Source organism: Hemitrygon akajei, chromosome 5 (assembly GCF_048418815.1).
Source record: "Hemitrygon akajei chromosome 5, sHemAka1.3, whole genome shotgun sequence".
NCBI lineage: Eukaryota > Metazoa > Chordata > Chondrichthyes > Myliobatiformes > Dasyatidae > Hemitrygon > Hemitrygon akajei.
Window position 1 is genome coordinate 62,318,407 of NC_133128.1, and position 288,358 is coordinate 62,606,764.

Here is a 288,358-nt window from a genome sequence, read left to right on the forward strand (position 1 = left end):
ATTATATCCCCTGTGTTTAGAACAACAGGATTCACCTTCATTACCATGCATATCGTTTCCTTTCTTTATTTTGGACTCAATTTCCAAAAGTTGTTTTAACTCTCAGTCTACAAGGAAAGGACCCATGGTGACAATGACACCAGAATATCAGAACAGCAGGACACAGAATGGAAGGAAGAAGAGACTCAGCAGATGAAGAAAGAGAAGGAAAGTGAGGAGGAGAAGGCTGATGAGCACAGTTGATTCCCCCACAGCACCACTGAGAGAGGATGGAATGATGAGCAAACAGATTGGAGGGACCTGTGAAATAGAGAGAAGTACTTCATGCCAGCAATGATGCAAGCCATAGGGTATCTGCTGGGAGGGTTCTCAGACCTTGGATTACCACGTCCATATGCCCTAGAGGGCACAATGTGGCACATGATATGAATTAGAATTGAAAATACACTTGGACTAAGACGTTAACTGTCCTGTGCTATCACCAGTGGGATCATCAGCTGATCTGCCACCAGTCTTCAGGAGTTTCGGCCCGCTTATGATCAGGACTCCCTCCAGGTGGTGGGCCAGCAGTGCTAAAGCACTACCTCCCACTGGTGAGCTTAACGACTTGGCATCGGCCTCTATCAGAGTTGTTGGTCACTTCCATCCAACAGATAGTCTACTCTTCAGGTGTATATGCAACTACTGAAGGGTTTGCAAAAGATGGATACACTGTCCAACTATCTGCCCCTCTAGATGTACTTGGTCCACACCCATGATGATCCTGTCTCTGCTGCCTTGGCTACAGCCCTGCTGGTTGACCTGATCTCTCTTCTAGTGAAGCCAACATCACACAGCCACTTCTGGAAAGTGAACACAATAAAGCCACGGCAACCTACTTCAAATGGATAGCATGAGACCTTCCACTCTGTCTCTGCACTCTGATCTTAATTCTGCATACTTGGTTAACTTGCGCTCATGGGCTTCATTGATGTTGTTTTCCCAGGGGACTGTGAGTTCACCAATAACCACTTCTCTACTGGTGTCAGACCATACAATTATATCTGGATGCAATGTGGTGAAAGCTATTTGCTCCGGGAAGCTGCCTTTCCCATCCAGGTCAGCCTTGACACACCAATCATTGGCTGAAGAAAGTATGTGTGATTGTGGGCTTGCGCTGCACACCCTTGACTTGGAGCCTTCTTTCACAAATGATATGCGATGTTCTGTGCAGCACGGGGCAAGAGATAAGTTGTGCTGCAGTACTCCCTGCTCAACAGCTTCTGTTACAACTTTGAGAACGTTATTATATCTCCAAGTGTACATGCCACTGGAAAGATTGACTCTGTGTGCACTCAAAATATGAATGTAGAGGGGAAGATTATGTTTGGCATTCTAGCAGAAAGAATATCTTTATTTGTGATAGAGAATGGATTGGTAAATACATCTGTGCAGAAGGCACAGAGGAATACATCTATAACAATACGGGGATAACTGCACAAGGAAAATGTAAGTGCATTGTCGAGTCTGTCTGCCTGTGAGTGAAGGGATGGCAAGGACTGTGAAAGAATTCTTTCTCCTACAGGAGTTTTTGCAGAAACAAGAGACTGTGACATCAACCTGAAGGCAATGTGCACTTCTGGGCAAAGGTTCAGAAAAATTCTCCTTACACAGCTGCTGTGGAGGCACACTGAATCTACCTACATCGAGGCAGTCTAACGCCAATTCAGATTGTGGTCTGATCTCTCCCTGATGAGAGCTACATGAAGTTGCTTGTGATAGATGAGTTGTTTGATGTCTCTTCTGAGCAGAGAGACGCCACTGAGGGTTGTGTGAGCCAATTACCACCCTCAGTGTACATGGGGTTATTATCCATGTGTTTTTTGGAAGCTGCACATTAACAAATGAGGAATTTGTTCTCCCCTGCATGAGCAGATTGCTCTTGTACAGTGCAGATATGACATATGTGTATTTTTCTCCTATCTTCAGAGGTGGAGTTACATGGCCTTCACTTACTCATCTTGTTGTTCTGGGATGAGTGCTGTGCAGGTAGTCCAGGGAGCTGATCTGGGGAGGTAGGACAGCTGAATTTAGATGGCCATGATTTGCCTAGTTCGCTGTCTGGAGTTTGAAAGGATGGCTATATGATCTAGGTGTCATCAGAACACTGCTTCATTGTTTACCCAGTACCTTGATGTCCAGGTCTCAGATAAATGCTTCCTCTCCTCATAAGGACACTATCCACCACGGTTTCTCTAGCATATGATCTGTGATCCACACATACTCCTCCAACTAACTGGGACCAGAAGTTGGAGGGATGTCAAATCATTAATGATATTTGCATCGATTCAAGAGAAGGAGTAGCCTTCAAGTAGCCAGTATGTGGTCAGATAGAAACCAATGCATTGCAGCATTAGGCCAGCTACAAGCTGATCAAACTCAGTGTAATCAACATACTGAAATGTCCCTTTGTTAGTGCGGAGACAATGACTTCACCGATGCCAGGGTGAGTTGTAAAATTTGAACTATGACAGAAGTGAGCAACAGTTGCCTAATATGTGCTGGTGGTCAAGTAATTGAGAGTTGCCATGTCCTGGACCTCCACATAATGGGCAGTCTAGGCATGAAGCATGGCTACTGTTCTCCCTTCCAGAAGGCTTCATAGCATTGTAACTACAGCATAGAAAACTTGAGCCTGAAAATACACTGTTCATTGGAGAGATCTAGGCATGATGTTTTGTCCCTGAGACATCTCAGGTTATAAGCTCTTTGCAGATGATTATTTGTAGCTTATGGTCCTCAGGATTCACTGAGACACCTAAATCTCCAGTGTTGAAGTGCTGTTAGTGACACTATCACCAAGGAACCTATTGAATGAATAAGCCGATAAATAAAAGCTGCAACAAGCATTCCCTGGTTTTAGCAGATATGATGAACTTCAGGAAACATTTGAGGAGTCTGCAGTCTGTTCTGAGCTTGTAATTGATTGCTTACAATTTTATCTGATGTTAAAGTCAACAATTGTTTTACATACATTGACTCATTTAGCAGTGCTTATCAATTTAGAAGTAATTTATATTCTCTGTGTATGCTTTTTCTCTCTATTGTGTTTTCAACTGTGATAGTTAGGGAGCTGGATTAAAAATTGAGGGATATGCCTTTATCTGTTTTTACAGGGGCTTGTGAAGTAAGTATCTCCCCCCTGATAAAATGGCATATATTTTTATATGCTATTCCAAATGGCCTTAGAAAACTTAGAAAAAGGTAATGTTTAGTTGTCTATCAATAATTCATCCTGACTACTAAATGGTTTAGAATTTATATTTGTTCATATAAAGTTAGTAGTTAACAATAAACTGCAGCAAACTCTTACAGGTTAAGAAATAAAACTTTGAAGTGTTCAATATGCCATGCAATATATCTGAATTTCTGTCTTAATTTTCAATTGCAGCTAAATTGTATTGGTTTTTAAATTGTCCATAAAGGAAAGGGTAGAAGATGTATTATATCTGCTAGCTGATGCTGAGCGGTTCAAATATTGGTTTGGTGGAAGTGAAGAAGTTAGGTTCCGGTCACTATTATATTTGCATGGAGGTTCCTTTTCCCAGTACTGTTCTCTTTTATTCTGGATTTCTTACTTACCTTATTTTCACCTGTCAACTTATTGTTGATGCTGAGGATAGGTACCTACTTCTTTTCTTGCACATGTAGAGTTATGTTAACTGCACATCCTTGGTGTACCAGGCATCTCTTATTATTTTAGTTGGAATATTGACCCCTGTCCCCTAGCCATAAGTTATTTGAAGAGTTGTTCTAATTTTTTTACTTGTAACACAATTGGGTGTAATTTATGTTTAATGTGTATTTCTTGTGAATGCTGCTTATATAGGATTGGAAGATGTAGACTCCTTGTGGGTAGGGTTGAGAAACTGCAAAGGTAAGAAGACCCTGATGGGAGTTTTTTAAGGTCTCTGAACAGTAACCAGGATGTGGTCTACAAATTACAGTGGGAGATAGAAAATGCATGTCAAAAAGCCGATGTTATGTTAGTCATGGAGGATTTCAATATGCAGACAGATTGGGAAAATTAAGTTGATGCTGAATCCCAAGACAAAGAATTTGTGGAATGTGTCCAAGATGGCCTTTTGGAGCAGCTTGTGATTGAGCCCACTAGGGGACCAGCAATTCTGGATTGGGTGTTGTGTAATGAACTAGGTAAGATTAGGGAGCTTGAGGTAAAGGAACCCTAAGGAAACAGTGATCATAGTATGATAGCATTTACCCTACAACTTTAGAGGGAGTAACGAAAGTCAGAAGTATCAGTATTACAGTGTAGAAAAGGGACTTACAGAGGCATAGGAGCAGAGCTGGCCAAAATTGATTGGAAGGGGACACTAGCAGGGATGATGGCAGGACAGTAATGACTGGAGTCTCTGGAAGCAATTTGGAGGGAGCAGCCTAGATACATCCCAAAAAAAGAGGAAGTATTTGAAAGGCAGGATGATGCAACTGTAGTTGACAAGGGAAGTCAAAACCAACATAAAATCAAAAGAGAGGACAAATATTAGAGCAAAAATTAGTGGGAAGTTAGAGGATTGGGAAATATTAAAAAATCAACAGAAGGCAACTAAAAAAACCATAAGGGGTGAAAAGATAATATGAATGTAAGCTAGCAATAATATCAAAAATGATATCAAATATTTATTTCAGATACTGTATATAAAGAGTAAAAGAGGGGTGAGAGTAGATATTAGACAACAGGATAATGATGCTGGAGAGATAGTAACAGGGAGTAAGGAAATGGTGGATGAACTGAGTAAGTATTTTGCATCAGTCTTCACTGTGGAAGACACTAGTAGTATGCCAGAGGTTTGAGAGTGTCTCGGGGCAGAATTGAGTGCAGTTGCTATTACTAGCAAGAAAGTGCTTGGGAAACTGAAAGGTCTGAAGGTAACTAAGTCACCTGGACCTGATGGACTAACCCTAGGGTTCTAAAAGGGATAGTTGAAGAGATTGTGGAGGCATTAGTAATAATCTTTCAGGATCAATAGACTCTGGCGTGGTTCTGGAGAACTGGCAAATTGCAAATATCACTCCACTCTTCAGAACAGAGGGGTCAGAAGAAAGGAAGTTATAGGCCAGCTAGCCTGACCTCAGTGGTTGGGAAGATGTTGGATTGATTGCTAAGAGTGATGTTTCAAGATATGTGGAGACACATGACAAAATCGGCCAAAGTCAGCATAGTTTCCTTATCCTTAAAGAAATAAAGATAGACAAAGGAGAATTGGTAGATATTGTGTACTTGGATTTTCAGAAGGCCTTTGACATAGTGCTGCATATGAGGCTGTTACACAAGATAAGAGCCTTTGGTATTACAGGAAAGATACCTGCATGGATAGAGCTTTGGCTGATTGGCAGGAGGCAAAGTGTGGGAATAAAGGGTTTGGCTGCTGGTGACTAGTTCCACAGAGGTCTGTGTTGCAACTGCTTCTTTTTACATTGTATGTCAGTTATTTGGATGAAGGAATTGATGGCTTTGTGACCAAGTTTACGGATAATATGAAGATAGGTGAAGGGACAGGTAGTGCTGAGGAAGCAGAGAGGCTGCAGAAAGATTTAGACAGATTAGGAAAATGTGCAGATGGAATACAGTGTTGGGTAGAGTATTGTCATGCACTTTGGTAGAAGGAATAAAAAGACTGACTATTTTCTAAACAAGGATAAATTTCAAACATCCAAGGTGCAAAGGGATATGGGATTCCTCATGCAGGATTCCCTAAAGGTTAATGTGCTGGGTAAATCGGTGGTGAGGAAGGTGAAGGCAATATTAGCATTCATTTCAAGAGGACTAGAATACAAAAGCAAGGATGTAATGCTGAGGCTGTAGAAGGAACTGGTGAGTCTCACTTGGAGTATTGTGAGCAGTTTTGGGCCTCTTATTTAAGAAAAGGTGCCTATATAGAGATGTGAAGAGCATGTTTCCTTTGGTGGGGGAGTCTAGGACCAGAGGCCACATCCTCAAAATAGAGGGACGTCCATTTAGGACAGAGATGATGAGGAATTTCTTTCTCCCGAGAAAGGAGAATCTGTGTTATTTGTTGCCACAGGCTGCTGTGGAGGCCAGGTCACTGGGTGCATTTAAGGCGGATGTTGATGGGTTCTTGATTAGTCTGGGCATGTAAGGTTATGGGGAGAAGGCAGGTGAATGGGGCTGAGAGGGAAATGTATCAGCCATGATAAAATGGTGGTGCAGTCTGAATGGACCGAAAGTCCTAACTTTCTCCTATGTTTATAGTCTTATAGTGTTATATGATGCCTATAATATACAGCAAGTAAGATTTTTGCCTGTGCACACATGCACTTGTGCATATGAGAAATTTGACTTTGACTACTGATGTTTACGGCATCTGATAATAAATGGATGAGTCCTTTTACAGTGATTGTTCTCATTTTTCAGGAAAAACATTGAGTATTTCACTGAATGAAAATGGATTTGCAAGGGAGTGTTCAAGTGAAGAGATATTAAATCAGCTTTTCCTGTCCGGGGTGTTGTAGAATGGATGGCAATCTGTTTTGAGATATGCTAAATTTTTGTAAGCCTTGCCAGTACAAATGCAGATACTCACTCACCAGAATGTCTGGAATGAAGCTGAGAATCACGGCCTCAAAATAAGGGATTGGTCATTAAGAAATAGGAACAAAATTATATAATAGCAAGTGTTTATTTCACTTGACATCTTCAGAGATGAATGAAGCACCAAATTTGTTCAGAAGAGATTGTTTTTAGACATGAAGTGAATTTAGGTGTTATAGGTTTGATACAAGTGTTACAAGGTGGGGACAAGGGTGCTGGGAGAGGACCCACAAGCAGGACACAAACACGTCTTTCTTAGGTTCAATAAAATAGCGTTTATTACTCACTACACAGAGAACCGGGAAATCAAGGAGGACAAAGAGGAACACAACCCTCGGACTAGGAGACTAGAGACTTGGATCGCCACGGACCTTGGACTTGGAACTGGGAACTTGGATCATCACGGCCATGACTGGGACCCTGGGAACTGGGACCACCGAGGACCTTGGACTTAGAGACAGGGAACTTGGACTGCCGCGGACCTTGGACTTGGCATTGGGAACTTGGATCATCACGGCCATGACTGGGACCCTGGGAACTGGGACCACCGAGGACCTTGGACTTAGAGACAGGGAACTGGGACCACCGCGGACCTTGGACTTAGAGACAGGGAACTTGGACTGCTGCGGACCTTGGACTTGGACACTGGAACTTGGATCGCCGCGGACCTTGGACTTGGAGACTAGGACCTTGAATCGCCGCAGCCAGAACGTGGACACCATGGATCACTGCAGCCAGAACTTGGACACTCAAACACAGGACAGGAACGTCCAGCCAGGACTCTGCCTTCAACTCAGGCATCGAGCCGGGACTCTTCTTCGAGGAATAGACATGGACACTGGGCATGGACGCCGAGCCAGGACTCCATCTTCAACTCACCCCTGGCAGTTTGACCTTGCCTGGACCCACTCTGGCGAAGGAAGGCGAATGGCCGGCACTCCGATACGGGCTAGATAACTCCGGCTTGTGGTAGCGACTGCGACTTGCTAATGCTTCCTAACACTCTCGCCCCGAATGGCTAAAGCCAGGGGCTTATAAGCTGCCAGTTTGGGTCAAGAGTAGATTACCTTAATGGCCAAACTCAAGGGACACGTGAAATGGAATTAGAAGGGAACAAGGAGTCAATGGTCCGGATCATAACACAACCTAACTAAATTTAAAGGGGGAACCGATCCGGACCATGATAACATGTATTATTGAGCCCATGAGCTTAGTGAATTATAGTGCAGGTGCAAGATGGCAAGGGCTGTCCCTGCCAGTTTTTTCTTTGCACTTCTATAGAAGCAATACGTCAGGGACAGAATCTCCTTTTGACAAGATTGTGTGTCTCGAGGCTTTAACTGCTGAGTTGATCTCTTTCTCTTCCTATCTGTATATAGGTTCCGGAATTTTTCCCAGGTAGCGGACGATTTCCTTCCACGTTGCTCTGACTTATTGGGAAATCACGCACTAGGTAAGTTACAGCAGTGGTTTGGGTGAGTAAGTGAGATCACCAGCTCTTTAAGAGATCACCAGCTCTTAACGGGAGCTGGCTGGATTCGAACTCGGGACCTCTCGCCACGAAGTCCAGCGCTGATGCCACTACGCCACCAGCTGGCCTATCTGTGTATAGGTAGGGATGAAAGAACAAGGCACCAGAGGTAAGGACAATAAAGAGAGGACAACAAGGAGGCAGAGGAGAAGCCATGGGATTGCTTCAAGTTGGTCGACTGGTCCACATTCAAGGACTCATTAGAGGATCTGAGTGAACATGCCATGACACTTTATAAAGACTCTCATGGATGAGTAAGCACCCACAAAATCATTCAGAGTTTTCTTTTTTTTTGTAATTTATTTTTTTATTGAAGTTCATCAAACAAACATTTCCATAAGATGTATTTCAGACATTGTACATATACATCATATAATCATATATATCACAAATCTCCACAGAGTATTTATCTGAGGTATACACTTATAGAAAATAGTGGAAAGAAAAAACAAGCAAAAGGAAAGAACTATGTACAAGTAGGGAGTGATCTTTTTTTTTACAACAGATTCATTGATTTGTGAGAATAAAATCAGGCCTATGAGGCATTATGTAGTTAAACCATTTTTCCTAGTATGAATCAAATTGTTCCAGTTTATGATTAACAGATACTGTTATCTTCTCCATTTTGTAAATGTCCATTGTAATTTCCATCCATGTATTTAAAGTTGGGCTCTCCTGTGATAACCATTTCCTAGTAAGAGTCTTTTTACCAACCACCAACAGTATAATCATTAAATATTTATCTCTTTTCAATCATTCTTGAGGTATATATCCAAAATATATGGTCTTACTCTCCAAGGGTATTTCACATTTAAAGATGTCTTGTAGGGCATTGTGTATCCCCCTCCAATAGTTTTTGATAACAGGGCAGTCCCAAAAAATATGATAATGATTTGCATTTTGATTCCACAATTTCTCCAGCAAACAGGGAGGTTACTATCATAATGGGATTTCTGAGAGGGTGTAATAAAATATCTTATCAAGTTTTTCCATCCAAGCTCCCTCCATTTCTGTGAATTGGTACACGTCCATTGATATCTCCATATTGTTGTCCATTCTTCCTCAGATATAATTATCCCACCTTCCTTCTCCCATTTTGTTTTAATGTATGAAGTTGAATGTGTTTTAAGATTTGACAACCCCTTATACATGCTTGAAATGATTCTACTACCATTATCTGAATTACATGCTTTTCTATCAAGCATGTATTTGCCTTGGTTACATTTTTAAGCATCTTATTAACATATTGTCGCATCTGTAAATACCGATAAAAATCTTGTTTTTCTAATAAGTTTCTCTTTAAGCATTTCAAAACTGAACAGTGTTCCTTCTTTCATTATGTTGCAAAGAACTGTTATTCCTTTAGCTGTCCAGTCCTTAAATCTAGCATCCAATTTATTTGGTGTAAAATCAGAGTCATATGCACACCATTTAAGAATTGCAATATCTTCCTCTAGATTATATTCTTTTATAGTGGTTTTCCATATTTTAAGAGTCAATTTCACCCATGGGTTATCAATAGTATTTATGTACCTTTGCAGGTTGTTATCAGCCAAAATTGCTTGTATGGGGATGGGAAGTACCCACTCCTCAATGTTTTTCTATTGAGCGTCATATGATAGGTTGCACCAACATATCACAGCTCTCAACTGTGCTGCAAAATAATAATCTCTAAGAGAAGGTAGGCCCCATCCCCCCCTTTTCCTTTGCTAATTGCAAAGCTTTGAGATGAATTCTAGGCCTTTTACCCTGCCAAATATACCTTGATAGCATCTTGTTCCATTCATTGAATTGATTTTGATTCATCTCTATTGGTAGGGTCTGAAAGAGATATAACAGTCTGGGCAGTATATTCATTTTAATAGACTCAATCCTTGAACTGAGACTGAAAAAAGGAATCAGGCTTCATCTTGACACATCTTCCTTAATTTTTTTTATATAAAGGCTGATAATTACATTCTGATAATTTTGCCAAATCTTTTGGCATAATGATGCCCAAATATTTGAAAGACTCTGTGTGCCATGCCCAGGGGTATCAACTTTCAATTTCTCTTGGTGGGCTATAGTAATATGAAAGTAATTGGGTTTTATCTATGTTGATCTTGTATCCTGATAATTGACCATATTGTTCAAAGGATTGCATCAATTTAGGTAAAGAGTATGTTGGTTTCCCTAGGTAGATCAAAATGTCATCCGCATAACAAGCCAATTTATGCTCTGTCCCTTTAATAGTAATTCCCCTGATATCTTCATTTTGTCTGATGTATTGAGCTAATGGTTCCAGATATAGCGCGAAGAGTAGTGGTGACCATGCACAACCCTGTCTCGTGCCCCTTTCTAGGGTAAGACTATTTGATAAATATCCATTAATTTTTAATCCTAGCAGTAGGGTTGTCATATATTGTCTGTATTGTTTTAATAATTGTGTCTTGGAAACCAAATCTATGTAAAACTCTGTAAAGAAAATTCCAATTAACCAAATCAAATGCTTTTTCAGCGTCTACGCTTATCACTATTGCTTCGATTTTATTTTTTTGTATATGATCCATAATGTGAAGTGTTCTTTGTATATTGTCTTGAGTTTGGCGTTGTCGTATAAAACCTGTCTGATCATTACGTATCAGTATGGGTAGAAACTCCTCTAATCATTTGGCCATGATAGAGGTAAATAACCTATAATCTACATTAAGAACGGATATTGGTCTAAATGACCCGCATTCCATTTTATCCTTGCCTTCTTTCGGTATAGCTGAGATCATCGCTTCATTCCAACTGGGTGGCCTTTGTGCCTTTTTTAGAGCCCAGTTCAGTGTGGGGAGTAAAACAGGAATTCTCATTTTTAAATTCTATGTACCACTCTGCCGTATACCCATCTGATCCTGGTGACTTGCTTAATTTAAGCCTACTAATTGCAGCTTTTAATTCAACTTCAGTTATGTCAGCAGTCATCCTTCTATTTTGTTCTTCGCTTAAAGTGGGTAACTCTAGAGAATTCAAGAAGGTGTCAATTTGGGTTATGCTTCCCCCTGGAACTTTGGAATATAGCGTTTTGTAAAACACTTCAAAAGCTTCTTGAATTTCACTTAGCTTACTTTTTATCATTTTCGTTCTTGGGTCCCTAACTCTATGAATTGTATTTTCTGCTATCTTCTTTTTCAGTTTCCATGCCAGTATTTTCATAGATCTCGATCCACTTTCATAATGTCTCTGTTTCAGAAACATAAGTTTTTCCTGATTTCTTGCGTAGCCAAATTATTTATTTCATTCCTAATTCTTTTAATTTCCCCTAATGTATCCTGTGCCAAATTCAATTTGTGTTTTTTCTCTAGTTCCCTCAGTCTATTTTGTAATTCCTCTAATGTTTTATTCCTTATTTTTCTTATATGAAGATATCGCTATAATTTTCCCTCTTAAAACCACCTTCAGAGTATCCCATAAAATGGGAGGTGAAACCTCTCCATTATCATTAAATTCTAAGTAGAGACCAATTTCTTTTTAAATTTGTTCCTTAAAGTACGGATCATTGAGTAAACTTGAATTTAGTTTCCAAATAGTATTCTTTGGTTGTAGGTCAAAATCAACAGATAAATATATAGGTGCATGGTCACTTACATCTACTGTCCCAATTCCACAGGTGTTCATTTTGTCTTTGTCTTTTCCAAATGTTATGAAATAGTCTATTCTTGTATATACAGAATGTGGAGCAGAATAATGAGTGTAATCCCTTCTGTCAGGGAAAAGGTCCCTCCACATATCAATTAAACCAACTTCCTCAAAAAGTGTATTAACTTTCTTATGTAAAGATTTTGTTTCATAGGTTTTTCTATTGGAAGAGTCTAAGTTTGGTTGTAATTGTAAATTTAAGTCTCCCCCACATATCAGGAGACCTTCTGTTTCCGTTACCATAATATCAGTAATTTTCTGAAAGAAACCAATATCACTTCCCCGGGGGTGTGTATATATTCAATAGAGTAACTGAATTGCCATCTATATTCCCCCTTACCAGAATATATCTGCTTTCTTTATCTCCCTTTTTGAATATTTTTTCAAAATTTAGCTTACTTGAGATAAGAATAGCAACTCCTCTCCTATGTCCTGATTTATATGAGGAGAAAAACAGATTAGTGAAGCCCATTCTCTTTAGTTTTTTATGCTCATTATCATTTAAATGAGTTTCCTGTAAATATACTACATGGGTTTGTTCTTTTTTCATTTTGGATAAAATTCTCTTATGTTTGATTGGATTTAATAGCCCATTTACATTAAAAGAAATGAATTTTACCTTGCCCTTAGCCATCTGTATTTATCTGTCAATGTATCATTGAAATTAGAATAAAACTTAATTGATCTACTCCCTGAACAAATAAGAACCAAGAAACTCAAATAATAACAAAAATGGCAACGAACGTGTGATCCCAAGGCTGAGGTCTCTAGTAAATGACCCTCCATTGAGTTAGAGGAAATGTCTAGCTGTGGGGGATAACCCCTCCTATTTGTGAGTAGAGGGCCCCCATTGCATTATTCATAAAAGTCAGTGAACAAATCCATTACACAGAAAAGATTTCCCTGTGTACTCCTCCTATATATATATATATATATATACACACACACACACAATATATATACATGCATACACATATACACACACATATACACATATATACATATACATACATACACACATACATAAATATACACACACACATATACATATACATATATACACACACATTACACACATACACATATATGCACACACATATATATATATATATATATTCTCATTTTGGTGGGGAAAAAGGAGTAAGTGAGTGAATAAAGAATAACAACTAAGTAATATAAAATCCACATTATAATAAGTATTTCTCGAGATAGGTATATCACCGTGTACTTTTGCTTCTGTTTAGCTTCTCAGCATTTTTAAAGTTAGCCAAACCTTATAGCTCTTCTGAAAGGGGTGAGGACTGTCTTTGGGAAACTCCCGGTCTCTTCCTGATATGTTTCTCTCAGCTTCCTCCCGTCTCCTGCCTTCTCATTTCTCGCACTATTTCCCAAGCCGAGCGAGACAATTCCTCAGCCAGGCTTTCTTTCATTTTGGTCATGCTGACGGACAACACTCTGGCCTTCATGTCTGTAGTCGCCTCTTCCACTGTCTGGAACAACTGTGTCCTGTTGTCATAAAACACTCGAAGTTTAGCAGGGTGCGGAGTTTGAAATCTAATCTTATTTTGCTTTAATACTCGCTTTACTTCGGAGTATTCTTTGTGTTTCTGGAGGACCGCGGGGGGGGGGGGGTAATCTTGGTCGAAATATATTAATTTATCCTCTAAAAACACTCTCTTCTTACCCCAGGCCCTTCATAGAATCTCCGCCTTGGTGCTGTACCGAAAGAATTTAATTATAATTGATTGTGGCTTTCTATCCCCGGTAGGTTTTGGAACGAGTGCGCGGTACGCTTTTTCGACTTCCAGCTTCATAGCCGGGGGAAGCTCCAGCGCGTCCCACAGTAACTTTCCAACAAACTCCGTCATAGACGGGCCCTCCGCTCCTTTGGGAACGTTGTAGATTCTGATATTTTTCCACCGTGATCTTCCCTCCAGATCAAGCAGTTTATCTTCTTGGTGATATATGAATTTTATTGTCTTGCTCAGTATCCGTTCCATGTTTTGAACGCAATCTTCTACCTTCTCAATGGGAGTCTCTGCCACCGCTATTTTTTGATTAACGCTGACGAGCTCTGACTTAATATCACGGAGCTGCTGCTTTATATCTTTCTGGACCTCCATTATTTGTTTCAGGATTTCGAACATATTCGCCACTTTGACCGAACGAGGTCCGGCGGCCGCCTCACTAGCACGTGGTCGGGCCGGAGAGCCACACGCTGCACTCCTCTCGGATGCAGGCTCCGCAGTGTCGCTTTTTTTTATTTCCGTTCTTTTTCCCCATTCTTGCCCCTCTTTTCAGTTCAAATATTTTTCGAAAAATACTATATTTGATGGGTTAATAGGGCTTAATACGCGTTTTTCCGGAGGAGCTAGTGACTTAAGCTGCCATTCTCGACGATGATGTTACCGGAAACCATCATTCAGCGTTTTCAAAAAAAAACCCAGAAGCCATGAATGGATCAAGAAGTCCACAATCTGCTGAGGGTAGGATCGGTGGCATTCAGGTCTGGAAAGCAACCTCACGTGCAAAGTGACAATTCTGGAGCAAACTTAATCACAGAGTGATACTAAACAGTTGTGACAGGGCTTGAATGCCATCACCTCCTACAAAGCAAAACCAAGCAAATAAATAAGAACAAGGCTTTGCTCCCAGAAGAGCTCAATGGCTTTTATGCTCATTTTGACCGACCAAACATGCATGAACCCCAGAGCCCCAATGATTCTGTGATTTCAGTCTCTGAGGCCAACATGAGAGCATCCTTTCAGAGGGGGAATGCACAGAAAACATTTGGCTCAGCTCGTGTACCTGGCTGAGTATAGAAGACCTGTACTAGTCAACTGGTTGGAGTGCTTACTGACATCTTTAACCTCTTGTTTCAGCAGTTTGAGGTACCCAACTGCTTCCAGCAGGCTTCATTCATACCAGTGCCTAAGGTAACCTGCCTCAATGACTCTCGTCCATTAGCACTTAAGTCCACTGTGATGAAGTGCTTTGAGAGTTTGGTCATGAAGCATATCAACTCCTGCCTGAGGAGTGACTTGGATCTACTCCAGTTTGTTTACCCTCATAACTGGCCGCCAGCAGCTGCCATTTCATTGGTTCTTCACTCAGCTCTTGAACATCTGAACAGTGAAGATTCATTGACTTCATTTTTCTTCATTGACTACTGCTCAGCATTCAACACTATCACCCCCTCGAAAATAATCAATAAACTCCAAGATCTAAACATTGATATTTCCCTTTGCAATCGGATCCTCAATTTGCACACTTGCAGATCCCAGTTAGTACAGATTGGCAAAAACATTTCATCCACAATCACTGTCAGTACAGGTGCACCCCAAGGCTGTGTGCCTAGCTGCCTGCTCTACTCACTTTAGACCTATGATGGTGTGGCTAAGTACAATTCCAGTGCCATATTTAAGTTTGCTGATAACACCACTGTTATTGGCTGAAAAAGGTGGTGATGAATTAGCATATAGGAGGGAGATTCAAAACCTGGTTGAATGGTGGCATAACTTCTCATCCATAAAATGCAGAAATAGTACTTCCTCAGAGTGGCTTAATGCACTTCTAGGCTATTCTGTCTGACTTTAATAACATCGGTGGAGTTATAGGTAGGCCATTGTATGATCACATGGCTAAAGCATTTCCTCTTCAAGTCGCGAGAAGCTGAGTTTAACCATAAGAATGAATGTAGTTGTCACTGTACTACACAGCTTTGGGAAAACAGAATTTGATTGCCTTCATTTGGAGGTTAATCTTTGATAAAGAGTTTACTTGATTGCAGGGATGATTGGCAGGAGTTAATGCATTAATAGTATATACTTTCATTTAATAGGTCGGAATTGCAAGCTGCATTTTTTACTTCAGGGTTTTCTCTCCCCACATCCCATCAGATGAAAATTGATCTCCTTGTCTTCACCCAGCTAAATTCTATTACATTCCAATGAGTTGAATGGGAGCTATATATGTTACTTGTAAGAGTAAACCTGAATACTTTCTTGGTGACGTCTCAGGCCTTCAATACTTACCTTGGAACACACTCCTACAAATATCACTTGGTATGATGGATGAGTTCTTGAATTCCATTCACTATATTTTGTTCTGGCAGCAAGTTGGGTTGTGATAAATGACATACACCTGCAGCCAACAGTATGATTAGACAAGCAGATATTGCAATTCTTGGTTTAATAAGAATGGCATTGGGGTTTGATAGGTAAGAATATTGTAACAGGTGATTTTGAAAACTTAATTTGACAGTTATCTATAAGTACAGTACTAGCCCAGCGTACTGCTGGAGTGAATGAAGAATTACATTGCTTCCTGCAACTCACTGAAACTTCAGATACATAAAATTGTTAAAGGATGCACTGTCTGTAGCGAGGTTGCTACCTGTACATTGATCTGTTGGGTTGCAGCAGATGTAACATTAGGGAAATGCACCTCCTTTTCATAGCAGAGGCTTGCCATTTTGCCATTAAGCAGCAATTAGTATATTGGGAAACTATAACTAATTTTGAGGGTGGAAATTGTATGTGTTTTGTTTTATAATCTGAGGCTTGACAAAGTTTAATGCTTTAAATTCTGAATCCTTTATTAGATTTTATGATGCCCAAAATGTTTTTCCTATTTCAGAACTGATGTACAGTGCAAAGTACTTTACTTTTGAATATATTGCAAAGCGACTTTGCTGTGTTTTTGTATCCCTTTATTTTCTATCTCTGTCTAAATGCCTCTTACATATCTCCTACTGTCTCCCTTGCAGGGTATTCTGAGCGCTTACTACTCTGTATATTTGATATTTAAAAAAAAAATTCCAGCTGGAGGAACTCAGCAGGCCAGGCAGCATCTGTGGAAATGAATAAACAGTCAACCTTTTGGGTTGAGACCCTTCACCGGGACTGCAGAAAATATGTGAGGTCAGAGTGAAATGGTCAGGGGAGGGGAGGAAGAAATACGAGGTAGTAGGTGAAACCAGGTGGGAGGTGGGGGTGGGGGAGGGAGGGGTGAAGTAAAGAGCTGGGAAGTCGACTGGTGAACGAGATAAAGGGCTGGAGAAGGGGGAGTCTGATGGGAGAGGACAGAAAACCATGAAAGAAAGGGAAGGGGAAGGAGCAACAGAGGAAGGTGATGGGCAGGTAAGGAGATGAGGTAAGAGAAGGAAAAGGGGATGGGGAATGGTGAGAGGGGGCTCATTACCAGAAGTTCAAGAAATCGATATTCATGCCATCAGGTTGGAGGCTACCCAGACGGAATATTGTTCCTCCAACCTCAGTGTGGCCTCATCATGACAGTGGAGGAGGCCATGGATAGACATATTGGATTGGGAATGGGAAGTGGAATTAAAATAGCTGGCCACTGGGAGATCCTGCTTTTTCTGGCAGACGGAGCGTAGATGCTCAGCGAAGCGGTCTCCCAATATATGTCAGGTCTCACCGGCATATAGGAGGCTACACCGGGAGCACCAGATGCAGTAGGTGGCTTCAACAGACTCATAGGTGAAGTGTTGCCTCACCTGGAGGGACTGTTTAGCACCCTGAATGGTAGTGAGGAAGGAGGTGTAGAGGCAGGTTTAGCACTTGATCTGCTTACAAGGATAAGTGCCAGAAGGGAGATCAGTGGGGAAGAATAAATGGACAAGGGAGTCATGTAGGGAGTGATCCCTTTGGAAAGCAGAAAGTAGGGAGCGGGGAGGGAAAGATGTGCTTGGTGGTGGGATCCTGTTGGAGATGGTGGAAGTTATGGAGAATTATGTGCTAAATGCAGAGGCTGGTGAGGAGGAAGCGGAGGACAGGTGGAACCTTATCAATGGTGGCGTGATGGGAGGATGGGGTGACTGCGCGAAATGGAAAAGATGTGGTTGAGGGCAGTGTTGATGCTGGAGGAAGGGAAGCCCCTTTATTTGAAGAAGGAGGACATCCCCTTAGTTCTGGATGGTGGAAGAGGGGAAGCCCCTTTCTTTGAAGAAGGAGGACATCTCCTTAGTTCTGTCTCTTAATATCTTAATTTATAATTGAACATCATAGCCACCCATCCTGTAAATCAAGTGTGCTCTTTCCTAATGTCTCCTTGCCCATGCTTTATCAGTCACAGAACTTCAGAATCTAACTGTTGCTTGTATTTGTAATCAAAATAAAAAAAGAAAGAATAAATACAAAAGTCTTCAATTTGAGTAACAGCCTTTTGTGCCAAGTTCTTTTTTGTTCCAAGTTTTATTTGGGCCTCCTGAAATGTGATGCTTATGGATTCACTACAGCTGAATCATTACAATATTGAGTTATTTTCATTCCAAGTTTATTCAAAAATAGTACCCCCAAAGAATATATGAAGAATTGTGGAATTCACACATATGAAAGTAATGAAGGTTGATGGATTTTAAAGGAAATTTCCAAGGCCTTGGGGTGGAAGAGAAAGTTTTACTGAATTTTACCGGAGATGCAGTTTCTCAAGGGGAATGATGTAAAGAAGCTGGGAATGTTTTCTTGATTGCACAGCAGGTTAGGGAAAAAATTTAAGATGTGCTTATAACTACGGGTAGAGAAACTTGTTTTTTCCTCAGTCTGAGCATCCAGTAATTGGAGAACATGGCATTGCGATAACTGGGTAAAAGAACCACACAGGAAGTTAACTTTTCCAACAACAACAAAAAAAAAAACTACATTGACTGCATTGTACAGGCTAAGATGGTTTCAATACTATCTTTTCAAAAGGAGGCATATGGCTTCTTGTGAAATCTGTCTCATAATGAGTGGATGGCTTTATGGAAAAAAATTGCTCTGAATATAACTTACTATTTAAGCTTCAGGTCAGTGCATCATCCTGCAAAATGTCTGATGCAGATCCATACAGCCCTTTAATGCACCCCATTAAGCTGGATAAGTGTTATTTCCAATACTGCCTCCCTATTCTATCCAAGTAAAAGCAGTGAATTACAATTATATATCCTACTGTGATGAAAGAATACCCACTGATTATCATAAAGCTTTTGCATGGGGAATATCATGAGGTATGATTTTATTATGATTCTATGAACTATTGGTTTAATATTCTACTAAGCATCTGAGGAATTGCTTTCTTGTTCATGAGACGGTGTTATTAGTTGATTGAATGATTATAAAGCTTAATTAGGAATTTGATAGCAAGTGGTTCTTGCTGAGGTATTGGATTTGCTATTAGTCTTTGTATTTTCCACTAGTTTAATAGTCAAAATATCAATTAATTTGACTTTTTGCTCTAAATGCATTTGTATTTTATGAGGGGAAAATGTTAAAATGAGCAGGGGAGACAATAATTCCTTGAACCTTCTGTAGCTACAGTATCATTAGTTTTCAATTACCTCAGTGGCATTGACTTTTCTATTTGAGTGGAAATCTCCGTTCATTGTGCATTGGTATAATTTTATTAAATATAGTCCTCAATACAGGGAAACAGTTATCAGTATTTAATCCAAGTTGTACCTTGTATTCTTCATGCACCAGTTAAGTCAATGTTTGAATACAATGCTTCATTATGTTTATTTAATATGAATAGGATACTTTGTAATTGACAATATTAGTCATAGAGAAGTACAGCATGGTCCAGCTGGTCTATGCTGACCACAACATCCTCCCTGCTAGTCCCAGTTGTCTGTTTTTAGCCTAAAACCCTCCATGTTCCTATCCAAATACCTCCTAAATGTTGCAATTGTTATTCACCTCAACCATTTCCTCTGGCAGCTCTCTCCAGGTTCACTACCCTCTCTGTAAGGAAGTTACCTCTCAGATCTCTTTTAAATCTCTCCCCTCTTATTTGTATCTGAGTCCTCTAGATTTTGGCACTCCAACCCTGGTGAAAAGACCATGACTGTCCACCTTATCATCTCATGATTTCATAAACTTTTATGCTGTCATCTGTCAGTCTTCTGTGTTCGAAGGAATATAAGTTCAGTGCAGCCAATCTCTCGGGCCCTCTAGTCCAGACAGCATCATTGTAAATTTCTTCTATACCCTCTGCAGCTTGACAATGTCCTTTCTATAACAGGGTGACCAAAACTGTACAGAATATTCCAAGTGCAGTCTCATCAATGACTTATAACTGCAGATCTGTGTCTTTGCTCTAAACTCAATGCCCAGTCACTTTGAGACTGCCAGAGCTTTAGGAGAAAAATGTCATTGCTTAGTTTGTACAAGCCAAGGCCCAATTCACACTGCGAGAAATCCCTGCCGACAACACCATATATTTCTATGTGGTATCATCGCTCAGTAACTCCACGGCAGTGAGAGCGGTGAGTCTACTGGAACACCCACCTGAACATGAATACTGATTGCTGAAAACTCACCACTTACAGACTTTTGGACTATCGGAGACTGAGCGCAGCAAACAGTTGCTCTCCTCACCCGGCCTCGGAAGTGATAAGCCGTTGATGTTGACAGACCACATGCTATCTCTCCTGGTAAATCACCATCCTTGTTTCATTTTTTAAAACCTCTTCATGCAGGAAATACATCATGAAGTTCAAATGGCTCTCGCTAATGAAGGACTATGGGGAACTTGCTAAAATGGCGGATAGTCTACACTCAGCTGGGCAGTGAGTGCATCATTTCTCCTCCTTTCTCCACCTCAATAAGCTCGGTCTGCAAGTCCCTCAACATAAAGATTCCACTGGCTGCGAAACAGGCAACGCTGGGAATGTGCTTTTACCTCCCTTGCGTTGGTATGAACTGCAGGAAGTGCAGACTGCCTTGCGGTTTCAACAATGCTAGTGCATCGGGACATCAGAGGTCTGTGAACACTGTGGGTTCCAGCTGCCAGGATTATCTACTGTTCATTATGGACACCCTTTCAGAATGATGTTTCCTGTGTGATGGTGGGTGATGTTCTGCTTCAGTGGGTGGCTTACACATGGGACTTTGTCCTGGCTAAAGTGGCTAGACCTCTGCTTGGTGCAGATTTCCTGTGTGCCCACATTCTCCACTACAGTCACAAAACATGGGGTCGAGCATCACATTTCTACAAGTGGCCCACCAGTCAATGTCCGCATGTGTAGACTGGACCCCAAAGCGCTGGCAACCGCCAAGGCTGAGTTTGTCAACACGGAAAGACTTGACATTGTACATTGGTCGAAGAGCTCCTGGGCTCCACCGCTCTATATGGTCCATAAATCCTATGGTAGTTTCCGCCCATGTGGCATTTACTGATGTCTTAATGAGTCCATCACCCCTGATCTTTACCCGGTTCCACACATCCAGGACTTTTCGGCACATTTAGCTGGGAAGTTAATTTTTTCCAAAGTCGATTTAGTTAAGGGCTACCATCAGGTGCCCGTGTGCTTGGAGGACATTTTCAAAATAGCTGTGATAATTCCACTTGGTTTCTGTGCACGCTATTTGGACTGAAAAATGCAGAACAGACTTTCCAACGGCTGATGTATTAAAAAACTTAGATTTTCTCTTTGTTTACCTGGATGACATACTTGTCGCCAGTGCGTCCAAATCCGAACATGTATCTCATCTCTACACACTTTTTGAGTGCTTAAGCCAACATTGGTTGACTATTAACCCTGGTAATGCCAGCTTGATTTATCAACCATTGACATTCTTGGCCATCACATCTCTGTTGAAGGTGTGAAAATCCTCCCATCAAAAGTAGCCACTAATAATGGATTTCCCTCCACCCCGCACTACTAAATAATTCCAGAGTTTTTGGGCATGGCGAATTTCTATCACTGCTTCATTCTGCAAGCTGCTGAACTTGCGCTTCCCCTGTATAGTGTGCTTAAAGGCAATACCCCTAACCACGTGTTGGACTAGCTAGTGGACATGACCAGGGCATCTGATGACACCAAACAAGCACTTTTCCAACACGACCCTACTGGCGCACTGTATCCAGAGAGCTGTGCCTGTCACGTGACAGCACTGCCCTCACCTGGTCGGAGGTCACACCACCTGCCAGTCAACATTTCACCCCTCCCAACTAATCAATGCACACTTAACCATTGGCCACCTTAGTTGGATTAACCCATCTAACACAAAGTCGTTGGCCCCCTTGTGAATCGCCTGGGCTGAACCCTCTAGCCCCCTGACCTATAAAGGGTGCTACATGTGCTTGGCTCACTCTCTTTTTGACATCCTCGAGGGACCACCCTGCTTCACTCCAGGCTGAAGACTGCAAAATAGCGCAGGAGCCACATGGTAAGGTGTGCATTGAATAGGGTTGTGGGAGCGTTTATTGTTGTCCCTGTATCAGAGAGCCATGCCTGCCCATAGTCAAAGGGTGGCAGGTATCGTAGTTATTTTTCCCTTGCTTGTATGTGTACCTGTACTCCGTTCCCCACACCGTTTTCCTGTGTATTGTACTGCCGACCCAACTGTTCCTACGCTTGTCCATTCCAAGCGTGTTTGTGCAAATATTGTAGCCGCTTGTGTTGTTCCCAAGCTTTTCTCCCCCCTGTAAATAAACTCCTTATTATTAAAACTGTGCGTCCAAAGCTCTTACTTTTGAGACCCAAAGAACCTGTCTCATTTCCATCACAACACGCACCCACTCCCCAACACACCCATAGCCATTACTACTGACGGCTCAGACTCTGCTGTGGGTGCTAGCACTAACAGTTGCTCAGAGGTGAGTGGCAGGCACTTGCCTTCTTCAGCCGGCAGCTCTGTCCCCCAAAAGGAAGTACAACGTGCTTGACCATGAGCTTCTCGGTTTCTATCTGGCTGTTTGTCATTCTAGTTTTCTTCCAGAGGGTTGTCATTTCACAGTGTTTATTGACCACAAGCCCCTCGTGCATGCAATGGCTAAAATATCAAACCCTTGGCCTGCAGGGCAGCAATGCCAACTGGTTTACATATCAGAGTTCATAACTGATAGACAACATATCAAGGGGAAGAATACTGCTGTGGCTGATTACCTCTTACGGACAGCCATTGAGGCCATACACATAGGGATTGACTATGCATCATGGCAGCTGACCGGGTTACTGACCCAGAGGTCCAGGCTTACTGAACAGCAGTCCTGAGATTGGATTAGCAAATTTGCAATGACACCAAGGTTGGGGATGTAGTGGACAGTGAGGAAGGCTGTCATGGCTTGTAGAGGGATCTGCATCAGCTGTAAAAATGGGCTGAAAAATGACGGATGGAATTTAGTGCAGAAAAATGTGATTTTTTTTTGCACTTTGGTAGGGCCAACCAGGGTAGGTCTTACACAGTGAACGATAGGGCACTGAGGAGTGTGGTAGAACAAAGGGATCTGGGAATGCAGGTCCATAATTCATTGAAAGTGGCGTCACAGATAGATAGGGTCATAAAGAAAGCTTTTGGCACATTGGACTTCATAAATCAATGTATTGAGTACAGAAGATGAGATGTTATGTTGAAGTTGTATAAGATGTCGCTGAGGCCTAATTTGGAGTATTGTGTGAAGTTTTGGCCACCTAACTACAGGAAAGATATAAACAAAGTTGAAAGGGTGCAGAGAAAATTTACAAGGATGTTGTCAGGTCTGGAGGGCCTGAGGTTATAAGCAAAATCTGAATAGGTTAGGACTTCATTCCTTGGAACTTAGAAGATTGAGAGATTTGATAGAGGTATATAAAATTTTGAGGGGTATAGATAGGGTAAATGCAAGCAGGATTTTTCCACTGAGTTAAGGGTGAAAGCTGAAAAGTTTAAGGGTATCATGAAGGGAAACTTCTTCATTCAAAGGGTCCTGAGAGTACGAGATGAGCTGCCAGCACAAGTGGTGGATCTGAACTTGATTTCAATGTTTAAGAGAAGTTTGGATAGGTACATGGATAGTAGGGATATGGAGGGTCATGGTCCTGGAGCAGGTCGATAGGTAGTTTAAATGGCATGGACTAGATAGGCTGAAGGGCCTGTTTCTGTGCTTTACTTCTCTTTGTTCCTATGACTCATTCCACATTCTTCCTATGTCATTTGTTCCATTGTGTATAACAACATCTGTCTGTTCACCCTAACCTTTGAGAACTTTCTGCAGCCGCTCCAAGGCATCATAGGTCTTGGAACACAGGAGGCAATGCACCATCTTGGTGCCTTCTTGTGACTCCAGAATCTTCTTTCTGTCCCTCTCACTATTGAGTCTCCTATCACATCACCCTGTCTGACTGCACTCTTTCCCTCTGAGCCTCAGCCAGACACAGTGTCAGAGACTTGACTACTGCTGCTAGCCCCTGAAAGAATGCCCCACTCCATGGTATCCAAAGGTATACAGTACTTGTTAGTGAGGGGATTGGCCACAGGGGAACCCTGCATTGATTGCTGCTTCCTTTGCTTCTCCTGTTGGTCACCTATCTATCAAACCTGTGCCTTGGGCTTGACCACCTCCAGTAAAAGTCTGATCTATGAAGCCTTCAGCTTCTTGGTTGATCCTGAGAACCTCCAGATCTAGCTCCAATTCCTTGACCTGGTCTGTCAGGAGCTGTAGATGGGTACATTTTCCCACAGATATAGTTATCAGGAGACCACCAGGTTCCCCGTCTTTCCACGTCTTGCAGGAGGAGTATTTCACTGCCCTAACTACCATCCTGTCAGCACTGAATCAAGGATTAAGGATAATGACAAAATAAATTCACACCTGTTCTTGCCAGTGTCTTCTCACTGAAGCATTTTTAAAGAATTGCTCTCACTCCACACGCTTGGCCACTTACTCCACCTCTTCATACAAATACTTCTTGGAGGAAAGCCTTGGCTCTCTGCTCTTAGAATGGCTCACAGCAACCTTGGCCACTCTGAAGGGTGTGTCCAGCCAGCAGAAATAACTGCAATAACCACAGGCATTCACATTTGTTCTCATGCGTGCCAATATGAAGGGGTCCTCCTGCTAGTGCTCTGCACTCTGAAGTCACATGGTGCTGTCCAAAAGATGATAGAACATCAGGCCCTGTTTTCAGTGTCCCCATTCCTAGGCTCTCCTAACAATGTTTGACAGAAACCAAAGTGAGGATAAACCTTTTGGTTCAGTCAACAATAAGACTTTTTTAAATTCAGAGACTTTTGAAGGCTATCAAAATAAAAGTAAATCATAGATAAATTGGAAATGGGCCTTTTGGGTTAACTACTCCATGCCAACCAAGATACCATATCCAAACTAACCCAATTTGCCAATATTTGGCCTGCAGCCTAAATATTTCAATCCAAGTACCATTCCAACTGTCTTTTTAAAAGTCGTTACTGTTCTTGCCTCAACCTTCTCTAGCTGGCTGCCGGTGACTAACAGTGTTCCACAGGAGCTGACTTTGGGACTGCTTCTGTTCCTTTTCAATGCCAATGACCTGGATAATGGAATTGATAGTCTTGTGGCTAAGTTTGTGGATGATACAAAGATAGGTGAAGAAGCATGCTGTGTTGAGAAAGCAGGGAATCTGTAGAATGACTTCCACAGAATAGCAGAATGGGAAAAGAAGTGGCAGATGGAATACAGTGTTGGAAGTGTATTGTCATGCACTTTAGTAGAAGGAATAAAGGGGGGGGGTAGACATTTTTCTAAATGGGGAGAAAATTCAGAAACTGGAAGTGCAAAGGGACTTGGGAGTCTTAGTGGGATTCCCTAAAGGTTAACTTGCAGGTTGAGTTGAGAATTAGGAGGGCAGGTGCAATGTTAGCATTCATTTTCAGAAAACTGTAATATAAAAGCAAGGATGTAATACAGAGGCTTTATAAGACATTGGTCAGAACATGTGCAGTTTTGGGCCCTTTAGCTAAGGAAGGATTTGCTGGCATTTGAGGGGGACCTGAGGAGGCTCTTAAGAATGATCCCAGGAATGAAAGGATTAATGTATGAAGAGCTTTTGATGGCTCTAAACCTGTGCCTAATGGAGTTAAGAGGAATGAGGGAGGAATCTCATTTAAACCTATTGAATATTGAAAGGCTAGATAGAGTGGATGTGGTGAGGATGTTTTCTAGAGAGGAGGAGTCTATGGTCAGAGATACAGGCTCAGAATATAAGGACATCCCTTTAGAACAGGCATCAGGAGGAATTTTTTTGCTGTAAGATGGTGAATTCGTGGAATTTAATGCCATGGACAGCTGTGGAGGCCAAGTTATTGGGTATATTTAAAATGGAAGATACAGTAGGTTGTTGATCATAAGAGAATCAAAGGTTTTGGGGAGAAGACAGGAGAATGTGGTTGAGGGGGAATATATATCAGCCATGATCAAGTGGCAGAGCAAACTCAGTGGGGTGAATCTCCTAATTCTGTTCTTGTGTCTTATGGATTGATAGTCACTTCCTTCGGCAAATGATTCTATGTTGGTCCCACTATTTGTGCCCATCAAGTTCCTCTTTCATCTTGCCCCTCTCACTTTAAAACTATGTCCTCTAGTTCTTGATACCCCAACTTTTAGGGTGGGGGGGTGAAGCTTAGTGTATTCACCCTGTCGATGCCCTCATGATTTTTATATTTCTCTATAAGATTGCCTTGGAGTCTCCCACATTTTAAGGAATAGAGTCAGGGTTCAACCTCACCCCGTGTATCAGTCCTTCAAGTCCCGACAGCATAATCATATATCTTTTCTGCATCCTTTCCAGTTTTATAACATCTGTCCAATAGCACAGTGACCAAAACTGAACCCGATGTTCCAAAGTGTGGCCTCACTAGTGTCCTGTACAACTGCCCAATAATCTCCCAAACTTTACACTCAGTACCCTGACTGATGAAGGCCATCCTGCCAAAAGCTTTTTACAGAACCATATCATGGTACTCCAAGGTCCCTCTGTTCCACAACGCTTTCCAGGGTCAAACATTCACAGAGGAAGACCCACAGTGCAACACCTCGTACTTATGTAAATTAAACTCCATTTGCCATTCCTTGGCTGACTTATTCAGGTGATCAAGAACCCCTGTTTAATTTTATAACTTTCTTCATTATCCACTATACTACCTATTTTAGTGTCACCTGCAAATGTACTAAGCAGGTCTGTACATTCATATCCAAATTGTTAAAGACGACAAACAACAATGGGCCCAGCACTGACTCCTGAAGCACTCCACTAGTCATGGCTTCCAGTCTGACAAACAACTTAATATCATCATCTTTTCTTCTTTGCTGCCAATTAACCAGCTCTCGCTGGATTCCTTGCAATCTAACCTTCCAAAGCAGCCAACCACGTGAAGCTTTATCAAAGGCATCACTGACATTCATATAAGCTACTCATCAATTTTCTCGAACACATCATCAAACTCAAATTATTAAGACATGATCTCCCATGAACAAAGCTATGCTGACTGCTTCTAATCAATCTGTCTTTCCAGAACAATTGTACCTATATATTATCCCTCTGAATCCTCCCAAATAACTTACTAGCACAACATTGAGACTTTACAGGCCTGTAGTTCCCCTTTTTATGCTTTGCCATTCTTAAATAAAGGCATAACATTTGCCACCCTCCAGTCTACTGGCACCTCATCCGTGGCTAATTATGTTGCAACTATCTCAGGAATGGTCCTCTCAATTTCTTCTCTAGCCTCCCACAGTGTTGGTCAGGCCCTGGAGATTTATCTCCACTCATACCTTTTAAGACACCCAGCACCACCTCTAATGTGATGCGGACTATCCCCAAGACCTCTCCATTTACTTTCCCAAGTTCCTGTGTCTTCACATCTTTCTCCACTGTAAAAGCAGAGGAGAAATATTTATTAAGGACCTTGCTCATTTGTAGCTTCACACTTTAATCTCTGAAGGACCCTATTCTCTCTTTAGTTACACTTTTACAGAATACAAAGTATATTTTTGTATTTTCCTTCATCTTCTCTGCCAAAGCAATCTCATGGCCCATTTTTGCTGTCCTGATTTCCTCCCTGAGTACAATTCTGCAGATCTTGTAACTGTCCACTTGATCAAAGATACCTGTAGCTGACCCATGCTTCCTTTTTCTTGGCCAAGACCACAGTATCTGTCATCCAGAGTTCCCTACTCTACCAACCTTGCCCTCCATTCTAACAGGAATCTGTAGACCTGACCTGTCACTATCTCACCTTTAAAAGCCTCCCACTTGCTTGTGGTCCCTTTGCTCACAAACAACCCGCTCTAATCAATGTTTGCAAGTTCCATGTCATTGGCTTGAGAACCTGCCTTGCCCACTTTTGAACTTAAGCATCTGGACTGATTCTGCCCTTTGCTTAACTCTTTTAAAACTAATAGAACTATGATCACTGGTCTCAAAGTTCTCCCCCACTGTCACCTCAGTCACTTGCCTCACCCTATTACCCAAGAGTAAGAAGAATATTGCCCTCTCTCTAGTAGGACCCTCTATATACAGTATATTGCCCAAGGACACTTCCCTGAATGCACTGAACAAATTCCACCCCTGAACAGTAACACTATTAGTCCTAGTCTGCATTCAGAAAGTTAACATTTCATACTATGTCAGCTCTATTATTCTAAAATTCTGTGCAAAATGCCCTGCATATTTGTTCTAATCAAAACCATTTAAAATTAAGCCCAGTGCACTTAATTAAAAACAATGAGCTAAAATAAAATAACAGGAGAAAAATACACAGTTGCTTCCTTATCCATATTTCTGGAATCCCTATTGAGATAAATGGAGTTGTGTCTGAGATTCAAGGCTAAACGAGAATAGGATCTGAAAGCAGATTTCCCTCATGTAATGCTGGGGAGTGCAAGCAAAACCAAGCTCTAATGGAATTAAGCAAGCAGCTCAGTGTGGAGTCATTTGTCATTTAGTCCAGGATGACCACATCTGCAGAACATGGGTAGAAGATTGATCTGTTCAGCTCTGATTAAAACTACTTATGGTGGTAATTTTTCATGTATATATTGTTAAATGCTATCTTGATTAGAAGCGATCATATAGTTTGTAAGCATAGTATTTTATGCTTTGTTAATATGAATAACTTCAAAAACGTTCACATCCCCAGTGAAAGCATGTCTGATTATGTTGTAGGTTCATAATATATCTGTTATTCTTATCAAGAATACAGTATATTGACAATACCTCTAAGGTCAAAGTGTTTAATATAATTCAAATTGTAAGCTACAGCTAAGAAATGTAATTTATACACCTTCTTCATTTTGATTTATTTCTTATTGTTCACTTAATAAATTTTGCTGCCCCCTAGGGGATTTAAAATGGCTTTGAAGATCTGAATTTGGTTTTGCACATTATTAATTTTCTTGCTACATCAATGAACTTTCTTTGATATAAAATGTAAAGGTCAAATCTTCAGGGCAGCGAAATAAACAAGATTTTAAAAATATCTACTGTATGTATGCATAAAAGCCTAGATTGATGAAATTTATTCCTGTTTAATAGCGTCAATAGATTATATTCTGCTTCTGATATTTCCATTGAACAGAATAGAATAACTTCTATAGAGAGAGTACCATGTACTGATCTGTTTACATATTGTGTCTAAAACTGTCAAATGTTACTGAATTTCCTTGTATTCTTGCCACTTTCCCACAATTCTTTGATAGGATTTCTATAATACACCTGGCATGCTAACTATGTTAATTTTAATCCTTGTATATTAATTTGGTAAATGTAACAGGTGTTCCACTGACAGTCCATAGTAATTATATTGTTTTCCTGTCCAATGTAATGCAATTGATTACATGCACATGACATGGCAACTGCTAAATCAAGTACAAGACACTTCTGCAGACTTGACCACTTGTTCTCAAAACACATTTAAAATGTCTTAAGAAGGTGAAATCTCTTCCTCAGCATTTTTTTTCAGGAGCCAAATCTCTAATTGGTTCAAAAATGAAGATTTAAAGTAAAAATTCAAAACACAAGTTAGCATGAAATAACTTTTAAACTGCTGAACCTGATGTCTCCATGCCTGGAGTTTCGGGGGGCAATTCAAAAGGTGCAGGATATATACTGTATGCCCGAAGATGAAGAAGTATTATAAAGGGAGGATGAGGCAACAGTGGCTGACAAGGGAAGTCAAAGATAGCACAAAAGAAGGAGAAGGTATATAATAAAATGCAGCAAAAATTAGTGGGAAGTTAGAGGACTGGGAAGCTTTTAAAAACCAGCAGAAGGCAACCATAATGAAAGAAAAGATGAAATATGAAGGTAAGCTAGCCAAAAACAGTAGAGGATGCCAAAAGCTTTTCCAGATATACAGTACTGTGCTTAAGTCTTAGGCACATAGAAACAGAAAACCTGCAGCACATTACTGGCCTTTTGGCCCACAATGCTGTGCTAAACATGTACTTACATTAGAAATTACCTAGGGTTACCCATAGCCCTCTACTTCTCTAAGCTCCATGTACCTATCCAGGTGTCTCTTAAAAGACCCTATTGTATCCGCCTCCATCACCGCCACCGGTAGCGCATTCCACACACTCACCACTCTCTGCGTAAAAAAAAAAAACTCATCCCTGACATCTCCTCTGTACCTACTTCCAAGCACCTTAAAACTGTGCTCTCTCATGCTAGCTATTTCACCCCTGGGAAAAAGCCTCTGACTATCCACACGATCAATGCCTCTCATCATCTTGTACACCTCTATCAGGTCACCTCTCATTCTCTATCGCTCCAAGGAAAAAAGGCCGAATTCACTCAAACTATTCTCATAAGGCATGCTCCCCAATCCAGGCAACATCCTTGTAAATCTCCTCTGCACTCTTTCTATGGTTTCCATATCCTTCCTATAGTGAGGCGACTGGAACTGAGAACAGTACTCCAAGTGGGGCCTGATCAGGGTCCTATATAGCTGCAACATTACCCTTTGGCTCCTAAACTCAATCCCATGATTGATGTAGGCCAATGCACCATATGCTTTCTTAACCACAGAGTCAACCTGCACAGCATCTTTGAGTGTCCTATGGACTTGGACCCCAAGATCCCTTTGATCCTCCACACTGCCAAGAGTCTTACCATTAATACTATATTCTGCCATCGTATTTGGCCTACCAAAATGAACCACTTCACACTTATCTGGGTTGAACTCCATCTGCCACTTCTCAGCCCAGTTTTGCATCCTATTGATGACCTGCTGTAACCTCTGACAGCCCTCCACACTATCCACAACACCCCCAACCCTTGTGTCATCAGCAAACTTACTAACCCATCCTTCCACTTCCTCATCCAGGTCATTTATAAAAATCTCAAAGAATAGAGTTCCCAGAACAGATCCCTGAGGCACACCACTATTCACCTCCATGCAGAATATGTCCCATCTACAACTACTCTTTGACTTCTGTGGGAAAGCCAATTCTGGATTCACAAAGCAAGGTCCCCTTACATCCCATGTCTCTTTACTTTCTCAATAAGCCTTGCATGGGATACCTTATCAAATGCCTTGCTGAAGTCCATATACACTACATCTACTGCTCTACCTTCATCAATGTGTTTAGTCACATCCTCAAAAAATTCAAACAGGCTCGTAAGGCATGACCTGCCTTTGACAAAGCCATGCTGACTATTTCTAATCATATATGCCTCTCCAAATGTTCATAAATCCTGCCTCTCAGGATCTTCTCCATCAACTTACCAAGCACTAAAGTAAGACTCACTGGTCTATAATTTTCGGGGCTATCTATACTCCCTTTCCTGAATAAGGGAACAACATCTGCAACCCTCCAATCCTTCAGAACCTCTTCTGTCCTCATTGATGATGCAAAAATGATTGCCAGAGGCTGAGAAATCTCCTCCCTCACCTCCCACAGTAGCCTGGGGTACATCTCGTCCAGTCCCAATGACTTATCCAACTTACTGCTTTCCAAAAGCTCCAGCACATCCTTTTTCTCATAAGGCATGCTCATAATGTCTATATGCTCAAGCTTTTCAGTCCACTGTAAGTTATCCCTACAGTCACCAAGATCCTTTTCTGCAGTAGATACTGAATACAGAAGCAAAGTATTCGTTAAGTACCTCCGCTACCTTTCCACTGTCATACATGATTGGTTCTATTCTCTCATGTCTTATCCTCCCTCTTGCTCTTCACATACTTGTAGAATGCCTTGGGGTTTTCCTTAATCCTGCTCACCAAGGCCTTCTCATGGCCCCTTCTGGCTCTCCTAATTTAATCCGTATGCTCTTTCCTGCTAGCCTTATAATTCTCTCGATCTCTATCATTACCTAGGTTTTTGAACCTTTCGTAAGATTTTATTTTCTTCTTGACTAGATTTTCAACAGCCTTTGTACACCACGGTTCCTGTACCCTACCATCTTTTCCCTGTCTCATTGGAATGTACCTACATAGAACATAAATACGCAAATACCCCCTGAACATTTGCCACATTTCTTCCGCACATTTCCCTGAGAACATCTGCTCCCAATTTATGCTTCCAAGTTCCTGCCTGATAGCTTCATATTTCCCCTTACTCTAACTCAACGTTTTCCTGACCTGTCTGCTCCTATCCTTTTCCAATGCTATGGTAAAGGAGACAGAATTGTGTTCACTATCTCCAAAATGCTCTCCCACTGAGAGACCTGACACATGACCAGGTTCATTTCCCAATACCAGATCAAGTACAGCCTCTGCTCTTGTAGGCTTATCTACATATTGTGTCAGAAAACCTTCCTGAACACACCTAACAAACTCCACCCCATCTAAACCCCTTGCTCTAGGGAGATGCCAATCAATATTGGGGAAATTAAAATCTCCCATCACAACAACCCTGTTTTTATTGCATCGTTCCAGAATCTGTCTCCCTATCTGTTACTTGATGTCCCTGTTAATATTGGGTGGTCTATAACAAACACCCAGTAGAGTTATTGACCCCTTTCTGTTTCTAACTTCCACCCACAGAGACTCAGTAGACAATCCCTCCATGACTTCCTCTCTTTCTGCAGCCGTGACACTATCTTTGATCAGCAGTGCCACACCCCCACCTCTTTTGCCTCCCTCCCTGTCCTTTCTGAAACATCTGAAGCCTGGCACTCTAAGTAGCCATTCCTGCCCCTGCACCATCCAAGTTTCTGTAATAGCCACAACATCACAGCTCCAAGTACTGATCCACGCTCTAAACTCATCTGCTTTGTTCATAATACTCCTTGCATTAAAATAGACATATCTCAAACCGTCGGTCCTAGCGCATCCCTTCTCTATCACCCGCCTATCCTACCTTTCACACTGTCTACATGCTTTCTCTATTTGTGAGCCAACTGCCCCTTCCTTTGACTCTCCAGTTCGGTTCCCACTCCCCCATCAATTCTAGTTTAAATTCTCCCCAGTAGTCTTAGCAAACCTCCCTGCCAGGATATTGGTCCACTTCGGGTTCAAGTGCAACCCATCCTTATTGTACAGGTCACGCCTGCCCCAAAAGAGGTCCCAATGATCCAGAAATCTGAATTCCTGCCCCCGCTCCAATCCCTCAGTCACGCATTTCTCCTTCACCTCACTCTATTCCTATACTCAGACACGTGGCACAGGCAGTGATTCTGAGATTACTACCTTTGTGGTCCTGGTTCTCAACTTCCTTCCTAACTCCCTGTAGTCTGTTTTCAGGATCTCCTCCCTTTTCCTATGTTGTTGGTACCAATATGTACCGCGACCTCTGGCTGTTCACCTTCCCACTTCAAGATATTGTGGACGTGATCAGAAACATCCTGGACCCTGGCATCTGGGAGGCAGACTACCATCCGTGTTTCTTTCCTGCGTCCACAGAATCGCCTGTCTGACCACCTAACTATAGAGTCCCCTATCAGTACTGCCTTCCTCTTCCATTCACTACCTTTCTGAGCCACAGGGCCAGACTCTGTCCCAGAGGCACGGCCACTGTTGCTTTCCCCAGGTAGGTAGTCCCCCCTCAACAGTACTCAAACAGGAGTACTTACTGTTAAGGGGTCCAGCCACGGGGGTACTCTCTAGTATCTGACTCTTGCCCTTCCCTCTCCTGACAAGTAGTGTGACTACTTACCTGTAGTTCCTCTCTGTCACCTCCTCACTTTCCCTGACCAGACGAAGGTCATCGAGCTGCATCTCCAGTTCCCTAACCCGGTCGCTAAGGAGATGCAGCTCGACGCACCTGGCACAGATGTGGCCTTCTGGGAGGCTGGGAGTCTCCTGGACATCCCACATCCGACACCCAGTACAGAACACCGGCCTCACAGACATACTTCCTATTCCTATTCTTCAAAAGTAACTTACCTCGCCTTGACCCCTTATCGCCGAATCCTCCATTGAGCCAACGTATATATAGTTAAGGCACCTGAGTCTTTTGCACAGTACTGTAGTAATTTGTATTGCACGGTACTACTGCCACAAAAAAAAACAAAGTTCATGACGCACGTGAGTGATGATAAACCTGATTCTGATACGGGTCTCTATTGCGGACTGGGAGTCGGAAGGGTGCAGGGAGAGAGGATTCTTGACTGGAAAAAGGGGAAGGGAGAGCGAAGCATCGAAAGGATATTCTAGAATGATCAATAAACCAATTGTTTGGAGTCAAATCATCTTGCCTGTGTGATGGGCTGGGTTGACCAATCTCAAACTATTCAAGTTTCCAGGAGATGTGGTAATAATTGTACAAGCACAGCAAAGTAACTTCAGCCTAATTGATAATCATAAATTAGAAAGCACAAATAAACAACAGCAAACACAGTGTAGCAAGCCACGAAGATTTCAGGGCTCACTATTCTTATCTGCACTTAATTGTTGCTGTTGCTGGGGAGCTCCACATTCCGACTCGTGAAATCACCCTGGGTCCATCCTAGGCATCTATCGCGATCCCTTGGTCTGGGTGAAGTCCCAAGAACTGTGCCTCAGTATGGGTTCCAATGCTCAAGTGTAGTGAGACATACAGAGACAGACAAACTATTTGGTCTTTTGTTCTCGTGCCACTAACTCAGCATGGTTTCTTTCATTCAAACAACTCATGTGCTCATTGACAGACATTCTGATGCTGCTGTGCCCGAGGCCAAGGAAGACTCCAGCTGCTACCTGCAAATATTGGACATTAACAATCCTAGTGCTTAACTTGTACAGGCACCTTGACACCTTACATGCTGCAAACTCACACAGAGTTAAAGTGTCACTTGGAGCAGTTCAGACTTCCATCCAATATTTGACAAAGTTTAATACACCACAAAACAGCCTGGTGTCTCTGGGCTGGGTATGTCTGCACACCCACTGCCCTTGGCACTCCTTCTCTGCCATCTGTCCCATGCACTTCATGCAGCGCTCCACCTTCACCATTCCCAACATCCTTTGTTCCAGCCTGATTTACAAACTCGCTCTCGGCTCCCTGTTGACAAATACAATACTGTGCAAAAGTCTTAGGCACCCTAGCTGTGTAGTATATATAAGTGTGTGTCTAAGATTGTTGCATGGTACTGTATAAAGAGTCAAAGAAAGGCTAGAGTGGATATTGGACCACAGAAAAATGACATTGAAGAGGTAGTATTAGGAAACAAAGAAATGGCGGAGGAACTTAATAGGTATTTTGCGCCAGTCTTCACTGTAGAAGACAGTAGCAGTATGCCAGAAACTTGAGAGTGTCAGGAGGTTGTTACTAATACTAAGGAGAAGGTGCTTGGGAAGCTGAAAGGTCTGAAGGTAGGTAAGTCACCTGGACCAGATGGACTACACTCCAGGATTCTGAAAGAGATAGCTGAAGAGATTGTGGGTGTTACTTTCTGGTAACTCTAGAACCTAATCGAAAGAAATACCAGGAGTTAGGGTGTGTGTGTGCTTGGTTTCCTTTCTTTGTGCCTGGAATGGGCTGCCGGCGGCAGTGGTGGAGGTGGAAATGATAGGGTCTTTTGAGAGACTCCTGGATGGATACATGGAGCTTAGAAAAATAGAGGGCTATGGGTAAGCCTAGGTAGTTCTAAGGTAAAGACATGGTCGACACAGCTTTGTGGGCTGAAGGGCCTGTATTGTGCTTTAGGTTTTCTATGTTTCTCTGTTTCTTTAGTGATACACTCACATATGATATGGTGGTATAATAACTATGTCATTCATGTACTTCTTCCATACAGTAAAACCTATAATGAATTATGCAAAGAATGCTTAATCAAACAATATATTTACATTACTCAAATATTACTGAAATATTAAATACACTACATTCCTTCCTGTTAAACTCCAGCTCACTACACAATGCATCTCAACTCAAATCTGCAATGATTGCTTTCTAGTCATCTTGTAAACACATGTACTATGTAATACAGCTACTCCATAGGCATCCATAGCACAGTGAATTTTATATTGTCCTTTTCAGCCTGAAGATTTAATTGCTATTGGGGATTACTATCCCACAACTTACTCTTGCGGGATAGTGTTTTTCCTGTCACGGTGGGGTGGGGGGGGGGGGGGGAGGGTCACTCTGATGGCAGGTGAGACCTGTGGCTGTGAAACAATCTCGTTCTGGGGTCTCCTCTGTGGTGGTTGTTGGAGTTGACTCAGGGACTGCAGGAAGTAGTTCTGACAGCTCCAGATACCTTTCTTCTCTAACTAATGACTCTGCTCTCCTCAGCTGATCAATGTGTGGTCTCCTGATGATATCAGACACAATCTCCACTGTGTAGGAGAGTGGCCCAGTTCTGTCCTTAATCTTTCCAAGTACCCACTCAATAGTTGCTCACCAAGACTGCTTGTCCAGGAGTAAAACATCGAACCTTCTTGTTTGCGGAGCCCTCAACTTGTCTCAGCTGTTTGTAGCTGGGTGGTACGGTGTAGATGTAATATGTCTTATTCCATTCATTTTCAGGAATGATTGAAACTGTTCTGCAACAAATTGTGATCCATTCTCACTGACTAAGTGTTCTGGAATGTAGTCCTTGAGAAGTTTCTCAATGCATCAACAGTGAGTGAGACTGTAGTGGAGGCTACTGGGAACGTTTCTGGCCACTTTGTAGCTGCATCCACTGTTGCCAAGGAATTTTTGCCCATGAATGGTCTGGAAAAATCCACATGAATCCTCTGCTAGGGCAATGCAGCCCATTTGCACAGATGGAGAGGTGCTGCTTTTGGCATCTTTTGGACGTGTTGGCATTCAGTGCATGGCAAGCTGCTCAATTGGCTGATCTATCCAGGCCATCAACCAAAGCTTCAAGCCAATGCTTTCATTTTGACCATGCCTAGATGACTGGTATGTAGCTCCTCCAACACTTTAGCTCTTTGCAAGATGGTACAACTCTCAATCCCCACATAAAATAATCCCCATCAAGGGGAAGTTCATATTGGTACTGGTAGAAGTGGGTGAACTGGGATTTCTGCTGCGTACTCCAGTCATTTTGGATGGCCATGTAGACCTAAGACAGTGTGGGGTATTTCCTGGTTTCCCTTTGGATCATCTCTGCCATAATCGGGAGACTTTCGATTTTCTATTAGGGAGAATACATCAAGAGGATCTGTAAATCAAGTCAAGTCAAGTTTATTGTCATTTAGCTGTATACATGTATGTAACATATAACCACATAATATATATAGAGATGAGACAATGTTTCTCTGAATCTGGGTGTAAAGCACAATATTACACATAATACATGATAACTTTTGAAGGCAAGGATAAAATCTACAGATGAATCACACATAAATGACAAACTAAAGTGCATTAATATTAAATACTGTAAGGCACCAAACAGATTAATCAGTGACACTTAAAATATGATGTGGCAGAGAGTTCAGAAGCCCAACGGGTGAAGAAATTGTTTCTCATCCTGACCGTTCTTGTTTTTGTTCATCATAATCTTCTACCTGATGGTAGAAAGTCAAAGAGGATGCTGGATAGATGGGTGGGATCCTTAATAGTATTAAGGGAACTGTGTACGTTGTGCTGCCGATAAATGTCCCAAATGGATGGCATGGAGACCCGTATGATCCTCTCAGCTGTTATCATTGTTCTTTGTAGGGATTTCTGGTCTGATGCTCAACTGCTCCCATACCAGGTGGAGAAGCAACTTGTCAGGATGATCTCAATGGTGCTCATGTAAAATGCAGGTAAGATGGGAGGTGGGACCCTTTCTTGCCTCAATCTTCTTTGGAAGTGGCGATGCTCCTGTGCCGCCTTGTTCATGGAGCTGATATTTAGGGACCAGACGAGGTCATCCATGATGTGAACTCCCAAGAACTTGGTGCACTTAATTCTCTCTAGAGAAGAGCCATGTATTTGCAAAGGGAGATCGTTTGTCTGCACCTTCCTGAAGTCCACAATGACTTCCTTTGTCTCCTCCATGTTTAGGCTTAGGTTGTTCTTTTCACACCAATCTACCAGCTGCTCCACCCCCTCTCTATACGCTACCTTGCCATCATTCTTGATAAGGCTGTTGTGTCATTGCAAACTTGAAGACAGGGTTTGAGCTGAATCCGGTGACACAATCATGTGTCAGCAGAATGAATAGCTGTCACTGAGCACACAGCCTTGGCAAGCGTCAGTGCTCTGCATAATGTGACTAGAGTTGTTGCTGCCCACACGGACTGACCAACCTTACTGTCAAGAAGTTCAGTATCCAATTGCAAAGGGAGGTGTTGAGATGCAGTTAGGACAGTTTCCCCACTGGTTTCTGGGGTATGTTGGTCTTGAACACCAATCTGAAGTCTATAAATACCAGTTTGGCATGTGAGATACCATTTTCGAGATGGGAAGGAACAGAATGGAGGGTAGAGGCTATTGCATCATCAGTGGATTGACTTGAACAATAAGCAAACTGGAAAGGGTCCAATGTAACTGGGAGAAAGGCTTTAGTGTGCCCCATAACCACCTGCTCAAAGCATTTCATAATGGTTGATGTTAATGCCACCAGGCGATAGTCATTTAGTTAGGTTACTGTTGTCTTCTTTGGCACTGGAAAGATGGTTGCTTTTCAGGTAAACCTTTCAGCTATTTCCTTTTCTAAGAGTAAACATCAGCATTTCAGCAGAATTTCCACGGTTAGTTGTCCTTTTGAATTCGATCTTGTACTTGTGTCCTCTGACAACCAGAGCCCCTCTCTGCTGTTAGTGGAACACCCTTCTGTGGATTGAAAATGCACATCAGTGGTTGATGATCAGTAATGACATTAAACTCTTTTCAATACAGACACTGGTTGAAATGTTTTACACTCAAAACCAGACTCAAAGCCTCTCTGTCAATCTGAATGTAACTTTTCTCTGCAGTGCTATGTCTGTACCTATATCATAAGGCAAGGAATCTCAGGCAAGCTTCACTGAACGATATGTATCATAATGTGTGAATACAGTGTCTGGCATCACTATTTCCTTTCTCTTTTGGAAAGTCACCACAGACTGCTTTGTCTATTGCCATTTCTTCCCAATCTGAAGTAATGTGTTTAAAGGGTGCAGTACAGAGATATCATTGACACTGCGAAGGATTGTTCGATGTGGAGAGCCATGATCGCCCAAGCATGTAATGTGCAAGGCACGTGAAGAAGAAGAACACAGTAGCTAGATTTGGAGGGAACATGTTATAATAATTGACAAATCTTAAAATGGACTGCAGCTGTGACATAACCTTTGACTTTGAGTCATCCACCACTTCTTGAATTTTCTCATCACACTTGTGCAAATCTTGTGTGTCAATGGTGTGACCACAGTAAGTGATGGTTGGTTTAAAGAATTTACACTTGATGCATCATGCTTTGAGCCCATAATCTTCTAATCTTTTTAGAATGGTCTTGAGATTTTGGAAATGTTTCTTGTCACCCTCATTGGTAAGAGTGATGTCATCTAGGCAACACTGAATGCCTGGGAAGCCTTGTAGTACCTGCCACAGTGCAGGCACAGGTGATACTTCAAAAATAAGCCTAGTAAGTGATAAAACCCTTTGTGAGTGTTTATGGTGAGAAACACTTTGGATTCTTCTTCCATCTCTGTCTGTAGGTAGGCCTTAGCTATGTCCACTTTCCTCCAGAAAGGTTTGCAAAGATACCCTTTAATCTGGACAGAGAGTATTGATCTACTGTCATTACCGAGTTGATGGTGACCTTAAAATCACCACAGATCCTGACAAAGCCTGAAACAAGTGCAGTCCATTATTAAGGATGAGGTTTCGAGGTACTTGGAAGTACATGATAAAGTAGGCCAAGTTCAGCATAATTTCCTTCAGGGGAAATCTTGCCTGACAGATCTGTTGGAATTCTTTGAGGAAATAAGACTGGATTGGCAAAGTAGTGTCAGTGGATGATGTTTACTTGGATTTTCAGAAAGCCTTTGACAAGCTGCTGCACATGAGACTGCTTAACAAGTTAAGAGCCCATGGTATTACAGGAAAATACTTTCAAGAATAGAAGATTGCCTGATTGGCCTGAGGCAAATTGCTGTAATGAATAGGCCTATTCTGATTGGCTGCTAGTAACTAGTGGTGTTCTGCAGGGTATGGTATTGGGACTGCTTCTTTTCATGTTATATGTCGATAATTTGGATGATAGATGATGGCTTTGTGGCCAAGGTTATGGACCATATGAAGATACGTGGAGGGGCAGGTAGTGTTGAGGAAGCAGGATATCTACAGAAGGATTTATACAGACTAGGAGAATTGGCAAAGAAGTGGCAAATGGAATATAATGTAGGGAAGTGTATGTTCATGCAATTTGGTAGAAAAAATAAAGGCATAGCCTACTTTCTAAGTGGGGAGAAAATTCAAAATTCAGTGGTGCAAAGGGACTTGGAAATTCTCATGTAGGATTCTCTAATGGTTAACTTGCAGGATGAGTTAGTGTTAAAGAAGGCAAATGTAATGTTACAGTATAATTCATTTTGGGAATATAAGAGCAAAGATGTCATGCTGAGGCTTTATAAGAATTTGGTCAGACTGTACTTGGAGTATTATGAGCAATTTTGTGCCCCTTATCTAAGAAAGGATGTGCTGGCATAGGAGAGGGTCCAGAGAAGGTTCATAAGAATGATTCTGGGAATGAAAAGGTTAACGTATGAAGAGCATATGATGGTTCTGGACCTGTACACACTGGAGTTGAGAAGAACGATGAGGAATCTCATTGAAACCTATCAAATATTGAAAGGCTTATACAGAATGGATGTGGAGAGTTTCCTATGGCGGGTGAGTCTAGGACCAGAGTGCACAGCCTCAGAATAGAGGGAAATCCATTTAGAACAGATGAGTGGGAACTTCTTTTCCAGGGGGTAGTGAATCTGTGGAATGTGACTGTGAAGGCCAGGTCATTAAAGCAGAGGTTACTAAGTTCTTGGTTAGCCAGGGTGTCAAAGATTACAGGGAGAAGGCAGGAGAATGGGATTGAGAGGGGTAATAAATCAGCCATGATAGAATGATGGAGCAGAGTAGTTGGGTTGAGTGGTTTAATTCTGCTCCTATGTCTTGTGGAGTTTGGTCTTATCATCTCCACGTTCATTAGAGTTTATCCAGTAGTGGGCGTTGGTCAGTGGAGGTCCTTTTGAAGTGGGCAATGGAAAAGAATAGGGTGCTACATCCTTACAAGTGGAAAATAATCTTGCACCTTTGGAACTATTTCTCAATGTAGCTGTTAATTATCCAAAGTATCTTGATAACCTATTGGGTGCATGTGTCAGCTGCTAGTTGCATCCTTCCCAAGGCGCAAATATGTCTTGGAGCTCCAATAATGAATTCCTAATAGCTTTAGCTGTTTTCCTTGATTAGTTATAATTGTCAGAGCATTCCCATACACTGAAAAATTCAACTCTTTTGGGAGGACAACTTTTTATTCCATTATCCTTGATTTCACTTGCATAAATAAATAAAAGAAGAAAAATTGCTTTCTGCTTTGTGCTGCTCTTCATGTGAAAGGTAACATTGCACCTTCCATTATAATGACTGCTGTCTGAGCTGTATACTTTTGGTTACTGTGACTTCTAAGCTGTTCATTGCTTGAGCTCTGAATATTCCACTCTTCTGTCTGATTTTATTCTAGCAAGAAAAGGTCAGTTTTAGCTCAAGACATGAAGAGTGATGGGTAGCTGGCTTATAGTAGAAGCTAATAAACCTATATTATTATTCTGGGTAACTGATATATTTTAAACAACAGCACAGTTTTAGCATTATGCTAAGCATTGTCTTCTACTGCCAGTTATGACTGAATGGTTATAAATTGTGGAATATAATTATGAATTAAGATAAGACTGTTCCTTTTCTTAAAGAATTAATTTATTTTTTAAACTTTGCTTTGCTTTGTAGGACCATGCCACAATGATTCTGACCTTGTACAAAGACATCTTGATATGCAATACATGGGTAACGAGCTCACGTGAACTTTAAAACAAAGGCAAATCAAATGGTAAAAATTACATTTTAATGGTTCATGACATTATGGACAATGTTACTGAGTCCATAATCACTTTCTGCATAGCAGTGGGTGAGTTGGGGAGGGGATACTGGGTGGGGAAAGAGATTGGCTTTTGCTTTGAGTTCCCACTTGACCCACTAGCCTGTAATCATTGTTCCATCATTATGGGGAAAAGATGCCCCCAGTGTAATTACTACCCTCTCCACCTTCTCTATTTTCCACTCCCCATTCTGGTTGCCCTCCCACCCCATCACTTCTCCTCACCTGCCCACCACCTCCCTTTGGATTCCCTCCTCCTTCCCTTTCTTTCATAGTCCACTGTTTTCTCCTATTAGATTCCTTGTTCTTTAACACTTCCACCTATCCACTACCAACTTCTTACTTCTCCTCCCCCATCTCACCCACCTACCCCCTCATTTGGTTTCACCATCACCTGCCAGTTTGTACTCCTTCCATTCATCCCACTTTTTTTTCTGAAACTTGACCCCTTCCTTTCTTGCTATGATGGAGGGTCTCTGCCTAAAATCTGTGCGGATTGGTGATAACATATCCTCCTCGCTGACGGTCAGTACGGTCAATACTCAGGGGTGTGTGCTTAGCCCACTGCTCTACTCTCTGTATACACATGACTGTGTGGCTAGGCATGGCTCAGATACCATCTACAAATTTGCTGACGATACAACCATTGTTGGTAGAATCTCAGAGGTGGTGACAAGAGGGTGTACAGGAGTGAGATATGCCAACTAGTGGAGCGGTGCCGCAGCAACAACCTGGCCCTCAATGTCAGTAAGACGAAGTTGCTGATTGTGGACTTCAGGAAGGGTAAAGTGAAGAAACACATACCAATCGTCATAGAAGGATCAGAAATGGAGAGAGTGAGCAGTTACAATTCCTGGGTGTCAAGATCTCTAAGGATCTAACCTGGTCCCAACATATTGATGCAGTCATAAAGAAGGTAAGACAGCGGCTATAATTATTTTCTCTATTGAGAGAGAGAGAGGATAACCAGTCAAATGCAGGCAGGTACAACTATAGAGCATTCTGACAGGCTGCATCACTGTCTGGTATGGAGGGGCTAGAAGAGGGATTCTACTGAAGAAGGAATGCTCTTTGTGGAATAACTTGAAGCTTCACAATAACCTGTTTAATTGTGCACACATTGACTGCTTGCCTGGTTTCCTCTTTGATTACCATTAATTCAATAATCTTGGGAGCATTGGGTCAGGAAAGTGGTAATGTTGCACTAATATTCTTTCAATGCCAGTGCTGCTAGTTACTATATATTAATGTGAATTTAATGCTGAGAAACTAGCTCAAATCTTAACCCAAGATTCTATTTTTATAGCATGCTTGTTCAACTGCAGATGAAACTTTTTAGGCCAAAAGGTGCGGAGATTTGTTCTGTGGAGTGACTTCTGTACTGCATGTGTTGAGTAGTTTATGTAGAAACCTGAAAGGCAACAGGACAGAGCTGGTTCCAGGTATTTCCAGAGAACTCTGTCACTCAGAGTTCCTACCTGCTTATCGAGGCCAGCTGTAGAGGACCTCTGCACCTTTCCATTGGGGGGCAAGGCCAGATGGTGGTGTGCAGGCCTCAGACAGCATAGTTAGGAAGCTCTAGCACAAGGCTTGTCTGTTAAACTAAAGCAGCGTGTGTCATTTCAGCCACATCAAATTCTATTAAGATTTTAAAAAGTAGTTAAACCTCATTTTAACATTTCAAGTCTAAGTTTATTGTTTTTCATGACGAGTTGAGCAAGGTTGAAGTCAACGAGGAAGAGACTGGAGGACGGGTGGGTGTTTGGTGCCGTCTGCCTGCATTTGACTGGTTATCCTCTCTCTCTCTCAATAGAGAAAATGCAGGAGGCTTAGGATCCATGTTGCCAGGATTGATCAGCAAGGCAGAGGACTCGTTCTGGGGGACTTTGAGGTTCATGTTGCATGTGTTCCTGGATTCTGGGTACTCTTTTTTTTTCCCCCTGTTTTTGAGTTGTTTGATTGGGGTGATTGATGAGAACTCGGGGGCTTTGGAGAAGAACGGCCCTGTGCCCTGCACTGTCTAGCAGCGCTGAACTGAACTAAACTGAACACTACTGATTTGACATTTGATATTCTATGTGTTGTTCGCTTGCTTTCTACTGTTTTGCACAATTTGATCTTTCTTGTTGGGTGTTTGATGTTTCCTTGAATGGGTTCCATGGTGTTTCTTTGTTTCGTGGCTGCCCGTGGGAGGATGGATCTCAGAGTTGTATTCTGAATCATCATCATTATGTTCGTGTTGTATGACGTAGGCGATCATGGTCTATGACCCTGATTGTTCTTGGCAAATTTTACAGAAGTAGTTTGCCATTGCTGCCGCCTTCTTTACAAGACAGGTGACCCCAGCCATGATCAATACTCTCCAGAGATTGTCTGATTGCCACCGGGACTTGTAATATGCACCAGCTGCTCATACACCCATCCACCCATGGGTTCACCTGACCCTGATCAGGGGTGCAAAGCAGGTACTACACCGTGCCCAAGGGTGAACTGCAGACTAGCAGAGGGAAGGAGCAGCTTACACCTCTTTTGGTAGAGAGGTATCTGTATACATGGATTCTGTTTACATACTTTGATAATAAACGTACTTTGAATCTTTGAACCATGCACTGTATACAGCTTAAGAAAACATCATTCTTCTGGGGCTGAGGTGCAAAGCACAATACGTATAGTCACATACAGTCACAAAATAATATTAGCACATTATTTCACTAAGTTCTAACAATTAAAATTTATTGCTTGCCTTGCAACTGCCACAAACTGAGAATTGTCATTCAAATAAATGTCTCAGAACCCCTGTCAGATTGGTAAGTTCTCTAAGACCTGTCTCTCCCAGATATACTGTATTCCCTTTCAAAGTGCCAGGGAGCAAATGTGATTTGGCTCCATATCCATCACTAAACTACTGGGTAACATTAAATATGTTGATATTTGGGTGTCGAGAATGTCAGCTGACAGTAGGTTGGTTATGTCAGCTGAGTTAGAAGGAGTTTTACAATTAATGCTATTTATGACCAGTCTACTTCGGTGGACTTGTTGCACAGAAGTGCCAAGAGCACTTTGCCGACCCGTCAGCTTTGGCTGCTGCCAATGCGATCAAGTCACATTCTCACAGGATTCCAGAAAGGTCCCAAAGATTGCTAGTGCTCCTTATCAGCCTTTTCCTGACTACACTCACGTGATGAGTCCAACACAAAGTCCGGAGAAAGGCTTGTAGTGATTCTCTGCGCATGCCTGGAACACTGCCTGTTGAACCTAACATTAATACGCCTGTTGTCAGGAGAGAAATGGTTGCTAGAGGGCAGGATAAGTATTGGGAAATACTTGTTCCTCGCTGCCTTTTCACTTAAATCATTTCATGTGCTATACATTTCTCTTAAGATGTTGAACATTTTAAAAAAAAGTGATTTTCCAATGAATTTGAATGTTTCTGAATGTCCAAGACATTGAAAGAGTGCACAACTTGTTCGGCTCCATTTCGTAGGTAATTCCACCATGAAAACCATCCTCCTCTCCATTGACTTTGTGTGCACTTCCCATTTCCTCAAAAGCAGTCAACAATAATCAAAGATCCCTCCTAACCCTATTCTCACTCCCCCCCCCCCCCCCCCAGGCAGTAGTTACAAAAGCTGTCTGTAGAACATCTTTTAACATGGTGTTATAATTCTCTTGAATGGACCTCTTATCTGTTAAAGGTGAACTCTTGTCTTCTCAACATAATTCATCATGTTCCTTTGCACCTTATTATCTACTTGTACCTGCACTACACATTCTCAGTAACCGCAATACTACCGGTATTTTTCATTCTGTTAACGTTCCCTTTCTACTACTGTGACATCTTGTGTTCTGAAATGAATGGTATGCAAAACAGTTTTTCACTTTGTCTCAGTACAGATGACAAAAATAATTACAAATTCTTCAGGCCTTTCCTAACCACCCCTTCCTGCCATGTGACATTATACTTGCTCACTAGCTTTCTTTACTTTACTTATTGAGCTATAGCGCAGAATAGGCCCTTCCGGCACTTCGAACCATGCTACCTAGCAATCCCTCAATTTAATCCGAGCCTAATCATGGGACAATTTACAATGACCGATTAAGCTCCCAACTGGTACGTCTTTGGACTGTGGAAGGAAACAGGAGGAAACTTACGCGGCCACGGGGAAAACATATAAACTCCTTACAGGCCAGGTCACCTGTACTGTAAAGTGTTGTGCAAGCCACTACACTGCCACACAATGCCTAGCTACTTGTGACTGGGATGTATTTGAAATGCACATCCTGAAGAGGTAAGGTTTCTGCATGCCATATGCAGCAAAATATAAAAAACAGGTAACAAAATTTTTATAAATATATAAAGCAGAAGAGGGCAGCTAAAGTCATCGTAGGTCCTTTGGAAGATGAGAAGGGGAAATTGATATTGGGCGATAAGGAAACTGCTGAGCTATTGAACGACTGTTTTGTGTCGGTCTTCACAGTGGAGGACACATCTAATATGGACGAAATGGGAGGTGAGGATCTCGATAAAATCCCTGTCACTAAAGAGATAGTGATGAGCAAACTAGAAGGCATGAAGATAGATAAGTCCCCTGATCCTGATGGGATGGGTGCTGAAGGAATTGGCGGAGGTTACAGTAGACGCATTGATAATCATTTATCAAAACTTGCTAGATCCTGGGCAGGTCTAGGCAGATTGGACGACAGCAAATGTCACGCCACTTTAAAAAAAAATGTAGACAAAAGATGAGCAACTATAGGCCAGTTAGCTTAACATCTGTAGTTGAGAAAATGCTTGAAGCTGTCATTAAGGAAGAAATAGCAAAACATTTAGAAAGGAGTGGTTCCATTAGACAGACGCAGCATGGATTCAGAAAGGGCAGGGCCTATTTGACATACTTACTGGAGTTCTTTGAGAGCATAATGAGTGCAGTGGATAGAGGGGAACAGGTGGATGTCGTATACTTGGATTTCCAGAAGGCGTTCGATAAGGTGCCGCACAAGAGACTTATAAATAAGATACAGATGCATGGAGTTGGAGGAAGTGTATTGGAATGGAAAGTGGATTGGTTAACTGATAGAAGGCAGAGAGTTGGTATAAATGGGTGTTTCTCCGGATGGCAATCAGTGGTGAGTGGGGTGCCGCAGGGGTCGGTGCTGGGCCCGCAGCTGTTTACCATTTACATTGATGATTTGGAAGAGGGGACTGAGTGTAGCGTAGCAAAATTTGCTGATGACACTAAGCTGAGTGGAAAAGCAAATTGTACAGAGGATGTGGGGAGTCTGCAGAGGGATATAGATAGGTTAAGTGAGTGGGCCAAGGTCAGGCAGATGGAATACAACATTGGTAAATCCAAGATCATCCACTTTGGAAGGAATAATAGAAGAGCAGATTATTATTTAAATGGTGAAAGATTGCAACATGCTGTTGTGCAGAGGGACTTGGGAGTGCTTGTGTATGAATTGCAGAAAGTTGGCTTGCGGGTACAACAGGTTATTAAGAAGGCAAACAGAATGTTGGCCTTCATTGCGAGAGGGATTGAGTTCAAGAGCAGGGAGGTCATGCTGCAACTATACAGGGTACTGGTGAGGCCGCACCTGGAGTACTGTGTGCAGTTCTGGTCTCCATACTTGAGGAAGGATATACTGGCTTTGGAGGTAATACAGAGGAGGTTCACCAGGTTGATTCCAGGGATGAAGGGGTTAACCTATGAGGAGAGATTGAGCTGCCTGGGACTATACTCTCTGGAGTTCAGAAGAATGAGAGGGGATCTTATAGAAACATACAAAATTCTGCAAGGGATAGATAAGATAGAAGTAGGAAAGTTGTTTCCATTGGTAGGTGAGACTAGAACTAGGGGACATTGCCTCAAGATTCAGGGGAGAAGATATAGGATGGAGATGAGGAGAAACTATTTTTCCCAGAGAGTGGTGAATCTGTGGAATTCTCTGCCCAGGGAAGCAGTTGAGGCTTCCTCATTAAATATATTTAAGAAACAGTTAGAAAGGTTTTTACATAGTAGGGGAATTAAGGGTTTTGGGGAAAAGGTAAGTAGATGGAGCTGAGTTTACAGACAGATCAGCCATGACCTTATTGAATGGTGGGGAAGGCTCAATGGGCCAGATGGCCTACTCCTGCTCCTATTTCTTATGTTCTTGGCAAGAAATTCTGGGCCGATATTTAATCTTGATACCTCTCATTTCTCCCATTGGCATTTCCCTCCAAAGACTCAATCATTCAACCCTGAAGCACAGTCCTTTAGCAGCTTTGTTATTTTGGCTTCCAAGTGTGATTTGGTCCTGGAACATGGGCGATTTATTCCTGTAATTTGTGCAGAGAACTCTCTTCGGCTTGGTGCATAAACCTGGCACCATACTTTCTGTGCTTTGCCATTATTTTTCATGGAATCACACACTTAGTAGTTACCTTTGACTGCTAGTTGCTATTTATACTGGCTAAGTGGCCATTAAACCAGTTTGCTGTCATCTTTTGAAGGTGCTTTCCAACTGGATCTTTAGTCACGTATTACTTAAAGTGCACCATAAGGCAACAGATTAGTAGAATTTGTACAAAGTGCAGGTATCATTGCTATGAAGGTGTTTAAAAGCTATTGAAAATGGCTTATTTAAGTTAAGTTGTCTCATGGCATAATGGTTCTTTGTGGAATGGGCATCTATGAAGATAAGCCTTGTATTTGGATGTTATATTGTCTTACTCATTGTCAATTTATATACACAGCCTGTGTAGGTCTCTAAAAGTAAAATGGACAGAAAGTCATGCCATTAGAGGGAAAATGATTTTTGAAATAACCAAGCTATTTTTGAATGTTGCACAGAAGTAACATAATTTGAACACATTTTAAGCAACTAGATTGAAATTCATCTTCCTTGTCTTTCACTGAAACCAAATGTTTTGCAACAGATGTGGTGAGAAATTAATTGTTAATTTGGAAAATACAGCAACGATTCTGGAAAGACATGTTCTGCTAATTTCCAAACAGGTTAGAAATGTATGGTTATATGAAATGCGTGCTTTTTTTTGCCCCAAAAGGAAATGTATAATTGAAAACAAGAGGAAATCTTCAGATGCTGGAAACCAAGCAACACACACAAAATGCTGGAGGAACTCAGTAGCATCTATGGAAAAGTGTACAGTTGATGTTTCGGGCTGAAGCCCTTCGGCAGGACTGCAGAAAAAAAGTTGAGGAATAGATTTAAAAAGTGTAGGGGTGGGTGCAGAGAGAGGAAACACAATGTGATAGGTGAAACCTGGAGCTTTACCTGAATAATTGAACTATTCAGGTAAAGGAAATTTCAAGATTGATCAATGTTGAATGTTCAAAGTAAAGTTATTATCAAAGCACATATGTGTCACCATCTTGGAAGTGAGTCCAAAGATTGTGGGAGCATTTCAATGATGGGGCAAGTGAAGTTGAATGAAATTATCTCTTTTGGTTCAAGAGCCTGATGTTTGAGGAGTAGTAACTTTTGTGAGTCCTGAGGCTCCTGTACCTTGTTCATGATGGCAGCAGCATGATCTGGATGGTGGGGGTCTATGATGGATGCTACTTTCCAGCAACAACACTTCGTGTACATGTGCTCAGTGGTGGGGAGGGCATTAGCTGTGATGTACAGGACCATATCCACCTTTTTTTTGTAGGATTTTCTGTTTAAGGACATTGGTGTTTCCATACCAGACTGTGATACAGCCAGTCAATATACTCTCCACTACACATCTATAGAGGTTTAGATGTCAGGCTGAATCTGTGCAACTTCTAAGGAAGTAGAGGTGCTGCCGTGCTTTCTTCGTAATTGCACTTATGTGCTTGGCTCAGGACAGGAGGTCCTCCAAGATAATAACACAGAGAAATTTAAAGTTGCTGACCCTTTCCACCTCTGATCCTTGATTGAGGACTGGCACATGAACCTCTGGTTTTCTCCTCCTGAACTCAATAATCGGTTCCTTGGTCTTGCTGACATTGAGTAAGAGGTTGTTGTTATGCCACCACTCAACCAGGTTTTCAAAATCCCTCCTATATGCTGATTCATTACCACCTTGGATTAAACCTATGACAGAGGTGTCATCAGCACACTTGAATGTGGCACTGGAGCTGTGCTTAGCCACACAGTCATAAGTGTAAAGTGAGTAGAGCAGAGGGCTAAGCACCCAGCCTTGTGGAGCACCTGTGATGATGGAGATCATGAAGAGGATGTTGTTTCCAATCCAAACTGACTGCGATCTGCAAGTGAGGAAATCAGGGATCCAGTTGGACAAGGTGGCATTGAGGGCAAGGACTTGAAGCTTATTGATTAGTTTAAAGGGGATGAAGGTATTGAAAGCTGAGCTGTAGTTGATAAAGAGCATCCTGATGTATAGTTGTCCAAGCTAAGTTTTACTGGGTTCTTATCTATTCACTGAGCTGACATGGACACTTCCAAACAAGTTGAACTTTAATCATTTCTGATCTGAAGGCTAAATTAGAAACTTGAATAGGAATGGACTATTCGACCTGCTTCACCATCCAACATGATCGTGATTAATTATTAATTTCAATATCGCTATTCTTGCCTTCTCCACTTATCTCCTTGGAATTAAGAAATGCATCTGCCTCCTCCTTGATTTTATTTAATTATATGGCCTTCACTGTGGTAGAGAAGTCCACTGGCTTCTTAACCTCTAGGTAAAGAAATTCCTCCTATTTTTCTTAATGGAACCCCTTTATTCTGAGTCAGACCCCCTTGTTATTGCACGTTCCAGCCTTCTGAGATATGCTTTATTTAATCTATGTACTCTTGTTAAAATTTTTGTTTTGGAGACTTCCATCTTGTTCTGCATTTGGTTTAAACTACTCAATTTCTCCTCTTTTGCCAGTCCTACTATCCCAGGGTTCAGTTTGCTGTCTTTATTGAACTACCCCCATGGCAAGAACATCCTTCAGAAAAAGAGTAAAGCTATGCACAACAAAGAAGGCATGTCAATGGCTATACTTCATTAGGAGTTTGAGGAGGTTTGGTATGTCACTAAAGACTCTTGTAAATTACTACAGATGTATAGTGGAAAGCATTCTGACCAGTTGCATCACCGTCTTGCATTGAGGCTACAATGTTCAGGAAAGAAAGAGTCAGCCAGCTCCACCATGGGCACAAGGATCCCCACCATCGAGGACACCTTCGAAAATGGTGCCTCAAGAATGTGGCATCCATTATTAAGGACCATTGCACCATCTGGGACATGCCCTCTTTTTGTTACTACCATCAGAAAGGAAGTACAGGAGTGTGAAGACCTATACTCCGCATTTCAGGAACAGCTTGATCCCTCCACCAGTAGATTTCTAAATGGTCCATGAAAACTACCTTGCTATTCCCCCTTTACACCTTTTTTATTTTTTGAAACTTATCATTTTTTACGTCTTGCACTGTATTGCTGCCACAAAACAAAAACTCTCATGACGTAAGTATGTTAGTGATAGTAAACCTAATTTCAATTCCGAACTCCAGAAGGGATCTTACCAAAGCCCTGGATAGTTGTAGCAAAACCTATCTCAAATCCCCTTGCGTTTTGCTTCTTGAGGGCAATTAAAAACCACCATTTATCATTTGGATGAAGCCATCAATGGGCCTGAGCAGTTGAGAATAGTTTTCTCTTCCTCATGGACAACATATTGAAGAAAGAGCTTAGCAACATGGCTTTGCCTGATTTGTGCTATTATGTTCACAGTAAATTCCGCGGAAATTTTTTTTGTTTATTATACACTGGTCTAGGTTGTACTGGCTATCACTCCAACCTATCTACACTCTTCCTTCACCACCACCCATTACATACACCCTTCTCCCCGCAACCCCCCCCCCCCCCAAATGTTCCTGCAGCCACAAGGTTTTGTTGCTCCCAATGACGTTCAGAATTTGACTGAGGTAAAGTGCCTGGCAAATAGATCACAGGCGGCACGTGTTATGTTAGTCTTTTTATCAAAGATTTGAAGCCTATTTAAATTTGGAGTATTGTGAGCAGTTTGGGCCCCTTATCGTAGAAGGGATGAGCTGAAACTGGAGAGGGTCCAAAGGAGTTTTCACGAAAGTGATTCCAAGTTTGAACAGCTTGTCATATGAGAGTGTTTGATGGCTCTTAACAGTGTTCACTGGAATTCAGAAGAATAAAGGGTGACCTCATTGAAACCTGAATCGAATGGTGAAAGGCCTTGGTAGAGTGGATGTGGAGAGGATGTTTCCAATGGTGACAGAGTCTCAGACCAGAGGACACAATCTCACAATAGAGGGACGTCCTTTTGGTGCGGACATGAGGAGGAATTTCTTCAGCTAGAGAGTGGTGAATCTGTGGAATTCTTTGCCACAGGCAGCTGCGGAGGCCAAGTCTTTGTGTATATATAAGGCAGAGGTTGATAGATTCTTGATTGGTCAGGGCATGAAGGGATACAGGGAGAAGGCAGGAGATTGGGGCTGAGAGGAAAAATGGATCAGCTATGATGAAATGACAGGGTTGATTTGAAGGGTTAAATGGTCTAATTGTGCTCTTTCCTATATCTTATGGTCTTATATACTGTCAAATAGAGTTTTAACTCCAATGAAAATATGATATGAAGAGTAGTGGCTGATAAGTGTTGGTTCGCAATTGTCAGCACATTAGGAAGCCATCTCCAGACAGGTGAGATCTGTAATTAACCTGAGCACCTTGAGCTGTGTGCAAGCAAGACACCAAAAATAAGTTGCAGGTTTCAATGTTAACTCACTCAAAGCAATGTTGATATGAATTTGAAGTTTAATAGTATGAGTTTCCTGAAACTTGCCAATAAAACAAGCTGATAGCACAACAGACAGACTGACGATGGTTCGATGATTTGAGATGTGGGTGTATTTGGAAAAGCAGTCATTTATTGCCTCTAGCAAATTGTCCTTGAGGGTGGTGGTGTTTTGTTACCTTGAACTTATGATTGTTCTGAAGGTTCTTTCCACAACACCATTGTTTAGGGAACTCCAGTAGGATTGCAACTCAGTAGGAGAGAATGGCAGTTCATTTTCAAGAGAAGGTGCTACATAATGATAGAATTCTGTAGCTAAAAGTGTGCCTTGTTCTACTTGCTTTTGTTTTCTAATTGTGTGAAGAGAGTCTTTGCATGGAACTTGTACACTACACATTATTTGCCACTTTCAACCCATGCATTAGTTAAAGATTTAGAATAGAATTGAATGATATATGGTCATCAAATATTCCCTTTCAGTCCTTATGGAAAGAAGATAAGAAGTTAGGTGATCTATTTGTATTTCTTGTGCTTTTAGTAAGTGGGAAATATTAGTTGTTCCTGGGACATGATCCAGAAGAATTCTGCCTGGAATATTTTGGAGCTGGAATCATTGTCCTGAGTGACTACAACTACTTTCCTCTATCTGGTATTGCTCCAACCAATTGGAATGATTTCCTGCTGGAATTTTTTCACTTGGTTCAAGAGTCTGAACCAAGGATATAATGAACAATGTTGATTATTCTGGCAAAACCCAAACATGGCATAAGCAGGTTATTGGAAAGAAATTTTTGTTTGCTCATACCAATACCTTCCATTGCTTTGAGAATACTGGAACTGTGTATAGCTGGATTAGATTTGTCCCACTTTTTGAACAGAAAACACAAGCACATTTCACTAGTCAAACAGTGCAAATAAAGCATTGTCATGACAGAATCTGAAGCTTTAATGGTACAACTTGACTAGTTGTCTGCGTTATTTAGTGCATATCTTCAGTAATATAGCCTTGACTATATCCTGCTTTCAGGTGTTTCCTGCTGTCATGTGGGGTAAATTGAATTGGCTGTGGTCATTGGGATTATGGGATATGGATCACTGACTTGACACTCCGTCTGAATGGTTGTGAAAATGTTGAAAACTGGCATTCTTGACCTGTCATTTGCAGATGAGGAACTTATTGGAGTCTTCCCTTTCAACAAAATGTTTAATTGCCCAGAATCTAGGTGTGGAATCACCTTTGTCCATTGCATGTTCCAGCATTACAGAAATACATATATGAATCACTGGGTTACATCTCCCAGCATATCATCCTTCTACATCCTTATTGTCCTAGGGATGATTGCTTGCTCAGTTGTAATGATAGGTTGATCTACTGAGAATGAAGTAGCAGATTATAGTGCTTCTGCTTCAGAAGGTCCACATGCCTTAAGGATAGCCAGTTTTCAGCTGCCTGGTTGGTAGTCAATTCTATTTTGCTGAATGGCATACAACATGCTGGAGGTGTCTTCAATATAAACATGGGACTTTGCAGTGGCCATTTGTGCCAACACTCTCCTGGACATGTACATTTTCCACAAACAGATTTTTGAGGAGAATGTCACTTAGAATGATCCTTTTTGTTTCACTCTCAACATGCTGCAGATCCAAGCTGACAACTGTTACATGGACATTGACTGGTTGGGTGTATGGTAATACTGCCAAGTTATTCTTGGTAATGGATATAGAAGTTCCTTATCACCCAGAGTACATATGCTTCTTTTCTCCTTCCAAGTTTTGCTCAAGAAGCTATGAATTAATTCACCAGCTAATAGGGGGCTGTGAATGGTTATCAGGCCTATGTTTATCCACGTTCCAAGTTATCTGACTCAAGAAACTGCAGATGCTGGAAATGTGGTTCAACATGCATAAAATGCTGGAGGAACTCAGAAGATCAGGCGGCATCTATGGAGGAAAATGAACAGTTGATATTTTGGGCTGTGGCCCTTCATCATGTCCTGGTTGTCGTGATAAAGCAGATTGGCCCAAAACATCCTCCATATATGCTGCCTGAATAATTTATTCCACCAGCACAGTGTGTGTGGTTACTAAGACATAGTCTGGAGCAGATAAGAACTTCCAGATTTAATTTTTCCCATCTTGTATATCATATAGTACCTTGATGATGGCTTTGTCTTGCTAGAGGGACAGCGACTACCCCAGACATTGTCATGGAGTCTGGCATAAACTATCTTTAAAATATGATTCTGTGACTGCAATCATATTACTCTGGGACAACTCTCCCATCCTGGAAACCACTCATCTGGTGTTTGTGAGGAGTGCAGGTTGTTGGTAAGCTTCTTTTTGCTCATCGAATTTTATGCTTGTGTTGTGAGATAACGGTTATGGGAGAATGCAATGGGTTTCTTGACCATTTCAATTAACAGCCATAAAGCTGCAGTCACAAGCCAGACTGGATAGACAAGGCAGGTTTCTTCCTCTGCAAGATATCAGCAAAGCAGAAAGGTTTTCACTGCATTCCATAGCTTCTTTGTTATAATAACTGATTTTTAAAGTACACATTTGCCATAGTAGAACCTGAAAATCTAGATTTAGTCTAGATTACCTGGTAACAAATGCAATATCTTTGCCTCCTATTCTGCCAATCTGCTCACAAGCTTGTCAAATCTTTCACCAGAGAGCGAACTCTGCAAAGATTTGCACTTCTGTTTACAAACTTTGCAGGTGACTACTGTTGAAGGCCTTAACCACAAACCAGGGTGTACAGGCAGAAGATGAACTTGAGATTTTGAAGGTACAGTTGAAAGCAAGAAATTCCAGCCTACTGGAATCAGATCTGTTGCCCATGTGTCCATATAGTCATGCTTTACCCACAGCTGCCAACGTCACTACTGCTTTCAACTTTTACCTTTGGGGATTCTTTTAGAGTTTTGATGAAGACATTCATGGGATCTCATCAGCAGTGGCATGCAAACACAACAGGCATGGTTGCTTTGGAGTTGTCAATTACACCAATGATGCCAGTGATGAAGCCAGTCAGAATGAGTAAATATTGGAGTTAGCTTCTCTAGCTAGCTCCCCCTGAGTCTGATGCCATCAATTTCACCCACAGGGTACTCAAGGCACTCCCACATCACCTGATATGCACTCCAATTAACTGTTTTATTCTTCATCCAAGTGTTTTCAAGGTTCATGGGCAGCTGCTGTGATGCAGAATACTCCAAAAGAGCACACTCCCTGAGATCTTGTGATTTTCCACTAGACTTAACGGCTGCCCATTTGAATAAAGGATACCTCTATAACATGTAGCTGACATCTAGGAGGAGCCCAGCCTACAAGGCCAAGTAGTGATGCAGATGCTGCCGGTTGATAGACTACAGGAGGAGGAAACTGGAGAGCCACGAGCCAGTCCTCATCAGAAGTGGAGAGGATCAGCAACTTTAAATTCCTCGGCATTGTCATTTCAGAGGATCTGTCCTAGATCCAGCACATAACTGCCTTTTTAAAGGTGGCATGGCAGTGCCTCTACTTCCTTAGAAGTTTGTGGAGATTCAGCATGTCATCTAAAACTTTGACAAACTTCTATACATAAATATACTGCGTAGAGTGTACTGACTGTTTGCATCACGGCCTGGTATGGAAAACTCAATGTTCTTGAATGGTAAAGCCTACAAAATGTAATGGAAATGGCCCAGTCCATCATGGGTAAAGCCCTCCCCACCACTGAGTACAATAACATGGAGTTACCCCCATGGTCTCTTGTTGCTGCTGCCATCAGGAAGGAGGTACAGGAGCCTGAAGTCCCACATCAGGTTCAGGAATAATTATTACCCCTCAATCATAAGGGGTTAACTGCACTCATCCCAGTACTGAATTGATTCTACAATCTCTGGATTCACTTTTAAGGACTCTACAACTTGTATTCTCGATATCTTATGCTCATTTATGGATGTTATTTTTTTCCTTTTTTGTATTTGCACAGTTTGTTGTTTTTTGCACATTAGTTGTTTGTCCGTCATTGTTCTGTGTGGCTTTTCATTGATTCTATTGTTTCTTTGCATCTACTGTGAATGCCAGCAAGAAAAGGAATTGCGGACTTCCGTTTGGCAGCCACACGGAGTAGTTGCAGAGAATGGGCGCTCCGTCCTACTTTCTATTTTCACACTCCTTTTTCCCCCTTTTCGCACACCAAACTGTTGGACTTCTAGCTCTTCCCCCTGCCTGCGACTACGTTCAATTCACAATGACCTCAAAGAGTACTAAATCTGGGAAAAAAGATGATTCGGCGGCTGGCTTAACAGTGGAAGCTATCTCCACGCAACTAGACCAACACCGTGAGGCGTTAGCTGCCGAATTTAAATCTTCTTTCAACCTGCTGGAAATGAAACGTGACCAAATTCAATGCAAAGTGGAGGACCATGGCCAGTGCCTACCCTCTCTTGAGCTCGCTATGGACGACCTGAGCCAGCGCGTCAGTGAGCTGGAAAACATCTGCTCCAGCTTACATGAAAACAATACCAAGCTAATGGCTAAAGTTACTGACCTGGAGGACCGAAGCAGACGGTAGAACCTACGCATCCTGGGCCTGTTGGAATCTATTGAAGGCAAGTGTCCTACTGACTTGTTTACCAGTCTGCTTTGTGAGATCTTTGGGAAGGAGACGCTCCCATCCCCACCAGAGATTGATAGAGCCCGCCGTTCACTAGCAGCTAAACCAGCCCCAGGACAGAGACCGCGCCCAATCGTTCTTCGCCTGTACCGCTAACAGATTAAAGATCTCCTGGGTAGAGAGTCCCGGCGGAGAGGGAAGCTAGAATACCATGGCCAGCAGATTCGGGTTGTGGAAGACTACTCTCCTGAAGTTTTGAGCCTGCGAGCTTACAGAGAAGTAATGATGGAGCTATACAACCCAGGACTCAGGCCTTCCCTACTATATCCTGCACGACTTCCTAGCAGTGACAAGAAGTGGTTATGCTTGTTAGACGAAGCATGGAAATGCATTGACAGCCTCCCCACTACACTGAATTATTCATAAAATATCTTTCTCCCATACCCTTTGTCAGGTAACGTTAGCAGTGCTTAGATAGCGAGGTCTGGTCTGACTTGGCCGGATTAGGTACTGACTACCATGATAGGTGGAATAATATCCACTCGGACTTTTCTCTCTCTCTCTCCCTCCCCTCCCCCCCCTCTCTCTCTCTCTCCCTCCCCCTCTCTCTCTCTCCCTCCCCCTCTCTCTCTCTCCCTCCCCCTCTCTCTCTCTCCCTCCCCCTCTCTCTCTCTCCCTCCCCCTCTCTCTCTCTCTCCCTCCCCCCTCTCTCTCTCTCTCTCTCCCTCCCCCCCTCTCTCTCTCTCTCTCCCTCCCCCTCTCTCTCTCTCTCTCTCCCTCCCCCCCTCTCTCTCTCTCTCTCTCCCTCCCCCCTCTCTCTCTCTCTCTCTCTCCCTCCCCCCCTCTCTCTCTCTCTCTCTCCCTCCCCCCTCTCTCTCTCTCTCTCTCCCTCCCCCCTCTCTCTCTCTCTCTCTCTCCCTCCCCCTCTCTCTCCCTCCCCCTCTCCCTCCCCCTCTCTCTCCCTCTCTCTCTCCCTCCCCCTCTCTCTCCCTCTCCCTTTTACCTCCAATTCGGTGTACTTTCCTTTCCAGTGGTACAACCTTTCGTAGGAAGAGCACTGGATAAAGGTTCTGTTTAACCCTTTTTGCTAATGCAATGATGGCATGGAGATGGGGATTGGGAGGAGTGGGTCGGGGCAGGGAGGCAACCAAAGCATACTTGTACTATGGGTGTATCTCTTTCATAGATGTGAATTATACATTTGTTACGCACTACATAAACCTCGTTTATAATATGCTCTCTTTATTTAAAAAACAATAAAAATATTGTTGAGAAATAAAAAAGAAAATGAATTGCAAGGTAGTATATGGTGACATATATGTACTTGGCTAATAAAATTTATTTGGACTTTGATCTCACTAAATAAATGGAGCATCCTGAGGATATGATTTTGAGTCTCAGTAAATTTGGAGTATTCTTACAATACACTATCACTTACATCCACAGTGATGAAGTATTTTGAGAGTTTGGTGATGAAATATATCAACTCCTGCCTGAGCAGCAACTTAGATCCACTCCAATTTGCCTACAAGAGCAACAGGTTCATCTCACTGGAGTCTCATTCAAGCAAGGAATATCTGGACAGCAAAAATGCCTATATCAAGAGGCTCTTTATCAGCTACAGCACAACATTCAACACCATTGTCTCCTCAAAGCCAATCAATAAGCTTCTGCACCTTGGTCTCAATACCTCCTTGTGCAATTGGATCCTCAATTTTCTCACCTGCAGACCTTAGTCAGTTCAGATTGACAACAACATCTCCTCCATGATCTCCATCAGCACAGGTGCATCACAAGCTAAGTGCTTAGCCCCCTCTCTACTTGCTTCATACTTGTAATTGTGTGCTAAGCACAGCTCCAATGCCATACTCAAGCTTGCTAATGACACCATTGTCATAGGCCAAATCAAAAGTGGTGATGAACCAGTGTACAGGAGGGAGATTGAAAATCTAGCTTCTTACTCAATGTTGGCAAGACCAAGGTACTGACTATTGACTTCAGGGTGAGGAAACCAGAGAAACATGAGCCAGTCCTTATCAAAGGGTTTGAGGTGGAGAGGGTCAGCAACTGTAAATTCCTTGGTGTTATTATTTCAGAGGACCTCTTGTACTGGGTGCAGCACATAAATGTAATTATGAAGAAAGCACAGCAATACTTTCTTAGGAGTTTGCGGAAAATTCAGCATGACACCTAAACTTTGACAAATTTCTATAGATGTGTAGTGGAGAGAATATTGACTGGCTGCTTCACAGCTTGGTATGAAAACACCAATGCCCTTGAATGGAAAATCCTACAAAAAATAGTGGATATGGCCCAGTCTATCATGGGTAAAGCCCTCCCCACCATTGGGCACATCGACACAAAGTGTTGTTGCTGGAAAGTGGCATGAATCATCAGGGACCCCAACCACCCATTACATGCTCTCTCCTCACTGCTGCCTTCAGGAAGAAGGTACAGGAGCCTCAGGACTCACATCACCAGGTTCAGGTACAGTTATTACCCCTCGACCGTCAGGCTTTTGGAAGCCGGGAATAATTTCACTCAACTTGCTCCATATTTGAAATGTTCCCACAACCAATGGGCTCACTTTCAAGAACTCTTCACCTCACTTTTTCAGTATTTATTTGTTTGTTTGTTTGTTTATTTATTTATTTACTATTCTTCCTTTTTGCGTTTGCACAGTTTGTTTCCTTTTGCACACTGGTTGAATGGCCACATTGGTACGGTCTTTCGTTGATTCTATTATGGATTTATTGAGTATGCCCACAAGAAATCAGGGTTGTATATGGTGACATATATGTACTTTAATAATAAATTTACTTTGACCTTTGATCAATCTTTAAACTTTCCTTCCTCAGTAGTTCTATTATATTTTTCCTTTTGTGATAATGGGTAAAAAAAAATAACATGTATTTATGTATGAACATACAGATCAAATCTGTATGGAAATTAGCAGAACAAGTCCTCTCCAGAAGCATTGCAGTACTTTTCCAGATTAATGGCTAATTTCTCACCACATCTGTTGCAATACACTTGATTTAACTGAAAGACATTGTAGGAAGATTATTTTCAATCTGGTTGATCGAATTATGTTACCTTTGAGCAAAGTAAAAATAGGTTGGTTATTTCAAAAATAATTTTCCCATTAGTGGCATGACTTCCTGTCCATTTTACTTTTAGAGACCTACACAGGCTGTGTATATAAATTGACAAGAGTAAGACAATATAACATCCAAATACAAGGCTTATCTTCATAGATGCCCATTCCACAAAGAACCATTATGCCATGAAACAACTTAACTTAAATAAGCCATTTTCAATAGCTTTTTAACACCCTCATAGCAATGATACCTTTCATTGCTCTGTTATGGTTATCATTCGATGGATTTATTGCGTATACCGGCAAGAAAATGAATCTCAGGTTTGCTTACGGTGACATATACAGTATGTACTTTGATAATAAATTTAGTTTGAACCAGCTTAGGTTTCAAGAATGGCTGTAGGGTGCATGCTTTGCACAACACAGGACTGTGGTAGGTACAGTATTTGGCCATTAGGAGAGAACTTATAGTTGCAGAACTGTTTACGCAGGTTAGAAAGGGGGCTGGGGGAAAGAGCAATTTTTGTGCATTAATTCAAAAGGAGTCATGCAGACTGTGAATCCTTGGATGCTCTCTGAAGTTTGCAATGATGCTTCAATATTACTCAGCATTTGTCATTTCAAGCTAGAATGTTATTCAGGACTTGCTACATGTGAGCATGACTTCACATTGATCAAGCATCAGCAATTTGGCACAAGCCCTTGCAAGCGCATCTATCAAAGTTGACGGAATTGATGGCTCTGTGGCCAAGTTTACAGATGATACAAAGATAGGTGGAGGGGCAGGTGTTGTCGAATAAGTCAGGAGTCTGCAGAAGGACTCTGACAGATTAGTAGAATGGACAAAGAAATGGTAGATGGAATATGATGTAGGGAAGTGTATGGTCATGCACTTTGGTAAAAGGAATAAAGACGTAGAATATATTTTTTATAAACTGGAAGCAAATTTAGAAATCAGATGTGCAAATGGACTTCAGAGTCCTTGTGTAGGATTCCCGAAAGGTTAACTTGCAGGTTGAGTCAGTAGTAAGGAAGGCAAATGCAACATTATCATTTATTCCGAGAGGATTACAATATAAAAGCAAAAATGTAATGCTCAGGCTTTATAAGGCATTGGTTGGAATGCTTTTGGGGTATTGTGAGCAGATTTGAGCCCCGTATCTAAGAAGGGATGTGCTGTCTTTGGGGAGGGTCCACAGGAGATTAAGGAGAATGAAGGGGTTAAAGTATGAGGAGCATTTGATGGCTTTGGGCCTATACTTGCTATGGTTTAGAAGAATGAGGAGGAATCTGATTAAAACCTTTCGGAAATTGAAAGGCCTGAATAAAGTGGATGTGGAGAGGATTCGTCCTATAGTGGGGGAGTTTATGACCAAAGAAAGCAGCCTCAGAATAGAGGGATGTCCATTTAGAATAGAAATGAGGAGGAATCTCTTTAGCCAGAGAGTGGTGAATCTTTGGAGTTCATTGCCACTAATGGCTGGGGAGGCAAAGTTATTAGGTATATTTAAAGCAGAGCTTGATAGATTCTTGATTAATGTGGGAGTCCAAGGTTATGGGGAGAAGGCAGAAGAATGGGGGTGGGAGTTGTAATAAATCAGCCATGATGGAATGGCAAAGCAGAAGATGAGCCGAATGACATAATTCTGCTCCTATGTCTTATGCTCTAAGATTGATAATAAAAGCCCTTTATTCTCAGAAATCTCTCCTGCTCTGAGCGATGACTGTCACGGAACCTGCTTGTGCATAAGGTAGAAAATTTACATGAAGTTTCAGCCCCTTCACTGCACTGACCTGCTATGTGCTTCCAGAACAGTCCTAAATCGTTGCTTCAGAAGTTTTGTTCCTCAGTATCCTAGAGGCACCTTTGCTGAACTGGGACATCCCTGTCACATCTATTAAGGGCTTTTTCCCCATTTCCCCCAACTGCTTTTCTTGGTCCTGGATGATGTACAAGATAGAAAGTGGCTTGTCAACCAGTTGTATTGGTGATCAGGTGAATTCTGGTTTCAAAACAAAAAATACGGGCCAATCTAAGCCCAACTACTTCTCCAAGATGAAACATTTGATTAGATTCTAAATATTTGATATAAATTCAGAACATTAAAAGACTTTCAATAGCATGAACTTGTAGAACAAGGGAGAGTAATGCACAAGCCCTTTCATCCACAATGTGTCAAACACAATGCTGAATTAAATTAAAATTATTTTGCCTGCATGTGATCTGAATCCTTCCCTTTCCTTCATATTCACGTCTGTTTAAAAGCCTATTAAAAATGACTATTGTGTTTGCTTCCAGTCTGATTCAGGCACCTACAACCCAAGATGGCCCAACTATTGTCATAGGTCATACCCTCTATTCCAGGTAGTTTCCTTGCAAATTACTTCTGCACTCTTTCCAAAGCCTCCATATCATTCCTGTAATGGAAGCAGGAATTGCATACAATATTTCAATTGCTGCCAAACCAAACTTTTAAATAACTGCAATATAAATTTCTGACTCTTGTACTCAAGGCTTGACCAGTGAAGGCAAACATATCATAATATGCCTTCTTTACTACCCTAGCAAACTGTGCAGCTACTTTCAGAAAGCTAAGGACTAGGACCCCAAGATCTCTCTGCACTTCAATGCTGTCAAGTGTCCTGCCATTAACTCTATACTTTCCTCTTGGCTTATACTGTACCTCTAAAGTGCAAAATCTTACACTTGCTTGGATTAAACTCTATCTGCCACTTCTCCCCCCATTTTTGTAACTGATCTCCATTCTGCTGAATCTTCTACATTGCTCCCAATGTAAAAGGAAACTAACACAAGGAAAAGATGGGAGGCACTCGACTTTATTGCCCCTTTGCTCTGAGAAAGTGAACATCTCTTGCTGTAGAGTGAAGTGATCTTCCAGCAGAAATGTCCAGCAAGGTTACAATTTGCTTGATCCAGGAATGGCATCTGTGAAAACATTGGTCGAAGAATAATCCAACAGCAGCCTTTCTTGCAGTACTATTGAGTAGCATAGAAATTAACGATTCTATGACATTATGTCATGTTTAGATTTAGATAAGATTTGTAGTTCAATTTCTGAATCTTGTCAAGACTTTCAAACATTGTGGGGACCTTTCCTGGATTATTTATAAAAACTTCAATTTGTTGTTTAAACTCAGATGTTGACTATTATTATTAATTTTTATTATATGAGAAGGTATTTTACCTTCTTTTCTCCTTAATGAACAGCTTCGTTCTTGGTAGGAGTTAGATTCATTTTTTTATAATAAATTAGTATAGTTCAATATTACTATTGATTAACTTATATGAATACGGGGTAATGAGATTGTTATTATGACAGATATAATGTAATTGGTAGTTTTCATTTTACTTTTTTTGCCCTTTTATATACACTTTCTGGTACTCTATATTCTTCTATGTGGAAACTAATAAAAATATTGGAAAAAGAAAAAAAGATTCAACAATATCATAAATGCAAATATTCTAATCTTAAGAAGTAAATGCTGAACATTGGAATTTAATTCCTTGAGGCAGTCGAGGGTGAAGACAATGTTGGATTAAAAGGAGGATTAAAATAAACTTTATGATTAGCAACTGCCTCACTTTCATAGAAAAATGAAAACACCTAAATTCTAGGTAATTTCACAGCCTGTGCAAGTTCCAAAGTGTTCATGGCTAATGGAAGTGTTGAGCCATTATTGTAATCTAAGAACCAAGTTAACATAAAGGTACGCAAGTTCACATAAAGGAGGCGGCAATGCCATCTTAACGGAGGGCGCCATGGTAACGTAGCAGTTAGTGCGGTGCTATTACATCACAGGGTGTCAGAGTTCAGAGTTCAAATCCAGCACCGTCTGTAAGGAGTCTGTACGTCCTGCCCATGGAATGTGGAGCTTTCCCCAGGTTCTCCGGTTTCCTCCCACAGTTCAAAGGGTAGGTTAATTGGTTATTCTAAACAGTCCCACGATTAGGTTGGGGTTAAATTGATGTTGTTGGGGGTTGCTGCGGCGGCGCAGGTCAAAGGACCAGAAGGGCCTACTCTGCACTGTATTGTTAAATAAATAAATAAATAAATATTATGTTCCCCTCCAGAATACAGTGTATTGTTGCATTAACCCTTCTGCTGGAAAATGCATGGGCTTCTGTAGTTTGTAAACTGGGCACCTTCCCTTAGATCTTGATACAGAAACAGTGTTGCAGGGAAATTGCCTATGATAATGGCAGTAATGCTAGTCTGACATCAGGAGGAGCTGTGTGATTGTGTTATTAAACTGCTAAAGTACGTATATTAACAAATCATCTTTCCAATGCATTCTGTTCATTCCCTTTTCCCATTCTGTGAACTTGCAAGACTTTTCATCTTTTATTATTTTCATTTCTGACTGTAATTTAACTACAAGTGAATACTTTCCTGCAAGGCGGCTGGACCGGATGGAGTTTCCCCACGATTACTGAGGGCCTGTGCGACTGAACTGGGAGAACCACTACAGCGCATCTTCAACATGAGTCTAGATCAGAGAAGAGTACCCAGACAGTGGAAAACATCTTGTATTGTCCCGGTACCGAAGAAACCACAACCAAAGGAGTTGAATGACTTCAGACCTGTTGCCTTGACGTCGCACGTGATGAAGACCATGGAGCGGCTGATAATACAGAATCTGAGGCCACAAACCAGGCACGCCCGGGATCCGCTTCAGTTTGCGTATAAGGAGAAGGTGGGAGTGGAGGATGCTATCACGTATTTGCTGCACAAATCACTCTCTCACCTAGATGGGGTCAGTTGTGCTGTGAGGATTACATTCCTTGACTTCTCTAGTGCCTTTAACACCATCCAGCCCAAGATCTTAAAGCACAAACTAACGGAGATGGGAGTAGACTCTCACATGGTGGATTGGATAGTGGACTACTTGACAGATAGACCTCAGTATGTGCGGTTGGGAGACTGTAGGTCTGACACAGTGGTCAGCAGCACAGGAGCGCCACAGGGAATCGTACTCTCTCCGGTCCTGTTCACCCTGTACACATCTGACTTCCAATATAACTCGGAGTCCTGCCATGTGCAGAAGTTCGCTGATGACACGGCCATAGTGGGGTGTGTCAGGAATGGACAGGAGGAGGAGTATAGGAAACTGATACAGGACTTTGTGATATGGTGCAACTCAAACTACCTGCGTCTCAATGTCACCAAGACCAAGGAGATGGTGGTGGACTTTAGGAGATCTAGGCCTCATATGGAGCCAGTGATCATTAATGGAGAATGTGTGGAGCAGGTTAAGACCTACAAGTATCTGGGAGTACAGTTGGACGAGAAGCTAGACTGGACTGCCAACACAGATGCCTTGTGCAGGAAGGCACAGAGTCGACTGTACTTCCTTAGAAGGTTAGCGTCATTCAATGTCTGCAGTGAGATGCTGAAGATGTTCTATAGGTCAGTTGTTGAGAGCGCCCTCTTCTTTGTGGTGGCGTGTTGGGGAGGAAGCATTAAGAAGAAGGACGCCTCACGTCTTAATAAGCTGATAAGGAAGGCGGGCTCTGTCGTGGGCAAAGTACTGGAGAGTTTAACATCGGTAGCTGAGCGAAGGGCGCTGAGTAGGCTACGGTCAATTATGGAAAACCCTGAACATCCTCTACATAGCACCATCCAGAGACAGAGAAGCAGTTTCAGCGACAGGTTACTGTCGATGCAATGCTCCTCAGACAGGATGAAGAGGTCAATACTCCCCAATGCCATTAGGCTTTACAATTCAACTGCCAGGACTTAAGAACTTTTTTTAAAGCTATTATTAATGCTTTTTGAGTTAGTGATTTAGATGCATATCATATTATTACTGAGTTAAGTATTGTATGTAATGAGTTTTTGCTACAACAAGTGTATGGGACATTGGAAAAAAATGTTGAATTTCCCCATGGGGATGAATAAAGTATCTATCTATCTATCTATCTATCTATCTATTATATTTTAGCTATTAGCTCATCTTCCATTTTCCGCCTGTCCTGCACTTTCTGGCTTGGACTGAGAATCACTTTTTAATTTGCATTTATTTGCCATCATTCGGGTGAGTTTCTCAGCCACCCTGTGACTACAGTGCTGGGCGATAGGTATTGATTAAAAGGAAGCTTCCACATGTTGAGAAGACACTCTTTTCATGAGGCAAACCTTGAAGAGTGAAGAGGTGGGAGAAAGCTGCGCATGAGGACACATGTGGATTGAAGACAAAACGGGCAACAGTTGTTGGAATCTGCAACGAAAAAGCAGATTGCTGGAAGAATTCAGCAAAAGATGCATTTTGGCATTTTGGGTCGGACTGAGGGAGGAGGAAAATTTGCCAATATATAACAGCATCATGAGAAAACAAGTGATTGGTAATAGATGAAACCAGAGGTGAGGAAATTGTGTATAGGTTGGGGGAGGAGGAGGGGAAGGGGGGGAGGGAGAGGCAAACAAAAGGAAGAAAGATCATCGGATAGGTGATGGTGTATTGGATGGGAAATAGGGATGGGAAATAGGGAAATTCCTTTCTCATCATTATCCTATCCCTGTCTTCTTCCACGTATCACCTACGAGCCTTTATTCTAACTCCCACCCCATGCTATCAGTATTTCCAGTCCTGGTGCAGGAGCTTAACTTGAAATGTGAACTTACAGCCTTTTGTTTCTACATGCTACTTGACCTGCTGAGGTCCTCTAGCATTGTTTACATTTGGAAATTGAGTGTGGCTGCTTAAATGAGATTTGTGGAAATTAAGTTATATCGATGGCCTATTGATATATAAAGTCTGAGCTGCTCTGGGCAACAAAATGATTGACCAAACTGAGTGGGCAAAACAGATTTCCTTTCATTTCTATATTAACCTTACAAAGCCAGAAGGCAGCTTTTGCAAAAGAGAAATAATCTTGTATTTACAGGGTATGTCTTTAATAGGGCTAAATAAATTTAGAATGAGTGGTGATTTTATCTCAGCTTCAGAATATTTTTACATTGAATTTAGGGCACAAAACCATGATTAGTTTAGACAGAGTAACTAGAGGGCAACTTCTATTTGTGGGTGGTTGGAGGCTCAGAACATGTGAGCAAAAGATAAGAAGGGGACAAGAGGTAAATTTTTCACTGAGTAGTTTGAATATGAAATTTACTGGCTGTAAGGATGATAAAAATTGAACTGATAATCAGGGCCTTCATAACAGAAAAAGATAGACATGGGTGGGGGGGGGGAGAGACTAATTTGAAGAACTTGAAGGGTTATGGAGAAACGACAGGGGATTTAGATTCAAGTTTCAATGACAGTATATGCAGTATATACTGTTATTCCAGTACGAAAAGCTGGACACCACCATGAGTTCTGGAATTTTACGAAGTCTTGTTAACTTGGAAAAGATCTTAGAAACTATAGTAGCAAGTTGTGGAAAAAACAATACAAATCTTCTGCATATTATACTTGTGTAAATCATATATGTATGTTGTTTGAGCAGAATTATTAGAACTTGCAATGACGGCCCTTTGTCTCTGGCAGTGTTCAAGGCTTTCTTCATCATATCAGTAGCTTCCCCTCGTTTTTCACTACTGTTAGTCGTGCAACGCACAGGTGGAGACACAGAAATACCGTCGCACTCAGATGTAGAATGATTCTTCAATGCTCTTTCTGTAATAATTTAGTTTTACCAGTCAAGGTTGTTAGCTCTGAGTTGAACCCCTGAACCCGGAGGACTGGTGGGCCACTCTTAGTCGGTCTTCTACCCTTTAATCTGTTTGGTATGGCTGACCCTACCAAGAGCCAAAACATAAAGCCCTGATTCCAGCTAACATGGTTCTCTGGGTCATTGAGGCACTCAAGCCTCTAAATCACGACAAGGTTGAGGTCTCTTGGAAGGCAATTATTAGAATGTTTGTGTTAAAGTACATGCCTATGTTCTGAAGTTCTTGGTGTCACTTAGAATTTTGTAGTTGGAACATTTTAGGAAATGGAGGTGGGCTCATAGACATCTTCAAACTTCCAGCACATCGTACATAAGAGAAGGCACTAAAGGTTCAGCAATGTAACCAATTAATGGTGGTTGTTTGAGGGTCATCCTCTGGTAGAACTAAAATGAATCCTGGAGGTACTTGGACACATTATCTAAATTTGTTTAATGTGGTGAATCCTACTTCCAGTATGCAAGTTAATGTGACCTTGTGTGACTTGCTTTTAGGATAGATTTTGGAACAGATGTAATCTAGGGTGCAAGCTGAATATGTACCTCTAAAACATCAGGTTTTCATGGAAAACTCAATTTTTCATTTTTCTTATAGACAACTTCTTCCACTATTGAGAAAATTGCTATAATATTGCATTATGGCTCAATTAGATCTTCAAGTCTCCACTGCTAGCTTTTGCTAACTTAGTTGAGTTTGGGTTCACTGATCAATTAAATTTTGTCAGGACTGCACCTTGCTTACCCTGACTGCATACAGTTTCATAGTTATTGGTGTCTTTCTCTAAAATGCTGGCTTCATTGACTAAATAAAATGTCATGTGTCGGAGGCATCTAGGGATGTTCCATGGCTGTGATGTATAATAAGCTCCATGGAAAGAGCTCAATCAGACACTCCTGCTTCCTCCATTGTGGTTCGATCTATGATCTGTCTTATGTACTGATGATTCCTTGTGCAATGGACCAGCTGTTGCCAGGAAAGGTTAATGCAGAGAAGAGAAGGTATGCTATCATGAGGAATTGAGTGAATGTCTGAGATTTTCACTGTGCTTCAGATCTTCTGCATATGGTCAATGAAGTTTAAAAATGCCAGAAGAAAATGTTGAAGACTTGCTTAATTTGGGTGTCGTGGTTTGCCATCCAGCCCTAATTTTCATCCCTTTAATATGGAGACTTTGCTTCCCAATGACTGGATTAGTTCCTACACTTGGGCAAATTTTTATCTAATTTCTTTGGACAGTTTTCTTCAAATACAAAGTAAGTGAGTAAAACCTTTCAGTTTATGGGGGAAGACAAAACCTCAGTGACCAGCACAGATTGTATTTATTGGAACAGATGAGTGCAGAGAATGCATATGATACATTTCTTTTTAGCATTGCATTGAACATGACTCGTATCTGGAGATTTCTGGTGCAAGAGGGATGGAATATACCTCAGCTCTGAATGCACAACATGAGTATTCCTTTCTACGAAAGATAATTTAATTTTAGAACTTTCCCTTAGTTCAGGGCACTTTCTCCATGAGTATGGCAGATCAGTGGCATTTTTTGCCAAAATATTCAGATAGCACTCAATGTACATACGGTTTAAATGAAAAGATTCTCCAAGTATTTAAACAAGCACATGAAAGCAGCCATGATCACAGTGCCTCTCTGTACCTAGACACTCGGTTAGTACATCCATTGAAGTTTATCAGTGGAACAACCTAGGGTTCACGGACCCTTTGGTTAATGGTAGGGATCCATGGCAAAAAAAAAAATTCGGAACCTTTTGTAGGAGAAGGTTGATGGTTTGAGCTTCACTTTAGAAATTTGAAGATAAGCATACCTTCAAGAAAGTGATGTGGTATAGGAAATGCTAACCTTCAGATGAGAATTAAAGTCTTTCCAGTTTCAATAAAACAAAAGATCATAGAGTGCAGATTGCTTTGTGCCTTGACCAGTATACATCCAGCAATAAACACCAAAAAGCACACATCAGGGAACTTTCATCAGAAACAGGAGTTGAAATTTTATTCTTATTTTTCTACTAATGCTATTTGAGCTATTGAGTTTTAAATTCAGATGTCTAGCATTCACGTGTTTTACTTTTCTCTCTTAGAACATATTCCATTGTGTTGTGGGATATTTATGCAGAGTTTAAAACACAACTATAAGCGAAAATCAAGGTAGATTTATGACTAAGGTGTTGTGGGATAATGTACTTGTGAAATCCCTTGTATGCTCCTTGTCTTGCCAGGCCGACTCCCGCTGACACCTCCCCCAGCCTACACATGCAGGTGCCTCCCAGTCTCCATTCAGCTAATAGGATTCACCTACCTCTTATTCCAGAATCATCACCTGCAGCCTATTTAACCCCGGTGCTCATCCACAGTTCTTGTTCACTCATTGAACCAGCTGCTCCTGGCTTTCACTCTCCCTGCCTGAAGTTTCCCTTCTTGCCTGTTGCATTTAGTTTCTGATCCCTTGTGGCTTGTTATTTGGTGGTCTTTGATTAAAATTATCGTTCACTGCTAAATCGTCTCTGTTGCCTTGCTTTTGGGTCAAGCTTCCTCTACACTTCCTGACACCTTTATTCTGGAGGCTTGTACTTGCCCTTGAAGAGAGAATATGAAGACAAGCAGATGGATGCTCAGCAAGGGCAGGACAAATTCAACTGTCTACTGGCTAGCAACCATTTGAAACAGCTGCTCTTTCTGCTGAAGTAATTTGGTCCTTTGCCCTTGCCAGTTTGTTACATCCTAAGAGTGAGACAGACTGTTTTCTGAGAAGCAGTCTCCTCAGTGAGATGAGTTAAAACAATTCCCACCTCCACTTATTGGTAAAACTTTTATCTTTCTGTGTTTTATATTACATTTTCTAGGTCAATAAGATAACTACTTCAAATTCTGTAGTAAAAGAATTTGTACCTGACTGTTCAGTATAGAAACAGTTCATTACATATTCCTTTTTAAATGAATGTTAACAGGCCTATTGTTATCCAGCAAAGCTTCAGGGTGGTTACATCCAAAAACAAAGATCAGGATAGGGATAGAAACTTAAATATTACAGGAATATTTTGGCTTATAAATTTATTAACTTTTTGTTGTATTTCTACCTGATATTCAATTCTGTTAAATGGAATGGAACTGCATGTCGGGGGCCATTATATTCAAAGGTCAATGTGATGATGATTGCAGTTTTTCCCTCTGTCCAAGATAAATTTTTATCCCTGTTTCAATAATTAAAAAAAAAAGCTGTAAAACAGCCATGTAGTCCCATAATTAATTACTGGATGACTGACTAATTAAATACCAGTCCCCTGACTTAGTTAAGGGTATGATAATTAATATAAATATATTTTGCTGAGGTCTTTGTATGAGATAATGGCATCTACTCATGAAATCCTCAGTTTGCTGTATTAATCATCAAGTAATACAATAAGAAACAATCACTTTCTATATGTCTGATGCATAAAACAGATAAGCTCTGCAATTTCGAATGGAATTTGAGTTGGTATTAAGAACTAATTCTGGACTGCCCAGTATGCTGAAATGCCACAAGGGTTTAATTGTGTGCCCATGTGTATTATGTTGTACTGTTTCCTCAATTAAGCCAGATCTGATTGTCCATTGGGCCTGGAATTACAGTTTTTAGAGCTGGGCACACAGAAAAGATGAGGGAGAGAGAGAGAAAGAGAGAGAGGTTCCACTGTGATTGGGAGGGTGAGGGACAAACAAGGTGTGGGACTTTGTAGATCTTGTAGAGAAAGGTAAGATCTCAGGGGCAGAAATTGAGGGCAAATAAAGCATCAGTGATGTTGGCCTGTTGGGAGATTAGAGTTTGGTCACAGTTCAATTGGTGTGAACAATCATTGGGAATGTTGGTGAGTGGAGGAGTATCATGGGAGATGATGAGGGTGAAGGAAGTGGACATTTAAAGGGATGAGTATTGATTCTAACTGGCCACAAGCAATGCTATCATTTCATGAAGGGGCAATCACTTTTGCCTTCCTTTACTGCCCAAGGTTCTTGAAGCTCAGAAAATATGTTAGAATTGGTTTCCTGTCAAAGAATAAATGCTGGACCTAGTGATAATGTTATCCAGATTATTCTTTGGAAGTTAACAAAGGAGTCACAAAGCTTGTGGTTACAGCTGTTTCATCAGAGGTTTATAACAAAGAAATAACAATAGAACACAGAATCAGAATGAGAATCAGGTTTAATATCACCAGCATCTGTTAGTGGTAGCAGTGCATTGCAATACATGAAAAATATAGAAGAAAATTATGATAAGTATATATATGTATATTAAATAGTTAAATTAAGAATAATAGTGCGAAAACAGAAATTAAAAAGAAGTGAGGTAGTGTTCATGGGTTCCAATGTCCATTTAGATATTGGATGGCAGAGGGGAAGTTGCTGTTTCTGAATCACTGACTATGTGTCTTCAGACCTCTGTACCTCCTTCCAGGTGGTAAAAATGAGAAGAGACCATGTCCTTGGGTGATGGGGTTCTTTAATAATGAACGCTGCCTTCCTGGGGCACCGCTTCTTGAAGATGTCTTAGATGTCTTGGATACTGTGGAGACTAGTACCTGTGATGGAGCTGACTTATTTTACAATTTTCTGTAACTTCTTTTGATCCTGTGCAGAAGCCCCCCATACAGTGATGCAGCCTGTCAGAATGCTCTCCTTGGTACATATGGAGAAGTTTTTGAGTGTTTCAAGTGACAAACTAAATCTCCTCAAAGTTCTTATGGCCGCTGCCTTGCCTTCTTTATAGCTGCATTGATATGTTGGGACCAGGTTAGATCCTCAGAGATATTGACACCCAAGATTTTGAAAATGATTGCTCTATCCACTTCTGATCCCTCTTTGAGAACTGGTGTGTGTTCCCTCGTCTTACCCTCTCTGAAGTCCACAGTCATCTCTTGGTTTTGCTGACAAGATTGAGTCAAGGTTGTTGCTGTGACAGCACTCAACTGGCTGATATATGTTGCCCTTTCATCTCCTTTTGGATTTTGCCAATAATGGTTGTATAATTGGCAAATTTATAGATGGTATTTGAGCTGTGCCTAGCCACACAGTCACGCGTATAGAGAGAGTAGCGCAATGGTCTAAGCACACATCCTTGAGGTGGACCAGTGTTGATCACCAGCGAGGAGGAGATGTTATTACCAATCCACACAGATTGTGTTCTTCCGGTCAACAAGTTGAGGATCCAATTGCAGAGGGAGTCACAGAGGTCCAGGTTCCATAGCTTTTTGATCGGAATCATAGGAATGATGATGTTGAATGCTGAGCATAGTCAATGAACAGCATTCTGAAATAGGTGCTTGTGTTGTCCAGGTGATCTAAGGCCATGTGGAGAACCATTGAGATTCCCTCTGCTGTAGACCTATTGTGTCCATAGGCAAATTGCTGTGGGGCCAGGTCCTTGCTGAGGTAGGAGATGATTCCAGCAACAAGTAACTAAATCTACCTATAACAAACTCACTCCACTGCAAACAAGAAAGGAAAGCTTGAACAGAGAAGAACAAAGAACTAAACAAAGTTTCTTGCTTTGTGGTTGAGCTTTATACTGAAAACTAGGTCAAACTAGATGAATAAGGGAATTCTTTTGAATGGAACAGCCTACGAGATGAGAAGGCCAGGCTGTGATTTATTTGCATTGCCATGACATCCTGGGCTCATAGGAAAAGAAACCAGAGAGCCAACTATAAGACTGAAAATCCACTGAACATTTACAGACAAATGGGTGATTGTACAAACATATAATCAAGCATAATTGAAGTTAAGCTACAAGAACAATGACTTCTGTCATCCAGCAGAGGGAAAACATTCCGTAAAAATACAAAAAAATACAATTCACCTCTTATTCTACCTCCATTGAGTCTTGAAATGGGTGAGATGTAAGGGCATAGGGTTTCTGCATTACATTTCCCATCTTTTTGACCTGTTTTCTATCATTTCATTTATCTGTTTGTCGAATTAATTCCTTGTATGACAGAGTCATTCAGCATGAAAAGCAGACCTTCAACTCTACTGGTACACGCTAACCAAGGTACCCATCTAAGCTAACTCCATTTGCCTGCAATTAGCCATGTCTCTAAACCTTTCCTGTCTGTGTACCTGTCCAAGTACCTTTTCATATGTTGTTAATGTACCTGTCTCAACCACTTTCACTGGCTAGCCATTCAAGTTGCCCATCAGGTTACAATTAAACGTCTCCTCTTTTTTCTTAAACCTATATCTTCAAGTTCTTGATCTCCCAACACTGAGGGTGAAGGATGATGCACATTAATCCCAGTTATACCTCTCATGATTTTTATACACTTCTGTAAGGTCACCCATCATTTTCCTGCACTCCAATGAAAGCAGTCATCCTTGCTCCATATTCAGTCCCTTAAGTTCTGGCAACATCATTGCAAGTATCCTCTGCACTCTTTCTAGCTTAATGACATCTTTCCAACAGCAGGGTGATCAAAACTGAACATAATATTCCAAAGATAGCTTCAACAGCAACTGGTACCAATACAACGTAACAAGTTAGAAACTCAGTGCCCTGATTGTTAGGGTCAGTGTGCTAGAAGCCTTATTCATCACCTGGTCTACCTGTAATGCCACTTCTAGGGAACCATGTAGTACTTGTACTACTAGATCCCTCTATTTTGCATAACTCCCCAGGCCCTTACTGTTGATTATGAACGCAAGACCCTGAATTTCCAAAATACGTCAGCTCATACTTTTCTGAATTATCTCTATTTGCCATTCCTCTGTCCACTTACCCAGCAGATCGAATTCCCTCTTTAAATTCTGTTAACCATTTTCACTGTCTACAACACCAACTACTTTAGTATCAGCTGGAAAATCACTAACAATGGCTTGTATATTCTCATCCTGGTCATTGATATAGGAATGGGGCCAGTTCCAAATCCTGGTTAAACTCTAGTCATGGGTCTCCAGTCCAAAAACCAACATCCCACCATCACCCTCTGCTTCTTATCAAGCCACGTATCCCTTCATGCCCCGACCAACTTCTGCCTTATACATATGTAAAAAATAGGCCTCCGCAGCTGCCTATAGCCACAAATTCCATAGATTCATCACTCGCTGGTAAAGAAATACCTCCTCATCTCTGTTTTAAAAGGACACCCCTCTATTGTGAGGCTGTGCCCTCTGGTCTTAGACTTTCCCACCACAGTAAACATCCTTTCCACATCCATTCTATCAAAGCCTTTCACCATTCGATAGGTTTCAATTAGGTCACCCATCATTCTTCTGAATTGTAGCGAATACAGGCCCAGAAACATCAAACGTTCTTCATATGACAAGCTGCTCAATCCTGGGATAATTTTTGTGAACCTCCTTTGAACCCTCTCCAGTTTCAGAATGTGCTTCCTAAGATAGCCGTAAACTGCTCACAATACTCCAGTGAGGCCTAATGAGTGGCATTATAAAGTCTTGACATTACATCTTTGTTTTTATATTCTAGTCCTCTTGAAATGAATGCTAACATAGCATTTGCTTTCTTCACCACAGACTCAACCTGCAAATTAACCTTTAGGGAATCCTGCACAGGCACTACCAATTCCCATTATGCTTCAGTTTTTTAAATATTTTCTCTCCATTTAGAAAATAGTCTGCACTCTCACTTCTTCTACCAAAGTTCATGACGATGCACTTTCCAACACAGTATTCCATCTGCCACTTCTTTGCCCATTTTCCTAATCTGTCTATCTTTCTGTAGTCTCTCTACTTCCTCAAAACAATCTTCCCCTCCACTTATCTTTGTATCGTCTACAAACTTTGCAACAAAGCCATCAACTCCATCATCCAAATCATTGATATATAACGTGAAAAGAATCGGTCCCAAAACAGTCCCCTGTAGAATGCTACTTGTAACTGGCAGCCAACTAGAAAAGGCTCCTTTTATTCCTATTCTTTGCCTCCTGCCAATCAGCCACTGCTTTATCCATATTAGGATCTTTCCTATAATACATTGAGCTCATAACTTGTTAAGCAGCCTCATGCATGGCACCTTATCAAGGGCCTTCTGAAAATCTAAGTACACAACATCAACTGATTTGCCTTTGTCTATCCTGCTTGTTATTTCTTCAAATAATTCCAACAGATTTGTCAGGGAAGATTTTCCCTTGAGGAAACCATGCTGACTATGGCCTATTTTATCATGTGCTCCAAATATCCTGAAATCACATCCTTAACAATTGATCGACATCTTCCCAGCCACTGAGAGCAGACAAACTAGACTAGAATTTCCTTTCTTCTGCCTCTCTCCCATCTTGGAGTGATGTTTGCAATTTCCCATTCTCTTGGAACCATTCCAGATTCTAGTGATTCTTGAAAGATCATTATTAATGCTGCCATAATCTCTTCAGTCACGTCTTTCAGAACCCTGGGGTGTACACCATCTGGTCCAAGTGACTTTTCTACCTTCAGTCCTTACAGTTTCCTAAGCGATTTCTCCCTAGTAATGGTAACTTCACACCATTCATGACCCCTGACACCTGGAACCTCCACCATACTCCTAGTGCCTTCTACAATGAAAACTGATGCAAAATACTTACTCAGTTCATCAGCCATTTCCTTGTTCTCCATTCCTATCTCTCCAGCATCATTTTCTGGTGGTCTGATATCTGCTCTTGCCTCTTTTATGTATCTGAAGAATTGTTTGGTATCCTCTTTAATATTATTTGCTAGCTTACTTTTGTATTATACCTTTACCTTCTTAACTTTTTCTAGTTGCCTTCTGTTGGTTTTAAAAGCTTCCCAATCCTCTAACTTCCCTTTATTATATGTCTTCTCATTGGCTTTTATGTTGGCTTTGACTTCTCTTGTTAGCCACGGTTGTGTCATCTTGCCTTCAGAGTACTTCATCCCCTTTGTGACATATATATCCTGTGCCTTCCAAATTGCTTCCTGATATTCCAGTGATTGCTGCTCTACCATCATCCTTACCAGTCAATCCTGACCAAATTCTTTTCCAATCAATCCTGACCAACTCCTCTCTCACATGCCTCTGTAATTCACTTTACTCCACTATAATACTGATACATCTGACTTTAGCTTCTCCTTCTCGAATTTTGGAGTAAATTTGATCATCTTTTGATTATTTGCCCCATAAGATTATTTTACGTTAAGCTTGCTAATCAATTCTAGTTCATTGCACAGCACCCAAACCAGAATTGCTGACCTCCTTGTGGGCTCAACCATGAGCTGCTCTACAAAGCCAACTTGTAGGCATTCTTGAAACTCCCCCTCTTGCGATTCAGCACCAACCTGTTTTCCCAATCTACCTGCATATTGAAATCTCCCATGACTATTGTAACATTGACCTTTTGGCATGCATTTACCAGCTTTCATTGTAATTGGTAGACCATATCCTTCCTACTGTTTGGGGGTCTATATACAACTCCCAACAGGGACTTTTTACCCTTGCAGTTCTTCAGCTCTATCCACAATGATTCAAAACCTTCCGACACTATGTCACTGCTTTCTAATGACTTGATTTCATTTTTTACCAACAGAGCAACACCATCCCCTTTGCCTTCCTGCCTGTCCTTTCGATACAATATGTATTCTTGAACATTAAGCTCCCAGCTATAATCTTCTTTCAGCCATGATTCATAATCATACATACCAATCTGTAACCGTGCTACAAGTTTATCTACCTTACTCAGTATAGTAGGCAGCCGTCGATCCCGGGGGAGCATGGGTTTGTGCCTCTGGTGGACTGTTTCCTCTTCAGGGCGCAAGCCTGGGTGGGAAGAACCGGCTGTTGGCCATACAGCGGGTTCCTACTCTCCATGTCACTGATGGAGTCCAAGGGAAGGGCAAGGGCTGATACAGCTTGGCACCAATGTTGTTGCAGAGGTTGCGAGAGTGAAGTTGTAAACAACATCAAACTGCCTTAGGGACCCCAGCTCCGGATTTCTTCCTTGGGGTTTACTCCCAAAGTCTTTCCCATGGGTGGGTATGGCTGCAAGGCAGCAGAGGTTTAAAATCAGACTTTTCCTTCTCCTTGGCAGGCTCCTGTCCAAGGCAGATGAGCCCCATCTGCCCGAAGCAATTGGTTTTGAGGCACCAGTGTTCCACCTTTGCCCCTTCTCCTGTCAGTAGAAATAATTCTGCTGGGCCTAGTAGCTAAGCCACACATGAAGGCCAAGAGTTGGGCTTGGTTATCAGAGGCACTTAGAGATGCATGAAATTTGGAGTACCTTACTTTGAACCCCACTAGCAACCTCGGCTATGACAACCTTAGGAACCTTACTCAGTATACTGTGCATATTTAAATATAACAGCTTCAGCCCTGCGTTCACCCTTTTCAATTTTGTCTGCCTTTTACGTTGCAACTCATCCTGTTGACTGCTATTTTTAGTCCCTCCTTGCTAGGAGCTTCACTAAACGTAGCCTCTGTTTGTAAACCAACTATTTCATCCTCAGCACTCTCACTCCAGTTCCCATCCCCCTGCCAAATTAGTTTAAACCCTCCTGAACAACTTGAGCCAACCTGCCCACAAGGATATTGGCCCCCATCAGGTTCAGGTTTAGCCCATCCCCTTTTGTACAGGTCGTACCTTCCTCAGAAGAAATCTCCATGATCCAGAAATCTGAACTCCTGTCTCCTGTACCAGTTTCTCATCTGTGCATTCACTTTCCAAACCATCCTATTCTTACCTTTAGAACAGGCCATTTAGAACAGAGATGAGGAAAAACTTTTTCACCCAGAGAGTGGTGGATATGTGAAATGCTCTGCCCCAGAAGGCAGTGGAGGCCAAGTCTCTGGATGCATTCAAGAGAGAGTTAGATAGAGCTCTTATAGATAGCGGGGTCAAGGGATATGGGGAGAGGGCAGGAACGGGGTACTGATTGTGGATGATCAGCCATGATCACAGTGAATGACGGTGCTGGCTAGAAGGGCTGAATGGCCTACTCCTGCACCTACCGTCTATTGTCTATTGTCTATTACCCTCACTGGCATGAGGCACATACCAGAGATTACTACCTTGGAGGTCCTGTTTTTCAGCTTTCTCCCTAGCTCCCTAAAATTTCTCTTTAAGACCTCCTCACCTTGTCTACCTTCTGGCTGCTCACCATCACCCTTAAGAATGCCATAGACTCAATCTAAGACATCCCTGACCCTGACACCTTGGAGGCAACATACCATCCAGGTGTCTCGATCACCTCCATAGAACCTCGTCTCTGTTCCTGTGACTAAGGAATCTCCTATCAACACTGTGGTCCTCTTCACCTCTCTGCTCTTCTGAGTCACAGCCCCAGACTCAGAGCCAGAGACTGATCACTGTGACTCCTCCTTTATAGTCATCCACGTCAATAGTATCTAAAATTGTATAATTATTATTGAGGGGAACGACCACAGGTGTACTCTGTACTATCTTACATAAAATCAACATTCTTGCTTTTATATTCATGTCCCCCAATATATAACATATGCAAAAATTTGTATTATACTGTTACCTCTATTAGCTTTAAACTATTTTTTCTAGCCTCTTTATTCATTGAACATACTTAAATCTCATAAGTGATGTGTGTCTAAGGTTCATGTATCAAATACAGATGTAAATGAGAAATCATTAAGTACAGTTATTGAAAACTCTCTGGGAAGTACACATAAAAGTACAGATTTTCCAAATAGCATTATGTTAATAGTGGCAATAAACTATTTTGGGTTATCACTAACATTAGAATAATGGATAAGTGGAAAAGTCAAACGAGAATGTCTTGCTTATTTGCTGAAAAGAGTACTAAAGAGAATACCAATTTGATACTTTGCAGTGACCCTGGGAGGACAATAGATTTCCATTAGCAGGAGAATCTGGGCAATAATAATTAAACCATCAGATTTAACTTGGGCAGGGAAATACAGTAATGCTGTTAACAATGCTTGTATTAGATTATAGCATGGTTCACTTTTAAAGTATGAGGAAAATTTGGGGTGACAGAAAGTTCTGGTTATAGAATAGGAAAAATAAATGGAAATGGATTAATTTTCACCCCATATCCCTCCAAACCCAACTCTATCTGCCCATCACCCTCACACCACCTAGATCCACGCATCACATTCTAGCCCCTCTTACCTCCTTATAATGGCCATCTCCCCTGCACACTAAGTCCTGATGCAAGGTTTTCACCTGAAACTTCGACAATCTCTTTTATTCCACAGATGCTGCTTGACCCTCTGATAATTCCTCCACAAGTTTGTTTTTTTTTGCACCTGATACAAGCAGCTATAGTCTCTTGTGCCTCTTACTTAGATCTATACTTGAGTGCAGGGAAAATTAGCACACACCACTGGTCTGGTTGTTTTGATTTTGATGACGGCAATCTTTCCAGGAAGCATTGAAGTGTCACATTGGGGTATTGCTGTGATATCAGACTGAAATTTATGCCAGATAGATAGGTATATTATAGACAGGAGATTGTCTATAATTGACGGATAATTAAACAGTTTTTGTTTAGGGCATTAGTGAAGTTCTATGTGGTGAGGGACCACTAGAATCTATGGAACCATTGCTGTTTATCAGCTACATCAATAACCATATAACAACTACAGCACAGAAACAGGCCATCTCGGCCCTTCTAGTACGTGCCAACGCTTACACTCACCTAGTCCCACTGCCCCGCACTCAGCCCATGACCCTCCATTCCTTCCCTATCCATATACCTATCCAATTTTACTTTAAATGACAATACCAAAACTGCCTCTACCACTTCTACTGGAAGCTCATTCCACACAGCTACCACTCTCTGAGTAAAGAAATTCCCCCTCGTGTTACCCTTAAACTTTTGCCCCCTAACTCTCAAATCATGTCCTCTTGTTTGAATCTCCCCTACTCTCAATGGAAAAAGCCTATCCTCGTCAACTCGATCTATCCCCCTCGTTATTTTAAATACCTCTATCGAGTCCCCCCTCAACCTTCTACACTCCAAAGAATAAAGACCTAACTTGTTCAACCTTTCCCTATAATTGGATGAAGCATTAAATTAATGTGGAAGAACATTAACTTTTGAATTAAATTTTGTAGTTTAAGCTTGCCTGGCTAAATATTGCCCAAGATTTGGGTCATGGGTTGAGAGGATAAGATGCAGACTCTGTGAGGTATTGCCAACCTTTGTTCGAGTCTTTCTGGCTAATAGGGGAACTGAATGTGGACATACAGTTCTAATTTTGTTCGTAAAAGTGTTCGTAAACTGGCTGATACCTAACATGTAATTCTTGAAATCACTGAGTAAGTATGTTTAATTGTTAGATATATTGCCCAACATTTACTGTGTAAATTGAAGACGTAACCTGACATTGGCAGAGTCTTGAAATGGCTGTCCTTGATCAAGTATTAAAGGGTTAACTGTAAACCGAGGTCTGTGTCTTTATTTCTGTTTGGTAATGGGTTAAATTCTCTTACAACTAAATAGTGTGGGGTGGGTTGGGTTTAACAGCTTGAAAAAGTATGGATGAAGTAAAAGCGAAGGGGAGTGCAGGTTACTGAAGTTTCCAGAATAAGGAATAAGACAAAAAGTTTAGAAAGGAATAAGGATTTAAATTCAGGCAGCACAAACAAAATTGAAAAGAAGGGTGGTAAATACAGTATTGAAGGTGTTACAGTATATTTTAATGCATTCAGCATATGAAATAAGGTTGATGATCTTGTAGCACAGTTAGAGATTGGTGGGTATGATGTTGTGGGTACCCCAGAATGTAGTTGAAAGAAGATCACAGCTAGATGTTTAACTTCTAAGTATTTGCAGCATATTGAATGGATAGGCAAGTGGGCAGAGGGGGTGGGGTGTCTCTGTTGGAAGTGACATAGGATCAAAAGATTAAGAAGCTTTGTGGGTAGAGGTAAAAAGACATTGATGGGAGCTGTTTACAGGCCTCTGAATTGTAGCCAGCCTGTGGGATACAAATTACAATGGAAGATAAAATGGCATGTAAAAATGGCAATGTTATGATGCTCATGGGGATGTCTAAATGCAGGTAAAACTCAGGCTGGTACTAAATCCCAAGAGAAGGAATTTGCAGAATTCTTGCAAAATGGCTTAATAGAGCAGCATATGGTTGAGTCCATAGGGGAAAAGACAATTTAGGATTTGGTGTTGAGTAATAAACCAGATTTGATTAGGGAGTTCCAGGTAAAGGAACTCTGAGGAGGCAGTGATCACAATATGATGGAATTCACCTTGCAGTTTCAGAGGAAGAAGCTAAAATCAGATGTATTGATATTACAGTTGAGTAAAAGTACTGTAGCTATAGAGGCATGAGAAAGGAGTTGGCCTAAGTTGATTGGAAAGGGACACTAGCAGGGATGATAGTAGAATAGCAATGGCTGGAGTTACTGGGAGTAATTTGAAAGACACAGGAACAATTCATCCTAAGGAAAAATAAACTTTCTAAAGGGAGAATGAGTCAAAGACAGCATAAAAGCAAAAGAGATTACATAAAACATTATAATTATTAGTGGGAAGCTGGAGAATTGGAAAAAAAAAATTAAAAGCCAACAGAAGGCAACTACATTGCAATAAGGAGAGAAAAGATAAAATGTGAAGGTAAACTAGACAATTATATCAAAGATGATACCAACAATTTTTTCAGATATATAAAGAGTAAAGAAGAAGCAAGAGTGGGCAACAGACAACTGGAAAACAATGCTGGAAAGGTAGTACTACTGAACAGAGAAATGGTGGACAGATTGATTAAGTATTTTACAACAATTTCATTGTAGAAGATACTAGCACCATGTCAGAAATTTGAGAATGTTAGGGGCAGAAGTTAGTGTAGTCACTATTACTAAGCAGAAGTTGCTTGAGAAGATGACGGTCTGCAGGTAGCTAAGTCACCTGGAACAGATAGACGACACAACAGCATGATTAAAGAGGTAACTGAAGAGATTGTGAAGGCACTTGTAATGATATTTCAGAAATCACTTCATTCTGGAATGGCTCTGGAGGACTGGAAAATCTCAACTTTCTCACCAATCCTTAAGAAGGAAGGGAGGCAAAATACATGAATTTACAGGCCAGTTAGCCTGATTGAACAACTGGCAAGATGTTAGAGTCCATTATTAAAGATCAGGTTTTGGGGTATTTGGAGGCACATGTTTAAATAGGCCGAACCCTTGCCTGACAAAACTGATAGAATTCCTTGAAGAAGTAGCAGGCAGGATTGACGAAGGAGAGTCAGTGGGTGTTATTTACGTGGATTTTCAGAAGGCTTTTGACAAGGTGCCCCACATGAGGCTTCTAAACAAGGTAAGAACACAGGAAAGATACTAGCATGAACAGAAGATTGCCTGACTGGCAGAAGACAAAAAGTGGAACTAAAGGAGGGCTTTTCTGGTAGGCTGCCAGTAACCATTGGCGTTCTGCAGGGGTTGGTGTTGGGTTTGCGAATTTTCATGTTGTATGTTAGTGATCTGGATGATGGAATTGATGGCTTTGTGACCAGTTTTGTGGATGATACAAAGACAGATGGAAGGGCAGTTAGTATTAAGGAAACAGAATGCGTTGAACAGATTAAGAGAATGTTCAAAGAACTGGTAGTTGAAATACAAATTAGGAAGTGTGTGGTCATGCAGTTTGGTAGAAGGAATAAAGGCATTAACTATTTTCTAAATAGTGAGCAATTTCAGAAATTGGAAGTCCCTGAAGGTTAACTTGTTGGTTGAGTTGGTAGCACGGATGGCAAATGCAATGTCTGCATTATTTCAAGAGCACTAGAATATAAAAGCAAGGATGCAATGCTGATAAGACATTGGTCAGATTGCATTTGAGCAGTTTTGGGCCTTATACCTGAGAAATATGTGCTGGCATTGGAGAAGATCCAGAGGAGGTTTACGAGAATGATCCCAGGAATGAAAGGGTTAATGTATGAGTGGTGTATAATAGCTCCGGGCCTGTACTTACCAGAGTTTAGAAGAATGAGGAAGGATCTCATTGCAACATACTAAATATTGAAAGGCCTAATTAGAACGGATGCGGAGAGGATGTTTGCAGTGGAGAGGATGCTTGTTTGCAATGGTGAGAGAGTCTGGGACCAGAGGGCACTGCCTCAGAATAGAAGGGCATCCTTTCAGAACACAGATGAGTAGGAATTTCTTTAGCCTAAAGGTAGTGAATCTGTGGAGTTCATTGCCACAGACGGATGTGAAGGCCAAGTCATTTGGGTATATTTAATGTGGACGTTGATAGGTTCTTGATTAGTAAGGGTGTCAAATGTTATGAGTGGAAGCCAAGAGAATGAGTTTGAGAGGGAAAATAAATCAGCAAGTGGAGCAGACCTGATGGACTAGATGTCCAAATTCTGCTCCTATGTCTTATTACTATAACAATTCATACATTTAAATATATCATAAAAATATTGATAGATGTTAGAGAAGTTAATTCATCTTGCCTGAAAGTTTATTTTAAACTTTGAAGTATATCACATTTCTAAAGTGTGGAAAGGTATACCTTGTTAGTCTTGGGATATGTATCTGCAATTAAAGCAACCCCGTAATGGCTCACACTTTATGATAAGCCAACAATAGGAACAAATAGATCGTTTTGTCTGCATTGAGTGAAGGATATTGTAATAACATTAAGAATGATCTATCTAAATTTGCATAAAGCTTATCAACTCTTGTTTCCATAGTGTGACTTAATATCCAATATAGAACCATAGAGCCATAGAATTATAGAACATTACAGCACAGAAACAGGCCTTTTGGCTCTTCTTGGCAGTGCCGAACCATTTTTCTGCCTAGTCCCACTGACCTACACCTGGCCCATATCCCTCCATACACTTCTCATCCATGTACCTGTCCAAGTTTTTCTTAAATGTTAAAAGTGAGCCCGCATTCACCACTTCATCTGGCAACTCATTCTACACTCTCACCACTCTCTGCGTGAAGAAGCCCCCCCAATGTTCCCTTTAAACTTTCCCCCTTCATCCTTAACCTATGACCTCTGGTTTTTTTCTCCCCTAGCCTCAGTGGAAAAAACCTGCTTGCATTCACTCTATTATACCCATCATAATTTTATACACCTCTATCAAATCACCCCTCATTCTCCTACACTCCAGGGAATAAAGTCCTAACCTATTCAACCTTTCTCTGTAACTCAGTTTCTCAAGTCCCGGCAACATTCTTGTAAACCTTCTCTGCACTCTTTCAACCTTATTAATATCCTTCCTGTAATTAGGTGACCAAAACTACACACAATACTCCAAATTCAGTCTCACCAATGTCTTATACAACCTTACCATTACATTCCAATTCTTATACTCAATATTTTGATTTATAAAGGCCAATGTACCAAAAGCTCTCTTTATGACCCTATCCACCTGTGACGCCACTTTTAGGGAATTATGTATCTGTACTCCCAGATCCCTCTGCTCTACTGCACTCCTCCGTGTCCTACCATTTACCTTGTACGTTCTACCTTGGTTTGACCTTCCAAAGTGCAATACCTCACACTTGTCCGCATTAAACTCCATCTGCCATTTTCAGCCCATTCCTCCAACTGGTCCAAATCCCTCTGCAAGCTTTGAAAACCTTCCTCACTGTCCACTACACCTCCAATCTTTGTATCATCAGCAAATTTGCTGATCCAATTTGCCACATTATCATCCAGATCATTCATATAGATGACAAATAACAATGGACCCAGCACTGATCCCTGTGGCACACCACTAGTCACAGGTCCCCATTCAGAGTAGCAATCCTCCACTACCACTCTCTGGCTTCTTCCATTGAGCCAATGTCTAATCCAATTTACTACCTCTCCATGTATACCTAGCGACTGAATCTTCCTAACTAACCTTCCATGCGGGACCTTGTCAAAGGCCTTACTGAAGTCCATGTATACAACATCCACTGCCTTCCCTTCATCCACTTTCCTGGTAACTTCCTTGAAAAACTCTAATAGATTAGTTAAACATGACCTACCACGCACAAAGCCATGCTGACTTTTTCTAATAAGTCCCTGTCTATCCAAGTACTTGTAGATCCTATCTCTTAGTTTTCCTTCCAATAATTTACCTACAACTGATGTCAAACTTACCGGCCTATAATTTCCCGGCTTACTTTTTGAGCCTTTTTTTAAACAATGGAACGACATGAGCTATCCTTCAATCCTCCGGCACCTGACCCGTGGATATCGACATTTTAAATATTTCTGCCAGGGCCCCTGCAATTTCAACACTAGTCTCCTTCAATGTCCAAGGGAATGCCCTGTCAGGTCCTGGGGATTTATCTACTCTGATTTGCCTCAAGACAGCAAGCACCTCCTCCTCTTTAATCTGTATAAGTTCCATGACTTCCCTACTTGTTTGCCTTGTTTCTATAGACTCCATTCCAGTTTCCTTAGTAAATACAGATGCAAAAAACCCATTTAATATCTCTCCCATTTCTTTTGGTTCAATACATAGCCGACCATTCTGATCTTCAAGAGGACCAATTTTATCCCTTACTATCCTTTTGCTCTTAACATACCTATAGAAGCTCTTAGGATTATCCTTCACCCTGACTGCCAAAGCAACCTCATGTCTTCTTTTAGCCCTCCTGATTTCTTTCTTAAGTATTTTCTTACTCCTTTTATACTCCTCAAGCATCTTATTTCCTCCCTGTTGCCTATACAGGTTATACATCTCTCTCTTCTTCTTTATCAAAGTTCCAATATCCCTCGAGAACCAAGGTTCCTTATTTTATTCATTTTGCCTTTAACCCTGACAGAAACGTACAAACTCTGCACTCTCAAAATTTCTCCTTTTAAGACCTCCCACTTACCAATCACATCCTTGCCAGAGAACAACCTGTCCTAATCTACACTTTTTAGATCCTTTCTCATTTCTTCAAATTTGGCCTTTTTCCAGTTTAGAACTTCAACCCGAGGACCAGATCTAATTTTATCCATGATCAAGTTGAAACTAATGGCGTTATGATCACTGGAACCAAAGTGTTCCCCTACACACACTTCAGTCACCTGTCCTAACTCATTTCCTAATAGGAGATCTAATACTGCATCCTCCCCAATTGGTACATCTATATATTGATTTAGAAAAGTTTTCTGAACACATTTTACAAGCTCCAACACATCTACACCTTTAACAGTATGGGAGTCCCAATCAATATGTGGAAAATTAAAATCCCCTACAATCACAACTTTCTGTCTCGTGCAGTTGTCTGTTATCTCTCTGCAGATTTGCTCCTCCAATTCTCATTGACTATTGGGTGGTCTATAATACAACCCTATTAATGTGGTCATACCTTTCCTGTTTCTCAGCTTCACCCATATGGCCTCAGTAGACAAGCCCTCTAATCTGTCCTGTCGAAGCACTGCTGCAATATTTTCCCCGACTAGCAAAGCCACCCTCCCACCTTTCATCCCTCTTCCTCTATCTCATCTGAAACATCGGAACCCTGGAACATTGAGCTGCCAGTCCTGCCCCTCCTGTAGCCAAGTTTCAGTAATGGCTATGATGTCATAATTCCATGTGTCAATCCAGGCCCTCAGCTTGTCTGCCTTTCCCACAATACTCCTCGCATTGAAATAGACACACCTCAGAAGATTATTACCACCACACACAACCTTACTATTTGTGACTTTGCATGAACTACTAACATCATTTATTTTTACCTCCATTCCACTATCTACTCTGGCACTCTGGTTCCCATCCCCCTGCAAATCTAGTTTAAACCCTCCCCAATAACACTAGCAAACCTCCCTGCAAGTATATTGGTCCCCGTATATAGACACTTTTAATGTTTTTAGATGGGATGTAATGATAGTCAAAATATTCAGATATATTTTTCATATGGTTTTGTGGAATTGGGACAATTTCTCTTACACAAATGTATATTGACAGGCTGCATCACAGCCTGCAAAGATTCAGTATGCCATTTAAAACTCTGACAAACTTCTATCGACGTATAATGGAGAGTATATTGACTACATCATAGCCAGGTATAGAAACACCAAATCGCTTGAACAGAACTACAAAAAGTAGTGGATATGATCCAGTCCATCACGGTAAAGCCCTCCTCACCATTCAGCACAATACATGGAGTGTTGTTTCAGGAAAGCAGCTCCATCGTTAGGTCATGCTTTCTTCTTGCTGCTGCCATCAGGAAGAAGGTACAGGGATCTCAGAACTCACATCACCAGGTTCAGGAACAGTTATTACCCCTCAACCATCAAGCTCTTGAACCAAAGGGGATGACTTCACTCAACTTCACTTACCCCATCATATGTTGCCACAACCTATGGACTCAATTTCACGGAGACTTTATCTCATGTTCTTAATATTTATTGCTTATTTATTTATGTATGTATGTATGTGTTTATTATTATTTCTTTTGCATTTGCACAGTTTGTTGTCCTTTGCACATTGGTTAAACACCCAAGTTGGTGCAGATTTTCATTGATCCTATTATGGTTATTATTTGATTATGGATTTATTGAGTATGCCCACAAAAAATGAATCTTCGTGTTATATGTGGTGACATATATGTACTTTGATAATAAATTTACTTTGAACTTTGAAAATGTCATTAAGAGTACTCAGCCATTTTACTCCAATAGCTCTGCATGCATAATGAGCAATATTTATAAAATAAACTCATGAGCTCTGTATATGCTTTGTCCTCCCCTAAGGAAATGATGTTTAGACGTGTGTTCAGCTAGATTTCATCCCTACTCCATTGGAGAAGGCTCATCACAGCAAGGGTGTTATGTAACAGAGGCAATCTGATGTTTAGCATTGTATCTGTCTTCAGTATTGGTAATATCTTTATTCAACAGGTAGACATTCTGTGGGATATTGTTCTAATCCCGTTTTTTATAAATTGGAACAATCTTGCATAATTCCCATTTCCTGTGATTCCTTTATATTGCCCTCTCTCTTGGTGAGAATTGTGCTGCTTTCTTTATTAAGATTCTTTCAAACTTTGTTACAAATTGTTATTTGTTATTCTAGAGCAACCTTAGCCAAACCTTGCTGGGTAATTGCTACTTTTACAAGTGTTTTTATTTATTTTTAAAAAATGTAATCTTGTATGAGAAACATGGCTATCATATTCATTTGGAAACACTGCCAATGTGACGGCAATGATATTTACCATTCCTGTTCCCTTATCTTCACAAATAAATGTTGTGTGACTGATAGAGAATGAGTATTAATAAGCAGAAATGACTGAATCAAAACTTTTCTTGGCTAAATCTGCATCCTATTTACTTTTTGCAAGTAACATTAATCCTATCAGAAGCATTGCAAGAGTGGCCCCAGGAGAAAATTTCACCAAGATTCCTAGTAACGGGCAGAAAGCTGATAGACTCTCATTTCAATGAATACTTGACTGGTAGTTTATTTTAAGTTTGCTGGAACAATTCATTTTGCTTTCCTTCCCTAAAGCATTTTTTAATCTTAATTTACCAAGGAACACACTGGCATTTGATTTCTGGATGGTGAACAAAGAGAGGAGCAAATTTTCTTCTCTGAATTCCGTTTGAAGAAGCCTATTATTTACAAACAAGCAAATTGCATGTTCAAACAGGTAAACCACCAACCATTTAATACTCTTGATTTACTAAAATAAATTAAGGTTGCTTTTTCAGGATCCAGAATAACTTGAAGGAGGGAGACTAATACATATAACATACACTATTAATACAGTTTCGATATAGGTGTGACAGTTGTGATTAATACAAGTGTAGATATTATGGCATTGTAGTAATTACATTTGAGGAAGATTTGATAGGTAAGGTAGAAGATTATAGACTCATTGTTTAAATGAGGACAATGTAAAATGGAACATGTGGGGACTGAACTGCCAATTGAGTTATCAGACATGATTCAGATATTAAGAACAAACAGCATGATTTTTATAAAATGTAAATAAATAACTGTCAATCATCTTTTCTAATCTTGAAAGCTGAACATTTTGAAGTGCTGTGTTAAATTAAAGACAAATACAACATCGCTCATATAACTCTGAATGATATTTTCCTGGGTTATATTGAATACAATTTGTTTTTGAATCATGCTCAAACCAAGATACCTTAAATCAGTGACTTGGTTCATTATTTATAAAGCAAGATATAATTACAGAGGACTCAAACCAGCATATAACCTGGATAATCTTTTGCTCAACAGTTCACTTGGCATTTTTCTTTCTTGACTCTTTATATGGAGTCTATCCCTGGTCATTGGTTGTCCTCTGGAGTTTTTCTGTGTGGTAATTTTTAATGTGTGAATAATAACAGAAATATTTGGTGATGAACTTGAATTAAAGTTGGTGATGTTGGGTGATCCTTTCTGTACCTTGTTCTTTAAGTTAGTTACTCAAAATGCAGCTCACTGGATTACTGCCAGGAGAGGGATTACAAACCAATGCCATCATCCTAATTTCTTCCTGGCTGAATCCATTAAATTTATGTTTAACATTCATTATCTAAACTTATGATATGACTAAGGGGGCTGTTAAGACATCTGTAATAAAATCAGAAAATGCTGGAAATACTCAGCAGATCTGATGGCATCTGTGGAATGAAGGGCAAAGTTATGTTTCATTAGAATTCGCACATGGGTCAGGAAGCAAGGATGCATGACTCTACTTCTGCCTAAACTGCAGGATATTTCCAGCATTCTTTGGTTTTATTTCAAATATTTAGCAATGTATTTCCCCTTTTTTGAGCAGTAATACACAGTTGTGCTCATTTTATCTTTTAAAATAATTTTCTATATCAAAAAGATTGAACAGGAAAGGAGAACCACCAGTGCTCTCTCCACAGGTGACTCTACTTCTGCTGTAATGCTTTAGCCTTGGGTGCTTTGTCCCAGTATGCCTGGATGAATTCAGACAAATAAGTGTTTATTGTCATATTTCCCACAACAAAAAAGAAAAAAAAATCATAGATTTGTAATCTAACCAACTTTCTGTAGGTGATTTAAAATTTTGTATTCTTTAATTACACAACTATGGTCCAACTATTGATTGGCAAACAAACAAATTGTCATTGTTCTAGTAATAGAATATACTGTATGTAGTATGATAAGCTTATCTTTATTTGTTACTCGAAAAAAATGTCCATCCATTGAAGTAACACTAGAGAGCTGCTCTATAATTAAGAAAAGCAACGTTGATGCTGGGCATCTGAAATAAAATGGAGAATTCTGGGAATATTGAGATCTGTGGAAGTGGAGATCTGTGATTTGACTTTTCAAGTCAATAACTCTGTCTCTTCCCCAGTTTTGAAGATGTGTGGCTGAAGCCCATGGTAGATATTCTGGTTTGGCTGCTGTGATAGCTCTCTTAAATGGTAGGTTTGAAGTAAAACAGGGCTTTTGGTGCAGGGGAGGAGAGGAGAAAGGGGAGGACTGTAGTGGGGATTGGGGCGAGGAGGGACAGGAGAGATAGAATGATGAAAGAGACAATGGAGCTGGGTGAAAAAGGGTGGTGGAGACATTTTGAATTAGCAAAAGTCTAATGGAGGCAGTGAAATTACAAACAGTAAGAGCAAAATATATGCAGTGCAAGTGTGAAGAAAAAGGGGCTGGTATTGCTGTTTACCTGATATTGGTGTTCAGCTGAGGGTGGTGTATTGTGGTTGGTTGGAAGATAAGGTGCTGCTGCTCTGCTTGGTGTTTGCATTTGGAAGAATGTATACTGCACTCCCAGATCTTAATTCTTGTTGTTTCCTCCTTTGAAGTATGATTTTCAGTCTGTTTCTAGAACCTGTTTCATTGCACCGTTTCAAATGCTGAGTGGCAGCATTTCCTCATAGAAGAATGTTTCCTAGCTGCCTTATCAAATGCAATGAAGCATGAACTGAATTGATTTTTGTTGCAACAACTTGCTTATTCTGCCAAGGAAACACTATGCAGCTTATAAATCATCCGATCTGAATTAAAATTTATTTAACAGTTTATATATATTTTTAATCAAAGACTGAGTATATGAACAATTGGTCCCATTCCTTGTCAGATGATGTATGTTTCAGGGTTGGAGTCATAGCCTGAACAACCGCAATGATTTATTGCAGTTCATAACTCCTTTGTAATTTTCTCTTCTTTTGTTGAAACAGTATTTTTCCTTATTTGACTCAGCATGGAACTCAGTGAACCTGGCTGCATTGAGATCTTTCATAGATGATCCATGATTTTTTAAACAGAGACTTCTTTCTGAAGAACATGAGAATATCATCTGCAGCTTTTCACATTCCAGGAGCAGCTAATTTTGAATATTACCCCAATTTGACAAATAGGCTGAAACAAACCTGATAGTTCATTACTGGACCTTGTTTATATTTCAATTGGATAATAATGAAATTTGTCTTGACATATAAAGCTATCTTGTTAGAATAATGAAGTAAAGATATCCAATAAAGTATGTTAAAACGTATGTCTAGGCAATGTATACAGTTAGAGCATGACATTAGGTTATATGATACATATAGGTCAGTTCCACTTTTATCAAGTTAAAGTAAATGAATTAGTCAGAGGCTTTGGGAATAAGTTTGGCTTTTTGAACTTTGAAAACAAAGACTTTACAAAAGTGACGCTGAGAAATATCATATGTATTTTTATGTGGTGCCATTATTGTATAAAGAGTGCTTGACAGCTGATTATTTTGTGTCAAATGCTACCTATGAGTTGGAAAATAGAAAGGAATCCTTTGAGGTGTGGTTGCATTAAATATGACCTGTAAAAATGAAAGTAGGAATATCAGGGAAATAAATATAAAGGAAGCCAATGGAAGCAGTTTTGTAACAATCATCAGTAAACATTAAGATGGTTGTTTAGAGTTGCTTCTCATGTATAGTATTCATAAGTGTCAAAGCTATGCATTGTAAAGTGTGTTACATTCCCAGTAACCGGGTGACTTACCAGCAAAGATAGAGAGGTCCGCTGAAGCCTGATGATACTATTTTCAAACGGTTTTATTTATAAAGGGGCACAAACGTATGGTTAATACAAAACATTCAGATCATATACATCGTCAAAACTCAATCTAAAGCACAGGTATAGTAATAATCAATCAAAAATAAGCTCTATCGTTGTCTAGGGGATACTGAGTCCAATGGAATATAAGAGTCACTCAAAGTCTGCAGGCTTCCCCGTTTCGGGAACCGCTGGCATTTCACGTGTTGGAGAGAGAGAGAAGGAACACTTGCCCATCGTCTTTGCGAAGCAAATCCCTGTTGTTAGTTAAAACGGTTTTTCCTTTGGTTCCAGCCACAGACTCCCGATCCGGAATCTAACGCACGTGGCTTCCTTCAGAATGGCTTCCCGCTCCGACGGGAAGCACTATCGTGTCTTCTTTGTGTGTCTCCTTGGTGCGCCTGAGGCCCCGCCTCGGCAGCCCACCTTTTATCTGGACTGGCAGGGTTGTAGATGTCAATCAGGGTGGGGGTGAGGCAATCTTTCCCCCATCACCCAACTCACATTGCCCTGAGGGTTTGCACGTAGTCCAGTTCCTTATTCCACAAAGGTGTCTCCCAAGACAATGGCTATGTCCAAGGCTTTTGTCTTGCTGAGCGGCCAGCCCACATTCCAAACCGTAAGGCTCTCTCTCTCTTGCGATTCTCACAAAGGAGGGGGCTGGGGTCATGACAAGTGTTGAAATGTGACTGCAAATTGCTGATCAGTAAATGTTGAGAGTTCAGGACATCAGAGGGTATATACAGGGCAGAACAAATTTTAAGGCTCCTTTGAAGGATCTTTCTGTAAGCAAACAATTAACAGATCAGCAGGTAGACCGGACAGCTTGAGATATTGAGAATGGACTTTCAGGAAGTGGAATTGGGCAATCAACACAACCAGGGTGTTCACTGTAAAAATGTAATGACAGGTATAGAAGACAACCAAGAATGTGGAGGCAAATGCATAAGAGGCTGGAAATACTCAGGGTCCAGGCAATGACTCAGCAGGAATGATAACACTGCAGCTCTTTCTAGCAGGTTTAATGAGAAATATAAAAAGGGGAAAGGAAAATCTTGTGAAATTCTTTTGAAAATCTTTTGAAATTCAACACTAAAACAAAGGCTGGCATTCTGAACAAAACACAACACTTGAAATTAAGTGTGGAGAGTATCCTAACATGCTGCTTCACTGCATGGCATGGAAACTGCATGGTGGTGGAGAGAAACGCTGCACAACAGGTAGCCAAGCCTGCCCAACACATCAACAGCATCATCATTAAGGACGTATATATAGAAAGATGTTGCAAAAGGGTCAATAACATCCTGAAGCGTCCCACACACCCTGCTCATGGACTGTTTGTCCTGTTCCCATCAGGGAGAAGGCTATGTAGCATCCATGTCAGGACCACCAGACTCAAAAACAGTTACTTTCCCCAAGCAGTAAGGCTGATCAACACCTCCACCCATTAACCCACCCACCCACAACCCCAGCCACCCTACTTTATCATTTCCTGTCAGAGTTACCATATATACATATGCTCCTGTGCCTAGCATCACTTTATGGGCGTACAGATAATCTATGTACTATATATGTTATCTTCTGTGGTTATATTTATTGTGGTATTTATTATTATTATGTTCTTTATCTTATTGTGTATTTTATGTATTGCATTGGACTGGAGTAACAATTATATTGTTCTCCTTTACATTTGTGTACTGGAAATTATATTAAACAATCTCCTGTTTTGAATGATGAGCTGGGAATAGGCATTGATTTACATAGGAACATGAGTAGGAATGTTAAGGAAGACAAATCGTGATATCCCAATAAAAAGTAAATTCCAAGTGCTGTTCAAATAAAACACTGGACAAAACAGAAATTGTGTATCACAAAGTGTAATTCTATAGGGGTAATACATGGTGATCAATTTCCTACACTCACATGAGCTACCCTGCATTGCGGACCAGGTAAACTGTTAGTTGTGTGCTAGGACAGGCTGTGCCAAAGAAGAACTGAGATACTGATTGTTAACATCAAGAAAGGGGCAAATAGTATGGGAAGAAAGGTATATATAGGATGAATGCTCTTTCAAAATAATATTCTCTGGTAGATTTGCAGTACTTGCATTGACTTCAATATTAAAGTTAATCGTGTGTATAAATTGTAGGTGATTCTGTGAACATCATCTTCAAAAATAACTTGGAAAAATGTTCAAGTAGAAATGACAAAAGGAAGAGAGCCACCCTTTAATTAACTGGAACTAACAGATTTGTGAAGAATTGAAAATCATTTAGATAAGTTACAGAGATAATGATGATGACAAGATCCTAAAAAGAATTATCCAATTACATAGCTGAGTAATGAAATATAAATGGATGAGGCTTCCATGGGGTAGATTTTGTAAAAATGAATCCAAGACGTTTGTTTTGAAAGATGAAGAAAAGTTTGTTGAGAGGTGGCTGTATGTGGTTGTCCTCATTCTCCAAGATAAGGTCAAGTGATAGAAGTGTTTGTGCAGAAACACTTTGAGAATGGTGATCACAGTTTGGTAAACAAAAAGGGAGTGATGGAAAAGGTAAGTTTTGTCCTTGAGATAGGGCCCCTAATGGAGTTGGGGTGGTGGGGTGGGGAATGGTGAGACAGACATCAATAGTGTAAGTCAGGACCTGGCTGTTGTAGGTAAGGGGCAGTGGGAGGTGTTTAAGAGCAAGATACTAAGAGTTCAGAGTCAGAATATAAGAGGCAATAATGAATGTGAAGTCATTGATAGATAGGGTAGTAAAAAGAATATTTTTGGCCCATTTGGCCTATATAAATCAAAGTATTGTGTACAGGAGATGGGATGCGATATTGAAGTTGTATAAGATATTGGAAAGGTCAAATTTGACTTTGTGATAGAATCTTTTTCCCAGGGAAGGGTACTGCAGATCTAGTGCAAACAGGATATCTGAGAGAAAGAAGTTTCTCAAGCAGTGTTAGGTATCTGGAACAAACTGCCGGAGGAGGTGGTGAAGGCAGATACAATTGCAGCATTTAAGTGACACTCAGGCAGGTGCTTAGAATGGAAAGGTGTAGAGGGGTACGGGTGTGATGCAGGCAAATAGGATCAGCATAGCCAGGCATCATAGACTGAAACAGTGCAGTGACATTCTGTAAATCCACAGCAGTGCAGGGAAGATCCACAAAGCTAATCCCTGATGATTCATTTACAGTATGGGGGAAAAAAAAACAGATTTAGATTTCTCATTCTGATAATCTGAGGCATCTTGAGTTGATCAGAACAAAAAGGTTAATTCAAATTCCAATTTAACTTTGAAGGTAGAACAAGGAGATGTAAATTCCAAGCAGTAATAGTAGAAATAATATCAAGACGGTTTGGAGAAGCATTATGGAGGGCGATAGATGCAGCAATGAGGAAGTGCAGTGTTGTACCAGACGGACATGCGATGATGGGTTTAAGTAGCCTTCTTCACCCTTTGATCCTTTAACATTTTCACATTCTTATACTGTTTATCATTCTTCACTGTCCAGTTCTCTCTTTTGGATGTACTTCCTTTATCATGCTCTGTAGCTGGAATAACGTAATGAGTCAGATAGACGGGAATTATTTTCATGTGCATTGTTGTTAAAGGACCATCATCTTACTGATGTACATACATAGAATCAATTACAAGAATATAGCGCAACACTTAGAAAAAACGTGTGTTGACGAAATAGCAGGCCAGAGCGATAAACATGAAAATGAATCCCAATTTACAATGTTATGATTCCTTCATGATGTTGGAATAATGCAACAATCTGGTTTGGTGGAATTGATTGAAGTTATTGAAGGCTTCCTTAATTTAGGTATATGGAGTTGCCATGAATGTTTTAAATAATGTGCCCTATCACTCTGTTTTTCAGACATTTTTTTTATTGACTAATAAATAGAAAACTTTCTTGCAATTAAGGGTTTGCTATTGTATTTTCTTTTCAGAAGTTGTGTTGGAGGGTGTTAAATGAAACAAATTTTAATGCTCGGAATAAAGATACTGTAACTACAGTGAGTTGATCCATAAATTGTTTTGAGAAGTACAGTTTATCAAAAGAAAATGGAGAAGCCTATTCATCTCATTAGCCATAGCAAAGTATATTGATGTCCAGAAGCTACAATTACCATGTCATTATTAGAATGAAGCTTGACAGTATTTTATTGTCATCAGGTATTTATTTAAAAACATTAATTACACAGTTAAGCAATCTTGTATCATTTGTCACACACTAATTTCTGGAGAAGCTGCCCAGCAGCAATTTAGTACCAGTTTACTAAGCACAATATAAAAAGTGAAGGTAGTTTTCTGATTCTTCTTCCACTGTCACACAATGAATGTAATCTGAAACTGCAAAGACTGGGGGTTAAGTAGGCGGTCACTGAGAATGCATATGGGAATGGTGATGCCCGCTTTACCCAGATCTGTTGCTTTGATTGCAGCGTGTATAGAAAATGCGGTCTGCTTTATACAATAAATTCAGTATACAGTCCATGATACTATTAGACCATAAGGCACAGGAGCTGAATTAGACCACTCAGCCCAACAAGTCTGTTCTGCCATTCCATCATTATCCCCCTCAACCCCATTTTCCTGCCTTCTTCCTGTAAACTTTGATGCCCTGACTAATCAAGAACCTATCAACCTCCACTTTAAATATACCCAATGACTTGGCCTCCAAAGCCATCTGTGGCAATGAATTCCACAGGTTCTCCAATTTGGCTAAAAAAAATTCTCCTCATCTGTGTTCAGATGGATATCCCTCTATTCTGAGGCTGTGACATCAGGTCCTTGGCTGACTCACTGTAGGAAACATCCTCTCCACATCCACTCTATCTAGGCCTTTCAATATTTAATAGGATTCAATGAGATCCCTCCTCATTCCTCTAAGCTCTAGTGACTACAGGCTCAGAGCCATGAAATGCTCCTCATACAATAACTCTTTCATTCCCTGAATCATTCTTGTGAACCTCCCCTGAATTACCTCCAATGCCAGCACATCTTTTTGTAGATTAGGGCCCAAAACTGCTAAAGCACTTCAAGTGCGGTCTGACCAATGCCTTATAAAGCCTCAGCATTACATCCTTACACTTATATTCCAGTCCTATCAAAATTAATGCTAACATTGCATTTGCCTTCCTTACCACTGACTCAACCTTCAAGTTAACCTTCCGGGAATCCTGCATGAGGACTCCCAAGTCCCTTTACACCTCTGATTTTTGAATTTTCTCTCCACTTAGAAAATACCTTTATCCTTTCTACCAATTGCATGACCATACACTTCCATACACTATATTCCATCTGCCACTTCTTGATCCATTCTCCCACTCTGTTTAAGTCCTTCTGTAAACTGCTTTCTCAACACTAACTGCCCTTCCACCTTTCTTCGTATCATCCACAACCTTGGCCACAAAGCCTTCAATCTCATCATCAAAATAATTGATTATAACTCGAAAAGAAGCAGTCCCTACACCAAACCCTGCAGCACATCACTAGTCACTGGCAGCAACCCTGAAAAGACCCCTTAATTCACCTCATCCTTAAGAATAGATTCCGACATCTTCCCAGCCATTGAAGTCAGGCGAACTGGCCTATACACTACACTCACTTCTGAGCCCTGACACTCTCGAATTTCTGGCATCTTCCACAGTGAAGAAGGATGCAAACTACTTATTAAGTTCATCCGCCATTTCTTTGAAGCTCATTACTACCTGTCCAGCATCATTCTTCTGCACTCTCACCTCTCTTTTATGCTTTATATATTTGAAAAGTCCTTTGATATCCTCTTTTATATTAATGGCTAGATTACCTTCATATTTCAACTTTTCTCTTATTTTGGCTTTTTTAGTTGCCCTCTGTTGTTTTTTTTTAAAAAAAACTTCTCAGTCCTCTAACTTCCCACTTATTTTTGCAACATTATATCTCTCTTGCTTTTGACTTCCTTTGTCAGCAATGAATGAATCATCCTCCCTTGAGAATACTTGTTCTTCTTTGGAGTGCCTTATGAATTACCCCCAGAATTAGGCCACTTGGCTCATCAGATCTGCTCTGTCATTCCATCGTGGCTGATTCATTTCCCTCTCAACCCCATTCTCCAGCCTTTGATGCTCTGACGAAACAAGAACCTATCAACCTCTGCTTTAAATATACTCAATGACTTGGCCTCAGCAGCCATACATGGCAACTCATTCCACAAATTCACCACCCTCTAGCTAAAGAAATTTCTTCTCAACTCTGTTCTAAATGGACACCCCTCTATTCAGGGGTTGTGCCCTCCCTTCAGGATCTCCTCCCTTTTTCTACCTATGTCATTGAAACCAATATGTACTGTACCATGGCTTCCAGCTGCTCACTCTCCCTCTTTAGTATGCAGCAGACCTGATCTGAGCCATCCCTAACCCTACCCTTGGGAGGCAACATACCATTCAGGTGTCTCTTTCACAGCCACAGGATGTCCTGTCCACTCCTCTAACTATGAAATCCCTTATCACTACTGCACTCTTCTTCTGAGCCACAGAATCAGACTCAATGCCTAAGACCTGACCGCTGTGGCTTTCCTTTGCTAGCTCAGCCACACCCACACCTCCCCACCACCCCACAATAGTATCCAAAGTGGCATACCTGTTGTTGAGGGGAACAGCCACAGGGGTACTCTGTACTGGCTGCCTGTCCCCTTTCCCCCTCCAAACGGTTACCCAGCTATTTCTTCCCTGCACCTTGGATGTAATTACCTCCTTGAATATTCTGTCAATCAATCCCTCAGTCTCCTGAATGATCTGGAGTTCATCCAGTTCCTTAACACGGTCTGAAAGAAGCTTTAGTTGGATGCATTTTTTGCAGGTGTAGCTGTTAGGGAGATTGGAGGTCTTCCTGCCTTGCCACATCCTGCAAGAGGAGCATTTCACCAGCTTGCCTGGCACCCCCCACTGCTCCAAGTGTGCAATAAGAAAGAGTGAAGGAAAGAAAAAAATACATGAAAAAGATTGAGCTACTGCCTTTGCCCCTCCTCTCTGAAGCCTCGATGAGTGAAACCCTGAGCTCCCTACTCTAACTCTGGCCTACTCACACAATGGCTACTCCCATAGTGTCTGTTCCACTTACACTTAACTTCTTTTTATTGACCCTTGCCAAGTGTCTAATTATTCACAATCCAGTGTCTCCTCAGGAACTGTTGCGTGCAATATCCCGACTTCTCCTGCTTGCTTCTGATCTCTCACTTCTGCTATTCAATCCAATGTCTCCTTAAGAACTGTGGCTCAGTCTACACTAGCCACATGACTCTTCCTCAGCAGAACCTCCAATTTCATGAATCACTGCAACAGTTAAGGCTAAGAATCTGCTTAAAGCTGGCTTGGAACTTTCAAACTGCAGGTGCTGGCAGTTCTTTTCTTTTTTTATTATTATTTTTTATTGTTTTCAAATAGTTACAGAATAAATGTGTATGAAAAAAAAATGTGTTACCCAGCCCCCCTCCCCTTAACCCCTCCCCCCTAACATCCCTATTAGAAAAAAAATAAGAAAGAAAGAAAGAAAAAGAGGAATGCCTGGATACTGGAGGGTCCCCACATGCTCCATGGAGTTCGTAATAACTTTAGTATATATAATTATTTCTTTCCCCAAGTAACCAATTATTTCATCTTCGGAGCACCTATATATTTAATCCTGTCTTTTGTAAGTAAGGGCGCCAAATTTTCAAAAATGTTTCATATTTATCTCTTAAATTATAAGTAATTTTTTCAAGTGGAATACAGCCATAAATTTTGTTCTTCCAACGATCTATACTTAGATATGTATTCGATTTCCAAGTCACTGCAATAGCTTTTTTGGCTACTGCCAACGCAATTTTTATAAATTCTTTCTGATATTTATTCAATTTGGGTATCGGTTTTATCCCTTCAATATTACCTAGTAAAAGTAATATTGGGTTGTGTGGAAGTTGTATTCCAATAATTTGTTCCAGTAAAACTCTTAAATTTGTCCAAAAAGGTTGAATTTTAGAGCAAGACCAAGTAGAATGTAAAAAAGTACCAATTTCTTGGTTACATCAGAAACACTGATCAGATAAATTTGGGTTTAATTTATTTATTTTTTGTGGTGTAATATATAGTTGATGTAAAAAATTGTATTGCACTAATCTTAATCGAACGTTTATTGTATTTGTCATACTCTCAAGACATAGTCTTGACCAGATTTTTTCTTCAATTTTGATATTCAAATCACTTTCCCATTTTTGTCTTGACTTATGGACTCCTTGTTTAATTGCCTGTTTTTGAATCAAATTATACATACAAGAGATACATTTTTTAATCTTTCCTTTTTGAATTAAAGTTTCTATTTCATTGGGTTTCGGTAGTAACATTGTTTGACCTAACTTTTCTCTTAAATAAGCCCTTAGTTGAAAGTAACAAAAAAGAGTGTTGTTTGATACTTTATATTTATTCTTTAATTGATCAAATGACATTAATATACCTCCTTCAAAACAATCTCCTATATATCTAATCCCTTTTTGAAACCAATTATATAAAAGTTGATTATCCATTGTAAAAGGAATAAGTCTATTTTGAATTAAAGATCTCTTTGCTAATAAGGATTTCTTTGTCTCATCGTCAACATTTATCTTATTCCATAAATCAATCAAATGTTTTAATATAGGAGATTCTTTCTTTTCCCGTATCCATTTAGATTCCCATTTATATATAAAGTCTTCCGGTATGTTTTCTCCTATTTTATCTAGTTCTATTCTGATCCATGCCGGTTTGTCTTTCTCAAAAAAAGATGCAATAAATCTAAGTTGATTAGCTTTATAATAATTCTTAAAATTTGGAAGTTGTAACCCTCCTAGCTCAAATTTCCATGTCAATTTTTCCAACGATATTCTTGACATCTTACCTTTCCAAAGAAACTTCCTCACATATTTATTCAGCTCTTGAAAAAACTTCTGGGGCAATTGTATTGGTAGTGATTGAAATAAGTATTGTAATCTAGGGAATATATTCATTTTTATGGTATTTACTCTACCTACTAATGTTATTGGTAATACCATCCATTTATCAAGATCTTCTTGAATTTTTTTCAATAGTGGTAAATAATTTAATTTGTATATGTTCTTTATATCATTATCGACTCTTATACCGAAATATTTTATACCATTTGCCGGCCATCTAAATTGGGTTATTTATCGACATTGATTATAATCTCCTTTAGTAAGAGGTAAAATTTCACTTTTATCCCAATTTATTTTGTAACCTGATACTTTCCCATATTCTTCTAATCTATAGGATAATTTACGCAACGATTGCAATGGGTTTGTTAGATAAAGCAGAACATCATCAGCAAATAAGTTAATCTTGTATTCTTCCTGTTTAACTCTAAAACCCTTAATATCTGGGTCCATTCTAATCAATTCAGCTAATGGCTCTATTACCAACACAAATAAAGCAGGTGATAATGGACAACCTTGCCTAGTTGACCTTGTTAACTGAAATGGTGTTGAAATTTGACCATTTGTCACTACTTTAGCTTTGGGATTAGTATTTAAGGTTTTAATCCATTTTATAAAAGATACTCCTAATCCGTATTTTTCCAATACCTTAAATAAAAAATCCCATTCCAATCTATCAAATGCTTTTTCTGCATCTAAAGCAACTGCCACGCTCATTTCCTCCCTCTTCTGTGCTAAATGAATTTTACTAAATAAGCGAGTTACATTATCTGCTGATCGTCTATTTTTAATAAATCCTGTTTGATCCATATGTACTAATTTTGGTAAGCATTTAGATAATCTATTAGATAAGATTTTTGCTATTATTTTATAATCAGTATTTAATAAAGAAATCGGTCTATATGATGATGGCTTTAAAGGATCTCTATCTTTTTTTGGCAATACTATTAAAATGGCTGTCAAAAAAGATTCTGGAAGTTTATGCGTTCTTTCTGCTTGGTGTATTAACTCCATAAGAGGAGGAATTAATAAATCTTTAAACTTTTTATAGAATTCAGGCGGAAAACCATCTTCTCCTGGAGATTTATTACTTTGAAGTGATCCTAGGGCTTCTTCGACCTCTTTCAATGTAAAAGGCATATCTAATCCCTTCTGTTCTTCCGTATTTAATTTTGGAAGAGTTATTTGTGATAGAAACCTTTCTATCTTGACATTGTCATTTTGTGATTCTGATTTGTACAACTCAGAGTAAAAATTCTTAAAAGCTTCATTAATTTCTAAAGGTTTATAAGTAATTTTATTTACTCTTGTTCGAATTGCATTTATTGTTTTAGAAGTCTGATCTGTTTTTAGCTGCCATGCAAGAACTTTATGTGATCTTTCACCTAGTTCATAATATCTTTGTTTAGTTCTCATAATTGCTTTTTCTGTTCGATATGTTTGGAGCGTATTATATTGTAACTTCTTGTTAATAAGTTGTCTTCGTTTTTCTTCTGTCATATTTCTTTGGGATTCTTTTTCTAATTTTGTAATCTCTTTTTCCAATTGATCTATCTCTATCATATATTCCTTCTTAATTTTAGAAGTATAACTTATTATCTGACCTCTCAAGTATGCCTTCATTGCTTCCCACACTATAAATTTATCATCAACTGAATGTGAATTTATATCTAAAAAGAACTGAATCTGTTTTTTCATAAAATCACAAAAGTCTTGACGTTTTAATAATATTGAATTAAATCTCCACCTATAAACTGATTCCTCTTTATCTATCATTATCATTGTCATTATTAAAGGAGAATGATCTGACAATATTCTTGCCTTATATTCCACATTTTTCACTCTATCTTGAATATTCGTTGATAATAGGAAAAAATCTATCCTTGAATATGTTTTATGTCTATTTGAATAAAATGAATAATCTCTTTCTTTTGGATTAATTCTTCTCCATATATCAATCAGATTTAAGTCTTTCATCAATGATAGAGTTAATTTTACTGCTTTTGATTTTGTGACAACCTTTGTTGATCTATCTAAAACTGGATCTAGACAAAAATTAAAATCTCCACCTATTAATATTTTATCATGTGCGTTAGCCAAATTCAAAAAGACCTTCTGTATGAATTTTACATCATTTTCATTTGGTGCATAAATGTTCATAAGGGTCCATAGTTCTGAAAAAATTTGACAATGTATAATTAGATATCTCCCTGCCGAATCAATTAATACGTTTTGTATTTTAATTGGTAGATTTTTGTTAACCAAAATTGCAACTCCTCTCGCCTTTGAATTAAATGAAGCTGCAATAACATTTCCAACCCAGTCTCTTTTTAATTTCTGATGTTCTATGTCTGTTAAATGGGTTTCTTGTAAAAAAGCTATATCTGTTTTCATTTTTTTTTAATATATGTTAAAATTCTTTTTCTTTTTACTGGCCCATTAAGCCCATTAACATTAAAACTTAAAAAATTTAGTAGATTAGTCATTATTTTTTTTTAATATTACTCCAATCTATAATAATACCTAATCTTTCAACTTTCGTGGTATCCTGGGAAATCTTTATAAAAATCTCCATGTTGCTATGTGTGTCCCCACCAATCATCCAGGCAAAAAGATAGAAGAAAATTAAAATATAAAGAAAAAAACAAAATACCCCCCTACTAATGTTGTGAAAAAAAAACACAACATTACCCCCCTCTGCTGTACGGGTCATGGCAACCACCATGATTACACACGTGAATCCCGCAGTAACCGATCCAAAGCTCCCCAGCCCCCCCGCAACACAAAAAAGTATATGTATAAGAAGATTAAAAAAAATACTATTCTCATTTAGTATTTCTAAAATTTTGCTTTTCTCTTCTATAATATCCATAAATGTCCATCACTTCTGTTCGTTGGGTCTATCTTCATCTTTAATCCATTACGTTTGGAAGCCTCTATGTGTAATTAGCGAATAGATGGAAGTTCTTGTACAAACTCCTCCGCTTTTCGATAATCGGGAAAAAAATTTTTTCCTTCCTCCAAAAAAATTATCAGTGTTGCTGGATGACGCATTGTAAATTTATAACCCTTTACCCATAAGGCTTTTTTCACTGGGTTAAATTCCTTCTTTCTCTTCAACAGGTTGTAACTTATATCAGGATAAAAAAGAACCGGTTTCCCTGCTATCATCAATGGCCCGTTTCTATTTTTGGCACTTTGGGCAGCGGCCTTCAGGATCTTTTCTTTGTCTTGGTATCGTAAGCATTTTATCAAAATTGATCGTGGGTTTTGATCAGCTCGAGGTCTTGGCCTTAAGGATCTATGAGCCCTTTCGATCTCAATTGGATTTTCTCCTTCCATTTCCAATTTTTCAGGGATCCATTTTTGAAAAAAATTTATTGGATCTTCTCCTTCTATATCTTCTTTAAGTCCAACAATTTTAATATTATTTCGTCTACTGAAATTTTCAAGCTTATCAATTTTTTCCATAAATTGTTTTCTTTCTGATGCCCAAGCAGTATTTTCATTTTCTATTTTGTCCATTCTTTCAACCATATCCTCCGTTGTAGTTTCCAAGTCCGTAATTCTTTTTTCCATTTTTTCCTGTCTCTTTGTCATTTTATCAAGCATAATCTCCATTTTGGTCATTTTTTTTTCGAGTATTTTTTGATTATTTTTAATTACTTTTAATGTCTCTAATTTACGCATTATTTGCCTCAAAGTCTTTTCTATATTTCTAGAAGGACTTTTAACTTCTTCTTCATCTGATCCTTCCGAGACATTTGACTCTCCCTCCGATTCGCTATCACTTTCAGTTGCAGTGGTAGCTGGGCTTTGTAGTTTTTGTTGCTCCCGTTTGCGCATGCTCCATCCTTCGCGTTTGCGCAGTTCATGATGGTCTTTTCCTTTAGAAATGGCCGATGTTGCCGCAGTCTCCTGTTCCATTTCGCCGGTGGTATAATGTACCTGAGACCGCAGTTCCTCGGTAGACGTGGGCCTTGTTCTTGTTCCAACTTGCGTTATCTTCCCGGTATTAGTTTTCTTCATCTTCCTTCTTTGAGGCATAGCTTGACACAATCCGGAGTAGTTTATAAGTAACTTTTAGAAGGTACTGACTAACTTTTCTTCATTTAGACATTAATTTATTAACTTTTTACGGGAGAGCTGGGTTCCAGCGTCTCGATCCTACGTCATCACGTGACGTCCCCCGGCAGTTCTTTTCTATATGAAGTTGATGTGACAAATAGTCAGGAATGATACATGATTTTCCAGACACTGCACTGTTGGCCTTGAGTCTTGAGGTAGACGGGAAGGGAGATAGTTATACATGGAGTCGGATAGTTCTCCAAAAGCACAGCGAAAAAACAGAGGAAGGAAATGGTTGTGGGGCCTTGCCGAATGAATCTGGATCAATTGGTTTCCAGAAGTTCAAATTTGGTCAAGGTCAGTGAATGCACACTCAAATGCCATATCCATCCAAATGCACCACTGACCTTGGGCACTACTCAATGCACTTCCACCACCCATCAAGAGGGTCCTTCGGTTCAGATGGTATCTAGATCTTTATGCTGAATTATTATGGAGGATGGCTTGAAGGTTGGTGGGGTGGAAAATGGGGACAAAAGGTAACTCTATCTGTGGTGTTAGAGGGAGGAGAAGACTGAGAGTAGAAGTGCAGGAGATACAGCAGGTGTCATTGAGATCCCTATTAACTATAGTGGAACAGATGCCATGGTTAATGGATAAGGAAAACATCTTGGAAAGTGTTGCTATAGAACAGTTAAAATAGAATAAGAAAAAGTAAAAGAATGGAAAGGACTCCTTACAAGAACCAGGGTGGGAGGAGTGGTAGTCAAGATTGCTGTGGGAGGTTTGCAAAAGATACAGGCTACCAGTGTATCTGAGACTGAGATAGATAAGATGAAAAAATGAAAGAAGGTCCATGACAGTGAGTCATGAACCATTGAAAATGAAAGCAACAAGGATGATGAAGCTTGTGTTTTGTACCCCTAGGGTTAATATTTTCTGTGGACCATCACGTTAAAACGCCGAGAGAATGAGAGTGACTTTTGGACACTGTTTGAGCTGCTCCAGAGAGAGAGAGAGAGAGGCGGAGTTATTTGATGGACAATTGATGTTATGGTTTCTCTGCAGCTTGTTTTGAATATAAAAGGACAGTTACAGACACACACAGCTCAGAGTCAAGATGGATTTGGTCAATGGAAGACACCAGTGAGTCGGTCGCTGGTTTAAACTTTCAGCAGCCCGAAAGGGGTGAGTTGAGATCGATCCAGAGTATTGATAAATGACTCTCTCTAAGTAGCCTGTGAGGGTGAGTTTGTTTCCATTCAGCTACAAAAGTGTGATTGTCACTTAGTTAATCCACAGGAGTGGGTTCTCTGGTGAGGGGAAACCTTTGTGAATACCACGTGTGTGTTTACCCTTGTCTGGGTGTGGTAGTTCACTGAAGAAAGGCACCCCTGTGGCAGTTAACTGTTGGAGTTATTTTGTATGTCGTGGAACTGGATAAGTGGCAATCACATTGTGTGTGATTGGGGTAACCTTGTGGAATCTACCGGTGTGTTGACCCTTGCCTGGGTGAAGGTTCCCTTGAAGATGGTCCCCTTTGTGATAAGCTACTATTGGTGATAATAGTAGATTCTGTTTGAGTATCCTGTGGCCACCATTTTGTGATGTCCCGTAGCTGAATTTGGGTGTGGTACCACTTGTGTTGAAAGGATTTTCGTTGAAGATCACTGTTGGTGATACTTCGTGTGTGTGGAGTGGAACAACTTCAGAGATAAAAGCTACTGCTATTGTTATTTTATATTGCTGTCGTGGAATCTGTGGAATATTGACATAATTGCCTTCTCACAACATCCGCCTTTGGATTACAAACATCTTGCATTAATTAACCTATGCATTTGAACTGAACTTTCTTACATACCATCATAACACTGTATCACTTACCACTTAAGCTTGACAAAGTCTGGGGATTTATATATTTACACCTATATATGCATAACACCATTAACTCTTGATTTACCTGGTTTAAGTTACTATATGACGTCGTTACTAATAAAGTAGTGTTTTGTCAACAGCAAAACCAGACTCCAGGTGTGTTCTGTTGTTGCTGATACTTTTACAGGGTTGCGTGTACGTGACATATGAAAGCAGAAAACACTAATAACATTATTGTCAAGGTTTTGAAGACGGACATAAGAATCGAGCCCCAAGAACTCTTGTAAGTATATCACAAAAAGACAGGAACACCTAAGACCCGTGTGTGTTCTCATTTCTCTCTTTGATTTGGAGGTAGCATGTGGAGTTAAAGGACAGAATTGGAGTACATTCTTTCCAGCATGTGCTTGATGGACGGTCCACCAGCGCAACATAGTGCAACATCTGATAGTCAATGTCTTCATCTCCTTGGCAACACAAGGAGAAACTACCCAGTATCTTGGGGAAGAGATTCCTGCAACAAGCTGCCAGTTGCCAATATGGATTTAGACAACAGCTTCACAAGTGTCTTCTAGCATGTCAGAAGTGGTGCAGTCATTTGTCTTTCACCACATTACCCTGATTGGCAGTGCTTCTGTTAAGCCCCATCATCTTCATCTCTCTCAGGACAGTGTCAGTATTCATTTTGCCATGACAATTCACCGGTGACTCTAGAGTTAATCATCTGCTACCATGCCCAGACTGGCAATGGTAATGCAGAGAAGCTGCAGTCCAAAGCTGTGCCTTCAAAGGTCAGAGCTACTTCATGGCATCCTAACCGCGAGGCAGCCATTTTCGAAGTTAGGAAGGGACTATCTAGGATCTCTCTTTTACTCTGTTCTTCTCCTCTTCCACCACCAATGACCAGCACATCTCCCTATCCTGCTCTGCAGCTATGGATAGTAGAAAAGGCTGAGCCCATATAAATGTGCTGTAGTCCCACAATGCAGACCTCTGTGAATGGTCAGCCTTTTCTATTGCATACTGAATGGTTCAGTACCTGAGGTAATACAGGCTGCAGATTCACTGCTTGCACACGCCAACATGACAAAGAAACTTTCTAGACCGTTTTGAGCTTTAGGAGGTCAGTATTCCATTTGCTGGTTTTCTTTCACTAGGGTGGGGATAACAAATGTTGTCATATGATCTGGTACTACTGGCATGTCCTGGCAGCTAACCTCTTGATTTTCATCTCTTAGATTTTCAGAGCAATACAGTGCAAAAACGATCCCTTGGGCCCATTGAGTTGAAAAAGATCAAGAACTTTTAAAAAAAAATCACCAATCCTGCCCACAATCCATTTTATGTTCACTTCAATTTGTTTCCAGATTCCACTAGTTCAGGAAGCTCAGAATCCATCACTTCAGAAAGCTCTTTCAGTTTCATTTTGTTTTAAATCTCCTGCTCAGCTGGCCTCTTTGCCTCTGCTTTTTACAAATCCCCCACTATCTCCTCTGAGCCAGATAAGCCCAGTCCAATTCTGTTTCCATAAACCTCAAACTGAGAGACACTGTCTGAAGATAATTAGATGTATCTGTATCTTGATAGTGAGAATTGGCACGATCATCTAAAGCCACTAATTCTTCCTCTTTCTTGTTCATATCTTCACAATAAAATCCTGATCCATATTGACTGCAAAGCTTTAGGATTATTCTTCATAGTTTTCTTTTTCCATTGTTCCTTTCTCTTCAATCATAGGAGACTACCTCAAGATGATATGCTTCTACTCTCGTTTTATATGTTTTGAGATGGCTGATGAAACTGGTAAGGAGCTAGCAGACTCTTCCACCATAGGTGGAGGAGATGCGTGATTGCAGCGTCTCTGTGTACTCCCCAAACATGATCTTTTTATTTGTCATGTCAAACTGAATTGGTAAGGCTTGATAGATAGATAGATAGATAGATACTTTATTCATCCCCATGGGGAAATTCAACATTTTTTCCAATGTCCCATACACTTGTTTTAGCAAAACTAATTACATAAAATTACTCAGTAAAAATATGATATGCATCTAAATCACTCTCTCAAAAAGCATTAATAATAGCTTTTAAAAAGTTCTTAAGTAGTTTACTTAGATACATTAAATACAATCAACCCCGGCACTTTAACATATCTTACTCCTGGCGGTAGAATTGTAAAGCCTAATGGCATTGGGGAGTATTGACCTCTTCATCCCGTCTGAGGAGCATTGCATCGATAGCAACCTGTCGCTGAAACTGCTTCTCTGTCTCTGGATGGTGCTATGTAGAGGATGTTCAGGGTTTTCCATAATTGACCGTAGCCTACTCAGCGCCCTTCGCTCAGCTACCGATGTTATACTCTCCAGTACTTTGCCCACGACAGAGCCCGCCTTCCTTACCAGCTTATTAAGACGTGAGGCGTCCCTCTTCTTAATGCTGCCTCCCCAACATGCCACCACAAAGAAGAGGGCGCTCTCCACAACTGACCTATAGAACATCTTCAGCATCTCACTACAGACATTGAATGACGCCAACCTTCTAAGGAAGTACAGTCGACTCTGTGCCTTCCTGCACAAGGCATCTGTGTTGGCAGTCCAGTCTAGCTTCTCGTCTAACTGTACTCCCAGATACTTGTAGGTCTTAACCTGCTCCACACATTCTCCATTAATGATCACTGGCTCCATATGAGGCCTAGATCTCCTAAAGTCCACCACCATCTCCTTGGTCTTGGTGATATTGAGACGCAGGTAGTTTGAGTTGCACCATATCACAAAGTCCTGTATCAGTTTCCTATACTCCTCCTCCTGTCCATTCCTGACACACCCCACTATGGCCGTGTCATCAGCGAACTTCTGCACATGGCAGGACTTCGAGTTATATTGGAAGTCTGATGTGTACAGGGTGAACAGGACCAGAGAGAGTACGGTTCCCTGCGGCGCTCCTGTGCTGCTGACCACCGTGTCAGACCTACAGTCTCCCAACCGCACATACTGAGGTCTCTCAGTCAAATAGTCCACTATCCAATCCACCATGTGAGAGTCTACTCCCATCTCCGTTAGTTTGTGCCTTAAGATCTTGGGCCGGATGGTGTTAAAGGCACTAGAGAAGTCCAGGAATGTAATCCTCACAGCACCACTGACCCCATCTAGGTGAGAGAGGGATTTGTGCAGCAAATACGTGATAGCATCCTCCACTCCCACCTTCTCCTTATACGCAAACTGAAGAGGATCCCGGGCGTGCCTGGTTTGTGGCCTCAGATTCTGTATTATCAGCTGCTCCATGGTCTTCATCACGTGCGACGTCAAGGCAACAGGTCTGAAGTCATTCAACTCCTTTGGTTGTGGTTTCTTCGGTACCGGGACAATACAGGATGTTTTCCACTGTCTGGGTACTCTTCTCTGCTCCAGGCTTATGTTGAAGATGCGCTGTAGTGGTTCTCCCAGCTCAGTCGCACAGGCCCTCAGTAATCGTGGGGAAACTCCATCCGGTCCCGCCGCCTTGCTGGTACAGATCTTCCTCAGTTGACCTTCCACCTGTGCAGCCGTAATCCTGGGCGTGGGCAAGGTCTCCTGTGAGTGGCTATTTTCCTGTGAGGGAAGTAAGCCTGGTGTGGAGTTCTGCGGTGAGTATGAGATTGTGCTGTCGAACCTATTGAAGAAGTTGTTCAGCTGGTTCGCTTTCTCCACATCTCCACTTATGTTTGCCCCCCGCTTTGCACCGCATCCGGTGATGATCTTCATCCCATCCCACACCTCCTTCATGCTTTTTTTCTGCAGCTTTTGTTCTAGCTTCCTCCTATACTGCTCCTTTGCCCCCCTTATCTGTACTCTGAGTTCCTTCTGAACTCTTTTAAGCTCCAACCGATCACCATCTTTAAAGGCCCTCTTCTTCTGGTTTAGGAGGCCTTTGATGTGACTAGTGATCCAGGGCTTATTATTGGGATAGCAGCGAACAGTTCTAACAGGAACAACGGCATCCACACAAAAGTTGATATAGTCCGTTGTGCATTCAGTGACCTCCTCAACGCCCCCACAGAGCCCCCCTTGCAGTACATCCCAGTTAGTAGTACCGAAGCAGTCTCTCAGGGCCTGTTCAGCTTCAGGAGTCCACTTTCTAAAAGAGCGTGTGGTAGTGGGATGCCTCATCACAATTGATTTATATCTGGGCTGTAACAAAACCAGGTTGTGATCAGCTTTCCCCAATGAAGGCAGTGGGGATGCACTATATGCCTCCTCTACGTTTGCATACAGTAGGTCAATAGTCCTATTACCCCTGGTGTAGCAATCCACATACTGGGAGAAAGCAGGTAGTGTCTTGTCCAAAGTCACATGGTTGAAGTCCCCTGTAATTATCACCAGTGCCTCAGGGTGCTGTGTCTGAAGCCTAGCAACAGCGGAGCTGATGACGTCACACGCTACCGTTGCGTCGGCACGCGGAGGGACATACACATTCACCACAATGACGTTTGCGAATTCTCACGGCAGGTAATATGGCCTCATACTCACGGCGATCAGCTCAATATCTCTTTCACAAATGGAGATCTTTGTACTCACATGCCCGGGGTTACACCATCTTACGTTAATGTAGACAGCGAGTCCCCCTCCTTTCTTCTTCCCACTCTTTTTGACATCTCTGTCAAATCTTACCGTAGTAAAACCAGGTAATTCTACATTTACATCCGGGATGTTAGCCGTCAGCCATGTTTCGGAAAAGCACATTAAACTGCATTCCTTGTATTTCTTTTAGATTGAGATCATGTGAGATCATGAGATTTGTGAGTTTCTGAATACAGGACCAAGCTTCAAACAGGAATGTCTGGCCCCTGCCTGCTGCAGCTCCCAGAAGTGTGTTAAAGGCCACAGGTGTGTGGGACATAGTGACCTTTACTGCCACAGCCAATACAGCCTGGATGTAAATCTGTGGCAGAAGCTCACCCTGCTTGTCTTTGGAGAAACTGTTGAGCTGTTGCTCCTGAGATAGTCATGGGGGATGAGCCTTCATGACCAGGTCTCTTCGAACCCTCTGTCTAAGATTATCTTTAGTCCTTCTCCTTCTCAAACTGACATCAGAAGAGTAAAATTTGTATTTTTTGCGACCAATAGTGAACACTTCACAACTGACTTTCCAGTCAGAAATAAATTCTATGGTAGCTTTCCTGAATGGTGTAATTTCCTATACACCACCCAATGAACAACCACTGAACCATTTACATATTGCAGGTGGAAAGAAAATCTCTTATTACTGTTCAATTCTCTTGCACATAGTTCCACTATTCAACATTGCCTAATTTGACAGTGCAATTCTTACATTGGCATGTCTCTACTGTTCAGGCTTCTTGAAGGCTTGAAACATCACAATCATTTAGAGGAACAATGCAAGGTGCACTGTAATTCTGCTAACATAATCCACAATTACAATTCTGTCTGAATTAGCAACCATAGCATTTAAAAACACAGCATCAGTGCAGCCTATTTCTAAATTAGAATGTAGAAAATTCTTTAAACTTTAGTGAACTTGCTGTATTTGTTTTGTTCAATGCCAAATACAGCTAGGCCAATATCTAGTTTGTCTTGCAGCTCCAAAAATCAAAGCAAATTAAATGAGGAATACTTTGGTTTAACAGTTGCTGAAAGGATGTGGAGCTTCCAATCAACTTTAGACAGAAACTGCTTGGCCATCGCAGTCAACACAATCTGACCAACTACCATTTGGCTTTAGACCAAACCATTCACTTTGTGGATGTTTACTATTGAGCGGCCAGTAATGGAACAATTTTCTTTGTGCTTACCACTAAGTCAGCAATTTCATTCAGTGTTTCTAGGTCACTAGGCAGTCTAAAGATTCTTAGCTTCACAGGCTGCAGTTAATGCATTGATATGAGGTGGATAACCTTACTGAAGCTGATTGACACTAAGATCCATTGACTTTGAATGCTGTGCTGGCAAGCTTTGTTATCTGTGCAGCTTACCATCCACAGAATCCAAGGTTAGGAGAAAGAGGATTGAAACTTCCATTTTCTCTTGACCTTAACAATACTACACTGGATATCACAGTTATACAGTGTCTAACGACTTTTTGAAAGTTTGTTTTCAAAGCAGAATGGAATTGTACTATTAATGGTGTGTGCATAACAAACCTCTGGGAGGACCTGGATAAAAATTTTCACTCCTTTTTAGCTACTGTGTTCTGATGGATCATGATTAAAATCATAATGTTTTATGTGTTGAAGCACATTTGAAGCCTCCTATATTGATTGCAGACAAAAACATTGGAAAAAGGTAGTCACAGACAAGAGAAAATCTGCAGATGCTGGAAATCCAAGCAAAAACACACAAAATGCTGGAGGAACTCAGCAGACCAGGCAGCATCTATGGAAAAGAGTATAGTCGACGTTCTGGGCCGAGACCCTTCAGCAGGACTGGAGAAAAAAAGATGAGTAAATTTAAACGGTGGGGGGAGAGGAGGGAGAATCAACAGGTGAAACCAGGAGGGGGAGGGTGAAGTAAAGAGTTGAGAAGTTGATTGGTGAAAGACGTACAGGGCTGGAAAAGGGGGAATCTAATAGGAGAGTACAGAAAGCCATGGAAGAAAGAAAAAGTGGGAGGAGCACCAGAAGAAGGAGATGGGCAGGCAACGAGACAAGGAGAGAAGGAAAAGGAGACAGGTGATGGTGAAGGAGTGGTGGGGGGGGGCATTATCAGAAGTTCGAGAAATTGATGTTCATGCCACCAGGTTGGAGACTACCCTGATGGAATATAAGGAGTTGCTTCTCCAACCTGAGTGTGGCCTCATTGTGACAGTAGAGGAGGCTGTGGATGGACATATCGGAATGGGAATGGGAAGTGGAATTAAAATGGGAACCACTGGGAGATCCCACTTCTGCAGGATGGAAAAAGCTAGTCTTTGTATAAATATTTAGAACATTCTGATGAGTTAAGTTCAAATCAGATTAATGCGGTTACCTAGGGAAGTTATGGTTGGAGTAGTGGGGAGAGCCTGCTTGGGATCACCCTGCAATGACAGTTGAAATTTTTGTGGTCTCTGACAAAATAATGTGTGCCACTGAAATTAACAGGTACATTAATAAACTCATTTAGACCATAAGACATAGGAGCATATTTAGACCATTTGGCCCATTGAGTCTGTTCTGCCTTTCAATCATGGCTGATCCTTTTCTCCCCTCCTCAGCCCCACACCCCGGCGTTCTCCTCGTAACCTTTGATGCCATATCCAATCAACAACCTATCAAGCTCTGCCTTAAATAACCTGGCCTTCACAGCTGCCTGTGGTAATAAATTCCATAACTTCACCACGCTCTGGATAAAGAAATTTCTCTGCATCTCTGTTTTAAATAGATGTCCCTCTAACCTGAGGCCTCTTGTCCTAGACTCCCCCACCATGGGAATCACCCTTTCCATATCTACCACATCTAGGCCTTTCAACATTTGAACGGTTTCAGTGAGATTCCCCCATCCTTCTAAATTCCCAGAGTTATCAGACGTCCCTCATATGATAACCCTTTCATCCCCAGAATCATCCTTGTGAAATCTCTTCTGAACCCTCTCCAACGCCAGCACACCTTTTCTTAGATGAAGAGCCCAAAACTGTTCACAATATTCAAGGTGAGGCCTCACCAGTTGCTTATAAAGCCTTAGCATCTCATCCCTTGCTCTTGTATACTAGACCTCTTGAAATGAATGCTAACATTGCATTTGCCTTCCTCACCACCAACTCTACCTACAAATTAACCTTTAGGGCGTTCTGCACAAGGACTCCCAAGTCCCTTTTCACCTCACATTTTTACATTGTCTCCCTGTTTAGGAAATAGTTTGCACACTACCAAAGTGCATGACCATGCATCTTCCAACATTTGCCACTTCATTTCATTTGCTACTCCCTTGCCCATTCTCCTAATCTGCCTAAGAGCTTCTGCAGCCTACCTGTTTCCACAATACTACCTGCCCCTCTTTGGGTGAAATTTAACACCATATCTCCCAGGAGGCATTAGGGCAGATGACAACTGGCTTGTTGAAAGAGCAAATAGATAGATTCAGGTTGTGATGTATGTGCGGAGTAAAAATGATAATGGAATAGCATGACTGAACATTGCTACTAAGTCCTGTTTAATGTACATTATATGCTGAACAACTAACAGTGTGAGAGCTAAGAACTAGGCCTGCTGAGGTGAAACACAAGAACCCCGCGATAAGCGCTAATCAGGAGTTTGCTTTAAATAATCACAGTATGCGGAAATCCTCTGCCAATCAAAATAAATCTGACAAGATTAAATAGAAAGCACAAGGCTTTAACAACCCTAGGTAAGACAACAATTAACAAATTCAAGTGCACAGGCCTACAGGGCTCATGACAGCGGGATTTAGTGGAGGAAATTTGTAGAGAAATCACAGACTGCTACGAGAAGCATAGGGTTGTGATAGTAGGTGAATTTGACTTTCTACATATTGACTGGATGGAAAAAAGTTTGTGAAATGTCATCAGGGAAGTTTCCTTAATTGGTACATAAACGTCTCAACTAGAGAAAGTGTGATACTAGATCTCCTGTTAGGGAATGAGGCAGGGCAGGTGATAGAAGTTTGAGTTGGGGAACACTTTGCATCTAATGATCATAATGACATTAGTTTCAAGGTAATTATGGAAAAAGGTATTTTGGTCCTTGAATTCCCATTTTGATGGTATCAGAAAGGATCTGGCGAGTGTGGTTTGGGACAGGTTGTTTTCTGGCAAAGCTGTACTTGATAAGTGCCTTTAAAAGTAAATTTTTGAGAGTGCAGAGTTTGTATGTTACTGTCAGAATACATGGACGAATAACAGGTTTAGGGAACCTTGGTTTTTAAGAAATATTGAGATCCTCATTACAAAAAAGGAGGTGCATAGCAGATATAGACAGGTAGGAACAAATGAGGTGCTTGAGGAGTATAAGAAATGCAAGAGAACACAAGAAGAAAATCAAGAGGGCCAGAAGAATACATGAGGTTGCTATAGCAGACAAGGTCAAGGAGAATCCTCAGGGTTTCTACAGGTATATTAAGAACAAAAGGATAGTGGGGAACAAAACTGGTCCTCTGTAAGATCAAGGTGGCAATTTATGTGTGAGAGGCTTGTGCAAAAATTGCAGGGATCCTAGCAGAGATATTTAAAACATGCTTAGCCATAAATAAGGTTCTGGAGGACTGGAGGATAGCTAATGTTGTTCTATTGTTTAAGAAAGGCTCTAAGAATAAGCCAGAAAATTATAGGATGGTGAGCCTAACATCAGTGGTGGGTAAGTTATTGGAAGGTTTTCTAAGGGACTGGATATATAAGTATTTGGATAAACCAGGACTGATGAGGGACAGTCAGCATGGTTTAGTGTGAGGTAGGTTGTGTCTGACCAATCTCAGAGAATTTTTTGAGGAAGCTACCAGGAAAGTTGATGAAGGCAAGGCAGTGGATGCTGTCTACATGGACTTTATTAAGTCCTTTGACAAGGTCTCACATGGAAGTTTGGTCAAGAAGGTTCAGTTGCTTGGGATTCAAGAGTGGGTAGTAAATTGGATTTGACATTGGCTTCACAGGAGAAGCCAGAGAGTGGAGGTAGATCATTGTTTCTTTGACTGGAGGTCTGTGACTAGTGGTGTGTTGCAGGGATCGGTGCTGGGTCCTTAGTTGTTTGTTATCTTTATCAATAATCTTAATGAAAATATGGTAAACTGAATCAACAAATTTGTGGTTGATACCAAGGTTTGGAGTGTAGTGGACAGTGAGGAAGACTATTAGAGCTTGCAACAGGATCTGAATCAGCTGGAAAAATGGCAGATGGAATTTAATGCATTGGACCATTGATTCGAAGGAAGAGTGAGCTTCGCACAGGATGGGGAGAAGTGTGCAGACGCAGTAGCTCGTCGTTGCTGAGAAAGCTCTGAAATAGAAGAGGGACACTGCCTAGTGGAGCGGTGGTTGGAGTAGTGTAAGTCAGAGTTGTAGGGCTTTGGTGAGGATGGGCATAGGTGGGGTAGGTTACTTTTATCCCCCTTTAACAAGAATAGTGGGTATGACTGCAAGGCCAATTTTCCGTTCTGGGTGTCAGATGTGGGATGTCCGGGAGACTTCCAGCCTCACATCTACGCCAGGAGCACTGAGCTGTGGCTCCTGAGAGACTGAGTTAGGGAACTGGAGCTGTAACTTGATGACCTTTGGCCTGTTAGGGATAGTGAGAAGGTGATGGACAAGAGCTACAGGTAGGTAGTCACCCTGGGGCCACAGGAGACAGATAACTGGATGACTATCAGGAGAGGGAAGGGAGGCTGTCAAGTAGTGGAGAGCATCCCCATTAACAATCATCATCATCATGTGCCATACTCTGCCAGAGCCTTGGTGACCACTTTCTTCCACTGCGATCTGTCGGCAGTCAAACCTCTTGCATCTCTGGCGGTGAGGCTGGTCCACATCTTGATGTTGTCGATCCAGGTTGTCCTCTGTCTGCCTCGGGAGCAGCTTCCTTCTACTCTGTCTTCAAGCACAGTGCGTTCCAGTGTGTCATCGGTTCTTGAGATGTGTCCAAAATACCAAAGTTTCCTTTGGATAACGGTTTCCAGAAATATTGGTCTTGTGCCAAACTTTTCTAGGATGAAATTGTTGGATCTCTTTTCAATGTATGATACCCTGAGGATCCGTCTGTATGTCCACATCTCAAATGCTGACAACTTACCAATAAGTACTCTATTTTGAGTGCTGTTGGGGTGGGGGGGGGGGGGGGGTGACCTTCCTGGGAGAAGCAACAGTGGCTGTGCCTCTGGCACTGAGTCCGGCCCTGTGGCTCAGAAGGGTAGGGAATGAAAGAGGATGGCAGCAGTAATAGGGAACTCTATCATTAGGGGGACAGATAGGCAATTCTGTGAGTGTGTAAAAGAAACAAGGATGGTAGTTTACCTCCCAGTTGTCAGGGTTCGTGATGTTTCTGAGCATGTCCACAATATCCTGAAATGGGAGAGTGAGCAACCAGAGGTCATGGTACATACGGGTACCAACAATATAGGTAGAAAAAGGGTGGAGGTCCTGAAAACAGAATACAGGGAGTTAGGAAGGAAGCTGAGAAGCAGGACCTCAAAGGTAGTAATCTTGGGATTGCTGTCTGTGCCACGCGACAATGAGTACAGGAATAGAATGAGGTGGTGGATAAATGTGTAGCTGAAGGATTGGAGAAGGGGGCAGGGATTCAGGTTTTTGAATCATTGGGACTCCTTCTGGGGCAGGTGTGACCTGTACATAAAGGATGGGTTGTACTTGAATCTGAGGGGGACCAATATCCTGGTGGAGAAGTTTGCTAATGTGATTGGGGAGTGTTTAAACTAGATTTTCTGGGGGATGGGAACCGAAGTAAAGAGGCAGAGGGTGGGGAGGTTGGAGCACAAGTAGAGACAGCTTGTAGGGAATTTGTGAGGAAGGATAGGTAGATGTTAGAGCAAAGATACACTCAACCTGATGGTTTGGGATGTGTCTATTTTAATGCAAGGAGTGTCATAATCTAGTCGGATGGACTTAGAGCATGGATCAGTACGTGGAACTGTGACGTTGTGGCCATTACAGAGACCTGGATGTCTCAGGAGCAGGAATGGCTGCTGAGTGTGCCAGGCTTCAGATGTTTCAAAAAGAACAGAGAGGGAGGCAAAAGAGGTGGGGGCATGGCATTGTTAATTAGGGATAGTGTCACGGCTACAGAAAAGGAGGAAGTCATGGAGGGATGGTCTACTGAGTCAGTGTGGGTGGAAGTCAGAAACAGAAAAGGGGCAATAACTCCACTGGGTGTTTTTTATAGACCCCCCCAATAGTAACAGGGATATTGAGGAGCAGATAGGGAAGCAGATTTTGGAATGGCCCAATAATAATAGGGTGATGGGAGAATTTAACTTTAATATTGACTGGCATCTCCATAGAGCAAGGAGTTTGTTAGGTGTGACAGATAAGCCAACTAGAGGAGACACTACTTGATTGGTATGGGGAAATGAACCTGGTCAGGTGTCAGATCTCTCGATGGATGAGCATTCTGCAAGTAGTGATCACAACTCTATCTTCTTTACCATGGTGCTGAAGAGAGACAGGAACAGACAATTTGGGAAAACATTTAATTGGGGTAGGGGGAAATATGATGCTATTAGGTAGGGACTTGGAGCATAAATTGGGAGCAGATATTCTCAGGAATGTTCGCAGAAATGTGGCAAATGCTCAGGGAACATTTGCATTACAGATATATAGGCATCCGTTAGTCTAGTGAGACCATGGATTTGTGCCTTGGTAGGTTTCCAGGGCGCAGGCCTGGGTAGGGTTGTATGGGAGACCGGCAGTTGCCCAAGCTGCAAGCCTTCCCCTCTCCATGCCACCGATGTTGTCCAAGGGAAGGGCACTAGGACCCAAGCAGCTTGGCACCAGTGTCGTTGCAAAGCAATGTGTTGTTAAGTGCCTTGCTCAAGGACACAACATGCTGCCTCAGCTGAGGATCGAACCAATGACCTTCAGATCACTAGACTTATCCACTAGGCCACGTGCCAACTGAACCTTTGCACGGAGTTCTGCAGAAGTATGTTCCATCGAGCCAGGGAAAGGATGGTAGAGTTAAAGAACCATGGTGTACAAAGTATGTAGAAAATCTAGTTAAGAAGAAAAGCTTACGAAAGGTTCAAGAGACCAGGTACTGTTAGAGCTCTAGAAAATTATAAGGTTGCTAGCAAGGAGCTTAAGAATGGAAGTAGGAGAGCTGGAAGGGGCCATGAGAAGGTCTTGGTGAGCAGGATTAAAGAAAACACCAAGGCATTCTACATGTATGTGAAGAGCAAGAGGATGAGCCCTGTAAGAATAGGACCAATCAGGTGCGATAGTGGAAACGTGTGCATAGAGACGGAGGAGGTAGCTGAAGTACTTAATGAATACTTTGCTTAAGTTAAGTTATCTAAGTTAGATAACTCACTGGGACTGGATGAGATATACCCCAGGCTACTGTGGGAAGCGAAGGAGGGGATTGCTGAGCCTCTTGCGGTGATCTTTGCATCATCAATAGGAATGGGAGAAATACCAGAGGATTGGAGGGTTGCAAATGTTGTTCCTTTTCTCAAGAAAAAGAGTTATGATAACTCAGGAAATTATAGGCCAGTGAGTCCGACTTCAGTGGTGGGCAAGTTGTTGTAGAGGCAGGATTTATGACCATTTGGAGAGACATAATCTGATTAGGGATAGTCAGCATGGCTTTGTCAAGGGCAAGTTGTGCCTTACAAGTCTGACTGAATTCTTTGAGGATGTAACAAAACACATTGATGAAGGTAGAGCAGTGGATGTAGTGTATATGGATTTCAGTAAGGCATTTGATAAAGTTCCACATGCAAGGCTCCTTCAGAATGTAAGGTGGCATGGGATCCAAGGAGACCTTGCTTTGTGGATCCAGAATTGGCTTGCCCACAGAAGGCAAAGGGTGGTTGTAGATGGTTCATATTTTGCATGTGTGTTGGTGACCAGTGGTGTTCCGTAGAGATCTGTTCTGGGATCCCCTCCTCTTTGTGATTTTTATAAATGACATGGATGAGGAAGTAGAAGGGTGGGTTAGTAAGTTTGCTAATGACACAAAGGTTGGGGGTGTTGTGGATAGTGTGGAGGGCTGTCAGAGGTTACAGCAGAACATTGATAGGATGCAGAACTGGGCGGAGAAGTGGCAAATAGACTTCAACCCAGATAAGCGTGAAGTGGTTCATTTTGGTAGGTCAAATTTGAAGACAGAATATAATATAAATGGTAAGACTCTTAGCAGTGTGGAGGATCGGAGAGATCTTGGGGTCCGTGGACACGCAAAGCTGCTGCACAGGTTAACAGTATTGTTAAGAAGTGTTGGCATTGATCAACCATGGAATTGAATTTAAGAGCCGTGTGGTAATGTTACAGCTATGTAAGACTTTGGTCAGACCGCACTTGGTGTACTGTGTTCAGTTCTGGTCACCTCACTACAGGAAGGATGTGGATACTATAGAGAGAGTGCAGAGGAGATTTACAAGCATGTTGCCTGGATTGGAATAGTTTGAGTGAACTTAGCCTTTTCTCCTTGGAGTGACAGAGGATAAGAGGTGACTTGACAGAGGTGTAAAAGATGATGAGGGGCATTGATCGCATGGATAGTCAAAGGTTTTTTTCCCAGGGCTGAAATGGCTAATACAAGGGGGCATAGTTTTAAGGTGCTTGGAAATAAGTTCCGAGGGGATGTCAGGGGTGAGTTTTTCACACAGAGAGTGGTGGGTGCTTGGAATGCACTGCTGGCAGTGGTGATGGAAGCGGATACAATAGGGCTTTTTAAGAGCCTCTTAGATAGGTACATGGAGCTTAGCAAAATAGAGGGTTATGTGCAAGGGAAATTCTAGGCAGTCTCTAGAGTAGGTTACATGGTCGGCACAACATGGTGGGCCGAAGGGCCTGTAATGAGCTAGAGATTTCTATGTTCTATGTTCTAATGCAATAAGTGTGAAGTATTGCCCTTTGGGAGGACCATCTTGAATTGGTCTTACATGGTGAATGGTGGGGCAGTGAGGTATGTGGTAGAACAGAGGGATATGGGAATACAGATCCATAATTTCTTGAAAGTGTAAGCAACATTAGATAGGGTCATAAAGAAGTCTTTTGTCACAATGGCCTTCATAAATGAATGTATTGAATACAGGAGTTGAGATGTTATATTGAAATTGTATGAGATGTTAGCAAGGCCTAGTTTGGAATATTGTGTGCAATTTTGGTCAACTACATGCAGGAAAGATGTAAATAAGATTGAAAGAATCCAGAGGAAATTTGTGAGAATGATGCTGGTCATTGAGGAACTGAGTTATTGAGAAAGGTTGAATAGGTCTGGACTTTATTCCCTAGAATATGGAAGATTGAGGGGAGATTTGATGGAAGTACACAGAATTATGAGGGGTATAGATAGGGTAAATGTCAGCAGGCTTTTTCCACTAAAGTTGGGTGAGACGACATGGGGTAAAGGCGAAAGGAGGAATATTTAAGGGGGACATGAGGGGTAATTTCTTCACTCAGAAGATTGTGAGAGTGTGGAACAAGCTGCCAGTGCAAGTGGTGGGTATGGGTTCGATTTTAACACTCAGGAGAGATTTGGATAGGTGATCGGATGGGAGTGGGATGGGAGGGTATGGAGGGATATGGTCAATGGTGCAGATCGCTGGGATTTGGCACATTTATGGTTTGGCATTGACTAGATGGGCAGAAGGGCCTGCTTCTGTGCTGTAGTGTTCTATGACTCTATGAATCTTGTGTGTATCAAATCACAACACAGTGTACTGAGATAGCATAAGGTAAAACAATGGCTGAATGCAGAATTAAATTACAAAGAAAGCATGGGTGCAGATAAACAATAAATAGCAAGATCACAACAAGGTGGGTTGTAAGGTGAAGAGCTCATCTTATTGTACTAGGGAAACATATAATAGTTTCATAACAGTGGGGTAGAAGCAGTCCTTGAGCCTGGTGGTACATGTATCTTCTGCCCAATGGAAAAAGAGAAAAATGCCTGGATGGGGTGGGGGACTTTGATTATGGTAGCTGCTTTGCAGACAGAGTAGCCAGAATCTATAGGGTTGGGTGAGTGGTGGGGAGGCTGAGCTGGTTTCTGTGATTTGTGGATGCAGTTCAGACACTCGCTGCATTTTATTGCAATTATGTGCTCAACAGTTGCCATACCAGGCCATTATGCATTTAGATAGGTGCTTCCCACGATGCAGCAATAACGCGACAGGCTGAAGTCACGTATACAAATTGTAGGATCTGCGATAAGATCCTAGTCTGGTGATGGAAGTCCACCTTCAATCTTCATGCCATAGGGTCCGGGTGTGGGAGTTTGAATGTTGTGCAAGTGGTAATGGTCGATTTAAATGGCTTTATCAGACAATTGTGTGCGGCCGGCTGGGACAGACAGATCTTTCTTAGCTACTTGTTCATTGCAACTTCCCATTGAACGTGAAGGAGAACAAAATGGATCAAGACTGGGAGCTGTGATGAAGCAGTTAATCGAAGAGATGATGTACTTTTAGCATTCTTGAATGTAGTTGCATGTTCAGGCGTGGTGGGTGATCATTGATTCCAGTTTGGTCAGCAATTCCCTCTTGCAGAGTGTGAGGTGACAAGTGCTGACGTTCTGCGAATTGAGGCTTTGCACCCCATCACATTTTTGAGGACACCTGGAAAAAATATTGCCAATGCTGGATGGAGATATAGATTGAAGGCCACATGACTATTGTGACAAGTGGTTTGCCATGGGGGATCAGTGTTGTTCTTCAGAATCAGAATGAGGTTTGTCATGTGTCATGAAACTTGCTGTTTGGAAATAGCAGTACAGTGTGATTGTTGGGGGTTACTGGAGCAGCACGGCTCAAAGGGCCAGAAGGACTGACTCTGCACTGTATTGTTGAATAACTAAATACGACAGCCATCCCATTGTCTCTGCAGATGTTTCCTGCTGAGTTCTTACAGGACTCTTTATTAAAATTTGAGGATAGGAGCATAACTGCAAGTAGGAATGAAATAAATTGATTTAATGATTTTGCACTTACCTTGGAAATTTCAGAAAAAAACAATGATAACTTCTGTCAAAGCTGATCTTCATTTTATGTACATAGAAAAATAATGCATTTCTAAAGCCTGTCGGTAATCTTCACTACAAAGTTGATGAAACAACTTCCTGCAGGCATAATCACCATGTATTTCAATAATATTTGTCCCTTCGTGTTGGATTGACAGAAATGAGCTTGCAACAAACATCATTTGAATGAATGTTATTTGCTGCATCCTCCAATTCTAGGGCAGTGGCATTGCAATACATCTAATGATGAACTAATGCAGCCTTGGGTAAGACAGGAAATGCTACCAGTGCTCATCATCTTGATGATATTTTATGAGTGCAACTGGCAAAGGAATAAAATGTTCTTTTTCACTCGTACTGACAGATTGGCCCCTGGTTCAGGACTCCTTCCAAGTTTATTCATGTATTATTCAGCAAATCTCTTTGACTTTGGCTACTTGCTTACCTAACACCACTTATAATTCTTGGCATTCAAATTCATATTTTGATTGTTCTGTCTCTGCTTTATCAGTTCCCCAAGGACAAAACTACTCAACTCCAGTCAATGGTCTGTGAGTGGATTTCGGACTAAAATGTAGGGATTTACTGCATATCTCTTTTTTGTAAGAAACAGCTTTAGACTCCATGGATGTTCAATATTGGCTATGCAGTGTATAAATTTCAAAGCTGAGTTTACTGTCATATGCACATGTAAGGACAAGTGCAATGAAAATCATAGTTGCAGCAGAATCATAAGCCTATAGCATAATATAATCAGCAATCACAAAAAACGTAAATTATTTACAATATTTACAAGAATGAACACAGAAAAGGAAAAAAAGAACAGAATTAATTTTAGTGCCAAGTGATGAAATTGATCATAGCCTAGTGATTGGGGTTTTGCCAATTGGTTCAAGTTGCTTGAAGGGAAGTGACTGAGTCGTGTGGGCTCTTAATACATCTGCACTTTCTGCCCAATGGAGCTTTCATCCTATGATAGACACATTCCATGTTATGCTCTGGAATAAATAAAATCGGAACATACAAATGGCCAGTTGGAACCTTTAAGCAAATGAAGCCAGTGAAGATTCTGTGAAAAGTGAAACAGAGTTAATTTAACCACAAGCAGGAGAAAATCTGCAGATGCTAGAAATCCGAGCAACACACAGAAAATGCCGGAGGAACTCAGCAGGCCAGGCAGCATCTATGGAAAAGAGTGCTATCGACGTTTCGGGCTGAGACCCTTTAGCAGGATTGCAGAAAAAAAGAAGAAAAGAAAAAAGGATGCCCCTCCCCCCACCTTCTAACTCTGACTCCTCATCATTCTTTTTCTCCACTCCTGCTGAAGGGTTTCGGTCCAAAACGTCAACTGTAGCCTTTTCCATCGATGCTGCCTGGCCTGCTGAGTTCCTCCAGCATTTTGTGTGTGTTGGTTGAACAGAGTTAATGTTTTGGATTTAGGACCCAAACAAAAGTTCTTAAACTCCCTTTATCGTTTTCTTTCCATAAAGCCTACCGTAGATACCGGATTATAAGCCGCTACTTTTTTCCCACGCTTTGAACAGCTTTGAACACTGCGGCCTTTACTACGGTGTGGCTAATGCATGGTTTTTTTTCATGCCGCCAAAAACATTTTGCCTCGTAACAGTAGACCAATAAAATTGATGAGTAGTTCACAGAGGTCCAATGAAATTGTACGATAAATCAAGTGCACTTTCACAATTAAATTATTGTAAATCAGTCATTTGTACTCACCCTCATCAACATGGAAAACACTCGAAGAAAAGCATTGTGCTGCCTTTATGGCAGTTATTTAGTTTATAATATTTTCGCTTAGTAATTCATTTGTTAGTATTTTCTAGTTAAAGTTATAAGTGTTTTAAGTATATTTGTTTTCTGTACTACATCCCGGGATGCTATGACGTCACATCTGGTTTCGCCACGTCTTATGGGAAATACCGGTTTGCGCTAAACGGAAAGGTGGGGGCGAGCGCATTAGGCGAGCGCATTAGACCCAAGCGAAAACGCAGCTTTTAAGTTAAAGGCGATCAATAACTTTTCCTGGTAGGCTGCAATATATTTTTTTTTACCAGTCGTTAGGAGATATTGGAATGTTGTTCGTGCACTGTTCAGTAAAAAAGTATACGCAACGTAATTTGTGTGTTACCGATACGTATGTATATTTAAAAGTAGCCGTGTTGCAGGCACGGTTCGAAAAAAAGCATTTGCAATATGTATTTGTTTATGTTACCATACGGATTTAATTAAAAGTTAAAAAATCCTCACGTGTAATATCTTTCTGTGTAAATATCTCATATTACAATGTGGGACACCTGCGGCTTAAAATCCGGTGCGGCTTGTACAAGTACAAAATTGATTTTCTTTCTAAAATTAGAGCCTGCGGCTTTTAATCAGGTGCGCTCTGTAGTACGGAATCTACGGTACCTGTTTCTAGTCTTTTTCTAGTTTTATTTCAGATCTTCAGCATACATTTTTATGTTTTCCGAGTCAATTATGTTAGATATTCAGCATAGTGTCCATTTAGCTATCACCATTGTCTTCATAATTTTGATTTGTCTGCACTTCTGCAAATTGCACTCTCTATACCCATGGTCCAAATCATCGATATGTATTAGGGAAAGCTCTTGTCTTTATGCTGGCCCCTGTGTAATACTGCTGTGAACTTACCATCAGTCCTGTTACTAACCAATCTTTTTGCTATTTTGCTACATTCTCTTTTGTTCCATGTTTTTCACTCCTAGTAATATGTCTTTTATGTGGAACCTTATTAAATGACACTTGGAAATCAATATACACCACATCAGCTGTCTACCCACTTCAACCCTCTCTGTGACTACTACAAAAAAACTCGGTCAATTTAATTGAACATGATTTGGCTTTAACAGATCCATACTAGCATCCATAGTCAGTCCAAGTGGCACTAATTCTGTCTCATATTATTACTTCTAAACATTTCCCCTCGGTAGCTGATTAAATATGAATTTAGAGTTCAAAAATATAAGTCTTCAAGTCTTGTTTTAGCTACTTGGTAAAGTCCAGTGAGGTCAAGAAAAGGTTGAGTGAGACTCTCAAAAATATTGTGGAGAGAAACCTGGAGACAATACCATTCGTGGAATGAAGGATCTTTGTGGCTGTAATTTGGGGATGTAAAGCAGAAGAAATGGAACACATTGTCAAAGAAAGGGCAGCTCTGATAGCCAAATACTTTTAATAAACAGATTAAATCATCAGGTAAATTTATACCACCCTATATGACCCAGTCCAAAGCTTCTCAAAATCATTCTCTGATACTTACTGTCATGAGCCTGTGGGCCTCTGTGACTTGCCGTAGGGCATCTAGGTTTCTTGAGCACCTGTATTTACTAATTGCAGTCTTAATGAGAATCATTAAGTCCTTTGCTTAGTCTGGTCAGCACGGATTTCTTGCATTCTATAATTATTTAAAGAGAGCTCTTGTTTGGTGCTTTAGCAGAGTCATTGCGTTGGAGAGAATGATTTGTTTTGTGGTTGATGCACCATCAATAACTCACTCTGAGATGTAAAGTCGAGGTATCAGCTTTTATTGACTGGAAGAAGGAACAAGCAGTGATTGACCACCATACTACATCCTGGAGACAGAGAGGCCGGGCTCAGACCTCCATCACCTTTATACAGGGGTCTGTGGGAGGAGCCACAGGAGCAGTCAGCAGGGGGCGTGTCCAGACAGGTATATGTAGTTCACCACAGTGGTGTCACTCAGTTGTTCTGCTGAGGCCGTTAATAGCAGATGCCAGAAATCTGCAACATCCTGCAAATACTTAGCAACGTTGGTAGAAAGAAACAGTTGACAGTTCATATCCAGGATCTATTATTGGAAATGGGAAAGAGAGAAAGCTTGATGCTGGTGTGGGGAGGTGTGGATTTTTACCCAAACGTTGATGCCGGACTCAAGCTTAGGGATTTATCAGTTATTCCTCTGTCAAATGAATGATAATATTATTAAATTATATTTTTAAGTATCTCGGCCACTGAAAAATGATTTAAACAAGATTCAAAAACCAATATGTATTGTTATGAATGTACCACAGGTCTGAGGGGCCGAAGGGTGCGGGACCAGCCCCCTCCTTCCGGAGAATCGCAAGATCGCTATTAATTCGGGTCTTGGACCCAGGAAATGAGAGACAATGCAACGGATTTGACCATTGTTCTTAGAGACACCTGTGTGAATTGCAACTTTATACTACGTGCCAGCTATCAGGGACATGGACACCCTCGGGCAATGTGGGGTGGGGATTGTATCACCCTACCTTGATTGACATCTACAAATCTGCCGGTCACGATAAAAAGGGGACTGCAGGAGGCAGTACCCCAGCGACGCACCAGAAGGAGACCATCGCTCATCGCTCCCGTGAGGACGGGAAGCTGTTCGGGAGCCACGTGTGATTTGGTTCCCCTAGCTTGGGGAACGAGTGGCTGATAACACCGAAAAGGACTTCGAACTGACAACAGGGAACCCACGTTCCCGATTCAACGAGTTGAGTCCAAAAGGCTGGCAAGTTTATTTTCTCTCTCCAACACGTGAGACCCCAGCGGTCCCCGAAAGGCTAAAAGCCTGCATGAACTTCAGAGACTTTGATATTTCCATCGGACAATAGTTTTACCCCTAGACAAACGATAGAGCTACTTCTTAATGTTGATTATTACTATACCCGCGCTTTAGATTGAGTATTGACGACGTATATTATCTGAATGTTTGTATTAACCTTACTTTTGTGCCCCTTCATATTTAAAAACGTTTAAAAATAGTACCATCAGACTTCAGCGGACCTCTCTCTCTTTGCTGGTAAGTGACCCAGTTACGGGGTTCGTAACAGTATAAGTATATTGATAAGATTCAAGGCTGACTTTGCACAAGGTTTACCAGTTTAGGAACATTTTAGGAGAATAAACTATACAGCCTTAACAAGACTTTTATTTTATTCATTCACGTATTTATCACCTTTTCTTTTCCGCTTGATCCTGACATCCCTTGATTTCCTAATTAACCAATAACCTATTGATTTCAGTTTTGGATCAGCTGAGTGTTTGTTACCCTCCATGGTTAGAGTATTCACTGGCAATCCATTGAATTTCCTTATTTCAGAACAGAACACCTGACATTCTCCTGGGGGATTGTCTCCACTGTTTTAGATTCTGTGGCCTGGCAAAATAGCTTCACTGCTACTCATGTTAAACCAGTCAACAGCATGACATTTCAATGAAACTTCCTGTCAAGTTTCCAAAGATCCATTCTACTCATTGTGAAGGGTGATGAAAAGTATTGTAATTCTATATTTTGTATCTGAGACTTACAACAAACTTATTATCAGAGATCAAACATGAGGATGTAATCACAACAAGTATGCTTAATCCAAAAAGAAGTTTTCCTCCTGAATGTAAAATCTGTATTTATCCAGATGGGGCTTTCAATTGCAGCTTCTGATCACTGCTTTTGTTTAACTAAAACATGAAATGTGAGAGTCACAAACAAGGTTAGTAGTCACTTTCCAAATGCCCAGAATCCATCTGGAACCATCACAGTCCATGAGGTGAATTTACCTTCACAAATGGGATTGGTTTATTATTGTCACATGCACTGAGGTACAGTGAGAAGCTTGTCTTTTGTGGTCTTCATATGGATCACAGTGCATTGAGATAGAACAAGGTAACCAATAATATTGCAGAATAAAGTGCAACCGTCAGTTCCGATGGGCGAGGGAGTAACAGAATTTTGATGCATTGATAAAGGAGCAAGAAAATATTTTCAATTTAGTACAGAATGAGTGACCAATCTGCAGTCGGTAGCATTGCCATATGTCTCTCACCCTTGCCCTTCCAGGTCATAGAAATCTTGGCTTGAGAATTGTAGCCAAAATAATCTTAGTTGCTGCATAAAATTTTATTAATCGCATAAATTTTGGCAATTTTGCAGCATTGGTAGAGAAAGTTAATGGTTAAGTTTGTGAATGGGTGCTACTTTGCCCTGGATGGGTGAGATTCTTGAATGTATAGCAGCTGATCCTATTCATTCCATCACCTTCATCATTTGTGCCTTGTAGATGATAAACAAATAAAACTCTGTGGAGTTTGGAGGAGCCAGTTCACTGCATTATACATTTAGCGGCCACTTTATTAGGTACAAGTGTACACCGGCTTATTAATTCAAATATCTGATCAGCCAATCATGTAGCAGCAACTCAATGCATAAAAGCGTGCAGACCTGATCAAGAGGTTCAGTTGTTGTTCAGACCAAACATCAGCAAACGGAAAGAAATGTAAAAAAAATGACCTTGACTGTGGAATGATTGTTGGTGCCAGAAGGGGTGGTTTGAATATCTCAGAAACTGCTGGGATCTCCTGCACAAGTCTCTAGAATTTACAGAGTGGTGTGAAAAACAAATGTAACATGCTGTAAGGTTTCACTGATAATGTAATGGTTTCTCTGTAGCAGCAATGTTTGGGTTATGACTAGAGATAACGGGGTTTGGAATGCTGTTGTTCTTTCTTGTGAGTCTGGAAGAGAGATTTTCGCAGTCTTTTGCTGGGGAGAGATGAGAAGAGAGGACATGAATGGAGAGAGGTGGTAGACGCCAGACGGGGTGGAGTTGGAGTGAGGGTCTGAAGGGCAGCGACCATTGGAGGAGGTCGATGATGGACGATCAAGTTATCAGTGAGCTCCAACATTACGCAATAGACTGTTTCATAAGATTGGGCCCTTTTTCTTTATTTTTCATTTTCTTTACTAACCGTATAGTCAAAGTAAGAATTATAAAGCTTCATCGTTTAATCGCATATTGTATACTGTTGGTTATTTTGGGGTACTGATTTGTAACAGGGGACACATTGCACAGCATCCACCCAAACGAGATTTCTTAAGTTTGGCTGGGCTGGGGGATATCACCCCCTATATTAAGCTGCTAGCCGAAGCGAGAGTTACACAAACAAATGAAAAACATCAGCGGGTGGCAGTTCCCTAGGTGAAAATGCATTGTTAATATGAGAATGGCCAAGTTGGTTCAAGCTGACAGGAGGGTGACAATCACTCAAGTAACCATTCATTAGAACAGTGGTGTGCCGAAGAGCATCTCTGAACACACAACACACTGAATCTTGAAGTGGATGTGCTACACCAGCAGAACACCATGAACATACACCCGGTGGCCACTTTATTAGGTGGATTCTGAGGTACTTAATGAACTGGATGCTGAGTGTATAACCCAGTGCTGTTGTGTTCATACGGTTACTCCAGTTAACTCTCTGGTCACTGATGACGGGATTCCAAGGGGTGAGCAACTCTACATTGATTTTGTGTTGAATGTCTTGAAGAGGTGGAGGGGTGGTTAGTTGCTGTTGTACTGTTGTTGATGGCTAATGCCATAAGCATTATTTGCCATATATCAACATAGACCTGAATGTTTTGGAGATTTTGTTGTATCTGAGGACTGCAATAGAAATTGAACACTCAGCAACCACTACCAAGTGTCCCTATTCAGTTCAGTGAGGAAGTAGCAGATGAGGATGAAGATAAGGACATTGCCCTGAGGAATTCCTGCATTGGTTTCCTGGGGCGGAGATGATTGGCTTTACATAAATCAGAGATGTCAGTTATTTGACAGTGCTGACACTTCATTTCTCCATTCAAGAGCCTCCAAGGACTCCCAGGCCAGAATGCTATTCATTCTTGATATTTTTGTATATTACATAATAACCAACTATTGAGTCAATAAATCTTTGTGGAATTCAGTGAGTCATGAACTCTACTGCAAACTTCTTTAAAAAGAAGGCTAAGAATGAAAAAAAGGAATGGAAGCTAGAATCAAAAAGCATCAAAATGCATAAAATATCAAGCAAAAGTGTGTTTATGGACAATCTTTTAATGTGAAACAGTATTTTTGCTGTGTAAAATGAAATCCCATAGGGTTAGAGTTGTTGTCAATTTCTTGCATTGGTTCAGCAAAGAGGCTTTTGCTGCAGCCAAATTTTAGCAGCTGCTGACTACATTATTAAACATCAACAGCTGCAGTCAGCTGATAGGCTTGATTGCCTTGCAAAATGCTCTTCAAGCACCTGGTGCCTCACTTTATCACAGCAACACATTAACCAAACACATGGGACAACTTAATAAGTTTAGCGTTTTATGTTTTCCAGTGGATTCAATTTATTTTTCCACAGTGTACTGGAACCATCTCGAATGAAAACATACATTTATGACTTGTGGGAAATACATATTTTCCATAAATAATAGACAGCCCAGTTAATCAGCAAAAATAAATACATCTGCAATGTAGATTTTATGCAACTGCTCTGATATCTATGAGCATCTATTTTTTTTTTTGCAGTAAAATAAGTATAGATTGAATAAAGCCTTTTACCTTCCATGGATTAAAATGTAATTGTGTGCAGATTTAGAAATGGGTTACCTTCCAACTTCTAAGCATTCACTAATTAGCATAAATAGTGCAACTATTTACTCTTATAACTGAATAAATTAATTATTAACTGACAGTTACTGCAGAGATCAACTTTGTTTTGACTAAGAATCTTAGCTTAGAACAACTGGAAAATTTTCTTTCTGAGTATGAAACTATTTCAAGAGTTTAGATTAAAGTGTTGGGCATGAACAATAGTTAATATACACTGTTGTATAGGGTGAGATTTATAGGTGAATTTAGAATTACTGTGGACGACAGTGAATTACACCAGTTAATTGGGTCATCAGAAATTGAAGGCTACATTGGAAAGATAGATACATTTGATTGCACAAGGGAAAACTGGATAATGTATACTGAGTAAATTGAGCAGTATTTTGAAGCAAATGATTGAGCCACCGAAAAGTGAATGCCAGTTCTACTGAGTGCATTAATGAAAAACACACAGTTTGCTAAGAAGTTTGACAGCTCCAACCAAACCAGCTGAAATAAGCTTTGCTGACAACATGAAAATAATGCAGGAACATTTAGAACCAAAATTATTATTGATTGCAGAACACTTTAGGCTTCATAAGCAGAATCAAAAGGAAAGGGAGTCAATGTAAGTGGCTAAATTGAAGAAATTAGCTGAGCATTGTCAGTTCAGTGCTGGGCTTAATGATAATTGTTTAGCTTGTTGAATCTTACAAGAAAACATTCAGAAATGGCTCCTAACTGAAGCACAACACACATTTAAAAGAGCAGTTGAAATTGCTGTATTAATGGAAACAGCAGGTTCCTTACAGTTGTCATAGTAAGGGGAGGTAGTAGGGATAAGCTCCTACTACCTATTACATTCTCCCAATGGCGTGCCATCTCAAATAATCTCTGACAACCAAGCCCACCTCCTGGCCTTCATGTGTGGCTTAGCTGTGATGGAACCATTTCTGCTGGCAGAAGAATGTGAATAGGCAAGTTTCTGGTGCCTTAAAACCAGTCCTTTTGTGCAGATGGGGCTCATCATTGGCTGACATTTAGAACCAAAATTATTGTTGATTGCAGAAGTTTGGCAGCTCATTTAGGAAAAGAAAAACACTGATCTCAAAACTCCACTCTCTTGCGGTTATACTTTGTCATGTGTAAGGCTTCCAGTGTAAACCCAGAGGAAAGCTCCTGAGTTGGAGTTTCTAAGGCAGTTCTGTGTTGAGTTCAATGGTGGTGCCAAACGATATCCGTCTCTGCCGTTCACTTGGATTCATCATCTGTGTGGAGAGGGTGAGCCTGCTGAATAACAACAGCTTGCTTCTGCCTTGCATTTTGTACTGGCTTGTGTATCATTTAGAAAACTATGACACAATATTCAAGGTTGATCCTGACCAATGGAAGGCTTCATGAATGGAAACAGCAGACAGAGAAGCAATTGAGTTGCAGTCAGGAACGACAGCGATCATGAACAAAATTGCAATGACTATACAGAAACTGGCTGGCCGAACAAATTGTGTTAATGTTGCAGCAGGGGCTCATGTACACCAAAGTACTGCAGGTTTAAAGGTGGAACTTGCAGAAGATGCAACAAAGAAGGATACATACAAAGGCATGTCAGGCAAACAAAAATGAATGGACTGCACAGGAAAAAGAAAAAGATGAAAGTTGCAGTTTCTAAAAGAGCACCAATCTGCATCCCGTTGATGAAAAAAAATGATAATGATGTTACCAGGTGACCGTTGAATAACAATTTTTTATTGTTAAAGTGCACTTATGTATTCACCTTGGTAATGCTAAAATAGCTGCCTGTGCCTTTAAGAGAAAATGGTGATGTTATTTTGCATGGGTGGAGTAGAATGAAGAGTTGCCATGTTCTAGAAAGGATGATGTTCAAATGCTTTTCTTGGGTTTGGTGAGGAAAGATTTTTACGAGTAAATTGATCAGCACTGGATAGCGTGATTGTGAAGTTCCTTAATCGGCCTACTAGCATGAGCAAGGTGAATTAATTTCAAGGTCTAGCCTATTTGTGTTGGAAGTTAAGCACCTGTGTGCCAAATAATTGCCACTATCGTATTGATTTTGTATATTTTGTTTTAGTTATTTTCATACTGTGTATGTAATAAGGGTATGGTCTGGAGTTAAGCTGAAATTGTAATAGCTTATATTTTGTTCTTTTATTTGATACCCTCTTTCTGCAATAAAGCATCTAAAACAGATAAAGGAGTTTTAAGACCCAAAAAATCCTTGTTGTCCTGCGCGTGTAATTTTCCCCAGGCTACAAAAAATAATAATTGTGACACAGGATTGAGTAGCCTTAGGATTTACAATGTGAAAACCAACAATAGACAAGCAGTATGGCTTACACTAGAAGTGAACAGCAAATTAATTAAAATGGAATTAGACACTGGCTTGACTGCTTCCACAAAATGAGTTGAATGGCATTTTGAAGGTACTGCAGATATCCAACTGAGAACTTATACTAGAGAAAAGCTAATTCCTGTGGTAATGACATTTGTAACAGTGAATTACAACAACCAACAAGCCACATTTGGCTTGTATGTGGTTAAAAATGGGAGGGCCATACGGACGTGATTGGCTGAGGCAACTACACCTTGACTGGAGATCTATTCTTGATTTTCATGCCATATGCCCTACGAGAGAGTCAACTGAAAGCAAATCAAGAAAGATACTGGATGATGCCACAGAAGTGTTCAAGGATGGCATTGGAAAACTCAAACATATCAAAGGTAAAATAGTGTTAAATGACAATGCCACACCCAAGCTTCTATGATAAAGTAGCCAGTGAGCTAGATCGCATGGAAGCTGAAGGAATTATTTCCAAGGTTGAGTGCTGCCTTTGGGCAATGCCAGTGGTTCCTCTAACCAAGAAGAATGGGGCTGTCAGAATCTGTGGTGATTGTAAGGAAATCTTTTTAAATCTTTCTGGAGAGAAACATTTCAGCAAAGTGGAGTTAGCTGAGGTCTACCTACAGATGGAGATGGAAGAAGAATTCAAAGTGTTTCTCAACATAAACATTCACAAAGGGGCTTATGTTTGGAAGAAGAATTCAAAGTGTTTCTCAGCATAAACATTCACAAAGGGGCTTATGTTTGGTGTAGCATCTGCACCTACACTCTGACAGAAAACTATGGACCAGGTGCTGCAAGGCTGCCCAGGAACTCAGTGTTACCTGGATGACATGATTGTTACTGGTGAGGATGACAAAGAACATCTCCAAAATCTCAAGACGGTGTTAAAAACATCAGAAGATTATAGGCTCAGAGCATGATACAACAAACATGAATTCTTTAAACCAAGCATCACTTACTATGGTTACACCATTGACACACAAGCATTACTCAAGTGTAATGAGAAAATTCAAGCAGTGTTTGCTGCCCCAAGACAAAAGGACATCTTGTATTTACTGTCCTTTTTAGGATTCATCAACTATTATAACAGGTTCCTGCCATAATACTGTACTCCACCTCTTGAACTCATTATTACAAATCTGGAAGAAATGCCAATGGGCAAAGTAGCATGAAGTGGCTTTCCAAAAGGTAAAGGAAATGGTGACTTCAGATACTGTGCTCACACATTATGATCCACATCGTCCTGTGAAGCTTGCCTGTATCTCCCTGCCTTATGGTACTGTATATGTAGTTGTAGTCATGTCACATGTAATGAGTGCGGGACGTGAACACCCCATAGCCTTTGCAGCATGTTCCCTTATAGCAGCCAAGAAAAATTACACAGAGACTCCCCAGCAGTGTTGAAGGATAAAACATTTCAACCGTTACTTGTATGGGGAGAGAGAGTTAACCATCAATAGTGATAATCAACCACTAGTGTTCATTTTCAATGCGGAGAAGGGTGTTCCACTAACAGCAGCAGCACGAATGCAGAGAGGGTCTCTGTTTTTTGGAGGACACAATAACTAGATCAAATTCAAGAACTAGTCATGGAAATGCTGATGGATTGTCCTGTTTACCCAAGGGAAGAGGAAATACCTGAAAAATTTACAAAAGAGTTCACTCCTCTTGATGCATTTTCCCTAATACAAATTGAAAGTCTTCCTGTTATGGCAGAGAAGATCCAAAGGCAAACCAGGAAAGACCCTGGACTGTCTCAAGTCCACTGGCCACCCAAAATGGCTGGAATGTGCAGCACAAACCCCAGGCCCCCCATTTTTACCTGCGCCGCAGTGAACTTGCCCTTGACAGGGGCTGCCTTATGTGGGGATTAAGAGTTGTTGTATCATCCAAGCTGAGAGCTAAAGCGTTGGAGGAGCTACATGCTGGTTCTCCAGGCATGGTCAAAATAAAAGCATTGGCCGAAGGGTTTGTCTGGTGGCTTGGGATAGAGCAGCAGATTGAGCAGCTTGCCATGTGTTGTTCGGGATGCCAACTCATCCAGAAGAAATGTATCCAGAATTGTCAGATCCACTTCCTGCATTCCCACAATCAACTCCTACAACTACTGTGGAGGAGGCCTCAGAACCTGAAATCATCTCACAGCCTCAGCAGCCAAGCAGAATGACCCCACCTGCCCCCATCAAGAAAGTGATTGTCCTACAAGAGTAAGAAATCCTCCATAGTGATTAAATCTTTATCTCTGAATGGGACAATTTGAAAATTACTGTAGTAGTTGTGTATTTAATATTTCAGTAATATTAGTAATATTGTAAATATATTGGTTGATTAAGCATTCTTTGTTATTTAAATAATTCATTGTGGGTTATATGTAAAAGTACATGAATGGCATATGTTATTAAGCCACCGCATCATCTGTTTGCGCCTCACTTAACTAAAGATACAAAGCATACACATTCTTCTGGTCTTCGCATGTTCTGGATTTCATTTAAATACATAATTTTTTTGTCAGTTGTCTGGTAGCTTGTCTTTTTTTAACCTTTTTAACTATTTCTATGAAACTGGCTATTTACGGCAGCTATGTATTTAAGCAAATATGTACAGGTCCTAATGTGTCCCAATTAGATAGAATCCACTGTATATTTAAATAGAAGTTGATAGTCACCTTCCCTCTTCCTTGTCCTGCTGTAGGTGTTTTCTTGGACTTGCTTGAAGCTTCTTTGGTATAGTATTCGACTGCGAGGGGTTTCATACCTAAATCAGACTGTGCTCATTCAAGTAACCAGTGATGGGAAACTTGGTCAATTTTTCCCTCCAGAGCACTATGCTGAGCCCATCTATTGATCTAGGTGAAGTTAATGAACATTGCTCTAGGATTGCATCTGAAATCTTCATAGGTCTGAATGCTCAGTTATCCAACTGCTAAACTCATTTATCTATCAGTGAGTTCTGCCCTGAACATCTGAAGAATATAAATTTATAAGGTAATTACATTGATTGCATTAGATTACACCAAAAGCTGCTAGGCAGATGTTTGAACAGATTAGTACCATTTCCTCAGTACTGATTTGGAACTACGGATTTGAAATCATTCCAAGATACATCTTTTATAACATGTTATTTAGTTTATAGATTGTTTTTGGATGCAGTTACCTGAAAATAATTCACTGGGCAATATTTGTTTAGATGCAATATAAATTTTATATTAATTAAATATGTTGGTGAAATAGCAATCACTAATTGATTAATATAAAATAATAGGGAAGAAACCATATTTTGCCCTAGGGAAAGGTTGGTGCCACTTAAGTCTTGCAGTACTCTTGAGTGAGCTTCTGAGGAAGTGATGATTTCTTAATACTTCCCTTATTCTTTGTTCCGTAGTTTTGGAGTTCCTTTTTTTTAACAGGAGTAAGAAAATCCTTAAAGCCTCACTCGTGATGGTGAGAATGCCTGTATTTATTGAATATACACTCCCTCTAAAGTCTGATTATTTCTGGAATTTGCTAAATATGAGGTTCTCTTGCGCTATGTGCTCCTGCACATACTGCCCATAAAACTTGTAAATATGCTGCTGGTCATTTGATTTAAGCTGAATATTGCAAATGCATCAATTTCTTTCTGGACAGGTGATTCGTTTTAAGGTTATATGAGAAAGTAATTTCCTTATTGCTTGGTCTGGCACAAGTTAAAAGCTGGTTTCTTGGAGACAAATATTGTACCTTGCACTCCTGGCTTTTGGCCTTGCTCAGCTGTAAAACATCAATGCATCAAATCCATGGGATTATTAGAGATCTCACCAAGCTGAGCTCTTCCAGTTCAGTTCACTCCACTCCAATTCAGCTCACAGGTCTCTTACACTTAAACAACTGTATAACTGTACTCTGTTGAGAAATTGAGCCAACAAAAAACAATGATGTTTGTTCTGATTGAGAAAAGTGTGAGTGATGGAAGCTGGCATGGAACAAGGAGACAAGCACCAGTTGCAACAGTTCATTAATAAGACCTTCACCAGAGCAATCCACGCAGCTCTCCAGGAACACCAAACTGCACCATCTGTTTTAGTAACCATCCGATAATAGGTTTATCCCAGAACATTATGCAAACTATCTAATAATATAAAGCAGGATACTAAAAGACTTTTCAGTTATATAAAGAGTAAAAGAGAGGCGAGAGTTGATATCGGGTCATTGGAAAATGATACTGGTGAGGTTGTAATGGACAAAGAAATGGGAAATGAACTTAATAAGTACTTTGAACAAATGTTCTCTGTGGAAGATACCAGCAGTGTGCCAGAGGACAGGGAGCAGGAGTGAGTGCAATTGCTATTACAAAAGAAAAAGTGCTAGGCAAACTGATAAATCACCTGGAGCAGATGAACTACATCCCAGAGTTCTGAGAGAGGTTGCTGAAGAGATAGCAGATGCATTAGTTACGATCTTTCAAAAATCACTTGATTCTGGCATGGTTCCGGTGGACTGGAAAATTGCAAATGTCACTCCACTATTTAAGGCAAAAGAAATGAAATTATAGGCAAGTTAGCCTACCTCAGTGGTTGGGGAAGTGTTGGAGTCCATTATTAAGGTTGAGGCTTTGGAGTACCTGGAGACTAAAGATAAAATAAGTCAAAGTCAGTGTGGTTTCTGAACAGGGAAATCTTACCCACCAGATCTGTTAGAGTGCTCTGTAGAAGTAACAAGCAGGGTGAACAAAGGAGAGGTGGTAGATGTCAATTACTTGGAGTTTCAGAAAGCATTTGAAAAGGTGCCACACATGAGGCTGCTTAACAAATTAAAATCCCATGGGATTACAATAAAGGTACTGGCATGGAAAAAGAAATAGATGACAGGCAGAAGGCAGCGAGTGGAAATAAAACAGGACTTTTCTGGTTGGCTGCCAGTGACTAGTGGTCAGTATTGGGACTGCTACTTTTCACATTGTTTGTCAATGATTTGGAATATGGAATTGATGGCTTTGTAGCAATGTTTGTCAATGATGTGAAGATAGGTGGAGGGGTAGGTAGTGCTGAGGAAGCAATGCAATTGCAGCAGTACTCAGACAAATTGGAAGAATGGGCAAAAAAGTGGCAGATGGAATATAGTGTTGGGAAGTGGATGATAATGCATTTTGGTAAAAGGAACAAAGTGAAGATTATTATCTAAATGGGGAGAAAATTTGAACATCAGAGGTGCAAAGGGACTTAGGAGTCATTGTGCAAGACTCCCAGAAGGTTAACTTACAGGTTGAGTCTGTGGTAAAGAAGGCAGATGCAATGTTGGCATTCATTTCAAGGGGAATAGAATATAAAAACAAGGAAATAATGCTGGGGTTTTATTAGACACTAGTCAGGCCACACATGGAGTACTGTCAACCATTTTGGGCTCCATATCTCAGAAAGGATGTGTTGTCATTGGAGAGCATCCAAAGGACGTTCACAAGGATGATTCCAGGAATGAAGGGATTAAGATATGAGGAGCATTTGGCAGCTTTAGGCCCGTACTCACTGGGATTTAGAAGAATGTGTGTGTGTGTGTGGGGGGGGGGGGTTCTCATTGAAACCTACCAAATGCTGAAAGGGTTGGATAAGGTGGATGTGGAGAGGATGATTTCTATGGTGGGGGTATCCAGAACTGGAAGGCACAGCCTCAAAATTGAGGGGAGACCATTTAGAACAGAAGTAAGGAGGAATTTTTTTAGCCAGAGAGTAGTGACTCTGTTGAATGCTCTGCCACAGACTGCAGTGGAGGCCAAGACCGTGGGCGTACTTAAAGCGAAAATCGATAGTTTCCTGATTGGTCAGAGCATCAAAGGTTATGGCGAGAAGGCAGATGTATGGGGTTGAGTGGGATTCCGGAATAGTCATGATGGAATGGTGGAGCAGACTTGATGGGTTGAATGGCCTAATTCTCTCCTATGTCTTATATGGACTTATATCACTAAATAATATAAATACCAAAAGGAAAATTATCAGTGAAGAAATAGAGTCCACAATGTCATGGAGGAGAGTATGGCCAGTGAACATTTGATTTTTCATCCTGTCTTTGACGTTGGATGTGAAGGATCCTGTAGCCGGAATGGCTCCAGCATAAATTCCCCGAGGGATTCTAATGCATCTGTCTCAGACCCTGGCAAGGACAGCACAGCAGCATCAGGTCTAGAAGTGCTCACGTCTTTGCTTGGCTGCAGTTTATTGATACAAATCACAAGAACACCAGACAAACAATAACAGGAATGAGAGTTGGAAAGCATCTGGAAACTTGTGCCTGAAGAAGAAACTAATTTTAAAACTTCAGGTGTCATTTCTTGGAGCCCAAGTGAACCCTTTTGAACTCAGCAAATCAATTAGGATGCAGGATTTTTGGCCTGTGATTTTTGTTAACTTATACTATAAGTGTATCCGGTGGATTTAAGGTGTGAAGTAAAGGATCAAAAGATAAATAAGGTTCACTTGACTGGAGTTGAGACTTGGACCAAGAATAGGAGGTACGTCTCAAGACTTGCTCCTGAATTTCACTTCACAGGATCTTAAAAGAAGCAAGTTTGCTAGTTGTTAATTAATAGTCAATTGGCAAATTAGCTAATTAACAGGAGCCAATAAGATGAAGATAGGATGTAGGTCAATGGCCATTGTGAAAGTTACTAGTGTAAGAATTGAGAGTAAGTAGCCCAGGAGTAAGAGTGGATTTTTAAGATGGCTTTGATGATCAGGCACAGGTATAGTTTTATTTTTCTGTTGTCCCTTAGTACTTGATTCAGTGTAGGTTGTATGGTAGCTAGGGTGGTGGAATGCTCCTTTAAAATCTGGGAAGTCAAGGAACCTCAGACTACCTGATGACTACATCTGTGGAGAAGTGCATTCAGGCGCAACTCCTGATGGATTGGGTAGGTACTGGAGGTACTCAGGATCATCTGGGAGACTGTGAACATCATTGGTGAGCCTTTTACTGAGGTGATCACACTCAAGGTAGAGGCTTCAGAGAGATGGGTGACCACCAGGAGAAGTAATGGGAGTAGGCAGTTTCCCTGTGACTTCCAGCCTTACAGCACATGAAGTTGGCTCAATCGCCCAGGCTTGACCAAATACATCCTTGCCCTTTGTAGGAGACTTAAAGAAGTTGCGATGGCCCTTACAGAGATATTTCCTTCATTGTTAGCCACTTATGAAATTCCTAAAGACTGGAAGATGACGAATGTGCCATTGTTTAAAAGGGTAGTAAGGCCAAGCCTGCCTCCAAGAGGACCACAACCTTGTTGTGGTTTGGAGGCTCGTGTGCCTCAATGGCCCAGAGAGCTTTGTCGGTTGTAGTCAGGGCTTTATGCTTTGGCTCTTGGTAGGCTCATGCCAAACAGCTCAAAGTGTAGTGACCCACTGGTCCTTCAGGCTCAGGGCTAAATTTCCAACTAGCAGAGCAATTTTATTTTACAGAAACAGCAATGAAGAATCCTTCTACATCTGATTATGCTGGTATTCCTGAATCTCTACCCAGGATTTGCATGACTGGCAGTAGCAAAAACCAAGAAGAAGCTACTGACACAATAAAGGAAGTCCTGAACAGTGCCAAAGATGGAAGACTTCCGTTGCTGTCTTAAATGCCAGTGGGATAACAGGCATGAGGAAAGGACAAGCCAGAGAACTATACGCTGGTCAGCCTGACATTGGAGGTAGGGAAATTACCGGATGCAAATCTGAGGGACAGGATCTACCAGCATTGGATAGATGGACTCTGATTAGGAGGATTTTGAATGTCTTTGTGCAAGAAAATTCATGCTTGACAAATCTTTAAAGTTTTTGAAGAAGTAACCAAAAAGGTAGTTGAGTGAGAGCAGTGGATGTTTGTCTATTTGGACTTTAGCAAAGTATTTGGTAAGGTCCCATATGACCGTCTACTCTGGAGGGTTCAGTCCCATGACATCCCAGGAGAACTAGTTAAGTGGATTCAAGATTGGCTTGGTGATAGGAAGCAGAAATGGTGGTTGAAGGTTCATTCTTAGAATGGAGGCTCGTAACTAGTGGTGTGCCCTAGCGTGTTGGGCCCTTGTTGTTCATTACTTATACAAATGATTTGGAGGTGAATGTGCAATGCTCAATCAGTAAGTTTGCTTGTGACATAAAATTAGGAGGTGCTGTTGATTGTGAAGAAGGTTATTGTAGATTACAGGGTGATATGATCAGCTAGACAAGTGGGCCAATGAGTGTGAGGCGATACATTTTGGAAAGTCAAACCAGCGTTGAATTTGTACGATGAATGGTTAGGCACTATGGAATATAAAAGAACAGAGGGATCTAGGAATGCGAGTTCATAGTTAATTGAATGTGGCATCGCAGGAGGAAAGGATGATTGATGGAAAAGGTGTTTAGTGCCCTGTCCTTCATTAGTCAGGACATTGTATATAGGAGCAGGGACATAACTCACTGGTCAGGCTACACTTGGCACACTGTGTGTAGGTTTGGTCACTCAGTTGTAGGAAAGCTGTGGTTAAATCACGAAGGGTGCAGAAAACATTTAAGAGGATATTGCCAGGATTAGAGGGCCAGAGTTATTGGTCAACGAGGTCTTTATTCCTTGGAATGTAGGAGAAAGAGGGTCAATATTACAGGAGTGTTTCAAACTGAGGTATTCATAAGGAGAATGTCAGGAGAGTCCAAAACTAAGAGGCATAGATTTAGGGGGAAAGGTTTGAAAGGTAACTGAGCAGCAACCTTTTCATCCAGTGTGGAGAGTGGTGAGTGTATGGAAAGAGCTGCCAGAGAAAGTGGTTAAGGCATTTACAATAGTATCATTTAAGAAGCACTTGGCTAGGTACATGGAAGGGCAGGGCTTAGAGGGATAAGAGATGACACAGGAAATTGGGATGAACAGGGAGGGCACTGTGGTCAGCATAGACTTCTTGGGCTGAAGGGCCTGTATCCCTGGTCTGTGTTTGTGAAAAATTGATTGCAAGCGTGCATCACATCACAGGCAACAAAATTCATCCATGCTCACCCAGGTGCCTTCCTGAGGAGACCCATTTTCTTGCATTTCCAACCATTTGGAACCTTTCCAACCCATAAACATCCAAATAACATTTAAACTTTCCAATTGTACCTGTCTCTGTCACCTCTTCTGGAAGCTCTTTCCACCTATCCACTACCGTCTTTGTGAAAAATCTAATCCTCTTTAAATATTTCTTTCTCACATTAAACCACTATACTCTTATTTATGTTCCCCTATTCCGGGGGTAGCGAAGATTGTGATCACCCACCTTGTGATTTTATTCCGCTCAGGAGGCAAGATCAGTATACCAGTAAAAGTGCAATAAGGAAGATGATAGTTGTGGGCCTACTTTAGGTTCAAGCATGTATAAGGGGTTGTCAAATCTTAAAACACATTCGACTTCATACATTAAAACAAAATGGGAGAAGGAAGGGGGTATAATTATATCTGAGGAAGAATGGACAACAATATGGAGGTATCAATGGACGTGTACCAGTTCACAGAAATGGAGGGAGTTTGGATGGAAAAACTTGATAAGATATTTTGTTACACCCTCTCAGAAATCCTATTATGATAGTAACCTCCCTGTTTGCTGGAGAAATTGTGGAAATCAAAATACAAATCATTATCATATTTTTTGGGACTGCCCTGTTATCAAAAACTATTGGAGGGGGATACACAATGCTCTACAAGACATCTTTAAATGTGAAATACCCTTAGAGAGTAAGACCATATATTTTGGACATATACCTCAAGAATGGTTGAAAAGAGAATTTGTATGGAGACTGGGACGCACATCTACTCAGTGATTTCTACTTGCCATCAATGCCTACCATGTTTCTGAGTAGCTTCATACATCTGTAAGGGGCACAGATTTGTAACTTCAATGAGTTGGTATGTGTTTAAGCCAGATCACACTGCTCATAAAGGGAGTCAGGTGCTGGCAGACAAGTTCTGAGTGAGTCAGACTTCCAAAACAGTACCTGTTGGCAGGAAGGTAAGGCAGTGCTACAAAGGTTTGGGACGATGCCTGCATATGTTGAACACAAGCAATTCTGCAGGAACTGGAAATCTTGAGCTACACAATGCAGAAGGAACTTCAAGTCAGGCAACATCTAGGGAGGGGAATAAACAATAGATGATTTGAGCCAAGACACTTCAACAAGATGTCTGCATGTGTTGTTGAAGGAAGTGAAAGGAGAGAGAGTTGTGGATGTGTAGGGGATCCAGATGCCCTCGAGAAACATACTGGAAGGAGATAGTGCCTCAGCACAATGCCAGTGGACATGCCAAGTGATTGATCAGTGAATTCAATTTTAAATACCAATTAATACATAATGCACCACCAGCATTAGGTTCTGCTGCTTTTTGCATTTTACATAATGCAGTGACCAACAAATCCCATTCTTTTGTAGATATCTAAATATCTACAATATTGTACGATATCTAAATAAAAATAGATGCTGGCTATCTGAAAAAAGAACATTGAAGAAAGAAAGAATATCAGTAGCTGAGGCAGCATCTGTGGCATAAGAAAAGTTACCTGATCTTTTTAACCAATGAATAAAAGTTGCCGCAAAATCTTCAGATTTTGAAATGATTTTAGCTGAAAATTGTTCACTGCATCATTGTTTGTGACAACTGCAGCCAATGCAGTCCTTGGCCAGCTCTAAGCTTGCAATTGGGTGCAGCAGGTTTGTACATTTCAACAAGAATGCCTTGCTGAAATATCTTGGGTATCAATTCTTTATCGGAAAATTGTCCGGTGTACAGGAGCAATTGCCCCCCTCACTCCAGATTTCAGCCTCCCTCTGCTTCCGGTATTGGGTTCTCTCTTCTTATTCTCTATCAGCTGCATTGCCAGGGGATGGCTCACCAGTGCAGGATCCATGAGTATTGAGTTTAGCCTGCAGAAATAAGAGCGGAGTCCTGACTGTTTATCAAGATGCAATAATTCGTCATCAATTCACCACGGCATCTGAGCAATTTAACTGTAAAATGATTGTTATTAAAGTTCACTTGGTTTACTGATGTCCTTGGGGGAACAGAAATCTCCTTTCATTGCCCAGTCTGGCCTATATATGACTCCAGAACCCCACCAGTTATTGGCCCTTAACTGCTTCTCCAGTTTAGGGACAATTAGTCACAAGCAATTAATGGTGGTGTTGTTGACAATGCCCACATTTCATCAGTAAATGACTTGCATCTATGAATAACTGCTTTATATAAAAGTCACACCGATCACTCGGTATCTGCCACACCATCCTTTAGGTTCCTACAATGCTCAGTGAATGGAAATGAAAGAAAACTATTTGCAGGGTTGTCTAGAAGGAAGTTATAAGTGAACAACACGTGAATTGATTGTCCCTTTTAAATAATGCATGGGGAGCTTTTGTTGTTGTTTAATACATATTGCACCATGTGAACATTAGTGGGTTGGAGCTCTGGGTTTGAGCATCTGGAATGATTCAGTGTGGAAGTGTCAGTGGCATGCCTGAATTTACTCAGAGTCCCTTAATTTAAAAACATGCAGTTGTAAAGTTGGTGAAAACCTGGCCTGAGGGGGCAGTCTCTGCACTGCAGGACTGCTTTGATAATATGAACCGGGGAATGTTCAGGGAGGCTGCTGCCTATGGCAACCATGTTAACACTGAAGAATATTTTGATTCTGTGACCAGCTACACAGCAAAGTGTACTGAGGATGTCACCATCATGAAGCACATCTGGGTGAGGGATGACACTGTCTGGCTGAAGCTGTGGTGAGGAAGACCCTGGCTAGAGTCAACCCACGCACAGCTATGAGCCCCAATAATATACCAGGTCGGGTTCTGAAAGACTGCGCAGCCCAGCTGACAGAGAATACACCAGTTAAAACCATCTCCCTTGTGCACGCTTTTATTTAATCGATATGTAGTTGGGCACAGACACAACAAATTGGTGATGAGTACAGACCTGAATGTCAGACATATCACAAACTGCACCAACAGTCACAGTATGATTACAGGACAAAACATCAAGAATTAAAGAGCACGAGAAGGCCGTCACAGCATGACAAAGGTATGAGTACAGTGCATAGTAACAGTGAAAGACTCAATAAATTTGAAGTGAAAATAATGTGGTGGTGGCTTCAGTTGGGGAAGTTGATAAATTTGAGAAGGTTAATGAAGGTTCAGAGTCGTTTATCAAATGGGTTGAAATTTATTGTAACGTGAACAATGGGGAGGATCAGAAGAAAGGTCCCTACACTCCTTGCTTCATGGACCCAAAAACGTAGTCTCTTGTGCGATCTAGTAACCCCTGAAAAGCCAACAAGCAAGACGTTCAAAGAAATTGTTACAATTTTACAAAATCACTTGAGCCCTAAACCATTGGCAATAGCTGAGAGATTTAGATTTTACGAAGGGAAATAGTCGAAAGATGAAAGCATTTCTGAATACAGTGCAGAACTGTGCACACTTTCTCAGTACTGTGACTTTAGAGATGGACTTTCTGATGCATTAAAGGACAGGCTTATACTGTATGTGGTCTGCATAGTCAAAACACTCAAACGAGGCTACTGTCAAGAGACCTAATCTTAGAATGGGCATTGACCATTGCAATATTATTAGTGACTGCAGCAAAGGATGCAGTAGAACTACAGAAAAGGAGGTTAGAATGTGAAATGCACAGAATGTTCCTGAATGGTGCAAAAAACCAAACAGGTTATCAATGTGGCAAATCCTCTCATGATGCAAATGGCTGTTGGTTCAAAGAAAAATCTTCAGAAAGTGTCACAGACAAGGTCACATAGACAGAGTGGGTGCAATTTAGACGAAAAGCACAACCAAAGAGAAAAACCACACCGATGAAGAGCTTCACACACAAAACTAAGCAAATGCATAAAGTTACCAAATGTAAAACAGAATGAGACAACATGGAGTCTGACAAAGGAGAACTATTATGCATAGAACTGCATAGTATAACTGAAACAGATCACAAAATCATCTGGATCACAATAGATGTGTCTGGTGTAAAGCTGAAAATGGAGCTGGAGACAGGGTCAGCTTTGTCCATAGTTCAGACTACAACAGACTGTTTTCTAAGATACCATTAGAGAAGATCTCAGTGATGCTGAAGACTTACACAGGCAAAAAAGTGTATCCTAAAGGCAAACTGAAAGTAAATATAATGTATGGAGGCCAAACACAGTAGTCAGAACTTGATTGAAAAGTGGAGAGCCAGCACTTTTCAGACATGAGTGACTGAGAAAAATCCAACCAGACTGGCACTCAATCAAAGCTGTCTGTGTGACACCAACAGGAAACGGCAGCCTGAATGGTCGCACTAACCAGAGACTGGCACAGCTGCTTAATGCTAATGAGGTATTTGTGAAGGGATTGGTAAACTCAAAGGCATGAGGGCCAGAATTGAACTGGATGAAACAGCAACACCAAAATTCCATAAAGCATGTCCAGTGCCTTAGGCACTCCATAAGGTGGATGCTGAACTGCAGAATTTGGAGGCATCTGGAATTCTCTCCAAGCTTGAGTGGAATGATTGGATCACGGCTATTTTCCCTGTGGGAAGGCTGGAGCTGTTCACATATGTATGGATTTCAAGGTGAGCATCAACCTGGTGCTCTGTACTGTGCAGTATCCCCTGCCATGAATAGAAGACATTTTTGCATCTTGGGCAGGCAGGGAGAGGTTTTTAAATATTGTCTTGTCACAAGCCTATCTGCAACTGGAGACTGACGTGTCAAGCAGGAAGTTCCTCACAATCAACTCTCACAAGGGTCTGTTCCATATAATCATCTCATCTTTGGCATTGCATCAGCTACAGCAATTCGGCAAAGAGCAATGGACCAAATGCTCCAAGACATCCCAGGAACACAATGTTACCTTGATGACATCATCGTGACTGGCAAGAATGATGAAGACCACCTCCAGAACCTGAGTAGAGTGCTTACCAGGCTGAATGAGTGTGGTCTGCACACAAAGAGAGAAATGTGAATTTTTGAAGAATGAAATCTCATATTGTGGGCATGTCATTGACGAGCATGGCTTACATAAGTCTCAAGAGAAGACTGAAGCAATGCTATGGGTACCCAAACTATAAAATGTGTCACAACTCAGGTCATACTACCATCAGTTTCTCTGAATCATTGCTACAGTGCTGCACCCATTGAACACACTGTTGCAGACAGGAACAAAGTGGGAATGGTCAGAAAGATGTAAAAAAGCATTCAAGGAAACAAAGAGTCTAATAACATCCAATTAACTTCTCGCCCATAATGACTCATCCCTTCCATCAGACTGGTGTATGATGCATCCCTTTATGGCATTGGAGCCATTGTGTCACACATTATAAAATGTGGATCTGAATGCCCAATTGTGTTTGCTTCAAGATCACTGATGATGGTAGAATGCAACTCTGCACAGATTGAACGAGAGGCCCTTAGTCTAGTATGGGGAATAAAGAAGTTCCACCACTAGCTCTACAGACAAAAGTTTACACTAGTGACAGATCACCAGCCCCTGGTGTCCATTTCCAATCCCAGGAGGGGAATTCCAGTGATGACTGCTACCTGGTTACAACGTTGGACACTATTCCTCGGACATAGAGTTCGAAAGTACCAAACAACACAGAAATGCTGATGACTTGTCACACCTTTCACCACTGGCAACTGAAGAAGAAATGTCTTCATACTGTGGCCCAGCAGAAGTGTTCCACACTGGACCAGTTGCTGGTAACAAATTCCGAAATACAAAGGGAAACAAGGAATGACCTGACATTTTCAAAAGTCTATGAAATCACCATGCAAGGATGGCCAGCACACGGTTAACCATGTGTTTCCAGAGTTCTCTGCAAGGTAAGACCAACTGTCGGTATGCCAAAGAATGCTAATGTGTGGATCTTGTGTTGTGATTCCCTCTAAAATGTTCACCAGAGTGTTAGAAAATCAACGTGAAGAACATCTAGATACAGTCAAGCTGAAAAGTCTCGCCCAGAGCTATGTATGGTGGCTGGGAAAAGATAAGCAGATTGAAGATTGGCCAAAAGCTGTTTAGAATACCAAAAAGTTCAAAATGCACCCCCAAGGGCACCTTTACGTCAGTGGGAGTGGCCATCATCATCATGCCAGGCCATTCATGGACTCCATATTTCTGATTGCTGTGGATGCTCATTCAAAGTGCCTGGAGGTTGTACCAATGAAGTCATCCCCTCAGCAACTACTATTTCTGCTCTGAGGACTATCTTCACCAGAAAGAGCTTACCAGAAAAAAATGGTGAGTGACAATGGATTACAATACAGAAAAATTCTGACTGTCCATGAAGAAAAGTGGTATCAGACATTTCAAGTCAGCTCCTCACCACCTAGCAATGAATGGGCTACCTGAAAGGTTTATCCAAACTTTCAAGGTCTATTAAAGCAATAGACAAAGGAGGACATTTCTCTACAACACAAGGTGGACCACTTCCTTTTTGTGTATTGGAACTCTGTTTATGTGATGACAAATTAAACAGCTGCAATGCTGTTCATTAGCAGGAATCTGAGATCTCGCATGAACCTGAAACCAGACCTCCGGAGGGAAGTACAGAATGAACAGTTCAGCCAGTTTCCAAATGAAGCAGTAAGGAGCTTCAAGATTGAATAGGAAGATCTAGCGTGCAAATACCAAGAACACAACTGGACACCCAGGAGGATATCTACAAGATCTGGACACTGATGCACACAGTGGCTATTGGAGATCAGACATGGAGAAGTTGTGTGGACCAGATACTGGATGATCAACCAAAGACCACACCTGATCCAATAAGGTGGACACATTAGTCACCGGACTTGCCTCTCACTAACAGCAATGTGACACCGGAACCTGAGAACATTGTCTTAGACCAGACACCTACTAAACCCAATGCCACTCCACAGGTCCAGAGGTGTGACAAAAATGTTATCATTGACAAGAAACCTGCCAAACCAAATGCCATTCCACAGGTCCAGAGGCATTATCCTGAAAGAAACAGAGCGTCACCTGTTATGTATCCCGTAACTGGATCACTTACCAGCAAAGATAGAGAGGTCCGCTGAAGTCTGATGGTACCATTTTCAAACATTTTTATTCATAAAGGGGCACAAAAGTAAGGTTAATACAAACATTCAGATAACATAAGTCGTCAATACTCAATCTAAAGCGCAGGTATAGTAATAATCAATAAGAAATAAACTCTATCGTTGTCTAAGGATAATGTATATATTGTCCGCTGTATATCTGAAAGTCTCTGGCGGTCACTGCAGTTCCACCAGCTGCCGTCTTTTGTGGAGTCGCGTTGGTGCACTTTTGTTAGAAAGAGAGAGAGAGAGATTGAATGAAACAGTTACCCGCCGGGTTATTCCAACCTTTAGGAGTTTGATTCCGTCTTTTGTCTCGTTGGGGAATGGACGCTCACTTGTGGCCTCCCCTGTAGCTAAGCCGTTCTCTCGTGGTGAGGTCGTCAATCCCAGGCAAGGAAAAGATGCACACGAACCCCACCACCCGCTGTCGCTATTAAACGCTGTCGCAGGATTTCTAGCGTGTCTTCTGGTGCGTCTGGGGGGCCGTCTTTACAACCCCTCTTTTATCTGAACTCACGGGGTCTCAGATGTCAATCAGGTTGGGATGATGCAATCTCTCTCCGTCTCTCCACCCATGTTGCCCTGAGGGTATACACGTAGTACAGTTCCCAATTCACAAAGGTGTCTCCACGAGACAATGACCACAGTCGCCAGCTTTGCCTCGCCGTGAAACATGGGACACCGCACGTATCTCTCTCTTCTCTTGGGTCATTGACCCTCCCTTCACTAGGGCTCTGGTGATTCTCACAAAGGAGGGGACTGGGATCATAACACCTCCCCTCTTAAAAACGTTTTTACCAGCGGTTAAAACGGAGTGGTACAGAGACTTACAGAGTTTTAGGATTTAACATAGTACAAAAGCTTTTCTTTTAACTACAGAGCTGTACCGTCATACATTTTTCAGCGTCTAAACAGTTAACAATTACAGTGTCACTTCCTTTAATATGGTAACATCTTGTCCCTGACTAAAGGCTGGTAGCATCAGATTTCAACAGGGAGGGTTCCAAGGGGGTTGTCTTTGTTATTCACATGCTTTGTCAAAATCCCGTACAGCTGGTTTTTCTATTTAAAAATGGCGCCCCCATTAGCCGTCACCTCTTTTCCGGTGAGTTCCTACGTGGGGGACCTGGGTAATTTGGCGAGGTACTCTCCCGCCTTTCCGTTCCATAAGGGTTATTCTCTCAACACCGTGTCCCAAACTTAAATCATCGTGGGAATTTCCACCCAAATCTTTAATGTTACACAGGTAGCTAACCCTTTCGTCAAGACCATGCAGGCTGATGGGTTTCAGTTCGAACCTTTCCCTCAGGCCGCATTTAAATTTCGGCCTTTTCACAGCGCTCTCTTGAATAACAACAGCGTGTGGGGCACCTTTACATTCCAAATCCACCTGTAATTGATGTGCAGGCACCGCGTTACCAAGTCCTCGTTTCTGTAGCTTGGTTGCTTCTTCTGACACCAATCTAAACGTTAAATTTTCTTCATTCGATTTGGGAACTACAAACTTCCCATTCCCTTCAATAATAATGTTTATCCCCCCATGGTCGAGTTCCACTTTAAGGTTCACCACCCTTTCATGTACCAACACCTGGGAACCCTCCCTTCCCCCGATTACCAGGGTTAACCCTGTCTTCACTGAACCCAGTCCATCTGACCCACAGGGACTGCATTCCTTTTCAATTGAATCAAATACCTCAGACTTCTTCTGAGCTCCATTACTAGGTTCAGTACCACGTGCATCCACATCTTGGACACACTCAAACGGGACATCTGCCTCTTCCAGGCTTTCAATACCCGTACCCTTTTCAAATTCTAACTTCCCCTGATCCTCCCAGTTCCTCTCTGGGCAACTCCCTTCCGGAGTAAACTCAACCCCGCGGGCTGAAACAACCTCGTCTGCCAACCCAGCAGACCTCTCCAAGGTAATGGCATCCTTTTCATCTAGGACTGCCTTCATCTCATTCTCGGGAACACCTTGATAACTCTCAACTTCTTCAAACAGGGCTGCCACCCCCGACAGATCATCCATGTCCAACTCTGGACCTTTTAACAGTTGGTTCCGTTTCTCCTCTTTATTTCCTACCTCTAGGAGCTTTCTCTTCGCCAAGGGAAGATCTAGCTCCTCTTCCTTAACCCCTTTCACTTTACTACTCTTCGGTTTACCACCCTCAGAACCCTCGTGGTACAGGGTCGGTAGGACCGTCTCGGCCAAATCAATACTGGCCAGATTTAAACTGCTTGCTTTCCCAGCTGCCTTTCTCGACAGGCTGCGAATGCTCGCGCCTGTGGTACAGACTGGAGATGCGAGGGGCGGGGCTGCAATCCTCACAGGCTGTTTGAGCCATGTCCAAACCTGCCCCCCGGCTAAATCATTTCCGAGGAGGACGTCTGCGTCAGTTTTCGGGAATTCTGATGGCACCCCTATTTCGACTGGTCCAGATACCAGCTCACAATCCATAATTACCTGATGTAGGGGCACCATTTCTATTCTTGTACCTATCCCCTTCACGGCGACCATTCCCCTTCTCCGACCGAAATCTAGTATCTCACGGCGGATCAACGACAACTCCGCCCCGGTGTCTCGCCAGATTCGGACGGGAATGGGTGGGTCTCCCCCCTTCACGGACACGGTTCCGGGTGACAGCCAAGTCTCTGACCCTTCTCGTACTCTGTCTACCCGGGGCTCTCTCGTCGATTTACTGATTACCACAGCACACCCGATAGGGACCGCTGCTCTCCCTTTTTCTGGCTCCTTTCTCGGAGCAAAGCACCTAGAGGCAATATGTCCTCCCTTCCCACAATTAAAACAGGTCAAGCCCGGAAATCTCGGGCCGCCTGGCCTTTCCCCCTCAACCTTACCACTAGCTCCTGGCGGGACCTCTGCCTCAGCTGGCGGACTTTCGCTACCATTCCGACAGTCTCTCGAGTAACCTTTTGGCGAGGAAATCTTTATCCTGTGGGTTAGGGCATATTCATCTGCGAACCTAGCAATTTCTGAGATGGACTTATTCGCCTTCTCATTCAAATACATCCGCATCTCCTCCGGAACACACCCTTTTAATTCCTCAATCAGAAATAACTCCCTGAGATGCCCATAATCCCCGTCCACCTTTTCCGCGGTGCACCAATGGTCCAAGAGCACACCCTTTTCATAGGCTAGCTCGGTATACGTTTGATTCCACCCTTTCCATAAATTTCTGAACCTTTGTCTATAAGCTTCAAGTACTAGCTCGTAACTCCGGAGAATGGCCTCTTTTACTTTGGCATAATTCTCCGCTTCCCCTTCCTCGACGGCCAAGGCCGCATATGCTCGTTGTGCCTTCCCCTTTAACACACTTTGTAACAACGCCACCCACTGCTCTTTGGGCCACTTCTAATTTACTGCCACCTTTTCAAAAAGCAAGAAATAACTATCAACATCCGACTCTTCGAATGGAGGTACTACCCTCAACTCCCAACTAACATTAAACCTCTCCTCTCGATCTAACCCTAGATCTCTTCGCTCTTTCTTTAACTTCTCCATCTCCAAGTCATGTTCCCTCTGTTCTCGTCTCTCCTCATACTCTCTTTGCTTTTCGGCTCGTTCTCTCTCATTCTCGGCTCGTTCCCTCTCGTTCTCGGCTCGTTCCCTCTCGTTCTCGGCTACTTCTAGCTCTTTTAGCTGAATTTCATGCTGTCTTTGCTTTTCAGCTTGATCCTGCTCTTTTTCCACCTCTAACGCCTTTAGTTGGAGCTCCTGGTCCCGTTTCACCTCTAACTCCTTTATGTGGAACGCCTGCTCCCTTTCTTTCTCTCTCTCAGCCGCTTCCAGCTGCTTCATTTTAAATTCATGTTCCAACCTTAATTTCTCCAACTCTAGCTGATCCATTCCACTCGCTGGTACTTTTTCAGGGATATTTTCCAAGACCTCAGCTTCGAACACTTTCTTCCCAATGTAATACCGAGTTATGGCCCCTCGCACCTCCCGCTTTTGCATGGACGACCTCACTTCTGCGAGGTCCAATCCCTTCGCCAAATTTAACAAGTCTGATTTGGTGGCCGCCTCTAGCGCCTCTACAGTCGGGTGTTTCATAAATTCACCCACGTCCATCTTTGCTGGTTTCCCGTCTGGCTACCCGCGTACCAGATTCAAAATTTATTTATTTATTTATTATTTATTTATTTATTTGACTTACAAACCCAATTCACTGCCCTCCCAATTTTTGGTTTCAAATCTCGAGACGAGGCTCACACGTTGCCCTGAGGGTATACACGTAGTACAGTTCCCAATTCACAAAGGTGTCTCCACGAGACAATGACCACAGTCGCCAGCTTTGCCTCGCCGTGAAACATGGGACACCGCACGTATCTCTCTCTTCTCTTGGGTCATTGACCCCCCCTTCACTAGGGCTCTGGCGATTCTCACAAAGGAGGGGGCTGGGATCATAACACACCCCAAAAACTGATCCTTTAGAACTGTGAAGCTAGTTACTGTGAAAGCATGTTTATTTGGAAGATGGGTTTATGGAAGGGAAATTGAATCTTTTTTACATATACAGGTTTTATTTTGCAATAATCTAATGGGGGAGGAAGTGTAATGTATTGATCCATTTCCTTTAGAACAATGATTCCCTCCCCTTAGCACTACATATTGATCTGTTGTCTGCTCATGCACTGTTGCCTATGCATGCACATTGTTTCCTGTCTCTGTGTGTCTGTGTCATGTGAATACACCAGTTAAAGCCATCTCCTGAATGCATACTTTCACTGTTTTTAATTGATATGTAGTTGTGCACAGACACAACACAGGGCCCTTAGTGTTATTCAGGATCCCATCCATCCATCCAGCATCCTCTTTGACTTTCTTGCATCAGGTAGGAGACTGTGATGCATAAAAACAAGAATGGTCAGGATGAGAAACAGTTTCTTCCTGCAGGCCAGAACTGCCTGCTTCATCGTATTCAAAATGTCACTGGTTAATCTGTTCTGTACCTTGCAATATTTAATATTAATGCACTTTAGTTTGTTACTTTTTTTAAACTTTTTTTATTGTTTTCAAATAGTTACAGAATAAATGTGTATGAAAAAAAGTGTTACCCAGCCCCCCTCCCCTTAACCCCTCCCCCCTAACATCCCTATTAAAAAAATAAGAAAGAAAAAAAAGGGAATGCCTGGTTGTTGGAAGATCCCCACATGCTCCACGGAGTTCTCATTTTTTTTAAAATATATGTTAAAATTCTTTTTCTTTTTACTGGCCCATTAAGCCCATTAACATTAAAACTTAAAAAATTTAGTAGATTAGTCATTATTATTTTTTTATTATATTACTCCAATCTATAATAATACCTAATCTTTCCACTTTCGTGGTATCCTGGGAAATCTTTATAAAAATCTCCATGTTGCTATGTGTGTCCCCACCAATCATCCAGGCAAAAAGATAGAAAAAAAATTAAAATATAAAGAAAAAAAAACAAAATACCCCCCTACTAATGTTGTGGAAAAAAAAACACAACATTATCCCCCTCTGCTGTACGGGTCATGGCAACCACCATGATTACACACGTGAATCCCGCAGTAACCGATCCACAGCCTCCCAGCCCCCCCGCAACATAAAAAAAGTATATGTATAAGAAGAGAAAAAAAAATACTATTCTCATTTAGTATTTCTAAAATTTTGCTTTTCTCTTCTATGATATCTGTAAATGTCCATCACTTCTGTTCCTTGGGTCTATCTTCATCTTTAGTCCATTACATTTGGAAGCCTCTATGTGTAATTAGCGAATAGATGGAAGTTCTTGTACAAACTCCTCCGCTTTTCGATAATTGGAAAAAAAATTTTTTCCCTCCTCCAAAAAAATTATCAGTGTTGTTGGATGACGCATTGTAAATTTATAATCCTTTTCCCATAAGGCTTTTTTCACTGGGTTAAATTCCTTCTTTCTCTTCAACAGGTTGTAACTTATATCAGGATAAAAAAGAACTGGTTTCCCTGCTATCATCAATGGCCCGTTTCTATTTTTGGCACTTTGGGCAGCGGCCTTCAGGATCTTTTCTTTGTCTTGGTATCGTAAGCATTTTATCAAAATTGATCGTGGGTTTTGATCAGCTCGAGGTCTTGACCTTAAAGATCTATGCGCCCTTTCAATCTCAATTGGAGTTTCTCTTTCCATTTTCAATTTTTTAGGTATCCATTTTTGAAAAAAATTTATTGGATCTTCTCCTTCTATATCTTCTTTAAGTCCAACAATTTTAATATTATTTTGTCTACTGAGATTTTCAAGCTTATCAATTTTTTCCATAAATTGTTTTCTTTCTGATGTCCAAGCAGTATTTTCCTTTTCCATTTTGTCCATTCTTTCAACCATGTCTTCCGTTGTAGTTTCCAAGTCCGTAATTCTTTTTTCCATTTTTTCCTGTCTCTTTGTCATTTTATCAAGCATAATCTCCATATTGGTCATTTTTTTTCGAGTATTTTTTGATTATTTTTAATTACTTTTAATGTGTCTAATTTACGCATTATTTGCCTCAAAGTCTTTTCTATATTTCTAGAAGGACTTTTAACTCCTTCTTCATCTGATCCTTCCGAGAGATTTGACTCTTCCTCCGATTCGCTATCATTTTCAGTTGCAGTGGTAGCTGGGCTTTGTAGTTCTTGTTGCTCCCGTTTGCACATGCTCCATCCTTTTTAGTTTGTTACTTGTGTGTGATTTGGCTGTAGGTATTTTTCCTCATTATCATGTCTTCTGTGCTTCACATCATGGTTCGAAAAAACATTGTCTTTGAACATTGTCTCATTTGTCTATACATTGTATGGTTATATACAAGTATGTAGTTAAATGACAATAAGCTTCACTTCATTTGACACTTGACATCTTCATTGCTGAAACAAGGAGTGCTGCCATTGTCAAGTTGTACCTAATGCTGCCCTTTTCCCCTTTCTCATTTCTCTGTTTTTTTCCATTTGGTAAGGTGGCTTCTTCAATGACTCAGAATGTTTGAATTACACTTGTCTTTATTTTGAGAAATGATCGCAATACATTGTAAATATGTTCTTTAGGCTGGTGTATTCAGACTTGACAATGTGGAAAATTTACCATAGCTTGTACTGTGACAGCAAATACAATTAGGTGAGTGACAGCAATGCTCAAGAGGACATTACAACTTTAGAGAGCCTGATTGAAAAGAAATGTGGTGGGGTCTTCCTTGCTAAGAAGGGAAATATACCTATGAAGTTCAAGTAGGTGGTTCTCTGCAAGGATCTGCAAAGTGAAGCTAACTTGAATGTTTCTTTGTAATTACATAAATATCCATCACAGATAACTATAGTTTTGCAATGGTCCCATATTTGCCACTGTGCTTACTGGGCATTATGGTTCAGGGAACTGAATCAGGGATGCTGCCTTCTAACTGCTGTTATGATATACTTCCCCCTGTCTGAGTTGTTTATCATGTGGGTGTATGTGGAGAATTCCAGCAAGGCTAAATAAGCAAGAGTTTAGTTTAATTGATTAGGATTAAGAAAACTGCACAACAATCAAATGAACTTCAGAATAGATTCAGGAGATTGAACTTCAGTCCATGTCAGAAAGCATTAACACATTTCAAAACAATGTGTCAAGAATATATTTCTGTTTTTCTTGGTGCTTGGTCTGCAGATTTGAAACTCCCTCAGGCTTTAATGCACAATTAATCTTACAAGCAAAACCACATCTCAGTGGCAATGTATGGCTGAAGGTGAATACATTCGTTTTGTCCAATTAAATCAAACTTTAAAGGAAATGAAATAGATTTTGCCATGATGTGAGTCTGTTTTGTGGGAGAACATAGGGTTACTGGGGGTAGAGAAACACAGGACAAATATTGGTACCAACCCTGCTAACACATTCTCAAGATCCTTGTCTTTTTCTGACTGTAAGTCAGTTTTTGTGGCTCTATTTTGCTGTTTGTTGCTGGTTTCAAGAACCTTTTCCCCATTTATTGCTACTTTCTCAATAGAAAACTGTTTCTCAAGATTTAGTTGCATCCCCATTTGGACTGAATCATAGACGGAGTCGGAGGTCCTGGTTTTTTCTCTCCAGTAGCTTCTAACCCTGAATTCCCTGTCAGACCATTGTCCTGAACATTCTGGCTTTGTCCCCACTTATTTCCCTGGTCATATGCTCAGTCAAGATCTTTTGCTCCTTTTCCCATCCCTGACAATCCTTTCGATGTTCCTCTTCCTTCTGATCCACCTCACCCAAAATTACATAAAACATTTCTCATCTTGGAAAATAAATAACTGCTGAGGTAATATTCACATGATGATGGTGAAACACATTACATTATTCTTGCGCTTGTTCTCTCAGGATCCACTGAGTGAAAACACTTAATTGCCTTATTGAATTTTATCTCCAATTAAATGTTCAGAAATTTTGATAAATACTTTTTAATGTCATGATATCCACTCCATTAGATTTTTTGCTGTTGCTGATGAAACAACAAAAAAGCCTAGTACCAAAGCTAAGTTGTGTTTGAAGCCACCAAGTGGATCAGAGCCAAAATCTGATTTTCTGCCTGTCCATCTCATTTTGGAGAAGTGCCATAATTAGATGCATGTCAATGTGCTTTAAACCTAATTGCCTTTGTTCAGCCAAATCTAACCTTCTGTTTAGAACTAGCATAAAAATAATCTTCTCTTTGCTTTGGAAAATGCCTAGGTTATGGAAATCAGAAGCAATTAGCAAGAAACAACTGTTTATTTTTCACATTTATTTTTTAAGACTGAACATATTTCACTGGGCTCTATATGATTATAATATGGTGGCACACGTTAGTCTTGTGAGACCATGGATCTGCGCCTGGAAAGTTTTGCTTCAGTCATGCCATCACAGTGAGGTGATGCTGGAGTGTCCTCTCCAGGGCACAGGCCTGGGCAAGGTTGTATGGAAGACCGGCAGTTGCCCAAGCAGCAAGTCTCCCCTCTCCACGCCATCGATGTTGTCCAAGGGAAGGGCAAGGGCCGATATAGCTCGGCACCAGTGTTGTCGCAGGAGTTGCCAACCGAGGTTGAAGACAATGTCGGACTGCCTTAGGGGCTCCAGTTCCGGGTTTGTAGATAGATAGATAGATAGATAGATACTTTATTCATCCCCATGGGGAAATTCAACTTTTTTTCCAATGTCCCATACACTTGTTGTAGCAAAACTAATTACATACAATACTTAACTCAGTAAAAAAAAAAAATATGATATGCATCTAAATCACTATCTCAAAAAGCATTAATAATAGCTTTTAAAAAGTTCTTAAGTCCTGGCGGTAGAATTGTAAAGCCTAATGGCATTGGGGAGTATTGACCTCTTCATCCTGTCTGAGGAGCATTGCATCGATAGTAACCTGTCGCTGAAACTGCTTCTCTGTCTCTGGATGGTGCTATGTAGAGGATGTTCAGAGTTATCCATAATTGACCGTAGCCTACTCAGCGCTCTTCGCTCAGCTACCGATGTTAAACCCTCCAGTACTTTGCCCACGACAGAGTCCGCCTTCCTTACCAGCTTATTAAGACGTGAGGCGTCCCTCTTCTTAATGCTTCCTCCCCATGCCTTTCCCATGAGTGGGTATAGCCGCAAGGCAGCAGATGTTTAAAATCAGAGTTTTCCCTCTCTTAGATGGACTGCCTTCCCAGGGTGAGTGAGCTCCATCTACCCAAATATATTACAACACTTTCACAACACTATTATAATATAGTACAACACTTTCACCACCCTTTCTCAATTGGAAACCCTAGAGTGTATCATTGTCACTGTCCCTTTCCTGAGCCAGCGTCACTCAGTTAGAGGTCCGCTACCATTCAACAGATCACACCTCCTCAGTGAGTGGGCATTTGGAAGAGTGGCACCTTGTCAGATGCTGTGTGCCTACCCCAGGCCACCTCTAGAGACAAAGAGCAAGTAAACATGGGCACTTCAGTCAGTCACTGCTAGCAGTGGGTTGGACAACCCTGCCCAATGAGGCATATCTAAGCTCTTTAGAACTTGGGATAGCAAGAATTAATGATGAAAATTCCTGCATTTAGAGTAATTCTCATCATCACTTCTCCCACTAACTTCTCCCGGTTGCTCTTCAGTGATCCAAAAGCACTGAGCTTGCTTTCATTGTGGACAATTAGAGAACATTGTACATAATTACTCTCACACGTAGCATCTTGTTATCTTATTAGTGACGTGATTTCACTTCATGTGTAGAATTTCGATAGATCGCTCATGAATATGAGGGCTAAGCCTAATTGATTGCATGATAATTTAGCACCTTTGAAGCAAGTTTTTTTTTGCTCACAACAAATAATATTGATGTGATGAGGAGGAATTGCAGATTAATCACTCAAATCTTTACTCATTTCATTCCTTTCAATGGTTGAATGTGTATCATGAAATATTGAATGCATCTATACGTCAAAGCAAATTCCCTCAATCAGCTAATACTGACATTTTTGCCCATTTTTGTCACCACCTACCATATCCATGCAAAAAGTGAAATCAAGTCAAAGAACATTTATTATCAAAGAATGTATAAATTGTACACCTTGAGATTTGAACAGGCACAAAGCAAGAAACCCGAAGAACCCAGTTTAAAACAAGACCATAACCACTGTGCAGGGAAAGAGGAAGAACCCACACATCATGTAAGCAATAGATGCAAATGGCAACATTCTGAACCAACCTTTGATGTGCTCCCTGGAGCAGCTGGAGTAGTAGGCACAAGCCTCTATCTCAAATTCATCATCTTAGTGGGTCAAATCACCACAAAACTTGCAGAGACACCACCAGAGAGAGGAATGAACGTCACGGGAGAGCAAGGGGGATCAGCCTGACCCTCACTATCACACTTGGGTTTTCCGGTCTATCAGGGCCAGCATTTAAATTGTTCAAGCACTGAGTAGCTCCTCACCCTAGGACCCGGATCCCGGTGCAGCGACATGTCCAGGCTGCACAGACTGAAGCCATTCTTGATCTCACCAAATCGGCACGGCGCTTGGCACGATCCAACCTCGCACTCAGGTTAGGTGGACGGGCGTTGAAACTCTTCAGTGTCGACTCCTCTCATATCGTTCACTCCAACCGCGATAGTGATTGCCTGCATCGACATCTTAAGCGTGTTGCATTCCAGTTTTGCAATGCACCAGTATTGCCCGTCCTTTGAATCCACTTCAACTCCGCTTGCTTCTTCATTGCTTGTGGTGATAGTTGACCACAGAACAGTAGATTACCACAACACAGTATCTTGAACAGTATGACATTTTATGTTGTGCTAGCGCTGAGGGGAAACAATTTTGCAGTGGAATCATTGCAGTTCAGTGCTGTAGAGATTTTCCTGTTTATATTGAAGGGTATTTTCTGCAGTAGTAAGACAAAAGGAACAAGGATGTGTAAATACCTGTATGCTGCTGTTACGAAGCCATCGTTTGGGCCACTTCATTCTTTCTACTCAATACTTTCTGTAGTCCAGTGAGGTTTTCTTTCAAATGGCTTCACTGATAAATTTGCTGGTGGTGGCCAGAAAATTTGACTTCAGCACCTTTGCGAACAATTTGCACAAGCTGCAAGTGTCCTGGCAGCTGTTGATCGATTGTGGAAAAGGAATGAAGTGTAAAGCAAAAATAATTGACCAGAGCCTGGAAGTCAAAAGACATACCAGACTCGAGTCAATCTTGTCCAAAGTGGCTGTAAACAGCACTGATTCCCTTGTGACAAATGAGAAAATCTGCAGATGCTGGAAATCCAAGCAACACACACAAAATGCTAGAGGAACTCAGCAGGTCAGGCAGCATCTATGGAAAAGTACAGTCCACATTTTGGGCTGCAATGAGCTTGACACAGATAGAGAGGCGGGGGAGCATGGGCATAAGGGATCAATTTGAAAACTACTAGCTTCAGTGATGGAGCACAGATAAAGCATCAGGTTTCAAGAGGATGAATTGATACAGCCTGTACACTTATGCACATGGATCATTGGTTTTGTGGCACTTTTATATACTGTATAATATCGTATTCAAAAAATAAACAATGGCTGTGTAGACAAAATGGGTGCTACCATTATTGCAAAGGAAATTGTTGTATTTTGTTCCAGACTGATGCTTGCGGGGAAAACAAATTAGCAACCTGGTTGGTTGCTTGTCCAATGTTATCAATATTTACCATTTGGGAATAAAAACAATGGAAAAACATTTCTTGGACTAGTATATTCCAATGAATAGTGTTCTTTGAGGGTGGGTGCTGAGGCTTTGTGTGAACTGAATAACTGAAGGAACAGGACATTGAAATAATGGGATAATGTTGCATTTATCCAAGATTTTAGCTAGGCTACAGTTGTAATGTTGAATCATTCATCAAATAAGTTATTTTTTAAAAATTGCGATTGTTTGCTGAACTATATTTGTCCAACAGTATAAGAGTTTCCCTTTGAGATATAGAGCCCTACATCCCATTAATCACATTATATAAAAGTAAATAGTCTGTTGATAATATTGATTATTGGTGCTTAATAGCACTTCCTGTATTTTATTACTTGAACTACCATAAGTGTTTGATTTTCTTGAATCCAATTTCAAACTTGGAAATTTAGGCCTAATTTAATGATAGAGAGCTACAAAAATATCAGCATGCTCTCTCACTGGGTTTCATGTTGTAGGATTCACTTTTGAAGAGATTCCACAGCATTTGGGTGGCATGATAGCATAGCAATCGGTGTAATATTATTTCAGCACCAGTGACTTGGGTTCAATTCCCTCTCCTGGCTGTATGGAGTTGGTACACTCTCACCATATCTGTGTGGGTTTCCTCCTGGTGCTTTGGTTCCTCCCACATTCTAAAGATGCATGGGTGAATAGGTTAATTGGTCTCATGAGAGTAATTACCGTAGATTCCGGACTACAGAGCGCACCTGATTAAAAGCCGCTGGCTCTAATTTTAGAAATAAAATCAATTTTTTAATTGTAAAGGCCGCACCGGATTTTAGGCCGCACCGGATTTTCGGCCGCAGGTGTCCCACGTTGTAATATGAGATATTTACACAGAAAGATATTACACGTGAGGATTTTTTTAACTTTTAATTAAATCCATATGGTAACAAAAACAAATACATATTGCAAATGCTTTTTTTCGAACCGGGCCCGTAACGCGGCTACTTTTAAATATACGTTGCGTATACTTCTTTACTGAACAACATTCCAATATCTCCTAACGACTGGTAAAAAATATATATACTGCAGCCTACCAGGAAAAGTTATTGATCACCTTTAACTTAAAAGCAGCGTTCGCTCAGATCCAAAGCCGCTCGCGTAATGCGCTCCCTCCCTCCGTCCCGTTTCATCGCAAACCGGCATTTTCCCACAAGACACCGCGAAACCGGGTGTGACGTCATAGCATCCCGCGATGTAGTACAGAAAACAAATATAGTTAAAACTCTTCTAACTTTAACTAGAAAATGAATTACTAAGCGAAAATATTATAAACTAAGTAACTGCCATAAGGCAGCACAATGCTTCGAGTGTTTTCCATGTTGATGAGGGTGAGTACAAATGACTGATTTACAATAATTTAATTGTGAAAGTGCGCTTGATTTATCGTACAATTTCATTGGACCTCTGTGAACTACTCGTCAATTTTATTGGTCTACTGTTATGAGGCAAAATGTTTACGAGGCGGCATGAAAAAAAACCATGTATTAGCCGCTCTGGATTATAGGCCGCAAAGTTCAAAGCTGTTCAAAATGTGGGAAAAAAGTAGCGGCTTAAAATCCGGAATCTACGGTAGGTGGCACATATTGTGAATAGGAAGGACCTGTTACTGGGCTGTATCTCCAAATAGAAATCATAAATTGTGCTGTGGAACTTCCTCCCATAACTTGTGTCTAATCAAATACAACTCCTTTGTATTCCATGGGGAATCTTGGCCAATGGAATAGGAAGCAAACAAAGTAAGTTTAAAAAAATATTATTTATATTTTAAAGTTAGTTTCTCATATTTTAAAAGCACTACATCGGCCACATATCAGTGTTGAGGGAAAGGGGCAGAAGGTGAGTAATGGATCCAGTCTGGCAAGATCTGACTCATAGCATGTAGTAAATTGACTATTTCAGCAATATTTGGGTAATATTGTTTGAATAAGACCATAAGATCCAAGAACAGAATTAGGCCATTTGGCCCATCGCATCTGCTCCACCATTTCATCATGGTTAATTCAATTTTCCTCTCAGTCTTAATCTCTTGCCTTCTCCCTGTATCCCTTCATGCCCTGACAAATCAAGAATCTATCATTAATTTATTACTGACTCTGTCTGTCTAAGTAGACAATGGATGCGCCCGGTTTAGGACTCAATGGGGTGTGGAACAGCGTCGGCTGTGGCTGAATAAGCCGATTCTGGAGCGGCAGTCCTTGGCACAGCTGCTGCACACGAAGGCTGGTGGCTGTGGCTGGGTAGTCACTGCCGCAGTGTTCCTTCTCTCTCTTCTGTCGAACCACAGTCGAATTTGTTTTCCCTCTGCATTGGTAATGCCTGTACGTACAGCCTGTCGCCAGGTGCAGCGATTTGCAGCTGTCTCTTCCCAAGTGTCCACCCTGATATCAGCAGACTTCAGGTCACATTTACAAACGTCCCTGTAACGCAGCAGTGGGCACCCTATGGGCCGGGACCCTGCGGTGAGTCCTCCATATAGAATGTCCTTGGGGATGCGGCCATCCTGCATGCAGTGGACGTGGCCAAGCCAGAGCAGTCGTCGCTGTGTGAGAAGGACGTGCATGCTTGGCCTGCGGCCCTGGTCCAGGACGTCTTTGTTTGGAACGCGGTCTTTCCGGGAAATGCCCAGGATCTGACACAAGCACCGTAGGTGGAAGCTGTTGAGGCGGTACTCTTGGCGTGCGTAGGTTGTCCAACTCTCGCTGCTGTAGAGAAGAGTACTCAGTACGCAGGCTCTGTACACTGCAGTCTTGGTGGCTGTGGTGAGCTTGTTGTTTTTCCACACTCTCTTTGACAGCTTAACCATAGCAGCGGCAGCTTTCCCTATTCGCCTGTTGAGCTCTGGATCAAGGGACAGGTCGCTGGAGACTGTCAATCCTAGGTAGGTGAATTAATCTACTGCTTGCAGGGTGTGGTCGCCGATGCTGATGTTGGGGGCTTCGCTGACGTCCTGGCCCATGATCTCCATCTTCTTCAGACTGACTTGGCAAGCATGTGCCAGGGAACTGACTAACCTCTGGAGACCAGACTGTGTGTGTGATGTCAGGGTGGCATCATCAGCGAAGAGTATCTCCTGGATCAGGACCTGACGCACTTTGGTCTTTGCTCTGAGGTGTGCAAGGTCGAAGAGCTTGCCGTCGGACCTAGTGTGTAGGTGCACTCCGTCATCAGATGTCCTGAAAGCATACAACAGTACGAGGGAGAAGAAGATCCCGAAGAACGTCGGGGCAAGGACGCAACCCTGCTTCACTTCGCTTTGGATGGGGAAGAGTTTCTGTGGATGATCCATTGAATTGTACTGTCCCCTGCATGCCGTCATGGAATGAGGCGATGAGATTCAGCAGCTTTGATGAGCATCCGACCTTCTTCAGGAGTGCGAAGAGGCTTCTTCTGCTAACCAGGTCGAAAGCCTTGGTCAGATCGATAAAGGCAATGTACAAAGGCTGTCTCTGTTCCCGGCTCTTCTCCTGCAGCTGCCTGAGTGAGAAGGTCATGTTGATGGTGGATCTTTCTGCTCTGAAGCCACACTGGGACTCAGGGTAGCCGCGTTCTGCCAGTGTCTGCAGTCGCTTCAGAACCACTCGGGCAAACGCCTTGCCAATGGTGTTGAGCAGGAATATGCCTCTGTAATTATTACAGTCTCCCTTGTTCTTGAACAATATGATGATGTTTGCATCTCACATGTCTTGGGGAACTGATTCCTTCTCCCAGCACTGTCAGAGCAGCTCGTGAAGATGGCTTAGGAGCACTGGTTTCCTGCACTGGATCACTTCTGCAGGTATGCCATCTTTGCCTGATGCCCTGCTATGAGCAAGTGAATCGATGGCCTTGCTGAGTTCTTCCTCTGTTGGGAGTAGGTCCAGCTCTTTCATGACAGGTAGGGCAGGGATACTGGCGAGGGCTGACTCAGTGACCATGTTCTCAGTGGAGTACAGGTTCTGGTAGTGCTCAGCCCACCTCTCCATCTGCTTGGCACGGTCTTTGATGACTTCACCGTCCTTGGACTTCAGTGGAGCGATCTTGCTAGCAGTGGGCCCGAAGGCTTTCTTCATCCCCTTATACATGCCTTGCATGTTGCCTCTGTTGGCGCAGGTCTGGATGTCCTAGCACAGGTTCTGCCAGTAGTCGATTGCACAGCATCTGGCTGTCCTTTGAGCGTTGTTTCTCACCATTCTCAGTGCAGTGAGATTCTTTTCTGATGAGTCTCTTTTGTAGTTGATCAGAGTTTCTCTCTTGGCATTGATGACAGGTTGCATCTCAGACAGGTGAGATTCAAACCAATCTTGGTTTTTCCTCTCCTTCTTCCTGAGGGATGACATGGCGGTGTTGTAGACGGTGTCACAAATGAATTGCCACCTCTCCTCCATGGTTGTGGCGTATTTGCTTTGAAAGCCTGTTCCATTTGGTCATTGAGTTTTGTGCGAAGTTCTGGGTTCGCTGCCTTAGCGGTGTTGATGCGTGGGCATCCTTTCTGCTGGCGTGATGGATCTTCTTTGGTTTCAATCCATCAACCTTTGCCTTAAATATACATAAAGGCTTGGCCTCCTGCCTGTGGCAAAGAATTTCACAAATACACCATTCTCTGGCTAAAGAAATTCCTCCTCATCTCGGTTCTGAAAGGATGCCCTTCTATTCTGATGTTGTGTCCTCTGATCTTGGGCTCTCTCACCATAGGAAACATCCTCTCCACATCCACTCTATCAAGGCCTTTCACCATTCGAAAGGTTTCAGTGAGGTCACCCCTCATTCTTCTGAATTCTAGAGAATACAGACCAGGAGCCATCAGATGCTCTTCATGTGACAAGTCATTCAATCCCAAAATCTTTTTTGTGAACTTTCTTTGAACCCTCGCTGGTTTCAGCACATCCTTTCTAAGGTTAGGGGCTCAAACCACCTTTCAATATTCCAAGTGAGGCCTTACCAGTGCTTTATACAGTTTAAACATAAGAATAAGCATTCTTTGTTTTCGTAACTCATTTAAGGTTATAAGTAAAAGTGTGTGAATGGCATACCTCATTATGTCATCTTGCAACTTGTGCACACTTCACTAAAGGAAAATAATACTAAGTAGTATATGTGAATCCCTGGGGTCCTGTGTTTTCCTTTCAATTAGTTTCAAAGAGTTACTAAACAGAACAGTGGCAACGAAGTTTTTAAATGAACCTGAGATGACTAGCTACCTGTTGAAGCACAGCACATTTTTTCTTCACAAGGGGAGAGAGACAGTCAAGTTTAAAAAAAGAAAAGAGTAGAAAGTAGACATAATTCATAGGTTTATTAACAGTGTGTACTGGGTGATAATAATAACAATAAATACATATAAAGCAGAAATGGCTGGCTATATCAGAATGATAAATGCAACTGATTGCTCAATAGATAACTGGATGACATACACTGAACAAATTGGACAGTATTTTAATGTACATGGAATAGCTGATAAGAAATGAGTGCTAGTTTTGAGCACAATTGGTGGAAGAGCATACAATTTGCTTAGAAAATTGCTCAAACTAAACCAGCCAAAATGAAACCATAGGTTTCATAAGCGGAATCAAAAGAAAGCAGAGCCTATTTCAACTTACATGGCTGAACTGAAGAAATTGTCCAGACATTGCCAGTTCAGTGATGGGTTTGATGATACACCGAGTTATCATTTAGTTTCCGGAGTCTTAGAAGAAAGCAATCAAAAATGGTTCCTAACTAAAGCACAACTCACATTTAAAAGAGCAGTTGAAATAGCTGTATCAATTCAATTGAGTAGAAGTAAGGAATGAAAGTGAGTGTGAACAAAGTTGTAACGTCAAAATAAAAACATGCCTGGTCAAGCCTATTGTGTTACTGTTGTGGCAGGGGCTCATACACCAGACCAATGCAGGGTTAAAGGTGAAACTTGCAGAAACTACAGCAAAGTAAGATACAAAGAACATGTTGGACAGACAAAAATGAATGGGCTGCACAGGGAAGAGAAAAAGATAAAAACTCAAGTTGCAAGTTCAAAAAGAGCACTAATCAGCAAGCTGTTGATGAAACATCTGATACTGATGAGAGTGACACAGCCTGAGTAGCATTGGGATTTACAATGTGAAAACTGACGGGAGACAAACAATATGGCTTACCCCAGAAGTGAGAATTTCAAAGATAGTGAACTGAACCCTGCAGATATCCAACTAAGAACTTATACTGGAGAAAAGATAACTCTTGTAAGAGTGATATTCGTAACAGTGAAACACAACAACCAACAAACTACATTGGGCTTCTATGTTGTTAAAACAGAAGGTCAGCATTGTGGGGACATGATTGGCTGAGACAACTACAACTTGATTGGAGATCCATCTACTATTTACATGCTATATACCTTGCAACAGAGTCAATAGAAAGCAAATTAAGAAAGATACTGGATGATGCCACAGCAGTGTTCAAGGATGGCATTGGAAAAGTCAAACATATCAAGGATAAAATAGCATTAAATGAAAATGCCACAGTCAAGTTTTACAAAGCCCGTCTGGTTCCTTATACCATGATAAAGTAGCCAGTGAGCTAGATCACATGGTGTCTGAAGGAATTCTTTCCAAGGTTGAGTGGAGCTCATGCACAATTCCAGCGGTTCCAGTAGACAAGAAGAATGGGTCTCTCAGAATCTGTGGTGATTCTAAGGTCACCATCAACTTAGTACTCAAAGGAGGTCATTGCCCACAACAGAGGATATCTTTGCAAACCTTTCAGGAGGAAAACGTTTCAGCAAACTGAACTTAGCTGAGGCTACCTACAGATAGAGATAGAAGAAGATTCCAAAGTGTTTCTCACCTTAAACACTCACAAAGGGCTTTATCACTATAATGGACTCATTTTTGGAATAGCATCTGCATCTGAACTCTGGCACCAAGCTATGGACCAGTTACTGCAAGGCTGCCCAGGCACTCAGTGTTACCAGGATGACATCATTGTTATCAGTGAGAATGAAGAGGAACATCTTCACAATCCCCTGACAATATCTTAGAAGATTATGGGTTCAGAGCACAATGCAACAAATGTGAATATTCACTCCATTCAAACCCAAGTGTGTTGAGAAAATTCAAGCAGTGGAGGATGCCCTAAAGCCAAAGGATGTATCACAATTGTGATTCCCTTTAGGATTGTCAATTATATAATATGTTCTTGTCAAATCTGGCTACTGTCTTCCATCCCTTGAACTAATTACTACAGATCGGGAAGAAATGGCAATGGAAAAATCAGTGTGAGGTGTCTTTCCAAAAGTTAAAGGAAATGGGAACATCAGACTCTGTACTTACATATGATAATCCACATTGTCCAGTGAAGCTTGCCTGGACACTTCACCTTATGGTATAGGTGCAGTCTTAGAACATGTTATGGGTGAAGGACGTAAACTCCACATACCTTTTGCATCACATTCTCTTACCGTTGCAGCAAAAAATACACACAAATTGACGGAGGCCTTGAGTCTGGTTTGGGGTTTAAAACATTTCAACTGGTACCAGCATAAGAGAGAATTTAAGAGATCATCAACCATTAGTGTCCGTTTTCAATCCACAGGAGGATGCTCCATTAACAGCAGCAGTGTAAGTGCAGAGATGGGCTCTGTTTCTTGGATGATACAATTACAAGATTGAATTCAAGAGGACAACTAATCATGGAAGTGCTTTTTTTGATTGCTCCATTTACCCTTGAAAAAGAAAATAACTGAAAAATTTACACAAGGACACTCCTCCTGATGTATTCTCTCTAATGCAATTGAAAGTCTCCCTATTACAGCAGAGATGATCCAAAGGGAAAACAGAAAAATCACACACTGTCTCAGGTTTACACATCAACCCAAAATGTCTGGAAGTTGCAGCAGAAATTGCAATTTTTCCAGTGTTGGGATGAACGTCATTGATGGGGGCTGCCTTATGTGGGATTGAAAGTGTTGTACCATCCAAGCTGAGGGCTCGAGTGTTGGAGGAGCTACATACTGGTCATCTAGATGTGGTCAAACTGAAAGTGTTGGCTTGAAGCTTTGCCTGGTGGCTTGCGACATATTAGCAGATTGAGCAGCTTGCTGTGCACTTTTCGGGATGCCAACACATCCAGACGGTGCCAAGAGCAGCACCTCTGCATTCCTGGGAAAGGTTTGCATTGCCCTGGCAGAGGATTCATGTGGATTTTCCTGCACCATTCATTGGCACTTATTTCTTGGTCGTAGTGAATGCAGCTACAAATTATTGAGAAGTGTTCCTCATAGCCTCCTCTACAGCCTCACACATTGCTTTTCTTTTCAAATCTTTTTATTATTATCATTATTCAAAAATACACAGGTACATCGAAGTAACAACACTTACAATGCCTCAAAAAATTATCTTAAAGATTGAAAATTTTGTGAATAAAAAAAAACCCTACTAAGCAAGAAAAGTGTGGAAAAAAAAGAACCCATTGAGGGCACAACCCGGAGCCATGCTTCATATAGAAAGCTTCTAAAAATAAACGTCAAACCGCCAACAAGAAGAAAAAATATATCAAAACAAAATTTACACTTAGATCGTGGAGGAGATCTATCAGTTAACTGAAATGATAGTAACGAGCAAATGAGCCCCATCTCTTCTCAAAATCAAATAAAGTTTCAAAGGTTCGACTTCTAATTTTCTCCAAACTGAGACACAGCATCACTTGAGAGAACCATTGTGACAAAGTAGGAGCAGATATATCCTTCCATTTCAACAAAATGGCCCTCCTAGCTATCAATGTAACAAACGCAATAACATGTTGGTCAGACAGAGAAATACCACGAATATTTTGAGGAATTATTCCAAAAAGCACAGTCAACTTATTAGGTTGTAAATTGGTTCTAAGTGCTTTAGAAATTGTCGAAAAGACTGACTTCCCGAACGGTTTTAATATAGAACATGACCAGAACATATGTGTCAGTGTAGCTATCTCAGTTTTACATCTATCACAATACTTGTCAACATTGGGAAATATTTTAGAAAGTCTCTCTTCTGTCCAATGGTAACGAAATACAATTTTAAATTGAATCAGTGAATGACTAGCACAGACCGAGGAAGAGTTAACCAACTTCAGAATCCGCGTCCAATCCTCCCATATAAAAGTCAAATTTTTAAACCTTCCTGGAGTGATCCAATTTTTTTACTTTGGAAAAATAAAGGTATTAAGTCTTTTTTGGACTTATTTAAAGAAGGCAGATTGATGTCTTTTGAACAATTAGTCGATAAATATTCTCTTTCATATTCACATTTTTTACAATATCTTAAAGTTAGACACTTTTTACAAAAATATTTAAGTAATTTTCCTTATATATTGAAGGCTGACTTGTTAGATACTATTATGAATAAGAACCCCTTGATGAAAGGTTCTATTGGAAGAATTTATAATTTATTATCACAATGGGATAAGCGTCCTTTACTTAAGATTAAACAGGATTGGGAGAAAGCCTCACACATTGCTGACGTGTTGAAAAGCCTCTTCTCAAGAACCTGTGTTCCAGAATACTTAGTCAGTGACAATGGACCACGGTTTGTTGTGGAACAGCTTCAGTCATTCCTGAAAATGAATGGAATCAGATGTTGTATCTGCAATGTACCACCCAGCTACAAATGGGTAGAACTAAAGTTTGTCCAGAGTCTAAAGAACCCATCGTGAGTGATGTCAGCAGAACACAATACACCAACACTGACACAGAAGCTCACCGATTTCCTCTTTGCATGTCACAATGCGGCACACTCCACATCCGATAATTCACCAGCTATACTGTCCCTGGGTCATCCCTTGTGCTGACACTTAGATCTCCTCAAACCCAAGGAGTATGCAGGAGAAACAGCTGAGACAAGCTGAGTTCTCCTCAAACAAGGGGGTTCAATGTTTCTCTCTTGGAAACCTGTCCTGGCAAGGGGCTGCAGAGGCGATCAAAAGTAGGTACTTGGAAAGATTAACGACAGAAACGGACCACTCTCCTCCACAGTGGAGATAGCGCCTGATGTAATCTGGAGACGATGCACCGATCAGTTGAGGAGAGCAGAGTGAATTGTTAAATAAGAAAGGTGTCCCGAGTTGTCAGAACCACTTTGTGGACCGCCACAGAGGAGGCTTCAGAACCTGAGATTGTTTCACAGTCTCAAATCTCACTGCCAAGCAGAGTAATCCCTCTTGTCAGGAAAGACGTTATCCCACAAGAGTGAGAAATCCTCCACAATGATTAAATCTTCAGGCCTGAGTGGGACAATTTAAAATTTTCTGTGTTGTAGATGTCTATGTACAATATGGGTTATATATATTTAACAGTACATAAATGTTGTACATCATTACGCCACCATGTCAGCTGTGCATGCCTTACTAAAGAAACGTGAAGCTAAGTAGTACCCTCGGGCTCTCGTGTCTTCCTTTCGATTAGTTTCTGGAGTTACAAAACATAATGTAACATATGAAGTAAAGACATGCCATTCATTTCTTTTTTGAAAAATGGACATGATTGCCAATGCCATTATTTATTGCCCATCCTTAATTGCCCTTAAAGGTAATGGTGAGGCTCCATGACCTGTCCTTCAGATGAAGGTTCCTTCACAATACTGTTAGGGAGGGACTTGGTCATACAGTATTAAACCAGATCCTTTTTGGCCATCATGTCCACACCAGTATCAAATACCCATTTATGCTAATATGATTTAATTCCACCCCCACCCAACATTCCCATCGTTAGACCCAGATGTTGCCATTCCCCTACATGAGGCTCAATGTACAGTGACCAATTAACCTGACAAAATGCCCATCCCTGGAATATGGGAGGAGCTGGAGTACCCAGAGAAATCCACATGATCAGAGGGTGAAAATGCTGTTGGGTTCTGATTTTAATCCAAGGTTCTTTCAAAAAGCAGGAAAGAGGTACAAACCTTGTGGCTTCAAGATCATTTTATTAAGAGTTGATAGAAAAAAGGAATGTTGAACAGTCGGTAATAGATGTCTGAAAAGCAAACTAAACCAAAGGAATTAGGGACTAAGAAGATGGCATTTTTGTGTGTTTAACCATTTTATACCCATAGATAAAGAAAAGTTCCATTCAAATTTGTAGATAAGAGTAAACCAATGAGAACACCATTATTCAAATAATGCGGAACAGAGAAGCTTCCAGAATTGTAGTTTGTATAACCATTAGAGGTGTATTAAACAATTGCATATAAGCACTGTAACCATTAGGAAGCATACTAGGCAGTTACTTGCATATATAAACTACTTAAGGTACAAACAGATAATTAATTGTTATACTGTAAAGCAAATAACAATTAACAGTTTAATCTAAGAATTAAACAGTCAGATCCAACAGTGCAAATTCTACACATGGCACTACAGTTGGAGCCGTGAGATGGAAGCTTTACTGACTAATCATTCCGTAACCCTTTTAAGGCACTAGAACGCTTTAAAATTCCTTGTTTCTTAGAGAGACAAGAATCCAGAATACCCTCATTCACATAGGATAACCTTTCAACAGAGTTGCAGTTATGCTTTGTTTCCTTATCTCCATGATAATAAATAATCCAAAGACTTTTATATTGAGTGTTATTGTTAACAGCAATTGCATAGTTTATTTGTCAGACAAAAATGCATTGCTGCTGTGGTGAAAAGGGTATTAAGTTTTAAGTGGTGCCCTGGATAGAGCAGAATCTGCAAGTACTTCACCTTGTCCAGCACCTTAGAAAGTTTTTCCTTCTGTAGTGAATCTAACAATTTGCATTTAGACCAGAGATGTATGACAGTCTCAGGGCAGGGAAAAAGGACAAAAGGCGTTGATAAGTTTTTCTCTCATACCTTACATGTTTTTTTCCTTAAACTGAAAAGTATATGGACAGTGTCTGATCCAGTCAAATGGTTACACAGTTAACGTGTTTGTTTTTCTAACCAATTGCACTGAAGGATATCTGATGCAAAGTACAGGTCCATGATAAAACCACTATCTCCTAATGTGCCTTTGATTATTCATTATTGAAAGAATGCCATTAAGGATTTTTTTGCTTAATATCATTCATAAATGGAACAGATACTGATTTTTATTTTTGTTTCTATTTGTTAAGCATTACAAAGGTGGATGCATAGCTTTTGTTCTAAACTTGGCGACCAAGAACAATGCCGGTTGATGATAATCTGAAATAAAACAGAAACCGCTAGAGATGCTGGGCAGGCCAGGGTGCATTTGTGGAGAGAACAAGAGTGCTAATGGACTGGATCTGGCCTGGACCTTGCATTCCCCTTCCCTCATCCTTTATTAGAACTGCAGTCGCATGAAATGTTTCTGGCTGCATATTTCAGTGCACTCTTGGAGCCACTTCCATGCGAGGTGGAGTAGTTCACTTATGATGATTATGCTGAGATCAGCAGAAATGAAACTACACTGGGGACCTCTCCACGAGCTTTGCAACAGCTAGTGCTGCCAAAAGCATTCTTTCACTGCTTCTAAGAGTCTGTGGTGATCAGGGACATGCAGACAGAGTTGAAAACATTCATAAATAAATACAGATTCAGATCTGTATTTGTTTAGTTGTAGCGGTGTGCTACACACAGCGCTGAAATAATGACACGTAGTTGGTGAGCTGCAGTTGCAAAAGAGGTTTATTCAAACTTCGCGGCCTCACTTTAAAGCTTTCCTGTTCCCACCCTCCCTGGGCGGTAATGCTGTAGGGGGCGTGTATTCACAGTCCTGTCCCACGTGTGGGCTTTTCCCCTTGCTGGTGAAGCAGGCTTGGCATCCTCTTTGGAACTGGCCTCAATGCCCGTGAGCGCCGGTTTGAGTGCGCTGGGAAGTGGGTCGCCACATAACCCCACCCCCCCCAGAACCGGCGATACACCCCCCAATGTCCTCAGTCTGGGTCGGACTCTGTTTGGGAGGTCTGCCTCTGCACCGCAGTGCCTGAATCTCGACCGGCTGCGCCAAGTCCACATGAGTCGGTTCACCATGAAAACCTCCTCTTTCCCCCAATGTCCAGCACGAATGTGGACCTGTTGTATCTGATCACCGTAAACAGCCCCTCGTAGGGCCGCTGTAGCGGTGCCCGATGTCCGCCCCGTCGTACAAAAATGAACTTACAGTTTTGCAGGTCTTTGGGTACGCAGGTCAGGTTCTGCCCATTGTGTGAAGTGGGTATGGGGGCCAGGTTACCGAGCCTCTCACGTAGTCTGCCCAGGACTGCTGCGGGTTCTTCCTCTTGCCCCCTTGGGGATGGTATGAACTCTCCTGGGATGACCAGGGGTGCGCCGTACACCAACTCGGCCGACGAGGTGTACAGATCCTCTTTGGGTGCCGTGCGGATTCTGAGCAGGACCCAGGGAAGCTCGTCCACCCAGTTAGGTCCTCTCAGGCGGGCCATGAGAGCTGACTTCAGGTGACGGTGGAAACGCTCCACCAGTCCGTTTGACTGTGGGTGGTAGGCAGTGGTGTGGTGCAGCTGAGTCCCCAAAAGGCTGGCCATAGCTGACCACAGGCTGGAGGTGAACTGGGCACCTCTGTTGGAGGTGATGTGGGCTGGTATACCAAAGTGAGATACCCAGGTTGCAATCAGTGCTCGGGCGCAAGATTCGGAGGTGGTGTCGGTGAGCGGGACCACCTCTGGCCATCTTGTGAACCGGTCCATGATAGTCAGGAGGTGCTGTGCTCCTCGAGACACTGGCAGGGGGCCCACGATATCCACATGAATGTGGTCGAAACGCTGGCTGGTGGGGTGGAACTGCTGCGGCAGAGCTTTGGTGTGCTGCTGTACCTTGGCTGTTTGGCAGTGCATGCATGTTTTGGCCCATTTACTGACCTGCTTTGCAAAGTCTGTGCCAAACAAACCTGTTGGCTACCATCCGGACGGTTGTCCTGATGGAGGGGTGCGCTAAGTTGTGAATGGAGTTGAAAACATGCCGCCGCCAGGCTGCCGGGACGACGGGGCGGGGTTGGCCGGTGGTGACGTCACAGAGTAGGGTCCTCTCACCTGGGCCTACGGGGAGGTTCTGGAGATACAAACCGGAGACTGCGGTTCTGTAACTCGGGATCTCCTCGTCTGCCTGCTGCACCTCCGCCAGTGCTTCATAGTCTACCCCCTGGGACAGGGCTTGGATGTTAGGGCGGGAGAGGGCGTCCGCCATGTCATTGTTCTCTCCCGAGACATGCCGGACATCCGTCGTGTATTCGGAGATGTAGGACAGATGTCGCCGCTGGCGGGATGACCAAGGATCGGACACCTTCGTGAACGCAACGGTAAGCGGTTTGTGGTCCGTGAACGTGGTGAAGGGTCTACCTTCTAAGAAGTACCTGAAATGCCGGATTGCCAGGTATAGCGTCAACAGTTCCCGGTCGAAAGCACTGTATTTGAGCTCGGGTGGTCGTAAGTGTTTGCTGAAAAACGCCAGGGGTTGCCAGCGACCCTCGATGAGTTGTTCCAGCACTCCACCGACTGCCGTGTTGGATGCATCCACTGTGAGGGCGGTAGGGACGTCCATTCTGGGGTGCACCAGCATCGCGGCATTTGCCAAGGCTTCTTTGGTTTTAATGAAAGTGGCGGCGGACTCCTCGTTCCAGGTAATGTCCTTTGCCCTTACCCGACATCAGGGCGAAGGAGGCGCATGATTCGGGCTGCTGAAGGGAGGAAGCAGTGGTAGAAATTTACCATACCCATGAATTCCTGAAGGCCTTTGTTTGTGTTCGGTCGGGGGAAATGGCGGACTGCGTCCACCTTGGTGGGCAGAGGGGTTGCCCTGTCTTTAGTAATCCTGTGGCCCAGGAATTTGATGGTGTCGAGCCTGAACTGGCATTTGGCCAGGTTGATTGTTAGGCCGTATTCACATAGTCAGGTGTAGAGTTGACGGAGGTGGGACAGATGCTCCTGACGACATCTGCTGGCTATGAGGATGTCGTCCAAATGGATGAAAGCAAAGTCCAGGTCGCGTCCCACTGCGTCCATTAACCGCTGGAACATCTGTGCGGCATTCTTCAGGCCGAACGGCATGCGGAGGAACTCGAAAAGGCCGAACGGGGTGATGAGAGCCGTTTTGGGGACGTCGTCCGGATGCATCGGGATTTGATGGTATCCCCGGATGAGGTCTACCTTGGAGAAGATCCGTGCGCCGTACAGGTTTGCTGCAAAGTCCTAAATGCGCAGCACAGGGTAGCGGTCCGGTGTTGTAGCCTCGTTCAGCCTGCGGTAGTCGCCGCATGGTCTCCAGCCCCCTGTCGCTTTGGGCACCATGTGCAGGGGGGAGGCCCGTGGGCTGTCGGACCGCCAGATGATCCCCAATTCCTCCATCCTCTTGAACTCCTCCTTCGCCAGTCAGACCTTGTCCGGGGGAAGCCTTCGAGCACGGGCGTGGAGGGGTGGTCCTTGTGTCGGGATGTGGTGCTGTATGCCGTGTCTGGGCATGGCTGCCGTGAACTGTGGCGCCAGAACTGATGGGAAGTCCGCCAGGACTCTGGTGAAGTCGTTGTCCGACAGCGCGATGGAGTCTAGGTGTGGGGCTGGCAACTGGGCTTCACCCAGGGATAACGTTTGAAAGGTCTCGGCGTGGACCAGTCTCTTCCTGGGCAGGTCGACCAGTAGGCTGTGAGCTCGCAAAAAATCCGCACCCAGGAGTGGTTGGGCTACGGCGGCCAGTGTGAAGTCCCATGTGAACTGGCTGGAGCCGAACTGTAGCCGCACCGTATGGGTGCCGTAGGTCCTTACTGTGCTGCCGTTCGCAGCCCTCAGGGTGGGACCTGGTTCTCTGCTGCGGGTGTCATAACTCATTGGAGGTAAGACGCTGATCTCGGCTCCGGTGTTGACCAAAAAGTGGTGTCCCGACATACAGGAGGCTATCCCGATGGCCAGCCGCCTTAGCCATCAGCGGCGGCTGGCCCTGGCGTTTCCCGGTGTGGTGAACTACATATACCAGAGTGGTTTGCTCCCAACAGACCCCTGCTGACTGCTCCTGTGGCTCCTCCCACAAACCCCTGTATAAAGGCGATTGAGGCCTGAGGCCGGCCTCATTCTCCAGGATGTTGGGTTGTTCATTCTTCCAGTCAATAAAAGCCGATAACTCTCTTCTTACGTCTCAGAGTGAGTTATTGATGGTGCATCAATTTTATTGACTGTAAGTTTTTAAGCATGGAAACCGTTTTACATCCGGAACGATTGGATCTGGACCCCCAGGACCCTGAAGCGGCTCTTGCCTTTGAACACTGGCTTGCATGCTTCCAATCATACTTGGAGGAGTTTCGTGCAACTGACCCTGCTGTTAGGCACAGGATTCTCCTCTCGCGAGTCACCCCAAAAGTTTATTCCTTCATCAGGGACCTCTCGACCTACGACGGGGCTCTGGCCGCCCTCAAACGACATTACCTGCGGCCGGTGAACACCGTCTACGCAAGACATCGTTTGGCTACCAGACGGCAGCGGCCTGCGGAATCGTGTGCCGAATTTCTCCGAGCCCTACAGACACTCGTGCGGACTTGTGAATGCCAAACGCTCACGGCGGAACAGCATGCGGAACTCTTGGTACGAGACGCCTTTGTGACGGGACCGAGGTCAGTGTATGTGCGGCAGCGTTTCCTGGAAAATCCCGACCTCACCTTACGCTCGGCAATCGAGACGGCCGAAACACTCGAGGCTGCTCTACGCTATGCTGACGCCGTCCAGCCGTGCGATTCCCCGTCGGACTCGTGGACACCTCAGACCCCACCGCCGCCGGTTCCCGCGAGCAAATTCGCCAACGCTACTGCCAGTCACGATTCCACGAACTCCCCGACTCCATCCGCGTCCGCGGCGGCGTCCTGGCAAACGCCGGGGCTCTGTTATTTTTGTGGGCTGGAGAAACATCCTCGAAAACGTTGCACAGCCCGCGAAGCGACCTGCTCCAGCTGTGGAAAACGGGGTCATTTCGCCAGAGTCTGTAAGTCTAAATCGAAAGCGGCGTCGAGCTGCGCTGCGTTTGAGCCGAGGGGGCCGCCATCTTGCATGCCCGGACGTGGGCGGCCATCTTTGCCGGCATCACCATGCCCCGCCCCTACCTACCCGAGGTGATACCGCGCACACCCTGCCCAGCACAGACTCCTCACGACACTCATGTACCAGACACCTCGTACGCGTATAGTCCGGACGCCTCGCACACACGTGAGGGATCACTGCCACCTCCAGTTAGGCCAGAACCAGCACAACCTCCGTCCCCTGAGCTATCACCACCTCCGGCATCTATGCAATCACCACCTCCGGCACCTGTGCAATCACAGTCGGAACTACGCAGATCGCAGCGACAGATTCGACCACCTGATAGACTTAACCTGTAAATATACTTGTAAGAAACTTCGCCACCTGGGGACTCTTTTCCAACAAAGGGGGGGGGGGGGTGAATGTGGTGAACTACATATACCAGAGTGCTTTGCTCCCAACAGACCCCTGCTGACTGCTCCTGTGGCTCCTCCCACAAACCCCTGTATAAAGGCGAATGAGGCCTGAGGCCGGCCCTCATTCTCCAGGATGTTGGGTTGTTCATTCTTCCAGTCAATAAAAGCCAATAACTCTCTTCTTACGTCTCAGAGGGAGTTATTGATGGTGCATCACCCGGGAACTTGCAGGGGGGGCTACAGCGGCGGGCTTCTGTGCCCCACCGCTGGTGGTAGAAGCACCGTTGTTCATTGGTCTCCTCACCCCTGCCTCTGGGGTTAGTGGGCTCTGCGGTCGGGCCTGGTCCGGTTGCTGCTGGGAGCGTGGCCTGGTGATCTGTATGACGGACGCCCCACTCTCCTTCTTGGCTTTCCACAGCACGTCTTCCTAGGCCTCCACTTTCCGGGGGTCGCTGAAATCCGCGTCGGACAGCAGCAGGCATATGTCCTTGGGCAGCTGCTCCAGGAACGCCTGCTCAAACACGAGGCAGGGCTTGTGTCCTCCAGCCAGGGACAGCATCTCGTTCATTAAAGCCGATGGTGGCCTGTCCCCCAAACCATCCAGGTGCAGTAAGCAGGCAGCTCACTTGCGCCGTGAGAGTCCGAAAGTCCTTATGAACAGGGCTTTGAATTCTGTGTATTTGCCATCCTCCGGGGGCGACTGTATGAACTCCTCAACCTGATCGCCACATAGTTATATTTATAAATGAAAACATTCATATATACAGTAAATATTGTTACGTATTCAGGCAACAATAAATATAGATGAGCTAGGCAAAGGTTTAACAACAAATAACATGTTTATTAAACACTGAAACAAACCCCCTCAAAAGTAAACAAACCCAAACGTAACCGGAAAACAGCTGCTGTGCGACACATTCACAGTTCTTAATAGCTTTGCAGTCCCAAACAGTCTTTAAAGCGGTATTGGGAAAAAACAGTTCTTTAGAACGATATGCCGAAAGTTCAAAAGCTCACAGTACTTTTAAAAGGAGAGACTTTTTAAAGCGATGTAAATTCTCTTCCACGTCGATGTCCTTCGATTCCCCGGCGTCGAACTTTCCCACGAAGAATTTTATAAAATATAATGGCTCAAAAGTACTGACCTTTCTTCCCACACTATTCTCAATCCTTTCTGGTCAACCCAGGGATTACCAACGAGAATAGTCAACGAAATCCTTCCGAATGAGGATCAAACAAGGTCGAACTCAATCCACCTTCGAAAATCGATTCTCCTCGATCTTTACCTTCCAAACTTTTGTTCACTCTCCATCAGCAAAGAAACCGTTGGCAGTGACCTTTTAAACTTTAGGCATTATATAAAACTTCATTTTTAACTAAACTGCGTCATCACATTAAATCACGCAGTGACATGAAGTCATCTTAGCAAATTCCGCCACGAACTGCCCCACCTGACAGGGTGGGTCTTCCTTTTATACCCTGTAGAAAAAACTTGTCACATGACCTCTACTGGCGGGAAAATGACATCACTCCACCATCACAAAACCATTACCTCATGTCCAGTATAACTTCAACCCCAGTCACGTGACAAGGGTACCACTGTCACGTGTCACGGGTACGTAACACCTCCCTCCAAAAAAAACATTTTTGGTCTGACAAGAACAAAAATTTTAACAATCACTTACAAGAAAAACAAATGTATAAATTATATAACATACACAATATACAATACAGTAGGAGTGTTACAATAAAAAAAACCACTCAAAAAAAAAAAATTACATTGTACATTCAACATCGAGATAGACAATCAGCAACCACATTATCTTTACCTTTAATATGAGTTATCACAATATTGTACTCTTGTAACATCAAACTCCAATTTAACAATCTTCTGTTTTTGTTTTTCATCTTACTCAGAAAAACTAACGGATTATGATCAGTGTAAACAATAAGTGGTTTTTGAGTTGTACCAACATATACCTCAAAATATTCTAAAGCCAAAACAAGAGATAACAATTCTTTCTCTATTGTTGAATAGTTTCTTTGATGCTTATTAAATTTCTTAGAAAAGTAAGCTACTGGATGATCAACCTCATCACCCTCATTCCTTTGCATCAATACTGCTCCCGCAGCTTCATCACTAGCATCTACAGCTAATGAAAAAGGTTTTTCAAAGTCAGGTGCCTTAAGCACAGGTTGTTGACATATCATTGTTTTCAATTTTTCAAATGCTTCCTGACAAGGCACTGTCCACACAAACTTTACATTCTTCTGCAGAAGATTAGTTAATGGAAGGGCAACATTAGCAAAATTCTTACAAAATTTTCTATAATATCCTACCATTCCCAAAAATCTTCTGAGAGTTTTTTTCCCCGTCGGAGTGGGAATCTCTAAAATTGCCTGAACTTTTGCCTGAACAGGAGCTACCTTACCTTGACCTACAACATAACCAAGGTAAGTCACAGTGGCATGTCCAAATTCACTCTTGGCTAAATTAATAGTCAAGTTAGCTTTTGAAAGCTTTTCAAACAATTTCTCCACCGCAATTATGTGTGCTTCCCAAGTATCATTTCCTGTCACTAAATCATCAATATAAGCATCAGTATCTTTCAATCCCTGAATCACAGAATTAATCATCCTCTGGAAAGTACTTGGGGCATTCTTCATCCCAAATGGAAGAACATTATACTCATATAACCCAGATGGAGTTACAAATGCAGAAATCTCTCTACCTCTGTCCGTTAATGGAACACACCAATACCCTTTCAATAAATCAATCTTTGTAAGGAACTTTGCTTTTCCAACCTTATCTACACAATCATCTACTCTAGGAATTGGATAAGCATCTGTTTTCGTTACAGCATTCACCTTCCTATAGTCCGTACAAAACCTAATACTACCATCAGGTTTTGGCACCATAACACATGGCGAACTCCAATTCGAGTTAGAATGTCTAATAATATCATTCTCTAACATGTATTCAATTTCCTTCTCAGCAAGTTCACATTTTTCCATGTTCATCCTATATGGATGTTGTTTAATAGGTTTGGCATCTCCAACATCTACATCATGTGAAGCTATAGTAGTCCTTCTCGGAACATCTGGAAACAAATCCTTATACTTAAAAATCAATTCCTTCATCTGTTGTTTCTGCTCTAGCTGTAAATGTGCTAATTTCTCATCCATATTTTCCAAAATGGTCGAATTAGGTAACCTAACAGAAACAATGTTAGATTTAGAATGAAAGTCAGATGAATCATCTATCATGTTCCCAGTTAAATCAAACTCATTCTCACTAACCACAACAGTCACAGTATCAAATTGTTTCTCAAAATATGGTTTAATCATATTTATGTGGCAAAGTTGTGTTGACCTTCTGCGATCTGGAGTTTTTATTACGTAATCCACATCATTGATTCTAGACACAATTTCATAAGGCCCATGAAATCTAGCTTGTAAAGGATTTGTCTGCACTGGGAAAAGAACCAACACCTTATCTCCAGGCTTAAACATCCTCATCCTAGCTTCCTTATCATACCAAGTTTTCATTTTCTCCTGAGCCAACTTTAAATTTTCCTTGGCTAAACTACAAGCTTTATGTAACCTGTCCTTAAATTTCAAAACATAGTCCAACAAATTAGTATGCACTTCCTTACTAATCCACTGTTCCTTCAATAAAGCTAAAGGTCCTCTAACTCTATGCCCAAACACAAGTTCAAATGGACTAAAACCTAAAGATTCCTGTACCGATTCCCTTACTGCAAATAAAAGTAAGCTTATACTCTCATCCCAGTCACTTTCATTTTCCACACAATATGTCCTAATCATATTCTTGAGAGTAGAATGAAACCTCTCCAAGGCACCTTGCGATTCTGGATGGTATGCAGACGAAGTGATTTGCTTAGCTCCCAATTTATAAACTATCTGTTGAAACAATCCAGACATAAAATTACTACCTTGATCAGTTTGTATTTCCTTAGGCAATCCAAAATAAGTAAAGAATTTTATAAGAGCCTTCGTCACAGTTTTAGCTTTTATATTCCTAAGTGGTACTGCCTCTGGAAACCTAGACGAAGTACACATGATAGTCAACAAATACTGATAACCAGTTTTTGTCTTTGGTAATGGACCAACACAATCTACAATAACTTTAGAAAATGGTTCACCGAAAGCTGGAATAGGTTGTAATGGAGCTACTGGTGTAACCTGATTTGGTTTACCTACAATTTGACAAGTATGGCACGTCTTACAAAACATCGCCACATCTTTTCTTAAACCAGGCCAGTAAAAATGTTTTAAAATCTTGTCCACAGTTTTCCTTACCCCTTGATGTCCACCTAAAGGCACACTATGAGCTAAAGTCAAAATCTCATTTCGATAAACTTTAGGAACAACTACCTGATAAACAACATTCCATTCCTCACTTGCAGGAATTGTAGGCGACCTCCACTTCCTCATCAACACTCCTTTTTCCAAGTAATATCCTACTGACACCTTCTCAATTTCACTACCTAGTAAAGCTTGTTCCCTCAATTTTATAATCTCAGGATCTCTATTCTGCTCTGCTATCATCTCCTTCCGAGACAGAGATAAATCTTCATAGTCAGACTTACTCCCAGAATCTTGTTCAAACAACGAAGGTAAGAAAGTCTCTGACACATCCTCAAAACTCACATCCTGAGTTGAACAGTCATGAGTAACAACCTCATTCTGCACATCAATTTTTTTAGCCATAGCTCTAGTCACAACACAGGAAGAATCTGTGTTAGAATTCATCTCAGGTACCTCTGACTCCATTGTCAAATGCACTTCAGGAAAAACTTGTCCACCTGCCAAGTCATTACCTAACAATAAAGAAATACCCTTCACAGGTAAGCTATGCTGTAATCCTACTTTAACAAATCCTGTAACTAACCCTGACTTTAAATTTACTTCATGTAAATGTACAGGCATAAAATCACTTCCAACACCTCTTATGTAATTTACCTCACCAGTATCACTCTCTTCATTAAACTTCAACACACTATCTAACATCAGTGATTGAGAAGCTCCAGTATCCCTAAGAATTTTTATTGGCACCAGAGTAGATCTTTCTTTCAAGGATACAAATCCTTCAGTTATAAAGTGATCATATCCCTTTCTAACTTGGTCAGACTCTAACAAATCCTCATTTGTGTTTACCAAACCCTGTAACTTTACAGGTGCTTCAGTATGTTGCACACAAGCATCTGGAACTGCTTCCTTCTCTTTCTTTTTCAATTTGAAACAGTTAGCTATTACATGGCCAGGCTTCTTACAATAGTTACAAATAAGACCAAACTGTTTTTCCTTCACAGGTTTTCCTTCCTCCTTACCTCTCTCATTAACCTCTGATTTAATTTCTAATTTACCTTGAGTCTCCATATTATTTTTCCTCTTAAACATTCTACCCTGAGGAAATTTATTCTTATGGATTAAAACATACTCATCAGCTAATCTAGCACAGTCCTGCAATTTATCAGTATCCCTTTCATTTAAGTAGGTCCTTACTTCAACAGGAATGCTTCTTTTAAATTCCTCCATTAAAATCAGCTCTTTCAATGTATCATAGTCCTCATTTACATTTTTAGAAGAAACCCATCTCTCAAAACACATAGCTTTATCATAGGCAAATTCCACATAAGTCTTTTCCACAGACTTTTTCAAACTCCTGAATCTTTCCCTATACGCTTCTGGGACTAATTCATATGCTTTGAGAATATTTGTTTTCACAATATCATAATCTAATGCTTGCGCAGCAGTTAAAGCTGTGTAAACCTGTTGTGCCTTGCCTTTAATCACACTCTGTAACAACACTGACCATTTATCTTTCGGCCACTCTGACATCCGAGCAATAGTTTCAAAATGTTGAAAATATCTTTCCACCTCTGTTTCACTAAATGGAGGGACCAATTTAATTTCTTGGCTAGCAACAAACGGTTTTCTAGAATCAGAAGACTGATTCTCAGACCTTAAATTCTCCATTGCATATTCAAACTCTCTCTTTTTCTGGTCAGATTCCAATTTATAATGCTCCAACTCTGCTTTACTTTGTTCCAACTTCATTTGTTCAATTTGCAACTGCATCTCCAGATTACTTATCGGAAACGATTCTAAAATCGATTCATCAAAACCACCCGAAGCCACAAAATGTGATGCGATTTTTCTCTGTATTACAGCTTTCGATGTAGTCGCCAAAATACCTTTAAGTTGCAATCTCTTAGCAATCTCAGATACTTCAGTTTTTTTCGCCGTCGCTAACAAATCCGCGTCTGGCGAATCCAGAAACTCATCAATATTCATCGTTGCCGAATACCACTCACAAGCCAATCAAACAAAAAAAAATCGAGCAACCCCCGTTACCAAAACACCGATTCAAAATCCAAAAAGCACTTTAAACTCAAACGATTCAATTCCGGACGTAGCCCCCATAATTAATGTTACGTATTCAGGCAACAATAAATATAGATGAGATAGGCAAGGGTTTTTATAACAAATAACATGTTTATTAAACACTGAAACAAACCCCCTCAAAAGTAAACAAACCCAAACGTAACCGGAAAACAGCTGCTGTGCGACACATTCACAGTTCTTAATAGCTTTGCAGTCCCAAACAGTCTTTAAAGCGGTATTGGGAAAAAACAGTTCTTTAGAACGATATGCCGAAAGTTCAAAAGCTCACAGTACTTTTAAAAGGAGAGACTTTTTAAAGCGATGTAAATTCTCTTCCACGTCGATGTCCTTCGATTCCCCGGCGTCGAACTTTCCCACGAAGAATTTTATAAAATATAATGGCTCAAAAGTACTGACCTTTCTTCCCACACTATTCTCAATCCTTTCTGGTCAACCCAGGGATTACCAACGAGAATAGTCAACGAAATCCTTCCGAATGAGGATCAAACAAGGTCGAACTCAATCCACCTTCGAAAATCGATTCTCCTCGATCTTTACCTTCCAAACTTTTGTTCACTCTCCATCAGCAAAGAAACCGTTGGCAGTGACCTTTTAAACTTTAGGCATTATATAAAACTTCATTTTTAACTAAACTGCGTCATCACATTAAATCACGCAGTGACATGAAGTCATCTTAGCAAATTCCGCCACGAACTGCCCCACCTGACAGGGTGGGTCTTCCTTTTATACCCTGTAGAAAAAACTTGTCACATGACCTCTACTGGCGGGAAAATGACATCACTCCACCATCACAAAACCATTACCTCATGTCCAGTATAACTTCAACCCCAGTCACGTGACAAGGGTACCACTGTCACGTGTCACGGGTACGTAACAATATATTTTGATGTAATGTTCAAAATTACAAATCTCAACCAATAGACATATGCATATTACCTGAAATATTAATAATCAAAATTAAATATTCAAACAAATCCCACCCACTTTTAAAGTTTTGTATTAGTGCTGTGTGATTGTTGTGATTGGTGTTGATTACCTCTGTACCTAAAAAGATGAGGGTAACATGTCTGAACAACTGGTGTCCTGTCACACTCACCTCATAAGCAAATACCTTGAGAGGCTGGTCAAGGACTACATCTGCAGTACGCTACCACCCCCACTGGACCCCCTACAATTTGTCTATCAACACAACTGATGGACAGATGATGCAATAACCACAGCTCTCCACAGCGTCCTTACACATCTGGAGAAGGGGGATGCTTATGTGAGAATGCTGTTCTTGGACTACAGTTCAGCATTCAACACCGTAATTCCCTCCAGGCTCGACAAGAAGCTCAGAGACCTCGGCCTTCACCCTGCTTTGTGCAGCTGGATCCTGGACTTCCTGTCAGATCACTTGCAGGTGGTAAGAGTGGGCTCCCTCACCTCTGACCCTCAACATAGGAGCCCCCCAGGGCTCTGTCTTAAGCCTCTTCCTCTACTCACCGTCCACAGCTCCAACCTGCTACTTAAATTTGCAGATGATATTAAATTGATTGGCCTCATCTCAAATAATAACGAGGCAGCCTACAGAGAAGAAGTGGTGTCAAGAAAACAACCTCTCCCTCAATGTTGCGAAAACAAAGGAGCTGATTGTGGACTACAGGAGGAATGGAGACAGGATCACCCCTATTGACATCAATGGATCTGGGGTTGAGAGGGTGAACAGCTTTAAGTTCCTCAGCATCCACATCACCGAGGACCTCACTTGGTCCGGCTGTGTGGTGAATAAAGCATGGCAGTGCCTCTTTCACCTCAGAAGGTTGAAGAGCTTTGGCATGAATCCCCAAATCCTAAGAACTTACTACAGGGGCACCATTGAGGGCATTGTGACTGGCTGTATCACTGCCTGGTATGGGAACTGCACTTCTCTCAATTGCAGGACTCTGCAGAGAGTGGTGCAGACAGCCCAGCATGTCTGTGGATGTGAACTTCCCACTATTCAGGTCATTTACAGCAACAGGTGCATAAAAAGGACCCAAAGGATCACTGGGGACCCGAGACACCCCAACCACAAACTGTTCCAGCTGCGACCATCTGGGAAATGGTACTGCAGCATTAAAGCCAAGACCAACAGGCTCTGGGACAGCTTCTTCCACCAGGCCATCAGACTGATTAATTCATGCTGACACAATTGTACTTCTAAGCTATATTGACTGTTCTATGGTATATCTTACTGTCCATACTATTTATTACAAATTACTATAATTTGCACATGGCACATTTAGTTGGAGATGTAACGTAAAGATTTTTATCCCTCATGTATGTGAAGGATGTAAGAAATAAAGTCAATTCAATTCAATCTGAAGGGCTAAATATGATGTATCTACTACATTGCAGTGCTACTGAATCTCCCTTGGTGAGTCTGAGGACACACAGCGAGGTCAGATACACCTCACCTCCGGCAGATTCATGGCAGTGCCCATCTACAAAAGTCTGGAATGTGCTATTGCCTGAACTTCAGTTGGTTATCAGTTCTCTTTGGAGTGGCTGACTCTCCTTATACACATTTAGTTCCATTACTTCAGGTCAATGACCTTTCATCGAACTCCGATATTAGCATTTTTAAGCATTAAATGAGCTGACCCAGACTTGGTGAGTTGATAATGATATTTCTTGCTTTACCTTGTAGTAACTTGATTGGAAACCTGGCCTTAGTGTTTCAGCAAGCAGAGAGATATCCAGCTAGAGAGAGAAAAAAAAGACATTACTGCGATTCTTGCTTTCACCTTAGGAAGACAAAAAAATCTTATCTCACAAATGTCTTACTGGTAATCTGGAAGTGCAGTTAAAACAGGTACGACGACAAAGAAAGTTGAATACAGCTTCAAGGTCACAGGAAATGTGATACTGTGGCGGTGTGCTACACGCAGCGCTGAAATAACGACACGGAGTCGGTGAGCTGCAGTTGCAAAAGAGGTTTATTCAAACTTCCCAGCTTTGCTTTAAAGCCTTCCTGATCCCGCCCTCCCCGGGTGGGAATGCTGTAGGGGGCGTGTATTCACAGTCCCGTCCCACGCGTGGGCTTTTCCCCTTGCTGGTGAAGCAGGCTTGGCACCCTCTTTGGGACCGGCCTCAAAGCCGGTGCACGCCGCTTTGTGAGCCGGTTCGAGTGCGCTGGGAAGTGGGTCACCACATACCCCCCCCCCCCCAGAACCGGCGATACACCCCCCAATGTCCTCAGTCTGGGTCGGACTCTGTTTGGGAGGTCTGCCTCTGCGCCGCGGTGCCTGAATCTCGACCGGCTGCGCCAAGTCCATATGGGCCGGTTTGAGTCGGTCCACTGTGAAAACCTCCTCTTTCCCCCCAAGGTCCAGCACGAATGTGGACCTGTTTTTTCTGATCACCGTAAACGGCCCCTCGTAGGGCCGCTGTAGTGGTGCCCAATGTCTGCCCCGTCGCACAAAAACAAACTTACAGTTTAGCAGGTCTTTGGGTACGTAGGTTGGGTTCTGCCCATGCTGTGAAGTGGGTATGGGGGCCAGGTTACCGAGCCTCTCACGTAGTCTGCCCAGGACTGCTGCGGGTTCTTCCTTTTGCCCCCTTGGGGCTGGTATGAACTCTCCTGGGACGACCAGGGGTGCGCCATACACCAACTCGGCCGACGAGGTGTGCAGATACTCTTTGGGCGCCGTGCGGATTCCGAGCAGGACCCAGGGAAGCTCGTCCACCCAGTTAGGCCCTTTGAGGTGGGCCATGAGAGCCGACTTCAGGTGACGGTGGAAATGCTCCACTAGTCCGTTCGACTGTGGGTGGTAGGCAGTGGTGTGGTGCAGCTGAGTCCCCAACAGGCTGGCCATAGCTGACCACAGGCTGGAGGTGAACTGGGCGCCTCTGTCGGAGGTAATGTGGGCAGGTACACCAAAGCGAGATACCCAGGTTGCAATCAGTGCCCGGGCGCAAGATTCGGAGGTGGTGTCGGTGAGCAGGATCGCCTCTGGCCATCTTGTGAATCGGTCCACGATAGTCAGGAGGTGCCGCGCTCCACGCGACACTGGCAAGGGGCCCACGATATCCACATGAATGTGGTCGAAACCCCGGCAGGTGGGGTGGAACTGCTGCGGCAGAGCTTTGGTGTGCTGCTGCACCTTAGCTGTTTGGCAGTGCATGCACGTTTTGGCCCATTCACTGACCTGCTTGCGGAGTCCGTGCCAAACGAACCTGTTGGAGACCATCCGGATGGTTGTCCTGATGGAGGGGTGTGCTAAGTTGTGAATGGAGTTGAAAACGCGCCGCCGCCAGGCTGCCGGGACGACGGGGCGGGGTTGGCCGGTGGTGACGTCACAGAGTAGGGTCCTCTCACCTGGGCCTATGGGGAGGTCCTGGAGCTACAAACCGGAGACTGCAGTTCTGTAACTCGGGATCTCCTCGTCTGCCTGTTGCGCCTCCGCCAGCGCTTCATATTCTACCCCTTGGGACAGGGCTTGAATGTTAGGGTGGGAAAGGACGTCCGCCATGACATTGTCCTTTCCCAAGACATGCCGGACATCCGTCCTGATCCCGCCGTCCTTGAGCGGGAATGCTCTAGGGGGCGCATATTCACAGTCCCGTCCCGTCGTGTATTTGGAGATGTAGGACAGGTGTCGCTGCTGGCGGGACGACCAGGGGTCGGATGCTTTCAACCTAATGACTGGAGTTTCATTCCTGATTGGGCCAATTCCCTTACATTCTGCGCTTTACTGAGTGATACAGCCTGAAATTGGCCCTTCAGCCCACTACAACAATGCCTGCCTTTTTGCCCATTTACACTAAACCAAACAGAGTTACAATGATTCCTACTTTTAACCTCAAATGACTAACAAATCCATTGTTTGCTGCACATCTGGTGCAATCAAGTACTTAAGAAAGACAATTCTGAAGTTATTTTTAAGAGGGAAAAATAACAGAATTCATTTGTATCTTAATGGTCCAAGCATTGTTGGATTTTTTTGCATTTGTGTACAGATTTCCCATTGTACATGCAAAGGGTAAATGATGAATGATTCATAACGTGTACCAGAAATGGGTAGTAATGCTGCTTAATTACAATATGTCCCTGTGTAATTTGATATTGATAAAACCTATCAAAAGGACAAAGCAACCTCTTATGACATCTGTTTTTAAATAGTTTTTGAGTGGAAATTAATTGTCAATAAAGCCAGATTTGAATGTGTGACACAAACCTTCAATTTTTATCCATCTGATTTCTGCCAGTCAGTCAGCAGCCTGTATTTAGCCCAGGCATCCTGGAGGACACTAAATTGGCAAACAATTACATTGGTTAAAAACACTATTGAGAAAGTAACATGATTGCTCATTGTTGTTGGTGATATATCCAATGGATCTTGCAAATGGTTGCCTTCTGCCCGATTAGATGCTGTAACGTTCTCGCTCGGGTGCGACGTAACGCCGAGGTAAACGTCGAGATAAACCAGAATCAATGCAAACAAGGCCGCAGTAAGATTAACCATTTACTGTTCACTCTTCACATTAACGTATGGTGAAAACTGTTGAAAAACAATACAAGATTGGTACAGTGTTTGTTTCCTTCTAAATATCACATTTACATTGTGAATACTTGCAAAGGTAAAACTACAATAACTACATTACATTAAAGTGCAGCATACAGTCAGAATCTAGCTGCTCCATTGACTGCTTTAGATACACTTCAATACAAACTATCCCGACTCTTTAACTGATGAAAACATAAACCTTACTGACCGTCGTTACTTTTAACAGAATCGGCGTTAACATTTTAACTCAACATATCGATTATCTAATGACTTACAGCGTTGCTTTCACTGTGTCTTTGGTGCATAGAGAAACCCTAGCCGGCGTTATGGTGGCACATGTGAGTGACCCCCACCCTTGCGTGAATCTCAAACCGGTAATTTCCCACAAGACGCGGCGAACCCGGATGTGACGTCATTGCAGCCGCGATGTATTACAGACGAATAAATTGATTTAAACAATCCTAACTTTAGCTAAAAAAATGCTAACAAATTACTAAGCGAAAATATTATAAACTAAATAACTGCCATAAAGGCAGCACACTCCCCGCTTGACCTTCGTAAGGTCACAATGAACATAATACAAACTTCAGTCTCTAAATCAGTCATTAGGTAGAAGTAGAATGACTTCTGTAACGGGCCTTTGGTAAATTTTCCCATCGCCTTGGTCGGTAGTTTTCAACTCGACTTTTCTGACATGTCCATCCCTACTAGGGAATGTGGCAGTGATTCTGGCCATTGGCCAGCAGTTGCGGGCGATTTGCTTGTCCCTGAGCAGGACTAAATCTCCAACTTGAAGGTTCCTTCTCCATTGCTTTGTGTACAGGTTCTTATCAGAGAAGTCCCCTGGTGGAGGGGCAGCTCCTGCCTTCTGCGTAAGGAGCATTGATGGCGAGAGTATGAAGGGGTTTTCCGGGTCAGAAGACACGGGTAGGAGTGGTAATGCATTCATAATGGCTGTGACCTCTGCCATTAGTGTGCACAGTACCTCGTGGGTCAATCGGGTGCGTTGCTGCATCTCAGGTTTCCTTTTCAGGGTTCTTTGCAAGGACGTGAACCGCTTGACTGCCTGCTCTTTGTTGTTTGGCAAGCACTGGCGTGGTTCTCTGAAAGGTAGTGGGGCGACCCCACTATTTGCTTTGTCTCTGAAGACCTTGGTGTCCTCTGTTTTTAAGATGATGGCGTCTTGAGCCGATGGAGCAAGTTTATTATCATGCTCCTTTTGAGCAAAGACTGACTGACCCAGTGTCTCGTCAGTTACTTTGCGCTTGTTAAAGCCTTGTGGTGCTTCCTGGACGCACATGGAACTTGTGCGGGGTTGAAGAATCGTATGGCAGCTACTCTCTGGCACATTGGTCTTGAGTGTGTTAACCGTTGATTTGTGTTCGTTGCCAGGGCACACCTCTCCTATCACCACCCAGCCCAGATCCAGGCGTTGGGCAAAGGGGGCGTCGTGTGGTCCATTGACCTGCTGCCTATCCTTGTGTACCTGGAGAACATCCCTCCCTAATAGCAGGAGTATTTCTGCTTCTGGATCCAGCTCTGGGATGTGTTTGGCGATGTGGTGGAGATGTGGTTGGTGTAGCACCGCACTTGGCGTCGGGATCTCAGTGCGGTTATTCAAGATTTTCTCGCACTCTACGAGTGGAGGGAGACAGATGAGGACTTTACCATCCAGGGACTCGATCTGGAAGCCTTCGGCCCTCCTTCCGTAAGTTTTCATGTTGCCTGAGCAAGTTCTAAGGTAGTATGGGAACTGCTCACTCTCAATATTGAACAAGTTAAAGAACTCTGGACTGACTAGCGAGCGGTTGCTCTGATCGTCCAGAATTACGTAGGCTTTGATGGCCTTGTCTTTGGCTCCCTTAGGGTACACCTTAGTGAGACAGATCTTCGAACAAGAACGGCTTGCCTGAGCTTGACCGCAAACATCCGTACAGCTCGAGCTGACAACGGTTGTCCTGGAGTGAGCTTCTCCCTCCCCGCCGTCCTGTTGTGGAGGTGAAGGAGCATTGTCGGTTTGCGGTAACGGGCCAGGATGCATGGCCCCGTCGTGATTAGTGCTATTACATTCCGGGCACTTCACGGTGATCGTACACTCTCTAGCACAGTGAGAGGTCGAGGAACAGCATCTAAAACATATTCCTTTCTCCTCGAGGAGGGCCTTCCTCTCTTCAAGGGGTTTTTCGCTAAATGTTCTGCATCTTTTGAGGGGGTGGGGTTTGTCATGCAATGGACAATTCTTGCTAGGGTCGTTGTTAGTTGTAAAGACTTCAGTCTTAAGCGCTGAGACTGGTTTAGTAATGTTGGAATTATTCGAAGTGGATTTATCTGGCTTGGTGTAAATTGTACTGCTTCCTGGACCTATGAGGCTAGGATCATTTCGCTTCTTCGCCTCCTTGCACACAAACCTAGTGAAATACTCGAAGGGAGGAAATCGACCTTCGTGTTCTTCCTTGTAATCTGAGGCAACGGACAACCACCTGTCCTGCAGCCCAAATGGAAGTTTGTCCACGAGTTGTCTAATCCCGGTTGGAGTGTCTAGGTATACTAGACCAGCTGAGTAGCCATCTTCTTTGGCGCCTTGAATCTCCATGAGTAAATCTCCGAATTCTCTTAGCTTGGTGTGTTCCTTGGCTGACACCTTAGGAAAATTTCCCAAACGTTGGCATAGCGCCGCCTCAATAATTTTGGGGGCTCCGTAGCCCTCCTGAAGTCTCTCCCATGCTTTCTTCAATACTAGCTCGGGTTTGTTGATGTACACTGAACGCATGCGTCTCACCTGTTCACATGATTCTTTTCCCAGCCATTTTGCCATAAGATCCAACTCCTGGGTTGCTCTGAGCTGGACTCCGTCGATAGCGTTGGTGAATGTGGAGTGCCATGCACGGTAATTTTCAGGTTTATCGTCAAACTGGTATAGTCCTGAAGTGACGAGATCCCGTCATGCGAAATACTGTGCTACGGGTTCGTCTGCAAGTGGCGTGCGGGCTGAGGGAACATGTCCGCAGGTACGCGACTGAGGGCGTACATCTGTTATGGAATTTGCTGGTCTGGACTCGGTCTTTGCCTCTCTTCTCCCCAAATCTGGTAAGTTCGGTGTCGAGAAATACTGGTCATGAGCCCTTTCATTCCTGGATTCATCGCGGAGTTGTGAGGGTAAATTATCTTCCTCGGATGGACGTGATGCCGTCAGGCCTCTCCGAGACTCCTCATGAAGTGGGACGTTATCGAATAAGTAAGGAGAGGAAGAAAGAGTCTTCCGTTCTATTTGAGATTGGACATAGTCGCTTGTGCGTTCCAATCTGATCTTTTCTGAGGTAGATTTTCCGTCAACCGGATCCTGCATTTCTTCAGCATCTTCTATTAACTCTGCTTCCACCCTGGCAGCTGCTGCTTCTCGTTCTAGCTTCAGCACTTCTAACTGTGCCTCTACCCTTTTCCTTTCCAACTCGTTTTCGGCTTCTCTGGCAGCCTCTTCCTTCTGGTTTTCGGCTTCTCTGGCAGCCGCTTTCATCTTTACTTCTAATTCTTCTTTGGCAAAGCGCGCTCGCACCTTGGCGGCTTCTGCTTTAGCTCTTGCTTGGGTGGCCTTACTTGATGCCTTACTGCCCCTGTCGCAGGATGGCGACGACTTTGGCAATGACTTGTTGCTGGACCGAGTTGACATGGCTGCACTTTAGACACCTGATAATGCTGCTTTTTCACTGTAACGTTCTCGCTCGGGTGCGACGTAACGCCGAGGTAAACGTCGAGATAAACCAGAGTCAATGCAAACAAGGCCGCAGTAAGATTAACCATTTACTGTTCACTCTTCACATTAACGTATGGTGAAAACTGTTGAAAAACAATACAAGATTGGTACAGTGTTTGTTTCCTTCTAAATATCACATTTACATTGTGAATACTTGCAAAGGTAAAACTACAATAACTACATCACATTAAAGTGCAGCATACAGTCAGAATCTAGCTGCTCCATTGACTGCTTTAGATACACTTCAATACAAACTATCCCGACTCTTTAACTGACGAAAACATAAACCTTACTGACCGTCGTTACTTTTAACAGAATCGGCGTTAACATTTTAACTCAACATACCGATTATCTAATGACTTACAGCGTTGCTTTCACTGTGTCTTTGGTGCATAGAGAAACCCTAGCCGGCATTATGGTGGCACATGTGAGTGACCCCCACCCTTGCGTGAATCTCAAACCGGTAATTTCCCACAAGACGCGGCGAACCCGGATGTGACGTCATCGCAGCCGCGATGTATTACAGACAAATCAATTGATTTAAACAATCCTAACTTTAACTAAAAAAATGCTAACAAATTACTAAGCGAAAATATTATAAACTAAATAACTGCCATCAAGGCAGCACAGATGCTTTAGAATAAATATTTCTAATTTTAACTTTGATCAAATGAGGGTGGTGAAGTGAAAATGAGACCAAAGCAGTGTGAAAAATAGTCACAGCTTTCTCAATGATATAACGAAGTTCAGTAAATATACTGTATTTTACAAATAAAGTTGAGTCACCAAAACTGGAAGAAGGACATAACTAGCATGAATTGGGCTCCAAGGAGAGCTGTTATGCTAACAGTTCATTGTACTAGGTCATTGTCAAACCAGCCAATTCTGATTTGTTTTATAGGTATATACAGTGGATTCTCGTTAATTAGGACACATTGAGACCAGTACATTTTGGCCCAATTAAGTAGCTGTCGCAAACTAACTTCTACTTACCTGGGCAACAAATTATGTATTTAAACAAAATACAGGACAAATTGGAATAGTACTAATACTACAAGTGTACTGTCTAACTGTTTATTAGTTCCTATTGGTTATTGATGGAGGAATTCATGCAGAATACACTGCCATGTTCTTTTGATTGACTGTAAATGAACAAAATTAATGCAGACACCTGATGCAGATAATGGACTGACCGCATACAGTGCTTTTGACTATTGCATTCTTCAAATCTTCATTTTCATTTCTAATATTCAAGATGTTTGTTGACACCTTCAAATTCTTTGAAGTTTCTAAACTTGAATTAGTGAAATCATTTCATTTTCACTCCCAGCAATTTCCAGCATCTCCAAGCCTGAATGCTTGAAACTGCAGTGAGCAAAACGTTTCTGAATTGTCTACTGCTTATTTCTCACTAACTAACGGTGACAAGAATCACTGCTTTTTCATCACAAATGCACACAAGTGATGCTTTTTAAATAAGAAGTGTTTGCTCTAAGTAATGTGTATTGTCTAACATCTGCGCAAGTTAGAAACTGTTTGGCAATGGCATAGTGTTCCAAATAAGCGATGGAAATCCATGCTATTTTCTTGATTATTTTTTGTTAATTATGAGTTGTCTCAAATAAACATCTGCCCTGATAAACTGATGGGCTAATTATCTGGAACCCATTGTACTAATATTTTCATATTTCCATTTCTGTAACTATTCTGTTGAAATGTGCGACAGTTTTGCTTTCAGCCCATTACTTTTGAATTCCAGAAACGTGCAGCCAAATATGGCAGTCATTTGCACCAGCCCATTTCTACAGATTGCAAGATGAATAGTCAGTGGTTGGCCTGGGATAAATCCACAATAGGATGAAATGACAAATTTACCACTCATACTGGTTAAGGTGTTTATTAGCTTTTTGTGAAGTGCAAATGAAGTTTTGCTCTCTGTGCCGTGACTAAACTAAATGTCCATCATATGAAGCCACTAATTATGTTTCATGTATTTCAAAAAATTTGATCTCAGCTGGTACCTGGATTATTTTTCACTTAAATTTGCAGAAAATTATTGTTCTTAAAATATTAAAAACAAATCTTTTCCTGTTTTATGTTATCCTCTGTGATTTGGAAACATTGGCCCCACCGCTGGATATGGAACCAACAAGGATTCAATGTACCAACCAAACAGATACAAATAAAGATGTAATAGACTTGAATGGCATGATCATTGTCTTTTAAAACTCAAAATGAGTTATAACTATAATGTATGGTAATAATAATACAAACACAAATCACATATTAATATTCAGATCCACTTTATCTTTATCCAAGGCTTTGACTGGAAATGTAATCTGTTTATCTTGCAAAGCAATTCCTATGTCACCCAAGTTGATGGACTCTGTCATCATTTCAAGTTATGTTTTGCAAATATTTCTGACATTCTTCATCGCAAAAGGAAAATCCTGAGAGTAATAACATAAGAAATAGGAACAAAATAGGGTAATTTGTCTCAAAGAATCTGCACAGCTATTGGATCTTTACCTTGAAGGTATTGAATGGTATTTCTGCTGGTTTATTTGGTCTCCATCAAAAATTGTTCTCAACTCCTAACAGCAAATGATAGAACATATTTCAGTAGAATTGCTTTATCAGAGTTATTCATGGTGTAATTTTCTTTTTTCATTTCCTGTTGAGTAAAACTAGTAAAACTCTACCAGTGCTATAAATGGTAGATGTTGCCGAGTTTAAGCAAAAATGAAAAATGCCAGAAATGCTCAGCATGTCAGGCAATATTTGAGAAGAGAAAACCAGTCAATGTCAAGCCAGCAATTTTATATCACACCCGAAAAGTGAGAAAGCAAGTGTTGGAAGTTGTAGAAAAAGGAATGGAAGAGATAACAAAAAAGATGTTTGCAAATATGATGCAACCAGTGTTTGTCCAGGGAGCGTTACTTCTGGATCCACCAGTTAGAGAGAACAAAAGAAGTTGTTGGAAGTGTTTGATGCAGAATACTGCAGTCTCAGGAAATCTGAAAGGCAATCAGACAGAAGGAAATTTGGGCTGTTGCAAGTGGATGTTTAAATCAAAACTGGTCAGATCCTCTAGAAAGCAGATGGGCTGGTTGCCTGAATTTTTATATTGAGCCCTGATGGAAGCAGTCTCTGTCCTTGGCTACTTAAATTATCTGTTAAAAGGAAAAGTTTCCTCTGAACTTGCAATGGTCAAAGACAGAGGTCAGAATGGACACGGGATGGAGAATTAACACAATAGGTGAGTTCAAACTAGGGTCAACCTTGCTTATAGATAAGTGGTTTGGTCAAGAGCTCAGATGGTGGGGAATCATTATTGTTTGAGTGTTTCTTTTGGGTGGAATATTGGTTTGCGTATGAGCCATGCACAAAGTAACAGTATTTTCTGGGTTTGTCCCTTTTTTTTACAAGACAAATATGATATGAATTTTCTATTAGCTCAAATTTTCCTGAACCAAAAACTGGTATTGGGAAATCCAGATGATGTGCTTGGAGTGGCCAAGCTTTTCAATTTGTGATTTTGATACTAACAAGGTTCTCATTGGACAATTAAAAAAGAACTTGTACTACTGTGGTGCTTTTCATGATCTCAGGATGTCCCAGAGCACTTCACAACCCATGATGCACTTTGGAAATCAATTAATGATGTAAAATAGAAAAAGAGCAAGAACCTTCTGTGAACATACATACACAGTTTGTGAAAACTGTCTAGATGTATGGCAACCGAAAATCAGATTATCATTGAATTGAATTGAATTGAATTGAATTTCGGTGTATTGTCATTTAGAAACCACAACTGCAATGCAGTTAAAAAATGAAACAACGTTCCTCCAGAATGATATCACAAAAGCACACGACAAAACAGACTACACCAGAAAATCCACATAGTGTTTGGCAATCCCCAACTCCTGAGCCCGGAGTGGCTGCTGTGCATTAATATCGCGCTACCATCTTAGCGCGTTCCCCGGAAAGGAGCTCCAAATCCACCAGACAAAACAAGACTACTCAGACACATCAAGTCAGGAGACCAACTCTACCACCCTACAAACCAAAAACTAAACCTAAAAGAGCTACACAAAACCACATAGTTACAACAGTGCAAACAATACCACAATTGATAAAAAACAGACCATGGGCACAGTAAAAATAGTCCAAAGATGTTAAAAGACTATAAGTTCGAAAGAAACCACCACACATTTTCTACAAGTCCTCAGGGTCCCGATTGACTCGTCATCCCACGCAGGCGGCAGAAGGGAATACCCCCGCTACGGACTTCCACGGCGCCGCCAGACTCAGCCTCACAGACGCAGCACACAATGAAAGCGACCTGACCGCAGCGGACTCCGAGTCTGTCGAACCTCTGAGCCTCCGACCATCCCCTCTGGCACAACCTCTCTGAGAACTATCCTCTGCTGAGTGCACTACGACACCCCTGCCACCGGCCACCAGCAACGCGACCCCGAGGACCGGGGACCTGTTCTTCCCAGAAGAGACCTGGTCCTCACAACAGCAGCAGCAATGAAGAAGGCCTTCCTGGAGATTTCCAGATGTTCCTCTGTGCTCCCACGTCCGTTTCTCATCAGATTAGGATTGCGCACAGCACCCCGCATAAGAGTCGGAATCAGGTTTTTCTTTTTACTGACATTGTGCCATGAAATTAGTTGGTTTGTGACAGTAGTACAATGCAGGACATAAATTACTGATGTCATAATAAAACACTGCATAAGAGGGAGGAAGAATGTGAGTCCTCATTTCCACTCTAATGGTGTTAGTGACAAGAGGGTATGTCCTGGGCAGTGAGGCTCTGTAATGATGAATGCTGCCACCTTGATGCACTGTCTTTTGACCATGCCCTTGATGGAGGGAGGCTTGTGGCCATGATGGAGCTGGATGTGTCTACAACTCTCTGCGGTCTCTTTCAATTCTGTGCATTCGAGCCTCCATATCAGCCAGTGATATAACCAGTAGAATGCTGTCCACCATGCATTCATGGAAGTCAACTAAAGTGTTTGATGACATAACAAATTTCCTCAAGCCCCTAATGAAGTAATTTTGTGAATTGTCTTTTCATTGCTGTGATTTAGCTTGGATATATTGTGTTTTCTGCCATTACATTTACTCAGTCTATGGTCCCCGTTACTGGTCAAAGTTATTGTCCTTTAGGCCGAGTCTGCCCATCAAGACTTTGCCACCTCCAAGATGAGCAATGCCATCACCCCCATTGTCTTGCCTCTCCTCACATCCACAAATTATTCTTTCTTGTCCCTGTCCAATTCTCCGTTTCTGCCACCCTTAGAAAAATGCAAACCACAACTGTATAAAATCAATGTTCATCTTGTCCCTCTTATTTCTTTTTGCCCTGAATTTTAAATCTATTTTCTTCAGTCCCTGAATTATCTGCTGACGGGAATAGATTCCCCTATTTACTCTGTCTAGCTCTTGTCATGATTTTGCACATGTCTATCGAATCTCTTTTCAACCATCTCAAGGAGAACAGGCATTATATTCTGTTTAACTTTATTACTGAAACCCCTCTTCAGCATCACAGAGCAGAGTGCAGCACATTAACAGGCCTTTTGGCCCACTAAATCTGTGCTAGCCATAAAGCAACATCATCCTTGAAACAATTTAGTAGTTGTCTTCTGAAGGATTTTCACATTTTCCCCCAAGTGAGGTGATAAGAACCAGATGCAATACATGTACAAGATGATGAGAGGCATCGATCATGTGGATAGTCAGAGGCTTTTTCCCTGGGCTAGCATGAGAGGACACAGTTTTAAAGTGCTTGGAAGTAGGTACAGAGGAGATGTCAGGGGTAAGTTTTTTACTCAGAGAGCGGTGAGTGCGTGGAATGGGCTGCCGGTGACGGTGGTGGAGGCGGATACAATAATCTCCTGGATAGGTACATGGAGCTTAGAAAAATAGAGGGCTATAGGTAACACTAGGTAATTTCTAAGGTAAGGACATGTTTGGCACAGCTTTGTGGGCCGAATGGCCTGTTTCGTGCTGTAGCTTTTCTATGTTTCTATGTTTCATTTGTGGTTCACATAATGCTAAGTCATGTAATTCTGTTCATCAGAATGTTCTACCTTTGTTTCTTTTAATAAATCTCAGGATCCAATATGCTTTGCTCATAACTTTGTTAATACATTTCATTTCTATTTGTGGATGCGAGTGGAAGGAACTTGAGAAGGTGTTCAATTCAGTTTTCACTTGATTCTTTAGCCAGAGTTAAGAAATGCAAAACCTAATGAAGCTAATGAAAAATGCCAACTTCTGTTGTATAGTCCAAAATGACTGTATGCTAGTGACAATGACTATCTACTTTGTTACAGCCTTCCAAAATAGGGCCTTGGTCTAGCTTCCTGAAGGTGCTATGGGCTACACAGATGTTTTGTAATTGATCAATGCTTCCACTTACCTGGTGGTGTAAGTAAACTAGGTTTTCTGGAAACCACTTTTATGCTAAAGTGCTGTAATAATCCAGTTGAGCAAGATAGTTCCAGAGAACTACCACGGAGCTGAAATTCCTGTTGTAAAGCTTTTATGGTATTTCGGAAAATGCAAATAAAGTTCACTCAGCACATATTTGCGCTGTTATGGAAAACTGAATATTGAAAAGGAATTTGCATGTTGTTGGTTTGCTCCCCTTCTGTATTCTGGTAGTGCTTTTAATGCAGCTAAAGGAATAATTGATACATCATAAATCAAACAGTAAAGCAATGTTACAACTTCACAGTGACACTGGAAGTCATCTAACACCAATAACAGCACCTACCTCGGTGGTTGTAATTAAATCAGAAATGCCATTTCCGAATGTGTGCATGTCTTGGATACTGCTGTGACAGGGATCTACGTGCATTAAAACTCGGGTCATTTCATTTCCATGAGGTGGTAACTGACCTTAATGACCCTTCCTGATCTCCCATGGTAGTATTTCTATTCAGTGTAAAATATCCTACAATTGAAGGTTTCATTTTTTTTCATCCTTCTATATTGAAATGTGCACTTATGCCTACAGGGATTTACTGGGGATGAAATATATAGCAGTTCTGGATTGCTATTGCCAAGGTTTATACGGTAATAACTCTGTTTAATGACCTGATTCAATTTTGCAATCCTGTTTTTACATACTCTGCAGTCTTTTAAATGATAAGACCTCTCCTGATTGCCATTAGATTAGCTTCAGTTCAAAATGCATATGGATTTTAAGTCATAAAATTACCAATAATTGGAAGTTGAGATATTCCAAGCTGAATTGCTAATGCTAGGAGCTCTGAGTAAAATTTTACCAGTAATTGGGGCTGACCATTTTCATTAGAGCATAGCATTTCCAGCTATCGATGCACAACCTTGCTATTATTAAATAGATTGTCACCCATTAATGGAATTATTTGTAAGAAAAAGCAAAAGAAAGATGTAGAGCACTAACGTGGCACAATTCTGAAACAACATATTAAACATCTCACAGAAATGTTTTTTAACCACCTCTGCTGCTTCTAAAGCAGGCCACATAAATAACCCTATTTACAGCATCCTTATATGATTAGATGACACATGAAACCAGTGATCTTGAAGCTCTTCTGAAACTCTCAAGCTTTTAATCTTTGGGTATAACTGAAAGAAATTACCTGCTTAATCAGTTCTGTCTGAAGTGAAATGCCTTTTATCTGGCTTTGTTCTTAAAGCTGATCAGAAGATCTTAAGTGTGTGGAGATTGCTGCTCTTTTTGTTAACGTTTATACTGCAGGAGACATGCACTGAAGCTGACACTCCTGAAGCATGGATGATATGCTAAAACGAATCTGAAAGTGTCGACCACAACTCTTAATTATATTGCTGTCTTTCAGCGAACTTAATGCATGCATGTGCACACATTAGTCCAGCTTTTGCTGCCTGTGACTATTGGAAGTCTGGCGATGTGTGCACTGGTGGAATAAATTGAGCAGGTGGTCCGTGGCATCAATGCTGATCTGATGCTAGACCAGTCATAATGGACCGCAGTGATCCATTTAGTCACATGTGTTGAGCATGCTGGCAAAGCCAGGAGAAGAAATTCAAGGCTCAGCTCCTTTTGGTTAGTTGCAGAAATGATTGATTATTGTCAAATTGATTGGAAGATTACATAATTGTGCAGACTTGTAGTTACTTGATGTTTAAGGAAGTTGGGGGAATTTGACGGTATGCAAATGAGCCTTTTGCCCACAGAGTCTGTGCTGACATTCAAACACCCACTTATTAGGTTTTAATCTCTCTACATTCCCTTCAACTTTCTTCTGACTCTACCACACACTAGGAGCAATTTACAGTGGCCAATTAGACTTCTAATTCTCACCCTTTGGTTTGTGGGAGGAAGCTGGAGCACCCGGAGGAAATTTGCAAGGCCACAGTGCAAACTTCACACAGACAGCACCCTGATGTTGGAACTGAACCAGTTTGCTGGCTTAGTGACTGGGCAGCAACTCTGCTGGAGCTTGAATGTGTGCTGATGCTGATGGTATATTTGGCTTAAACATGTTGCTACCAGATAGAGATGCTTTGGTGGCTAGTCCTTTGTATATGCAACATAGCAAGAAAAAATCTGCTGGACTAGGGATGAGGAGAGGTGAAAGACTCTCAGCATGTGGGCCCTTACACAAAGAGTCATTTGGAAGCAGGCTTCTTACCACAAGTAACAATGTGTAACAAAACTTCTCAAAGGATGTGGTATAGGAAAGACATCATCAAGCTAGAGGGTGCAGAAGAGATTTATGAGGATGCTGTCGGCTCCAGAGATAGAGGGAGAAGTTGGCCATTATGGATCTTTGGAGCACAGGAGAATGTATGGTGGCCTCAGATGTTTATAAAATCATGAGGTGTATGGGCAAGATGGATGGTCCTTGGTTTTCTCTAGGATTGGAGAGCCCATAGCTGGAGGGCACAGATACAAGGTAAGAAAGAAGAGATTTAAGAGGACTGAGAGTCATCTTCCTTACACAGATGGTAGTGAGTACCTTGAATAAGCTGCTAGAGTAAGTGGTCAGTCCAGGAAAAATTGCAATATTTAAGAGGAATTTGAGTAGGTGGTTGGAAGGGATGGGCTTGGAGGTTTATGGGCTGAATGTGGGCAACTAAGACGAGCAGAGAGGATTCTCACTGGAATGGACCCATTGGGCCAAAGGGATTGTTTCTATGCTGTATTTCTGTGACTCTGAAGTGCTTGTCGGGATATGTCATAAATATGCAAAGTGAGAAACAGTCCTTCTGGTCCTTTCCAGCTGGTATTGCAGGCATCAGTAACAATACTCAATTTCCAGCACCCTTCTCCAGAAAGAAAGTACAGTAAAGGAGTCTCCATGCACAAGGATAAATATAATTCATATCCTCCTTAGGGAGAGGTCAGTGGGCAGAGTGAATGTAAGATTTTTTTGAAGACTGCAGGCTTCTCAATTGTTCAAGAATCTATTAATTGCTTGCCTATTGCCTTGAAGTGAGTCTCAAGGATCCCACTTCCTGAATGTGCACAGGATGGAAAGCATAGATATAATATCAGGATGGTCAAAACCCAATTACTGGAGAACAGACAATTCCAGCCCTTCAAGTAGAAACAGAAAATGTTGGAACTATTCAGTAGATTAGGCAGCATCTGTGGAAAAAGAAACATCATTGGTGTTTTGGGTCAGAAACCTTTGGTCAGAAACAGGTATTTTTTCAGATTTCCAGCAGATTCAGTTTCTGCTTTCCATTTACTTCCTCTATTTTTAAGATTCCATGCTAGACGAAGGGCGGTGACTTGGTGGAAGTTGACATCCTCTTTACCACTGGCTTCTTGACCAGCCTAAAGCTTTGTACGATAGAGGTGTGTAACAGCATCTCCGGGACTGTCTTGGAGTAAGCCATCACGGTACGGCCTTGAGACATCTAATGTATATATGACTTTGAGTGCGTATGCAGTTTTGGTCTCGTTATTTAAGGATTTACTTGCCTTGAAAATGGCATAAAATGTTCATGAGATTAGTTCCTTATATGAATGGGTTATTGTATGAAGAAACATTGAACAGGTTGCACCTATACTCTATAGATATGATGAGGTATTATTAAAATGTGCAAGATGCTGAGTGCACTTGAACGGGGTAGATAATGAAAGAATATTTGCTCTCACTGTGGAAATGTAGAACTACTATATCTTGTACAATAGGAAGAAAATTCTTTGTTAGCTGCTGCGATTTTGTGTCGAAAATCCAATATATTGTTTGGTGTGCTGCAAGGATCAATTTTTGGCCCATTAGGTCAGATTATTTTAAAGCACAAAGTGAATTACCACAGCTATGCAGATGACACAGCTGTATTTGTTACGCCAAAAGACCCTGGGGCTTTAAACCCTCGTTTGGTGTCTTATTAGCATTACAGAATGGATGAGTTTGAATTTCCTTAAATTAAATAAGGAAAACAAAAACAAATTTTGGTTATTGGTAACAATAAAAATGTGTGAATCTTAAAAATAAACTTGATCATCTGGCCTTACAAATTAAGCCAGAAGTAAAGATTTTGGGCATTATTATTGACTCTGAGCTTAAATTCAAACCATATTATTAAAACTGTGTTCTTTCATTTAAGGAACCTTGCAAGAGTTCGGTTTCTTATAACATCTCAAGATGCAGAAAAATTGACACACATTTGTTTTTAGCTGATTAGACGTTTATAATGCACTCTTTTCCAGACTGCCTAAAACAGATATAAATTGGCTGCAGTTTGTTCAAATGTAGCAGAAAGAATCTTAATCAAAAGAATAAAATCTGAGCACTTTTTCTGGTTTTCATCATTACACTGGCTGCTTATGTCCTAAAGGGCCCATTTAAAAATACTCTTAATTGTATATAAGTGATGCACCATCAATAACTCTTGGAGACGGGAGGTGGACGATAGGCTATTATTAGCAACAGAAGGGAGCACGGCATCTCGGAGACTGAGGGAGGAGCAGTGCCTCCAATCGCCTTTATACAGGGGTCTGTGGGAGGAGCCACAGGAGCAGTCAGCAGGGGGCGTGTCCAGACAGGTATACATAGTTTACCACAATAAGGTTCCAAATAATGTATATTTTAGAGTGTCTATCCCCTTGCATCCCTAATCGTAATTTTAGATTGGCAAATGCTGGTTTGCTTATTGTTGTTTGAGCTAAGTATATAAGTAGTGATGTGGCCTTTTGCTCTTGTGCACCAACAATCTGGTGACTGAGATCTACTGACTGAGATGCACCAGGCTGGTACTGTGGAAAAATTTCAAAAGACTTTTTAAATCCTACTTTTTAAAATTAGATCTATATAATGCATGTTGATGTTGGTTACATTTATATAATTTTGTATATGTGATTATATCTTCTTCTATATAATGTTTGCCTTATAATTTTTAATTTTATCTCATTTTTATGGCTAGATTGATTTACCTTTACAATCTATGTAAAGCACTTTAAACCTGCATCTTAATATATGAAAGGTGCTAATTAAATAACTAGAGGCATTGCTTCACAAATAGAGTGTCACCCATTTAAGATGGTAATGAGAAATTTCTTCTATCAGAAGGTTTGTCAATCTTAGAAATTTGCTACCTCACTGAGGTGTAGAGGTGGAAGCGTGGAATCTCTACAAGCCTCCCTCTACCAGATTTTTAGATTTTAGGTGAATCATGGATTATGGAGGTCACATAGTAAGGCAGAGTTCAGAATCAAGTTTAATATTAGTGAAGTATGTCATGAAATTGGTTATTTTGTGGCTACAGTACAATGCAATACATAAAATACTAAGCTACAGTAAGAAATATATATATTAAATTAAATAAATAGTGCAAAAATAGTGAGGTTGTGTTCATGGGTTGATTCATTATTCATTCAGAGGTTCGATAGCAGAGGGGAAGAAGCTGTTCCTAAAATGTAGAGTTTGTGTCTTCAGGCTCCTGTCTAAAGGTAGTAATAAGAAAGAACATATTCTGTATGATGGATCCTTCATGATTAATTCATTCAGTCTAAGTTTGGATTAGCCATTATATTTCTGAGTAATGGACTAGTTTTAAGGGATTAATTTGGGCCTGTGTTTCTTACATTCTTATGTACTGTTGTTCAGATAACTCTAGAAACTCTTTGCAGTATCCTGGTCATGCTTTTGTTCACTGTTTTTCTTTTAAATTTTAGTCCATTGTGACTTGAATAATGTTTAACTAACAGTCTTCTTTCTGGATTATGATATTTGTTTTTATTGGCTTTCATTATGTTGGCTATCCATTTTAATAACAATGCAGCTGTTCTAATGGTGGCAACAGTACCAGTAGATTGGGACTTGTATGCTTAAACCATTGTTTTGCAATTGTCGTGTTTTAATTCTGAAGCTATTTAAAGTTATAGTTTCGGGGAAAAGGGGGTAATATGTTACTGCATGGAGCGCATTAATTAAAAATGAATTGTGACTGACTGTCAGTACAGTTCTGATCTGTGATTCTGAGGAGATTATCCTGTATGTACGTTGGTTGATAAATAAATTAGGAGATTATCTGAAATCAGCTGACACTACTGATTGGAGACTTGCAAAGCTGCTCACCACAGTTTGAGAGCTCAGACCTGCTGACGGTGCTGCTGCTAAGTACTACTCATCTGAAATTTGTGCTTTGAATGGCTTGTGTAAATTATGCAAAATGTGATGCATAATAAAGGCTTTTGCAGAAAGATGACGATCAGTTTGGCTGTCAGGGTTTAAGGTGATCAGCAACACGACTTCATGTAAAGAGGAAATGTTGCCCAATAATTTCATGGGTGTACCTTCCGACCAAGTGACCCTTTGGTGTGTGGTACTTTAAAAAGTCTACCTCAATGTTGGAATATTTCCACGTTGCCAGAATAAACCAGAATGTGTGCGGTTTTACAAAGCTGTTGAATTATTGTTGTTAAAAGTGTTTGTTGTTGTGTGAATGAAGTTGCTGGAGAAAAGTGCAGGTGGATATGAAGCAGCTTCTTTATTCGACAAAACAAGACACAGCTGGTATCATATGGAGGTGATTCAGGTCTTCCTATGCCCAGCACTACACACATTTTATGTACTAAAGATCAAAGAAAATTCAGGACAAGTCAAACAAATCCATATTTACAATCTTCCCACCATCACACTCAAAACAAGTGTTAATCACTGTCACATCCATGCAATAGAATGATGATTGGATTGGATTACATGCGTATGCAGACCATCAGCTAAATGCCTGTTACCTGGTCTACCTGGTCTGTGAACCTATTGCTCAGAGCTGCATTAAAATCAAACTCACAATTCATATCTGAAAACTGGTGGCTGAAGTTATCTGCTAAATGTGGTAAACCCAAAAACCGCTCTAACATATTGATTTAAAATATTTCTGTAAATTTGCTATTGGCATGAACCGTGGAACATTTCTCTTTTTTTCTGTGCCTTTCTCACCCAGGTAACCAATGCAACAGGATTTCATATTGCAGAAGTGCACTCACTGAAGTCTTACTACAAGACATTTATTTTCAGTCCTCAGTTTGTTGACCCTATATTTTAAGTGTGCTTGGCTGAATATACAGAATGGGAGTATATTACTTTTGCAGTGATTTCATTGGGGAAAAATTGAGGAGTGTATATGTTGCATCTGTATTTACAGGATTGTTCAATGGCTCAACCATTCTTTGCCAGATCTCAATTAATCATATCAAGTATTCTTTCATTATAATTGCTCATAATCAGAGGATTATGCAACACGATAATACCTCTGGCTTCTTTTGTCTGCATCCAGCAGCCGTATCCTTAAATCCATATTCTTTGTTCCATCCTATTTAACAACTATTGGTGTAAAACGTTCATGAACACCTTTGCCATTGTGACTACATCCCATTTTTTTTACTTCCCCCATCCCCAAAGTAAATATCTGCCAGTATTCTCCAAACACACATCTTTCTCAAATTCTTTTGACGTCCTTTCAAACTTGTTTTATCCATGTTTTTCAAGTGCTGAACTGAATTATGGATTAGCTAACTTCATCCTTGGCATTGATGGTAACCAATAATGATCTGTTTGGGTGTTATCCCCCTTTCTTTAGAATTATTCTTCAGCAGATCTGTTTAAAATCATATAATTGACACCCCTTTTCTTATGAACAGCCACCCTATTTCCAACCTCCTTTTCCTCCCCCAAAATCTGAAATCTGCTTGTTCCTTCATCTCCATCTTCAAACCTCTCTAATCAATATTCCTCACTTTCTAAATCATAACACATCCCATATGATGGTCATCATGATCTCCTATCCTTCCTATTCCATCTTTTCCAGCTTGTAAGATTTGACATGGTTAAATACCCATGCCCCATTACCACCCACCCTCCACTTGCTTGGACTGAAACTGATGACTTCCAATCTAAATCTAATTATCCTAAATGATTTGAAATGGAATCTCTGATCCTATATTCTCTTTGCAAAGACAATTTCCACCTCTTTAATGTAACCCATGTCCGCATGGCCTTCACCTATAGCAATATCTCCAGATATGACCATTTTAGTACTCTACTGGTTGGCTCCACATTTATACTTCTGAACACATCAAATTACTTTTACTGTTCTTTATCATTGACCTTCACCGACAGCTTAATTTAAATTCCCCTTTGTCTGTTCAAATCTGACTGATCTCAATCCACTGTCTTCCTTTGCGTTTTCTCAAACTACAACCAGGAGCTTAGGAGAATGACGGCACCTAACGGTGACTCCTTTGCTTGCATCTTCGGAAACAGCTCTATTTCTATCTTTAATATCTCTATTTTTCCCTTTCAGGGTTGTTTTGACCTGGAGTTCCATGCTGAGTTCGGTTCTTTGTGGGAATGGGGCCCGCTCTTGGGGCCTCATGAGGGGCTGCTGATCGATATGCCAAAGGTGCAGCCTAGAAGACTAACATGCCTTCAGGGTTCCAGGATTTTGTGGCTTTGGACATCGGTGCGCAGGAAATCTGTGTGTTGTCGTGGGAGATGGAAAATCGAAAGCAGCGAACTGGCTGCTGACTGTGTGACCAGAGACCAGAGTTCTTTAGGCACAGAGCTCGGAAGAAGCGACGCAACAGACTTATAACATTGTAAATCAGTGAGTTGTGTGTTATGTCTCCCCTCTCTCTGTGAAACGGGAACACCTCTTTTTCCCTTATTATGGAGAGAGAGAGCCTGTGGTATGTCGAATTACTGGGTGAACGAATAGTCTTTGGGGTACTGCAAGTCTGTGTCTTTATTGATGCATTACTGCACACTTGAGTGCTCGGTGGAGGGCACAATGCTTTTTTTGCTGGTGGGTGGGGTGTCTTTGCTCTGCTGCTGCTTATGCGTGTGCGGGCTTTGGGGTTCTAACATCTAACTGTCATTCATTTTTTGGGGCACTCCTCTGTTTTCATGGATGTTTGCAAAGAAAAAGAATTTCAGGATGTATATTGTATACATTTCTCAGACATTAAATGTACCTTTGAAACCTTTGATATACTGGTATCTCAATTAGCTTTATTATCACTGACATATACCACAAAACTGGTTGTGTTGTGACACAAGTCTTGGTCTTGCTGGTGGTGTGTGTGAGGTTGTTGTTGAGACACTTCTACAGCCAATCATTCTCACTCCTCATTGCAATCTGAGATTTTGCCAACACCAGCTGCAGTTTGGTGTTTGAACTATGCCAAACCACACAATCACGAATGTAAAGAGAATAGAACAGAAGGTTAGGCACACATCCTCAAGGATGTATTGTTCTGTAGATTTGAACACTTGATTTTCCTTTTATTTCCTGCAAGTTTGGCAATTCATCCCGAACATTGCAGCTCCACTTCTCTCTCTTCCTAAAACACTTTGTAATTTCCTCCAAACGCTCCTCGTATCATATGATCATCCCCTGCTTTGCCTTGGCAATGTCCAGTAGTCCTTCTGCGTATTGTCCTTTTTTGTTTTATTACATCAGACTCAAGTTTAATATAACTGATATACGTCGTGAAATTTGTTAATTTTGTGGTAGCAGTACAATGCAAAACATGATAAATATAGAAAAACTCTGAATTGCGGTAAGTGTACTGTATATTAAATAGTTAAATTTAGATAAGTAGTGCAAAAACAGAAATTACAAAAAAAAGCAGTGAATTAATGTTCACGGGTTCAATATCCTTTTAGAAATTGGATGCCAGAGGGGAAGAAGCTGTTCTTGAAGTAGTGTGTGCCTTCAAGCTTCTATACTTATTTCCTGATGGTAACAGTGTGAAGAGGGCATGTCCTGGGTGATGGAGGTCCGATGAAGTTGTTGCACTATTTAATCACTCTAAGGCTGCTAAAGAAAACTTGCTTATGTTAGAATTCTACAAAGTTTCAGTTTATGGAAAGGATATCAGAAGAACTCGAGGATAAAGGAGGGAACACAATGTGCTTGGAAGTGGAGGATGTGGGTGAAGTCTAAATGAGTATTTGCATCAGTGTTTACCAAGGAGAAGGATGTGAAGGAAGAGCATTGTAGGTGTGCTAATTTACCAGGGCATTTCAAGATAAAGGAGGAGGTAGTGGTGGGAATCTTAAAGGGCACTAAAGTGGATAAGTCCCAAGAACCTGATGGGATATACCCCAGGTTACTGAGAGAGGCAAGAGGTGAGATTTCCAGGGCATTGATCACCATCTTGATGTCTGTCTAGCCATAGATGTCGTCCCTCAGGACTGGTGAGTAGTTAATACTGTTCCATTATTCAAGGAGGATAATAGGGATAATCCTGAAAATGGTAGACTGGTGGGTCTCACATAGGGAAATTATTGGAGAGGATTCTTAGTGATAGGATTTATGAGCAATTGGAAAAGCATGGCCTAATTAGTGATGGTCATCATGGCTTTGTACATGGCAAGGAATGTCTTGCTAACTTGTTTGAGTTTTTCAAGGAGGTGATGAAGGTGATTGAAAAAGGTAGAGCTGTGGATGTAGTTTACATGAATTTTGGTAACGTTTGACAAGGTCTCTAATAGCAGCCTCATAAAGAAGATTAATATGCATGGGATCCATGGTGATTTGGCCATTTGATTTCAGAATTGGCTTGCCCAGAAGGCAGAATGTAGTGATCACTGGGACTATTTCTGGCTAATGTTATTCTGCTGGGATTTGTACTGGGACCTCACTTTTTCATGGTATCTATCAATGAACTAGATGAAAATGTGTAGGTGGGTGGGTTCGTAAGTTTGCAGATGGTATAAAGATTGGTGATGTGGACGGTGTTGAAAACTGCCAAAGGATACAGTGGGATATAGATGAATTGTAGATATGGGTGGAGACATGGCAGACAGAGTATAAACTGGCCAAATATGGAGCATTGCATTTTGGGAGATCAAAGGTAAAGAGACAGTACACAGTTAATGGCAAGGCCTCTTAACAGTGTGCAGAAAGATCCTGGGGTCCAATTTCATACCTCCCTGATGAGGTCATAAGGAAGGCAAATGTCATGCTGGCCTTCAGTCAAGGAATTGAGTTCAAGAGTTGGGAATTTATCTCGTACTCTTGTTAGGCTGCATCTGAAGTATTGGATTCAGATCTGGTTGTTCCATTATAGGATAAAAGGAGAGTTTGCTGAATGGGCTTACCAGGATGCTCTCTAGAATAGGGGGCATTTGCTATTAGGAGAGGTTGGAGAAACTTGGGTTGTTTTCTCTGGAACAGCAGTGGCTGAGGGGAGGATTGGATGGGTTATAAGATTATGAGAGGCATAGATCAAGTGGACAGCCAGCATCTTTTTTATCCCGGAGATGAAATGTCGAATACCAGAAGGCATGTGTTTAAAGTGAGAGGAGGTAAGTTCAAAGATGTGCAGGGCAAGTGTCTGGAATGCACTGCCTGGGGTGGATGTGGAGGTAAGCAGGAGAGGGGCATTCAATAGGCCCTCACTTAGGCTCATGAATGTGCATGCAGTGGAAGGATATGGACATTGTGTAGGCAGAAGGAGCAGGTATTTGATTACTAATTTTGCTAATTCAGCACAACATTGTGGGTCCAAGGGCATGCTCCTATGCTGTACTCTTTGATGTTCTGAGGGTTAGAATGTTTTACAATGTTTGTCATCATAAAGAAGACAGAATTCCAGAGAAGCTTTGAGTTTTGAATTAAGAATTTGATGTGCCGTACTTCAATCAGAGAAACCAAAGGGAATGTATTCTTCTGGTAACTTTGTACTTCATCTCTGAGAAGAATCTGAATAAACATCAGTGCCCAAGAATTTTTTTCATTGTTTCAGATTATGCTGATTTAGTACCAAGGAAATATTCTGACGGAACAATTTAAATGGTAAATTTAGATTAGTGACTCATCTATTGATCACTTGTCTGATAAATTGGCAGAACAATGACTGAATTCTTTCTGGGTAATCTAAGAGAAGAAATTTACATTTGAAACCAATCACTTTGCTTTCTCATTGCAACTGAAAAAGAACACTTCCAAATCAGTGTTTCTATTTCAGTTTAAATTGTCTTTTTAATTTTTGACTGTCTTTGAAAATGTATCAAATATTGCTAATTTTATGTCAGATTTAAATTACAAAAATAAAATCAATAACAATAATGTTTTAGGATGTTTTCACTACAACACAGAAGAATGTAAAATCTGGTTGGTTTTATCTGCTTATTAAAGTGGTGTATTAGTCGCCATTATTCATATGTTGATTGTCAACCAAATGGGAGAGAGCTACTTCTAACAACCACAACCATCATCTTTTTCATGAGCTATACTTTTGACCAGAGGTAAAATTTCTTCTTGGAGCCAATTTGACTTGAGTATTACCAGAGATCTTTGAAGTTATGTTTAATCAAGTACTGCACTGATGCCAAAGGAAGGTGCTCTTCCCTTGCAGTTGTAAACCAGCTCTTTATTTTTGCAGGTTGAATATCTCTTCTCCAAAATATTTGTGTCCGAAAGTGTTTTCGATCTTGGATTTTTTTTCAGATTTTGGAAGATATAATGAGATAGCTTGTGATCATCATAATTTCCAACTTTGAATTTATATGCTACCAGTAAGCAATCTTTGTCTCACACTTGTTCAGCACACATATGTAGTTAACAGTAAACATTATTACATACCATTAATATAATGAAAATACAATGTGTGCAGGGTAACAATAGTAGTACAGCAGATCAGGAGAGTACCTGAATCAGCTGTTGAACAACAACAAACAATGGCAGGATTTCAGTCTCAACCTAAAAAACGTTGTGTTTTGATAAAATAGTTACAGGTCACTGTATTTGTATTTTACTTTGTTTTTATACCTTTCATAAACCTAAAACAATCAGCATTGCAGACTGGTTCTGGTGCTAGATTTTCATCATCAGCTGACAGTTTAAAAAGGCCATGCCTTTTCTTAAATGTCTGCAACCAGCCTGCTAAACATTCACAATTACTTTCAATTTTTATTCCTTTCTAATAGATCTTTGTTTCATGATTAGTATAATGTTAAGCAGAACAAGTTCACTCCACTGCTGACAATACATGACTTTTCTCTTTATGCAATGTTTTTTTCAATTTTTTCATTAACTTCTGTTCATTACATATGTGAGTTCAACTTGCGCATTGCCTGTGCAATCCAGTGTCTTGTGGAATTTTGATATCATGTTAGTGCTCCAAAAAAATTGCATTTCACGGGTCTTGGGAATTTTAGATAAAGTGTACTCAACCTGTAGCATGACTGGATCAAGGTTATAATCTGGTCTGAGGCAGAGATTTCCTGCCAGATTTCAAACGGAGCATGTTCTGGCGATTATGTGACAATTGGTAGGATTGTCAATGAGTTTTTCCATCAATTTACTGATGATATAACATGTACTGATTTGGATTTGCCTGCTTTCAGTGGACAATTTTATCGAATGGTTGGGTTGTACCTGACTGGAATGGGTAAGGTTTGTGGTGGGTTTTCAGAAGTTTCCTCTTTAGTAATGCTTTTGGGATATTGCTGGCCCCATTTTCATTACATCTAATATTAAACAGCTTAGGCAGGTCTACTTTGTTATGATGTAAGAGGCTCCTGTGTTCTGCAACTGCCTGCCTCTACATAAGACATCTGCATGGTTTGTAACACAGGTATTCACACACAAATATTATGAAAATGGCATCCAAGCTGGGCTGCCACCCAGGTCATCAACTCTTCTCACTGCTGCCATGAGGAAGAAAGAAAGTAAGGAGACACAGGACTCACACCGCCTGATTCAGGAACAGTTACAGTATTACCCTTCCACCATCAGACTCTTGAACCAGAGGAGATAACCTCATTCAATTTCACTTGCCCCATTACTGAACTGTTCTCACAACCAATGGACTCACTGTCAAGGACTCTTCATCTCATGTTCTCTGTTTATTGCTTATTGATTTATTATTATTACTATTGTTACGAACCCCGTAACTGGGTCACTTACCAGCAAAGATAGAGAGGTCCGTTGAAGTCTGATGGTACTATTTTTAACAGTATTTATTAGTAAAAATACACAAAAATAATATCAATGCAAACATACAGATAATATACGTCGTCAATACTAAATCTAAAAGTGCGGGTATAATAATAATCAATAAGAAATAAGCTCTATCGTTGTCTAGGGGATAATGTATTGTCCGATGAAAATATAAAAGTCACTCAGTTCATTCAGGCTGCAGCCTTTGGTTGGAGTCAAGAGAGAGATTTTTAGAAACTTGCCAGCTTTTCCTTTTTATGATTTTGATCCTTCGAGAGTTCCGTTGGTGTGGCTGGTCACTTGTGGCCTCTCCTTTAGCTAAACCGTTCTTCCTTGGTGAGCCCGCTACCCTGGCAAGGGAGGACGCACACGGGCCCCACCGGCTTTGACTATCAAACACTGTCACTAGATTTCCAGCGTTTCTCCTGGTGCGTCTGAAGGGGTTATTCCCCAGACCCTCTTTTATCCTTACTCACGGGGTCTCAGATGTCAATCAGGTTGGGATGATGCAATCCCTCAACCAGCCCACTCTGGTCATCTCCTGAGGGCTTCAATGAATAGTACAGTACTCAATACACAATTCTGTCTCCAAGAGACAATAGCCGTTATCAATGGTTCTGCCTTGCTGAGGCCAGGACACATTCCAAGCCTTGTGTATTCTGGACGTCTCTCTCTCATTTCCTGGGTCCCAGACCCGAATTAATAGCGATCTTGCGATTCTCAAAAAGGAGGGGGCTACTTGGTACCCTTCGGCCCCTCAGAGTTGTGGCACATTCGTAACACTATTATTTCTTTTCTTCCTTTTTAGTATTTGCACAGTTTGTTGTCTTTTGCACATTGATTGTCCACCCCGTTGGTGTGGTCTTTCATTGATTCTATTATGATGATTTGAGTTATTGAGTGTGCAATGAATTTATTTATTTATTTATCTCAGGGTTGTATATGGTAGCATAGAATACATGTACTTTGATAATAAATTTACTTTGAATGTTGAACATCTCTGCCCCAGTGTATCAGATGCATGGAAGAGCTGGAAGGAAAGCACAGGTTGTTTGCAGTGGATAGTAACTCTCGGGTTATACTGTGTAACTTTCAAGCAAAATGGTATCACACCCCACACACAAACATGAAGCATGAATTTTTAGGAAAACACATTTACACATACTTTTTTACAGGAAAAATACTATTAAAATGTTTCACTTTGTTGATGAATATTAATAACATTCTGACTGCCTTTCAGACTCTATGCTCTTGAAAACTAATTTTAGATGTGTGGATTGTAATTTACATAATAACTTTAAAATGGAATTAATATTAAATCAATATAAATTACATATTTTATATATTTGATATTTCTGCTTCTTACAAATGTAGTGATCTTATTTTGTATTCTGGAGAAATGTATAATATTGCTAAAATAGCTTCTTTCTTAATGTTTTCTTTTGCTGAAGAGAGCATTTCAATGTGACCGTTTAGCTAGTTCAGTCTCTTTATGTCTGACAATAAATGAAGTTAGAAAAAGGTTAAATTGTTGGCATGGAATTTGTAAGATCTTTGTAACAGCTTTTCTCAAGATTAGCATTGAGTGCTCTACTCTTTCAAGCTTCGTTAGTACTTCACTCATAAGGTGAGACTTCAAGTTTCTGTTTCACAAGTTGAAATAAATAAAATGTTAAATGCATTGTGCAAATGAACATCAAGTTGTTTCTATGGAAGTTAAATGTTTATTTCTTAAGTAACCCTCTCACTGGGCTTGTGTACAAACTCAGCTCGTTAGCTAATTTTGCTAACATCCACATGACTCAGCGGTAAGAAGGCCACCTTGCATAACCATATATATCTAGGGTTGGAATGATTTGGGGTTCAACCAGACAGAAACATCATGATGTTCTGATTAAAGCAACATCGATTTGAATGAATGCTGTGTAAATACTGCCCATTTATTCACAATTATCGGCCAGCAAGAAATAACAGATTGAACACTTCATAGAATTATAACGAAAGTATGCTCAGCTTTATCAAAGAGTTATTAAAAGAAAGAAAAGAAAGAAGAAAAAATGGCCCATTATAGTTAAATCAGACCAATGTGCATATAACTGTTGGATTATTTTGGGTTGATTCTCTTGCTCATGCACTAGACCCATAGACTGTGTGAAAACACCCGCCACATTTTGAGCTTCCCTTGAAGTCCATCTTGAACAAACTGGCTGTCTCTCAGGAATATTGATCCTTCCTCCTTGGAGCTTCATCTGCACAAAGCACTTCTAGCAATGGGGACTCTGCTTTCAACGGCATTCTGCAGCATCTTCCCTTGTCTTACTCCACAGCTCCTGCCAGAAAGACCTAAAACCAGACTACTGTCTGTCTCAAAACTCTCTCTGCCTCAATCTGTCTAGAACCTTCTCCTGATCCCATCATCCTGATTGGCTGACACAACATTCCTAAACTGAACAACATGGCTTCTTATCTTTAGCTGAAGCCAAAACATTCCACCAGCAGGATGCACTGCTTTTTCAGAAGACTGCTAAAATGAAATACCTACAGCATAGCAGAAGCAATCCAAACCAGGGCATTACACTTAATTGTCATGATTAATTTGTGGGTCTCTGTTTGTAACTGACCATCATAGTGTCATTTCATGACTTTGAAATCCAATATATTCTTCAGAATGCTGGAATCCCAAGTGTGTAAAGGACATCTGTTTGACATTAACATGCTATCTGAATGTTGGTTCATGATTCAATCTGCATAACTATTGGTGAATTCAACCACTTGATAATCATAAGAAATCTCCAATCATCAATGTGAAATTAGGAAAGAAATAACTGAGAATATGGAAAATATGATCTATGGTTTCTGGGATCTCCAAGTATACTTTATAAAGGGCCAAGTCTCTGTTTACCTTTTTACAAGCAGAGCTTGATAGTGAGGAAGTCAGAGTTAATGGCTGTGACCATCTGTACCAAGTGTTCTCTCATTGCCTGATCATCACAGGCCTGCTACAGTGCTGGAAGTTAGTACCTTGTGTGAATGATGTGAGACTGGGGACTGATCCAGGAAATGGTCCTGACGGGGGCTCTATGCACTTGTCAGTACTTGGTTCTGATGTATTATGATTAACCTAACTACCCAGGCATTACAATCACCTTAAATAGTTGCTGATTTCAATCACTAATTTATGATTATTTAATATGCACCAAAGTGTGTAGGTTTTCCTGTTCCATTCCTTCATTTTATTCCTTCATTTCATTATCATTTTATTCATTTTATCATTTTATCCTTCATTTTCTTGTTCCATTCCTTCATTATATTGATAATAATTTTACCATAGTGTTGTCATGAATTGGTATTTGGGTAAGAAAACAAATTTCACTCTTTAGTGATATTCTCCAGTTGGATGATTGACAACATTAAGTGAAGCGGTTCTGTTTCCTGCATGTACCATATTTCTTTAACCTTTTCAGGGTAATGGGCATTGTGGGGCCCATTTCCATCACAGTAATTACACATTTGGTTTGATTGTGGCTTCACCTTAATGTGATGTGGTTTAGAGTTGACAGCTATCCAATGAATAGAGATGCTATTTAGTCCCTCCATCTGCCACAAGACATTCAGCTTGATTTAATGCACTCACTAAATCTAACAGCTCATTGAAGATACACTCTTTCTTAGGAGCTTAGTTTTTCAATTTACTGAGTTTGCACAATGTACATTGGACTGCTTGTTAACATGAGCATGTGCAAAAGGCATTAAAGTTATTCAGCCTTTAGAGAAGTGCATTTGTGTGTGAGGTCAATCTAACACAAAAAGATGTCAATTTAAACCACTTCCCTGCTAAGATGTCAAATTAGTTTTAAAAACTTAGGAGATGGAACAAAATTTTCATGTTTAACCTAATTGGCCTGAGTTACTTGTGAGAAGTCTTGTAAGCAGACAGGTAATATTGTGAAAGTCTTACAGAATATATCGAGTTTTAAATGCTTTCAGTACAGAAGAAATTTGAGCACTTTTCTTATTGGTTTAGCTTTCCTAGAACATACATAATAAAAATAAATTCAACACTTTATGGCAACTGAGTATCTATCTCAGACAATTTCAGACTTTCCCTCACCTTTGATTTCCCTTCATTTTTTATTTGAAACTCAATGAATTTAACATTGCATCCTGCCGGGCACAGAGATCTACTTATTACTTTTACTACTTTGCATCAGTCTTGTCCTGAGACATACAACATTTTATCTCGTCCTGTTCTATTGGAACAGAACTTAATCTAGTCTATATTATCAGTAGTATCATAATTAGGATGAGGAACACAAGAACCTACATTGTCATATTCTAATGGTTTGGATGGATGCCAATGATTACATATCTCAACAGGGAGATTTTCCTATCTCCTGACAAGTTTTACTTCCTCAGCTAACTGTTATCATAACTGGCCAATCATTTCATTGGGATCTTGTGTAAAATGACCTTTTGTTTAGCCTGACCAATACCAGTGATTCCTAGTCCTCATCTTTCTGACAGTCTGGATGAGAAAACTTAAATCAAAAGTGTTTTTTTTTCATGAATGACTGGATTTCTTACACAGAGAGGTGGCATAATGGTTAAATTACTACAATAGTAGCCATATTTCTTGGCAACTTATACAGGGACTTGAGTTTATGCTCACACCATTCTGAAAAGGTGAAAAAAAATTATTATGTATTGCTCCAGTTCCAGAGATACTTGTGAAAAAAATCACAAGCAGACATTAATATTGTAAAAGACTTAGAGATATAAACCACAGTAGCATAGTAGTTAGTGTAACACTATTACAGCTCAGGGCGTTGGAGTTTGAGTTCTATTCCAGCACTGTCTGCAAGGAGTTTGTATGTTCTCCCTATGACTGCATGGAGTTCTTCTGGGTGCCTCAGTTTCCTCCAAAAGTCCAAAGATGTACTGGGTAGGAGATATCTTGCAACCTCTTCTTAGAATGGATACCTTGTTAACTTTAAACTCCATCCTTGAGTTTGTAGAAAGTGAAGTTGTTTGGAATCTCATGCAGTTGGCCAAATCTAAATTAACTATATGGTCAAAAGATAAAAATGAATGTGGCCTGAGTTTGCTGGTAAGATGCCACCTTGTACTAAGCAGCATCCTCTGAGCAGAACATCTCTGGAAGGTACTTTATCTATTGTCAACCACCTGGAGGAGCGATGTGTTCTTGTTAAGGTTCACATCCTGTTGAACAATCCATTCTGGCCTGTTAAGGTACTGAGTGGTACCTGGAGACTGACAGTGGATTACTAGGTTGCTAATCAATGAATTGACAGGCTAATGCCTTTATTGGAAGATCCATCAACTATTTTCAATGCCCTGAATTTACAGTGATTTACAGTTACTGATATGACCAATGGATTCTGGTCAGTACCATTGGTGCTTGAGTGTCAACCATGGCTGGCTTTTACAGTTGATGGTCAACACTACTGGTGGATGAGGCCGTGACAAGGACTTCACAATAGTCCCACTGCCCATCACATGGATTGGGACGAGATCTGAGGGACATAATAGTCATTGATTCAACCATCAAACAGTATGTGGATATGGCCAGATTGAACGTGATATGCTTTATTTGCTCAGTGATCTATTTTCCAAGGGTCAAACGCAAATCTGGACAAGGCACAATTTCACCAAGAAGAAGTAACTTACTTGAGACAAACTTTCCCAAGGTAAGCAGGAAATCACTGAGGATTATGCAAATGCCATTAAGTCAGCATAACCTCTGAAGCAATTCCTCAAATCTGGTCATTCTTGGGTTTGTGCAACTACAAAAGAGCATGGGTCAATTCATATGCTGAAATTGCTCGACCTCTCAACAATTTGTTAAAGGCCTGTAAGTACTAAGATGACCCTATGACTCTTAATGAAGAACAACTGCAAGCATTTCAAACTTTAAAGGTGACATTGTGTACTGCACCTGCATTAGGAATCCATGATACAGATAGACCATTTACCTGTATGACAATGAGAAACATGGCTACACGATAGCAGTTTTAACTCAAGAACATGCAGACCTACAGCATCCTGTTGTTATTATGCTGCTAAATTGGATAATATGACATTAGGATGGGGTGCTTGATTGTGAGCAGTGCAGACAACCTGGCAGTAATGGCTGTTTCTAGCATTGTGCTTGATCAAGTTTTAAATGTTCAGTGTCTACGCTCAGTACACAGTTTACTGACTATGAATAGGGTCTCCCATGGTCCAAGTGGTCTACTGTTCTTGAGGCACTTAATATCATAATTCAATGAGCAAGTCCAGCAAATGCAGATATACAAGTACCATCAGACATGGAGGACTATAATGACCATGACTGCAAGAACAATAACATGCCATGAAGATGTCAATTATTACACAGAATCACCTTTATTGAACCCAGATATGATTCTGTACACCGATGAATCCCAACAAGAGAGGAATCTGAATGGCTGGATGGGCCACTTTTCAGGAACTGAAGTGCTGGCATCAGGAAGCATGTCTGCTGGCACCTTAGTGCAACAGGCAGAACTAAAACCTTTGACCGAAGACCGTAAGTTGGCAGAAGGAAGATCAGCTAATATCTCCACTGATTCTCAATATGCTTTGGAGTTGTTCATGATTTTGGAAACTTATGGAGATAAAGGGGATTCATTACAACAGTAGGAAACCCAATCAAGAATGGCCAACTAGTACAAGAACTTCTTGATGTCGTATAACTGCCGTCAGAAGTTGCTGTATTAAAATGTAAACGCCACTCCAAAATGACTACATTGGAAAGCTGTGGAAGTGCATTTGCAAATGCAATTGCAAAAAGAGCAGTAAAGGAAGGGATAAAGGAAGCACCAGAAACACATGCAATGAACTTGCCAACTGGAATTATGGAAAGAAAATTTAACTCTATCACAGATGAACATATATGATACTCGAGAGATGCAAGTTCTGTTTGTGAAAAGTGGTCCTGGATGGAGAATGATGGAAAGATTAACTTTCTGCCATTCTGCATCCAGGACAACTTTTAACTCCAACTATTAGTAGTTTCCTTATCTAGCAGAGCAGATACACTTCCTAGAACACATTGATGTGGAAAGGATGATTAACAGATTCTCCCAATGGTGGTGGAATTCACTGAAAGATGCATGACATGTCAGGAAACGAATCTTAGAGCAGCAGAAAAGCTACCACAATTAAGTATTCCTACCCACCTGGTCCATTGTTACACTTGCAAGTGGACTATATTACTTTTACAAATATTAAAGGATTCTCAGATGTACTGGTTGTTACTGGACAAGTTTTTAAGCTGCTGCAAGCTATTCCAGCAAGGAAAGTCAGTCCCGCACACACAGCAAAAACTCTGATCAAGGACTGTATTCCTAGATCGGGATGGCCATGAATAGGACCAAGAAACACATTTCACTGGGAGTGTTTGTCAGGAATTATGTCGACTGATGAACATTGACCATGACTCAGAGTCATGAGGCTAAGTCGAATGAATAAGTAGCACCATTAAGCAATGACTGTGTATTAAGAGGAAGACATACCAAGGCCTCTGGCTCTTCCAATGGCCTTATGTTGCATCAGGGCAACCCCAAACAAGACTAAAATAAGTCTATTAGAGATGGTACAGGTTATCCTATGTCACTGCCCGGAGCTCTCAATCTCAGAAAGGCTGATATACACATTATAGCAGACTACTGAGTTCAGTATTGTGTGATACTGACCCAAGCTGTCCAGTCTGCTTCTCAACAGGTTTCTGCTGCTTGGGGCGAAGGGGACACATCCTGATTCCTGGGGATGGGTCCTGATTAAGAAACTGCAAAAGGAACCAATGGGAACTTGATGGGAAGGTCCTTTTCAAGTGCTGTTAATTACCAACTCGGTGGTGAAGGTAGAAAGCAAAATAAAGTGGATACCTGCCAATCACTGCAAGCCATTTAAAGTGCTACTCGAGGAAGGCACCAAGTGCTGTGGTCAATGTGCTTGTAACCTCTGCTGGGCTACTGTCAGCAAATCACTATCCAGCCAGAATACTTTGAAAAAAGTTGACAACTACTGGACATTATGAAGTTTACTCTAATATTAGTTGATATGATTATATTTTGCCAAATTCTGCTACATAAATATTATAATTTAATAATATTTAATTATATTTAAGTACTAATATTCATACTAGTAAGCCTTATTATAGTTTACATCCTTATTACTTGCATAAGGGTGATCATTAACAACATAGTTCACACTCGTGTAAGTGTGCTACTAATATACTAATATACTAATTTACATATAATGATGTAATCCTTTGAAAATTTTGAATATTTAGCCTCTAAGTTTTTCTGCCTCTAAATTTTCAGATGTAAAGATTCTAAATGTTGGATTTGGAATCAAAAGCGATTAATGTTTAATTGTCATTATATTTGCAGTTTAACAATGAATTTCCTGCTTGTATTTTTGATAACTACTTGTATACATATTGTTTAGCATGTTTCCTTGTAGCCACAATATGTATATGCAGTTGTTCATTGTGTTCTTAGTGGTTGCATTTGTATGATTCTGGAAAGTTCTTTGGTGTTGCATTATTTCAGTGTTTCCTGACCCTTTTTAGCCCAATGTGCCCCTAAAGCACCTGCATACTTACCAATACCCTTCTTAGGCACCCCATAGTGTTAAAACATGTCTAATATATGCTAACATGAGAAAAATGATTCTGCTGTAAATTGTTATTTGTCTTTAAACCGAGTTACACAGTACCTGTGCGCTGTACAGCAGCTTCAATATCATTGTGATTCTTGAGCTTGATGGTTTTTAGCTGGAGTTGAAATATCTGGTTCAAGTTATAATAGCAAAAGCCTTAAGTCTCTGCGTGTAACAGTATCCAAGTAGTTTCTTTTTTTTTTTGTGAGTATATGGTTCACTGCTCTGAAGCCACTTTCAACAAGGTAGGAGGATGGAGATGCAATGAAGAGCAGTTTGCCTCTTCTCCAAAGACCAGGAAACTTCATATGATAGCATAGACACGTACCACAAAAACTGATATTTTTGAAAAGCATTTTTACTTCTTCATCATTCAGAATTTCAATAATTTCTTCTTGCAAGCTCTCTTCCTGTTCTTCCATCTTGCAAAGAAATGGGTTAATTACCCAGTCTGGAATTTCCAGATCGTTCAAATCCTTGAATCAATTCTGAAAATCCTTCTTCAGTGACTGCAAGTGTAAGCAGTACTCTTGCAAATCAACATCTGTGCAAGAGAGTGTTATACTTTCCATGTAGGGAAACTGTGAGAATATTCTTCTTCCAATGTTTTGTTTATATATTTCCAATTTTCCAGTAAAAGTGGACACTGCACTTTTTGCCTGGGTTAAATTGAAATTCTCACTCTGCTGTTTCATATTTAGAATGTTCATTTTGTCATACAAATTGGCTGGGTATGCCACATCCGCATGTAGAAGTTCAATCTTGTTTCCCAAGCTCTTGTCGACTTTGAGCAAAAATTCAAACATGGTGCCAAAAAGATCAAAGAAATATTTTAAGCAGCCACCTTTTGACAGCCAACCCACTTCAGTGTGAAGAAGCAAGCTTTCATACTCTTCATCATTACCTTGGCATAACTGGCAAAATATTCTGCTATTTAATGGATGAGCTTTAATTATGTCGATAGCAGATATTACAAGAGTCATGCTTGGAAAAAGTCGCTGGCTGAGGATTTTCATTGCGAGATGTTGAGGATGAATTACACAATGGATTGCAAACAGACTTGGAATTTCTTTTTTCATAAATGCCACTAAACTAGCATGGTGATCTGTCATATATGGTGCTCCATCTGTTTCACAAGAAATCATGTTCCTAATTGGAATACCTTTATCCTCAATATACATTTTGAGCTCATCGTAGATTGATTCCCCATTAATATTTAGACCATAAGATAAAATCATAAGATATAGGAGCAGAAGTAGGCCATTAGGCCCATCGAGTCTGCTCCATCATTCAGTCATGGGCTGATCCAATTCTTCCAGCCATCCCCACTTCCCTACATTCTCCCCAAACCCTTTGATGCCCTGGCTAATCAAGAACCTATCTATCTCTGCCTTAAGTGCACCCAATGACTTGGCCTCCACAGCCGCTTGTGGCAACAAATTCCACGTATTTACCACCCTCTGACTAAAGTAATTTCTCTGCATCTCTGTTTAAAATAGACGTCCTTCAATCATGAAGTCGTGTCCTCTTGTCCTAGACTCCATTACTACGGGAAATAACTTCGCCATATCTAATCTGTTTGGGTCTTTTAATATTTGGAATGTTTCTATAAGATCCATTTTCATTCTCCTGAACTCCAGGGAATACAGTCCAAGAGTTGCCAGACGTTCCTCTTACGGTAACCCTTTCATTCCTGGAATCATTCTTGTGAATCTTCTCTGACCCCTCTCCAATGTCAGTATATCCTTTCTAAAATAAGGAGGCCAAAACTGTACACAATACTCCAGGTGTGGTATAACAAGTGCCTTATAGAGCCTCCACATTACATCCCTGCTCTTGTATTCTATACCTCTAGAAATGAATGCCAGCATTGCATTCGCCTTCTTCACCACCGACTCAACCTGGAGACTAACCTTTAGGGTATCCTGCACAAGGACTCCCAAGTCCCTTTGCATCTCTGCATTTTGAATTCTCTCCCCATCTAAATAATAATCTGCCCGTTTATTTCTTCCACAAAGTGCATGACCATACATTTTCCTACATTTGCCACTTCTTTGCCCATTCCCCTAAACTATAAGGGAAGTCTCTCTGTAGGCTCTCTGTTTCATCAACACTACCCACTCCTCCACTTAATTTTGTATCATTGGCAAATTTAGCCACAAATCCATTAATGCTTTTTACGACATACATCGTAAAAAGTAGTGGTCCCAACACCAACCCTTGTGGAACACCTCTGGTAACCGGTAGCCAGCCAGAATTGGATCTCTTTATTCCCACTCTCTGTTTTTTGCTGATCAGCCAATGCTCCACCCATGCTAGTAACTCCCCTGTAATTCCATGGTCTCCTATCTTGCTAAGCAGCTTCATTTGCGGCACCTTGTCAAAGGCTTTCTGAACGTCCAAGTACACACATCTACTGCACCTCCTTTGTCTACCCTGCTTGTAATTTCCTCAAAGAATTGCAGTAGGTTAGTCAGGCAGGATTTTCCTTTCAGGAAAGCATGCTGGCTTTGGCCTATCTTGTCATGTGCCTCCAGGTACTCCATAATCTCATCCCTAGCAATGTATTCCAACAACTTCCAACCACTGATGTCAGGCTAACAGGTCTATAGTTTCCTTTCTAATGCCTCCCACCCTTCTTAAATAGCGGAGTGGTATTTACAATTTTCCAGTCATCTGCTACAATGCCAGAATCTATTGATTCTTGAAAGATCATCGCTAATGCCTCCATAATCTCCCAGCTACTTCTTTCAGAACCTGAGGGTGCATTCCATCAAGTGCAGGGGATTTATCCACCCTCAGACCATTAAGCTTCCTGGGCACCTTCTCGGTCGTAATTTTCACTGCACAAACTTCACTTCCCTGATGCTCTTGAATGTCCGGTATACTACAGATGTCTTCCTCTGTGAAGACTGATGTAAAATACACATTTGTTCCTCTGCCATCTCTGCAACTTTCATTACAATATCACCAGCATCATTTTCTATTGGCCCTATATCTACCCGCGACTCTCTTTTACCCTTTATATATTTAAAAAAGCTTTTAGTATTTTCTTTGATATTAATTGCCAGCTTCCTACATAATTCATCTTTTTCTTCCTGATGACCTTCTTAGTTTCCTGCTGCAAGTTTTTAATGCTTCCCAATTCTCTATCTTCCCACTAGCTTTGGCTTCCTTGTATGCCCTCTCTTTTGCTTTTACTTTGGTTTTGATTTCACTTCTTCTTCCATTTGAAAATCTTTTCTTATTTGGAATATGTCTGTCTTGCGCTTCCCTCATTTTTTTGCAGGAACTCCAGCCATTGCTGCTCTGCTGTCCTTCCTGCTAGTGTCCCTTTCCAGTCAACTTTGGCCAGTTCCTCTCTCATGCCCCTGTAATTTCCTTTATTCCACTGAAATACCGACACATTGGAATTTAGTTTTTCCTTCTCAAATTTCAAAGTGACCTTGATCATATTGTGATCACTGTTCCCTAAGGTTCCTTAATGTTAAGCTCTCTTATCACCTCCAGATCATTGCACAACACCCAATCAAGCAGAACACCCAATCCCTAGTGGGCTCAACAACAAGCTGTTCTAAAAAGCCATCCCTTAGACATTCTACAAGTTCTCTCTCTTGAGGCCCAGTACTGGTCTGGATTTCCTTATCCATTTTCATGTTAAAATCCCCAATGATTATCATGACATTGCCTTTCTGACACGCCTTTTCTATCTCCTGCTGTAATTTGTAATCCACATCCCAGCTGCTTTTTGGAGGCCTGTATACAACTGCCATTGGGTTCCTTTTACACTTGCGATTTCTTAACTCAACCCATAGAGGCCCTACGCTATCTGATCCAATGTCATCCCTTTCTAATGATTTAATATTATTTCTTATACACAGGGCCATACCACCCCCTCTGCCTACAAACCTATCTTTCCAATACACCGTATATCCTTGGACCTTCAGCTCCCAATGGCAGCCATCCTTTAACCAAGTTTCAGAGATTGGCAATATCATACTTGCCAATATGTTGCTGAATTTCAAGATCGCTCATTTTATTTCTTATGCTGCATGCATTCAAATATAACACTTTCAGTCCAGTATTTGTTGCTTTCTGTTTTAACTGCACCATGCCTCTATTACCCTGTAACTCATCCCACTGGCTGTGATTATGCCTCATCTCCTGCCTTTCCTTTCTATCATCTCTGTTGCACACTATCTTTGATTTTTTTCTGCTTTCCCCTTCCTCAGCCCTATCACTCCAGTTCCCATCCCCTGCCAAATTAGTTTAAACCCTCCCTAACAGCTCTATTAAATGTGCCCGCTAGGATGTTGGACCCCTTTGGGTTCAGGTGTAACCCATCCTTTTTGTACAGTTCGTACCTCCCCCAGAAGAGGCCCCAGTGATCCAGGAACCCGAAGCTCTGAGAACTCTAGTCTCTCAGCCACGCATTACTATGCCTGATCATGCTCTTCTTGTGCTTGTTAGCATGTGACACAGGCAGCAATCCTGAGATTACTACCCTGGACGCCCTGCTTTTCAGCTTCCTACCCAACTCGCTGAATTCTCTCTTCAGGACCTCCTCTCTTTTTCTACCTATGTTGTTGGTACCAACGTGTAGCAAGACTTCTGGCCATTCACCCTCTCCCTTCAGAATACTCTCTACCTGATCCAAGACATCCCGTACCCTGGCACCTGGGAGGCAACACACCATGCAGGAATCTCTATCAGGCTGAAGTAACCTCCTGTCTCCTCCCTTCACTATGGAATCGCGTATGACTACTGCATTCCTCATTTTCTTCTCTCTCTTCTGCACCACAGAACCAGGCTTATTGCCAGAGACCTGATCGCCGTGGTCGTCCTCTGTCAGGTCACCCCCCCCCCCCCCCCGCTCCAACAGTATCCAAAACGAGATAACAATTACCTAGGGGGATGGCCACAGGGGTGCTCTCTACTATCTGAGCTCCACCCTTCCCTTCCCTGACAGTCACCCACTTATCTAACTCCTGTAGCCTCGGGGTGACTAACTCCCTGTAGCTCCTATCTCCTGCTCACTTTCCCTAATAAGCTGTAGGTCATGAAGCCGCGGCTCCAGATCCCTAACACGGTCTCTCAGGAGCTGCATCTCGGTGCTCCTGGTGCAGATGTGGCCATCTGGGAGACTGGATATTTAACTTTTTACAAAAGAACACCACTTGATAAACTTTTCCATTTTTGATAAACTGTACGCATGCCATTAGCAATGTCCTGTTGTCACACACAGTTGTATCCCAGATTTTGTTTTTTGTAGCTCTGTGCATAGCTGATTCTCAATGTCTTCACTCATTTCGTCAATACAATGAGCTGCAGTGTTATTACTCAGGAATTGATTTTAAAGTTCTGGTATCCATTTTGAGAACAGTAATGAGCACTTCTGATACAGGAGGCATTATTAATCTTTCACCAATTGCATGAGATTTTCCACACTTTGCTATCATTTTGGAAACATTATAAGAAGCAATGAGACTACTCTGAAGGTCATTTTTAGCTTTCATGTCAAATGACCTGAGTGTGCAATGCTTTTCAAATGCTTCTTTCATCCTACGGAACTGAGTAATACCATAAGTAGCCTTTTCAGGGTGTCTGTTATGGAAGTGATCCTGCAATCTTAATGGTTTCATGGCTTCATTAGACAGTATGGTATTACATATAAGACACATGGGGCATCACTGATCTGACGGGAATGGAGTAAAACCAGACTCCAGGTACGTAACATTGTATTGATGCACTTTCTGTAGTTTCTGTTTCTTAGGGTTAGAATTCAAGGCTTCACTGCCTTCCAACTCGTAGAGATTGAGCCGTACGTATTTATTCTTTATTTACAGGCTAAAATAAAAAATGAACACAAACTAGGAATGCCTAGCAGATGTTGGCGACAGCAGTGAGTTTACAGGCATGGAATAATGGTAGCAGCCAGCAGAGGAATGGCGAGGCACAGATGAAAACTATCACAACAGTGAAAATTACGTTGATAAGGATACAGATTGGAATCTGAATGTTAGAGCGAATCAAGCTGGTGTTCAGCAAGCTACCTTTATACTATTCCAATTAGCGCAATTGACTAATCACCTCAAGTTTCATAATCCCCAAAGATGGTTCTTGACTGCACATATGAAGCAGAGGTCACTTTGATTACATCAGGAGGAATCCTTGGGATCAGCAGATTCACTGATTTTTAAAAAAATTATTCATTTATGGGATGTGGACATCGCCAGCTAAGCCAGCACTTAATTGCCCATCTCTATTTCACTGCTTGGTTCCAGCCAGCACAGTATCGCGGCCTTTTTCCCCAGATCTGTAGAGAAAGTTGAGGGAGTGTACTTGACTTACCAACTGTTAAATTGAACGGTGTCATTCTGTGCCGCAAGTCAAAGGGAATTGTTGGACACCCTGGTTGCTAATATATGCATCTCCAGTAATGTCTACATGAAGGAGCTTTCCCCTTACATTCCTTCTTCACCTCTCCTGCCTATCCCCTCCCTGATTTCCCTCCCCCACCCCTTGATCTTTCCTCTGATTGGTTTTTCACCTGGCACCTTCCACCCTCCCCCCACCTTCTTTATAGGGCCCCTGCCCCCTCCTTCTTCAGTCTTGATGAAGGGTCTCGGCCCGAAACGTTGACTGCTCATTTCAACGGATGCTGCCCGACCTGCTGAGTTCATCCAGTGTGTTTGTCCAGTAATGTCTGTTTGGCTGGTAAGGTCGGATGAGGTTGCTGAATTTCAGATGTGTTGTGACGACGAGTGCTCACCACCTGCAAAGCTGTGGTTCTTCCTGTGTTCCAGTGCACTGTCCTTTTTGTTTGGAAGTGCCTGCTCTGCTGACAGTCGGACAGGTCTTGTGCATCGGGTTAGGTTGCTGCTCACTGCCCCCCCCCCCAAGAATCTCGAACGCCCCCTCCAATGACTTCTATTTTACTTAACATCCTTTAGGACACGTAACCCCCCACCCCCCCCTTGGGGGTGCACATGCAGTACACCCTGTTGGGAATCAGTGCGTTATTTGAATGGGGCTATTTGGTTGGTAAACTCTTATCCACAAATTTAAATGGCATGTTCCCTATCACTGGGGTATAAGAAGGGTTGCCCATGTTGGTCCACCATCTTTCGTATTTAGTCTCTGTGTTCATAACTTGTAAGTTTTTGCAGTTCTACATTTCCAAATCTCTTTGTGCTTTAAAAAAACAATTGTGAAGCATCAATTTTTAGGCCTCTTTCCTAACTTCTGAAAGAAAATAGGATTAAAAACATCAGAATCCAACATTTTCCAGCTCAGATGCAAGATGTATTGTTTATTCAGTTCCCCCTTGCCCTGAAAGAGAACCTAATGATCCACTAATCCAAAGCCTGTCTTTTGTCACTAGTTCCTTTGCTACACGTTGAACTCACTATATATCCGTTTCTCACTAGAAGGTGGCACAAGTAGTAATCTGGAGATTACAACCGTGGAAGTCCTGCTTGTAAGCATTCATCATGAATCCCTAAAATCATTTTGCAAGACTCATCTGTGCTCCTGCTGATGTCATTAGTACTATATGAAGCACGCTCACTCTGTTCATCCTACCCTCCCAGAACGTCCTGTACCCACTGCAAGACATCTTTCACCCTGGCACCAGGGAGGCAACACAACATCCTGGAGTCTGGAATTATCTTCTTAATTGACTAGAATGATCCTTGAAATACTGCAAGTTTACAAAATGCTGACTAAACTGCTCTTGAAGTAATGTGTGTAGTTCTGGCCACCGCACAGTGCAAGGGGGGTGAAGGCGCAGGAAAGACTGCAGAGGAGATTGACTAGAATGCTGCTGGAGCCGGAGAGCATTAGTTATGAGCAAAGTTAGATAGCTTTGCTTTTTCGGCTATGAAGGAGGCTGAGGGGTGACCTGATCGAAGCAGATATAATTATAAGATAAGGTAGATGGTCAGAATCTTTTTCCCATGGTAGGAGTATTCAAAATAAAGGGGAAAAGGTTTAAGGAAAGAGGAAGGAGTTTTAAAGGGGATGTGATGGGAAAGATTTTAACGCAGTTAAATGGCTGATATTTGGATCTCAGTGCCAAAGAAAGAGTGCAGCTGAATGCAATCACTGCTTGAGACATTTAAATAGGCAGGGCATGGAAAGATATGGGCTCAGTGTGGGCATGAGATTAGAGTCAATGGACAAAAGGATTACTTCTATGTAATGGGCTGAATGGTTGGTATTTGTGCTGTAGAACCTCTTGACTCGATGTGCATTTAGTAATTGGCTTTCTCACCTCTAGCAAGTTTCCCAAGGTGTGGAATGAATTCACAGGACAAATGAGAAGCTGTCTGACCTAGGTCACCTCAAGAGGGAACCATGGTCTTCTCGGACTCAAACACTGAACTTTAAAACATAGAAGGAGTTTGCATGCACCCATACTTGAAGGCTGAACTACAACTGTGATACATTCACTGAAACATATGAAAGACTGTGTCTTTACTTTTACAGCTGCAAAATAGGGACTCTCCAATAACCTGCCTTTGCTGCACAACACCAACCTCCAGCAATAAACATTTATGATGAAATCCTGGAAAACAAGGATTACATTCCAATTACATTGATGCATTTCTTTGAAATAGTATTTAAGTGATCCATTTATCATCTGAAAAGAAACTTAGCAGAAATACAGTCATTCAATTAAGGGTCTGCTTCTGGTAAATTACAAATATTTTCTTTAAAATTTACTAATCAGCTTTATTGGTGCTAATCATGACAAATAGAGACCACACTGTTCATAAAAGCTTGCGTTTTTGTCTTTATATAATTAATCTTTTACTTATCAAAATGTGCTAGCACGCTACACTACGTTTTACTAACCTGCCTTATGGGTTATGGCTTTTCCTGCTTCTGCCATTGTTTCATTTTAGTGATGAATTGCTGTCTGAGACATGACCTGAATTACTGTGTTACAGCTCATTCAGCAATCCCATCGTATTTCCTCCTCTTTGTAAATCGTATCTGTGCAGATCGCCAAAGGATAATTCTAGTTACGGGAAAGTTGAAGCTATTTATGTTTAAGTGTGCAGGAAAATTGTACACTGTGGCTGCTGATACAAATTTGATCATAATACTAATCAATAATAGGAGGAATCATTAAAAATCTGTGGTATGACAGTTGATGAATGTAATGGTCAGTATCCAATTTGGAACTGTCTTAGCCTGAGGAGGTAAATCATGCCAATTGCCATTAAAAATGTAAAGGAGCCAAGATATGAACTCTTGTTGTCAGTTAATCTTCATTCTACATCAGTTCACAAAAGCTGTTTATCCTGTTTTAGATCTGGTCATGGAGGCACGATTTTTGATTTTTGATTGCTAGCTACATTATACAGTCTTTGAAAGCTTATCATTCTGTCAGAACCACAGCAGTATGTTGGCCTACATGTATGAGGAAAATTGTCACCTCAAAACTCATCGTCTCAGCCGGGTGGATCCTTCTATTTCACATCAAAGCTATCACTACGAACTGTGCATTTATTCTGTCCTGTGACATAAACTATACTTAGCATTCACTATGTTTTTCTGTACTTTACAAGGCTCAATAAATATTTAATGAAAGTTAGCTCAGCAATAATTCACTATTTACCCAGTGGCCGGCTGTTCATAAGTGCATACACAGTAAAAGTTTGAAGTTTCTGCACAAGGCATTTGAACTGCAGACTTTTTGAACCTGGCACCTGAATACAATAAAAAGGCAAGGGCAATGCAGAAGTTTTCTCTGTCACAATAGAACATCTTATGTAATAAAATAATAATAACATGATGAGCATTGATGGATTCTTTAGCCAATATGAGTATTGCCATGCAATCAAATAAAGTAGCTGAACAGTTGAAGAAATGTTACTTCAGCTGTAAAAGAGGCATTCAGCATACCTAGCATTAACATCAATCTATTACTGCTTATCATTCATTTAAAGGTAACTTGAGAGTTTTTAGTTAAAGCATGAATTAAAAAATAATGAAAGGTACATTGTGACAAACTGAAGAAATATAGTTGTCCAGGTAATTTCTACAGACTGTGTAAACAGACAGAAAATTAAGGTGTGTTTTGGCAGACTTGAGGGGATGTGTGAAAACTTCATAAGTATTAAGTCATTTTAAAAAATAAAGCTGATTAGAATTAAAAAGGCCATGAGAATTTATCATTCTTGTGTTATTAACTTAATTAATTATACAAGCCTCCTTCTCCAATTGTTTAAGACTTCTTATTGTTTTTCTTCTTATCTAACCTTAAACATGGAATTACAGCTTTATTACACCAGTATCGTTTCCTATAAGATTGTTATGACATACAGTACTGTATACAAAATGCACACACACACACACACACACACACACACACACACACACACACACACACACACACACACACACACACACACACACACACACACACACACACACACACACACACACATAAATCTATAATATATATATAGGAGGCCTAAGACTTTTGCGCAGTAACGTATTTGTCAATGTGGAGTGGAGTGTGAGTTTGTAAATCTGGAGAGAGCGAAGGATGTTGGGAATGGGAGGGTGGAGCTTTGCAGGAGGGGTGTTGGACAAGTGACAGAGAAGTATGCCAGTATGCCGGAGCGGGTGGTGATGTAGGACACCAGGAAAATTTTTTAATTTCAAACAATTAGTTAAATAATATTTACAGAATGCATCTCTAGTTCTTCTCACCCCCCCTTCTCCTTTTTCCAACCATGATTCACCTTTCCTTCCCCCTTCCCAATCTCAGTCCACAATAGAGACTCATATCAGAATCAGGTTTATTATTGCTGACCTGTCATGAAATTTGTTATTTTTTGCTGTGAGAGTGCAGTGTAATGCATAAAATTGCTACAGTACTGTGTAAAATTCTTAGGCACCCTAGCTATATATATATATACACGCCTAAGACTTTTGCACAGTACTGTAATTTGAGTCATGCTTCTTGCCTATAGCCAAAATAAATCCAAAATCACAAAATCATAGATTTGAAATGACACAGAAATACAACAGATGAGTTAATCAGAAGGTTCAATCTGTATATATTCTTTGATGTTTAAAATAATGTCTATCCTAGTAGTAAATGTAATGCAGGATTGTGATGTATTTTGTATGTTATAAAATCCTAAACCTATAAAGTTTACAATGATACTAGTATTGAGAATCTTCTCCAAATCTGCAGCATCATTGTTAAAATGTGTTAGATCTCGGTTGGTATATCATAAAATCATTACTTTTATTTCTTATTGCTTATTTCCTTCCGTGCAATCCACTTGTCATCTGATGATGGAACATACTGTTTATTTTTCTGCAATTTTACACCTCTGATATCAGACATCCACTGTGAAATTACAGCTCAGACATCAGACTCCCACAGCTCAATGTTCTCATTGACCTTCTCATTCACATTGTTAAATCATCTTGTTTCTATGTTGCCCATTTTTAGTGAGAAAAGGCAAATATGAATGGAGCATTTTAGTGTGGTACAAAATAACTGATGCACAAAAATAAATTGAAAGTAAATTTAACTGCCTTTCACTTGTTTTTGTGTATCTCCAAATAATAATGTCACTTAACACATACTGACCCAAAGGCAACCAGAAATCCACTGGTGACCATCAATTATTCCACTATGATCTGACTAATTATCAAATTCCTATAAAAAACTTTAAAAGATGTGCAATGTCGCTATCATTTTCTTTAGTCCATTGGCATTCAGTCTAGAGTGACAAGGAGGCAAGCACCAAGGTTATTGTTCTACCTGATTGTTCTGCTTGGAAGATAGTTTTGAGGCCCTCCATTGGTTGGGGTCAACCATGGATGTTGCGACCCAGTTGTCTGCATGATAAGCAAACCAGTACGCGCATCAGGGTAGTACAATTACGGAGAGCAAGCTTTTGCCTATGTAGCAGGCTCCCCCTCTCCATGCAACCAATGAATCCAAAGGAACGGCAGAGACTGATACGCTCTGACACTAGCAGCATCACAGGAGTTGCCAGTGTTATGATCTCGGCCCCCTCCTTTGTGAGAATCGCAAGAGCCCTAGTCAAGGGGGGGTCAACTGACCCAAGAGGGGGAGAGACTTGCTGAATAGACACAGGAAATGGGAGAGAGAGAGGGAGACGTGCGGAAGACCACGTTCTCCCGAGAAGCAGAATAAAGGCGACATTGACTATTGTCTCATGGAGACCATGTGAAAAGCCATCGGGCAAAGTGGGCTGGTTGAGAGAGAGATCGCATCACCTGCAACCTGATTGACACCTGCGATCCCGTGAAGAAGTATAAAGGAGGGTCTGAGGGGGGGACAACCCTCAAACGCACCAAGGAGACACCAAGGAAGCACGATACTGATTCCCGTGGGAGCGGGAAGCCATTTTGAAGGAAGCCACGTGCGTTAGATTCCGAATTTTGAATCTGTGGCTGGAACCAACGGAAGACCGCTTTTAACCTCAGACAGGATGAAGAGGTCAATACTCCCCAATGCCATTAGGCTTTACAATTCAACCGCCAGGAGTAAGATATGTTAAAGTGCCAGGGTTGATTGTATTTAATGTATTTAGGTAAACTACTTAAGAACTTTTTAAAAGCTATTATTAATGCTCTTTGAGAGAGTGATTTAGATGCATATCATATTTTTACTGAGTTAAGTATTGTATGTAATTAGTTTTGCTACAACAAGTGTATGGGACATTGGAAAAAATGTTGAATTTCCCCATGGGGATGAATAAAGTATCTATCTATCTATCTATCTAACTAACAACGGGGAAGCCTGCTCCCCTGATTCCAAGGATTTGCTCCGTAAAGACAACGGGCAAGTGTTTATCCTTTCTCAACCATCTCCCTCTCTCCACAACGTGAAACCCCAGCAGTTCCCAAAAGGGAAAAGCCTGCAGACTTCTGAGTGACTCTTTATATTTCAATTGGACTCAGTATTATCCCCTAGACAACGATAGAGCTTATTTCTGATTGATTATTACTATACCTGTGCTGTAGATTGAGTAGTGACGACTTATATTAGCTGAATGTTTGTATTAACCTTACTTTTGTGCCTCTTTATAAATAAAAACGTTTAAAAATAGTACCATCAGACTTCAGCAGACATATCTATCTTTGCTGGTAAGTGACTCAGTTACGGAGTTCGTAACACCAGTTAGTGATAAACTCAACACAGGACTCCCTTAGGGACTCCAGCTCTTCTTTTCCTCTGGATTTACTCCTGAAGCCTTCCCTATGAGTGGGTATAGCTGCAAGGCAGGAGAAGTTTGTGAGCAGAGATTTCCTTCTTTTAGATGAGCTGCCAACCACAGATGATGAGACCCATCTACCCGAAGTGACTGGTTTTTAAAGCGCCAGTAACCTGCCTTTGCATCTTCTCCTGTCAGTAGCAATTGTTCTGCTGGGCTTTGTAGCTAAGCAACAGGTGATGGCCAGAAGCTGGACTTGATTGTTAGAGGCAATCTGAGCTACATGTCATTGGGAGCATTTAATAGGTAGTGGGAGTTACTCTCCTGCCCACAGCTATAACAACCTACCTTAAGGAATCTAGAAAGTATGTAATTGGTTCATTTTGAGTCCTGCAGTAATAGATTTTATATATATAAAATCTTCTTCTATTAATTCATTCAACATTTACCAGGATATTTTTCAATTACACCCAATATCTTTGTACAAATGGATTATTCTCTGCTCTGTCGTACTATGTGCAAGTATCAGCATGGAAGTGCATTTGGTATGGCTTAATACAAATCAAATCAAATTCATTCCTTAGTTCTGTTTTCACCAAATGCTTCAATCCCCAGATGTAACACTTTATGTGTTAAACCTTCACTGAAGGTATCATCTCCTTGCCATCTTGTATCTAGTGTTACCAGAAAATATTTCTTCTGTCAAGCAGGAGTCACAGCTCAGCTTTTGTAGTAACAAAAATGCTTAGAGTAACAACTGGTTTAGAACTGCACTTGTTTGATAACCTGCTGTCAAAGGAATGTGGTGTTATTATTTAAATCGACTGAATTAATTCTGCACTTCCTGAAGCATCATAGTAAAAATAAAAGCAACAATTGACTCATCACAGTAATAAGATTGCACACCAGGCCCCTTTTATGCTTAAGCACCACTTCTAAACCCATATTATTGCCCCGGTCTTTGCAGAACTATTTAGATAAGAGACTACAAGGGTATCCATAAATTTTGTCTTTGATCCTTTGATTACAACAATTTGTCCGGTTGAAATACATGCTGGAGTGTTAGTAGTAAACAAGCATGATAAGTTAAAATGACAAGGCATTTGATAAGGTACCCCATGGAAGGCTTATTGAGAAAGTAAGGAGGCATGGGATCCAAGGGGACATTGCTCTGTGGATCCAGAACTGGCTTGCACACAGAAGGCAAAGAGTGGTTGTAGACGGATCATATTCTGCATGGAGGTCGGTGACCAGTGGTGTGCTTCAGGGATCTGTTCTGGGACCACTTCTCTTCATGATTTTTATAAATGACCTGGATGAAGAGGTGGGGGGATGGGTTAGTAAATTTACTGATGACACAAAGGTTGGGGGTGTTGTGGATAGTGTGGAGGGCTGTCAGAGTTTACAGCAGGAAATCGACTGGATGCAAAACTGGGCTGAGAAGTCGCAGATGGTGTTCAACCCAGATAAGCATGAGGTGGTTCATTTTGGTAGGTCAAATATGATGGCAGAATATAGTATTAATGGTAAAATTCTTGAAAGTGTGGAGGATCAGAGGGATCTTGGGGTCCGAGTCCATAGGACTCTCAAAGCTGCGATGTAGGTTGACTGTGTGGTTAAGAAGGCATATGGTGCATTGGCCTTCATCAATCGTGGGATTGAGTTTAAGAGCGGAGAGGTAATGTTAACCATATAACAATCACAGCACGGAAACAGGCCATTCCGGCCCTCCTAGTCCGTGCCGAACTCTTAATCTCACCTAGTCCCACCTACCCGCACTCAGCCCATAACCCTCCACTCCTTTCCTGTCCATATACCTATCCAATTTTACCTTAAATGACACAACTGAACTGGCCTCTACTACTTCTACAGGAAGCTCATTCCACACAGCTATCACTCTCTGAGTGAAGAAATACCCCCTCATGTTTCCCTTAAACTTTTGCCCCCTAACTCTCAAATCATGTCCTCTCGTTTGAATCTCCCCTACTCTCAATGGAAACAGCCTATTCACGTCAACTCTATCTATCCCTCTCAAAATTTTAAATACCTTGATCAAATCCCTCCTCAACCTTCTACGCTCCAATGAATAGAGACCTAACTTGTTCAACCTTTCTCTGTAACTTAAGTGCTGAAACCCAGGTAATATCCTAGTAAATCGTCTCTGCACTCTCTCTAATTTATTGATATCTTTCCTATAATTCGGTGACCAGAACTGTACACAATATTCCAAATTTGGCCATTACCAATGCCTTGTACAATTTTAACATTACATCCCAACTTCTGTACTCAATGCTCTGATTTATAAAGGCCAGCATTCCAAAAGCCTTCTTCACCACCCTATCTACATGAGACTCCACCTTCAGGGAACTATGCACTGTTATTCCTAGATCTCTCTGTTCCACTGCATTCCTCAATGCCCTACCATTTACCCTGTATGTTCTATTTGGATTATTCCTGCCAAAATGTAGAACCTCACACTTCTCAGCATTAAACTCCATCTGCCAACGTTCAGCCCATTCTTCTAACCGGCATAAATCTCCCTGCAAGCTTTGAAAACCCACCTCATTATCCACAACACCTCCTACCTTAGTATCATCGGCATACTTACTAATCCAATTTACCACCCCATCATCCAGATCATTTATGTATATTACAAACAACATTGGGCCCAAAACAGATCCCTGAGGCACCCTGCTAGTCACCGGCCTCCATCCCGATAAACAATTATCCACCACTACTCTCTGGCATCTCCCATCTAGCCACTGTTGAATCCATTTTATTACTCCAGCATTAATACCTAACGACTGAACCTTCTTAACTAACCTTCCATGTGGAACTTTGTCAAAGGCCTTGCTGAAGTCCATATAGACTACATCCACTCCCTTACCCTCGTCAACATTCCTCGTAACTTCTTCAAAAAATTCAATAAGGTTTGTCAAACATGACCTTCCATGCACAAATCCATGCTGGCTACTCCTAATCAGATCCTGTCTATCCAGATAATTATAAATACTATCTCTAAGAATACTTTCCATTAATTTACCCACCATTGATGTCAAATGTTGCAGCTATTCAGGACCCTGGTCAGGCTCTGCTTGGAGTACTGTGCTCAGTTCTGGTCACTTCACTACAGGAAGGATGTGGAAACCATAGAAAGAGTGCAAAGGAGATTTACAAGGATGTTGCCTGGATTGGAGAGCATGTCTTATGAGAATAGGTTGAGTGAACTTGGACTTTTCTCCTAGAGGTCTATAAGATGATGACAGGCATCGATCGTGTGGATAGTCAGAGGCTTTTTCCCATGGCTGAAATGGCTAACATGAGAGGACACAGTTTTAAGGTGCTTGGAAGTAGGCACAGAGGAGATGTCAGGGGTAAGTTTTTTATGCAGAGAGTGATGAGTGTGTGGAATGGGCTGCTAGCAAAATTGGTGGAGGTGGATACAATAATCTCCTGGATAGGTACATGGAGCTTAGAAAAATAGAGGGTTATGGGTAACCTGAGGTAATTTCTAAAGTAAGTACATGTTCAGCACAACATTGTGGGCCGAAGGTCCTGTATATGCTGTAGGTTTTCTAGGTTTCTATGTTTCTATGACAATAAGTATTGAAGTTTAAAGGCATAAGTAATAGTTCTACTATTTGTTGTCCAATCTTATTTATTAACTGAATATAACCAAAATCATGTCTCTAGCTTTGAGCGACGATGTCACAGTTAATGTCAGCTTGTAGCCTGGCTGTGTACACTTGTACTAGACAGTGCTGTATAAACCAGGTAATGGGTCGCTTGGGACGTGTTTGTAATGTTGATGATTCTGGGCACAGTTGCTCAGGTTTGCTATCCAAATACACAATCCAGTTTGCTTATGTCATGTTGGGCCACTGCTGATGATAAAGAAAATGATAAAATGTTCTACTTTGATCATGACGTCTACAGCACTCCATGTGTTTTTGGCAGATTTGGCTTAAAGTTAAGTAAGAGAAATTGAAAACCCAAGCTCCTGTCAATTCATTACATGTGATTAAACCATGGAAGAAAAACATCTCTGTATCACGTTTTATATTCACTTGTATGTTTATAGCATTGATTTTAGAAACTGCGTGTGTGGATTCAGCTGCAAATGCTACTGGAGTGTATGACTAAATGGAGAGGCCATTTGTTTTGCTTTTAGTTACCCAAAATATCTGAAATAACTTTGTGTTGGAATTATTTTTATGGCAGAAAGAGGAAAAGTGATGGTGACACAAGAAGAGCTGCAGTGGCTGGAAATCTGGATCAATACACACAAAATACTTGAGGAATTAAACAGTTGATGTTTTGGGGTGAAACCCTTCATCAAGATGGGAAAGAAAGTGGTAGAAGCCTGAATAAAGGGTATGGGGAGGAGCCTGAAAAGCCTGAATAAAGGGTATGGGGAGGAGCATAATATGGGAAATGATAGGTTAATCCAGATGAGGGGGAGGTGGAGAAAAGGAAGTGATTTGAGAAACTGCAGGTGACAGGTAGAAGAGGTATATGGCTGAAGAAGGAGGAATCTGATAGGGGAGGACAGTAGGCCATGGAATAAAGGGAAAGAGTTGGGAACCAGAGGGAGAAAGGGGAAAATGATGGACAGTGGTTAAATTACTTGACAGGTAAGCAAAAAAATTTGTTCAAATTGTCCAAGTTAAAATTTCACCACAGAGGAGTGGAATTTGAATTCAATTAATAATATGACATCCAATACGGCTTATTACCAACTAACCAGTTTAGTCTCAAAGTGATGGAAACTGTAATCAACAATTCTATCAAGTAGGACTTAGAAACTAATAGCTTACCAACAGCCGTCCTGTTTTGTTTTGTTATCACTGTATTCACAACTTTGGTCCAGATGTTATACAACCTTAGTTGAAAATAATGTGAGAGTGACTATCTTAGGCATCAAAGCAACTTTTGACAGTGAGAGAACACTCCAGTGATTGAAGTCGTTCCTCACACAAACGAAGATGGTCGTTATTAGAAACATAGAAACGTAGAAAGCCTACAGCACAATACAGGCCCTTTGGCCCACAAAGCTGTGTCGAACATGTCCTTACTTTAGAAATTAGCTAGGGTTACCCATAGCCCTCTACTTTTCTAAGCTCCATGTACCTGTCGAGGAGTCTCTTAAAAGACTCTATCATATCCGCCTCCGCCACTGTCGCCGGCAGCCCATTCCATGCACTTTCCACTCTCTGTGTAAAACTTACCCTGACATCTCCTCTGTACCTACTTCCAAACACCTTAAAACTCCCCTCTTGTGCTAGCCATTTCAACCCTAAGAAAAACCTCTGACTATCCAGATGATCAATACCTCTCATCATCTTATACACCTCTGTCAGGTCACCACTCATCCTCCGTCATTCCAAGGAGAAAAGGCCAAGTTCACTCAACCTTTTCTCATAAGGCATGCTCCCCAATCCAGGCAGCATCCTTGTAAATCTCCTCTGCACCCTTTCTATGGTTTCCGCATCCTTCCTGTAGTGAGGCAACCAGAACTGAGCACAGTACTCTAAGTGGGGTCTGACCGGGGTCTTATATAGCTGCAACATTACCTCTTGGCTCCTAAACTTGATCCCACGATTGATGAGGGCCAATGCACCGTATGCCTTCTTAACCACAGAGTCAACCTGCGTAGCAGCTTTGAGTGTCCTATGGACTGGGACCCAAGATCTCTCTGATCCTCCACACTGGCAAGAGCCTTACCATAATACTATATTCTGCCATCATATTTGACCTACCAGAGTGAACCACCTCACACTTATCTGATTTTAACACCGTCTGCCATTTCTCAGCCCAGTTTTGCATCCTATCGAAGTCCCGCTATAACCTCTGACAGCCCGCCGCACTATCCACAACACCCCCAACCTTTGTGTCATCAGCAAATTTACAAACCAATCCCTCCACTTCCTCATCCAGGTCATTAATAAAAATCACGGAGAGTAGGGGTGCCAGTACAGATCCCTGAGGCACACCACTGGTCACTGACCTCCATGCAGAATATGACCCGTCTACAATCACCCTTTGCCTTTTATGGGCAAACCAATTCTGAATCCACAAAGCAAGTTATTGTTGGAGGTCAGTTATTCTCTCTCCAAGACACTTCTACAATTATCCCTGGAGGCAATGTCCAAGCTCTGTTCCATCAATGACATTCTTCCATCATTAGGTTAAGTGGATATTTTTGCTAATGATTGCAGAAAGTGACATTCTACTTGCAACTTTTGTCTGCCTAGATGCAGCAAGATGAAAATATTTGGGCTTAAGCTGAGAAGTTGCAATAATATCTGTACTATAGAAAAGCCACCTCCAGCATTCGAGTCTAAACAGCCATTTTTGATATTTATTAACATTGCGATCACTGAGTTCCCCAGCATCACTATCCAACGTTGTGGAGGTCACCATTGACCAGAAACTCAACTGGGTTAGTCACCTAATTTACATAAGAGATTGGGTATTCTGTATCATGTGACTCACCTCCTAATATCCACTAAGGCCTTTCCAGTATCTATATGGAAAAAGTCACAGGAATGATAGAACACTTTCCTTAGGCTAGATGAACACAGCACTCTCAGCCTGAAGAAGCCTGACACAATTCAGGGTAAAGCAGTTTTCTTGACTGGCATTTTCTCTACAACACGTGTTTGTCGTGGCTAGAAAATGCAATGCAGTTCCTTGCCCAGAATACTCTGATTGCACTGGCCAAACCTGTAACCTCCACCATAAAGGAGGACATAGACAGATGTAGAAGGGACTCTCATCACCTACTGGTTCCTCTCAAAATCTTGCATCTTCCCTGGTACTTCATCCTTCTTTAATCTAACACCTGGAGCTTCCTACATTTATCATATGAACAGACTCGATTCAAGAAGATGGCACATGAACTTCGGAATATAATAGTAAAACTTCTCCCTCCATTTCAATAATTTGGGCCCTTTGAGATACTGCTGTAGATCTACAGTTGGAAATCTTGGGTAGTTACATATGTAAAATTTAAGGAATTGGAAATCTTTTCTCTACGGTGGGTCCATTGCTGGGGTTTCTGTTCACTGTTCCAATGCATAAGCTGGATTTAGTTCCTGTCTACCCAGAGCTAATACTTGAAACTATCTGTGATAAATGATTATACCTACTGTACCTGTGAGAAATTCTCTCCACGCAGTACTGTGGGGCTACTTTCACCAGTAGCACTGTGGATGATCAATAAATAATGTCCTGCCAGCTATGTCCAAACACCAACATATTAATATTTTTTTTCAATATTTTTATTAATTTTCACATAGAGGAATACAGAGTACATGAGGATATATATTATGAATTTAGAAATAGATAGAATAGTACTGAATACATTATATTTAAATCACACTTGCAATCGAGGTACACTATATTCATAATCAGAGGGGTACATTAATTAAATTGTAATTTGAATTGTATTAATTTTATTATAAAAAAGGAATCTAAACCCACTACGAAAGTCGAATCTGTTTGGTAAAGAAAGAAAGATGGAAAAAAATCCTTGTCACATAGTGATTTATGTTATTAGCCAACATCTGTACTTTAACACCAAATCAAAGGTTTTGAAAGTGGTCCCCACAATGTTTGAAAGTCTTGATTAGATTTAGAAATTGAACAACGGATCTTCTCTAAATTTAAGCATGACAAAACATCACGTAACCATTGAGGTGAGTAGGCCGATCAACATCCTTCTATTTAAGCAACACCACCCTCCTAGCTATAAGAGCAGTAAAAGCCAATATATGCAATAAATTTTAAAAGTGTGTCTAGTATTAATCTTGATTTTTCCTTTTTTCAAATTTAGAAATCCTTATTAATGATAGGTCTGTAAAGTCCTAAACAGTCTGGCCTGTTTCAGGATTTTATAAATTGGAAATTTGAATACGAAGTCAGCAAAAATAGCAGTTAGACCAAGGAATTTATTGTAGACTTTAGGAAGGGTAGGTCAGGAGAACACACGCCTGTTCTTTTTGATAGGTCGGCAGTGGAAAGGGTGAGCAAGCTTCAAGTTCCTGAGTGTCAACATCTCAGGGGATCTATCCTGAGTCCAAACTATTGATGCAATTGTGAAGAAGGCATGCCAGTGGCTATACTTCATTAGGAAGTTGAAGAAATTTGATATGTCACCAAAGATTCCAGCAAACTTCTACAGAAGTTGAGAGCATTCTGGCTGTTTGCATCACTGTGTGGATGGAGGTGCCAATGCACAAAAAGAGGGTTGTAGATTCAACTAACTCCATCACTAGCACTATCTCCCCACCATCAAGGACTTCTTCAACAAGTGATACCTGAAGAAGGCAGCACCCATCTTGAGGGACCCTCAACATCCAGGATATGTTCTCCTCTCATTACTACTATCAAAGGGGAGGTACAGGAGCCTGCAGATGTTCATTCAATGTTTTAAGAACAGCTTCTTCCCCTCCACTATCACATTTCTGAAGAGTCCATGAATTCTACCTCATTATTTTGTTCTCTTTTTGCTCTATTTTTTTTTTAAATATGTTCTTATTGTAATTTGCAATAATTTTTTATGTATTGCACTGTAGTGCTGCCAAAAAGCAGTAAATTTCATGACATATGGTCAGTGATAATAAAGCTGATTCTGATACTGAACAGCCAGTAAAAGGAACTCTGCAAAGAGCAATCGCTTTTCTTGATGTCATAGTACAGCTAAAAACTATTTCTTATATCTGAAATTTGAAATTATGTAGCTGAGTGTTTAGTTTGTTGGGTGTAATATTCAGCTGTTGTCTACAATCTATTTATTTTATTCAATCATCTTCTGCCATTGTTATGGTGAAATCCAATTTGAAGTTGGTGTCAAAATGTTGCAACAATGGAAATACCGTTAAAAGCTGGGTTTGATGAAACTTTCAATTTCCAAACCTGCAATATAATTGTGACAAACCTTTGCTCTATTCAATCATTTTACAACCAGTTTTTAAAATGGAACAACATAGTTCCACTTCATTTTTAGATCATGTAGGGCCAATTGTGATTCATGTATTGTAATATCCAGTCGAGAAATATGTAGGTGATGTGAATCTTTCTTAACATATATTTAATGTTTTACCAATAAATATGAAAATCACCTTTAAAATACACAGAGATTGATTCATCATATTTTAGTCTGTTGACAAATTATGAAAATTGACTTTGTAGTTGGACCCAGTGAGCTGCAGTGAATGCCTGAAATCAAGCTGTCCCAACAAACAGAAATCGAAGACAACAAGGTTTACTGCGTGGCCCACTCCAAAGAGTATTGAGTCCCTTTCCCGAATGCACACAAATGCCCAGGCCCATCCAATTGCATATATCGGTGGAGTCTGATGATGATAACACCCTGTCTTCTCTGACTTCTGGTATGGCTGCAATAAACAAATGCATGAACAACCATTTCCTAAATCTAAATGAAGATAAAACTTAAATACTTCTAGTTGGTCTGAAAGCAAAAAGAGATAAGCTAGTTGATCAACTTGGGAACTTAGCTCCTCTTGTAAAATCAGAATATTTGAATTTTAAATCCCATATAAAATGACCAGAGCAACATTTCGGCACTTAAGAAATATTGCCAAGGTACGTCTGTTTCTGTCACATAATGATGGTGAATAATTAATTCACACATTTATATTGAATAGACTAGATTACTGCAATGCACTTTTTACTGGCCTTCCAAAGCATTCTATTGACAAGCTTCAAATCATTCAGAATGGCCTCTCTAGACTTTTAACTAAAACCAGCATGATGGAACATATCACTCCCATACTAGCTACACTGCATTGGCTTCCTGTATCTTTTAGAATTGATTTTAAAGTTCCCTTACTTGTTTTCAAAGCTCTTAATGGTCCGTGACCAGAGTACATCACAGATTGTTTTCATTTTGTAAATCTGCTTGAGTTCTCAGAACTTATTCCACTGGTCTCTTAAATTTAAGCAATTTCCCTCAAAAGATAATAGGCAGATCAGCTTTTTTTAACTATACTCTGAAACGGTGGAGATCATTACCTAAAATTATAATGGATGCAGAATTAGTTGAGACTGGAATCTAGTGTGGATGTTTACCGAAAGTTGCCTGAGCTCTGAATGACATTTCTATTCCAATATTTGATGTGCGTGGCACCTCGCCTGGTTTCTCATTTTGTCTTATGCTATCTCACTGCTAGTACTGCGCAAACTGATGTTGTATTTCAGCCTCCCGTTTGGAAGCAACCAGAGCTAGGCTGGTAATCACGTCATCATTGTTAGCATTGCTGTGGGCAAGAGACAGAAAGAAGGTGACTGGATAAGGAGAAACACCGGAGCTCGTTCCTGGAATGTAGGAGGTTAAGGGGGTGACCTGATAAAGGTATATAAGATCAGGAGTGGCATGGACAGAGTGAAAGAACATTGTCTATTTTTCCAAATGAGGAGGTGCTAAAAGCAAGAGGGCATAGGTTTAAGATCACAGGGGAGAGCTTTAAAAATGTACATCAGGGACAGCTTCTTCATGCAAAGGATGATGCATATTTGGAATGAATTGCCAGAAATAATGACTGAGACAGGCACATTAGCAATGTTTAGATCCCATTTAGGTCAGCATGTGGATAGGAGAGGCTTAGAGGGCCAAACATGGGCAGATGGGGCTAGTTCACTGGGCAATAAAGTCAGCATGGATGAATGGGACAAAAGGCCTGTTTCCTTGTTCTAAGACTCTGTGAAGAGAAAGGAATGTTTGTTGTCCCTCTGTGCTGAAGGTCAGAGTGCCCAATTTCAATGTACATTCAGGAACAAAGGTGCCTAGAGCTGTGTATTATCATAGTGCATACACTATGATAACTGAAGAACAAATGGCTTAAAGACATAATAAAGCAGTTCCCCCAGGAAGATTACCAAGTTTTGGTTAATATTCTACTTACATTTTTTGGATTGGTAAAGCCTTCCATTCAAACTATAGAAATATAGTTTTAACTGTAGTGGATATAAGTAGTACTATATATATATATAAAATATATACGATTCCTTTGACTGTGGATGTGCCATTATCATATAAGATGGAATGATTTCCTGTGCCAGAATTATTGAACAATTTGTTAGTTTGTAGGCATGTGTGTAACTGCCTGCTTATATCAATGCACACATAAATGAAAGAGAATGGTCTGGAGGACAAATGGTTCCTGTGGAGAGCTTTGCAGCATGGTTTGGTATCTATGGAAGAAGAATGGCTGAACTAAATTGCAGGGCGAAGTCTACCTGGAAAGAAAGATGCCAAATAAGGTACCTTCCTGTTGTTGATACAACTTCTTTATTGTAACTACTTCAAAGAATAGAATAACAACAAAAAACAAACTTGAGCTGGAAATGCATGAGATTGTAGGGGCTGGAATTTATAGCAACAAACAATCCGCAAGAGGAGTTCAGTGTGTTGAACAGCTTCTGTGGGAAAGGAATGCTTGATGTTTCTTGTTGAAATCCTGTGTCAGGACTAAGTGTGGATAGGGAAGTTGGCCAGAATAGGCAGGGAAGCAGTGGTGAGACAACGGCCCAAGATAACCTGTAGACTGAAAGGTGTGGTGGCGTAAAAGATGGCAAATCAAACCAAATGTGGGAGGGGTGATGACAAACACACTGGATGATGAATAGACGGACAAAAAAAAGGAAAATAGAGCCAGATGGGGGAGAGAAGGTGAAGGCAGAGACATAAACACAAGAGTTTCTGCAGATGCTGGAAATCCAGAGTAACACAAACAAAATGCTGGAGGAACTCAGCAGGTCAGGCAGCATCTATGGAGAGGAATGAACAGTTGTTGTTTTGGGCTGAGACCCTTCTTTCAGGCTGAAACATCCAACTGTTTATTCCTCTCCATAGATGCTGCATAACCTGCTGAGTTTCTCCAGCATTTCGTGTGTGATGCTAAAGGTGGAGACATCTGCTTGAGGGTGAGAAACAAGAGCACAAAGACTACTAGTTCTGGAATCTGTTAAGTGAGACAGGTGATAATGGCAACTATTGGACTCTGGCATGATGCCAGAGGACTGGAAAATTGCAAATACCACTCCACTCTTTAAGAAAGGAGGAAGGCAGCAGAAAGGAAATTATAGACCAGTTAGCCTGACCTCAGTGGTTGGGAAGATGTTGTAGTCAATTGTTAAGGATGAGGTTATGGAGTACATGGTGACACAGGACCAGATAGGACAAAGTCAGCATGGTTTCCTTAAAGGGAAAACTTGCCTGACGAACCTGTTGGAATTCTTTGAGGATGTTACAAGTAGGATAGATGAAGGGGATGTAGTGGACATTGTATATTTGGACTTTTAGAAGGTCTTTGTCAAGGTGCCACACATGAGGCTGTTTTTCAATTTATGAGGCCATGGTATTACAGGAAAGTCACTGGCATGGTTAGAGCATTGACTGATTGGGAGGAGGCAGTGAGCGTGAATAAAATAAATCTTTTCTAGTTGGCTGTCAGTGACTAGTAGTATTCCGCAAGGGTTGGTGTTGGGACTGCTTCTTTTTATGCTGTACTGTATTTAAATGATTGAGATGATGGAACTGATGGCTTTGTTGGCAAGTTTGCACATGACATGAAGACTGGTGAAGGGACAGGTAGTGTTGAGGAAACAGGCTGCAGAAGGACTTAGACAGATTAGGAGAATGCACAGGAAAGTGGCAAATGAAATACAATGTTGGAAAATGTATTGTCATGCACTTTGGTAGAAGAAATAAATGTCCAGACTATTTTTTAAACAGGGAGACAATGCAAAAATCTGAGATGCAAAGGGACTTGGGAGTTCTTGTGCAGAACACCCTAAAGATTAACGCAGGTAGAGTTAGTGGTGAGGAAGGCAAATGCAATGTTAGCATTCATTTCAAGAGGTCTAGAATACAAGAGCAGGGATGTGATACTGAGGTTTTATAAGGCACTAGTGAGGGCTCACCTTGAGTATTGTGAACAGTTTTGGGCTCCTCATCTAAGAAAAGGTGTGCTGGCATTGTTAGGGTCCAGAGGAGGTTCACAAGGATGATTCTGCGGATGAAAGGGTTATCATATGAGGAACATTTTATAGCTCTGGGAATTTAGAAGGATGAGGGGGAATCTCATTGAAACCTTTCAACGTTGGAAGGCCTAGATGTGGTAGATATAGAAAGGATGATTGGCATGGTGGGGAAATCTAGAACAAGAGGGCACAGCCTCAGGATAGAGGGGCATCTATTTAAAACAGAGATGCAGAGATATTACTTTATCCAGAGGGTGGCGAACTTGTGGAATTGATTACCATGTGCAGCTGTGGAGGCCAGGTCATTGGGTATATTTAAGGTAAAGCTTGATAGTTTCTTGAATGGGCATGGCATCAAAAGTTATGGGGAGAAGGCCGGGGAGTAAGGCTGAGGAGGAGGAAAAAAGGATTAGCCATGATTGAATGGCAGAGCAGACGTGATGGGCCAAATGGCCTAATTCTGCTCCTATGTCTTATGGTCTTGTGACATCCTTACAAGAGAGAGTAGTTGAGATAGGTGTGTGGGAGTTGGTAGGTTTATTCTTACACATCTCCCTTCTCTAGATCTCACTGTCTCCATCTCAGGAATCAAATTATCCACTGAAATTTACTCTAAATGTAGGCAAACAAGGAACAAACTCAAATTTACAGATAGCAAAAATCAAAGTGGTGCCATGAACAGGGAGGAGAATGGCAATAGCATCAATAGCTGTAGAATACTGTTGAAATTGGGTATGTATGTAGAAGACCAAGTTTTATGCTGAGAAATGAAGGGAGTTAAATTTTGTTGCGAAAAATGAGGAGAAACAATAAAAGCTAAATGACATGAAAGTGTATGAACAACAGAGCCTTGAAATGCATGTCCGTAGTTTGTTGGAAGTGATAGGGCAGATTGAGAAGGTAGTTAAAATTAAATAAATATTGTATTCCATACTTTGTTGTTCTAATATATAGATTACATGCTCAAGAAAGTTACAATAAACCTTCATAAAACACTGGTTCAGTGGTTCAGTCATAATTGTGATATAATGTCCAGCTACATTCAACCCCTTTTCAGAAAGCTGTCAAGCTTTTAGAAAGGATATCGATGAGATTTTCTGAAGTGATTCCAGGCATGAGGGAACTTTAGTTTAAATGACTGGACTTGCTAGCTGGAATTGTGCTTCTTGCAGTAGTGGAACGTGTGAGGCGATCTGATTGGCGTCTATAAAACCGTGAAGGATGCAGATATAGTATTTAGCGGTTATTCTAATTGGTCATGAACCAGGGAGCTTAGGAGGAAGGTGATTGGCTAAAGTACTAAAAGAGACTTGAGGAAACATTTTTATATAATTTTTAAAAGACCATGATCTTGAATTGTATTAGAAGAAAAAACATTTGTAGCACTTAAAGGAAAGCAAACTAGCTATCTGAAAGAAAATTATTTGAAGCATTGTTTTGGAAGAGTTTGGGGCTTTTTTTGTATAGAGTTAAGAGGTTGAATACCTCTTTCCATGCTGTGGCCATTTTGTACTCCATGCTGTGACCAATTTAACCTTGTTTATTGCTGAATATTGTGTAAAGAGGAGACAACATCACTTAGTTTTAAAAATTGTGATTGGCAGATTTATTCAGCTTGATGTAGAAATTGCTTGACTCGTTATTCCAGTTCACGCCTTGAACCGAAAGATTTTTAAAATGAAAATTTCCATCTTTTTGCTAATTGAGGATAGTTTTTAGTAAACCATGCATCAAACATCTCTTTCGCATCTATGATATTTCTAATTAAATATTAGAAGTATAGAAGGAAATGTCCAATTGCATTATTCTATAACTTTCACTAGATGGCATTCAATGTACATCAGGGTTTTCGCAGAATATCGTAGGGATTTTCAAACCAAGCATATGGTTAACAAAAAAGATTCATTAGAATTCTTATCATTCTGTGTTAATTTGTGAAAGCAATTAATGCTCAAGTATAATTAGGGTCACACTCCACATAGGCTGATATCACTGCTTTACTGCAGTGAAAGGTGCGGCTGCCACGTGCTGTCTAATTCTCACCTCCTGTAAGGTTCCTGCAAAGACTTTTGCTTACAATGGTGGGCGTTCTTGAGCACCTGGCAAATTAAAGGAAAGAAATTGTGAAGCACCCACCCTTCCGCTTAAGCATTATTTCAGAGATAGCAAGAGAGTGAGTGGGAACATTTTTGAGAGGTAGGAACAAGTGTGGACATATTACTTCATTAAAGAGGAGTGACAGTATGCCAAAAAAAAAATTAGCCGCAGTATCAGAAGGTCAGTTACTTGCATAGTCTGGAAGAAAATAAATTAGATCAGTACAATAATTCTAGTTTTAATTTCAAAGATCAAGCTCTTGAGTCACGCTGTTCAAGAAAAGATAATCACCTCACTGACATCAAATCTCCATAGACATTAGGATTTTTCAGGGTCTGAACATTAATTGGAGTATTTAACGATCTAAGCAAGGACCTAATTACACTGGAACATGCCTATTTTGGCTCCAATTATTTTGCTTGGTTTATCAAAGGCCAGATATCTTGCTTTCTTCATAAATATCCACTGTAAACCAGAAGATTTTAGGATTCCCAAATTTGGCAGTTGACAGCCATTGATCTCACATGAAAGTCAATGAATCTTAGGGTCAGGCTACACTACTGAAACCATTTTGTACTTTGTTCATGGGAACACCTGTGAGCTCCACTTGGAGGATTGAACTGGGTGTGTTCAGGACCCTCTGAAGAAAAGGAAATTAAAATAAAATCTTAGTGCATCACATTTTCTAAAAGGGCTTCTGGCAGTTCTATCAAGTTGCTGTTAGTATTTGTGGCTCTCATCCGCTATTGCCTCGCTGGCCTTCTCAGAACTCTGGGTGCTCCAGTTGTGATCAGAGTGCAGCAGACTTCCTAATTAGGAAAGGTCCTCACATCCCAGGAAGACCTTTGCTGGCATATTATCCCATTAGGCTCAGTTGTGGCTGAATTATGGATTGCCTTGCCTGAAGAATTTAGTTTGCACATTTTTATTTAAAATTAACCCTATTAAAAGGGTTAATTATTTTCCAATATTCACTTGCCATTAAACATTTGAAAGTGAACTGTTAACTTACCTATAAGTAGAATAGCAGAGCACCATGCATTTCTAATTTCAGTTATTTGTTTCAAAGATTTTGCTTTTTTTGGTTTTTCATATCATTGGTAGAAGGCAGGAGGCAGCTTCAAAATTAGGCTGTCAAAATGGAGGCAATGATCATATTAAGTTATCTACTAATGGCTCAGATTTGCTATTACTCTAAAATGAAACCTAACCCAGCACTGCTCAGAATACCATCAAGTTTACAGGGCAAAAGCATTCTATCAAACTTCATCTTTAATGAACAAAAAAAACCACATATAAAGGAAGTGAATAGCTAGTGTCTTTGAATATGCAGTATGTGTGGGAGGACATTTCACATCTTGCTGAAGCTTGCATGCCTGCTGATACAGACGTACTTACATTTTCAACTCACAGTGGGACTGACACATCTTCTACCATGCAATTATTATTATACCCATGAGCTACAGTTGAGATTGCAGATAGCTGAAAATCAGTTGTGTGCTCAGAATAGCCTTTGCTGCTGTATTTTAGCACTTCTCAGGGGAAGCAGCAGTCATAAAAAAATAATCAGAGGCCAACAAACAAAAGAGTCTGATACTGCACACTTGACACTATTATTGACTGATAGGGTCACAGCAATGACTATCATCACACTTATGCTACAGTCCCAGTCAGTTTGGAGAGAACCTACTTAAGAAAACAATTCATAATTTGCATTTTCCTGCATGAATTCTTCTATCTATCTATTGAAGTCAATGTTAACTGCTTGCTATTCCCAATCTTTGAGTTTGTTACTGAATGAAAGTTTTAATGGCAGTATTATTAACATTGTTTTTTGTTGTTGTACTTGTATCACAAATTGTTACTGTTATTACTATTTATTCAATTTTGAATTTAATTTACCTAGTTTTCCAATGACTTGAGATTTTTTCTCTTTGAAGAAGAAAGATGTTACTATTCTGAACATGTCCTGATTTCTTCTGTAGTCCTGCAAATGAGGGAAGTACTTACATGTTTGTGTGTGCCTGTGAATGGCATTTGTGAAACTTGTGCAAGAAGCTTTTTACTTCCCTGTTAGCCTGCTTTCCATGATGCAAGGTTGCACCTCTGTTTAGGTCAACAGTCGGGAGCACGGGTTGCACTGTCAAATGCCACTCTACAGCTGACAATCTGGTATAGACTGAGAAATGTTTTCTTCTAGTTAGTAGTGCACGTGTGTGACTTACTCAAGATGACGGCATGGTGAATATAGAGGTATTATATTCTATTTTTCAATATTTATTTCATTCATATCTTCACACTCTTACACTTTGTTTCCTTAAGTCAATTGCTTCATAGGATTTAGTTCATTAATAGTTCAGAAAAATCATTCAGCAATACAAATAGTGTTTTATTTTTATTATTTTTGATGCAGTTTCATAACTTACCACAAAACACTTGCTATTTATCTCTGAAATTCCAAAGGAAAAAGTAGATCTTCTTTGGGTTGTGACATAGTGACATGGAAAAAAAATTCTTCCTGGTTGGTACTGCTGAGTATGCTATATTGTTGCATCACAGCATTGGATTTCATCTTTAATATTCATTTTAGAGTATTAGTAAAGAGGTAGAATCACGCGAGCCGAGTACGATGCTCTCCTAAGGGGGGGTTATCTATTGGTGGGTCTTCAGGTGGCTGTAGAGGACAATTTGGGATCCACATATTCTGATCCAGAATGGGCAAGATTAAATAGTGCCTGTGGTTATTGGCTGGCTCTTTTGGTTGCTCAGTCTGTCCTATTGCAGCTGCCGCTTGTTCTCTGTAGCACAGTGAAAGTCACTCTCCTGTCGCACAGCTCCTTTTTGAACAGATTTCCTCCCGGCGTATCTATTGAGTCCAATGCCATCACAGTTTTTACATACAGTGTTGTATTTCTTCAATCTGATTTTGATGTTATCTTTGAAACGTTTTCTTTGTCCACCAGCAGCTCACTGACCTTCCATCAACTGGGAGTAAAGGATCTGTTTGGGGTTATGTGAGTAAGGAATCTGGATGACATGACTTACCCACTGGAGTTGGTGTTGCTTTATTGTGGTGGAAATGCTGTTCATGTTGGCCTCCTACAGTATGCTGGTGTTAGTGCGTCTGTCCTTCCAGTTGATCATTAAAATCTTCCGAAAGGATATTAGGTGTATTCTTCAAGGACTTTCAGGTGCCTGTTGTAGGTGGTGCACGATTCAGCTTCATACAGTAATGTAGGAAGAATGACTGCTCTATAGACCAAAAGTATTATTTGGACCTGTAGGTCAAAGACTTTTTTTCCTTAATCTTGCTCCACTAGCACCACTCAGGTAGTGTTTGATCTCTGAGTTGATGTCTGTTTTGATGAGAGATGCTGCCAAGGTAGGCAAAGTAGTTTAGATTTTCAAAGGAAATATTGTCAATTTTTATGGAGGTCAAGGTAAGTGGCTGGCTGGGTGGTGGTTAATATAGGACCTGTGTATTTTTCATATTCATAACAAGTCTGAGGGCCCTATATAGCTTGGCAAAGGCATTCAGAATATGTTTGAGGTCTTTTTCAGAGTGTGCTGTGATGGAAATATCATTTGTGCAATGAAGCTCTATAATAGTGACTCTTCCTTGACTTTACCACTATGGGTGACCCTACCAGGCTAAACTCCAGACTGCATCGCTCTTGGGATCTCAGGAACTCACAATCCTCTCCTCCTTTAAGTTAACAATCCTTGGAGAAAATCACCAGAAAAACAAATTCAGGCCATCTTGGCATCACCCCTGATCTAAACAGTCACATTTCATTGACTATGTCATTGAGTGGGCTAGGGGCCACTTTGATGTGAATATTACAAGGGCCATGATTGGCACAGATGACTGCTGGACAGATCATCGCCTGATTGGCTCCACCATGTCCTTCACATTGATGAAAAAGAGTTGGGTTCATAAGATCTGACCAAGACAAAAACTTGAGAGCCTGATTGACACTGTCTCCAACAGCATCTTCAGTCTCTGTTTGGGGGGGAACCCCTGTTGGGAATATTCGCAGGATATCGAAGAACATTGGGGTATGATTAAATTCATGATCCTCAATACTGGCAAAAACATTCTTGGGTACAAGTCCAGAAAACAATGGGACTGGTTCAATAGTAACAACTTGGAGATAGAACAACTCATCTCGAGGAAAGGGAAAGCTTCCTGTGCTTGGCCGAATGACATCAGCAGCAAGGCCTGAAGAGGTGCCTTTTCCAGAGCCAAGGCAAATGCCAAGCACAGAATGAGGGAGCTAATAAATATTAGTGGACTAAGAAAGCCCTGGAAATCCAGAGACTGGCAGATTCTGGTAACACATAAGGCTTCTTCAGTGCCAACAAAGCAGTCTGTGGTCCAGGTTACTGAGGATTAAGCCCCCTACTCTCAAAGGACAGGAAGAACTTTGCTAAAGGATATGAACGATTGATGGGAGAGCACCATCAAGAACTTCTTAACAGTGACAGCACTGCTGAACCAGAACTTATTAACCAAATCCTCCAGAGACCTGTGAGAGAAGACATGGGGGAAATTCCCAGTATGAGAGAGTTTCATGATGTCATCAGGAGCCTGTAAAGTAACAAAACCACTGGTCCTGATGGGATCCCAACAGAGATCCTCAAGGAAGGTGGACCAGCATTTCTGCACCACACACACACCCTGCTCCTGAAGGTCTATGAAAAGGAACAACTGGCCTCAGAGCTCAGAGATGCTCTAATAGTGACCAGACTCAAGGCACCTTGAGGCAATTACAGAGGCATGTCTCCCCTGTCAAAAGCAGGCTGTGGTGAACTACATATACCTGTCTGGACACGCCCCCCTTGCTGATGGCTCCTGTGGCTCCTCCCTCTGACCGTGGCTCCTCCCACAGACCCCGGTATAAAGGCGATTGGGGCCTGAGACCTGCCCTCAGTCTCCAGGATGTAGCATGGTGGTCAATTGCTGCTTGTTCTTTCTTCCAGTCAATAAAAGCCTATATCTCGCCTCACGTCTCAGAGAGTTACTAATGGTGCATCACAGGCAAAGTGCATTCACATATCCTTGTAAACCATCTTCTTCAACTATCTCAAGAAGTCCTCCCTGAATCGCAATGTGGTTTCCGCCGATCTACAGGCACTGGAGACATGATCTTCACACCCCACCAATTACAGGAAAATGCAGTGAACAAATGCAAGCTTTGTACTTGGCATTCAGAGGTTTGATTATGGCATTTGATACAGTACACGTCAACTTCTTTGGTATATACTATCAGGACACAGCTGCCCTGACAAGTACTTATGAATATTGAGACAATACTGTTACGTGATGGCATGTCAGCCAAAGTACTCAGCAATAGTGATGCTGGATTGGAACACTTCATTGTCAAGACAGAGTCAAGCAGGGTTGCATCACTGCACCCATCCTATTTGCCATCTATATTGCTGCCTTCCTTCACCTTATTGGACAACACCTGCCACAGGGAATCCCAGTTGTTTATAGAATGGATAACAGGTTTTTCAACCTCAGCTGGTTCAAGGCCAAGATTAGGGTCAGTACCAACTTCAGAGTGCAAGTTTGCAATGCTTTACACCTTTAGTGTGACAACTGGGAGATGATTATCTCCATGAAAGAGAAATAAAATAAAAGTAGGAAATGATTACTCAAGTGTCTGTAAGTGTGTTGACCTCTGTTTTTAATGTACTCAGTGAGTACATATTCACAACTTTTGGAACAGAGAATTCAAAAGGATTACAACTCTTTAAGTAATGAAAGTTCTCAAATCTGTTCTTAATCATTAGATAATAGTCTGTAACTTTGCTTCTTAGTTCTGAATTCTTTAGCCTAAAGAATAACCTTCAGTTTGTACTCTATCAAAAATAATAAATGTTAGGAATACTCAGAGGTCAGGCAGAATCTGTTGGAGAAAGAAACATTTCAGTTCACTGATTCTTCATCAGAATTGGGGGAAAAACGAGAGAAGAAAGATGCGCTAAGTTTCAGAGAAGATGCTGAGTTGGGGTTGGGTAGAAGGTCTGGTGGGGTGGGGTGGGGTGTGAAAAGAACAAAGGCAAAGCCAGTGATAGGATGGAGACTGTGAGACTAAATGACACAGATGGTGATAGTCCTCATTGAGACAGAGTAATAGTGACAGCTGTTCTGGCAAGGCTCCTCTAACCTCTTGGGAGTGCTCATCCTATCATTATAGTATCCATAGAATGAATAAGAATCTGCAGCTGGGATGATGTTAATTGTATGTACATGTCCCTTTAAGAACCAGCTGAAATGATCATCCCGCAGGGCTAAATGCAGCAGCTGTGAGAATGTGCAAGACATTAATAGGGAATGTTGCATTAAACTGTCCATTTAATTTTAGCACCACATTACACATGGATACCTGAATATGCACTTCTGTGAACCTCACATCTGAAAATCTTGCTCTGTTATGGGACATTAAAGAACATTACAGTGACCAAAGACACTTTTAATGTCAAATTGATGGCATTGAGCAATTTCACGGCCAAAAACTGCACACAGCACTTCAGGTGTGATGTAACGAAGTGCGGCAGGGACCTTTAGTGTTGTACTTCAGCCCTCTTCCCTGAAGGGCAAAAAATCATTCGCTTCCTAATTACATTTTTTATGTTTATGTTTGCTCTGTACATTTTGTGCACAAGCACACCAAGTTTTTTTTTGCTTTACATAACTTGAGTGTGCAGCTTGTATACTTCAGTGAACAATTCAGCTTGGAGCTTGCTTCTGAGCATTGGTATAGTTAAGTGTCGTCTGCACACTTCTGAAGTTAGAATGATCTTGCGCCTGGGATCTTGACACTTAGATGAACATTTTCTTTTCAGTCCTTCAGATCAGCTCCACTCCAACAGAAAGCAGTGTGGAAGGTTGAAAGCAGTGTTAGTACGATGATTTGACACCAGCCTTCACTGACAATGGTTCAGTTGTGTATTCACTGTTGGATCTTGGCATGCATGTCATTGCGAAGCAAATGTAGATGGAAATGCATTTCTGTGAGCAGCCAAATTTAAGGAGGGTACTCCCCAGCTCTCCCTGCTCGATGAGAACATGAAATTTTAGTCAGGTTGAAGAAGTCTACATATGGTAGTTGGTTCTGCTCCCTACATTTTTCTTGAGGTTGTCACTTAGAGAAAATCATTTCCACTGTTTCTCTAGATGGGTAGAATCCACAATGCCTTTTGGGGGGAAGTGTTCAGAAATGGGGAGGAGGTATTTGGGGAACAGCTTGGTGATGGACATAATTTCCCATAGCAGATGACTGGGAGATCTCTCTGTAATAACCATAATCATATTTATCTACTTGGTGGAAAGAGGTCCTAATTACAGCCTCTGGCATAGCTTCGTCATATTGTTGCAGATGAGGGCTTTTTGAGTTGACCTGTAGCCCTTTTGACTTTTTGTCAGTTTGGGACAGTGATTTGGCTGGTCTGAAGAGGCTGTGTGGATGGGATCATGGATGCTCATTCCCTCTGTCCCTACTCAGCTGATCTCAGTTCTTGACCCCCATTGCAGTAGGATCATGGATGTAACTGGCCTTGACAGTGTTGAAGAATCTTGAACAGGTCTGTGAGTTGCTGAAACTTCTTACTGCTTTATACCGTCTATTCTTAAGGTCATCATTCTTTTGCTGAAACTTGGTATTTTCTGGGTCAATATTATATCGCTTATCAATATTTTAGGAACTGGTCGTACTATGAAAAACCGTGTAATCCTTTGCTGTTACAGCCTAGAGCAACAGTCATTTATATTATGAAACCAGAAACCCAAGCTACAGGATTAATGTGCAGAAGTAGAAACTGGAAAAAAACCATGAGATTAGCGTCATCATCAGAATGCATTTAGTATTTATCATCAGATAGTTTTAAAGCAGAATTTCATGACCAGAACATTAAACATAGTATATTATTGGAATGAAATTCAGAATAATAGAGTAAACAATGGAGGTAATCAGCCAGAATCCACAGGATTCTAGCATGGTGGCACAGGGTCAAAGAACCAGAAGTGTAGCACACTTTTCAGGAAAGAAGGGAAACATAAAACAGGAAACTTTGGACCAGTTACTAAACATGTGTCATTAGAAGCTGATGGAATTCATAACTAAAAGGTAACAACATTTCAAAAATCTATGCATCAAATTAACATAGTTTGCATAGTCTTATGTTTGACTAACTTTCTAAAGTTCTTTGATGATGCAACACACAAAATGGATAAAGGGGAACCAGAAGATGTATTGTATTTGGATTTCCAGAAGGCATTTTGATGAAGTGCAATATAATAGGCTACTACACAAGGCTTGCATGTAGAGAATTGGTATTAGCATATTGGCATGAATAAAGGACTGACTGGTTAACTGGAAACAAAGATCTGATATAAAAGGGCCCTTTTTGAATTGGCAATCAGTAACTAATGAATGTCTATGGGGATTAGTGCAAGGGCTGTACATGCTTATAATCTATGTTGATGATTTTGGTGAAATGACTAAGAGTACAGTAGCGAGATTTGTAGAATATACAAAATTGGATGGATTAGCTAGTTGTGAGGAGGACTTGTAGAACCCCAAAAGGGATATACTTAGGTTATCTGAGTGGACAAAATATCAGTAGATGGAATGTAATGTGGGAAAATATGAGATCAGCCTCTCATTAGGAAGGAAGAATGAAAATACAAATATGTTGTAGTACAACAGGAGCTGGAGATTCTAGTACATGAAATATAGAAGACCAGCACACAGATACAGCAAACAGTAAGGAAAGTAATTACCGTAAATATTGACTTGCACTGCAAAGATTCTGGAGTATAAAATTAGGAAAGTTACATTGCTACAATTGGCAGATCAAACCTGAAAACTGTTTTGATCATGTTAAAGGGAGGATGTGATTGTTTTGTAGGTAGTACAGTGAACTGCTGAGGTATGAATGAATTATCTTTTAAATAAAATTAAGGGAGTTGAGCTTACACTCTCTTGACTTGAGTAAAAAGATGAGAGAACCTTATTGAAACATACCTGTATGATTCTGAGGGTGATTGACAAGGTGAATCCTGAGAGGATATTTCTCATAGTGGGGTTATCTATAACTTGAGTGCAGCATTTCAGAATTAGAGGTCACAGTTTTCACACGGAGATGAAGAGAGATCTCTTCCCTCAGAAAGTCATGAATATTGGGAATTCTTCACATTAGAGAACCGAGGAGGAGAGTTATTGGAGACATTCTTGGCAGACAATAAAGGAATCATTGGGTATGGGGAGAAAATGAGAAACATGGCCAAGGTTGGAACATAGCAGGCCAGGCAGCATCTATGATAGACGCTGCCTGGCCTGCTGTGTTCCACCAGCATTTTGTGTGTGTTGTTTGAATTTACAGCATCTGCAGATTTCCTCGTGTTTGCCAAGGTTGGATTAGCCTTGATCTGATTGAATTGTAGAATGCACTTACTAACTGACTGCTGTCTCTTATATTCTTTTCACAAATGTTTTCCAAGGTATTCAACAAGAATATTAAAAAATTGTTTTTTTTGGTGGGGGGAGGGAACTGCCATCACCCTTTTGCTATTTGGTCAGATTCACAAAGGACAGGTTGAAATGTTAAGTTCTGTCAGCTGCCTTTGAAGAGAGTTAGAGAAACGAAAAGGATTAATAAGAGAATTCCTGAATTTAACCATATAACCATGTAACAATTGCAGCACGGAAACAGGCCATCTCAGCCCTTCTAGTCCATGCCGAACGCTTACTCTCACATAGTCCCACCGACCTGCACTCAGCCCATAACCCTCCATTCCTTTCCTGTCCACATACCTATCCAATTTTACCTTAAATGACAATATTGAATCTGCCTCTTCCACTTCTACTGAAAGCTCATTCCACACAGCTACCACTCTCTGAGTAAAGAAGTTCCCCCTCATGTTACCCCTAAACTTTTGCCCTCTAACTCTCAACTCATGTCCTCTTGTTTGAATCGCTCCTACTCTCACTGGAAAAAGCCTATCCACGTCAACTATCTATCCCCCTCATAATTTAAATACCTCTATCAAGTCCCCCCTCAACCTTCTATGCTCCAAAGAATAAAGACGTAACTTGTTCAACCTTTCCCTGTAACTTAGGTGCTGAAACCCAGGTAACATTCTAGTAAATCTTCTCTGTACTCTCTCTATTTTGTTGACATCTTTCCTATAATTTGGTGACCAGAACTGTACACAATATTCCAAGTTTGGCCTCACCAATGCCTTGTACAATTTTAACATTACATCCCAACTCCTGTACTCAATGCTCTGATTTATAAAGGCCAGCATACCAAAAGCTTTCTTCACCACCCTATCCACATGAGATTCCACCTTCAGGGAACTATGCACCATTATTCCTAGATCACTCTGTTCTACTGCATTCTTCAATGCCCTACCATTTATCATGTATGGTCTTTGGGTTTTTGTGATACAGAAATGATCAGCAATGGTGGAAAGTAATAATGATGGGGCAGTAAGAATTAATTCAGTATCATAATGTGTGCACTGAAATGTTAAAAATTGATAGAGTATGTCTGAGAGCAAAGATTTCCTTGCCAGTCCAAGGATTGATATATTGGCAGCATCATTTACTGCTAAGATGGATAATAGATGGATGTTGGGCAAATTAGAACTGAGGATAACTGAAAAAGTAACTTAATGGTTCAATGTGTGCTTAGCTGGAGTTAATTCAAAAGCATTAAGAAGGCTAAGAACATAGTCTACTTTAAGATGGCAAGGTCTGCAGGGGTTTCCAGAAGGGAAATGCTTTACTTTGCATACTTTGAAGATGCAGAACATAATGAGAAAATTGCATCTGAGAAGAAACCATCTGGAATCATTTATTAAATGAAATAGTTGAATTCTTAATTTAGAAGAACTATTTGACAATATTTGTGATGTATACTTTAAAATATACTTCTATTGATTTTTGTTGTATTTAGTTAAATAAAATTGAGGATATGCTCAAGAACATCCTATAACACGTTCTTTCTGAGATCCATCTGTGATGGATGTTCACTTTTGAGGCCAGTGGGCCTCTTCCTTATGTCGTCTAAGCTCACTTTCTAAGCACAGCAGCTGCCATTTGTAAGAGCACAAACAGAACTAAGTAAACTTCCAACTAATATACATTGCTTAGTTTCTGGTTGTAAATGGGAGTCAGTCTTCAGTTCTTAAAATGTAAATGGCAAGCAGGAATCAGCTTGAAGTTTGAAAACACAGCTTTGCAAACAAGCTCTCTGTCTGTCTGTGAGAAGCAGATGATAACTCATTACACCTTGTTTATTACTGCTCAATAAAGCAGTATAAGACAATGGGCTATTTAATTTGGCTTGTTTCAAACCAGACTATGCTGACTAAGTTGCTTAGTTCAAGGAAGCTTGCAGACCAGATAGATAATATCATTTAGCATATCAATAACAATTTTGTTTATAGTTGGGAATTTTATTTACTCAATGAAGTTAGCTTCACAGCATTAATTGCGAGAACTGTGTTTCCAAATAGCTTTTAGATTTTTTGTTTAAAAAGGGTATTGGAGGAAATATAATCTGAAGTCACCCAAGTGGCAAAGAAACAATATAAATGTAGAGAGCAGTTTAGGCTTATTAGGAATGGGATAAAGAATTTCAAAAAGGATGGTAGGAACACAGGGTGAACTAGAGTACATTCCTCTGGATATGATTTCTACAATAGATTATTCATTTATCATTGGTATATTTCTTTAATTTATAGGAATTGTACCTGTGTTTTGAAAGTTATTTTTGTTTTAGAAATAGTTTGTAATTCGGAAATGTTTTATGTTTAAAATAGAAAACCTTTATAAGTTTTTAATGTGTTTTAAGAATGTTGTGAGGATTAAAATGTGTATCACTGAAAATTAATGAACTGTGTTTTAAGCTACTTTGTTGGCTGGAAATATCTTCTCCTTGGTAGGGAGAGGGAACCCACTGCTCGAATAGTGAGTTTTGGCTGCTAAACTCACTGTGGAGAATTAACAGTGAAGGAAACTAGTCTTTGAAGATTAGGTAGTTACAGTATAATCTCCCCCTTGTGAGAGTACTTGTGGCTCTTTATATCTGATAGGGCTTAAAATCTTTATTCGAATTTAGAACTTCACAGTCAACGAACCCAATACCATCAAATCAAATGCTCAAATGGTTCAGTTTAACATCAGAGAATGTATAGAGTGTACAACCTGAAATTCTTACTCTTCACAGAAATCCACGAAACAAGAAAACCCCAAAGAACGTACGATAGAAACACCAGAACCCCAAAGCCTCCCCTCCCCCTCCCATGTATAAACAGCAAAAGAGCATCAACCCTCCCCCTCTCACTCCCTCCACTTGTGCCAACAGAAGGACTGACCACACCCACCCCACTATGCAAGCAATAGCAAAAGCCACCCAAGATAGACCTTGATCTAGAGTCCATCAAAAACTACAGTCCACAGCCCAGTACTTGGAAATCTCAGACAGGCTCTCTCTCACCATCGAGGGAGGGAGAGGTTGCTCCTGCAACAATGAGTGCAGAGACCAGCAACTTGTTGTTCCAATGTTACAATCTTATGCATTGCTTCTCCAAACTCCCTGACTAGAGGACTTATAGGATGAGAGAGAGAGGGAGAGAAGAAAAAAAAAGAAAAAGAAGTGATGATTTTCTTCATAATCATAGCCCTGCATTCTGGTGAGCAATTACTGGTTGTATTGCTCAGGGTACAAATTAATCACAACTTCCATCGACAATGTCTGAAGAATGAATCTTCCCACAGTGCTGAATACTGTTAACGACCATTTGTGCCAGTTATGTTTGTGGGATCCTTCCCTGCACATATTCTTGCATCTTTGAGTATACAACAGTCAGTCAATGCTTTTTCAAAGTAATTCTTTGGGTGCAAGAGATCAGGGCTCTTCTCTAAGATGTTATAATCTGTTATACAATCTAATTTATTTCACAGCAAGTAAAATCTCTAGTTTTTCACAAAATAATAAAAGAATCTACTGCAGCAAATGCTTATATGGGTATTAGATTTTTTTAAAGTCTGTTAACTTTTAAATAGTGCTTTTTCTTGCATTTGTTCTTTACTAGGTTTCTTTATTCTGTTTTTCACTGATCCTTTTCTTTAATTTTTAAACTGTATCTAGTTTTGGTTCTGCCAAACTGATCCATAGAAACTTTTAGTATTCAGCTGGAACAACAGCAATAAAAAAAAGGAATAAATTGAAAGCACTGAAGCTCTTATTAAGCGGGTACTGATTGGTATATTTAACTTTATGCAAACGAGCAAAAAGGGGTGAAAATAAATGACCAAGCTGTACATTTAGGTACCTGGTGCTTAAAAATTCTTGGGCTTCTGTGGTTAACAACCTTTTTGATTGATTTATTTTTGAATTGTTGATTTTAGTCTTACTGATTTTAAGACACTTTTAACTTCTGGTTTCAGTAATAGAGTTTCTCCTTACGTCTTCTCTCTTGCTTAGACTATGAACATTCTCTCCTGTCCTGCCAATTTCCTCTCCTGTCTGCTCTCATTCTTTTTCTGTTCATCTATCCAATAATTCTTGCTTCCTGGCTGTTGTGATCTGTCCACATACACTTATTTATGTTGAGCAGACCTTCATCTGGCAAATTCCTCAGTGAAATAGATTCCTGTCTTGGCGACAAGACTCTGTATGGTGTAAAAACTTTCATGTGCAAATATCATCCATGAGTGGGCTTTGCTCAAAGAAACAGCGGACACTCAGAACATTCAACGTTCTCTATTTCTGGTCCTCTGTGCTCTCCCTCTCATTATATTCATCCATAAAAAATTACTCACTTCTTGTCCATCAGCCTATTTTAGCTGACGTGCTGACCTCTAATCTTCACTCTGTGGTACATATACTATCTGATAGTGCCTTCAAATCTGAGATCACTGTAGTCAATTTTGCCCCCATAGTACCCACATTATCTGATATTGCCTTCCCCACCCCTTCAGCTCTGATATCATTGTGGTCTTGCACTTGCATCATACACCAGAGTGCTGTCTTCAGTTACCTGGAGGAAAATGTAGGCTTTGGCCAGGAGCTGATGTCATCAGGTGGTGTCCAAGATTCATGGAGTGTTTCAACCCTTAACCACTGCACTCTCCAGTTGGCAGGTCAGCACTGCCCATCTGTTCCTGACTTCCAGCTCAACTCCTCTCACCTGCTCCATATCCAGCAAGAGGCTCTTTCTGGTTCCTCCCCCATCCTGTGAATAGCTTGGTTCTTGTTCTTTTCATCAAGGCCCAATACAGACAGCAACCTCCATGCTGACCGTGCCGGGAATCCTCTACAGCTGATCTCCACTGGGAACAGTCATGTCTGCCATCCTTTGTCCCTGCATTTCTGGACTAAGGACTGGTAAAGTTAATGTAAATAAGTCATATGAACCAGTGAAATAATATCACCATACACCCGTTGGTTGTTAGTGTGCAATAGAGTGTACATCCATGTTTTGAATTTCCTGGCACATCTTTCAGATTATTATAAATATTATGAACCATACTCCAAGACTAGTTCACAGGCCATTTCCAAATATATTTAAATCGTCAACATTTTACTCAAGAATGTATAACTGATGGTTCCTGCTGCCTGTCCAATGAGATTGAATTCACTGTGCATCACAGTAATGGACACCCTTACCAGTCCAAGAACATGTAAAATCCATGACAAAGGTTAAGCTGTCAGAGGGAATCTGGTGGCAGTGACAGTACGTAAGATACAGGATGCAGAGAGAAAGCTGCAGTTTGAAAATAGCGATGATCCCAGTCATTGTTGCCTCCAACAATTCCACTCTCATTAAGTTTTTGATTGACCGTTCTGCCTCTGAAAGTAGGAAGAGGGTATGTCTGTGAAGTCATCCAGATCATTCTGTATCAAGTACAGTTAGCCCTCCTTATCTGCGGGTTCCGCATGCGTGGATTCAACCAACCGCGGATCGGGAAAACCCGGACATTCTCTCTCCAGCACTCGTTGTTTCAGCATGTACAGACTATTTTTTCTTGTCATTTTTCCCTAAACAATGCAGTATAACAACTACTTACATAGCATTTACATTGTATTAGGTACTATAAGTAATCTAGAGATAATTTATAAGTACAGGCAGTTCCCGGGTTATGAATGAGTTCCGTTCCTGAGTCCATCTTTAAGTCGGATTTGAAGTCGGAACAGGTATATCCGGTATTATGTAGCATCAATTAGTAAAACGTTTGTCTTAGTATAGTATATATTTTACCTTTCTACGCATATAAAACACTTAAGAAACATATATATTTCAATAACTAAACCACTGCCTTGCTTAGTAATAATTGTAGCTGTCATCAGGGCAGGGCCTTTCTGATGCTCCATTAAAATTGTTCCGATCGTTGACTGACTGTAGTCTAACGCTTTTCCAATGACCGATGGTGTTTCACCTCTTCCCGATCGCTTTATTACTTCCACCATTTTCAATCGTGATCGTGATTATTTTTGTGAACAGAAACACTGCGGATTCAGAGCTGCACCAGGTCCTAAAGTCCACCGCACTGATACAGGTTAAATAAGGTTGGGGGTTCCGCTGGGTCCTAAAGACCACCTCATTGATACAGGTTAAATAAGGGATTTGAGCATCCATGAATTTTGGTATCCGCAGGGGGTCTCGGAACCAATTCCCCGGAGATAAGGAGGGCCTGTAGTAGTAAATCAAGGAAACTGGACTTGCTGTGTTGTCTAGAAGACATTTCACCACTCATCCGAGTGGTTTCTTCACTTCTGATCCATGGCTGAAAACTCATATATGTATTTTCTGGCTGAAAACTCTGTGAGTTGTTTAAAGGTACAGCAATCACATGAGGCTCATTAGGGGTTGTAGAAGTAATGAGAGGGTCATTAGTCTTATCTTTGCATGAATGGAGGTGTGAACTGTTGTGAAAATGCCCGGGTAGAGATATTAGGACTGCAATGTAAGTAGCTGATAGGTGGTGTTGTACCCCACCAAATCTGTTCAGGGATGGGTTTTCCAGTTTGACGAAGAGGGCTTCTTTAACCCCTCTTTCAAACCACCTGTCCTCCATGTCTTAAATGTGCATCTTGTTATCATCAAAGGAGTGTCCCTTGTCCTTTAGGTGTAGATATACAGCCGGGCCTTGTTCTGAGGTGTTGGCCTTCCTATGTTGGGACATCCATTTGTGAAGTCGATAGCAAAAGGGAAATTTTCCTACCATCTCTATAACTGCTGTCCAATTTCTCACTTGCCTACTCTATTTTTATTTATATTGTGCAGTTTAATGGAAACATTAAATGTCTTAACTTCTAACTTTATTTGATTATGAAGGATAAAATGTTACAATAATTAATCATTAACTGTACCTTAACTTCTAATTTCCACCCTCAGTTACGTTTGACGTTGATCAAGATAAATGAAAAGATAGTTTGATAAGCACAATGACAAGGAAATTCCTGACACTTGATATCTGTCCACACTCAACTACATTTATTTATTTTGAGCAGATGTTCATTTGGCAAATTCCTCAATGAATTGGACTGCAGTCTGGCTGGCAAGGTTTTTTATGGTGCAAAAGCTCCCACATGGAAATGGCATAACCTGGCAGGGCTTGAATGGGCTATGCCCAAAGAAACACTCAGCATTCAGAACATTTAGCACTGGTTTACAACACTATTGAAATAACTTCAAAATGTATTAAATCTTGTTAAAATAGAAAAATGAAAAACCCCTAAAACACTTAATGGATGGTTTTATATTACCCCAATTACTTTAAAAATGTGTGAAGTACCTGAAGCCTACCTATCTCTCTTATATTGGAATTGAGCAGAATCACTGAACTGACTCAGAATTTAATCTGGTTTTAGGTTCAGTGGACAGATACCCTGCATAATCATTGCATCATTGATGCTGTTGGGAAATCAACACTGACCCTCTTTGGGGAACTCAGGGACTTTATCGCCTGCACAGGTTTAAGCTTCTGAAAAACATTAGACACGAGACCAGATAGGATATACCTCAGATTACTATGGGAAGCAAGATTTCTGGGGTAGTGATGATGATCTTTGTGTGCTCTCTGGCCAAAGTGGCACTGAGGGATAGGATGATGGCAAATGTTATTCCATTATTCAAGAAGGGTGATAGGGATAATCCTGGGAATTATTAATCAATGAGTCTTACAGCACTGTTGGGCAAACTATTGGGGTGGATTCTTAGGGAAAATATTTATGAGCACATAGAGAAACATTGTCTTATTAGGGATAGTTAGCATGGATTTGTGATTCTCAGGTCATGCCTCATGAGCCTAAATGAGTTTTTTTCAGGGGGTGACGAAATAAATTAATGAAGTTCGGGCAATGGACGTGGAGTCTTCGGATTTTAGGAAGGCATTTGAAAAGGTTCCCCATGGTAGACTTGTCCAGAAAGCCATGAGGGAAGGGATTCATTGAAACTTAGCTGCATAGGTTCAGAAATGGGTTGCCCACAGGAAGGAGAGGGTGGTAGTAGATGGAGTGTATTCCAATTGGATGGCTTATGATGTTTTGTAAGGATTTATTCTAGTGCCCCTGCTCTCTGTGACTTCTATAAATGACTTGGTTGAAGAAGTGGAGGGATGGGTTAGTAAGTTTGTAGATAAAAGTTTGTAGAAGGTTGTTGAAAGTTACAATGGGATATAGACAAGATTCAGAGTTGGGCAGAGAAGTGGCAGCTGGAGTTCAATCCAGAAAAGTGCGAAGAGCTGCACATTGGAAGGCTGAACTCAAAGGTAGAGTACAATGTTAATGGCATGATTCTTAGCAATGTGGAGGGACAGAGGGATCTTTGGCTCCAGATCCATAGATCCTCCAAAGTTGCTGTGCTAATTGATGGGGTGGATAACAGTGTACTGGTCCTCATTAATAGGGGGATTGTGTTCAGAAGTCAAGAGATAATGTTGCAGCCCCATAAAACTCTGGTTAGTCCATACTTAAAGTACTGTGTTCAGTTCTGGTCACCTCATTACAGTAAACTTTAGAGAGGGTGCAGATGAGATTTATCATTATGCTATTTACATTAGAGAACATGTCATATGAGGAAGGGTTGCAGGAACTAGGGCTTTTTCCTTTGGAGCAATGGTAGATGAGAGGTTATTTGATACAAGTGTATGAGATTATGACATGTATAGATAGAGAGGACTGCCAGCACCTTTTCCCCAGAGTGGCAGTACCAATGCTAGAGCTCATTTATTTAAGATGAGTGGAGGGAAGTTTAGGGGATATATCAGAGGCTGGCTTTTTACACAGAGTTTTGGGTGCATGGGACACACTGCCAGGGATGGTGCGAGTGGCTGATACAAAGGGACATTGAATATACTCTTAGTAGGTACATGGATATATGCAGAACAGCTATGGGCTGTGTAAGAGAGAAGGTTTAGATTGACCGTAGGTATGTTTATGTAGGTCAGCACAACATCATGGGCTGAAGGACCTACACTGTGCTGTACTGTTCTATGTTCTAAATGATGGCAACTTCACAAAAACCAGCAAAACTTCTCTGATAAACTGATCTCATGTGTTTCAGTATATGATACACTGTTGTGCAAAAACTTCTGAACAACCAGAAATCATCAATTTTCATACAGCAGCAGATTTTTTGATCGCTAATTATGTAAATGACTCAGATATTTCAATGGGCTAGTTACAGTGCCAAAAAACAGTTTGATGTAAAAGTTACAATTTGATCCAACTCTGTATTTTCTTCAGGTTGTGTGCCCAGTGAAGCATTAAAGTCTTCTCTTTCATGGCAATTGAAAACAAAATTGCTGGGTTCTGATTGTGCATTGAACAGACTGCATTATAACTGATCAAACAAGCCGCTGAGGAATTGTTCAGTTAGTGTTTCTCAGCAGAATAATTTGCAAAGTTTTCAAACTTTGCAGTAAGATGCAAAATTTGAGTAAAAAGAAAACTAGTGGCTGTTCCTCTGAGCAGGATATGCTCAGAAGAATGTTACAAGAGGTAAAACACTATTGACTGCTTTATTAATTTGTTATTTTGGTATAATTGATTTAATGTCTCAACCTGTTATAAAAATAATTGAGGCTAAATAAAATTGGAGCTGTCAGCAACTGTAAATTGTGATGATGGTGGTAACATGGAGTCATAGAGAAGTACAGCAGAAAAACAGACCCTCTGGCCCTTCTAGTCCATGCTGAAACCATTTAAACTGTCTACTCCTAATGACCTGCGCCCTCCATATCCCTACTATTCAACTTCTCGTAAATGTTGAAATCGAGCTTGCAAGGACCATATGTACTGGCAGCTCTTCCCACATTCTCATGACCCTCTGACTAAAGAAGTTTCCCCTCACATTTCCCATTAAACTTTCCACCTTTTACCCTTAAGCCATGACCTCTGGTTACAGTCCCACCTAACCTCAGTGAAAAAAGCCTGCTTGAATTTACCCTATCTATATCCCCTCATAACTTTGTATACCTCCATCAAATCTCCTCTCAGTCTTCTATGTTTGAAAGAATACAATCCTAACCTGTTCAATATTTCCTTATAATTCAGGTCCTCCAGACCTGGCAACATCCTTGAAAAATTTCTCTGCTTTCTTTCAACCTTGTTTGCATCTTTCCTGTAGGTAGGTGATCAAAACTGCACCTAATACTCCAACACCTTATGTACCAGCTGGGTAGCCTCCAACCTGATGGCATGAACATTGACTTCTCTAACTTCCGTTAATGCCCCTCCTCCCCTTCTTACCCCATCCCTGATATATTTAGATTTTTCCCCCCTCCTTTTTTTTTCTCTCTTTCTGCCCATCACTCTGCCTGTTCTCCATCTCCCTCTGGTGCTCCCCTCCCCTTTTCTTTCTCCCTAGGCCTCCCGTCCCATGATCCTTTCCCTTCTCTAACTCTGTATCCCTTTTCCAATCACTTTTCCAGTTCTCAGCTTCACCCAACCCCCTCCGGTCTTCTCCTATCATTTTGCATTTCCCCTCCCCCTCTTACTTTCAAATCTCTTACTATCTTTCCTTTCAGTTAGTCCTGACAGTTAGTCCAGCCCGAAACGTCGACAACGCTTCTTCCTATAGATGCTGCCTGACCAGTTGCGTTCCACCAGCATTTTTTGTGTGTTGCTTGCTTAATACTTCAAATTAGGCCTCACCAACATCTTATACAACTTCAACACAACATCCCATCTTCTGTACTCAGTACATTGATCTATGAAGGCCAATGTGCCAAAAGCTTTCTTTATGACCATATCTACCTGCAATGCCACTTTCAATGAATTTTTTACCTGTATTCCCAAGATCCCTTTGTTCTACTACACTCTTCAGTGCCCTACAGTTCACTGTATAAGACCTACACTGGTTGGTCTGACTGATGTGCAAAACCTTACACTTGTCTGCATTAAATTCCGTCTGCCATTTTCAGCCCATTTTTCCATTTGATGCAGATCCCTCTCCATGCCACAATGGCCCTCCTCACTGTCTACTGCACCCCCCAGTCTTGGTATCATTCGCAAATTTGCTGATCCAGTTAACCACATTATCACCCAGATCATTGATATAGATGACAAACAACAAAGGACCTGACACATCACTCGTCACAGGCCTCCAGATTAGACAATCAAAAATGATGCAACAATCTATAGCTGAAGTCTAATAGGCTTAAACAGATTGTTTTGCATTACCAGTTGTAAAATCCATTGGGGATCACAATGGTGACTTAGCAATAATATAGCTTGAACACTGGCACTGCTCTGATCCAAAAGGGCAGGATTCCAGTGAAATAATTTCTTTTTTTGAACTGCTGTCAGTATGCACTTCTGGTGAGTGTGCTACTTCTCTACCTCTATAACTTCCTGGTTGCTATTGGGTCAGGGATGGGATGGTTGCAATATGAATCCAGGCGCTGCATGAAGTATCTAGTAAATGGTAGGATGTTCAGGAGCATTGATGTACCGAGAGATCTTGGGCTGTACTCCAAAGCTCCCTGAAAGTGGCATCACAAGTGGATAGGGTTTTAGAAGGGTTATGGCGTGCTCACCTTCATTGGTCATGACATTGAATCTTAAAGTTGGGAAGTCATATTGATATTGTATAAAACTTTACTTAAGCCACAGTTGGAGTGTTGTGTACAGTTCCTGGTCACCTACTCTAGGTAGGATGTGGAGGCTCTGAAGAGGATGCTGATGGGGCTTACCAGAATACCTTCCAGGTGAGGTGACAGCCCACCTGTCAGTCTGTTTGGAGCCATCTGCTGTACCCCGTGCTCCTGGTGTGGCCTCCTGTAGATTGGTGACCCTTGATGTAGATTGGGAGACTGCTTTGCTGAGCGCCTATGCTCCACCTGCCAGAAAATGTGGGATCTCCCGATAGCCACCCATTTCAATTCCAGTAATTGCACCCCTCTTTCACCATTGCCCATTTTTGTTTCTTTCTCTCACCTTTTACCTTACCTTCCCCTCACCCTCCTCTGGTGCTCCTCCCTCTTTTCTTTCTTCCATGGTCTTCTGTCCTCCCCTGTCAAATTCCCCCTCTTCCAGCTCTTTATCTCTTTCACCAATCAACTTCTCAGCTCTTTACTTCACCTCATCTGCCTCTCCTATTTCACCCATTACCTTCCACCTTGTCTTCTTCCTCCCCTCTCCCCCACCTTCTTACACTGACCTCATCTTTTTTTCCAGTCCTGATGAAGGGTCTCATCCTGAAACATCGACTGTTCATTCCTTTCCATAGAGGCTGCCTGACCTGCTGAGTTGCTCCAGCATTTTGTCTGTGTTACCAGAATAATGCCTGGAATTGGGCACGTTAGCTATAAGGAGAGGTAAGACAAACTTGGAACGTTTTCTCCTCATCTTCAGAGGCAAAGGGATGATCTGATAGAAAGATATAAAATTACAAGATGTATAGAGTATTTTTGCCAGAGTCAAAATGTTAAATACTAAAATGCATAGGTTTAAGCTGAGAGGGCAAATGCAATTTGTGAGGCAAGATGCTTTTGACACAGAAGGTGGTAGATAGCTGGAATGAGTTGCCAGGGGGGATAATAGAAGCAGATATGATTACAATGTTTGATATTTGACCAGTCAGTTAACAGAGAGAATATGCGCCATGTGCAGGCAAGCTAATTTCGTTTAGATTGTTGATTTCACCATTGCCAGGCTGATCGGCCTGTTTCCATGCTGTACTGTTTAGTGTTCAATGTTCATCTAACAGCTACTTCAAGACTTTTTGGGTTTAACTGCACATGTGGGAGCTCAAGAAGGTGAGATACTATTTAATAGAGTCACAGAGCACTACCAAACAGAAGCAGGCCCTTTGGACCATCAGGTCTGTGCTGAACTATTAATCTGCCCGGTCCCACCAACCTGCACCCTGATCATAGCCTTCCATACCCCTCCCATTCACGTACCTATCCAAATTTCTCTTAAATGTTGAAATTGATCCCATATCCACCACTTCTGCTGATGGCTCATTCCACACTCTCACAACCCTCCGAGTGAAGAAATTCTCTCTCATGTTCCCCTCAGGTATTCACCCTTAACCCATAACCTCTAGCCTTAATCTCACATAACCTCAGTGGAAAAAGCCTGCTTGCATTTACCGCATCGATACCTCTCATAATTTTGTATAGCTCTATCACATCACCCCTCATTCTTTTGCATTCCATGGAATAAAGTCCCAACCTCTTCAACTATAATTCAGGTCCTCAAGTGCTAGCAAAATCCTTGTAAATTTCCTCTGCACTCTTTGAATCTCATTGATATATTTCCTGTAGGTAGTTGACTGGAACTGCACACGATACTCCAAATTAGACCGCAGCAATATCTTATGTGACTTCAACATGACATCCCAACTCCTGTACTCAGTAATCTGAATTATGAAGGGCAGTGAGTCTAAAGCTCGCTTTACAGCCCTATCTTTCTGTGATGTCTTAGCAGTGTGGAGGAACAGTGAGATCTCGGGGTCCACGTTCACCTCCCTCAAACTTGCCCTGCAAGTTGATAAGGTGGTTAAGAAGGTGTATGGAGCATTGGCCTTCATTAATCTGGTGATTGAATTCAAGAGCCTCAAGGTAATGTTGCAGCTCGAGAGAACTAGTTAGACCACACTTGGAGTATTGTGTGTAGTTTTGGTTGCCTCATTACAGGAAGGATATCGAGGGTTTAGAGAGGGTGCAGAAGAGATTCACTAAGATGCTGTCTGGATTAGAGAGCATGTCTTAAGAGAATAGGTTGAGCAAGTTAGGGCTTTTCTCTTTGGAGCGAAGGAGGATGAGAGATGACTTGATAAAGATGGATAAGATGACAGAAGGAATAGATAGAGTGGAGAACTAGCATCTTTTTTTCCTAGGGCGGAAATGGCTAATACTAGAGGGTATAATTTTAAGGTGATTGGAGACAAGTATAGGGGGTATGTCAGGGATTGGTTATTTACACAGAGATTGGCGGGAGCCTGGAATGCACTGCCAGGGGTGGCGGTAGAAGCAGATGCATGAGGGACATTTAAGAGTGAGGCACATTTACAAAAGAAAAGTCAAGTGTAAAGGAGAGCAAAATAATTGTTACTCTGGATGGATTCGATGTAGCACACACAAAAAAAATCCATCGTAAGATAAAGAAGACAATAATGATTTAAAAAACACAATAAATACAAATGCATAAAATAGCTTATATACACAAGTTGATCAAATGTCCATAAAGTGATGCTAGGCACAGGAGTATCTATACATAAGGTGACCGACTAGATATGATAAAGTTGTTGTGTTTGGGGTGTGGAGGGGTGGGTTAGTGGGTAGAGGTGTTGATTAGCCTCATTTGTATGAACTCCAGCAAGTACTGGCCCAGAGCCACCAAACACTCCTCATACATTGACCCTTTCTTTCTGGAATCATTCTTCTGAACTTCCTCTGGATCGTCTCTGATGCCTACACATCTTTTCTTAGATAAGGGGCCTAAAACCACTCCAATAGTTGAACTGCGGTCTGACCAATGTCTTATTAAGCCCTCAGCATTACATCCTTGCTTTTATATTCTAGTCCACTCGAAATGAATGCAAACATGACATTTGCCTCCCATATGACTGACTCAGCCTGCAAGTTAACCTCTAGGGAATCCTGCATGAGGACTCCCAAGTCCCTTTGCACATCTGAATTTTAAAATTTCTCCCAGTTTAGAAAGTAATCTATGCTTTTATTCCTTCTAGCAAACTGCATCACCATATACTTCTGTATACTAAATTCCATTTGCCACTTCTTTACTCATTCTTCCAATCTGTTTAAGTACTTCTTCAGACTCCTAGCTTCCTCAGCACTATCTGACCTTCCATCACTCTTTGTACTTGCTGCAAACTTGTCAACAAAGCCATCAACTCCATTATCAAAATCATTGACATATAAGGTGAAAAGAAATGGTCCCAACACCGACCCCTGTGGAACGTCACTAGTCACAGGCAGCTAACCTTAAAAGACACCCATTATTCCCACTCTTTGCATCCTGCTAGTCAGCCAATGTTCTATCTATGCTATGTCTTTCCTGTAATACCATGGGCTCTTATCTTGCTAAGCAGCATCAAGTGCAGCAGCTTGTCAAAGGCCTTCTGAAAATCCAAGTAATGAATATCCACTGATTCTGCTTTGGCAATGCTGCCTGTTATTTCCTCAAAGATTTCAAACAAATTTGTCATGCAAGTTTCCCCTTAAGGAAAACATGCTGACTTTGGCCTATTTTGTCATGTACCTCCAAGTATCCCCAAACTTCATCCTTAATAATAGACTCCAACATCTTCCCAACCACCGGGGTTAGGATAACTGACCTATAATTTACTTTCTTCTGCCTCCCTTCTTTCTTAAAGAGTGGAGTGACATTTTTAATTTTTCAGTCCTATGGAACCATTCCAGAAACTAGTGATTCTTGAAAGATCATTACTAATGCCTCCACAGTCCCTTCAGCCACCTCTTTCAGAACCCTGGAGTGTAGTCCATCTGGTCTAGGTGGCTTATCTACCTTCAGAACTTTCAGCTTTCCAGGCACCTTACCTTAGTAATAGCAAATACTCTCACTTCTGCCCCTTGACTTTTTTGAATTTTTGACATACTGCTCATGTCTTACACAGTAAAGACTGATACAAAATACTTATTACGTTTGTCCAGCATTTTTTGCTCCCCATTACTATTCTCCCAGTATCAGCTTCCAGCAATCTAATATCAACTTTCACCTCTCTTTTACTCTTTATTTATCTGATAAAACTTTTGGTATTTTCCTTTATATTATTGGCTAGCTTTCCTTCATATTTCCTCTTTTCTCTCTTTATGACTTTTTTAGTTGTCTTCTGTTGGATTTTAAAAACTTCTAATCCTCTAACTTCCCACCAGTTTTGCTACATTATATGCCCTTTCATTTGCCTTTATGCTGCCTTTGACTTCCCTTGTCAGCTATGGTTACATCATCCTGCCTTTGGAATACCTCTTCATCTTTGAGATGCGTCTATTCTGCATCTTCTGAATTGTTCTCAGAAGCTCCAGCCATTACTTTCCTGCCATCATCCCTGCTAGTGTCCCCTTTGAATCAACTTTGATCCGGTCCCCTCTCATGCCTCTGTAATTCCCTTCCCTCCACTGTAATACTGATACATCTGAATTAAGCTTCTCCCTCTCAAATTGCAGGGTGAATTCTATCATGTTATGATCACTGCTTCCTAAGGGTTCCTTTGTTAAGTTCTGTTCATTCGGTCTAGTAAATATTTAGTCGGTATGCGGACTTTCCTTGTTATGGGCACACATGTGAGGTTGAGAGGGGATTGTGGGTATAAAGATGGCGGTCCTCATGTATTATTCAGAGACAATGAAAGTAAAGTGATTTAAATGAAAGAAAAACTTGTCTTTGATGTTTGAACATTAACAGTGGTAGCAGAGGATGGTTTCCAATTATAGGATCCTGCTGGCATTTGATGAATGCAAGCTTTAAGAAAGCTGGAAAAATGAAACTGGAATATGTACTTGTGTTGCGGAACTTGAAAAGGACAAACTGGTCCTTGTTGTTGTGCTGTCACTTTTGGGCAGAGTGAGATTGAGATTGAGACTGGAATTTCACTAGAAGATTTCAACAAAGATTATGGTATGAATATGTTAAGAAATATACTTGACTTAGTTTATCTGAAGGAAGAAAAGGATCAGATTTATGAGGCATTTTAAGATTTGGACAAAATTTCTAGAGGCAGTCCCAGAAATATGGCTGAATATATGATTGATTTTCAACAAATGTACAGTTGCATGAGTAAATACAAAATGGAACTTCCTGACGCAGTATTAGCTTTTGAAGTGTTGGATACTGTGTGTCTAGACATAAAGGACAGACAGCTGGTGTTAACTGCATGTACAGAACTTACATTAGCATCTATGAAATTGGCACTGAAGAGGATTTTTGGAGAAAAGTCTGCCAAGACAACAGTTAGAATTAGTTTGAGTCAGGAAACGGCATACTTCAGTGAGCAGAAATGAGAGTATAGCAAGAATAGGTCCCAGAATGACCAGACAATGGTACTATTACCTGGCACAAATATATTAAACAAGTCCAGCAGGAGATCAGAATGTACATGTTTTCAAAGTACTTACCATTGTGCAAAAAACTGTCCACTCACAAGATTTGAATAAGTTAGGCTAACTTGGATATGAGTGCAATATCACATGTAGCAGAGTGCAATATCATATTTTTTGCAAAGGAATCACTTACTAATGCATAGGTAGAGATTTTGATGATAAATTCTCTAAGGAAAGTGGGTGCAGTACTGGATATGGAGAATAACCAAGCATCAATGCTTCAACAGCCAGTGTCTCTTGAGCTCATCAGCTCTGGGAATTACTGTGTGAACATCCTAGATAAAGGAATTACCAAGAATAATGTGAGAATGAAATATGAACTGTCACTGGGAACATGACCATAGATGAGAAATGCAAAGTGTTGCTCAAACTTTGCACAGTTTGGACACGCTTCAACGGATATACCTCAGCAACTGCTCCAGAGTTCAAGAACCAAAAATGCTGGCTATTTTTCCATTCTAAAGCAGAGAGTTGACAGCTGTGAGGCATGCCAAAAACTTGGAAAACCCAAACCTAATCCTGTGGTTGGTCTTCCATTAGCTTCTGAAAGCGATGAAATAGTAGCCTTAGACCTACATGAATTGAAGCGAGGAGTGTGCTATATCCACATCATTGATGAGTTCATACATTTCAGTGCCGGTAGCATTGTAAACACAAAGAGATCCCCAGAGACCTTCACCTACAGGCCAGTGTCCTTGTTGATGGATTCATTTTGAAGCAGCAGCTGGCATCCACCTTACTTACCAGCTGTACTCTCCTCAGCACTGTCTGTGAGCAGCTCTGTCGTTTCCTCAGCTACCCTCTCCTCAGCACTGTCTGTGAGCAGCTCTGTAGTTTCCTCAGCTACCCTCTCCTCAGCACTGTCTGTGCTATGTGACACTGTATCATGTGTTTTTGTATCACTCTTCATGGAGTTCTGGACATCTTCCGTTTGTGCTTTATGTAGTCTGGAATGAAGCAGTCTCACATATGTACCCTCATGTCCCACAAGTACCACAGCACCATTCTGACCATGACAACTCCAGGACCCTTCCATTCTGTACAGTCTGCTCTTTTGTAATACACTTTGTCCCATCTCATAGCTCTCATCTGTAGAATGGAGCTGTACCCTCAGAGCTCTTCAAATTCTCCCTGAGCACTCTGCTTCAGTGAAAGCCTTCCTTGATGCATGCAGCACTGAAATATGTTTCCCAATCCATTCACTCCTTATGGTGCCCTTCAGACCAGGTAGCCTGTCAACTGATATTTAGGGAAGGTTTGTATTCTGGCTGATCACAGATTGATACAGGCTTTCGCCATGTACATTGTGCATGGTATTCTTTGCCATTAGGGCCTGGTCCAGGGCTGTATTCCAAACACAGCCATTGCTTGAGCAGAAATCTCACAAATGAATAGACAACATGGAAGTTTCAGTCTTAAAACAGGACAAACTGTGAGATTTGTAGACAAAAACACTGGTATCTCATCCAAAGCTGAATACATCTTAGGATGAGCAGGGAAAGCCACTAGGAGGAACAAACATTGGTACAACTTGAATTATCTGGAACCAGCCACAGTCGCTGGCACTGCAGGGTCAGTTGACATGTCATGTGTAGACAGGCTTCATATTGAACCAAGTATAGATCTGGCTGGACCATCTGAGAAATATCAAGTTGAAGATGTTCTAGTAACTAAGGAGGTGTCATTTCAATCTGCAAAACAGGATGAAATCAGTAGTTGGAGAAATAATAGTGTTCCTGGAAGTCAGAGACAGTGGCCAAAGTATGGTGTCTACAAGATGTGTGTGCATCCTGAAAGAAACTCGCCTGCTAACGAGAGGTTTTGAGGAACTGAACAAAGGAGAACTCCAAAAGGACTCACCAACACGTGCATCAGGGTCTCTCTGCCTACTTTTCTCAGTGATACATGAAAAGCATTGGTAACCCAATTCCAAGAACATAAAATCCACATTCTTAAAGGGAATGGAGTTGTTATGCGACATTTACATTCACCCTCCTGAATCCTGGGGATTTTCCCTGGCCTGAAGCGAGAAGTGAAAGAACGCCGTGGAAACTCAGGAAGTGTCTAGCAGATGCATCACTCTATGGGTATAAAAAGGTGAAGGAAATAATGTTGAAAACAGCTGGAAAGCTGTAACAAGTGGATCCAGATATTTTCACTTGCAAAATTCAGAATGTCATGTGATTGGAGCACTTGCCTGTCATGTAGATGACTTCATATGGGGAGGCTCTCAAAGCTTTGCCACAACAGTCAACCCTCAGAGAAAGTCAGCTTTTCAGGTTGGCTCTCTAAGGCCCGTTGCCTTCAGTGATAACTCATTTGGAAATCCTCCTGATGCAGGTAATCAAGGAGGACATTTTATTGTGTTGACAGGAGAAGAGGGAAGATTTTCACCTCTCTGTTGGCAAGCAAACAAGATCCGAAGTGTTGTATGTGTTACATTGGAGAAACCTTTGTAATGTCTGTTTGACAGTGACAGTGCTGTTTATCTGGCCACACTATTCTGAGCTGTCCAAAGAGGAACAGTCTAAAAACAACCCGTATTGCAGACAGCTGCTCTGTGGTTGACGCCATCCAATCCACCAAGTCAGAATCAGAATCAGAAACAGGTTTATTATCACCAGCATGTGACGTGAAATTTGTTAACTCAGCAGCAGCGGTTCAATGTAATACATAATCTAGCAGAGAGAAAAAAACCAATAAAAAAATATAAACAAGTAAATCAATTACGTATATTAAATAGATTTTTTTAAAATGAGCAAAAACAGAAATACTGTATATTAAACAAAAGTGAGGTAGAGTCCAAAGGTTCAATGTCCATCTAGGAATTGGATGGTAAGGGGGAAGTAGCTGTTCCTGAATCACTGAGTGTGTGCCTTCAGGCTTCTGTACCTCCTACCTGATGGTAACAGTGAGAAAAGGGCATGCCTTGGGTGCTGGAGGTCCTTAATAATGGACGCTGCCTTTCTGAGACACTGCTCCCTAAAGTTGTCCTGGGTACTTTGTAGGGTAGGACCCAAGATGGAGCTGACTAGATTTACACCTTCTGCAGCTTCTTTTGGTCCTGTGAGGTAGCCCCTCCATACCAGACAGTGACGCAGCCTGTAAGAATGCTTTCCACAGTACAACTATAGAAGTTTTTGAATGTATTTGTTGACATGCCAAATCTCTTCAAACTCCTAATAAAGTATAGCTGCTGTGTTGCCTTCTTTATAACTACATCAATACGTTAAGACCAGGTTAGGTCCTCAGAGATCTTGACACCCAGGAACTTGAAGCTGCTCACTCTCTCCACTTCTGATCTCTCTGTGAGGATTGGTATGTGTTCCTTCGTCTTACCCTTCCTGAAGTCCACAATCAGCTCTTTCGTCTTATTGACGTTGAATGTGAGGTTGTTGCTGTGACACCATTCCTCTAGTTGGCAAGCCTCACTCCTGTATGCCCTCTTCTCACCACCTGAGATTCTACCAACAATGGTTGTATCGTCAGCAAATTTATAGATGGTATTTGAGCTATGCCTAGCCACACAGTCGTGTGTGTATAGAGAGTAGAGCAGGGCTTAGCACACACCCCTGAGGTAAGCCATTGTTGATCATCAGCGAGGAGGATATGTTATCACCAATCTACACAGACTGTGGTCTTCCAGTTGGGAAGTCGAGGATCCAATTGCAGAGGGAGGTACAGAGACCCAGGTTCTGCAAATTCTCAATCAGGATTGTGGGAATGATTGTATTAAATACTGAGCAATATTCGATGAACACCTGATGTAGGTGTTTGTATTGTCCAGGTGGTCTAAAGCCACCTTCAGTTACAGAGAAAGGGTTACGCCTAGAGATATGCAGCATTAAGGAACTAATCTAATCACAAATAAAAATAATCATGAGCTATGGTCAACTGCAAAGGAACAACTAGCTGAATGTCTCAGAAAGAAGGGAGCTCTAGCTTGTGTGTTGTTAAAGGCACTTAGTAAAGGCATTTGGTATATTAAGAAGTGTATCAATATCAAGGGTTAGAACTAAATTCAATATTCTAATGGACATTTGAATTATTTCCCTGATTTAATTTAAAAAAAATTATACTTAAGAATGGGAGATTGTTGAGTTCTGTTCATTTGGGCGATGTAAGCATTTAGTTGGCATCGCACTTTCCCTGTTATGAGCACAGGTGTGAGGGATGAGAGGGGATTGTGGGTATAAAGATGGCAACCCTCATGTATAGATCCTAAACGATGAAAGTAAAGTTGATTAAACAAAACAAAAACTTGCCTTCGTTGTTTCAGCATTAACACTTTTATCTTAAGCTCCCTAATCAAATCTGGTTCATTACAGAACATCCACTCCAGAACTGTCTTTTCCCTCGTGGGCTCAAGTAGGCATTCAACAAACTCTCTCTCTTGGGATCCAGCACCAAACTGCTTTTCGCAATCTACCTACAAAACCCCTTTGACTATCGGAACATTGCACTTTTTACATGACTTTTCTATCTCCTATCGTAATTTATATCATTGTATATAACTGCTAGCAGGGTCCTTAACCCTTTCTTAACTCTACCCACAAGGGTTCTACATTCTCTGATCCTAAGGATTTGATTTCTGTTTTTACCAACAGAGCTGAACCACCCTCTCTGCCTACCTGTCTGCACTCTCAATACTATGTGTATCCTTTGCTATTAAGCTCCCAGCAATGATCTTCTTTCAGCCATGACTCAGTGATGCCTGCAACATCATACCCGCCAATCTCTAACTGCACTACAAAATCATCTACCATTTTCTGTCTTCTGCATGCATTCAAACATAACACCTTCAGTCCTGTATTCATCACTCTTTTTGATTTTGCCTTCATGTTACACTTCAACTTGTCCCACTGCAATTTTGCCCAATCATTATCTGCTTGTCCTTTCTCACAGTCTCACTGCACTGCCTTACTTGTATACCAACTGCCCCATCTTCAGCCCTAACACTCTGGTTCCCATCCCCCTAGTTTAAACCCTCCCGAGCAGCTCTAGCAAACTTGTCTGCGAGGATATTGGTCCTCTTGGGTTCAGGTAGAACCCATCCTTGTTGTACAGGTCATATCTTGTTGACATCATTTGCTTGGCAGTAGGTCTTGTGCTCTTCCATCTCCTGTCTATAGGCCATCTCATTGTTGTTGATAACGGAGAGCCACATGGAAGGGAAGTGTTAGAATAATCTTGGAGTAGATTAAAAAGTCTGCACAACACCGTGGGCCAAAGGGTCTGAACTGTACACTGCTGTACAATATTCTATGTTCTAAAATGCTGGAAGTTCTCACCAAGTCACATGGATAAAAAAAGTCACGGAAGCATTTCATGTATTGTCTTCAGGAGCATGACATCACAGTCATGATGCTAACCTCCTGTGCATGCATGCCTCAGTGACACAACTGGCTGCTTCACACAATTGCTAAGGAACAGTGGAATTGGGTCTTCCAACACATTCACAGAGATGTTGCGGAATCATGACTAACCTTTGAGATTTTGTCTTCCATCATTTAATTTGCTGCTCTTACCTCCAACTTTAACTTAGATGATTGGTGTGCCTCATTAGGCGTTGAGATGAAAGCAGGACATGCAGGCCTTCATTATGCCTACTGCTCTTTTCTGATTGGGAAAAGCTTTGCTGCACACATCTTCAAAGCCCTCAATGCATTCAAGAACAAGGTCACATTGTTCATACTTTCCAACTTTCTATTTAACTGTGTATTCACTGGCTTTTGACTTGTTTCCCCAGGTATCCCTCTAGCAAGTCACCTGGCCTCTTCTTTGTAAGAACTTCAGATCACGCAATATTCCAATTGCCATATCCTGTTCCATTTCCAGCAAAGTTTTCTATTGAAACCCAATTTTTTAAAACACATCTGTCCTCTGGATCAAATTCAAAATCTTCACAAATTGTCTCAGTTTTTGGAAGTTCCTGTAACATTTAAATTCCTTTCACAATGTCTGAATCTGGCCTGTTGAGCATTACATTAATTTTGTCATAGCCTTCAGGAATTCATATCCTGCATCCTGTCTCAAGCATCTTCATCACTTGTTTTAAAAACCATCTCAGCTTCTGATATTTTGAGCAAATTTTCCCTCATTCTCTAAAACTTCCTCATTTAGGTTCTCTGCAAGTCTTTCCTCTGACGTAAATGGTATAAAATATGAGCTCTTGATAGACCTACACGTCCAAAAGTTATGATGCATTGGATTGTATTTTTAATATTACAAATCTGTAATGGACATCTTATGCTAGCTTCCTGCAAAATGTCATCCATTTTATCTGTACATGTCATAGATGGTGCTACACAACATGTCAGAAGATAAGCAGATTTTATTCCAAACTCATAAAATAGATAGGTTTCACTGGTGTAAAAAATTATGCACCATTTTGAAATGTCTTTACAAAATTGTTTACAAAAAGGCATAGGTTGTAAAACCATGTGTAATATACAGTATCAGATTTTAGATTGTTTCATTTGCAAGAATGGTGGCCCTTCATTTCAAAAGAGTAGTATTTCTCCAGATCTTTTGTTAATTTTATTTTTTAAAAAGTTTAGCTCAATGTATGTATCCTCTGATGATAGCTGCTTCATTTATATTAATAGGAAGAGGGAAACCACATGTAAGAGAAAGGTTTTGAACAATATCTTGCACGTTTCTGCCTAATGATCAGTAATGTGTTCAGGATGGTACACTTTGAAATATCAATAGTTTCTGCAAAGCCTTTTCCATGATTTGGGAAAAACAGGAAGACTTTTAATTTCTTTTTGAGGTTCATTGTATGCAAATCAATCTGTAACTTGGTATGTACAATTACTGAGATGATTGGTTATGATCTGATGTGTAGAAGGAACAATTTACCTTCAACCTCCAGCCCACAGAATTTATTTATTTTATTTATTCAGATAAAAAGCATGAAATAGGCCAGCAACCCACCAATTTAACCAAAGCCTAATCACGGGACAATTTACAATGACCAATTAATGTACTAACTGGTATGTCACTGGACTGTGGGAGGAAACTCATGCATTCCACGGGGAGGATGTACAAACTCCTTACAGAGGATGCTGGGATTGAACTCCAAACTCCAACACTCCAAGCTGTAAAAGCGTAATGCTAACCGCTACACTACCACAGCCCCCCCAACACGCTTCTTTTGAAGAAATTATTCATTTGATTGTGAGCAATAAAATTGTTGACGAAGAATACTGAAAGACATCTTTCGAAGAGTTTTTGAGTCCATTTCACATTTAATACATTAGTTATTTGGTAGGAAGTGCTCTCTCAGGCTGATTTTTTAAAAAACAGATGTATACAAACACAGTGAAACAAATGCTTTTGGACACATGAAATATATACTTTTAAAAATGACACGTGATATATTGCTTTGGAAGTTTGTTATAAAGTTAATTTGGTTTCTTAAACTACCACCCTGGGCTAATTTCATATCCTTCTGCTCTTTGAACTGCAATAATTAACTTTTTTTTCTTCCAATCTGTAAGAACTAGTGGATTATTGAAAGCACTCCAATACTGGATTGATGGTGCATGAAGAAATAGCATAGTTGTATATGA

The 288,358-nt window shown here is 41.1% G+C and overlaps 1 long non-coding RNA gene across 1 annotated transcript; it reads left to right on the top strand.

The window, feature by feature from the left end:
• The first annotated feature begins 81,259 nt into the window (after positions 1-81,259).
• LOC140727314 (uncharacterized) lies at positions 81,260-212,168 on the top strand. Its single transcript, XR_012098823.1, has 3 exons — positions 81,260-81,383; positions 89,565-89,681; positions 211,484-212,168. It is a non-coding gene; the product is annotated as an uncharacterized lncRNA (long non-coding RNA).
• Positions 212,169-288,358: the final 76,190 nt, after the last annotated feature.